General features: G+C 45.8%; 4 protein-coding genes and 1 long non-coding RNA gene across 15 annotated transcripts in view; 4 read left to right on the forward strand and 1 right to left on the reverse strand.

The window, feature by feature from the left end:
* GJB1 (gap junction protein beta 1) overlaps positions 1-4,364 on the forward strand; it is a 9,723-nt gene extending 5,359 nt beyond the window's left edge. For 2 of the 3 annotated variants that reach the window (XM_077285001.1, XM_077285002.1), the window contains exon 2: positions 3,137-4,364. In XM_077285001.1, the coding sequence (XP_077141116.1) occupies positions 3,149-3,940 (792 nt within the window). In that variant the 5' untranslated portion in view covers positions 3,137-3,148 and the 3' untranslated portion in view covers positions 3,941-4,364. The remainder of the gene's footprint in view (positions 1-3,136) is intronic. The other variant, XM_077285000.1, reaches the window with a different exon arrangement.
* A 66,466-nt stretch (positions 4,365-70,830) lies between these two features.
* LOC143809345 (gap junction alpha-3 protein-like) lies at positions 70,831-72,264 on the forward strand. The gene is made up of 2 exons (XM_077292433.1): positions 70,831-70,906; positions 71,010-72,264. Exon 2 carries the CDS (start codon positions 71,033-71,035, stop codon positions 72,104-72,106), a length of 1,074 nt encoding a protein of 357 aa, XP_077148548.1. The 5' UTR covers positions 70,831-70,906; positions 71,010-71,032; the 3' UTR covers positions 72,107-72,264.
* Positions 72,265-75,833: 3,569 nt separating this feature from the next.
* ZMYM3 (zinc finger MYM-type containing 3) lies at positions 75,834-167,970 on the reverse strand. Of its 4 annotated transcripts, none has more exons than XM_077285008.1 (25): positions 167,930-167,970; positions 157,424-158,121; positions 142,606-142,649; positions 125,778-125,835; positions 125,019-125,358; positions 124,707-124,878; positions 123,669-123,881; positions 113,784-113,934; positions 113,580-113,695; positions 111,880-111,966; positions 110,115-110,265; positions 109,354-109,526; positions 109,039-109,213; positions 107,345-107,403; positions 103,829-103,988; positions 101,908-102,023; positions 101,629-101,800; positions 89,256-89,402; positions 89,060-89,160; positions 88,793-88,967; positions 88,146-88,297; positions 87,020-87,134; positions 86,641-86,895; positions 84,340-84,457; positions 75,834-77,088 (listed from the first exon to the last, which is right to left on the reverse strand). In XM_077285008.1, the coding sequence occupies exons 2-25, from the start codon at positions 157,998-158,000 to the stop codon at positions 76,890-76,892; spliced, it is 4,026 nt and encodes a 1,341-aa protein (XP_077141123.1). In that variant the 5' UTR covers positions 158,001-158,121; positions 167,930-167,970; the 3' UTR covers positions 75,834-76,889. The 4 variants fall into 4 exon arrangements, with proteins under 4 accessions (XP_077141123.1, XP_077141122.1, XP_077141124.1 ...); XM_077285007.1 differs by having other exon boundaries at positions 167,759-167,967; XM_077285009.1 differs by lacking the exon at positions 167,930-167,970 and adding an exon at positions 167,851-167,875.
* Positions 167,971-168,040: 70 nt separating this feature from the next.
* On the forward strand, positions 168,041-205,738 carry LOC143805535 (uncharacterized). Its single transcript, XR_013221265.1, has 3 exons — positions 168,041-168,120; positions 173,584-173,611; positions 205,357-205,738. It is a non-coding gene; the product is annotated as an uncharacterized LOC143805535 (long non-coding RNA).
* A 47,485-nt stretch (positions 205,739-253,223) lies between these two features.
* NONO (non-POU domain containing octamer binding) overlaps positions 253,224-261,948 on the forward strand; it is an 18,435-nt gene continuing 9,710 nt past the window's right edge. The window contains exons 1-5 of one of the 6 annotated variants that reach the window (XM_077285011.1): positions 253,224-253,338; positions 257,175-257,337; positions 258,511-258,704; positions 259,762-260,063; positions 260,922-261,017. In XM_077285011.1, the coding sequence (XP_077141126.1) occupies positions 253,336-253,338; positions 257,175-257,337; positions 258,511-258,704; positions 259,762-260,063; positions 260,922-261,017 (758 nt within the window). In that variant the 5' untranslated portion in view covers positions 253,224-253,335. Of the gene's footprint in view, positions 253,559-257,174; positions 257,344-258,510; positions 258,705-259,761; positions 260,064-260,921; positions 261,018-261,948 lie in introns of all 6 variants that reach the window. The other 5 variants (XM_077285016.1, XM_077285012.1, XM_077285017.1 and 2 more) reach the window with 5 other exon arrangements.

A 261,948-nucleotide genomic window follows, 5' to 3' on the forward strand; every position in this document is an offset into this window, starting at 1 on the left:
CAGCAAAAGCAACGATGGCAGCAATATTTTACATGGAGCTAACGACCTGTGAGAACGATAAGTGAGTCACCGTTACGTCACTGGATCGCTCCTGCATCGTTCTGGAGCTGCTGTGTTTGACGTCTCTACAGCGACCTAAACAGCGACGCTGCAGCGATCGGCTCGTTGTCTATATCGCTGCAGCGTCGCTAAGTGTGACGGTACCTTTACTGCCCAGTCAATGGAAAAGTTGCACTGCTGATCTTAGATATAGAAACAATGTCACTTTTGACTTTTATGGTGGGTGCCTGTCTGACAACACAAGTGTTAATTTTCAGATTTTTTCTATAGGACAAAAAAGAAAGTCACAAGACTTGAATCATATGAAAGCGACATCATGCCACACAAGCTGCTATCTATTCCTAGTTTAGCATTCTCTGCTAGTGAGCGCACGGCTACATGAAGGGTTGAATAGAATTAGTTATTACTCTTCCTTATGGCGCACAATTGCTGCCATTTTCCTTAAAGGATAAATAAACTTTCAAATCATGTTTTATATCCCCTGTTCCATATTGTTGATCAGGGGTGGGCCGGATCCTAAGACCCCAACTGATTGCTGAAACCTAGGAGCAGAAGTCCTAAGTGGTCTGCCCGCGGACCACTTGATGCACTGCTATGTATATGTATGGCTCAAGCGATCGGACATTCGCCACTTCAACTCTCCTTAAAGGACTATTAAAGTCAAAAGTGAAAAAAAAGGTTTTAAAAATATAAAAAATACACAAAAGTTCAAATCACCTCCATTAAAAATAAAACGATTTAAAAAATACTCATATTTGATATCGCTGTGTTCATAAACATGAGATCTATTAAAATATAAAATAAATTATTCCAATCAGTAAGCGTAATGAGAAAAAAAAATAAAAACTCCAGAATTACTATATATATATATCTACCCCAAAATGGTATCAATAAAAATGTCAGCTAAGGGAGCAAAAAATAAGCCCTCCCCCAGCCCCCAGATTCTGAAAAATGAAAACGCTACGGATCTCGGAAAATGACGACATAAGCAAAAAAAAATTCTCTTACAAATTTCCGAATTTTTTTTCTACTTTTTCTTTTTTTACTTGTACTGACCTGGAGAATCTCATCAGTTTTCCCATATAGTGAACATGGCAAATAAAAAAAAAAAAAAAAAAAAACAATTGTGGAATTGCGCTTTTTTTTTGCAGTTTCAATTTATGCTTTTCAGTACATCACATGATAAAACCAATAGTGTCGTTCAAAAGTACAACTCATCCTGCAAAAAACAATCCCTCATATGCCTATGGAGATGGAAAAAATAAAAAAGTTATGCCTCATGGAATAAGGGGAGGAAAAAAATAAAGCGCAAAAAAATGGAAAATTGCAAAGTCATGAAGGGGTTAATTTAGTTGTTTCCTGCTTTTTGCCTAGCTTACCGGCCACCTCCATACCCTACATCAGCAGTGTCCAGTTTCCTAGACAAGGTGTGCGCACATGCGAGCTTTTTGTTATAAAGCTTGTCCGATCCAGCGTCCCTGCGCTCCTCTTTGCTGCAGTGGAAAACTCGAACCGCCAGTCATTCAGGAGTGCGCTGCTTCCTCCCTTCACCCCAACCATGTCATCGACCTGCGGACAAGCAGGAAGACGGGAGGCAGGGAAACCGTGCGCTCGTAAAGATCAATAATGGAAACAATACTTTAACCACCATTAACAAATGTTTTTCAATATTTTCCAACATGAATACAAGTGACTGCAACCCTCATGTAATGTACAACCTGGACAATAAAGATCCCTACAGATCTCTAGATATCTCCCACCCATGCTGCCACACAAATGCCCTGGATCCGGCTCTCTCTCAGTGGTGGCTGTGAGTGACAGCTTCTAGCCCCCTAATGGCAGGAAGGAGAACGGAGATTTATCAAGTTGGAGATCGATGACAAAAGTCACATGACAAAAACATTTGTGCAACTTGCTGTGATTTTACTGTAAAAATTGTGGCTTGCAACCAGCAACAGAAAATCCAACACATTTGGAAACATTATGTGACTTTGTATCACAGTCTCTGGAGGTTGCAGGTCACAATGCAACACCATCAGAAATGATTCCATCCAATGATGTAATGTGCCAATGCACTTTCAGTGTCGTGCGACACATGTCGCCATGTAGCCCTTGCCTTAAATGGGTTCTCCACTACTAGGACAGACCCTTCTTAAACCAAATGTTCGGCCCTGATAAAATAATAAAGCCTATACTCCCCTCCCGTGCCGGCTCTGTTCCAGCGGTGTTGGCACTCGCTCTCCCCGGGGCTGTGATGAGGAGTTGTGACACGTGATGTCCAGCACCCAATCAGCGCTGGTGTCATTGTCTCCACCTTTGGACAAACTGAACATGAAGAGGAAGTCAGGGATCAGCTATAGCCCGCTCTGGGACTGCGAGTGCCAACATTGTGGGAATGAGGGAATGATGCCGGTATGGGAGAGGAGTACAGGCTTTATTATTTTATCGGAGCTGAACATTTAGTTGAAGGGGCTGTCCTAGTAATGGACAACCCCTTTAATAACCACTTTATAATAAGAGCTGGAAGGTGATTTCTATGTCCCAATTTTCATTTGCACAGATTTGATAAATCTCGTTTAATGTGTGCATTTGCTGGATCCAAAACTGTCATGCAAATTCTCATTGAGGTTTCACACTGCATTTAGTAGAACTTCATATTCAAGACTTTGTCAGGGGGTCTGTCATAATCCCCCCAAAATGGGATTCAGACAGGATCCCTAAAAGAAATTAATTGAATACAACAAGGCAAACTGAGTGCAAAGTATACAGGACACAATAGCGAGGTGCGCTGGCAAGTAGACCTAATGGAGTCCAAAGGGGCAAACTTTGTATTCCGTTTGTATCATTGCAGTCAATGGCTTTGTCAGGAGTTACTTCTTGAAATGTGGTTTTTAGGGATTGAGATGGAACCCCTCATGGAGTCTTGTAGGCGGCAGCAAAACACTATGTAAAACCGACGTATTCTCTAACAGTACTACATGTATTGGCATAGTCCATATTGATTATGTTCTCTGACACAAAAATTTTGGATGGCGGTTTCCAAATATATTCATGCTCTTATCTGTTTTATCCTCAGAGCTAATACGCAATGAACTGGGCAGGATTCTATGCCATTTTGAGTGGTGTGAACCGCCATTCCACCGGGATTGGGCGCATATGGCTCTCTGTGGTTTTCATCTTCCGTATAATGGTGCTTGTCGTAGCCGCCGAGAGTGTCTGGGGAGACGAAAAGTCCTCATTTACCTGCAATACACAACAGCCTGGATGTAACAGTGTTTGCTACGATCACTTCTTCCCTATCTCTCACATTCGGCTGTGGGCCCTTCAGCTCATTATCGTTTCCACGCCTGCCCTTCTTGTAGCTATGCATGTGGCTCACGTGCAGCACCAGGAGAAGAAGATTTTACGTCTGTCTGGCCACGACGATCCTAAAGAACTGGAAGAAGTGAAAAAGCAGAAGGTCAAAATCTCCGGCACCCTGTGGTGGACATATACACTGAGTGTGGTCTTCAGAATCGTCTTTGAAGCGGCCTTCATGTACATATTCTACCTCATCTACCCTGGTTATGCCATGATACGACTTGTCAAATGTACCGCATACCCCTGCCCTAACACCGTGGACTGTTTTGTATCTCGTCCCACAGAGAAAACTATCTTTACTATCTTCATGCTCTCGGCTTCAGGTATCTGCATTATTCTAAATGTAGCTGAAGTTTTCTTCCTCATCGGGAAGGGTTGTAGCCGCAGAAGCCAGAGGCATGGGGACTCGTACCGTGATAAGGAGCACCGGCAGAACGAGATGAACACGCTCCTAACGGAAGAGGGTTTTATGAAGAGAGCACCAGGGAGCCAAGAGAAAGAACATTGTGCAACCTCCTAGAACCAACACCTCATCACCAATGATAGGAGACTCTTGTCGGACTCGTTACTTGGCCAAAGAAGAAATGATCATTTGCAGGACAATTAATGGTTTGACTGTGAAGGGTAATGAAATGACCAACGTAAAACTGCAATATTTGCACAAGTTGCAGCAAATGCGTCCTAATTATTACAGTAAGGTGGGCACATATATTGTACCCTCGTCACCGAACCTGTCTAGATATTGTTACATCCTCATTAACGCTCGCCAACAGCCCACAATGAACTGGTGCTTATTGCAGTATTTTTTTTTTTTATAACAAGGGAAAGGGAGGGTAGGGGATTTTTTATGGGGTTGGAAGTATTAGAAGGAGGAAAACATATGTATTTGTACTGGTATAGATGTTGTTTTAATATTTTATGTGATTTAATCTAGGACCACAGATTAAAATATAAAAAAAAAAAAAATCATAAAAGTTGATGTTATTTGTCTTTTACACTAAAATATAACATAGGAGGTGGAAAAAAATCAAATAAAAAAAAAAAATATATATATATACAGTATATATATGTAAAATAATTTATACATAAAATTAGGTGAGGGAAATTGCTTAAAGGGAATCTAGCCCTAGGTTTTTGCTACTCTAAATCATACACTTGTATGATTTTTGGATGTGAAGTCCATGTATTTTTTTTACAGTTTTGCTACTCTATCTGAGAACAGCACAATGATTCCAGCAATGTTTTACTCTGTGTTCTCAGAATCTGATCTGTATAACTATAATGCCACCCACATCACTGATTGGCAGCTTTCTGCCTATTCACAGCGTACACAGAAAGCAGCCAATCAGTGGTGTGGGCGGGGTTATACAGTGCTCATGAATATGGAGGACTATATGGCAACAGGATTACTAGTCCTCTAGTGATAATCACCTGCTGATAAAACAGTGAGCCTATTAAAACTAGGCTAAGCAGTAAGTGACAGATCACTCTGTCCTTGTATTATGCTGCTCTCTGATTAGGTGTCAAAAACCTGGTGACAGATTTCCTTTAGGCACTGAGTAGATGAGTTAATCTAAGAAAGCTCCTCCTGGTATATGTGTTTCTTGAACCTTACAGGTTCCGCAATTCATTTTACTCAAAGCAGTCAAGTAAGGAATACACGCAATAGAACAAAATATGCCAACAGCAGCAGAATAAACTAAAGGTACAATTATTATATCACTGCTGTTTGTTGTTTCACAGGACCTTTCACAGTATTTGAAAACATATTAAAGACTTTATGTTCATATAGGGTATATTTCATTTAATAGGTGTGAAATCATATTGTTGTTGTGTAGATTGAGGCATTTAGCTTGCACCAATGCCAGACACAAATCAGCACTCCTCTTGAGGCCAGGTTAGTGGAGGGAGATCATGTTCTGTCCAAACAAAATAAATTAGTGCACTTCTATCCAGGGCCGGCTCCAGGTTTTCGTGGGCCCCTGGTGAAAGAGTCTCGGTGTTCCCTATAAGCACATATCACAATTCATGATGCACAGATACTGCAAAGAAATATAGGTATAGTACAATGCCAAAGATTTCTCTTACTTCTTACAGTATTATTGGCACCACATAGTGCTCCATACAGTATAATGAGCCCCATATATTGCGCCATACAGTATAATGTACCCCATATATTACTTCATACAGAATAATGAGCACCATATATTGCTCCATACAGTATAATGAGCCCCATATATTGCTACATAGAGTATAATAAGCCCCATACAGAATAATGGTCCCCATATAATGCTCCATACAGAATAGCCCTATACAATGCTCCATACAGAATGGGCTCCATATAATGCTCCATACAGAATAGACCCAATATAATGCTTCATACAGAATGGGTCTCATATAATGTTCCATACAGAATGGACCCCATATAATGCTCCATACAGATTGGGTCCCATATAATGCTCCATACAGAATGGGCTCCATATAATGCTCCATACAGAATGGACCCAATATAATGCTCCATACAGAATGGGTCTCATATAATGCTCCATACATAATGGGCCCAATATAATGCTCCATACAGAATCGACCCCATATAATGATCCATATAGAATGGACCCCATATAAAGCTCCTAACAGAATGGACCCGATACAATGCTCCATACAGAATGGACCCCATATAATGCTCCATACAGAATGGGTCCCATATAATGCTCCATACAGAATGGGTCCCATATAATGCTCCATACAGAATGGGCTCCATATAATGCTCCATACAGAATGGACCCAATATAATGCTCCAAAAAGAATGGGTCTCATATAATGCTCCATACATAATGGGCCCAATATAATGCTCCATACAGAATCGACCCCATATAATGCTCCATATAGAATGGACCCTGTCATGTTCCCAATGGCAGGGAATTAAACACATAACACGGGCAAAAACAGGACGAGCTCTAGGGTGATGGAACCTGAGCTGACCGCGATCCTGAACCTCAACACTCAACTAACAGCAGCCGGGGAACGTTCCTGGGGGGACTCTAGATGTCTCGCGCCAGCCGGAGATCTAGCTACCCCTATCAGAAGAATCACAGACCTATCTTGCCTCCAGAGAAATATTCCCACAGAAATAGCAGCCCCCCACATATAATGATGGTGAAATGAGAGGAAGGCACAAACGTAGTTATGAAAACAGATTCAGCAAAATGAGGCCCGCTTAAGCTAGATAGCAGAGGATACAAAAGGTGAACTGCGCGGTCAGCTTAAAACCCTTCAAAATACCATCCTGAAATTACTTGAACTCATGTGCCAACTCATGGTACATGAGTGGTAATTTCAGCCCACTAGAGCAACCAGCCGCAGAGAATTACATATCTGCAAGCTGGACTAAAAACATGAAAGCAAACATGAAACAGGGAAATCCAGACTTAGCTTGTCTTGAAGGCCTAGGAGCAGGTAGCAAAGGTAACAGAGACACACTGATACATTGATAGCTGGCAAGGGAATGACAGGAAAGCCAGGTTAAATAGGAAACACCCAGCCTCTGATGGACAGGTGGAAACCAGAGACCGCAACCCACCAAAGTCACCCAGTACCAGCTGTAACCACCAGAGGGAGCCCAAAAACAGAATCCACAACAGTACCCCCCCCTTGAGGAGGGGTCACCGAACCCTCACGAGAACCCCCAGGGCGATCAGGATGAGCTCTATGGAAGGCGCGGACCAAATCAGTCGCATGAACATCAGAGGCGACCACCCAGGAATTATCCTCCTGACCATAACCCTTCCACTTAACCAAATACTGGAGTTTACGTCTGGAAACACGAGAATCCAAGATCTTCTCAACAACATACTCCAATTCTCCCTCCACCAGCACCGGAGCAGGAGGCTCAACCGAAGGAACAACGGGCACCTCATACCTCCGCAATAACGACCGATGGAACACATTATGAATAGCAAACGATGCTGGGAGATCCAAACGAAAAGATACAGGGTTAAGAATCTCCAAGATCTTATAAGGACCGATGAACCGAGGCTTGAACTTAGGAGAAGAGACCTTCATAGGGACAAAACGAGAAGACAACCACACCAAGTCCCCAACAAGAAGTCGGGGACCCACGCGGCGACGGCGATTAGCAAACTGCTGAGTCTTCTCCTGAGACAACTTCAAATTGTCCACCACCTGATTCCAAATCTGATGTAGCCTGTCCACCACCACGTCCACTCCAGGACAATCCGAAGGCTCCACCTGACCAGAGGAAAAACGAGGATGAAACCCCGAATTACAAAAGAAAGGAGAAACCAAAGTAGCAGAACTAGCCCGATTATTAAGGGCAAATTCGGCCAGTGGCAAAAAGGCAACCCAGTCATCTTGATCAGCAGAAACAAAACACCTTAAATAAGTTTCCAAGGTCTGATTAGTTCGCTCCGTCTGGCCATTCGTCTGAGGATGGAATGCAGACGAGAAAGACAAACCAATGCCCATCTTAGCACAAAACGTCCGCCAAAATCTAGACACAAACTGGGATCCCCTGTCAGAAACGATATTCTCCGGAATCCCATGCAAACGAACCACGTTCTGAAAAAATAAAGGGACCAACTCAGAGGAGGAAGGCAACTTAGGCAAGGGTACCAAATGAACCATCTTAGAAAAGCGGTCACACACAACCCAGATAACGGACATTTTCTGTGAGACAGGGAGATCTGAAATAAAATCCATGGAAATGTGCGTCCAAGGCCTCTTCGGGATAGGCAAGGATAACAACAACCCACTGGCCCGAGAACAGCAAGGCTTAGCCCGAGCACACACTTCACAAGACTGCACAAAGGTGCGCACATCCCTAGACAAGGAAGGCCACCAAAAAGACCTGGCCACCAAGTCTCTAGTACCAAATATTCCAGGATGACCAGCCAACACAGAAGAATGGACCTCGGAGATGACTCTACTGGTCCAATCATCAGGAACAAACAGTCTTTCTGGTGGACAACGATCAGGTTTATCCGCCTGAAACTCCTGCAATGCACGTCGCAAGTCTGGGGAGACGGCGGACAATATTACCCCATCCCTAAGGATACCAGTAGGCCCAGAGTCTCTAGGAGAGTCAGGCACAAAACTCCTGGAAAGAGCATCTGCCTTCACATTCTTTGAACCTGGCAAGTATGAAACCACAAAATTGAAACGAGAAAAAAACAACGACCAACGAGCCTGTCTAGGATTCAGACGCCTGGCAGACTCAAGGTAAATCAGATTTTTGTGATCAGTCAAGACCACCACACGATATCTAGCACCCTCAAGCCAATGACGCCACTCCTCAAATGCCCACTTCATGGCCAAAAGCTCCCGATTACCCACATCATAATTGCGCTCGGCGGGCGAGAATTTTCTAGAAAAGAACGCACATGGCTTCATCACCGAGCCATCGGAACTTCTCTGTGACAAAACCGCCCCCGCTCCAATCTCGGAAGCATCAACCTCAACCTGAAAAGGAAGTGAAACATCTGGTTGACATAACACAGGAGCAGAAGAAAACCGGCGCTTAAGTTCCTGAAAGGCCTCCACAGCCGTAGGAGACCAATTAGCAACATCAGCACCCTTTTTAGTCAAATCAGTCAAAGGTTTAACAACACTGGAAAAATTAGTAATGAACCGACGATAAAAATTAGCAAAACCCAAGAACTTCTGAAGACTCTTAACAGATGTAGGTTGTGTCCAGTCACAAATCGCCTGAACCTTGACGGGATCCATCTCAATAGTAGAAGGAGAAAAAATGTACCACAAAAAAGAAATCTTCTGGACTCCGAAGAGACATTTTGAGCCCTTCACAAACAGAGAATTGGCCCGCAGGACTTGAAACACCTTCCTGACCTGTAGAACATGAGACTCCCAGTCATCAGAAAACACCAAAATATCATCCAAATACACAATCATAAACTTATCCAGATATTCACGGAAAATATTGTGCATAAAGGACTGAAAGACTGAAGGAGCATTAGAAAGTCCAAAAGGCATTACCAAATACTCAAAATGGCCCTCAGGCGTATTAAATGCGGTTTTCCACTCATCACCCTGCTTTATCCGCACAAGATTATACGCACCGCGAAGATCTATCTTAGTGAACCACCTAGCCCCCTTAATGCGAGCAAACAAATCAGTCAATAATGGCAATGGATACTGATATTTGACTGTAATCTTATTCAGAAGGCGATAATCTATACAAGGCCTCAGGGAACCATCTTTTTTTGCCACGAAAAAAAAACCTGCTCCCAGAGGGGACGAAGATGGACGAATATGTCCCTTTTCCAAGGACTCCTTAATATAATTCCGCATAGCAGTATGCTCTGGCACTGACAGATTAAATAAACGACCCTTAGGGAACTTACTGCCAGGAATTAATTCTATAGCACAGTCACATTCCCTATGAGGAGGGAGCGAATTGAGCTTAGGCTCCTCAAAAACATCCCGATAGTCAGACAAAAACGCAGGGACCTCAGAAGGAGTAGATGAAGCGATTGAAATCAGAGGTGCATCATCATGAACCCCCTGACATCCCCAGCTTAACACAGACATTGTTTTCCAATCCAGGACTGGATTATGAGTTTGTAACCATGGCAGACCAAGCACTAGTACATCATGTAAATTATACAGTACAAGGAAGCGAATCACCTCCTGATGAACGGGAGTCATGCGCATGGTCACTTGTGTCCAGTACTGCGGTTTATTCATAGCCAATGGTGTAGAGTCAATTCCCTTCAAAGGAATAGGAACTTCCAGAGGCTCCAGACTAAAACCGCAGTGTTTGGCAAATGACCAATCCATAAGACTCAGGGCAGCGCCCGAATCCACATAGGCATCGGCGGAAATGGATGACAGTGAACAAATCAGAGTTACAGACAAAATGAACTTAGACTGCAGAGTACTAATGGCAAAAGATTTATCAACCTTTTTTGTGCGTTTAGAGCATGCTGATATAACATGAGCTGAATCACCACAATAAAAACACAATCCATTTTTCCGCCTATAATTTTGCCGTTCACTTCTGGACTGAATTCTATAACATTGCATAGTCTCAGGTGCCTGTTCAGAAGACACCGCCAAATGGTGCACAGGTTTGCGCTCCCGTAAACGCCGATCAATCTGAATGGCCATAGCCATAGACTCATTCAGACCTGTAGGCGCAGGGAACCCCACCATAATATCCTTAATGGCCTCAGAAAGACCATCTCTGAAGTTTGCAGCCCGGGCGCACTCATTCCACTGAGTAAGCACCGACCATTTCCAAAAATTTTTGACAATATACTTCCGCTTCATCATGCCCCTGAGAGAGGGCTAATAAAGCCTTTTCAGCCTGAATCTCCAGGTTAGGTTCCTCATAGAGCAATCCCAGTGCCAGAAAAAACGCATCCACACTGAGCAATGCAGGATCCCCTGGTGCCAATGCAAATGCCCAATTCTGAGGGTCGCCCCGCAGGAAAGATATTACAATCTTGACCTGCTGAGCAGGGTCTCCAGAGGAGCGAGATTTCAAAGAAAGAAACAATTTGCAATTGTTCCTGAAATTCAGGAAGGTAGATCTATCTCCAGAAAAAAACTCTGGAATAGGAATTCTAGGTTCAGACATAGGAGTGTGAACAACAAAATCCTGTATGTTTTGAACTTTTGCAGCAAGATTATTCAGGCTGGAAGCCAAACTCTGGACATCCATGTTAAACAGCTAAGGTCAGAGCCATTCAAGTCTTAAGAGGAGGTAAGAAGCAGCTAGACAGCAATTAAGGGCTAGGCAGCAAAACTCTGAGGAAAAAAAAATAAATAAATTTCCCTTCAACACTTCTTTTTCTCCTGCTTCAGCCCAAACAATTAACACTTTGTGGGCCGGCTATACTGTCATGTTCCCAATGGCAGGGAATTAAACACATAACACGGGCAAAAACAGGACGAGCTCTAGGGTGATGGAACCTGAGCTGACCGCGATCCTGAACCTCAACACTCAACTAACAGCAGCCGGGGAACGTTCCTGGGGGGACTCTAGACGTCTCGCGCCAGCCGGAGATCTAGCTACCCCTATCAGAAGAATCACAGACCTATCTTGCCTCCAGAGAAATATTCCCACAGAAATAGCAGCCCCCCACATATAATGATGGTGAAATGAGAGGAAGGCACAAACGTAGTTATGAAAACAGATTCAGCAAAATGAGGCCCGCTTAAGCTAGATAGCAGAGGATACAAAAGGTGAACTGCGCGGTCAGCTTAAAACCCTTCAAAATACCATCCTGAAATTACTTGAACTCATGTGCCAACTCATGGTACATGAGTGGTAATTTCAGCCCACTAGAGCAACCAGCCGCAGAGAATTACATATCTGCAAGCTGGACTAAAAACATGAAAGCAAACATGAAACAGGGAAATCCAGACTTAGCTTGTCTTGAAGGCCTAGGAGCAGGTAGCAAAGGTAACAGAGACACACTGATACATTGATAGCCGGCAAGGGAATGACAGGAAAGCCAGTTTAAATAGGAAACACCCAGCCTCTGATCGACAGGTGGAAACCAGAGACCGCAACCCACCAAAGTCACCCAGTACCAGCTATAACCACCAGAGGGAGCCCAAAAACAGAATCCACAACAGGACCCCATATAAAGCTCCTAACAGAATGGACCCGATATAATGCTCCATACAGAATGGACCCCATATAATGCTCCATACAGAATGGACCTGATATAATGCTCCATTCAGAATGGGTCTCATATAATGCCCCATACAGAATGAGCCCCATATAATGCTCCATACAGAATGGACCCAATATAATGCTCCATACAGAATTGTTATGATCTGGTGACCTTGGAGCCGCATGAGAGACTTTCTCAGGAGTAGGTGGTACCTGTACTGACCGCAAACCCTAATCTAACACCGCAACTAGATGTAGCCGTGGGATGTACCTAACACGGCCTAGACATCTCGACACAGCCGGAGGACTAAATACCCCTATAGATGGAAATGGGAATTCTATCTTGCCTCAGAGCAGAACCCCAAAGGATAGGCAGCCCCCCACAAATATTGACTGTGAGTATAAGAGGAAAGACACACGCAGGCAGAAAAACAGGATTTAGCAAAAGAGGCACTTCTAGCTAAATAGAAAAGGATAGGACAGAATTCTAAGCGGTCAGTATTAAAATCCTAAAAACATCCACAGCAGATAGTACAAATATTCCACATCTAACTAAAGACATAGAAAGTATATCTGCATCTCCTGAGAATCCAGCATGACTGAAAAATCCAAACAAAGTCTAAGCTGGACAAAAACACAATAAATTGCAATGAATTGCAAAGCACACTGCATGTGTGCACAGAGACAAAAAACCAGACACTTATCTTAGCTGAATCTGCAGCAGGGCATGAGGAGCCAGAGAGAGATGCAATCCCTCCAAGTACAATGGACAACTGGCACAGACTCATGGATCCTGCAACCCTAAATACCTAATAGAGCTGCAATCAGCAGAAACACCTGCCCGGATTACAACCCCAAGACAACTGCACTACCACCAACAGCCACCGGAGGGAGCCCAAGAGCAGAATTCACAACAGTACCCCCCCTTGAAGAGGGGTCACCGAACCCTCACCAGAGCCCCCAGGCCGATCAGGACGAGCCAGATGAAAGGCACAGACCAAATCAGCAGCATGGACATCAGAAGCAAAAACCCAAGAATTATCCTCCTGGCCATAACCCTTCCATTTGACAAGGTACTGAAGCCTCCGCCTCAAAAAGCGAGAATCCAAAATCTTCTCAACCACATACTCCAACTCCCCATCAACCAACACAGGAGCAGGAGGATCAACAGAGGGAACAACGGGCACCACATATTTCCGCAATAAAGATCTATGGAAAACATTATGGATGGCAAAAGAGGCCGGAAGGGCCAAACGAAAAGACACTGGATTGATAATCTCAGAAATCCTATAAGGACCAATAAACCGAGGCTTAAACTTAGGGGAAGAAACCTTCATAGGAACATGACGGGAAGACAACCAGACCAAATCCCCAACCCGAAGCCGGGAACCAACACACCGACAACGGTTAGCAAAACGCTGAGCCTCCTCCTGAGACAACACCAAATTGTCCACCACATGAGCCCAAATCTGCTGCAACCTGTCAACCACAGAATCCACACCAGGACAATCAGAAGGCTCAACTTGCCCCGAAGAAAAACGAGGATGAAAACCAAAATTACAAAAGAAGGGCGAAACCAAGGTAGCCGAACTAGCCCGATTATTAAGGGCAAACTCGGCCAAAGGCAAGAAAGCCACCCAATCATCCTGATCAGCAGACACAAAGCATCTCAAATAAGTTTCCAAAGTCTGACTAGTTCGCTCGGTCTGGCCATTTGTCTGAGGATGAAATGTGGAAGAAAAAGACAAATCAATGCCCAGCCTAGCACAAAAGGCCCGCCAAAACCTAGAAACAAACTGGGAACTTCTGTCAGACACAATATTCTCTGGAATACCATGCAAACGAACCATATGCTGAAAAAACAACGGAACCAAATCAGAAGAGGAAGGCAATTTAGGTAAAGGCACCAAATGAACCATCTTAGAAAACCGGTCACAAACCACCCAGATAACCGACATCCTCTGGGAAACCGGAAGATCTGAAATAAAATCCATAGAAATATGCGTCCAGGGCCTCTCAGGGACCGGCAAAGGCAAAAGCAACCCACTAGTACGGGAACAACAAGGCTTGGCCCGCGCACAAGTCCCACAGGACTGCACAAAAGAATGCACATCACGCGACAAAGAAGGCCACCAAAAGGACCTACCAACCAAGTCTCTGGTACCAAAAATACCAGGATGGCCAGCCAACAAAGAACAATGAACCTCAGAAATCACTCTACTAGTCCATCTATCAGGAACAAACAGTTTCCCCACTGGACAGCGGTCAGGTTTGTCAGCCTGAAATTCCTGCAGAACCCGTCGCAAATCAGGGGAAATGGCAGAAAGGACCACCCCTTCCTTCACAATGCCGACCGGCTCAAGTACCTCAGGAGAATCAGGCAAAAAACTCCTAGAGAGGGCATCAGCCTTAATATTCTTAGAACCCGGACGATACGAAACCACGAAATCAAAACGGGAGAAAAACAGGGACGATCGAGCCTGTCTAGGATTCAACCGTTTGGCAGATTCGAGGTAAATCAGATTTTTATGATCGGTCAAGACCACAATACGGTGCTTGGCTCCCTCAAGCCAATGTCGCCATTCCTCAAAGGCCCACTTCATAGCCAACAACTCCCGATTGCCGACATCATAATTGCGTTCAGCAGGCGAAAACTTACGGGAAAAGAAGGCACACGGTTTCATCAAGGAACCATCAGAATTCCTCTGAGACAAAACGGCCCCTGCCCAAATCTCAGAAGCGTCAACCTCAACCTGAAACGGAAGAGAAACATCTGGCTGACGCAACACCGGGGCAGAAGTAAATCGGCGTTTAAGCTCCTGAAAGGCAGAGACAGCCTCAGAGGACCAATTCGTTACATCAGCGCCTTTCTTCGTCAAATCGGTCAGGGGTTTAACCACACTGGAGAAGTTAGCAATGAAACGGCGATAACAATTAGCAAAGCCCAAAAATTTCTGAAGGCTCTTCACGGATGTGGGCTGAATCCAATCATGAATGGCCTGAACCTTAACCGGATCCATGTCTATAGATGAGGGAGAAAAAATGAAGCCCAAAAAAGAAACCTTCTGCACTCCAAAGAGACATTTAGACCCCTTCACAAACAAAGCATTGTCACGAAGGATCTGAAATACCATCCTGACCTGTTTTACATGAGACTCCCAATCATCGGAAAAAATTAAGATGTCATCCAAATATACAATCATGAATTTATCAAGATAGTTCCGGAAGATATCATGCATGAAGGACTGAAAAACAGATGGAGCATTAGAGAGCCCGAATGGCATCACAAGGTATTCAAAATGGCCTTCGGGCGTATTAAACGCAGTTTTCCATTCGTCACCCTGCTTAATACGAACAAGATTATATGCCCCCCGAAGGTCAATTTTAGTAAACCAACTAGCCCCCTTAATCCTGGCAAACAAATCGGAAAGCAAAGGTAAAGGGTATTGAAACTTGACCGTGATCTTATTCAAGAGGCGATAATCAATACAGGGTCTCAAGGGGCCATCGCCACAATAAAAACACAACCTATTCAGACATCTGAATCCTTGTTGTTCCGTTCTAGACAGAATCCTATCACACTGCATAGGCTCAGGCATCTGCTCTGAGGACAACGCCACAGCGCGCACAGTTCTGCGCTCCCGCAACTGCCGATCGATCTGAATGGCCAGAGACATAGAATCACTCAGACCAACAGGCGTGGGAAACCCCACCATAACATCTTTAACAGATTCAGAAAGACCCTTTCTGAAAATTGCCGCCAAAGCATCCTCATTCCATTTAGTCAGCACAGACCATTTTCTAAATTTCTGACAATACAATTCTGCCGCTTTTTGACCCTGAGACAGGGCCAACAAGGTCTTCTCCGCTTGATCCACAGAATTTGGTTCATCATATAATAATCCTAGAGCCTGAAAAAAGGCATCTACATTAAGCAAGGCCGGATTCCCAGATTCCAGGGAAAATGCCCAATCCTGAGGGTCGCCACGCAGCAGGGAGATGACAATTTTAATCTGCTGAATGGGATCACCAGAGGAACGAGGCTTCAGAGCAAAAAACAGTTAACAGTTGTTTTTAAAAGTCAAAAATTTGGACCTGTCCCCAAAAAACAAATCAGGAGTAGGAATCCTAGGCTCTAAAAGCGGAGTCTGAGCAATATAATCAGAAATACCCTGTACCCTAGCAGCAAGCTGGTCTACACGAGAAACTAATCCCTGAACATCCATGCTAGCACAAGACTCCTCAGTCACCCAGAGGAAAAAAGAGAAGAAAAGACAAAGCAGACCACAGAAAAAAAATGGCTCTTTCTTCCCTTCTTCTGAGATGCATTTAACTCATTGTTGGCCAGTTGTACTGTTATGATCTGGTGACCTTGGAGCCGCATGAGAGACTTTCTCAGGAGTAGGTGGTACCTGTACTAACCGCAAGCCCTAATCTAACACCGCAACTAGAAGTAGCCGTGGGATGTACCTAACACGGCCTAGACATCTCGACACAGCCGGAGGACTAAATACCCCTATAGATGGAAATGGGAATTCTATCTTGCCTCAGAGCAGAACCCCAAAGGATAGGCAGCCCCCCACAAATATTGACTGTGAGTATAAGAGGAAAGACACACGCAGGCAGAAAAACAGGATTTAGCAAAAGAGGCACTTCTAGCTAAATAGAAAAGGATAGGACAGAATTCTAAGCGGTCAGTATTAAAATCCTAAAAACATCCACAGCAGATAGTACAAATATTCCACATCTAACTAAAGACATAGAAAGTATATCTGCATCTCCTGAGAATCCAGCATGACTGAAAAATCCAAACAAAGTCTAAGCTGGACAAAAACACAATAAATTGCAATGAATTGCAAAGCACACTGCATGTGTGCACAGAGACAAAAAAACAGACACTTATCTTAGCTGAATCTGCAGCAGGGCATGAGGAGCCAGAGAGAGATGCAATCCCTCCAAGTACAATGGACAACTGGCACAGACTCATGGATCCTGCAACCCTAAATACCTAATAGAGCTGCAATCAGCAGAAACACCTGCCCGGATTACAACCCCAAGACAACTGCACTATCACCAACAACCACCGGAGGGAGCCCAAGAGCAGAATTCACAACACAGAATGGGTCTCATAAAATGCTCCATACAGAATGGGCCCCATTTAATGTTCCATATAGAATGGGCCCCATATAATGCTGCATACAGAATGGGCCCCATATAATGCTCCATACAGAATGGGCCCCATATAATGCTCCATACAGAATGAGCCCCATTTAATGCTCCATACAGAATGGGCTCCATATAGAATGGGCCCCATATAATGCTCCATACAGAATGGGCCCCATAAAATTCTCCATACAGAATGAGCCCCATTTAATGCTCCATACATAATAGGCCCCATATAATGCCACATGCATAAAAAAAAACAATCAAATGCTCACCTCTCCTCGTTCCTTGCTGGCTGCAGCTCCGGTCTCCTCAGCAACTTCTGACCCTCTGCATAGCTCAGTGCAGAGGACGCGCTGTAATGATGTCATTGCGCCCTCTTCCAGAGACATCAAAGAGTCAGAAGACGCAGAAGAGACCTGAGCTGCGGAGGAATAGAGAGGAGGAATAGAGAGGTGAGTATTTCAAACAGCTTAAAGCACAATTGTGGGGCCCAGTGGCAGCACCTGCGCTGTCACTGGGCCCCTTGACTCACGGGCCCCATAGCATAACGGTGTCCCCAACGGTGGGTAGGCCCCCCCGCTTGCTCAAGGCCCGTCACTTGCCTAGCTGGCCTTGCCCCCCCTTTAGTCTGGAAACCAAAACACAGGTCCTGGGTGCAGGAATTAAAACAGTACTGTGGTTAGAAGTCCAGGTAAATGTAAAGAGGAAGCACATAATCGCCTGCCACCCACTACCCATCCCTCCAGAATACCTCTGTCACAAGTCTGTTAATGATGTCAGATTGAAAATGAAATTCAGCTCTGGCATGATGAAGCACACAGGCCCAATTGCAAATCATTGTGAGTTTCAGCTGACCGGGGTGTATATCACATTTACAGAATATGATCAGTAAGTCACCGAATTATTACAGTGACCAAATAATGCCACTATACAAGTGTAATCACCATACTGTTATTGAACAAAATCCAGGATAACAAGACAAATATTAACAAGAATACCGCAATGCAAAGGACAAATACCACCACACCATGACCACATAATGACCAAATAATACCCCCATACTGATCAATAGCAAAACCAGTGTCTGAAGACCAATATTGCCCCCATACAATGATCATGTATTGGTAGATATCCATATATGTGTCTACAGTACGGATAAATGCCGTGATTCACCCATGACGTCTCTCTCGTTGTAGATAAATTCTTTTCTATTTCCTCTCTCCTCAGACTATCAATACTTTTTTCATTCATGATTCATCTTTGACTCATCGCTTTTCCATCATCCTCCCCAGTTTACCTCTATGCGAACTCTTCACTGCTACAACCATTCATAGTGCCTTAGACAGAAATAATGCCTCCTTCAGTGCTCCACAAAGTAATTGTCAAAATTGTAATTGCATTGTCAAAAGCCAGCAGCCCAAAAAGGCTACCATGGGCAGACTTGACTCCTGCTACTCCATCTAGCAGATCCCAGACGACCCCAGGCCTACACACTATAACCACTCTGCAGGTATCTGGATTTACTCTTGGGCCCCATGGATTGCGTCCATGGAGTGGCTGCTGGCCAGAGGAGTAAGCCTGCAGCAATGATGGTCCAACAATGCCAGGTCATTATCAAGAGAAACAGGGCAGGATACAAAAACAGCAGAAAAAGCTGATGTCAGAGGGGACGTCGGGGTTCTATACAAGGAGATCAGTCAAAAGCAGAGTCAAACAAGCAGGAGTCAGAATCCGGAAGGACAATACATAAGACAAGGTCAAAACCGGGTCCGTAACAGAATATCCCCATGAACAGTACAAGACATATCTGAGGTAAACTGAGCTCAGTATCTGGCAGTAGGGTGTGGTGCTGCCCCATAGGCCACAGCAGGAAGCTGATTACACCAGCTGAGCCGCTGGACAGAACACACACCACTAGTCTGGCTGGGAAGAACCACAATGCCCATAGACAATGACCATTATGTCACCTTTATCATCACACCGCCAGCAGAGTGAAAGCGGCAGTGCCTGGAGACAAAAGCAGATGTCACTGGAGCTAGTCGGGGTGGTGATGTGATTGTCTTTCTGTGAATCCATAGAGTAATAGTCCCCCGATTATACCTTCACAAAGTAATAGTGCCCCTCTCTGCGCCTCCATATAGTAATATCACCCCTGCTATATGCCTCTATATAGTAATAGTGGTCCTAATGTGCCCCCACAATGCAACAGTGAACCCTCTGTGCCCTGGCAATAAAATAAAATGAAACTCACCCTTCTACCACCACAAACATGATGTCCTCTGACTTCTCCTGGACATTTGCAGCCCAGTGCAGGTGGCGTGTTGAAGTGATGTCATTGCATCCCTGCTCTGCCACAATTTTGAACAATATTTGTGTCCTGAGGCCCTTGATCCCATTATAAGTAATGCTAACCCAAGAAGCCCCCTGCCAGACCAACCCAACCAGCGTTTGCCAGAATTGCCAGATGGTCAGTCAAGCCCTGATGTTGTTTCATACTTTTTTACAGCAGCAACAATACATTTTTGGATTAAATATATTTTTGCGATTACTACTGGTTGGTGTGTGCCGTCAATACGTTGTTTTTACTGTGTATCTTTTTGATGGAGTGTGTGAGACAATCCAAGTTTACTAAACATCATTGTTAAAAATCTATGGGTGCAGGTTTAAAGCCGTTTTTGAATCCATCTTCCAAAGCAATATCATAAGGTGCAGACAATGACATTTGTATTAAATGCATACGCACCATGTAATAAGAAAATGTGATGACCAATAAGATGTAAACCATTTAAAACATTAAGAAGAAGGAGAAGAGATCCCATAAATCCTTGATATGAATGGATCCTGCCATAATTACTTGTTATGCATGTGTGGCAGTCTTGTGAGAACAATGAACCCATGCCACCCTTTGGCTGATACATGTTGGTTGCTTTTCCTATAGAAGACAATGAAAAGATGGCCATTAAGGTCTGTGGGTGTTACGGAAACAGACTAAAAGGCCTAATAATATCCTCTTGAAAGCACATGCATATATATTGGACTGCACAATATGGTGTCTTTTACTGAACAATGATTGCATTCTCCTTCCGAGCAAACAGCTGGCGACCAGAAAATGACTGCCTTTCTCCTAACCAGAAAATAACTGTCATTATCATTTAGAGGACGTCTTGTCCTGCGCACATATTTATTACAGGATAACATTCTTTTTATTGGATTTAGCATTGGATTAATGGCTTGTTCTGTACATACCAATACATTCTCCAACTAAAAGCTCTGCAGTCTACAGAAACATACTCTTGTTTTTGGTCAAACATTCCTTATAGGTGAGTTACATAGGAGAAGAAAATAAGAATATTGACCGAGACACACGAAAGAGATGCACAGTTGATACATAGTCATTGCCATTACTTGATCACCCATTGTCATCCTGCATTGTTCCTTAGACAATGAATTTTAGGGGTTGTCCAATCCACTACTAAAAAACTTTTTGAAATGACAACATTTTAGCTCAGTGTTGCCACTATAGTATTGTGGCATGGGGTTCAAGCAGTTTGCATGATCTGCCCGTGTTTGTGTGGGTGTCTTCTGTGCACTCCATTTTCTTCACACACTCCAAATATTTTGATAGAGAATTTAGATTGTGAGCCCCAATGGAGACAGTGATAATAATGTCAGTAAAGTGATTTCTACGATGGCCTAAAAATCGCTGTGTCTTCAGAGTCCAAAATACCTGCGCTATTAGGGTATAGCTCACACGTAGCATTTTTTATGCAAAAAAACACAGCATTTTGCAGTAGCAGCAAAAGAATGAGATGTCTTAATTCTCATTCAGATGCTGTGTTTTTTCCTTACGTGTTCTCAGCAGTGATGTGTTTTCTTACAAACGCAGCAAGTTAATTCTTTCAGTGTTCTCAGACTACGTTCCCATGATGAGCTTTTGTTGCGTTTTTGACGCTGCAGAATTTCTGCACCTATTCCATGAATGCCATCATCTACTACAATTGTCCAACAGTAGTCTGCGAGCAATGATGGATTCCATTTTCCTTTATATCTTTTCTCTATAGCCGCAATATCTTGGTGAAATCTCTCACTGTGCTCGTTGCTCGCTGCTCCGCAGTTTGGTGGAAAAAGAAAGTCTGAATGCGCATGTAAAAAAAAAAAATCTTTAACCCTGGAGGTATGTTCGTTTTTGCGTTTTCGTTTTTTACTCCCCTTGTTCCCAGATCCATAACTTTTTTTATTTTTCTGGTCAATATGGCCATGTGAGGGCTTGGTTTTTGCATGACCAGTTGTCATGTACTGGAAAATGGGGAAATAAATGACAAGTGAGGTGAAATTGCAAAAAACTGCAATCCCACAGTTTTTTGGTTTTTTTTTAACCATGTTCAATAAATGCTAAAACTGACCTGCCATTTTGATTCTTTAGATCATTACTAGTTCGCTGATGCAAAACATGTATAGGTTCTTTTTTTATCTAAGCGGTGAAAAAACAATTCCACAGTTTGTTAAAAAAAAATAAATGTCGCCTTATTGAGATACCCATAGCAACGTCTTATTGACACCATTTTTGTTCTTATACGATCTTTTGATCACCCGTTATTGCATTTTAATGCAATGTTGCAGCGACCAAAAAAAACCGTAGTACATGCCTGCACAAGGCAATCTTGCCTTGCGCAGGCGTGTACTATGGAGGACAGAGAATGAACTTCAATCCAATATTGCAGTCAGCATGCAGCCGGCGGGTAAGGAAAGGGTGCATCAAACACCCGAAAACCCCACCCCTATGGCTAAAGATTGTTCCCTCCAAATTCAGGTGACAGTGTCCCTTTGACTGAAAGTATGGGTCGTGAGAGGAGGATGCTTCATGACACCAAGCGCCCTATTCTTTTTCACTTGAGTCAACTGAACATGTTTCTGGTGCTTTTGCAGTTCTTCTGTATGGGTAAGATGTCATGCATACAGTTGTGGCCAAAAGTATTGACACCTCTGCAATTCTGTCAGATAATACTCAGTTTCTTCCTGAAAATGGTTGCAAAAATTCTTTGGTATCATTATCTTCATTTAATTTGTCTTAAATGAAAAAACACAAAAGAGAATGAAGCAAAAAGCAAAACATTGATCATTTCACACAAAACTCCAAAAATGGGCCAGACAAAAGTATTGGCACCCTCAGCCTAATACTTGGTTGCACAACCTGTAGACAAAATAACTGTGACCAACCGCTTCCGGTAACCATCAATGAATTTCTTACAATGCTCTGCTGGAATTTTAGACCATTCTTGTTTGGCAAACTGCTCCAGGTCCCTGATATTTGAAGAGTGCCTTCTCCAAACTGCCATTTTTAGATCTCTCCACAGGTGTTCTATGGGATTCAGGTCTGGACTCATTGTTGGCCACCTTAGAAGTCTCCAGTGCTTTCTCTCAAACCATTTTCTAGTGCTTGTTGAAGTGTGTTTTGGGTCATTGTCCTGCTGGAAGACCCATGGCCTCTGAGGGAGACCCAGCTTTCTCACACTGGGCCCTACATTATGCTGCAAAATTTGTTGGTAGTCTGCAGACTTCATAATGCCATGCACGCAGTCAAGCAGTCCAGTGCCAGAGGCAGCAAAGCAACCCCAAAACATCAGGGAACCTCCGACATGTTTGACTGTAGGGACTGTGTTCTTTTTTTTTAATGCCTCTTTTTTTCTCCTGTAAACTCTATGTTGATGCCTTTGCCAAAAAAGCTCTACTTTTGTCTCATCTGACCAGAGAACATTCTTCCAAAACGTTTTAGGCTTTTTCAGGTAAGTTTTGGCAAACTCCAGCCTGGCTGTTTTATGTCTCGGGGTAAGAAGTGGGGTCTTCCTGGGTCTCCTACCATACAGTCCCTTTTCATTCAGACGCCAACAGGTAGTACGGGTTGACACTGTTGTACCCTCAGACTGCAGGGCAGCTTGAACTTGTTTGGATGTTAGTCAAGGTTCTTTATCCAACATCCGCACAATCTTGCATTGAAATCTCTTGTCAATTTTTCTTTTCCATCCACATCTAGGGAGGTTAGCCACAGTGCCATGGGCTTTATACTTCTTGATGACACTTCGCACGGTAGACACAGGAACATTCAGGTCTTTGGAGAGAGTAGCCTTGAGATTGCTCATGCTTCCTCACAATTTGGTTTCTCAAGTCCTCAGACAATTTTTTGGTCTTCTTTCTTTTCTCCATGCTCAATGTGGTACACACAAGGACACAGGACAGGGGTTGAGTCAACTTTAATCCATGTCAACTGGCTGCAAGTGTGATTTAGTTATTGCCAACACCTGTTAGGTGCCACAGGTAAGTTACAGGTGCTGTTAATTACACAAATTAGAGAAGCATCACATGATTTTTCGAACAGTGCCAATACTTTTGTCCACCCCCTTTTTTATGTTTGGTGTGGAATTATATCCAATTTGGCTTTAGGACAATTCTCTTTGTGTTTTTTCATTTAAGACAAATTAAATGAAGATAATAATAACAAAGAATTTGTGTTTGCAATCATTTTCAGGAAGAAACAGTATTATCTGACAGAATTGCAGCGGTGTGAATAGTTTTGGCCACAACTGTATGTATTGCAGCATACATGTGAAGCCCAACTCTTGTCCTGATCTCCTATTCTGCAGTGAAAATACAGATTGTAGGCTTTCCTTATCATGGTAGTAAAGTTTCGCCTTTGTGACGCAAAAGTGACTTCTTTGCATATGTAGCAAAACCTATCCACTTTGTTAATGCAACAACAAGGCATATCTGAAGAAAACAACAAATAGAAACATGTCAATATGCTAAGAGACTAAGCTAAGAAATCCTAAAACTGTATAAACTGCATACCTTACGCAGTAAGCATTTATAAAAGTAGCTGATGCCGCTGTAATTAGGATTACGTCATCAGAGCTGAGTTGGCGTTTTTTGATCACCCTAAGATGATAGAATATTGAAGGCTCAATAGACTAAATAGATTATTATTATTATTATTATTTATTTATATAGCACCATTAATTCCATGGTGCTGTACATGAGAAAGGGGTTACATACAGGGTTATAGATATCATTTACAGTAAACAGGTTTACAGTGACAGACTGGTACAGAGGGGAGAGGACCCTGTCCTTGCGGACTTACATTCTATGGAATAGATGAGGTAATAGACGAGCTACTATCAGTGCAATAATGATGATGAAATAATAAAGGCGCAATTTTTCTACAAACCTGCTTAAAAAGTGTCATAAGTAATTACACCCTCCTCTGGATCTCGAAAATTAGAGCCAATCAGCAAATTTAAGCATCATATTAGTTTTCAGCACCACAAAATTAGTTAAGTACAACAGTTTTCTGAACCTATATGGCTGTGGAATTGTGTCATCCACGTAGGAAACCTCTCCTAAAGCCTATGCACAAAAAATTCTAAAGAAACAAATTGTGCCTCACTCTCCATCCAGCATCCAGGCTCCTAGATGAAGAAGTGTTTTTATGTGGGGTGTATTCTTTTTTGCATCAACTGATTTGAGTAAGGGCTCACTTACACTAGCGTATAAATCGGACGAGTGCAAGCCAATAAAAAAAAAAATCGGATTGCACTTGGACCAATATTATTCAATAAAGCAGTGCAGACCTGCATATTTTTTTCACAGCTGTTATGGACATGAGAAAATAATCGCAGCATGCTGAGATTTCACTCCGATATCAGTACAGTGCAAGAAAAAAAGTGCATGTCATCAGCTTGTCATCAAATTTTTACGGATACATTACAATTCTGTATGTCATAGAGGTAAAAAAACACATAAAGACATTTCCAAAGAGTAGACATATCTCCCTCACACTGATCAGATGGGATTAATTATAACTGGGGAAGAGAGAAACTAATTATAACTGGGGAAGTGATAGAGAGCTGATACTTCAACTGCCAGTGAAGCAGGACCTTCTGCAGTCACCAGGTAATTACAACAGGAGATCTGCCCTGAGAACAAGACACCGAGGTTAGGATTCACATATTCATAGGCAGAGAAGTACACTTCCTAGGCAAGAGTTTCCACTGTTCAAAGCATTGATCTCAGACTTTTGGGAGCCATAGGTCAGTGATGAATATTGGGATTTGCATCGATATGATATTTAGGGAAGATACATTTTCAGCGTTGTCGTGAAGAGACAAACATGACACATTCAATCACAACATCACGGTAAAGCCATTCTAACACCTTCAACTAATTAACAGTCAGATATATGATACTATTCTTGCCATATTTCCTATCTATAGAAAGGTAAACTCATGATAGGAAACATGACAACGATATCTCCAGCCTGGGTCCTTAAGGGGCGAAGATATCCTGAAAGTCGGAGATCTCATAATCTGCTAAAAGACCTCGCACATCCCACAACCCGCCCCCATATGAGCTCACCAAGGGGAGGTATGTGAGTGTAATCTTGATCTAATAAAAATCAGAGTTTAGGTTTCTGTGATTACTCATTTCTGGAAGACACATTTCTCTGTGAGAGTTACATTTTACTAATCGGAGTGCTTCCATCCATAAAGATAAGAGCCTGCAACATCAGGTTTAGCACTTAATAATAATAATTTTATTTCTATAGCGCCAACATATTCCACAGCACTTTACATTATAGAGGGGACTTGTACATACAATAGACATTACAGCATAACACTAAACACAGATCAAAACAGATATGGAGTGAGGGCCCTGCTCACAAGCTTACAAACTATGAGGAAAAGGGGAGACACGAGAGGTGGATGGTAACAATTGCTTTAGTTGTTCGGACCAGCCATAGTGTAAGGCTTGGGTGTTCATGTAAAGCTGCATGAACCGGTTAACAGCCTAAGTATGTAGCAGTACAGACACAGAGGGCTATTAACTGCATAAAGCATTTCCATGAAGTGTAAGCCGCACACTTATTTACAATATTGGGATTTTTTTAAGTTGCTTGTAATATGAAGTTTCTTATTGGATGATGTATATAAAGTTCTATTCTAAGCGAGAAAGCCTTAACAATAACATAGCCTATTCTGGCAACGCTCCAGAACAGCTGTTAAGTCCATGACCCCCATTGGCAGTGAAAGCATTACCTATGACATAATGGATGCTAGTTTGATATAGCTTTAAAAGGAACGTCCACTTAAAAAGATGATCTCTGGTTTCCAGTTGGGCTCTACTGTTGCATCCATATGTGACACCAGACACATTGCTCATTCTGATACAGTGTGTTATGTATAGGGCAGTATATTAGGTTCCACCATTGCTTTAGTATTAGAATGTTACAAATAGGTTTGTGAAAAGTTAAACTACGAGTGCCTTGTGTGCTGTCCTAGGAATACATGGCCACTATTCATATACCTGGCCACCACGTAGCGCATTTCCCGGCCCGCCCAGCCATAGTTGCATATCCCTGCCTGCGGTGCGTACGTTCAGAAGGGAGTTGTCGCTGATAACCCTACATTTTATATGATTTCATAAACCACCATGAAGGGAACAGATTGGAGAAGAAAGTGGATGTCGCCTTATTTTTTTCCATCTAGATCGGCTCCTGCAGTAAAATCTCTCCAGTAGACGACCCCCATGAGCAGACCACCCGGATATCCCGTGACAGTCTCAGGTCCTCATATATTATGCACACTGGCCATATTATTTGTGAAGTTCACCCCACAGAAGATTGCAGTAAAAAACGCAATTCCATAATTGCTTTTTTTTTTTCATTTACAGTGTTCACTATACAGTAACATTTACAGAAATATGATTTTCCAATTCAGTATGATTACAGAGATACCAACCATGCAAAGTTTTTTTTTGTAAAAAAAAAAAAATATATATGTGGAAACGTATCTAAAAAATTCACTTGTGTTGCTATTTTCCGAGACCCATTATGTTTTACATTTTTGGTCGATGGGGATGTGTGAGGGATTATTTTTAACACCCCGGGTCAATGTTAATATTGATACCATTTTGGGGTAGATACAATTTTTTCATCACCTCTTATTGTCTTTTTTTTGTGTTTTGGGGCAGCAGAAAAGCTAATTCTGGCATTTAGTTTCTTTCTTTCATTACCGATCAGATTACTTATTTTTTTATTTTGTTTATTTTTAGTGTGGGGGAGGGTGATTGGAATGTTTATATAGTTTTTATCTGTTTTTTATATTGTTAAAAACATTTTTTCCACTTCTCACTGTATTTCTTTGTCCCCTTGGGGACTTGCGATCATCTGATCGCTTGTGCTATGTACAGCAATATCACTGGGGCATTACTGTATATAGCAACAATAATGATCTCCTATGAACTCCAGCCAGAAGATGGACTTCAAAGGAGTACCTTCATGACAGTCATGAGGGGCCTCAGCAGATCACCGGCCATCATGGCACCCCTTGAGCACCCTATCATTGCGTTTTGTCCATGGGCACGTAGAGTGAATTGGCCTCCTGCCGGCATGTGGTAGATACTGAGGACAGGGGAGCGGTCGGCAGATGGCACAACACACAATGGGATGGTAAAGGAGTGAGGAAAGCCCTACCAATAGGAAAATGAGGAATGGTCACCTCCTGCTCAAACCTGAGCCTGACCCTGCACTACCCTGATGCCCTAAGTGGGTCCTTTCCCCCACCGCCATAAGGAACCTTGTCCCTCGCTGTCACCTCACACTGCCTTGACTAGTGCACTGGCTGGGAAGGGCGCTAGCCTCACCACTGCAGATCAGATAGTACAACACAGGGGACAGTGACAAACATGAGACAGAAGGGGTAATAACACAACTTCCTCTGCTGCAAAGCACTGCCCAGCAGAATAAAGGCACCAGGATCACAAACTCACAAAACTAGCTGATAAACCAGAGCAGCCAGCAAGCTCCTTACTCCAGGCTTGGTCACTGTAAATTGCTCTATCACCGACAGTCAGCTGATGCATCAAGTGACTATTTAAAGGATGGTGGGAGTGGTCTCCACCCACATCAGCTGACCTAGCAACTCTGCAGTTACAACAGATTGCCAGCAAGGGAAACTAATATTAACCCCTGCTGGTCCTGAAAGGAAAAACGCTTATTTTAAATCATAGTGGAACCAGAGCTGCCACAAATTCAAAAATGGATCATAATAGGTATAGCTATAATCCATATGTGGCTGTTAGAGGCAAATGATGGCTGAATATCACAGTCATCATCTTCTGTGAATGCAGTGGGCTCAGTAACTGAGCCTGCATCAAAGGCAGGGAGCTGGCATATGACGTAACAGTATGTAATATGTTATATGTTGGTAAGGGGTCAAAGGGCTCATCTTTTTGGCATCAGAAGCATACTTCTCCTTACTCTCCCGATGATTGACAGTCCGGGCCAGCAGCATAACTGCACCACTGATCCAAACTGTCATCTTTCCAGTGCTACAAACAGAAGCATCATTGTCTCTGCTGCAGAACAATAGCACAGTGGCACCCAGCGAATGGTCAGATTCAAAGTAGCATTTGCAAATGCTGCGTTCCCAGCCTAGGGGACCGACCACCACTGATAGGTTAAGGCCACCTCTGCAGTCTAATGAGCAGTACGCAAAAAAATGTAAAAACCATCAGTGCATGAGAATGGAGAGCATCTATATATATAAGAGGCATCGTGATTACTCGCTAATCCTGCCCCCTGGACAGTAGCTCCGCCCCCACTCCATTACCATACACAATCCCGCCCCCACCCCATTACCACACACAATCCCGCCCCCACCACATTACCACACACAATCCCGCCCCCCACCCCATTACCACACACAATCCCGCCCCCCCACCCCATTACCACACACAATACCGCCCCCCCACCCCATTACCACACACAATCCCGCCCCCCCACCCCATTACCACACACAATCCTGCCCCCCACCACAATACCAAACACAATCCCGCCCCCAACCCCATTACAACACACAATCCCGCCCCCCACCACATCACCACACACAATCCCACCCCCCACCCCATTACCACACACAATCTCGCCCCCACCACATTACCAAAAACAATCCCGCCCCCCATTCCATTACCACACACAATCCCGCCCCCCACCCCATTACCACACACAATCCCGCCCCCCACCCCATTACCACACACAATCCAGCCCCCCACCACATTACCACACACAATCCCGCCCCCCCACCACATTACCACACAATCCTGCCCCCCACCCCATTACCACACACAATCCCACCCCCCACCACATTACCACACAATCCCACCCCCACCACATTACCACACAATCCCGCCCCTTACCCCATTACCACACACAATCCCGCCCCCACCACATTACCACACACAATCCGCACCACATCACCACACAATACCGCCACCCCACATCACCACACATAATCCTGCCCCCCCACGACATCACAACACATAATCCCGCCCTCCCACCACATCACTACACAATACCGCCCCCCAACACATCACCACACATAATCCCGCCCCCCAACCACATCACCACACAATACCGCCCCCCACCACATCAACACATCACCACACAATACCGCCCCCCACCACATCACCACACATAATCCCGCCCACCACCACACATAATCCCGCCCACCACCACATCACCACACATAATCCCGCCCCCCAACACATCACCACACATAATCCCGCCCACCACCACATCACCACACATAATCCCGCCCACCACCACATCACCACACATAATCCCGCCCCCCACCACATCACCACAAATAATCCCGCCCCCACCACATTACCACACATAATCCCGCCCCCCCACCATGTCACCACACATAATCCCGCCCCCCACCACATTACTACACACAATCCTGCACCCTCACCACATTACCACACATAATCCCGCCCCCCACCACATTACCACACATAATCCCGCCCCCCACCACATCACCACACACAATCCGCACCACATCACCACACAATACCACCACCCCACATCACCACACATAATCCTGCCCCCCACGACATCACAACACATAATCCCGCCCTCCCACCACATCACCACACAATACCGCCCCCCCACCACATCACCACACATAATCCCGCCCTCCAACCACATCACCATACAATACCGCCCCCCACCACATCAACACATCACCACACATAATCCCGCCCCCCACCACATCACCACACATAATACCGCCCCCCACCACATCACCACACATAATCCCGCCCACCACCACATCACCACACATAATCCCGCCACCGCACCACATCATTACACATAATCCCGCCCCCACCCCATTACCACACATAATCCCGCCCCCCACCACATCACCACATATAATCCCGCCCCCACCATATTACCACACATAATCCCGCCCCCCCACCATGTCACCACACATAATCCCGCCCCCACCACATTACTACACACAATCCTGCACCCTCACCACATTACCACACATAATCCCGCCCCCACCACATTACCACACATAATCCCGCCCTCCACCACATCACCACACACAATCCCACCCCCACCACATCACCACACATAATCCCGCCACCGCACCACATCATTACACATAATCCCGCCCCCCACCACATCACCACACATAATCCCGCCCCCCGACACATCACCACACATAATCCCGCCCCCAACACATCACCACACATAATCCCGCCCCCCCACCACATTACCACACATAATCCCGCCCCCACCACATCACCACACATAATCCCGCCCCCACCACATCACACATAATCCCGCCCCTCACCACATCACCACACATAATCCCGCCCCCCACCACATCACTACACATAATCCCGCCCCCCCACCACATCACCACACATAATCCTGCCCTCACCACATTACCACACATAATCCCACCCCCCACCACATTACCACACATAATCCCACCCCCCACCACATTACCACACATAATCCCAACCCCCACCACATCACCACACATAATCCCTCCCCCCACCAAATTACCACAGATAATCCCACCCCCCACCACATTACCACACATAATCCTGCCCCCCACCACATTACCACACATAATCCCACCCCCCACCACATTACCACAGATAATCCCGCCCCCCACATCACCACAGATAATCCCGCCCCCACCACATTAGCACACATAATCCCGCCCCCCACCACATCACCACACATAATCCCGCCCCCCACCACATCACCACACATAATGCTGCCCCCCACCACATTACCACAGATAATCTCGCCCCCCACCACATTAGCACACATAATCCCGCCCCCACCACATTACCACAGATAATCCCGCCCCCCCACCACATTACCACAGATAATCCCGCCCCCCACCACATTACCACATATAATCCCACCCCCCACCACATTACAACACATAATCCCGCCCCCCACCACACATTATCCCACCCCCCACCACATTACAACAGATAATCCCGCCCCCCACCACACATAATCCCGACCCCCACCATATTACCACACATAATCCCTCCCCCCCACATTACCATATGAGGCTCCGTCCCCACACATTACCACACGAGGCTCCGTCCCCACACATTACCACACAAGGCTCCGTCCCCACACATTACCACACGAGGCTCCGTCCCCACACATTACCACACGAGGCTCCGTCCCCACACATTACCACACGAGGCTCCGTCCTCACACATTACCACACGAGGCTCCGTCCCCACACATTACCACACGAGGCTCCATCCCCACACATTACCACACGAGGCTCCGTCCCCACACATTACCACACGAGGCTCCGTCCTCACACATTACCACACGAGGCTCCGTCCCCACACATTACCACACGAGGCTCCATCCCTCCACATTACGTATTATTAGTATTATTCAGATTTTTAATGATTATTTTTGTAATTAGCTTCATTTTAAGTTAATTTACCACCTGCATAAGCGCTATTGAATGTTGTCATTATTTACTTTAGTTTAATCACCAGCAGCGTTAATTAGATAGCAATGAGCGTGCCGAGCGATAGCTGGCTGGAAACAGCTAGTTTTTAATACGGGGTAAAATTGCAAAGTGTCTTGTTTTTCCAAGAAATTTGCAATTTTATTGATTTTAAGAGGATGACAAACTCCTTAAATGAAAATATACTAATGATACAAATAATATTTGATTGTGGGAAATTTTCTATGTAGATATTTATTACAAGGTCTATATCTCTAACTACAAAAAAAATAAAATAAAACTCAATTCATCAATTCAGCCAAGGTAAAGCTAAAAGAAGAGGAAGTAACAGAGTTTTGCTTCTCTTCTTGTCATATGGGCATCAGTTACAATGAAATTATATAAGTTTCACATAGCGGTAGTACGAGACGCTTGCAGCACCTTGCGTGGTGTGCTCTTATGGAAATCTGTATCTTGGGCACCATGAGAACCTGCTGAGATTCTGTTTCTCAGGCTTGAGGGGGAAAGAATTGCCGGCATAGTTTGAGAATTCATGGAATTGTGGACACTCTCATGAAGAATGACTTTTGCAGCCCTTGAGGTCTAATAAAAAACCTGCACATGAAGGTTCAGCATATGACCTAAGCTTAGAGGATGTGTCAGCTTCCCCAAACATGTCGCAGATGGGGAGCTTAGCAGGGGACCCGATGACAGAGCTCTCCCAAGCTATTTGTTGTGGAGTCAGGGGACATGGTGAGATGTGGCTCCAAAAAGGAAGAGCAGAATGAGGTGGGAGGTTGGACACTTGCACTGCTGCCACGGAAGGGCATTACTTACAGTAGAACAACAAAAATGTACATGAACTGCCATGGTCTAGTTTATGCTCACTATTTTCATTGAAAACCTTGAGACTTTATGGGCGGGTTTACACGTGTGTATGAAAAATCATTCAGTTTCATCCAGAAAAGTGGACAATTTTTTTTTCTCACTTGTCAACCATATAATTTTTTTTTTTTACAGCAGAAGGTATTAATCATTTACACGATCATTTACTGTTTCCTATTCTACAGAATTGCAATGTATCTGTACATATCAGATGTTTAACTGTGGTTTCATATGGCATCCAATTTCTTTTTAGCACGCATAGACTTGAATGGGCGAGTCTCACTTGATTTACAGAAGAAGCTAGAGCATGTTGCCATTTAAAAAAATTGCTCATCTACACTGCCCCATTGAGTAACATTGGTCTGAATACTGTCCTTTTTTTTTTCAAGGAAAGCACTTGGACAACAAATGCAATTATGTGAACAAACTCTATTGATGAGACAAGAATAGTACTAGGAAAGGGAAAGAGATTAGATAGATAGATAGATAGATAGATAGATAGATAGATAGATAGAAGGGTAGATAGATAGATAGTTGTTTTTTATTTCTCTAGTCACCTTCCACGACGGCATATGGAGGTTGTCTCTTTGCCCTAATGGGGAACAGGAAACACAGAGGTTAAAAGGACCTCCCACCTCCCACTTGCCAGTGTCTTTCCTGTTCCCCATGGGACAGGGAGAGGTTTTTCCATGTGCTGTAGTGGCCGGCGGCTACGGTACCTTTGCAGGCGCTGCCTGTCTAGCCGGGCAGCAGATGGTCGCTCCATGCCTCCTCCTTGTGCTGCTCCCGTCGTCCTGCTTGCAGGTCCTCGGGACCCCCTCCCGGCCTTCCCGCGCCCCCACGAGGGCAAAGCAGGCCTGGGTTCCCTGACCGGACTCCTCCTGGAGCTGCCCGGCGTCCTCCTCCTCCATGCGGTCGGCTCGGCGTTCCGGAAGTGACGTCGGCGGCTTTCGCGCGTCACTTACGGTTTCTCCATACACCAAGAAGCCGGTACTTCCGGGGTTTCGCCGGCCGGCGTGTCGGACCCCTGGCTCCCTCACCTGGATCCTGGAGGGGGAGGGGGATTAATCGCTGGAAGCAGGTGCTAGGACGGCGTCCATAAAAGCCTGCTGAACCACCACTGAGGTAAGGTTATTTTCCCCCAGTATGGATGGTTCTTCATGCCCCGTATCTGCGGAGCCCAGCGCCACCCCTGCCTCTGTGAGTGTTGCAGGGATGGGATCCGGGAGGAGTGTAGCAGGGGTTAGAAGTCCTCACCCCTCTCTCCCTTTATATATTTCAGGGAGAAAAACCTGCCCCTAAAGGCGTCTATAGGAAGAAGTGCCCTGTTTGTTCCATTAAATGCCCTCCTAACTGGGATAAGAAACTCTGTCAGCCATGTACTGACAGAATAATAAGAGCTGAGCAGCCATCTTTATTGGATGAAATTCGCTCACTGGTAAAACAGGAGGTACAATCTTCCCTGGCAGCTTTTACACCTCCACCCCCACCTCCACCTCCACAGCCGCAACCTCATTCCCCGGCTAAGAAGAGGAAGATTCAGGTTGTGGAATCCGACTCTGATTCGGACCTCTCTCATGCCTCATCTGTTGGCTGGGAGGATCCAGTATCACCTAAAGCTGAGGTCAGGAAGTACCTCTTCTCCTCAGACTATATTGAGGATCTGGTCTCTGCCGTCCGTAATACCATGGGACTAGAAGAGGAACCTGTACCGCAGTCCATACAGGATCAGATGTTTGGTGGTCTATCATCGTAGAGGAGAGTGGGCTTCCCAGTTCATGCTAATATTATCAGTATGATTAATCAGGAATGGGAACTACCTGAGAAGCGTCTCAGTACCCCGTCAGAAATGAAGCACAGATTTCTGCTTGAGGATGACCTTAAATTAGATATTCCCAAGGTCGATGTGCAGGTGGCTAGAGTCGCCAAGAGAACTGCACTCCCCTTTGAGGATTCTTCTCAATTGAAGGATCCCATGGATAGGAAAATCGAAAGTCTCCTCAGAAAATCATGGGAAACTTCGGCATCTGTCCTTCAGGCCAACGTCGCCTCCACCTGTGTGGCTAGAGCCCTCTCCTGCTGGCTTGAGAAATTAGAGAATCACATATCTCAAGGTACCTCAAGAGGCGAGATATTGGATTCCCTACCCATTCTGCATAGAGCTACAGGTTTTTTGGCGGACGCTTCTCTGGAATCTGTAAGAGTCGCCGCCAGATCCTTGGTACTTTCCAACTCTGCCAGAAGAGCTCTCTGGCTTAAGCTATGGAGTGGGGATATCACCTCTAAGTCTAAGCTCTGCACCATACCCTTTAAAGGAGATTACGTCTTTGGTCCAGCACTAGACGATATTCTCGATAAAGCCACCGACAAAAAGAAAGCGCTCCCTGAGCAAAAACAGCCTAGGAAACGTTTTTTTCGTGGCCCACAACCTCAGCCCTCTCAAGCAAGAGGCAAAGGAAAAACCGGCAGGTGGAGCTACGCAAAGGGTAGGGGAAAAAATATTTTTGTCCCGCAACAGCAGCAGCAGCAACAGTCCTAACAGGACAAACAATGACTCCGACCCGGTGGGGGGAAGACTCTCGAAATATGTGGATCAGTGGGAAGATATCACCAGCTCCCACTGGGTTCTCAATGTCATCAAGGAGGGCCTGTTAATAGAGTTAATTTCTCCCCCCCCTCCGGGGCTAAAAGTCACTTCCCTTCCATCAACAAGGGACCGCAGCCTATTGTCCTTATGTCTCAAGGATATTATCAGATCAAACGTAATTTCCCCAGTCCCACAATCAGAGTGGGGAAAGGGACAATTCTCCCGACTCTTCCTGGTCCCCAAACCTTCGGGAGACGTCCGGATTATTATAAACTTAAAGGGTCTGAACCAGCACGTGAAATATCGCAAGTTCAAGATGGAGTCTGTAAGATCTGCGATTCCTCTGATAGAACATCACTCCTTTATGGCTACCATCGACCTCAAGGATGCGTATTTCCACATCCCTATTCACCCGAGACACAAAAAATATCTCAGGTTTGCGATACAGGGGAGTCATCGGGTGGAGCACTATCAGTTTGGAGTCCTTCCCTTCGGCATTTCATCAGCACCGAGGGTGTTCTCCAAGGTGATGGCAGAAGTAGTGTCATTCATCCGGAAACAGGGTGTTTGTATAGTGCCCTATCTGGACGATCTTCTGATAGTAGCTTCCACCGAGGTAACCCTGATATCCCATGTCTCTACCACCCTAGAGATTCTGAGATCCCTAGGTTGGATTCCGAACCTACAAAAATCTCAGCTTCATCCTGCAAAAACCAGGAGATTTCTGGGAGTAATGCTGGACTCAGCAAGACAAATGTCCTTCCTCCCAGACGATCACAGACTTCCCTTGGTAACAAAAATCAGGAAGTTCAAAGAGATGAGGTCTCCCACTCTGCGAGAGGGAATGTCGCTGTTGGGCTCCATGACAGCCTGCATACAGTCGGTGGCTTGGGCTCAAGCTCACTCAAGGACTCTCCAAGCCCATATTCTAGACAATTGGGATGGTCGACCTGGCACTCTTACCAAGAGGATCCACACTCCGGGCAGGGTGAAAGCCTCTTTAACATGGTGGATGAATCCCAGGAACCTTCTGAAAGGAGTATGCTGGATTCAGTCCCCTCTAACCACCATCAAAACAGATGCCAGCAAGAGGGGCTGGGGAGCCATAGTAAACCATGTCCCCTATCAAGGCCAGTGGAGCCGGTCGATCACCGAGAGATCATCAAACTTCAGGGAGCTCAAAGCCGTGGAAGAGACCCTACTAGCGGCAAGTCATCAGATTTCGGGTCAACATGTACAAACATACTCGGACAACATGACCACGGTGGCTCATATCAGGCACCAGGGCAGTACAAGAACCCTCAGTCTAAAAAAGATCTCCGCTCGAATCTTTTCCTGGGCCGAAAAACACCTACTATCCCTGACGGCAATCCACCTGAAGGGTACTACAAACATTCAGGCGGACTACCTAAGCCGCCAGGAGATCCATCCTGGCGAGTGGAGCCTGGATCCTCAAACATTCGACATGTTGGTACACAGATGGGGTCATCCAGACGTTGACCTTTTTGCCTCTCTGTTATGGTTCTCAATGGCAAGAGAACATAGCCCAGCAAACATAGGTACTAGCTCTTGGAAGGATGGAAACTAAACTGACCATGAACTAAACCTGCCGCACAACTAACAGTAGCCGGGTAGCGTTGCCTACGTTTTTATCCCTAGACGCCCAGCGCCGGCCGGAGGACTAACTAATCCTGGCAGAGGAAAATATAGTCCTGGCTCACCTCTAGAGAAATTTCCCCGATAGGCAGACAGAGGCCCCCACATATATTGGCGGTGATTTTAGATGAAATGACAAACGTAGTATGAAAATAGGTTTAGCAAAATTGAGGTCCGCTTACTAGATAGCAGGAAGACAGAAAGGGCACTTTCATGGTCAGCTGAAAACCCTATCAAAATACCATCCTGAAATTACTTTAAGACTCTAGTATTAACTCATAACATCAGAGTGGCAATTTCAGATCACAAGAGCTTTCCAGACACAGAAACGAAACTACAGCTGTGAACTGGAACAAAATGCAAAAACAAACGAGGACTAAAGTCCAACTTAGCTGGGAGTTGTCTAGCAGCAGGAACATGCACAGAAAGGCTTCTGATTACAATGTTGACCGGCATGGAAGTGACAGAGGAGCAAGGTTAAATAGCGACTCCCACATCCTGATGGAAACAGGTGAACAGAGGGGATGATGCACACCAGTTCAATTCCACCAGTGGCCACCGGGGGAGCCCAAAATCCAATTTCACAACAGTACCCCCCCCTCAAGGAGGGGGCACCGAACCCTCACCAGAACTACCAGGGCGATCAGGATGAGCCCTATGAAAGGCACGGACCAGATCGGAGGCATGAACATCAGAGGCAGTCACCCAAGAATTATCCTCCTGACCGTATCCCTTCCATTTGACCAGATACTGGAGTTTCCGTCTGGAAACACGGGAGTCCAAGATTTTTTCCACAACGTACTCCAACTCGCCCTCAACCAACACCGGAGCAGGAGGCTCAACGGAAGGCACAACCGGTACCTCATACCTGCGCAACAATGACCGATGAAAAACATTATGAATAGAAAAAGATGCAGGGAGGTCCAAACGGAAGGACACAGGGTTAAGAATCTCCAATATCTTGTACGGGCCGATGAACCGAGGCTTAAACTTATGAGAAGAAACCCTCATAGGGACAAAACGAGAAGACAACCACACCAAGTCCCCAACACAAAGCCGAGGACCAACCCGACGCCGGCGGTTGGCAAAAAGCTGAGTCTTCTCCTGGGACAACTTCAAATTGTCCACTACCTGCCCCCAAATCTGATGCAACCTCTCCACCACAGCATCCACTCCAGGACAATCCGAAGATTCCACCTGACCAGAAGAAAATCGAGGATAAAACCCCGAATTACAGAAAAAAGGAGACACCAAGGTGGCAGAGCTGGCCCGATTATTGAGGGCAAACTCCGCCAAAGGCAAAAAAGCAACCCAATCATCCTGATCTGCAGACACAAAACACCTCAAATATGTCTCCAAGGTCTGATTCGTCCGCTCGGTCTGGCCATTTGTCTGAGGATGGAAAGCAGACGAGAAAGACAAATCTATGCCCATCCTAGCACAGAATGCTCGCCAAAATCTAGACACGAATTGGGTTCCTCTGTCAGAAACGATATTCTCCGGAATACCATGCAAACGGACCACATTTTGAAAAAACAGAGGAACCAACTCGGAAGAAGAAGGCAACTTAGGCAGGGGAACCAAATGGACCATCTTAGAGAAACGGTCACACACCACCCAGATGACAGACATCTTCTGAGAAACAGGAAGATCCGAAATAAAATCCATCGAGATGTGCGTCCAGGGCCTCTTCGGGATAGGCAAGGGCAACAACAATCCACTAGCCCGAGAACAACAAGGCTTGGCCCGAGCACAAACGTCACAAGACTGCACAAAGCCTCGCACATCTCGAGACAGGGAAGGCCACCAGAAGGACCTTGCCACCAAATCCCTGGTACCAAAGATTCCAGGATGACCTGTCAACGCAGAAGAATGAACCTCAGAAATGACTTTACTGGTCCAATCATCAGGAACAAACAGTCTACCAGGTGGGCAACGATCAGGTCTATCCGCCTGAAACTCCTGCAAGGCCCGCCGCAGGTCTGGAGAAACGGCAGACAATATCACTCCATCCTTAAGGATACCTGTAGGTTCAGAGTTACCAGGGGAGTCAGGCTCAAAACTCCTAGAAAGGGCATCCGCCTTAACATTCTTAGAACCCGGCAGGTAGGACACCACAAAATTAAACCGAGAGAAAAACAACGACCAGCGCGCCTGTCTAGGATTCAGGCGTCTGGCGGACTCAAGATAAATTAGATTTTTGTGGTCAGTCAATACCACCACCTGATGTCTAGCCCCCTCAAGCCAATGACGCCACTCCTCAAAAGCCCACTTCATGGCCAAAAGCTCCCGATTCCCAACATCATAATTCCGCTCGGCGGGCGAAAATTTACGCGAGAAAAAGGCACAAGGTCTCATCACGGAACAATCGGAACTTCTCTGCGACAAAACTGCCCCAGCTCCGATTTCAGAAGCGTCGACCTCAACCTGAAAAGGAAGAGCAACATCAGGCTGACGCAACACAGGGGCGGAAGAAAAGCGGCGCTTAAGCTCCCGAAAGGCCTCCACAGCAGCAGGGGACCAATCAGCAACATCAGCACCCTTCTTAGTCAAATCAGTCAATGGTTTAACAACATCAGAAAAACCAGCAATAAATCGACGATAAAAGTTAGCAAAGCCCAAAAATTTCTGAAGACTCTTAAGAGAAGAGGGTTGCGTCCAATCACAAATAGCCTGAACCTTGACAGGATCCATCTCGATGGAAGAGGGGGAAAAAATATATCCCAAAAAGGAAATCTTTTGAACCCCAAAAACGCACTTAGAACCCTTCACACACAAGGAATTAGACCGCAAAACCTGAAAAACCCTCCTGACCTGCTGGACATGAGAGTCCCAGTCATCCGAAAAAATCAAAATATCATCCAGATACACAATCATAAATTTATCCAAATAATCACGGAAAATGTCATGCATAAAGGACTGAAAGACTGAAGGGGCATTTGAAAGACCAAAAGGCATCACCAAATACTCAAAGTGGCCCTCGGGCGTATTAAATGCGGTCTTCCACTCATCCCCCTGCTTAATTCGCACCAAATTATACGCCCCACGGAGATCTATCTTAGAGAATCACTTGGCCCCCTTTATGCGAGCAAACAAATCAGTCAGCAGTGGCAACGGATATTGATATTTAACCGTGATTTTATTCAAAAGCCGATAATCAATACACGGTCTCAAAGAGCCATCTTTCTTAGCCACAAAGAAAAAACCGGCTCCTAAGGGAGATGACGAAGGACGAATATGTCCCTTTTCCAAGGACTCCTTTATATATTCTCGCATAGCAGCATGTTCAGGCACAGACAGATTAAATAAACGACCCTTAGGGTATTTACTACCCGGAATCAAATCTATGGCACAATCGCACTCCCGATGCGGAGGTAATGAACCAAGCTTAGGCTCTTCAAAAACGTCACGATATTCAGTCAAGAATTCAGGAATCTCAGAGGGAATAGATGATGAAATGGAAACCACAGGTACGTCCCCATGCGTCCCCTTACATCCCCAGCTTAACACAGACATAGCTTTCCAGTCAAGGACTGGGTTATGAGATTGCAGCCATGGCAATCCAAGCACCAACACATCATGTAGGTTATACAGCACAAGAAAGCGAATAATCTCCTGATGATCCGGATTAATCCGCATAGTTACTTGTGTCCAGTATTGTGGTTTATTACTAGCCAATGGGGTGGAGTCAATCCCCTTCAGGGGTATAGGAGTTTCAAGAGGCTCCAAATCATACCCACAGCATTTGGCAAAGGACCAATCCATAGGACTCAAAGCGGCGCCAGAGTCGACATAGGCATCCGCGGTAATAGATGATAAAGAACAAATCAGGGTCACAGATAGAATAAACTTAGACTGTAAAGTGCCAATTGAAACAGACTTATCAAGCTTCTTAGTACGCTTAGAGCATGCTGATATAACATGAGTTGAATCACCGCAATAGAAGCACAACCCATTTTTTCGTCTTAAATTCTGCCGTTCACTTCTGGACAGAATTCTATCACATTGCATATTCTCTGGCGTCTTCTCAGTAGACACCGCCAAATGGTGCACAGGTTTGCGCTCCCGCAGACGCCTATCGATCTGGATAGCCATTGTCATGGACTCATTCAGACCCGCAGGCACAGGGAACCCCACCATAACATCCTTAATGGCATCAGAGAGACCCTCTCTGAAATTCGCCGCCAGGGCGCACTCATTCCACTGAGTAAGCACAGCCCATTTACGGAATTTCTGGCAGTATATTTCAGCTTCGTCTTGCCCCTGAGATAGGGACATCAAGGCCTTTTCCGCCTGAAGCTCTAACTGAGGTTCCTCATAAAGCAACCCCAAGGCCAGAAAAAACGCATCCACATTGAGCAACGCAGGATCCCCTGGAGCCAATGCAAAAGCCCAATCCTGAGGGTCGCCCCGGAGCAAGGAAATCACAATCCTGACCTGCTGAGCAGGATCTCCAGCAGAGCGAGATTTCAGGGACAAAAACAACTTGCAATTATTTTTGAAATTTTGAAAGCAAGATCTATTCCCCGAGAAAAATTCAGGCAAAGGAATTCTAGGTTCAGATATAGGAACATGAACAACAAAATCTTGTAAATTTTGAACTTTCGTGGTGAGATTATTCAAACCTGCAGCTAAACTCTGAATATCCATTTTAAACAGGTGAACACAGAGCCATTCCAGGATTAGAAGGAGAGAGAGAGAGAGAAAGGCTGCAATATAGGCAGACTTGCAAGAGATTCAATTACAAGCACACTCAGAACTGAAGGGAAGGAAAAAAAAAAAAAAAAAAAAAATCTTCAGCAGACTTCTCTTTTCTCTCCTTTCTCTGTCAATTAATTTAACCCTTTTTTGGCCGGTCAAACTGTTATGGTTCTCAATGGCAAGAGAACATAGCCCAGCAAACATAGGTACTAGCTCTTGGAAGGATGGAAACTAAACTGACCATGAACTAAACCTGCCGCACAACTAACAGTAGCCGGGTAGCGTTGCCTACGTTTTTATCCCTAGACGCCCAGCGCCGGCCGGAGGACTAACTAATCCTGGCAGAGGAAAATATAGTCCTGGCTCACCTCTAGAGAAATTTCCCCGATAGGCAGACAGAGGCCCCCACATATATTGGCGGTGATTTTAGATGAAATGACAAACGTAGTATGAAAATAGGTTTAGCAAAATTGAGGTCCGCTTACTAGATAGCAGGAAGACAGAAAGGGCACTTTCATGGTCAGCTGAAAACCCTATCAAAATACCATCCTGAAATTACTTTAAGACTCTAGTATTAACTCATAACATCAGAGTGGCAATTTCAGATCACAAGAGCTTTCCAGACACAGAAACGAAACTACAGCTGTGAACTGGAACAAAATGCAAAAACAAACGAGGACTAAAGCCCAACTTAGCTGGAAGTTGTCTAGCAGCAGGAACATGCACAGAAAGGCTTCTGATTACAATGTTGACCGGCATGGAAGTGACAGAGGAGCAAGGTTAAATAGCGACTCCCACATCCTGATGGAAACAGGTGAACAGAGGGGATGATGCACACCAGTTCAATTCCACCAGTGGCCACCGGGGGAGCCCAAAATCCAATTTCACAACACCTCTCACCAGAACGCAAAAGTCGAAACCTTTTTTTCCTTGAACCCAAGAGGCAATCCCAGGGGGTTGGATGCTCTAACCCAAGATTGGCAGTTTCACCTGGCATACGCATTTCCGCCAATCCCAATCCTTGCCAAGGTTCTACGGAAGATACGCCTAGAAAGGACTCCGACCATCCTGATAGCTCCGTTGTGGCCCAAAAGAAGTTGGTTCAACTTAATTATCCAACTACAAGTGGATGGACCAGTAATGTTACCGATAAAGCACGATCTTCTTTCTCAGGGTCCTGTTATGACCCCAATGGCGAGGGTCTCAGAGATATCAGCAAGTCTGCGAAGCACAAAACTCGAGCTCATAGGGCAGTGGTAACTGGGTTGACCATATAACTACTCCTAACGCCAACACTAGAAGTAGCCGGGGAACATGCCTACGTTGGTCGCTAGATGTCTCGCGCCAGCCGGAGAGCTAACTACCCCTAGAAGAGGAAAACAAAGACCTCTCTTGCCTCCAGAGAAAGGACCCCAAAAGTAGGATACAAGCCCCCCACAAATAATAACGGTGAGGTAAGAGGAAATGACAAACACAGAGATGAACTAGATTTTAGCAAAGAGAGGCCCACTTACTAATAGCAGAATGTAGTAAGATAACTTATATGGTCAACAAAAACCCTATCAAAATCCACGCTGGAGATTCAAGAACCCCCGAACCGTCTAACGGCCCGGGGGGAGAACACCAGCCACCCTAGAGCTTCCAGCAAGGTCAGAAAACAGATTATATACAAGCTGGACAAAAAATGCAAACAAAAACAAATAGCAAAAAGCAAGAAAGCAGACTTAGCTTAATCAAGCAGGAACCAGGATCAGTAGACAAGAGCACTACAGATTAGCTCTGATATCAACGTTGCCAGGCATTGAACTGAAGGTCCAGGGAGCTTATATAGCAACACCCCTGACCTAACGACCCAGGTGAGCATACAAGGGATGAATGACATACCCAGAGTCAAATCACTAGTAGCCACTAGAGGGAGCCAAAAGGTAAATTCACAACAGTACCCCCCCTTAGTGAGGGGTCACCGAACCCTCACCAAGACCACCAGGGCGATCAGGATGAGCGGCGTGAAAGGCACGAACTAAATCGGCCGCATGCACATCAGAGGCGACCACCCAGGAATTATCCTCCTGACCATAGCGCTTCCACTTGACCAGGTACTGAAGCCTCCGCCTGGAGAGACGAGAATCTAACATCTTCTCCAACACGTACTCCAACTCGCCCTCAACCAACACCGGAGCAGGAGGCTCAGCAGAAGGAACCACAGGCACAACGTACCGCCGCAACAAGGACCTATGAAATACGTTGTGAATGGCAAACGACACCGGAAGATCCAGGCGAAAGGATACAGGATTAATGATTTCCAATATCTTGTAAGGACCAATGAAGCGAGGCTTAAATTTGGGAGAGGAGACCTTCATAGGAACAAATCGAGAAGACAGCCATACCAAATCCCCAACGCGAAGTCGGGGACCCACACCGCGGCGGCGGTTGGCAAAACGCTGAGCCTTCTCCTGTGACAACTTCAAGTTGTCCACCACATGACTCCAGATCTGCTGCAACCTATCCACCACGGAATCCACCCCAGGACAGTCAGAAGGCTCCACATGTCCCGAGGAAAAACGAGGATGGAAACCAGAGTTGCAGAAAAATGGCGAAACCAAGGTGGCGGAACTAGCCCGATTATTAAGGGCAAATTCAGCCAACGGCAAGAAGGTCACCCAATCATCCTGATCAGAAGAGACAAAACACCTCAAATAAGCCTCCAGAGTCTGATTAGTTCGCTCCGTTTGTCCGTTAGTCTGGGGATGGAAAGCGGACGAAAACGACAAATCAATGCCCATCCTACCACAAAAGGATCGCCAGAACCTGGAAACAAACTGGGATCCTCTGTCCGACACAATATTCTCAGGAATGCCGTGCAAACGAACCACGTTCTGGAAGAACACAGGAACCAGATCAGAAGAGGAAGGCAGCTTAGGCAAAGGAACCAAATGGACCATTTTGGAGAAACGATCACATATCACCCAGATGACAGACATGCCCTGGGAGACACCGGAAGATCCGAAATGAAATCCATAGAGATGTGTGTCCAAGGTCTCTTCGGGACAGGCAAGGGCAAGAGCAACCCGCTGGCACGAGAACAGCAAGGCTTAGCTCGAGCACAAGTACCACAGGACTGCACAAATGACCGCACGTCCCTTGACAAGGAAGGCCACCAAAAGGACCTGGCCACCAGATCTCTGGTGCCAAAAATTCCCGGGTGCCCTGCCAACACTGAGGAATGAACCTCGGAAATGACTCTGCTGGTCCATCTAGCAGGCACAAACAATCTGTCAGGTGGACAAGAGTCAGGCCTACCAGCCTGAAATCTCTGTAACACACGTCGCAGATCTGGAGAAATAGCTGACACGATAGCTCCTTCCTTAAGAATACCCACAGGTTCAGCGATTCCAGGAGCATCAGGCACAAAGCTCCTAGACAGAGCATCGGCCTTCACATTCTTAGAACCTGGTAAATACGAGACCACAAAGTCAAAACGGGAGAAAAACAATGACCAGCGGGCCTGTCTAGGATTCAGGCGCTTAGCAGACTCGAGATACATCAGATTTTTGTGATCAGTCAAGACCACCACACGATGCTTAGCACCCTCGAGCCAATGACGCCACTCCTCAAATGCCCACTTCATGGCCAACAACTCCCGATTGCCCACATCATAATTTCGCTCTGCCGGCGAAAACTTCCTAGAGAAAAAGGCACAAGGTCTCATAGTAGAGCAACCAGGGCCTCTCTGTGACAAAACGGCCCCTGCCCCAATCTCCGAAGCATCCACCTCAACCTGAAAGGGAAGTGAGACGTCAGGCTGGCACAAAACAGGCGCCGAAGTAAACCGGCGTTTCAACTCCTGGAAAGCCTCCACGGCAGCAGGAGCCCAGTTAGCTACATCAGAGCCTTTCTTGGTCATATCCGTCAGCGGTTTAACAACGCTAGAGAAATTTGCGATAAAACGACGGTAGAAGTTAGCAAAACCCAAGAACTTCTGAAGACTCTTAACTGACGAGGGTTGAGTCCAATCATGAATAGCTCGGACCTTGACTGGATCCATCTCCACAGCAGAAGGGGAAAAAATGAACCCCAAAAAGGGAACCTTCTGTACACCAAAGATACACTTTGAGCCTTTTACAAACAAAGAATTTTCACGCAAAATCTCAAAAACCATCCTGACCTGCTCCACATGCGAGTCCCAATCATCAGAAAAAAACAGAATATCATCCAGATAAACAATCAAAAATTTATCCAGATACTTCCGGAAAATGTCATGCATGAAGGACTGAAAAACTGAAGGTGCATTAGAGAGCCCAAATGGCATCACCAGGTACTCAAAATGACCTTCAGGCGTATTGAATGCGGTTTTCCATTCATCGCCCTGCCTAATGCGCACAAGGTTGTACGCACCACGAAGGTCTATCTTGGTGAACCACTTGGCACCTTTAATCCGGGCAAACAAATCTGACAGCAGCGGCAAAGGATACTGAAATTTGACAGTGATCTTATTTAAAAGCCGATAGTCAATACAAGGCCTCAAAGATCCGTCCTTTTTGGCCACAAAAAAGAATCCCGCACCAAGAGGGGAAGAAGAAGGACGGATATGCCCCTTCTCAAGAGACTCCTTGATATATGAACGCATCGCGGTATGTTCAGGTACCGACAGATTAAACAGTCTCCCCTTAGGAAACTTACTGCCAGGAATCAAATCTATTGCACAGTCACATTCCCTATGAGGAGGCAGTGCACTGGACTTAGACTCACTGAAGACATCCTGATAATCAGACAAATACGCCGGAACTTCCGAAGGCGTAGAAGAAGCAATAGACAAGGGCAGGGAATCTCCATGAATTCCATGGCAGCCCCAACTTGACACTGACATAGCCTTCCAGTCCAAGACTGGATTATGGGTCTGTAACCATGGCAAACCCAAAACAACCAAATCATGCATTTTATGCAGAACAAGAAAACGTATTACCTCCCGATGTTCGGGAGTCATGCACATGGTAACCTGTGTCCAAAACTGCGGTTTATTTTTTGCCAATGGCGTAGAATCAATACCCCTAAGAGGGATAGGATTTTCCAATGGCTCAAGAACAAATCCGCAGCGCTTGGCAAATGACAGATCCATAAGGCTCAGGGCAGCACCTGAGTCCACAAACGCCATGACAGGATACGATGACAGTGAGCAAATCAAAGTTACAGACAGAATAAATTTAGGTTGCAAATTACCAATGGCGACCGGACTAACAATCTTAGTAAGACGTTTAGAGCATGCTGAGATAACATGTGTAGAATCACCACAGTAGTAACACAAGCCATTCTGGCGTCTATGAATTTTCCGCTCATTTCTAGTCAGGATTCTATCACATTGCATTAAATCAGGTGCCTGTTCAGACAACACCATGAGGGAATTTGCGGTTTTGCGCTCCCGCAACCGCCGGTCGATTTGAATAGCCAGGGCCATAGAATCATTCAGACCTGTGGGAATGGGAAAACCCACCATCACATTCTTAATGGCTTCAGAAAGGCCATTTCTAAAATTTGCAGCCAATGCACACTCGTTCCACTGGGTCAGCACGGACCATTTCCGAAATTTTTGGCAATACACTTCAGCCTCGTCCTGGCCCTGAGACATAGCCAGCAAGGCTTTTTCTGCCTGAATCTCAAGATTGGGTTCCTCATAAAGCAAACCAAGCGCCAGAAAAAACGCATCAATGTCAGCCAATGCCGGATCTCCTGGCGCCAGCGAGAAGGCCCAATCCTGAGGGTCGCCCCATAAAAAAGAAATAACAATTTTCACTTGCTGAGCGGAGTCTCCAGATGAACAGGGTCTCAGAGACAAAAACAATTTACAATTATTCCTGAAATTTCTAAATTTAAATCGGTCTCCGGAAAACAGTTCAGGAATCGGAATCTTAGGTTCTGACTTAGGATTTCTGGTAACATAATCTTGTATGCCCTGCACACGAGCAGCAAGCTGGTCCACACTTGTAATCAAGGTCTGGACATTCATGTCTGCAGCAAACACAAGCCACTCAGAGGTAAAGGGGAAAAGAAAAAAAAAAATGAGAGAGAGAAAAAAAAAAACCTCAGAATTTTCTTTCTTATAATCCCGCTTCTGCAATGCATTTAACATTTAATACTGGCCTGGCAAACTGTTATGACCCCAATGGCGAGGGTCTCAGAGATATCAGCAAGTCTGCGAAGCACAAAACTCGAGCTCATAGGGCAGTGGTAACTGGGTTGACCATATAACTACTCCTAACGCCAACACTAGAAGTAGCCGGGGAACATGCCTACGTTGGTCGCTAGATGTCTCGCGCCAGCCGGAGAGCTAACTACCCCTAGAAGAGGAAAACAAAGACCTCTCTTGCCTCCAGAGAAAGGACCCCAAAAGTAGGATACAAGCCCCCCACAAATAATAACGGTGAGGTAAGAGGAAATGACAAACACAGAGATGAACTAGATTTTAGCAAAGAGAGGCCCACTTACTAATAGCAGAATGTAGTAAGATAACTTATATGGTCAACAAAAACCCTATCAAAATCCACGCTGGAGATTCAAGAACCCCCGAACCGTCTAACGGCCCGGGGGGAGAACACCAGCCACCCTAGAGCTTCCAGCAAGGTCAGAAAACAGATTATATACAAGCTGGACAAAAAATGCAAACAAAAACAAATAGCAAAAAGCAAGAAAGCAGACTTAGCTTAATCAAGCAGGAACCAGGATCAGTAGACAAGAGCACTACAGATTAGCTCTGATATCAACGTTGCCAGGCATTGAACTGAAGGTCCAGGGAGCTTATATAGCAACACCCCTGACCTAACGACCCAGGTGAGCATACAAGGGATGAATGACATACCCAGAGTCAAATCACTAGTAGCCACTAGAGGGAGCCAAAAGGTAAATTCACAACAGGGTCCCATTCTCCACCCAGACCCTCAGAAGTGGAGCTTGGCGGCGTGGTTGCTGAAACCCAGGTTTTAAGAGCTAAAGGACTATCGATCCCCGTCATAGCTACTCTCCAAAAATCGAGAAAACCGGTAACCAACGCCATCTATAATAAGATCTGGAAAAAGTTTTCTTCATTCTGTCTGCCTAACCTTCCAGACCCTCTCAAGCCTAATATACCCATCATATTGGACTTTTTACAAAAAGGCTTGGAAATAGGTTTCAGGCCCAGTACCCTCAAGGTCCAGGTCTCTGCACTTAGCTCGGTCTTTGACCAAGATTTAGCGAGTCATCGCTGGATTAAAAGGTTTATGACATCAGCTACTAGAATGAATCCTAGAAAACAGATCATAGTTCCCCCATGGGATCTCAATGTAGTTCTCCAAGGTCTGACAGGTCCACCCTTTGAACCACTATCTTCTTGTTCTCCACAAAACCTAGCCTATAAAACTGTGTTTTTGGTAGCCATTACTTCAGCCAGAAGGATTGGTGAATTACAGGCCTTGTCTACACGAGAACCTTATCTTCTAGTAAGAGATGATTCAATTGTGCTTCGTCTTGATCCGTCCTTTCTTCCGAAGGTTATCTCTGACTTTCATCGTTCTCAAGAGATTTTCCTACCAAACTTTTGCCACAATCCAGCAAACTCGGAAGAAAGAAGATTCAACACCTTGGATGTCCGGCTCATTCTCTTACAGTACTTGGACCAGACCCGTACGTTTAGAATCGATCATAACTTGTTTGTCCATCTCTCAGGACAAAACAAAGGGAAAAAAGTAGCCAAAAGTACCATCGCTACATGGATCAAGAAAGCTATATCAGAAGCCTACCTCGCTCAAAACAAATTGCCTCCAGTAGGAATCAAAGCCCATTCTACCAGATCTACATCGGTTTCCTGGGCAGAAAGAGCAGGCGCATCTCCGGAGCAGATTTGCAGGGCAGCAACGTGGTCTTCACTCCATACCTTCTCTAAACATTACAGACTAGATGTATTGTCCAATAAGGACTTAGCCTTCGGCCGTAAAGTACTCCAGGCCGTTGTCCCTCCCTAGTGCCAAATTAGTTGGTATTCCTCCATATGCCGTCGTGGAAGGTGACTAGAGAAAATAGAATTATTCTTACCGTTAATTCGGTTTCTAGGAACCTTCCACGACGGCACTAATTTCCCACCCGATATATATTCCTGGATTAGTTCTGGGATTTTGAAGGTAAACCAGTGCTATGGTCTCAGTTGTAAGTCACTGGCAAGTGGGAGGTGGGAGGTCCTTTTAACCTCTGTGTTTCCTGTTCCCCATTAGGGCAAAGAGACAACCTCCATATGCCGTCGTGGAAGGTTCCTAGAAACCGAATTAACGGTAAGAATAATTCTATTTTTTGTTTTATTACAGGAGACGAGGGATTCAGTGGAATTAGGCATTGGGTGAGCATAACTGTGTTTGTTATTTTTAAATTAAAATTGAAAACTCGGTGTTTTATTTTATTTCTAATAAAGGACTTTATTCTGGCTGCGTCTTTATTTACCAAGGAATTATAGGATTAGTAATGGATAGGTGTCTTATAGACACCGCTCCATTACTAAGCCGTGGGTTTGATGTCACTAGACAGTACAAAGGTGACATCAACCCCACAAATATGAACCCCATTTGTCACTGCCACAGGGCAAGTGGGAACATCTGGGCAAAGCGCCAGAATTGGTGCATCTAATAGATGTGCCTTTTCTGGGAGGCTGTGGGCTGCTATTTTTAGGCTGGGGGGGGGCAATATCCATGGCCCCTTAACAGCTTGAGAATACTAGCCCCCAGCTGTCTGATTTAGCAAGGCTGGTTGTCTAAAATGGGATGACCCCTCTGTTCTTCATAAACAGCTTTGGTAGTGCTGACAGCTGAGGGTTGCAGCCCCCAGCTGTCAGTTTTGCCTGGCTGGTTATCAAAAATACAGGAGAATCCATGCTGGATTATTTATGAATTTAGAGCCGCAGACGGCGGGTGATGAATACTCCCATCAGCCGCTGCCTGCACTCACTGTTACTAGTGGCAGCAGGTGTAGGCTGATGGGAATAATAGTACCATCAGCCGCCACCTGCTGTCGCTGTTATCAGTTGAATATAACTCACATAAATCTCCCCTGCTCTCGCTGATCGCCAGCAGAGCAGGGGAGAATGATGAGAGCCATCTTCAGCACCCAGCGCCTGTGAACAGCGCATATTGTACTGCTGCTTCTCAGGCGCCAGGACGTGTCACACGGATGACAGCCCTATGTGTCATCCATGTACACATGTGCGGGATATTTTGCGGCCCATGCTACTGGTAAAAAAAACCAGACATGTCTACATGTGGGTCATACGGACACACGGTCTGGGAAACACACTGACATGTGCCCAGATCCATTCACTTGAATGGGTCAACGTGTGTATGTGTCTCTGGTACGTATGAAAACTGTCACCACATGTACGGAGACATGGATGTGTGATTCCGGCCTAAGAGATTATTTCACCCAGTGCTTTGTTCATTCATTAAGTGATTGGCGACCTATTTACAAGCCAAGATAAGCGTGAAACAACCATTCTTAAAAACACTCCTTCCTGCCTGTTACTGCATAGGCAATTTTTTTTATTTTCTTCTTCAGAAAGTCCTCGATATACCCTTTAACTGCTACTGTCATTTGCTACCATTTGGAAATGTGCCCACGATCAGGAATAGCTTACCGTATTTTCGCTGCCTCCAAAAACACTGCGTTCTTCATTACGAGCACAGTGGATGGGATTTATACGAATCTCCTGCCCACTGTGCTTTTTTTAATACTGCATAAACTCACCTGTGGTGCGGGTTTCCGAGCCGCAGCATGTCAGTTTTTGTAGTGGAGATGCTAGTCTCCTCTGTGTACTTTCGCTGAATAGACGCGGTCATTAGATGAGGTAAACCACATAGTTCTAAAAGACAAATGCTTATGTAGAACACAGCGTTTCAGACGCAGCAAAAATAAGCTGTGTCCAAAACGCTACTATTCCTGATCATGGGCACATAGCCTTTGGCTTGAGGTGGGAATAGCAAATTGTTGATTACTATGTGGCACATCTGGGGCACACTGTGTGTGGTCTGGTTCTCTTTCATTTATGCTCTTCAGACAGACAGTACTAGCAAAAGGCCATCTGTGCTCTCACTGCTCTCTATACACTGTTCCAAATTATTATGCAAATGACATTTTTCTCGGATTTCCCTAAATGGTCGGTGCAAATGACAGTCAGTCTAATAAAAGTAATCACCCGTTAGAGTATACATCAAATTTTATTGAAGAAACCTCCCAATGATAAGAGTATAAATTCCAAAATGAATAAAAACGCAAAATGCACTGTTCCAAATTATTAGGTACAGTAGAATTTCTAAACATTTGATATGTTTTAAAGAACTGAAAATGCTCATTTGTGGAATTTGCAGCATTAGGAGGTCACATTCACTAAACAAAAAAGCTATTTAACTCCAACACGTCCTAACAGGCCAAGTTACATGTTAACTTAGGAGCCCTTCATTGATATCACCTTCACAATTCTTGTATCCATTGAACTTGTGAGTTTTTGGAAAGTTTCTGCTTGTATTTCTTTGCATGAAGTCAGAATAGCCTCCCAGAGCTGCTGTTTTGATGTGAACTGCCTTCCACCCATAGATCTTTTGCTTGATGATACTCCAAAGGTTCTCTATAGGGTTGGGGTCAGGGGAAGATGGTGGCCACACTATCAGTTTATCTCCTTTTATGCCCATAGCAGCCAATGACTCAGAGGTATTCTTTGCAGCATGAGATGGTGCATTGTCATGCATGAAGATGATTTTGCTCCTGAAGGCACGTTTCTGCTTTTTATACCATGGAACAAAGTTGTCAGTCAGAAACTCTATATACTTTGCAGAGGTCATTTTCACACCTTCAGGAACCTTAAAGGGCCCTACCAGCTGTTTCCCCATGATTCCGGCCCAAAACATGACTCCTCCAGCTCCTTGCTGACGTCGCAGCCTTGTTGGGACATGGCGGCCATCCACCAACCATCCACTACTCCATCTGCAGCGCCTCAGAGTCCTGGTCGTTGCAGTAATGTCGTTCTTCCACCAGGGGGAGTGATATTATATCTGAAGGCAATAAAGGAGATCTCTTTACCAGGTATCACAAACCACACAACACACTTCACACTCCAGGCTGCCAGGGGGAGCTATGCTCCTATCTATTAGGGCACTCCTCACAATTAGGTAAAACTGGTGGTCTGGACAGGAAGTTAGGGAGTTAGATCCAGACTGCAGTCTGAGGAGGACGAGGGTCCACGGAGCTGCGCCTGCCCCACGTGCGGCAGCATCCTAAGAAAGACATCAGAATGGAATTGTCTTGTAGTGAGTGAGAAACGAAGTCATAGCACAAGGAGAGGAATCCAGAAGGAGTTCTGCCCTGTAAAAGGCTGCCTCCTTCTGAGGCGCAGGAATCCGGTAGCCAGAACACCGAGGGAGTAAGGATCTCTACGCTTTACTTCAGAGACTGGCAGGACAGTTAACTCCACGTTAGCTGCCCAACCTTATACCCAAGAGGCACGGTGGCAGCTTGTGGGGGCCAGGGCGTGATAGAGTCCCTGTAAAAAGCCTCAGGCCATCAGTCATACGGGTTTGTCCTATCCTATCCATCAGGGGGACAGAGAGAGAGAGACATAACATCTGCAATAGTTGTGAGGACCTTACCGAGAAGCTCAGCAGGGAGGTACTACAACACCCAGGTGCTAGAGGAAGGCTACTGATTTCCACCTGGATAAGGGGACTCTGGATTTGCCTTCAGACCGGCCGGACTCTGCCTACCCTGTGGTCTGTACCCTGGACTGTGGATGCTGAAGCCTTCAATAAAGGTAAAGAGACTGCAACCTTGTGTCCTCATTATTCACTGTGCCTTACATCATCCACCATCTACACTCTGGGAAGCCCTGGGGATACACTTCACCTGTGGGCAGGTATACCATCTAGCTGCCATCACATCACCCCAGTGGACCCTTAAGCAGCGTTGGTCACCCTGACCGAATACCACAGGTGGCGTCACGAACATTATCCCTCTAAAGACCTTTCCCCCATTTTACCAACGGACGTCCCTAGGGCCACGGGCCGGGTCAGCCACCGTGACATCCCCGCCGAGAACTGAAGGGCCCGGCTCCAAGTACCCCATAGCCCTACTGGGGGCACTCCACATCCATCTGGACCATCTGGACCATCCAGGTTTGCTCGACACTCATCAGTAAACAAGACTGTTTGAAAATTAGTCTTCATGTATGTCTGGGCCCACTGCAACCGATTCTGCTTGTGAACACTGTTTAGAGGTGGCCGAATAGTAGGTTTATGCACCACAGCAAGCCTGTGAAGGATCCTACACCTTGCGGTTCGAGGGACTCCAGAGGCACCAGCAGCTTCAAATAACTGTTTGCTGCTTTGTAATGGCATTTTGGCAGCTGCTCTCTTAATTCAATGCATTTGTCTGGCAGAAACCTTCCTCATTATGCCTTTATCTGCATGAACTCTGTCTGTGGTCTGTTTCAGTCACAAAACTCTTCACAGTATGATGATCACTCTTAAGTTTTCATGAAATATCTAATGTTTTCATACCTTGTCCAAGGCATTGCACTATTTGATGCTTATCGTCAGCAGAGAGTTCCTTTTTATTTCTCATATTGCTTGAAACCTGTGGCCTGCTTAATAATGTGGAACATCATATTTAAGTAGTTTTCCTTTAATTAGTGTCACCTGGAAAACTAATTATCACGTGTTTAAGATTGATTTCAGTGATCCATTGAGCCCTGAGACACAATACCATCCACAAGTTTATTTGAAAAACAAAACAAATAAATCTTTATGACACTTGAATCCAATTTGCATAATAATTTGGAACACAGTGTAATGCCCTTAAATACCATCGCTTGTTCCGGCTCCAACAGTGTTTAATGTGGTGTGTTCTGGTAAACAGCATAGAATAAAACATTTATGAACATTCAAAGACACAAATTAGGCTAACAAGTTATACCATTCATTTTGTCCAACATGAAATGGCATCAACAAGTAAATGAAATACATATTTGGAAAATATAAATAATTTTCTGCACTGCTCATCAGCTAATCAGATTAGTTTTAAAAAGTTATATACATAGGGAACATGGCTACTAAACCCTCCCGTCACCACTCATCTCATGGATAAACAGTGGTTAGATTCATATCATGGTTTGGATCATCTTTTTCTTTCTTTATAGCAGATGATGGGGGTACAAAATACAGGAAAGTCGACTTTCTGTTTCAACCTCAGATGCCCCCTGACCATAAGGGCGCAGTCAGACGGCCATATAAAATGGAACGAGACCAGAGCACAGTGCCACACAGTCTGTACTGCTATGGATTAATGCTTTACGTTTTTGTAGGAAGATGGACCAGAATAGTAGTCTATCTTGCGTTTCCGGGTCGGAACTGTCGGGATTGTCATCATTGTTGCCGGGGGAAGCACTTGCTCACCGGAGAAGACCTTTGCTCCTGACTGCTGGGGGCGGGTGTGATATAAAAGAGACTGCATGCGTGAAAATGGGGCTTTTGGCGGGTACCCAGCGTGTGCTACAGGAGAAGGTTGACTCCCTCTCCGCTGACCGATGCCAATGGACAGGCCCGCTTTGTAGCTTACCATCCCCCGTGCATACAAACTGTGCCTTTCTTGAGATGGACTCCCCAATATTCTTTGACCCTAACATCACTAACCGGTCGGTGCATCTAACACCTGCGGTCTCTCTTGGTAGCGCTGATCCGGCGTTGCACATGGCTCGCAATGGTGAGACTGCGGCCTCCAGTCCGGGACTTTGTACATCCTCAGCCATGCAGCAGACCTTTCAAAGTTCAAGTGCAGCGCCCCAGAGTCCTGGTTGCTGCAGTAATGTCATTCTTCCACCAGGAGGAGTGATATTACGTCTGATAGCACTAAAGGAGTTCATCTTTCCAGGTATCACGGCATCACAACACACTTCACACTTCAGACCACCAGGGGGAGCCATGCTCCTATCTAGTAGGGCACTCCTCACAGAAGGGTAAAACTGGTGGGTTGGATAGGAAGTTAGGGAGAAGCTGGCTGGGCTTTGCCCAGGCAACACCTGTCAGACAGACAGGGGGAAAGGAGGAACATCTGAGCTGCATCCAGAGGGTCCCTGTCAGGGGTGGGATCCTGGCAGAGGCCTAGCACGAGATAGAAAGCTACGGAGCTGTGCCTGCCCCACGTGCGGCAGTATCCTAAGAAAGGACACGAAAAGAAGTGTATTGTAGAGAGTGAGAAACGAAGTCACAGCACAAGGAGAAAACACTGGGAGGAGTTCTGCCCCGAGACAGGCAGCCTCCTTCTGAGGAGTGCAGCCGGTGGCCGGAACACCGAGGGAGTAATTGACTCTACGCATTACTTCAGAGACCGGCAGGACAGTCAATTCCAAGTTGGCTACTCGACCTTAATACCTAAGAAGACATGGTGGTAAATTGTGGGGGTCGGGGCGTCTCTAGGGTCCCTATAAACAAGCCTCAGGCCATCCCAGTCATACAGGTTTGTCCTATCCATACCATCTGGGGGACAGAGAGAGAAAGACATCTAGAACATCCACGAAAGTTGTGAGGACTATCCCGTGGTGCTCAGCAGGGAAGTACTACAACACACAGGCGCTAGTAGGAAGGCTACTGATTTCCACCTGGATAAGGGAACTCTGGATTTGCCTTCGGACCGGCCAGACTCAGCCTGCCCTGTGATCTGTACTCTGGACTGTGGATGCTGAAGTCTTCAGTAAAAGGTAAAGAGACTGCAACCTTGTGTCCTCGTTCTTTACTGCGCCCTGCATCATCTACCATCACTACTTACACTAAAGGGAAGCCCTGGGGAAACACTTCACCTGTGGGAAGGTATACCATATTGCTGCCATAACACCAACCCAGTGGACCCCTAAGCAGCGTCGGTCACCCTGACCGAGTACCACAGCTGGCGTCACGAACACCGTACAAACTACACCTTTAATTGGACTTCCCTCACAAGGGCCACGGACCGGGTCAGGCCACTGTGACATCCCCAGAACCGAGAGGGACCCGGTACCGAATACCCCATTGCCCTTAAAACCTTCCTCTAGTGTTAGGGTCGTGACCGACCCGTTTTAGGTTTTAAATGCATACAAATTCTACATACATTTGTTTATTGCATCAAGACTTTTTCAGGAACTTATTTTAAAACAAAATACAATAAAATAAAACTATTTTACTAAATTGTAAAATGCTCTTATTAAAATTATAACATTTGTGTAGTTGGGGTCAATTTCGACCCAGGTCTAATATAAGAGTAAAAAAACAATAATAAGTCCCAAAACTGAACTCAAACACAATATAAACCAACAGCCCACAGCCAGCTCTACCTCCAACAACTTGAGTTAGGGACATGTCCAGGCATGTATGGCCAAATCAGCTTAGAGTTGGTACTTTGCAGAGTATACATCTCCAGTTTAGACATGCAACAATGAGGAGAAGATTTGATGTAAGCCAAATTCTGAATTATATCTTAGATGATAATGAATCAGAGGACACACAGCAGCAAACTGATACAGATGAACAGGTTTCTGAGGAGGAAGATGATGTGGAGTATCAACCGGAAGACACAGACAGTTCTGATCAGTCTGATGAGGAGGTCACTGGTGCTGAAGCTGCTCCCGCTGAAAGATTCAAATCCAAAAGTGGCAAGATCAGTTGGAGCTCAGTACCTCCAGATGTACATGGCAGGGCAGATGCTGCAAATGTCATAAAAATGACCCCTGGGATCACAAGGTTTGCTGTGACAAGAGTAAAGGTACCTTCACATTAAGCGACGCTGCAGCGATAGCGACAACGATGCCGATCGCTGCTGCGTCGCTGTTTGATCGCTGGAGAGCTGTCACACAGACCGCTCTCCAGCGACCAACGATGCCGAGGTCCCTGGGTAACCAGGGTAAACATCGGGTTACTAAGCGCAGGGCCGCGCTTAGTAACCCGATGTTTACCCTGGTTACCAGCGTAAAATGTAAAAAAAACAAACAGCACATACTTACATTCGCGTCCCCCGGCGTCCGCTTCCGGCACTGACTGAGCGCCGGCCCTAACAGCAGAGCAGTGACATCACCGCTGTGCTGTACTTTCACTTTCACTTTACGGTGCTCAGTCAGTGTGGGAAGCGGGCGCCGGGGGACACGAAGGTGAGTATGTACTGTTTTTTTTTTTTACATTTTACACTGGTAACCAGGGTAAACATCGGGTTACTAAGCGCGGCCCTGCGCTTAGTAACCCGATGTTTACCCTGGTTACCAGTGTAAAACATCGCTGGTATCGTTGCTTTTGGTGTCAAACACGACGATAAACGCCGGTCTGACGACCAAATAAAGTTCTGAACTTTGTTCAACGACCAGCGATATCACAGCAGGATCCTGATCGCTGCTGTGTGTCAAACTAAACGATATCGCTAGCCAGGACGCTGCAACGTCACGGATCGATAGCGATATCGCTTAGTGTGAAGGTACCTTAAGTGACATCAAGACATGTTTTGATCTGTTTATGCCATTGTCAATAAAAAAAGTCATTATTGCTATGACAAACCTTGAAGGAAAAAAAGTCCACGGCAACATGTGGAATGACCTTCATGATGATGTCCTGGATGCCTACATTGGTGTTCTTCTCCTTGCTGGAGTGTACAAATCCTGCAGTGAGGCCACTGATAGTCTCTGGGACGCATCGACAGGCCAGAATAATTTCCGGGCAACAATGTCACTTCAAAAGTTTCAAATGCTATCAAGAGTCCTCAGATTTGACAACAGAGACACCAGAACAAAATCTGACAAACTTGCTCCCATTAGGGATGTTTGGGAGAAATGGGTGCAGCTCCTTCCACTGATGTTCAACCCAGGGCCAGAGGTGACAGTAGGCGAACGTTTTCTCCCTTTCCGCGGAAAATGCCCCTTCCGGCAATACATGCCAAGTAAGCCAGGCAAATACGGCATAAAAATCTGGGCAGCCTGTGATGCAAAAACTAGCTATGCATGGAATCTACAGATTTACACAGGCAGGGGTGGATTAAGGGTAGCGAGGGTCCCGGGCTGTTCAGACACTGTGGGCCCCCCCCCCGGTCATGTGACACGGGGGTCATGTGACGGGGGTCATGTTATACCCGAACCAGATTATTCCAGAAAAATGGCCGGGCCCTACTCTACTGTAACCTATTAAATATTTGTTAAAATCTGCAATACAATTTAGGTATATTTTGACCAATAATACAGGTCCTTCTCAAAAAATTAGCATATAGTGTTAAATTTCATTATTTACCATAATGTAATGATTACAATTAAACTTTCATATATTATAGATTCATTATCCACCAACTGAAATTTGTCAGGTCTTTTATTGTTTTAATACTGATGATTTTGGCATACAACTCCTGAAAACCCAAAAAACCTGTCTCAATAAATTAGCATATCAAGAAAAGGTTCTCTAAACGACCTATTACCCTAATCTTCTGAATCAACTAATTAACTCTAAACACATGCAAAAGATACCTGAGGCTTTTAAAAACTCCCTGCCTGGTTCATTACTCAAAACCCCCATCATGGGTAAGACTAGCGACCTGACAGATGTCATTATGGTAAATAATGAAATTTAACACTATATGCTAATTTTTTGAGAAGGACCTGTATAACATACAAGGAACAAATACCACCGCGCCATGACCAGACCACAAATTACAACCACAGTAATCGAATAATATCACATACAAGGAACAAATACCACTGCACCATGTCAAGACCACATATTACCACCACTTGGTGACCAAATAGCACATTCAAGGGACAAATACCACAACACCATTTCCAGACCACATATTACCACCACATAGTGACTGAATACTACAATACTTATCAGTAATTAAAAAAAAACAAAAAAACACAATACTATCACCATAAGTGCCAGTATTCACAGGAGATCTGTACTTAGTATGCAGTGTCTGTGTAGAGGTAATACAGAGATCACTGGTGGTATTATACACAGGAGCTCTGTATATAATGTATAGGTAATACAGTGATCACTGGTGACATTGTACACAGGACCTCTGTATATAGTATACAGTGTATAGTGTCAGTGTATAGGTAACACTGACTCACCAGTGACATCTCTAGGTGAAGTCCTTCATCTTTCATCCAGCACAGACCGCCATCATTTCTTCCAGCCAGGACTCGTTTCTGCAGGAAATAACACAGTTATCTCGAGCTCTGCTTGCAGAACACATTACTTAATTTTTCACAACTTCTACATTACACCACATGGAGAAAAAAAGGCGATATAGTGTCACTCTGCACAGTAACAGGACCGCCCCCCCCCCATTTAAAACAGTATACTCAAAAAATAAAATAAATACATCACTGCAGTAATAATATCCCTTAATTAGCCCCTATGGTAATAATATTCCCACACCCTGGCCCCGTGTGTCTCATTCCTGGCTCCAGCCATACGTTCTCCCATCCTGCACTCATGAGTATCCATTTTACCCCATATGATCTCCCCATCCTGCCCCATCTGTCTCCATCGTATCCATCCTGCCCCATGATCCAATCCTGCCCCATGTCTTTCATTCTGCCCCGTGTCTACATTCTGCCCATGCCTCCAGTCCTGCCCCCAGTGTGTCCAGCAATCTGCCCCAGTGTGTCCAGCATATTACCCCCAGTGTGTCCAGCAATCTGCCCCAGTATGTCCAGCAATCTGCCCCAGTGTCTCCAGCATATTAACCCCAGTGTGTCCAGCAATCTGCCCCAGTATGTCCAGCATTGCCGTCAGTCTGTCCGGCAATCTGCCCCAGTGTCTCTAGCATTGCTCCAGTGTCTCCAGCATTGCCACAGTGTCTCCAGAATTGCCCCGTGTCTCCAGCATTGCCCCCAGTGTGTCCTCCAGCATTGCCCCCAGTGAGTCCTCCAGCATTGCCCCCAGTGTCTCCAGCAATCTGCCCCAGTGTGTCCTCCAGCATTGCCCCAGTGTGTCCTCCAGCATTGCCCCAGTGTGTCCAGCAATCTGCCCCAGTGTCTCCAGCAATCTGCCCCAGTGTGTCCTCCAGCATTGCCCCAGTTTGTCCAGCAATCTTCCCCAGTGTGTCCAGCAATCTGCCCCAGTGTCTCCAGCATTGCCCCAGTGTCTCCAGCAATCATCTGCCCCAGTGTGTCCTCCATCATTGCCCCAGTGTCTCCAGCAATCTGCCCCAGTGTCTCCAGCAATCTGCCCCAGTGTCTCCAGCAATCTGCCCCAGTGTCTCCAGCAATCTGCCCCAGTGTCTCCAGCATTGCCCCCAGTGTGTCCAGCAATCCGCCCCAGTGTCTCCAGCATTGCCCCCAGTGTCTCCAGCATTGCCCCAGTGTCTCCAGCATTGCCCCAGTGTCTCCAGCAATCTGCAATCTGCAATCTGCAATCTGCCCCAGTGTGTCCAGCATTGCCCCCAGTGTGTCCAGCATTGCCCCCAGTGTCTCCAGCATTGCCCCCAGTGTCTCCAGCAATCTGCCCCAGTGTGTCCAGCAATCTGCCCCAGTGTCTCCAGCTTATCAAAAAACAAAACAAAACAAAAAAAAACAAACATCTCCTCACCTGACCAGCGATCCAGGTGGCGAGCTCCCTCCAGCAGCGCACACTCGCCGGCGACTGACAATGACGTCAGACACCGGTGACGTGTGCGCTGCGGGCGGCCGACTTCAGCTGCCAGCCTCCAATTGGCAATTGACGCCCGCACGTCAATAGGAAACCGCCGCAGCGCCGGAAGGGGCCCGGTGAGCAGATGAGAAGGGGCCCAATGCGGGCCCCCTCTCTCTGCCCACCGGGTCCGGGGGCACATAAATGCCGGCGCCGGCGGGCATTCACAGTACTCGGGCGGATTATCAGAGGGTCAATCTGTGCGGTAGCCCAGGGCCCCCCCACCACTGGGCCCTGGGCTACCGCCCATATTGACCCTCTGATAATCCGCCCCTGTACACAGGCAAGTCTGCAAGCGGCATCCCTGAAAAAAACCAAGGAAAACGTGTAGTCCTCGATATGACTACTGGACTGCAGGGTCACAACATTACTTGTGACAATTTTTTTTACCAGCTATGACCTTGGACAAGAACTTCTCAGGAGGAAAATCACCATGGTGGACACAGTGAAAGAAAACAAACCTGAGCTGCCCGTTGAATTGTTGCAGATGAAGGACAGGGCTCCACTTTCCTCAAAGTTTGTTTTTACAGACACACCACTGCTATTTCATACTGCCCCAAAAAACAACGGAATGTGGTACTGATGTCCACACTTCACAAAGATGCAGCTGTGTCATCAGGAAGTCACAAAAAGCCCAGAATCATCCTGGACTATAACAAAAACAAAGGAGAAGTGGACAACCTGGACAAGCTGACTGCCACCTACACTTGCCAGCGAATGACTAGGAGATGGCCAATGGTTGTATTTTACAACATCCTTGATGTGTCAGCATGCAATTCATTTGTGTTGTGGACCCACATTCACCAAGGATGGAATTCAAAGAAAAAACAAGTGGAGGATGTTTCTTGAGGAACTAGGAAGATCCCTTGTCAAGGTACACATTGACCAAAGGGAACGAGTGCCCCGAGACCCAGCCGCTGCAGCCTTGGTCCGACAACTCCAGAGCTCAACAAGTGCTTCGTCCACACCCACAGCAACACAAAGAGCATCATCACCATCATCCTCCTCAACCAGGCCTGCCTCAACATCAACCACAACAGCCACAACCCCAGTGAGACCACCTGATTCTAAAAGAAAGAGGTGTCAGGTCTGCCCTAGCAATAAGGACAGAAAGACAAACACATCGTGCTTCGCCTGCAAAAAATACCTCTGCAAAGAACACACAAAAAGTGTCACTTTTTGCCACACATGCATCTAAATACTAATGCATCTAAAAACTAGTACTTGATTTCTGTTGATTTGATTTGCTTGATTGATTGTTGTTTGTTTGTTTGACCTAGAAAAGCTACTTTTTATTATTATTATTATTGCTATTAATGTTAATATAATTTTCATCTTTTATTTGTATTAAAGTTCTATAAAAAAAAAAAATCTTTTTTTTGCCTTTTTCATAAAGTAGTTCGATATGGGTCAAAATTGACCCGTAACACCATAGATGTTACTAGAGTTAATAATACAAAATACATATGTATATTTTTTTTACATTTAAGAAATGTGGTCTAAAACCCTTCAGTAATAGTCAGGTAATATAACAAACTTTTTTAAGTTTATATTATTCTCTTGAGGTTCATTTGACAATATTTTTATATTGAAAATGAAGGGTATGCTCTCAAATGAAAGGCCCAGGGGGCCACAACAAAAATATTAAAATCAATCCTTCCATGGATGAGAAACTCTAACAAGGTAACTAAGAGGTAAGAAACAAATTGGATCATAAATAACTGTTTTTAGGGTATCCTAGGGGTGATTTAAGACACAGGTCAAAACCGACCCGTTAACATAAGAAAGAGTAACAGAAAGCTAACACTAGAGGAAGGTTAGCGTGGGGGCGCTCCACAGCAACCCGTTCCAGGATTACAAGGCCACGTGGAAGACGACCAGGATACTTCGCCGTCATACACAGACAGTGTTACACTTTTCTCCAGGACCTGCTCAGAGATTTCTCGTGCCACCTACGGCGCCATCGTGGGATTTTCCAGACACCATCATCCAGGAACCAGAGACTGAGAAGATAATCCATTATTTCACCTGTTATAGTTACTTTATTGCTATATACTATATTACTGGTGAGATAATTATATACTGTATATAAAACCCGTTAACTCTTGCTCTGCCTCCTGCTCGTCACTGCATCAAGCGCGTTCCTGCTAGCATCTTACATCTTATTCACAAGAAATCTGGCAGAAACACTTGTGAATATCTGCATATAATGTCAGAGGTAAATATGTCCTGTAGTAGACTTCCAATTTAAAGGGGTAATCCACAGAAGAGACACCTTTGTATTTACTCACAACAATCAGCCAGCTTCAATGAACGAAAAAAAAAGGTTTTCTTCACTAAGCCACCCCTTTACGTGTCACAGCTCAGTTGTGTCGTTTAATCTAACACCTGAACAGTGCAGTTCCATCAAATCAATTCAACAGTCTACATAAAAACAGTGAGGAGTTAACAAAATATATATTGGCACTAATTATATGGCCCACATATAGGCATGTACAGGGAGCCTATACCCCCCTCCCCCCCAGGGGCATACATAGAAATTATTGGGCCCCATAGCTGAAGTTCTAACTGACCCTCCTCCCCAAACAAAAACAATAATTAATATGTGTCAGGGTCACAGAAGAGCACATCTCACAACTTTGCCTTTACAAAGTAATTTTTCTCCTACTGAAGTCTTAAGTTCCCCTTTCATTGCACCCATAAAGTATGATGCCAACAAAAGTGGCCCACAAACGCAGTATGATACCACCACAGTGAATTCCTCCACACGCACAGTATGATGACCCTACTGCACCCCAATTCAACTCTGCTGGCAAAGTATGGTGACTCTAACAAAGTATGATCACCCAATTGTGACCCCTACATAGCCCTCCATGCAGTATATGGATCTACATACAGTATTATGGCCCCACACCTCACCACACAGTATAATGGCCTACACTAGCCCTCCAAACAGTATAATAGACCCCCCACAAAACTGGCTCCCTAAAAGGCCGTTCAGTGGTTTCTTGTACCTCCTGAGGAACCAGAGGGTAGCCCACCGTGCACAGCTAACGAGGAGAGGGAAAATGTGCGGAGGGATACGAGGACCCAGAGTGAGGAAACTTAAAGCATGTGCAAGAAGGGGTAGTAAGAAGAATAAATGAAATAAGAATAATCTCCCACCAACCAAACGGAGGACAAACAAGCACATAGCAGAAATACAAACGGTGTTTGCCTAGCAGGGAAAATCCCTTTGCTGAACAGCTGGAACTCCTTAGCGCTAATCCACTTAGAACTATAACCAGCAAGGAAGTGTAGTGAAGGGGAATATATATAGTCCTAACCAGAATATGATAGGACAACTAAAAATGGACAATGGAAAACAACTGAAGAGGAGAAACCCCATAAAGGAAAAATAAAGGCAATAGAAACCATTTGCCTAAGGACATGGAAGAAAAGGCCAATAGTTCATCAGACTAGAGGACTGACCATGGCTGTCAGTCACCGGATCGAATCCCCAAAGCAAGTCATGACAGTTCTTTATGAAATAGCTACTGCCAGACTTCTACACTAGTGGTAACATATCTTTTACAGAAATCAGACATCGAAAATGTCAGATCCTTATCTTCCCTCAACGTCATCTGGAATGTTGGGGACTCTATACACATTGAACTTGTCAATGTCGAGTGTTCGACAGTTGTTGGTCTAATGTGTATGGAGGCCCAAAGTAATAGCTGATCTTTGTATTTTTTTTTATCCAGGAATTAGTGGTTGTTTTCAATGCAAATAGACCCATAGCTTATCAGTTTTGGTGAAGACATGTGAGGACAGTTATAAATAAATTCACATTTTCACCGGAGCCTTTAAAGTGTGACCTAATATATTTTTGCCTTGCAACATAACGCAAGTGACCAAATCTTAGTGACAAACAATGGCAACTGGCTGGTTTAGTCTTGCTGAAGGAGACTGAAGTGAATTCCGTGCAGGATTAAATTTCTTCTATGAGTAATATTACTGGTATTAGAATCAGCATAAAGAAGTACTCAACAAGATGGGATCCAAAAAAAAAAAAAGAGATCCCATAAATTATCTAAACCATCAGACTATGTTTACACAGGTTTTTTTAAGTGAATGAGAGCTGAAATGCTTCTCAAAAAGACTTCAAAAATTCTTTGAAAACTCTTTGTCAATTTCTATGGTACATTTCCACTTAGCAGTTCATATAAGTTTTTTTAACTTTATTTTTTCCTGAAGATTTTTTTTTTTAAATAATAGCATTATACACCTGCGCCCAATCATGCACTAAGAGTTGGTCAAACAGTAAGCAGCTGATGGAAAGCATATCCCTGTCAATAGTGTACTGGAAATAGTATAAAACACAAACACTATACCACCGCACTATAGAAGACCAAATACATACTGCTCACGTGGAACCCAAAAATTGTGGGCAAAAGTAAATCCAAGTGTCAAAATACTTGTTACCGCACTCCAGGGTCACTGCAATAAAACATTAGCCAATAGTTATACATGTATCACAATCTATCACAATGGCCGTAAAAAACAGTGATACATAAAATAAAACAAGGCAAAGAGCAAGAACCAACCAGGCTGAAAAATAATATAATATTGACCATAGAGTGAAAGGTAAAAAAATATATCATGAGTATATATTTATATACCAGCCTGTTAAGTGAACATGGTTGCTGCCTGCCAATCCAGGGAGTCCCAGCCGGAGAGATCCCTGGAGACTGAAGCAAAGCACGGGCATGAGCAGCGTGTGACGTCACAGTCTCTGAAGCACGGAAGCCAAGAGGGACTGCACTTCTCCTTACGTGTGTCAAGGGGTAACTGCGACAGTGTGGAGCCAGAAGATGGCAGTGTCCAATTGCTCCTACTCCGGCACTGAGAAGAAGCACTTCTCCTTCATTTTAAATGGGTTTATTTCTTCTAGCAGAACAGGACTTAATCGGCCATATTGGAAATCCCTGTGCTCGGTTAGCCACTCCTTTTCCCTTTATAATCTGGGCTCTGTTACTAATCCTTGTCAGAGCTAGCATTTGCTGCATGGCTAACGGTGGGAGAGATGCACATATGAGGAGGAGTTGAAGGAGTTATTAGTGAATGTTTTTTTGGTTTGTATGCATGGTGATATCTTATCCTTTTCTGTTTTTGTTTATTCCCCTACCTTACCCCCCCCCCAAATGCATTCCTGTTACATATGAGTGAATATTTTGTATGCCTGTAGCATTTGGTTAACCCTTGTTTGCATTGCCTTGTTTGTCAGGTTGGAGTAGTACGGTGCAAAGTAGCGCCCCTCTTCCCTGGGTGGGGGAGGAGAACAGATGTTGGGCCAACTTAGGAGATAAGGCAAGGGCGGAGGCCCAGCCATCTTCGCCATCGGAAGTATCCCCAGAGCAGGGCGAGCTCTAGTGTTAGGGACAGGGAAGGAGCCCCTGGTCTAGGGTCACCCGACAGCTGTGTCGATACGTGTTTTGGAAAGACTCTATCCTTCTTCAGACGGGACCGGTTTCCTTCATCATCAATGAACTCCTGCACCTTGGACCACTTATGTCAAGGATCAGTATTTCTAAGCAGTCTATATTGGCATGCAGGTCATAGAAAGCTGAATAAAGCAATAGCTTCTCAGGGAGATCTGTGTCCGGCCCATAGATCTTACCAGCTCATTTACATATTAAAAAAATGTCTATTTCTCTGGAATGTGATATCAGATCGCAAATATCAAGATATCATATTATTCAGGTTCCTATGACCTACATGCAAATATAGACGGCTTAGGAGGGATGATCATACTGATATATTTCCTTTAACCTGTGTATTGCAGACACGTGTCCACCATGTTATGGATGCAAATCTTGTCCCCATCACAAACCTAAAGGCTTGAACAAACAGTATGAAAGATCCCTATGATGCTGTTTAGGTCATAAGACCAGTTGCTGATCTGGGATCTGCTGCCGTAATATAAGACCATATTGCACTCGTGAGAACCAGGGCTTAGCATATCTTTTTTAAGTCGAACTTTTATGTTTTGTGGTGGTTTACTTGCTGTAAGAAGAAAAGCAATTACTAAAACCAGCATGAGGCTGGGGTCCCATTAGCGAATCACATTGGATGCGATGTGCTAATGACCCTCATCTGCTGCGATCGAGAGCCGAGTGTCAGTGCTCCGATCCACTCTATGAACAATACCATAAGTTTCCTTTCGAGAAAAAATAAGGGAGTGTAAGCTTACTCTGGATGCATGAAGGAGTTTCCCTGCACGGTGGTGTTAGAGCTACACAATCCAATGGGTGTGCAACGCCTTCCAAAACCCAGCTGGACAGACCATGGATTAAAATGTACATTATTCCATCATATAAAATTCATGGTGCAATAGATCTCCAATGTTCCCATTAATATGGTCCATGATTCCATGAACCATATTACTAATGCTTGCACGTCTTAATATTGGACAACCTTGTTCAAATGCCCCTTTATAACCGGGTGACTACGGCGTGCAACAAAAAGGTAATCCCTGCATGTGTGCTACACTGTTGAACAGCCGTGAGACATGCAGCCGTGGAGACTCGAACATATTTTTTGAGCACACCGAATATACTTGGTTAGCAACTGAGCATGCTCAGATAACACCGTATCCCAGCACGTTCACTCATCACTAGTAGACACCCATCCATTTAAATGTGCACTACAAATAGGAAGAATCCACAGATGGATTCTCATGATGTGAGCTTCAAAATTCTAATAAATACTTGGAGGAGCCAATTACAAATAATGATTCATTCATTTCCTACCAGATGCAATACGGGGTTTATGTACCTTTGGTGTTACTGATGTTCTTTCTTGCCAAGTTTCAGAAAATAATCCAACAGCCCTTCTGCATAAGAGTGCATGTCAATAAACCTACAGGTAAATAGGGGTGTGAAGTAGTGGATATTTAGGGTAAAAACAATGAGAACATACCGTACATTAGTAATGCAGCATTTGATGCACCGATTATTATTGCACATATCTAATTAGTCAATGTTTAAGATAGAGTATTTAAAAATATAGTAGAACCATTTTACATGTTTTTCCCTGCTCCATTACTTGTAAAACACATACAGCACAAAAAAAAAAACACACCAAAAAACTATCATATTTCATCTTGTACGGGAAACAGCAGTAAAAAGTATGAAAAACTATTAAATAATTGCAGTTTTGTTATTCTTGACTCAAAATTTATTTAAAAAAATTATTATTTCAAAATAGCAGTTACACAAAAAACAAGCTCTCGTAAAGTTCTATAAATAAAAAAAAGAAAGAAAAATTATTGTATTTGTTTATGCTTGGACTGACAAAGGCCGTACCCCAAAAATGGTAACACTAAAAAGTACAGTTGTTCCAGCAAAAAAACAAGCCTTCATACAGCTCTACTGAAAAATAAAAAGATAATATCAGAATATAGTGCAAAAAAAGAGGATTTTTTTAAAGTAATTTATTGTGCAAAAGTAGCATAGCATAAAAAAATACATTTGGTATCAACCCACAGAATAAAGATGGCATGACAAAAATATCAAACGTTGAATAATGTTAAAAGAATAATGTACAATTATAAGGTTTTTTATTTGTATATTTTTGGCCACCTAAATCATTAATAAAAAGTGATGAAAAAGTTACATGTAACCACAAAATGGCACCAATGAAAACTACAACTTGCCCTGTAAAGAATAAGTCCTCGTATGGCTCTGCTGATAGAAAATTGTCAAACCTATGGCTCTCAGAATAAGGCAACCCCCAAAAACAAATGTGTTTTTTTTTTCTTCAGAAACTGTACAAAAATATAACAAGATAAATTGTTTTGTTTATACTCCTTCCCATAAAGAGGTAATCAATGTTTATTAATAAGACTTATGTACTCCAGATAAGATGCCACTGACAAACACAACTCATCCCCTTATAAACAAGCCATAACTATGTAGCCAAAAACATAAATCCAGTTATGGCCCCTGAAAGTGTCAATGGACAATTAAAAAAATGGTCCAAACTTTATGACAAAAAGGGAATAAAATATCCACAACTAAGAGTTGCAGAAATGTTTTTGGATGCAAAATGTTTAAGAGAATTGAAGTCATACTGTCAGATTGTGCCTGGCCTAAAGGCCGTTTACATGGGATGATGATATATGAGTATTTGTTCCTCATCGTTGCCCAGTGTAAACACGTTATTGGGAAAGAAGCCCTCTACAATATGACCCTTTGCAGGGTGGCTACTAGTGATGAACAAACGTGCTGGGATAAGGTGTTATCTGAGCATGCTCATGTGCTGACCAAGTGAATTCAGAGTGCTCGAATACTATGTCTGAGTCCCCGCGGCTCCATGTCTCCCGACTGTTTGACAGCTGCAACACATGCAGGGATTACCTAAAAGCCATGAGACAGCTCCATTTCATAATATAACTAATGCACTTGTGGACCCAGTGACAGAAATGGAACTACCGGTACATATTAGATTTGCAAAGGTAAATCCAACACATGTGAATAAAGGCCTCGATATCATCTCAGACATTTAGATTCATATATTCAGGTAAATTAATGAATACTGTAACAATGTTTGATTTAAGAATATTTAGGGTATGTTCACATGTTGCGTTTTTGCTGCATTTTTACCAATTTTTTTTCTCCAAGCAATGTTTTACGGTCTCGGCAAAGTAAATAAGAATTCTGAAATCCCATGCACACGTCTTTTTTCCTTTAGATTTGAAATCTTCAGCATGTCAATTCTTTTTTCACCCAAATGGAAAAAAAAAAACCCATAAGAAACAAATGGAAAAATGCAGCGTATTTTAGAGCATTTTTTCTGCCAACACTCCAGTATTTGCAGCAGATTTTCGTTCTGCAAATAATGAAGGTGTGCACTTCGCTTTACGTAGTTTTTCTAAGCATCTTTGAAGATTCGTACTTTCGGAATATAACAAACATTTGCTGCAAGCAATGGACACAATAGAGGAAATCCAGCTGGTAGAGCTAATGAGTGACTGACCACCAACACATGGATCTCAGGCTTCCTGACTTGACAGACACTGTAAGCAAAATAAAGCTGACACTTGTGAGGTGCTCTGGAAGGAGAGGCTTAGAAATTCCACAGCTCGGAGCAAGTATATATAGAAAAAAAAAACCTACTCTAAAAATAACAAGTAATACACGAGGGGTGGGGGTTGTTCAGAGGGTAGCGATGAGACCTGAGGCCAATCTTCAGAAGGTAGACAGACAGGAAGACCCCTAAAACAGGACAGACCGGCTGCAGTGCTTAGGTTCTGCTCTAGGTAAGTAACACTGAAGATTACATTCCTTTTTTGTTTTATTTTGGCAGAGGGAACAGAAAAGTTATACGTCACTGATCACTTTTTCCTTTTTTTTTTTTACTAGGGTGAGATGTGACCAATGCTCAAATGGGAGACTGGAACTTATTAGGGAAACTTCTTGAGAAAGCACAAGAACATTCCACCGTCGTGGGCAAAGTCTGGTTGACGGTCCTCTTCATTTTCCGAATCCTCGTCTTAGGATCGGCGGCAGAAAAAGTTTGGGGAGACGAGCAGTCTGGATTCACCTGCGACACCAAACAACCTGGTTGTCAGAACGTGTGCTACGACAAAACATTCCCCATTTCACACATTCGCTTTTGGGTGCTCCAGATTATTTTTGTATCCACTCCGACTCTCATCTACCTAGGACATATCCTACACCTCGTCCGCTTGGAGGAAAAGCAGAAGCAAAAGGAGAAGTTACGTCAAAGCAAGGAAACCGCCGAGAGCGACAAACAGCTCCTCCTCGAACCAACTAAACCTCCAAAACAACCGCTGAAAGATGAAATGGGCAAAGTGCGTCTGCGAGGGGCGCTGCTGCGCACGTACGTCTTTAATGTGCTCTTCAAAACTTTGTTTGAGGTAGGATTCATTGTGGCACAATATTTTCTGTACGGGTTTCAGCTGCAGCCGCTCTACACGTGTAGCCGGTGGCCATGTCCTAACACCGTGAACTGCTACATTTCACGTCCTACAGAGAAGACCATATTCATTCTCTTCATGTTGGCCGTAGCGTGCTTGTCTCTGCTGCTCAACCTGATTGAGATTTACTATCTGGGGTTCACCAAGTGCAGACAGGGCCTGTCGGGCTCGCAGTACGAGGCAGTGCCCAAAGTTCCAACCAAGACTGGAAGCATTACCCATACCCACATTATTCCACATTACCCCCACTACTCTCCGTCAGAGAAAGGCTCCACTTTTAGTCCATCTCTGCCATTTCCCCTCTCCTCCGCTAAGAATACTCCATCCGCCATTGATAGCAGCCATGCTGCAAAGAAACAGAACCGAGAGAACCAGGCTGTTGAACGGAACGGTATCCCGGAGATGAATGTAGCATTAGAGAGCGGGAGCGACCTGGATCAGAACGAGCAGCAGAGACTACAGAGCAGAAACAGCAGGCAGAGCAGCACCAGGTCAAGGCCCGGAGTGCTGGCCGTGTGAAGGGGTCCATATAAGGGGGATGTCAACGAAAATGGCATTGCTCATGTGTTCAGCCTGCGACAGTACTGATGACATGGAGCAGTGAGTAAGTGTGTCTGTGTACAAGTATCTTGAGATTTAAATATTTATAACATTCAATAAATATTTTAGCTGAAGCGACTTCCACTCCGAGGTATCAATCTGGTGTAAAGAATAACAGGCTGTGGCATTATATACACACCAAGTCTTCTCTGTGTGAACGAAGCAACTGATCAATGTGTGCAGAAGCCCGAAAATCAGAATACTAATAAATGGGGGAAAAATTCAACAGAACAAGACTAGAGGATCTGCAGAATGTGAATGCATCCTGCGGCAACCCGACATTCTGTGCAGCCCACAACTATCCGGTGACACACATGCTTGTCTGTCCGCTCACATGGATATTCCATGTCAGAGAGGAGCGGTGAGAAGGCAGCAGGCACAGGATAGTATTAATGGTGCGATCCCTACAGATCGGCAAAATGGGGTCACTTCTATGGCCCTCCTGTAATGCTGGTATGAGAGCGGAGAGATGGCAGAGGATGTGTGTGTGGCAGCCTTAATTGTAATTTTGTGCTCAATTCAGCAATTCACAAACTACAATGTGGAGAGCTGCAGGCAAGCATTATAGTGATGAGCGAATGTGCTGGGATCAGGTGTTATCGGAACTTGCTCAGGTACTTTACCAAGTGTGCTCGAATAATATGTACGAGTCCCCGCGGCTGCATGTCTCACAGCTGTCTGACAGTGTAACACATGGAGGGATTGTCTAACAAACAGGGGATCCCTTCATGTGTTGCAGCTGTCAAACCTACACGAGACATGCAAGTGCAGGGATTCGAATATATTATTCCAGCACCCCCAAGACACTCGGTTAGTACCTGAGCAAGTTCCGATAACACCTTATCCCAGCACATTCGCTCATCACTAATAATAATCTATTCTAGACAGTAAACAGGTGGGCATAGGGACTTCCATCATTCCTATGGGTGCTGGTTCCATTTCTAAGACTCCAACATATTAAATCTTTTGGAATGTACATTTGATATCATAAAATCTCAGATGGTAAGACCTCTTTAAAGTGGTTCTCTGGTTTTCTGCTTAAAGTCTGCAATAAGTCTACGTATGCAGTTTGCATACATACAGTCACGTGCCGACTAGACAAGCTCATGCTCACTTAATAGGAGTGAACTGCACGAGGTTGAGCAAGTCTAGTCAGAATGTGACGAAGTATGCAAATCGCCTAATTGCAGTCACGTGACCGCCTGCTCGCAGAAGCATCACCAGGCAATCTTGACACCGTTTGGTGCTTGCAATGTGAGGATTCAGGGTATGTGCACACGTTGCGGATTTTGCTGCGGATTGGCCGCAGTTTTCCATGCATTGTACAGTACCATGTAAACCTATGGAAAACAAAATCCACAGTGCACATGCTGCGGAAAAAAAACGAGCGGAAACGCTGCGTTGTTTATTCCGCAGCATGTCAATTCTTTGTGTGGACTCCGCAGCGGTTTACACCTGCTCCATAATAGGAATCCGCTGGTGTAAAACTGCAGTTGGAATCCGCACAAAATCAGCCCAAAAATTGCAGTAATTCCGCAGGTAATCCGCAGTGCGGTTTACCTGCGGATTTACCAAAATCAGTCTGGAAAAATCCACACCACTTTCCGCAACGTGTGTACGTGGCCTCAGAAGTCTGCAAACATTTAGCAGAAGACTGCACAACCTCTCTAAGTTTTATTGCAGCTTCTGGGCTTGGCGCAATCTGAATATGTCCCTTGGACCAGAAAAATGTGTGCATTTTAGGATAAAAGTCACAGATTCTGCTTTTAGCATGAAGAAAATAACAAAAAATCAAAAACACTTCAAAAACCATTAAAAAAACACAGATGCACACATGATATTAATGACATTTGTCTTAATGCAATTTATGCCAAAAAGTTCATGACCTTAATTAAAGAAAAAATGTACATGACCACAGGAAAACCAAAGTCACAGGTTTTGTCTTAATTATGCATATTTAACATTTCCACAGAATAAAATGCTCTGCTGCAGCCCAGCATTATTATTCATAGTGGCTGCGCAGAGCTACAATGTGCCAGGCCGTCCGATGCAATAAACGGTGTAGGTAATGGAAGCGCTCCGGGCGTGGATGGGAGAGGCCGTGTGTGTAAAAGGCTGTGTATACGATTATGTTCACAGAAACAAATATTCAGAATAAAGGAGAAGGACGTGGTGAGGACAGATAACAGGACATTCTATTTGGAGAAAGTCAAATTTACATTTTCTATCATAAGTGATTGCATCTCCGCCAAACACCTTCTGTTTTTCCTGTCTTTGCCTCGATCGCACTAATATCACAATAAATGTCTTGCACTAATATATGGCGATAGTTTAGAGAAAATGGATGGAGCTCACCACGCTTGTGAGGTAATGGATGTCCAGGATGGAGATACACGTGGAGGGCGCCGCTTCTGCTCATGAGGCACAGCCATGAACAGGAGGAAGTAATCCGGCACAACCATCCAACGGTAATATCCAGTTTATTCACAAGCCATTAAAAACAAGGATCCAAGGAAACCGTATAAAAGCTGGTGTGTTTATGGCTTGGTGGGAGGAGGGTTTTATTTTTTCTGATTGTATATATTGATGAGTGAACGTGCTAGGATGTATTATCTGAGCATGCTTGTGTGCTAACTGAGCGAGTTCGGCTTGCTTGAAAAATATGTTGAGTCCCCGTGCCTGAATGTCTCGCGGACATCGAACAGCCATGAGACACGAAGCCGCAGGGACTCGAACATAGCATTCGAGCACGCCGAAGGCACTTGGTTAGCACGCTGAGCATGCTCAGGTAACACCTTATCCCAGCACGTTCACTCACCGTAACCCATTTTATTTCTAACATTGCGTGGTTTGGTCGTTTTGTAGACTGTTTCCTTTTTGCGTGGGTTGGGAAGCAATCATTGGTTCCAGATTTCATCCAGTAAACCCAGCAACCAAGTTTCCTTTCTTGATCTTATACTCACTGGTATATGTTACACTTGGCATTGCTGTCCACGGCACACCATCAATGCCATTCCACATGGGCCCGACGCATCTGTTCCAGTGAGGACACCTTCCTACGGGAGGGTTTTGTCATTGGTAACAGATTTGCAGACAGGGGTTAAGGCAGGCACAACACTAAATGGGCATTTGGTCAAGTCAAAAGCAAATCGAGACTTGATCTTCTGTACAATCGCCACACCGGTTCACATTATGGATGCCATCCTGTCACTTTCTTCATACCATACAGCCCCCAGTTCAATCACGGTTTCCTTGGATCCTTGTTTTTAATAAATAAACTGGATTTTGACATTGGATGGTTGTTACGGATTCCTTCCTTCCTCCATGTTGGAGGTAGCCAAACTAGTGCTGCTGTCGTCCATCAAGTGATAGATCAGATTCTCCAGCAATTTAGTTGTACAGCGAAGTGTCCAGGCACGGCTTCTTGGACTTTATTTTGGGAGATGCATTTGTGTGATGACAGCAGCTGAATGTACAATGTACCCAGTGGGTGGGCAGCAGCAGACATCGGGCAGTTTTAGAACATCTCACCACAAAACTTACGACAGTTGAAAATATTCCAGACATCTCTCTGCCATGGACAGGCTTGGTAGAGTAGCTGTGGCTAACACTAGTTCCGAAACTTTTACAGGAAAGGCATATCCACTCACAGAGGAAATTAAAATCTTTATTTTCAATGAAACTTTCCCACAAACAGGGCTGTCCAGGACCTAGCACATGACAATTGAGAACATGGGGCGAATGCTAAGGGAAAATGCATAAAAACTGTATGTACATATTTGAGAAGTAGCCAAGCCATTGAACAAGATAAAAAAAAAGGTCAGAAGAAAAAAATATTTATCTTTCACACACAAAGAAAAAAAAAAGCCCAATTGTCATTTCCAAAAAAACCAGTGTCCTTTTAACATAAAATTGCCTTGAAAGGATATTGGTCAACTATGACGACACAAAAGCTTGAAAGAAGGCAATTCAGGCTCTCCCGCTATGAAGACTGCAGACGTTCACACCCTGTCTTTTCTGAAAGTTAATGTGGAGTTACAAGGACACTTGCTGGCCAATGGCAGAATTACAAAGCGAGTGGGAAACCAAGAGACGGTGGAAAGTTTTAAGTGAGGACTATCATTGGGAAGAATGAGCGTCAGCTCCAAAATAGATGAGATGATTTGGAAGAAGTTCGTTAAATATCTTAACCTGAAACGATAATGATCTTATTGTTTCAGTTCTAGGCCTGTCAGTGAGGATGTATGAAGGAACCCCAAATTAGAAAACTCATAGGAAGAAGGAGGATGTATGGTGTAAGTAAATGCACCGACAGGTGGGATAATGTGAATCAGAAGCGGGAAACCCTACTATGTATCGGATGGTAAGGAAGTTCTCCATGATGCTGGTCCTATTGGCCCTAATTCAACTGCATCTAAAAAATCCACAAAAATCAGCAGCCCACTCCTTCCATCACTGCCTTCCTATGATGTAACAGATGGGAGGACAGAACACTGACAGATCACTCCAACACAAAGCTTTCGGTAAGGTGAGGTGGGAAAGAGTGTCCAGCACTATTTTGTGCTCGAATATGTGGTAGTAGATGAATTCCAAAACTGAAGTCCATTATCTTCTCCATAGGTCTTGAAGTTCAGAATGTCATGATTGGTGAGCTTACAATCCATTACAGCTTTGTCATTGTTCTCCCCACCCGTGTGTCCATTTAATCAGTGTCCTCGCCTATACTGCCCCCTCGTAACTGTTCTTCATACACCTCTCTCACTGCTAGAATACGGCTCAGCATACTCTGCAACATGTTTTTGTCCATTGGAATAACGGAGTACCAAAGAGGAGATTCTGCCACACATGATCGCACGGGCTGCAGGTAGAATACGTCCGCATGGTTTCGAAGATTTTCAGGGCTGTACAAATGGGACAAAAAAAAAATTGAGTGAAAACAAATTCAATTGTCAATGCATCTCATTGAAATGGCCACTTAAAGAAGCCTTCCTCCTCCTTCCATCAAAATGTGTATCCTCTTAATATACTGCAGTCATCATACTATACAGCACTGTATATTTACAATTGCTCATTTTGCTTTTGTACCCAGATAATTCCTCTGTATTCCATTAGGTCTATGACATCACGTGATTAAACACTGAACTGAATCCTTCTAAGCTCTATGTAGAAACAGGAGGTCAATTTTCCCTGTATGAGTCATAAGTAACTGCAAAAGTCCCTGGCAGGGGGGAAGAGCGGAGCAGCTGGGTTAGGAGGTGAAGATGGGGATGATAACTGCATGGACAAGAGACTTCCTGTTTCTACATAGAGCAGAAAAAAGGAGATTTTTGTGTACTCACCGTAAAATCTCTTTCTCTTAGCCTCTAATTGGGGGACACAGGACCATGGGTGTTATGCTGCTGTCCACTAGGAGGCGACACTATGCATAATCTGAAAAAGATTAACTGTGGCTCCTCCTGTGCAGTATACACCCCTGGACGGCATCAGCCTTCTCCAGTTTTGTGCAAAAGCAGTAGGAGGAACGTAACATGAATAACATAATTATGCCTGTAAGAAGGCAACTATGTACGAGCTCAAGAAACAATATGAGAACTCAACAGTTACAACAGCCCGGAAAGGGCAACAGGGTGGGAGCTGTGTCCCCCAATTAGAGGCTAAGAGAAAGAGATTTTACGGTGAGTACACAAAAATCTCCTTTACTCTGTCGCCTCATTGGGGGACACAGGACCATGGGACGTCCTAAAGCAGTCCCTGGGTGGGAAGCAATGGACGAATATTGTGCAGACAGGCCCGTACACTTAGGGCACCGCCGCCTGCAGGACACGTCTACCCAGGCTCGCGTCCGCTGAGGACTGGGTATGAACCCTGTAGTGTTTAGTAAACGTGTGTAAGCTAGTCCAAGTGGCCGCCTTACACACTTGTTGTGCCGAAGCCTGGTGCCGAATGGCCCAGGAGGCCCCTACCGCCCGTGTAGAGTGTGCCGTAATGCCGGCTGGAAGAGGAGAATTCTTAAGGCGATACGCCTCTTGTATGGTGGATTTGATCCACCTGGCAAGAGTAGCTTTGGAAGCTGGCATACCCTTGTGGCCGCCTTCCGGAAGGAGGAAAAGGGAATCAGACCTCCGGAAGGACGCAGTCCTAGACACGTATATACGCAAAGCCCTGACAAGGTCAAGCGTATGCAGAGCCTTCTCCACTCTATGAACCGGAACCGGACAAAGGGATGGTAGTGAAATTTCCTCATTGAGGTGGAAGTCGGACACAACCTTCGGGAGGAAGGATGGGACCGTACGATGAACTACCTTGTCCTGGTGAAATGCCAGGAAAGGCCGTCTGCAGGAAAGTGCTGTCAGTTCAGACACCCTGCGTAGCGAGGTGATTGCCACCAGGAAAACCACCTTCTGGGAAAGAAGGCGGAGCGGGACCTCCTTAAGAGGTTCGAAGGGTGGTTCCTGCAATGCTGTCAGGACCAGGTTGAGGTCCCACGTTTCTAGTGGTCGTCTGTAGGGGGGGAACCAATCGGGAAACCCCCTGAAGGAAAGTCCTTACTTGCGGCTTGGTAGCAATGCGCCTTTGGAAAAGCACTGAGAGGGCTGACACCTGGCTCTTAAGCGAGCCCAAGGACAGCCTGGCCTCCAGACCCGATTGGAGAAAACCAAGTACTTTGGGTATGGAATAAGGGAGTGGGATCTGGCCACGAGATTCGCACCAGGTAAAGAAAGCTTTCCAGGTACGGTAATAAATCTTGGCAGAGGCTGGTTTCCGTGCTCTGATCATGGTTCCAATGACATCTGCCGAGAGCCCTGCCTGGGTTAGAACCCAGGTCTCAAGGGCCACGCCGTCAAATTGAGAGCCCCTGAGTTCTGGTGGTAGAACGGCCCTTGTGATAGAAGATCGTGGCGGTCGGGGAGACGCCAAGGGGCGTCTGCTGTGAGTTGTACGATGTCGGCGTACCATGTGCGTCTGGGCCAGTCTGGTGCAATGAGGATGGTTGGAACTCCCTCTTGTTTGATCTTCCTCACCACTCTGGATATCAGGGGGAGAGGTGGAAAAATGTACAGAAGCTGGAACTGGGTCCAGTCCTGAACCAGAGCGTCTGCTCCGAGCGACCGCGGATCGTGTGTTCTGGCAATGAAGTTGGAGACCTTGGCATTGAAATGGGATGCCATTAGGTCCACATCCGGGGTCCCCCAGCGGAGACAGATCTGTTGAAAAATTTCGGGATGGAGAGACCACTCTCCCGAGTCTATTCCTTGTCGGCTGAGGAAGTCTGCTTCCCAGTTGTCCACACCCGGAATGTGGACCGCCGAAAGAACCGACCCTGTGTCCTCCGCCCAGCGGAGGATATGTGACACTTCCCGCATCGCCTGGGTACTGCGGGTCCCCCCTTGATGATTCACATATGCCACAGCCGTGGCATTGTCCGACTGTATCCTGATGTGAGAGGCTGCCAGTAAGTGATGGAAGGCCCTCAATGCCAGTAGGATGGCACGAATTTCCAGGATGTTGATGGGCATGGTCGCTTCCGCTGGGGACCATTTGCCCTGTGCCCTGTGGTGTAGGTGCACCGCACCCCAACCCGTCAGGCTCGCGTCGGTGGTCAGGACCTTCCATTGACCTGAGAGAAAGGATTTCCCCTTTGCTAGCGAGGTTGGCTTGAGCCACCAGTGCAGGGACCTCCTGGTTGACGACGTTAGCTGGAACTCCCTGTCGAGAGAAAAGGGCTTCCGGTCCCAGGACTTGAGAATGGCTAGTTGGAGAGGTCTGAGGTGAAACTGGGCAAATGGGACAGCTTCTATTGCCGCTGCCATCTTGCCGAGAACTCTCATGGCAAACCGGAGAGATCGAGGGGGTTTGCGGAGGAGGGTGCGAACTGCTAGTCGGAGAGCCAGTGCCTTGTCCTTGGGAAGGAGCACTAGACCCCTGGAGGTGTTGAATAACATTCCCAGGAAGGTCAGGGACTGACTCGGGGTTGGTGATGACTTTTGTAGGTTGATTAACCAGCCCATGCGACTGAGAGTATCGGTTGTGATTGAGTCGCTGAGCTCGCAGTCCTTGAAGGTGGGAGCCTTGATGAGTAGATCGTCCAGGTATGGAACGACTACTATGCCTCTGGAGTGCAGGACGTCCATGGTGGCTGCCATGACCTTGGTGAACACTCTGGGAGCTGTGGCGAGTCCAAAGGGGAGAGCCACGAATTGGTAGTGGTCCTGGCCTATTGCGAACCTGAGAAACCTCTGATGGGCAGGTGCAATGGGTATATGCAGGTATGCGTCTTGTATGTCTATGGAGGCGAGATATTCTCCCTTCTCCATGGACGCAATGATGGACCGAAGGGACTCCATGCGGAAATGACGGACCCGTACATATTTGTTGAGCTGTTTTAGGTCTAGTATGAGCCGTACACTGCCTCCTTTCTTGGGAACTACGAACAGATTGGAGTAGAACCCTCGGAAACGGTCGGTCGTGGGTACCGGTACTATGACTCCTGATTGACAAAGCGAGGAGACCGCTTGGTGGTAGGCTCGAGCCTTGGCTGGCGGTTTTGGGGGGACAGAGAGGAAGAACCGGTCCGGTGGGTTGGAGGTGAAGTCTATTTTGTATCCGGAAGACACTAGTTCCGTGACCCACCTGTCTTCTGTAATAGGCAGCCAGACTTGATGAAAGAGCAAAAGTCGGCCGCCTACTGGTGTGGTGTCTTCCGGAGTCCGTGAGTCATGAGGAGGAGAAGGTCTGAGATTTTCCTCCTCTGGGCTTAGACTGGCCTGCTTTTGACTGCCAGGTCTTGTCCGACCTTTGCGTCGATCGTGAGTTGTCCCTGCGTGGGGAACGGTTACGATTTTGTACTGGACGCGAGACGGACCAGCCGGAGGAATTCCGAAAGGATCGGAATCGAGTTTGGTTACGCTTCTTGTAAGTGCGTTTAGGTTTCAGTTGGGGAAGAGAAGTACTCTTACCCCCTGTGGCGTTGGATATCATAGTGTCCAACTGTTCACCGAAAAGTCTCCCACTGAGGTAGGGGAGGTGCGTGAGGGACTTCTTTGAGGCTGCGTCCGCTTTCCATTCCCGCAGCCAGAGGATACGCCGAATTGTGATGGCGTTTGATGCTATCCCCGCGACTCCCCTTGCTGAATCCAGAGCTGCATGGAGCATGTAATCTGCTACAACAGCAATTTGAACCGCTTGGTCCGACAGTTCAGGAGCGGATGCTTGGAAGGCTTGTAAATTGTTTGCCCAGGCCAGGCTGGCCTTGGCAGCCCAAACTGAGGCGAACGCGGGAGCCAGGGATGCCCCTGCAGCCTCGAAAATTGAACGAGCCATGCGTTCTACCTGCCGGTCTGCTGCGTCCCTTAGGGTTGAGCTATCTGGCAGTGAAAGGAGGGTCTGTGCTGCTAGCCTGGAGACTGGGGGATCCACTTCAGGTGGATCTGTCCATTCCTTGGTGTCCTTCTGTGGGAAGGGGTACCTCGCCTCCAGATATTTGCGATTAGCGAATTTTTTCTCAGGCTGTGAGAGCTGTTTTTTAAGGATCGCCTTAAACTCTGGGTGGTTAGAAAAAACCTTAGGCGGCTTCAGAGGTCCTTCAAAGGAAATCTGATGTTCTGGGGCCTCTGGTGGCGGATCAGAAATGTCCAGCACCCGATGGATGGACGATATTATGTCCTCAACTAGCGCTGTATTGCTAGGAGGGATTGGGATCAGGGACCCCTCAGTTTCTCTGTCTGAGTCAGAGTCGCAGATGCCTTCCGAATTCTGTGTATCACTGAGGCGTCCCCTGCTGGGTGAGCTGGGGAGGAGGCCTTCTCTGGTTGGGGATTGCGGAGATCTGCATTGTCTGTCCCTGGAATGGGACGGTCTAGATGACCTGGAGCAACGGTGTCTCTCCCTAGAGGGGGATGACCGTGTGCTATGGGATGACGCAGATGGACTTGATCTATGGATCCGCTTGCGTCCTGACCTAGACGTGGATGTGCCAGGGGCATCTTGTTCCTGAGTCAAGCTCTCCCGTTGTTGGGTAACGGTCATAGCCGGGGCATGACCCTGCAGAGCCTGAAGCAATGTGGAAGTTAGGTTATCTATAGACTGCGTCATAGATTGCGATAACTGAGTAGCCCATTCCGGTGTGGCATTAGACACCGAGGCATTGGCAGGGGCTTCTTGAGGCTGTGACACAGTAGTTTGTATACAGTTCTGACAATGCGGGTACGTGCTGCTACTGGGGAGAGCGGTCCCGCAGGCTGTGCAGAATGCATAATAGCAGTTCTGCCTGGTTCTCTTAGACCTTGAGCCCGGCATAGTGCACAGAGTGCAGAAGTGCTGCCAGCAGATGGACCTTACAGGGGTAGAGAACCTACAGGGGAGCCTTATAGGTAATATGGATTCACAGCTGAGTAAAGATAACCCAGCTGTGATCTTACCCCACCAGTGTACCCCTAGGTCCAGCGCCGAAAATCCACAGTCCTGTGCCCCCCGGAGACTGGCTGCCTGGTCCTGCAGACCGGGAGATGCAGGGTTAATCTGCAGCCGAAAATGGCTGCAGAGACAGAGGAGAGAGGAGGAGAAGGGGGCGGAGAGCTGGAAAAAGGCGGCAAGGCTATAAAAAACCCGCCCTTTCTGTCTCGATCCGCCCCTTGTATGACACTGTAGAGTGTCATATTTGTCATCCGGGGGGCGGGCCGGGGGGCGGAGAGGAGGCTGCTGCTTCAGCTAGGCCGAAGCCGGGGCCTAAATTAGATGCCTGAGGCCCAGAAGGGCTCCAGGCCGGCGCAAAAGTCCGGGAGGGGGTCGGATCTGAACCGGACCCCTCCGGATTTGAAGGCAGGATGGCGGTGGGGCTATAAGCGGAAGGGGGAGCCCGGCTGGGGTCCCCCTGTGGCAGTATAGAGCTGGTGCTGCCGCAGAGACAGGGACGCAGGGAACCCTGTGTCTGTATGTGCCATGCCTGCCTGCACTCCCCCCGGCCCCAACAGGAGCCCGCAGCTGGGCTGGGGTCCCTGGATGCAGGCGCAGTGTGCTGGCCCATTGCTGGGAGCTGTAGGATGCTGCCTGTACAGGCCTTACCTGAGGTGTCTCAACCTAATACCCCCAGAGGGGGATAGGGAGGGTGCTTTTGTCACACACCTTCAGGGGCCTTTATCCTCGCCTCGACCTCAACCCAGAAACCAAAAGGAATTGGGGAAGGAGGGGGGTCTCGACTTCGAACCAACACCCGAGAGGTTGGGGAAGGAGCAGCATGGGGAATAGCCATCTCAACTTCAACTGGGCACCCCATAATAGGGGGCCGAGGAAGGAGCCATGCCGGGGGTCTCACAGGAGACCCTCTTTTCTTCATCTGTAATCCCGTCGGAAAACGGGAAACGGAGTAAAACGGAGTAAAAATCTTTAGGTGTGCCTCCTTTGCGACACTAAGCAAAAACTGGAGAAGGCTGATGCCGTCCAGGGGTGTATACTGCACAGGAGGAGCCACAGTTAATCTTTTTCAGATTATGCATAGTGTCGCCTCCTAGTGGACAGCAGCATAACACCCATGGTCCTGTGTCCCCCAATGAGGCGACAGAGTAAAGAGAAGCATTTCCTGGGTAGAAAGGCAAAATGAGCAATTGTAAGTACACAGTGCTATATAATATGATGTTGGCAATATATTACTAAGATAAAAACCTTGATGGGAGGAGGAGTGCTTCTTTAAATAAAATGAAGTGCAACAACAACAAAAAAACAACATGGACATACATATACAGTAGTTTGACCAAAATACATAGCTTTCCAATATCTCTGAGGCTGGAAATGAGATTTCCCCATCATATCCTAATGATATGCCATAACAATACATGTTGTAACATGAGTGACAGTGGTTTATTCTCTGGAGTCCATTACGACTGAGAAAATTAAGGACCAAGGAAGGGTATAGGACATTTTTTCTTGACAACCTGTTCCAGCTGTCTAGGGGGAAAGGCAACAAAATGCAAAACATGCAAATGTAAGAGCCACAGAACTAGCAATGGTGGGGAATGGCTTTAAAAGGAGGCTTCAAAGTAGACTCCGTAGACCAGAGTAGTTTTTGTAGCATAGCCATAAAAGTCCATATAAAAGCTACATTTATCAGGTGCGGATTTGCCAGTGTGTTATAGACCATTTGTGTTCAGAAGTCATACCATTTAGAAAGGTAAAACTCATAAAACTTGACAGGGCACCGGAGAGGGTTCATCTTATTCTCATGCTGCTCCAATAATGGTTGCTGATCATCGTCACGTTTTCGCTTACCTAAACTTTCTTGGGGGCAGAGGAACAAAGATAAGTCATTCACGTGGTGCCACCAGCTTGGAAGAAGCAGGGATGATGGCAAATATAAATAACATAATTCAATTTGTTCATACAATGCAAATATACAGTCCTGTGCAAAAGTTCTAGGCGAGTGTGAAAAAATGCTGCAGAGTAAGAACGCTTTCAGAAATAGAAGTGCTATTACTTTATTGTTGTCAAGCAAAATTCAAATAGAATGAACAAAACAGAAATGTAGGTGGGATCAATAGTTGGTGTGATCAGCTTTGGTCTTCATAACACCATCAGTTCTTCTAGGTACATTTACACACAGTTTTTGAAGGAACTTAGCAGAAAGGTTGTCCCAAACATCTTGGAGAACTAAACACAGATCTTGCATCTCTATCTCTCATGTAATCCCACACAGACTGGACGATAAGATCAGACCTATGTGGAGACGTATCATCACTATGAGGGCTCCTCGTTCTCCTTTATGCTGAATATAGTTCTTAATGACACTGGCTGTATGTTTGGGGGCCATTGTCCTGTTGTAGGATAAATTTGGAGCCAATCAGAAGCCTCCCTTTTGGTTTTGTATGACGGATTAAGTATTTACTTGTATATCTTGGCAATGAGGACATCAATAATCATTACCAAATTCCCACTTCCATTTGCCGAAATGCAGCCTAAAGCTTGCAAGGAACCTCCCCCATGCTTCATGGTTACCAGCAGACCCTCACTACTGTACTACCTTCCAGCTCTTCACCAAACAACCTGCCTTCTGGTGCAGACAAATATTTTACATTTTGACTCCTTAGTTCAGAGCACATGCTGCCAATTTTCTGCTCCCCAGTTCTTATGTTTTAAGTGTATAGCAGGTTTTTTTTGGCCATGTTACCATGTTGAAAGTATGGTCTTGTTTCCGTGAAGACCACTTCTGCCCCAAACTTCTCCAAATAGTAGATGGGTGCAGCTGGGTCCCAGTAGTTACTGCCAGTTCTGAGCTGATGGCACTGATGGACATCTTCTAATTTCAAAAGAGAAGTAACCATGGCTAAGCCTTGCTGTAGAATCTGTGGCATGAAATGGTCTTCCACAACCTCACTTAAATTGTAGCAGACTTTCTCGGTTCCTCACCCAGTTTAAAGCCTCCTACACAGCCATTTCGGCCAATCAGTTAATGAATTCAACCTACATATGAAAATGATCATTATCACTTGCTTGGTATATTCGGTTACGCCTATAACTAATAATGATAATTTTATTTCTATAGCAACAACATATTCTGCAGCACTTTACACTTAAGCAGGGACATGTACAGACAATAAAGACATTACAGAGTAACAGTTCACCAGTTACAAGAGGAGTGAGGGTCCTGCTCTCAAGTAACGGTAATCAATCTACAAGAAAATGGGGAGGGGGGCACAATAGGTATAAAGTGCTCGTCCTGTACGGTCCAGCCATCATTATAATAAATAGGGGTTATGGTATAACGCTGCGTGATCCAGTCACCAGCCAGGATCTGTCTAGGTACAGTTACCAAGTGCTACTGGCTGCATGGAGGACGAGGAGACAGATGAAGAGGAGGGACCAGATCCGAAGGAACATTTACAAAGAGGGAACAGGGAAGAGTTAGGTTAGTAAGTAGTGATGAGCGAATATACTTGTTACTAGAGATTTCCCGAGCACGCTCGGGTGTCCTCCGAGTGTTTTTTAGTGCTCGGAGATTTAGTTTTCATTGCCGGGAAATCTCGAGTAAAGAGTATATTCGCTCATCACTATTAGTAAGGTGATAGGGATAGGTCTGTCTAAAGAGATGTGTTTTTCAAGCATGACTGACTATAACCCTACAAACTCTCTGACTTTGTCCAAACAGTACCAAGAAGTGAGGCAGTGTTGAAGACAAAGGGCAGTCTCATCAAATATTCATTTAATCTAGATTTTTCTTTCATTCGCTCAATTTGCATTTTGTTAATTGCTAAAATAAACTATTAGCTCTCCTATTTTTGAAAATATTTTGACTTTGCAGCATTTTTTTTCACACCTGCCTAACACAATTGCACTGTATATGGTATATATAAAACAAACACACAGACACCCAGACACGCACGCCCCCAGACACACAAACTATTAAAATAAAAAATATATCCACCAGCCTATGTAATAATTGTGAAGCCCAGATGAACCCAACATACCTCTGCCCTTCTTCTGTTTTGTAGGAGGATAGTATCGGATGCTCACTACTTTGGCAGGTCCTCTGCTGGTTGTGCACTTGCGGGAATGTCTAACAAGATTGGTAAAGGACAGCTGCATATGCTCCTCTGCGGTACGCAGGCCAAAGAATTTGGTATTAAAAAACATGAGTGTGTTCAGGAGGACGTAGGGGGAGTACACACCCAGCTGTTTACAGTCCCACAGATGTTCTTCTTCCACTCGAGAGAATATCAACCCTGAAATTGGCCACATGTCAGGTATAAGCCTCCGATCTGTATAACCCAGCACAGATTTTATCTGACTCCCCCTCCCTGAAACTACACACAAGCTGTGTGCCAGGTCTTAAGCCCCATTACTTACTATTGGGTGTCAGCTTGTGATGCCACGAAGTCAAAATCTTATTTAGTTCTTGAACGAAGGTCAGGTAATAAAGGTCAGTGAAAATGTTCACCATCCGGTTATTTTCAAGGAGGTACTGCAGAAAAAAAAATTTATTTTTTAATATCAAATTATTCAATCACAGTTAGGTTATGCATGTGCCAAAAGCTTCATAATTCTTATGGTCTCTTGATGTTCAGTGAGAACAAAAATATACAAAACAGTATACTTCGTTATTGGCCGGATGTCGGTGTGTCAGGATTTGTCTGAGTGTGTACACATCCACCGCATTCTCGGTGTTTAAACTGATGATAATCTCCATCATCGTAAAGAAATCTGTGCAATCAGACAGATTATTCTTCAATTTGTCACAATGAAAAATCTCCGGTCGACAAGTTATCAATTGGAAGAGATTGATTCCTATTGTAACACTGCTGCGACTAAACACCCTGGGCCTGATAGCTTTCACACCAGAGTTTGGGCATAAAGACATTTAAAAGTCATAAAATTAAGGCGCAGCTCAAAGTTGTGCCAATATTTTGCAACTTTTGACAATTTCACATCAGCTTTTCCCAGCTTCGCCAAAATGGGCAGAACATTTTTATTAGTGATGAGCGAATATACTCGTTACTCGAGATTTCTCGAGCATGCTCGGGGGTCCTCCGAGTATTTTTTAGTGCTCGGAGATTTCGTTTTTCTTGCTGCAGCTGAATGATTTACATCTGTTAGCCAGCATAAGTACATGTGGAGGTTGCCTGGTTGCTAGGGAATCCCCACATGTACTTATGCTGGCTAGTAGCTGCAAATCATTCAGCTGCGGCAAGAAAACTAAATCTCCGAGCACTAAAAAATACTCGGAGGTCACCAGAGCGTGCTCGAGAAATCTCGAGTAACGAGTATATTTGCTCATCACTAATTTTTATATGTCCTCTATTAAGTAGGGGTTGTCCAAAATAAGAACTTTTTGACACTTTTGACACAAGTGTGGGGCCTACTGTACTGTAGACATTTTCAAATATATTTCCATCACTTACTCCAAATGTTGATTGTTGGCCCAGCATGAAAATTAAATAATAAATTAGCTAAAAAATAATAAGCAAAACCTCACCTGTTGGATTCCCAGGCACAAGTAGTAGATGCTGTCTGGCTCATACCGTTCACCATTTGGTCGTGTTATCTCTTTCACAAACTGCGCTAAACCATAGTTAAGTTCTGCTGCTGTACAGGCTAAAATGTCCTCCTTTATGCGCATAGGTTTAGCTACACAAAAGAAATATAAAATACAATACATAAAAACGCCAGGGCTAAGCAAAATCAATCAATACTTGGCTATCACATTTTACTTGCATTCAGCGGTCGCTAATAAATGCATGAAGCTAGTCTGTCGCTCACTGCATTTAGCTAGCCCTTGTGGAACTTGCAGTCACATACCACTCCTGCCATGTAAGAAAAAGCATACAGCAAACGATGGGACAACAACTGCTGTGTGCATCAATCTCTGATACCATGAAGCTAGGAGCATGTGAATACATCTAGGAAGGTGGGTGAGTGGAGTGGCTTGGACTTACTGTGATTATAGAAGGAAAAGAAACAGGGAACTTGCTGGTTAAAAGAGGATATGACACTATTGTAACCTTGAGGGATTGGGGATAATGCCTTCCACGGCAATGCAAAAAACAAGGGGTGAATAAACATTTTCTGGGTTTAATCTAAACAGAATAAATTATTATAATATGAAGATTATTTTCTACTTACGGCCAAAACGTATCTCCTCTCCTTTGCTGGGCTCACCCCCTTCATACTTTCGTTGCACCCAACTTTTCCAAGCATTTACGCCATAACTAAAACTGAGGTTTGTGCTGCTTCGCTGGCTGAGTATGGAGTCCCGAGAGCTGCTCTCTTTCTCTGATAAGAGCATGCGCTTTGGACCCTAGATAGAGCGATGTGTAAATGAGTAATTATTTTACATATGTAAGTTACCAAATCACAGGACAATCCGTTTTTCTTTTAAATAAAAGGCACCTTTCTTATAACTCGAGAAGCATCTTGTTCTGAAGAGTCGTCAGAGCCCACTAAACCGCAATCCAGCAGGAAATCCACACTCTGATTTATATCTGCAGGATCTGCACAGGAGCCGAACAGAAAGAAAGCAAAGAATTTATATAAAAACCTAACAGTGTGCAATAACCTACTAATACCAATAGTAAGGAAAAATTACTTTTTGGGAAGTCAGCCTCCAAGTCCTGCCCAGGTTCTTGTAGGACATTCGCCATTTTGACAGCCATTGCCAGTACATCATCTCGTGTGGGCCCAAAGATATCGCAGTCTTCCAAAAGACCCTCAGCGCTCTGGTCACTAGAGAGCTCTGTAGAAGACCATAGCTATGTTAAGTAGGTGACAGTTTTCTCTACACAGTACCAATTAAAAATGTGGACACACCTGTTCATGTAACGGTTTACCTTGTTCACATTGGAATGTGCACATTGTAAATTCAGACTGAAAGCAGCAAAACCACAAAAGAGCACATATAGGCAGGAACAAGGTATAGAGAGACACATGTGAAACAAACCAGAATGTATGTTAAGTATTAGATTCCTCAGAGTTTCCCTATTTTACACTTTATTCACCCTTGGCATTCTGTCCAGCAGCTTCAATCCAGTAGTCACCTGGAATTGCTCTCAAAGAACAGGTATGGACCGGCCTTTGGTAGAGTGTTTGCAACCATCAGGTGTGTTCTGCAGAGTCAGTGTCGGTACACAGTCAAATACAGTGCTGAGCCTCATTACACGACTGTTTGAAACAAAAATATCGCAAAAAACATTCAACTGAGAAAAGAGAAAGGACAGTCCATCATTACTTTAACATATGAAGTTCCGTCAATCCGGAAAATTGCTAAAACCACGAAGGCATTCTTAAATGCAACAATAAAAAACAATCTCCGATGAAACTGGCTCTCATGAGGACCACCCCAGGAAAGGAAGACCAAGAATGACCTGTGCTGCAGAGGATAAGTTTATCAGAATTACCAACCTCAAAAAAGCAAATGACAGCACCTCAGATAATAGCTGTCATAAAAGATGCACAGGCATTAAGTAGGAGACATCTCAACGTCAAAAGTCCAGAGGAGACTACAGCAATTCGACCTTAAGCCCTTCACGACCTTGGGATTTTCCATGTTTGCTTTTTCGTTTTTTGCTCCCCTTCTTCCCAGAACCATAACTTTTTTTTTTTAATTTTTCCATCAATATGGCCATGTGAAGGCTTGTAATTTTTACGGGATGAGTTGTACTTTTGAACACCACCATTGGTTTTACCATATCGTGTACTGGAAAACGGGAAAAAAATTCCTTCTCTACTCCCCTCTTATCTCCTCTTCCCACAATCGCATACAAGATTTCTCTCGCGCATCACCCCTACTCTGGAACTCTCTACCACAACATATCAGACTCTCACCTACCATCGAAACCTTCAAAAAGAACCTGAAGACCCACCTCTTCCGGCAAGCCTACAACCTGCAGTAACCACCGATCGACCAAACCACTGCACGACCAGCTCTACCCCTCGCCTACTGTATCCTCACCCATCCCTGTAGACTGTGAGCCCTCGCGGGCAGGGTCCTCTCTCCTGCTGTACCAGTTGTGACTTGTATTGTTCAAGATTATTGTACTTGTTTTTATTATGTATACCCCTCCTACATGTAAAGCGCCATGGAATAAATGGCGCTATAATAATAAATAATACTAAAGTACAGTAAAATTGCAAAAAAAAGTGCAATTCCTCATTTTTTTCCCCTTGTTCATGAAATGCTAAAATTGACCTGCTATTATGATTCTCCAGGTCATTATGAGTTTGTAGATACAAAACATGTAAAGGTTCTTTTTTATTTATGTGCAAAAAAAAAAAATCCAAACTTTGTATATAAAAAGTCCCATTTTCCGAGACCTGAAGCGTGTCTATATTTCAGGATCTCGGTGAGGGTTAATTTTACCATTTTGGGGTGGAGACGATCTTTTGATCGCCTGTTATTAGATTTTATTGCAATGCTGCGGTGACCAAAAAGAAAATGTAATGGTGGGGGTTTAATTTTTTTTCTCGTTACACCATTTACCGATCTAATTATTATTATTATTTTTTTTTTTTAACTCAAATAAATTTTTTATTAAGAATAACATTAGAGTTGACATGTTACCTTCTTGTTTTCAGTACAAAGTACCGATCTAATTATTTTTATAGTTTGATAGGTCGGGCGTTTCTGAACTCAGCGATACCAAATGTGTATTTTTAGTTTTTTTTATTGTATTATTTTGAACGAGGCGAAAGGGAGGTGATTTTAACAGTTATATGTTTTAAAAAAACAAAACTTTTTTTTCCTCTACTTTTTACTGGCTTCAGAAGGAGACTACAAGTCGTGATACTCCAATCGCCTATGCTACATATAGCAGGGCTCCAGAACTGATATCTGCTAGGAATGCTGGCCACTGAACGGCACTCATAGCAGAACGGCAATGACAACCATAGGGCTCTCATGCAGACCCCGGGCTGTCACGCCAACCCATCGGCACCCCTCGATCATGTAACATTGGTACCGATGGGCAGGATTAGAGATACACTTCTGACGCAGCCATGTTGAATGCCGCTGTCGGAGATTGACAGCGGTATTTAACATGTCAACAGATGCCGGTGGATCGTGATTCCACATGCGGCTGTTAGGAGCACACGTCAGCTGATGAAATCTGCAGAAAATAAATATTTTCCGCAAATATAAGGCCGGAGTCACACTACAGCGAGATACGGCCGAGTCTCGCAGGTTAAAAACAAGCTCTGGCACTGGAACTCCAGAGCGGAGCGTGCGGCTCCATGTATTGCTATGCGGCCGCCCGCTCTGCTCTGGAGTGCCGGTGCCAGAGCTTGGTTTTAACCTGCGAGACTCGGCCATATCTTGCGGTGTGTGAACCCGGCCTAACACTGGTAGAGAGTGATTTTGGTGATAACGATGTAAGTACGGTTTTATATTAACTTTATGGTGCGGATTAAGAATATGACTTTGGTTTTGTCAGATTGGCTCTAGTTTCTGACATTTAATATTTAATTACAGTGGAATTTTGACTTCTAAAAGTCGCTTTTATAGGATTGTAGGTGCAAACATTGAAATACAAAATATATATATGGGATATTTCACTAGTTAAGACACTGTCAAAGACTCAAAAGACAGACCAAAGGCTATTGCATTTGTTATCACAAACAAGTCGCACTGGGGGAATGCATTATGGTCACGGATGAATTATATAAAAAATTAGAACCAATTCAGCAAAAGTAATGGGATTTTTTAATTCAACACACACATACAGTGTCATGTAAGAGTTTGGGCACCCCTGCTCAAAATTACTGTAACTGAACAGTTAAGCAAGTTGAAGATTAAATGATCTTTAAAAGGTCTATAGTTTAAGATTACACATTTCCTTTGTATTTTAGTATATGTGTATATAGTGTATGTGTATATATATATATATATATATATATATATATATATATATATATATATATATATATATATATATATATATATATATATATATATATGTACATATACATACAGTCATTTTTTTACATTAAAAATGACAAAAAAAAAATGGTCTGATGGAAAATTTTGGGCACCCTTTGAGATTTGCGTGCTCAGACCGAGTTTTCAGACCTTAATTGGCCTGATAGGGTTATGGCTTGTTCACTATCATCATTAGTGAAGGCAGGTGATGCAAATTTCCAAGCTTTATAAAAACCCAGCCGCCACTAACCTGGTGACAAAACACAGCAGCCATGGGTTTTTCTAAGCAGCTGCCTAGCACTCTGAATATGTAAAAGGTGGAGGAGAAGGCTGTAAGAAGATGGCAAAGCGTTTTTAAGTTGCCCTTTCCTCAGTTCGAAATGTAATTAAGAAATGTCAGTTAACAGGAACAGTGGAGATCAAGATAAGGTCTAGAAGATTGAGCAAAATATCAGTGAGAGCTGTCCGTAGGATTACTAGAGAGGCAAATCAGAATCCCCACTTGACTGCAAGTGACCTTCAGAAAAATTTAGCAGACTCTGGAGTTGTGGAACTTTATTCTACTGTTCAGAGACACCTGCCTTCATGGAAGAGTCATCAGAAGAAAACCTCTCCTACATCCTCATCATAAAATTCAGTGTCAGAAGTATGCAAAAGAACATGTCCTGTGGACCAATGAGGTTAAAATGGAACTCTCTTGCCACAAGATCAAAATTCAGGAAAAGACCATCTAGCCAAACATTAAATATGGGGGAGGATCAATCATGATTTGGGGTGGTGTTGCAGTCAATTGTATGGGGAACATTTCACGGGTAGAGGGAAGAATCGATTCAATGAAATTTCAACAAATTCTTGATGCAACCATAACACCATCAGTAAAAAAAGGAGATTTTTGTGTACTCACCGTAAAATCTCTTTCTCTTAGCCTCTCATTGGAGGACACAGGACCATGGGTGTTATGCTGCTGTCCACTAGGAGGCGACACTATGCATAATCTGAAAAAGATTAACCGTGGCTCCTCATCTGCAGTATACACCCCTGGACGGCGTCAGCCTTCTCCAGTTTTGTGCAAAAGCAGTAGGAGGAATGTAACATGAATAACATAGACATGCCTATAAGAAGGCCACTATGTACGAGCTCAAAGAACAATATGAGAACTCAACAGTAACAACGGCCCGAAAAGGGCAACAGGGTGGGAGCTGTATCCCCCAATTAGAGGCTAAGAGAAAGAGATTTTACGGTGAGTGCACAAAAATCTCTACTCTGTCGCCTCATTGGGGGACACAGGACCATGGGACGTCCCAAAGCAGTCCCTGGGTGGGAAGCAATGGACGAATATTGTGCAGAGAGGCCCCTATACTTGGGGCACTGCCGCCTGCAGAATACATCTACTCAGGCTCGCTTCCGCTGAGGACTGGGTATGAACCCTGTAGTGTTTCGTAAACGAGTGTGGGCTAGACCAAGTGGCCGCCTTACACACTTCTTGTGCTGAAGCCTGGAGCCGAATCGCCCAGGAGGCCCCTACCGCCCATGTAGAGTGTGCCGTAACACCGACTGGAAGAGGAGAATTCTTAAGGTGGTAGGCCTCTTGTATGGTGGATGTGATCTTCCTGGCAAGGGTAGCTTTGGAAGCTGGCAGACCCTTGCGGCCGCCTTCCGGAAGAAGGAAAAGGGATCAGACCTCCGGAAGGACGCAGTCCTAGACACATATATACGCAAGGCCCTGACAAGGTCAAGCGCATGCAGAGCCTTCTCCACTCTATGAACCGGGACCGGACAAAGGGAAGGCAGAGAAATTTCCTCATTGAGGTGGAAGTTGGACACAACCTTCGGAAGGAAGGATGGGACCGTACGGAGAACTACCTTGTCCTGGAAGGGCCGTCTGCAGGAGTGCTGTCAGTTCAGACACCCTGCGTAGCGAGGTGATTGCCAACAGGAAAAAAAAACACCTTCTGGGAGAGAAGGTGGAGCGGGACCTCCTTAAGGGGTTCGAAGGGTGGTTCCTGCAATGCTGTCAAGACCAGGTTAAGGTCCCACGTTTCTAGTGGTTGTCTGTAGGGGGGAACCAATCGGGAAACCCCCTGAAGAAAAGGCCTTACTCACGGATTGGTAGCAATGCACCTTTGAAAAAAAGCACTGAGAGGGCTGACACCTGGCTCTTAGGCGAGCCCAGGGACAGCCTGGCCTCCAGACCCAATTGGAGAGAAACCAGGTAGTTTGGGGAGGGAAGAAGGGAATGGGGTCTGGCCGCGATATTCGCACCAGGTAAAGAGAACTTTCCAGGTACGGTCATAAATCTTGGCAGAGGCTGGCTTCCGTGCCCTGATTATGGTCCTAATGACGTCCGTCGAGAGCCCTGCCTGGGTTAGAACCCAGGTTTCAAGGGCCACGCCGTCAAATTGAGAGCCCCTGAGTTCTGGTGGTAGAACGGGCCTTGTGATAGAAGATCCGGGTGGTCGGGGAGGCGCCAGGGGACGTCTGCTGAAAGTTGTACGACGTCGGCGTACCATGTACATCTGGGCCAGACCGGTGCGATTAAGATGGTTGGAACTCCATCTTGCTTGATCTTCCTCACCACTCTGGATAACGGGGAGAGGTGGAAAAATGTACAGAAGCTGGAACTGGGTCCAGTCCTGAACCAGAGCGTCTGCTCCGAGCGACCGCGGATCATGTGCTCTGGCCATGAAGTTGGAGACCTCGGCATTGAAGTGGGATGCCATTAGGTCCACATCTGGGGTCCCCCAGCGATGGCAGATCTGGCGAAAATTTTCGCGATGGAGAGACCACTCTCCCGAATCTATTCCTTGTCGTCTGAGGAAGTCTGCTTCCCAGTTGTCCACACCCGGAATGTGGACCGCCGAGAGAACCGAGCCTGTGTCCTCCACCCAGTGGAGGATGTGTGACACTTCTCGCATCGCCTGGGTACTGCGGGTCCCCCCTTGGTGATTCACATATGCCAGAGTCGTGGCATTGCCCGATTGTATTCTGATGTGAGAGGCTGCCAGTAAGTGATGGAAGGCCCTCAAGGCCAGGAGGATGGCACGAATTTGAGGATGTTGATGGGCATGGTAGCTTCCACTGGGGACCACTTGCCCTGTGGTGTAGGTGCACTGCACCCCAACCCGTCAGGCTCGCATCTGTGGTCAGAACCTTCCATTGACCTGTGAGAAAGGATTTGCCCTTTGCTAGCGAGGTTGGCTTGAGCAACCAGTGCAGGGACCTCCTGGTTGAAGACATTAGCTGGAATTCCCTGTCGAGAGGAAAAAGGATTCCTGTCCCAGGACTTGAGAATGGTTAGTTGGAGAGGCCTGAGGTGAAACTGGGCCAAATGGGACCGCTTCTATTGCTGCCCCAATCCTGCCGAGTACTCTCATGGCAAACCGGAGAGATGGAGGGGGTTTGCGGAGGAGGATGCGAGCTCCTAGGCGGAGAGCCAGTGCCTTGTCCCTGGGAAAGAGTACTAGACCCCTGGAGGTGTTGTATAGCATTCCCAGGAAGGTCAGAGACTGACTCAGGGTTGGTGATGACCTTTGAAGGTTGACTAACCAGCCCATGCGACTCCAGAGTGTCAATTGTGATTGAGACGCTGAGCTCGGAGTCCTTGAAGGTAGGAGCCTTGATGAGTAGATCGTCCAGGTATGGAACGACTACTATGCCTCTGGAGTGCAGGACGTCCATGGTGGCTGCCATGACCTTGGTAAACACTCTGGGAGCTGTGGCGAGTCCGAACGGGAGAGCCACGAACTGGTAGTGGTCCTGGTCGATTGCAAACCTGAGAAAAAACTCTGATGAGCAGGTGCAATCGGTATATGCAGGTATGCGTCTTGTATATCTATGAAGGCGAGATATTCTCCCTTCTCCATGGACGCAATGATGGACTGAAGGGACTCCAGCGGAAGTGACGAACCCGTACGTATTTGTTGAGTTGTTTTATGTCCAGTATGGGCCGTCCTCTGCCTCCTTTCTTGGGGACTACGAAAAAATTGGAGTGGAACCCTCGGAAGCACCCGGCCGCGGGAACTGACTCCTGCTTGAAGGAAGAAGCGAGGAAACCGCTTGATGGAAGGCACGAGCCTTGGCTGGCGGTTTTGGGGGAACAGAGAGGAAGAATCGGTTCGGTGGGTTGGAAGTTGAACTCTATCTTGTATCCGGAAGACACTAGTTCCCTGACCCACCTGTCTTCTGTAGTAGGCATCCAGACTTGCTGAAAAGAGCAAAGTCGCCTACGGGTGGGATGTCTTCTGGGGTCCGTGAGTCATGAGGAGGAAAAAAGTCTGAGGTTTTCCTCCTTTGGGCTTTGACTGGCCTGCTTTTAACTGCCAGGTCTTGTCCGACCTTTGCGTCGACCGTGAGTTGTCCCTGTGTGGGGAATGGTTACGTGCTGGACGCGAGACGGACCAGCCCAAGGAATTCCAAAAGGATCGGAATCGGGTTTGTTACACTTCTTGTAAGTGCGTATAGGTTTCAGTAGAGGGAGAGAGGCACTCTTACCCCCGGTGGCGTTGGGATATCATTGTGTCCAACTCTTCACCAAAAAAGTCACCCACTGAGATACGGGAGGTGCGTGAGGGACTTCTTTGAGGCTGTGTCCGCTTTCCATTCCGCAGCCAGAGGATACGCCGAATCGTGATGGCGTTTGATGCTATCCCCGCTACGCCCCTTGCTGAATCCAGAGCTGCATGAAGCATGTAATCTGCTACAACTGCTATAGGCTATGCTTGGTCTGACAGCTCAGGAGCAGATGCTTGGAGGCCAGCTTGTAAATTTTTGGCCCAAGCCAGGATGGCCTTGGCAGCCCAAAGTGAAGCGAACGCGGGAGTCAGGGAGGCCCCTGCCGCCTCGAAAAATTTAACGAGCCATGCGTTCTTTCTGCCCGTCTGCTGCCTATCTGGCAGTGAAAAGAGGGTCTGTGCTGCTAGTCTAGAGACTGGGGGTTCCACTTCTGGTGGATCTGTCCATTCCTTGGTGTCCTTCTGTGGGAAAAGGTACTTTGCCTCCAGATATTTGCGATTAGCAATTTTTTTTCTCAGGCTGTGAGTTGCTTTTTTAAGGATCGCTTTAAACTCTGGGTGGTTAGAGAAAACCTTAGGCGGCTTCAGAGGTCCTTCAAAGGAAATCTTGTTCTGGGGCTTCTGGTGGCAGATTAGAAATGTCCAGCACCCGATGGATGGAAGAGATTATGTCCTCGACTAGCGCAGAATTGCTAGGGGGGATTGGGATCAGAGACCCCTCCGTTTCCCTGTCTGAGTCGGAGTCACAGATGCCTTCCGAATCCTGTGTATCACTGAGGCGTCGCCTGCTGGGTGAGCTGGGGCGGAGGCCTTCTCTGGTCGGGGATTGTGGAGATCTGCATTGTCTGCCCCTGGAAGGGGACGGTCTAGATGACCTGGAACTACGGTGTATCTCCCTAGAAGGGGATGACCGTGTGCTATGGGATGACGCAGATGGACTTGACCTATGGGTCCGCTTGCGTCCTGACCTAGACGTGGATGTGCCACGTTGTTCCGTTCCTGAGTCAAGCTCTCCCTTTGCTGGGTAACGGTCATAGCCGAGGCATGACTCTGCAGAGCCTGAAGCAATGTGGAGGTTTGTTATCTATAGACTGCATCATAGATTGCGACCTCTGAGTGACCCATTCCGGCGTGGCATTAGACACCGAGGCATTGGCAGGGGCTTCTTGGGGCTCTGACGCAGTAGTCTGGATGCAGTCCTGGCAGTGCGTACATGCTGCCACTGGAGAGAGCGGTCCTGCAGGCTGTGCAAAATGCATAATAGCAGTCCTGCCTGGTTCTCCTGGACCTTGAGCCCGGCATAGTGCACAGAGTGCAGAAGGGCCTGCAGAGGACCTTACAGGGGTAGCTATGCAGAGGACCCTATAGGGGAGCCTTATAGGGAATATGGATTCACAGCCGAGAAAAACAACCCAGCTGTGATCTTACCCCACCAGTTTGCCCCTAGGTCCAGCGCCGAAGATCCACAGTCCTGTACCCCCCGGAGACTGGCTGGCCTGGTCCTGCTGACCGGGAGATGCAGGGTTAATCCTTGCTGCAGTAGAAATGGCCGCCGAGGAGAAGAGGCAGGGGGAGAAGGGGCGGAGAGCTGAGAAAAAAGGCGGCAAAGCTGTGTAAAAACGCACCCTTTCTGTCTCGATACACCCCCTCTATGACACTGTAGAGTGTCATATTTGTCATCCGGGGGGTGGAGAGGAGGCGGCGGCTTCAGCTAGGCCAAAGCCGGGGCCTAAATTAGATGCCTGATGCCCAGAAAGGCTCCAGGCCGGCGCGTAAGTCCGGGAAGGGGGGGGTCGTCTCGGATCTGAAACCCCCCCCCCCCCCGGATTTAAAGGCAGGATAGCGGTGGGGCTATAAGCGGAAGGGGGAGCCCTGTGAGGGGTCCCCCGGAGGCAGTATAGAGCTGGTGCTGCCGCAAAGACAGGGGCGCAGGGAGCCCTGTGTCTGTATGTGCCATGCCTGCCTGCACTCCCCCGGCCCCGACAGGAACCCGCAGCTGGGCTGGGGTCCCTGGATGCAGGCGCAGTGTGCTGGCCCATTGCTGGGAGCTGCAGAGTGCTGCCTGTACAGGCCCTACCTGAGGCGTCTCAACCTAATGCCCCCAGAGGGGGAATAGGGAGGGTGCTGTGTTGTCACCTTCAGTGGCCTTTATCCTCGCCTCGACCTCAACCCAGAAACCAAGAGGAATTGGGGAAGGAGGGGGGTCTCGACTTTGAACCAGCACCCGAGGGACTGGGGAAGGAGCAACATGGGGAATAGCCATCTCTACTTCAACCGGGCAGGCACCCCATAATAGGGGGCCGAGGAAGGAGCCATGCCGGGAGTCTCACAGGAAACCCACTTTTCTTCATCTGTAATCCGTCGGAAAAAAACGGAGTAAAAAATCTTAGGTGTGCCTCCTATGCGACACTAAGCAAAAACTGGAGAAGGCTGACGCTGTCCAGGGGTGTATACTGCAGAGAAGGAGCCACGGTTAATCTTTTTCAGATTATGCATAGTGTCGCCTCCTAGTGGACAGCAGCATAACACCCATGGTCCTGTATCCCAAAATGAGGCGACAGAGTAAAAACCTGAAGTGTAAAATAGGATGGCTTCTACAAATGGATAATGATCCTGAATACACATCAAAATCCACAACAGACAACCTCAAAAGGCGCAAATTGAAGGTTTTACAATGGCCCTCACAGTCCCGTTATCTGAGCATCTTTGAAAATCTATGGCTAGACCTCAAAATAGCAGTGCATGCAAGACGAGCCAGGAATCTCACAGAACTGGAAGAATTTTCTGAGGAAAAATGGATTAAAATACTTGTCTGGCTACAAAAAAATTTACAAGCTGTGATACTTGCAAAAGGGGGAGTAACAAGGTACTAATCATGCAGGTGCCCAAACTTTTGCATCCACCCATTTTCCTTTTTGTAATTTTTAAAATATAAAAAAACTATATTTTTTTTGCCTAAAATATAAAGGAAATATGTCATCTTTAACTTTAGGCCTTATAGAGATCATTTCATCTTCATCTTTGCTGTTCACAATGACAGTAATTTTGACGAGGGGTGCCCAAACTTTTCTTGCCACAGTATACATGTATAATTATATATATGACAGGGAAGTGCTGCATTGTATGACATGAGTGAAGGCAAAGCAACCATCAAGTGCTCAGTATCTCTGGGGACTCCTGCAGTTGGAAAGCCTCCAGGTGACACCTGAGGAAGCTGCTTCACAGAATGCCAAAGAGGTGTAAAGCTGTTAAGAGTAAACCGGGAGAATTGTGAGGAATCTACGGTTTAAAGCACCACTCTAGTTTTTTTTTTTCATCAGCGCTGGAGCGGTGCTACTTAGGTAACATCCCTGCATCCAATATTATGTTCACTACCTGCCGTCTTCAGCACTTCTTGGCACCGCTCCAATCCTGCGGCGCCATCTAGTGACCGCCGCTTCTAACTGGCCAGAAGCTACATCTCAAGCTCTCAATGCAAGTCTAGAGCAATCTGGCAGTTCACAACCTGCTGGAGTCCGACCAAAGCGGGCGGATAACAGCAGGAGACAGCAGCTGGTAAGTAGAAGACTAGGAGCAGGGACCTTACCTTAGCAACACCACTCCAGCACTGAAATAAAACCCTCCACTGCAGTGGTGCTTTAACAGACGCAGGCTTGTATCCCATGGGTCTCTCTATTCGTTTTCATGAGCTGTTCTCTTGCACTTTTGCTGCCTTTAGTCTGAATTTCCACATAACTTGTTCCCAGATAGAATTTAAGGGAATATGTCATCAAGTCTTTAGTTTAGGTTTTATCAGCAGGAGATTATCACTAGAGGACTAGTAAACCTGCTACCAGGTAGTCCTCCATATTCATGAGCTCTGTATAACCCCGCCCACACCAGACTGGCAGTTTTTATTTGTATACTGTACATGGACAAACAGCTACCAATCAGTGGTGTGGGCGGGGTTATACAGAGCTCAGCATTCAGAGAACTGCTAGATCTGCAGCAGATAAAGTGATTTTATCAAAACTACAGCAAGTAGCCCAGTATGTGATACATCACTGGAATCGGGGTCTCTACCCCTACATTATTCTGCTCTTAGATGACATAGCAAAAATCTGGTGACAGATTTCCTATAAAAAGGTTTAACACCAAGTCTGTTAGTCATTCTCTTTTCTTAGGATGGGGATAACTTACTGATTGCTAGGGACACAACGATTGGGCTGCCGCTGATCTAAGAAGTGGGGCTCTGAATGGAGTAGAGGTTGAGCATGTGGAACTTCTCACTAATCAATGAATATGGGACTGGCAGAGATAGTATCCTCGGCTCTCTCTGACAGTCACATGCAGAGCTCAAGTCTTTGGATCAGCGAGGGTCCCAGTGGTCAGACTTCCAGCATTCCATACAATAGCCCACAGGGATTGGGAACCCCATACAAACTTGGTGTACACCCTTTAAAAGCGCATTTTAATTACTAATTTGAAAGGGTAAGCATTTCTTAATCACATTTCAGAAAAACTGTTAAAATCCACTTTTCCACTACATGTGATCTTACCACCCAAGTCAGAAGATTTGTCCAGCCCTTCAGCCTCCGCAATCATTTCCGCCATGGCCAGAATATCAGCTTCTAGTGGATTGGAAGGAATTTTCACTTTCAGTTCCTCAATGGTTTCCACAATTTTATCAGTATTTTCCAAAGTGGTAGGTAGCAGCAGGGGCACAGGCACCTAATGTAATAACAGTGGCAGGAAAATTGACAACACTATACAAATGTAAAGGGAGTAATGAGGGAAAGAAAGGAGGGAATAAGGGCAAGCAGAATAAAACAACTCACCGGAACAGGCATCGAGAACGGAACAGGCACTTTTTGAGAGTATAAATTCATAGGTACTGGCACAAATATGGGCACAGGGATAGGTAGAATAATAACCTGTGGTTTCCAATCCTCATCTACAGCAGAAAAAGAATAAACTGATGAATACACATCTAGATTCATGAAGGCGTTACCTTTAACTGAAATAGTGTAGTCTCATGGTAATAGTGAGACTACTGAAAAGTACTCCAGAGGCTCTTGGGTATTGTGGCCGGTAAGGAAATTGCAAGATTTCTCACGATTTAAATTTATTTTCAATATACATAACAATATAGAACATTTTTAATATAGATAACAATATATAAATAAAAATGATCAACTTATGAAAAAAACAAAAAAACCCACAAACAATTACAAGGGATGTGTGATGGCTAAGAAAACATAAAAATTCAAGAGGTTTCTTAGGTAAAGTATGAAGAATAGGAATAAAATACTTGGGAACACAATAGGTTCTGTAGCTCACTTCATCCAAAGGCGCACTTGGGGCAATACTGATATGAAGCACTTTTGGTATAAAGTGATGTAAACATTTTACCTTAAAAACCCTTTAAAGAGAATCAGTCAGCAGGATTCAGCCCTAAAATTAAAGGCATGGCCATAATGGCGCTGTGATGCTGATTAATCTAATACCTGGTGTGCAGGGATATGCTCAGTGGCTGCTGGATACTCACCTTCTGAAGTTTTCATAAAGTGACATCTTCTGTGCTTCAGGGCAGGAGGTGGGTGCAGGGCCTTCCCCTGGTTCTCTGCCGCCCCCCCCCCCCCCCACCAGACCCCTACCCTTCTTGTACAAATCACCAATTATTCAGTGACCTGCCTTCTTTATAAAATTCCACGCCGCAGCCATTGTGTCGGTGGTAAATGAGCAATGAAAGATTACGTCTCGACACCAGTGCCAGCAGCTAACCCCTGTGCCCGCTGCTAAAGAGAAATGAATATTCACAACTCTCCATGCCCATGGGAGTGGAGAGCAGTGATTATTAATTTCTATTTAATAGGGAGCACAGTAAGCGCAGCCGCCGGCTTCCTGCAGCGGCCGGGCGATCACTTGTGCCCGCTACTAAAGAGAATGTTCACTGCTTTCCACTTGGCCCACCAAATTCCAATTTTTTCTATATGCGGCCCATAATACCCAGCCGAGTTTGAGACTCCTGCTCTAAACCATATAAAAGTGTATGACTGAATTTTTGTAAGAATATATTAGAGATCCACTATAAACATGTATGTGTGCTTTTCCCTCGCTCCATGCACGGGACAGTAACAACCGTCCAGGATAATATGACCAAATGTATCAGCATTGGAAGGATTTTTCACCCCTAATGTGGAATAGATTATAGAACCCCATTTATAAAACTTATTCCATCCATCTGTAGATATGAAGAGTCTGAACATAGCGGACTTTAGCCCAGAATCTGTACAAAATAATGGACACATTTGTGATGTTGTATGGAGCTCAGCCTATGGTAGTGGTCAGTAACTGCTCATCGGTTTATATCTGTATTCTCAGCTATAAACATCAATACTTCTCTTTATTAGTCATATTTCTGGCATTCCAATGTGTACAGGACATTTATGCAAATTGCCCAGAATTTATTTAAGATTTGTGGTCAGTTTTCCAAGATGTTTGGAACAACCTCCCTGCTGACTTCATAGACCATGTGCAAGTGTATCTAGAAGAACGGATCCTGTCTTGAAGATTAATGTCGATCACACCAAATATTTATCTGATTTTGCTTTTCCTCATGGACTTTGCATTTTATTTGATACAAATAAACTTATTAACACTTCTATTTTTTAAATTTCTTACTTTGTAGTTTATTTTCCTAAAACCTTTACACAGTGCTGTACATATTGTATACCGTTTATAAAGCGTGACACTTACCTGTCTGACAGTCACTGCTTTTTGTTTCCACTCGACAGGAGACCCCACGATTCTGCATTAACGGTTTACACATAGCAGCCTTGTTTTTACGTGGTACACTGGGACTTGGGGGCGGTGGTGGAGCAGGGGCCATCTCAGGCGACCTTGGTTTTGGTGATGCCTAAGATGATCAGACAGATTAGCGAGAAGGTTATTTAGCGTGCACTCAGCCCAATGAGACGAGGTGCTGGTGTAATGGACCAAAGGTCCTAAATAGCAATCTATAGAATTCACCGCACTCTCTTTAGATAAGTGTCAAAATTGTGATAGTTTATTCAACCTGAATTGAATTGGGAGCACAACAGAATATTACAGCATATGCGATTACAACGTTTCGGCTCGACCTGAGCCTTTATCATGTTATCGCTTTTTCCAATAGAGGATAGTATGTAGAGAGGGATAAGTCCCAGTGATGCAGCACAGATTCTTTTAGTAATGTACTGGTATGTGAACAGGTAGGTACACTAACTGAGGTTCCCCTATGGAGGGTATGGACCTTGTTAGTCCTTCTATAGAGCGGCGCTCCCGCGCTGTGCACCTGATACACGCTGACACAGAGCACAGCGCGGGAGCGTCGCTCTATAGAAGGACTAACAAGGTCCATACCCTCCATAGGGGAACCTCAGTTAGTGTACCTACCTGTTCACGTGATAACGTGATAAAGGCTCAGGTCGAGCCGAAACGTTGTAATCGCATATGCTGTAATATTCTGTTGTGCTCCCAATTCAATTCAGGTTGAATAAACTATCACAATTTTGACACTTATCTAAAGAGAGTGCGGTGAATTCTATAGATTGATCAGACAGATTAGACGCTAGATATATTTTCTAGGTTGAGGCTCCTGTTGTACAGGTATAATACTAGAGAAGGGAGAACACATCTACATGAAGTTTTTACAGTCCGGGCAGAAAGACTCGTGCAGTTTAACCCCCTTAAAGGGAATCTGTCAGGAGGTTTTTGCTATGTAATCTGAAGACAGCAGGAGATAGAGGCTGAAACACAAAATTCAACGTATCACTTCTCGGGTTGTGTGCAGTTTACTTACAATGAAGCTTTTATCATGAAGATATTATCACTGCTGGACCAAACATGCCCCTTTCTCTGAAAAGCAGCTCACTGTCAATAGACTATGCACACAGAGAGCATGGTGAAGTCAGGGCTAGCTTTCTGAGCTCTGCTAAATGCTACCTCTAAGAACTCTGACTGTGTCACAGCTGCTGCACTCAGTAATCTAAGTGATACCTTGTTGGATTCAGGGTCTATTTTACTATGTTATGCTGCTCTCAGAGGAGACAGCAAAACATGCTGACGGATTCCCTTTAAAGACCAGGTCTAACTTGGCCTAAATGTGAACAGATCTTTTATATATTTTATTCGAAGTCACATTCCAGGAGGTTTTATTTTTACAGCAAAGAAGCTTGTTTTTGGGGCGATGAGTTCTATCTATCGGTCAGTGGCACCATTTTGGGGTACACAGACCGTAATAATTAATTAACTCTGTGGCAAAAAAAAAAAAGAAAAAAAAGAGCAATTCAGTTGATTTTTGACATTTTATACATTATGCTTTACGAAGCATTAAAAGGATATTCCCACCCCCCAAGACCCTATCCCAATATGTAGTAGGTGTAATAGTAATAATATCAGCAAATACCTCCAACTAGAAATGTAGTCTAGTTTTTCTGATTGAATGTCTCTTTCCTCATTGCAGGACCTTAGGTATCCATATACCATATCCTTTATTTCTTGCGCCATATTTGGAGAGCCCCAACCATTTTTTCATTTTCTAAGTACAGGGCTTTTTTTTTGTAGCTGTAGCTTTATTGGCTTCAGCATATATTGTGCCTCTGGCATGATCTATTAATATCTGTGTGACGCCCCAGGGTCCTGGTTGTTACAGTGGCATTGTTTTCCTCAGGGGGAGAGTGAGGTCACGCTTGGAAGCGATGGAGGATTCCTTTTTGACAGGTAATTAGCACATACAACACCGTTCTGACTCCAGGCCAGAAGGGGGAGCTCTACACCCAACTTCAGGGAAGCTGCTCTCTCTGGTCAGGAGGAGGAGTTAGTTGCTAGACAGTTGCTAGGCAGTTCGAAAGATTTAGACAGTTGGTGCCTAACAGGAGACTGGGGCAGTCTGAGGCAGAAGGACGGGTGAGGGGCCGTACAGCCTGAGGTGCTGTAGCTCCTAGATAGCGAGATACAGAAAGAAGAACAGCCTTTAGCTAATGTGTCGGAGAGCGAAGCACAGGAGGGTGACAACAGGGGAGAATAGCGGCGACTGGGCTACCTCCCTGATTGAGGGCAGACACTGGTAGCCGGAAGACCGAGGTTGTGTCATACTCTAGGAGGCACAGCAGAAACCGGTAGGACAACTAGACTACACGTAACCTGTCCGCCCTAATACCCAGGAGACACAGTGACATATAGAGCCCGGGTCATGATAGAGACCCTGTAAAAAGGCTCGAGTCACCTGTCATATGGGTTTGTGTCCCACTTCAATAGGGGACAGAGATAACTGAGAGGACCTTGCTAAGAAGCCATAGGCAGTAAGGGACTATAATACCACCATGCTAAAAGGAAGGCTTTTAACTCCACCTGGTAAAGGGGACTCTGAACTCGCTTCCAAGCTGGCCGGACCCTGCCTGCACCTGTGATATGGTGCCCTGGACTGTGGCTGCCTGCTACCATCCGTAAACCAGGTAAAAAGACAGCACAACTGTGTGCTTCGTTCTTTACTGCACCACTCACCATCTTCCATCTATTCACCGGGAGCCCTGGGGACCTACTTCACCTGTGGGAAGTTATACTATCTAGGTGCCATAACATCACCCCAGAGGACCCCTGTAAGCAGTGTTGGTCACCCCAGACCGAATACCACAGGTGGCGTCACAAACTTTCTTTATTTCAAAAACCCCTTTAAAGACCGTCCCTTTAACATGGGCACCCAGGGCCACGGACCGGGTCGCCGCCGCCATGACACATCCCTTTAAGTACCGGACCCGGTACCGAGTACCCCACGGCCCTGGCGGGTGTTACATTTTATTTATAGCAAACCAGATGGAGCCGCATTTATGGAGCTAACAGACTGCAGCGAGCACTGACACTTCTTAGTTCCCCTCGGGTAACAGACACAGCAATGAGGAGTAAGAGGGAAGACAATGGGAGCCCCAAAATCACAATCCCGGGGTGAAAAAATGGACTGCCCTTTTCAAGCCCAAAACGGAAAGTAACACAGCCTTAATTACCTGGAAAGGCAGCACTGTGGCACTATAGGGTTAACAAAATTGTGCATTTTTTTACTATGGTCAGTTTCCCCCTCATGTGTAGCCTTGTAGAGTCTGCTTCCAGCAGGGCCCAAAAGACTTCTTTAGATGGATGAATACATTTGGGTTGACACTAGTGACTGCCAGCTGTCACCAGCATGTTCTTCACTATATCTCCATTTCATACAGTTTGGCTTTCTTCCTTTGTACTCACTGTGTTGGTGTCTGTTTTTGGCTGCGTACTTGCTGGGGGTTTGGATCCTGCATTCTGACCTGGTGAGATAAAAGATCAAGTTCATACAAAATAGACAAAATTTTGCTTTTATGCAGTCAGTGGCATTTTAAACAGCGGTTGCATTTAAAGAAAAATGATACATCAGTCAATATAAAAGTATCGATAGGGAGGGAGATAGAGATACTAATTGCAAAGCAATCAGTCCTCTGGGGGAAGAAAGTGTTTTTTTTTCCCTTTAAATTCCTTAAACTTCAGCTATACAGAGCACATAAATGCACCAGCTACACGAAGGAGAAACTACGGGCACAGTAACAACAATGCCACCTGCCAAGTACACAGACATGAATGCAAAGTATCGTCCATTATTTTTTTCTTAGGCTACTTTCACACTAGCATTAACTGCAATCCGCCACAATGCCGCCACAATCCGCCACAATGTAGTTTTGCCGAAAAAACGCATCCTGCAAAAGTGCTTGCAGGATGCGTTTTTCCCCATAGACTTACCTTAAGCGACGTATTGCGACGGATTGACACGTCGCAACCGTCCTGCGACGGTTGCGCCGTGTTGTGGCGGACCGTCGGGACCAAAAAACGCTACATGTAACGTTTTTTGCTCATGACGGTCCGCTTTTTCCGACCGCGCATGCGCGGCCGGAACTCCGCCCCCACCTCCCCGCACTTCCCCGCACCTCACAATGGGGCAGCGGATGCGCTGGAAAAATGCATCCGCTGCCCCCGTTGTGCGGCGGAGACAACGCTAGCGTCGGGAACCTCGGCCCGACGCACCGTGACGGGCTGAGCCCGACGCTAGTGTGAAAGTAGCCTTAGCTGAAATTCTTAGTGTCAGCCTCTTGGGGGCAGCAGCAGCGCACACCCACGGTCTCCTGTGTCCCCCAATGAAGAGACTGAAAAAGTATCATGACCCCCTGCTCTGTTCACCACATATAGGATTTAATGCATTGTTTTTAATTTTAAAAATGTGTCATAATATACTATTCAATGGGTGGTCTGATGGACAAACTGGACACACGCATCTATTCTCAATTAAAAGGAATGCATGCTACGAAAAGGGATCTCTCTAATAAGCGTGATGTATATCAGCATGATGTAGGGGCAGAGAACCTGATTCTAGTGATGTGTCCCTTACTGGGCTACTTGCTGTAGTTTTGATAACATCACTATTATCTGCTGCAGATCTGCTTTCTCTAAGCTCTGTATAAGCCCACCCAAACAATTGATTGGTTGTTTTCTGTGTACACTGCGCATAGGCAGAAATCTGCCAATCAGTGGTGGGGGCGTGGTTATACAGAGCTCATGAATACATGGACTACATGGCAGTAGGTTTACTAGCCCTCTCGTGATAATCACCTGCTGATAAAAGTTATTTTATCAAAATTACAGCAAGCAGCCCACTAAGTGACACATCTCTGGAATCAGAGTCTGTCTCTACATAATGCTGCTCTCAGGTTGGGCGGCAAAAACCTGGTGAATAATTTAAAGGGACTCTATTATTTTTAACACTTTGATTGGCAAGCTGCCATATTGAAGGCACTTGTTCTTCCCACTTTGTGTGTTGATAAGAGAACACCGTGTCAGAATAAGCCCGGAGTGTGGTTCGTCCCTGACAATGGCCTGGCAGTCACATGCCACGGGGCTCGTCGCCCGTCACGCACCTCTCTTGCTGTGTAGCAGGCTTTCTGGCCCTTTCTGGGTGTCCAGGTTAGGCTGGTTTTGTTGGTTATAGAAACGTAACAGACATTGTTGATTGCAGAAATGCTTTATTTCTCCGCGCCAGTGAATAGTTTCCACCAGTTTTCCCTGCCGTTTGCAGGCGTGACAACGAGCTGCCTGTAGGAAGACAACAAAGTGTCACACATTGTCATCACTTCTATGCTAAAGCTCAATAATCTGTTACTTCCCAGGATAGAGAGCTCATTGGCCATAAGAAGCCCGGCGGCCACGCCGCATGGAGGACGCACGCCACGTACCTTGAAGTACCACAGGAGATACTTGCTCTTGCATTCTTCACTGCAAAAATCCCATGTGCTGCCATCCAGCTCCTCAGTGACGGCCCGCTGACAGGTCTGAGAGCAGTAAGTGCACGTTATACAGCACAGGCCTAAGTTCTTGGTGAAGTCCTGCTTGTATAGGAGCACACAGCCTGCAGGGAACAGAAGTGGGTGAGTAACACCAGGAAGCAAGCCATCATTCACCCCCACGTCTGCGGCCCACCTTCCACACTGCAGGTACTGAGCCCGGTGGGGCCCTTTGTGCTCAACACCAGGAATCAAGGTTACTTGGAGCTGCTACTATAAATGTTCAGGGCCCCCAAAAAACTGCAACGAGCAAGAAGTCCAACCTTGTTGAAGATTCCAACTTGCTTGTTGCGGTCACAGTGCCCTCGGGGTCACTTGTACTGTACGGCAATGTAGCAATGGTACCAAGTGAACCTGTGTTGCACTAGTCTTATAATATTGTTTGAGGGAAGCAACAATGTTCCATTTAATTTACACTAAGCAGTGTTTGGGCTAACAGGAGTCAAACTTCCATAAAAGAGGCCATTTACAGCAGAAAAGTGGTTGCCTTGCTTGTGAATAGCCCCAGGATGAGATTCCTCTGCAAACCATGGACATGATGACAGTTAAACTGGAGCATTCAGTCAAGTAGGAAACTACCTAGGCCCTTCCAGCCAATATACATGAAATGTAGAAATATAGACAAGCTTCTGGGCATCTATATAGACACTTACCCTCACTACAAAAATTCTTCTCCACACCGGAAAATCTGATCTTTTCATGTAGAATTTTTTCCTGCTTGCAGTATTCGCACTGGGACACCACCCCATGAAGGCGCTTGTAGTCCTCGCAGCAATCTTTACAGCAGAACTGATACACGTGGTCCTGTAAAAAGGACAGGTGTACTTATCAGAACTAAACTGTTGTGCCCGGGCACATGCGGTCACAACCAAAAGCTGCGGGCACATGCAGTCACAACCAAGAGCTGCGCGCAATGCAGTCACAACCAATAGCTGCGGGCACATGCGGTCACAACCAAGAGCTGCGGGCACATGCAGTCACAACCAAGAGCTGCGCGCAATGCAGTCACAATCAATTGTTGCGGGCACATGCAGTCACAACCAAGAGCTGCGGGCACATGCGGTCACAACCAAGAGTTGCAGGCACATGCAGTCACAACCAAGAGCTGCAGGCACATGCGGTCACAACCAAGAGCTGCAGGCACATGCGGTCACAACCAAGAGCTGCAGGCACATGCATTCACAACCAAGAGCTGCAGGCATATGCGGTAACAACCAAGAGCTGCGGGCACATGCAGTTACAACCAAGAGCTGCGCGCAATGCAGTCACAACCAATAGCTGCGGGCACATGCGGTCACAACCAAGAGCTGCGGGCACATGCAGTCACAACCAAGAGCTGCGCGCAATGCAGTCACAATCAATTGCTGCAGGCACATGCGGTCACAACCAAGAGCTGCAGGCACATGTGGTCACAACCAAGAGCTGCGGGCACATGCAGTCACAACCAAGAGCTGCGGGCACATGCAGTCACAACCAAGAGCTGCAGGCATATGCGGACACAACCAAGAGCTGCGGACACAACCAAGAGCTGCGGGCACATGCAGTTACAACCAAGAGCTGCGCGCACATGCGGTCACAACCAAGAGCCGCGCGTACATGCAGTCACAACCAAGAGCTGCGCGTACATGCGGTCACAACCAAGAGCCGCACGCATATGCAGTCACAACCAAGAGCTGCACGCACATGCAGTCACAACCAATAGCTGCGGGCACAACCAAGAGCTGCGCACACATGCAGTCACAACCAAGAGCCGCGCACACATGCAGTCACAACCAAGAGCTGCGTGTACATGCGGTCACAACCAAGAGCCGCGCGCATATGCAGTCACAACCAAGAGCTGAACGCACATGCAGTCACAACCAAGAGCTGAGGTCACAACCAAGAGCTGCGCACACATGCAGTCACAACCAAGAGCCGCGCACACATGCAGTCACAACCAAGAGCTGCGTGTACATGCGGTCACAACCAAGAGCCGCGCGCATATGCAGTCACAACCAAGAGCTGCACGCACATGCAGTCACAACCAAGAGCCGAGGTCACAACCAAGAGCTGCGCACACATGCGGTCACAACCAAGAGCCGCGCGCACATGCAGTCACAACCAAGAGCCGCGCGCACATGCAGTCACAACCAAGAGCCGAGGTCACATCCAAGAGCTGCGCACACATGCGGTCACAACCAAGAGCTGCAGGCACATGCTGTCACAACCAAGAGCCGCAGGCACATGCAGTCACAACCAAGAGCAGCGGTCACAACCACGAGCTGCGGGCACATGCGGTCACAACCAAGAGCCATGGGCACATGTGGTCACAACCAAGAGCCACGGGCACATGAGGTCACAACGAAGAGCAGCAGGCACATGTCGTCACAACCAAGAGCCGCGCGCACATGCAGTCACAACCAAGAGCAGCGTTCTTACCTGCCAGTCCAAGATTTCCGGTTTGCCGGTAAACAGGTTGTGACAATAATGACAATTGAGATGGATCCCACCTTCTGGACTGGTGCGCTAAAAGACACGCAATATGATAGTGAGCAACACATCACCATGCTTTTATCCTTTCACAAATGGATTCTATAAAATATATGTAACAAGCTACTGACAAAAAGAAGAAATGCTTCCCAAGTCTAGCCATAAAATCTGTCACGCACTCAGTCCTACATGGCAAACAGATAATAATCATAAAAATAATACAATTTTTTCCATTATTAACTCCAGTAGACAGAATGATGCAAATGATATTCAGCTTTTCACTTGCACACTCATTTAAGCTTCTGAATGTTCTGGTTTGGAAAATAATTTCCAAATATTAATATGTGCCTGGAGAAGTATAGATGACAGATAAAATATTAAGCAATAGTGATGAGCGAATGTGCTCGCATAAGGTGTTATCAGAGCATGCTCGTGTGTTAACCCAGTGACTTCGGCATGCTCTGATAATATGAGCTAAGGTGTTATCCAAGCATGCTTGGGTACATGCAGCCGGGGGGGCTATATTTTACGAGCGCGCCGAAGACACTCGGTTAGCCCCAGAGCATGCTGAGCCTTAGCTCATCACTATTAAACAAAAAAGGTTGCATTACCGCCATCTTGTGGCAAAGTGTTGTCACAGCTGCTGATGTGTTCTGTCTCAATACTTTCTGGTACTGGAGGCCTCCAAATATCCTTATAAATGGGAGGTATTAAAGCTTGTTTTTCTATAATCCATATGCAAGACCAAGACCTCCCACGGTCCTACTGAACATAAAGGGGTTTCTCGAAGCAAAACATTTGGATGACCAATTCCATGGATATCACATCAATATTAGATCTGGGGTTGGTGGGGAGGGAAGACCCCAGTCAACAACACAGATCCGTTGTTATTAGCTCCGATGTTGGTGAGATTATAATCAAAAATCATCTTTAAACTTAAAAAAAAAATTAAGTCAAGTTTTGAATTTTAGGCAAAATCATAGAGTTCAGGGTCTACATATGCCCACCGCAGGTGGTGCCAGGTGTTGTACCCCCCACTAACCCGACATTTATCACCTATTCTAAAGAGGCCCCATAGACATTAAAGAGCTGGTGTCCAATCAACCATCATTCGGTGGACAGCTTTCTCCCGGCCCCTCCATATACAGGACACTCGCTCTGTTGAGCGCTCCTGTGTTCTCTCTGAGAGGCGCGCTTGCCATATTGTTCTGGGGACAGATCATCTCGCCACGTATAAAAGGTGTCAGTCCAAAATTGTACATGCTGGATCCTTAGTTTCCCCCCCCGACCAATGAGCTGGAAGGCCCGCATACACATTTGACTGTCGGCTGAGCCCGAGGATATCGACAGGTACAGCCGGCATTAGTCCTCTGTGTACGAGCCATCAATACCATACGCCCTTCAGCTTACAGAACCATAGATTACTTTGGTACAGCATGGTCAGATTAGAATAACACTTGGAAAGAGGGAGAACTTGGGTTACGAGCAGAATGCGGATCGCTAAATTACTGCAATACCTTCCCCTGAATCAGGCCAAAGAAAATTTTCTATGTTACCATTATTAAATATTTTACATTTCCTAAAGAAAATATATCTATTGCATTAAATATCCCCCATCGCATCACATGCCTATGACAAGAACTGGGTACCTGAAAGGTGGTCCAGCAACTGGGGCTGCAGAACTGGTAAAGGACACGTTCTGTCTTATTGTAGTAGGCTGGTTCTGACAGACTGCGCCGACACAGGCTGCAAGGTCGAGCAGGGCCTAAACCAACCACAAGAAAAAAAAATACAGAAAAGTAAGACACAGCCCTGATAAGTGTACCTGTGTATGTATTGTACGCCCACCTCACCTGTTATTCCAGCCTGCTTGACTTTATGAGAGGTGATGCAGCAGATGGAACAGAACAGACCCACGCGGCCAGTCTTGTCAACGTTGGAAAGCATCTCAAAGTTTTTACAGAGTGTTTTACAATACATACATGGATAAACCTTTGTGTTTTTCTGTGAAAAGATAAGAGAAATTAGGGCTTTGTTACACATTCAGAATACAGCAACTAATGGCAAGTCAGCAGAAGGAAATAAGTCTGTGTGTAAGTCGATGAGGCGCTCTGTCATTGGTGTCCTAGGTCACAGGAACATATTAGTTGGATCAGTCTGCCCCGTGTATCACATAAGTGTATCATAGAACTGTGATGCTCAGAATTAATTCCAGAATGATGTATACAGATTGTACCCTGCCATCATCGCACTCTAATCAGCATGTCCATTTATCTATTCTCCCTACAGTTATGTCATCCAGCTTTTCCACACTGAACTTTCCTACCTCAGCCTGTAGCAAAACTTGGTATGCTTTTCAACTGACCCCTGCAATACCCCCAACGTTATTTATGACCTTGTTTGCTCTGCCTTGATCATATACATCTGGCTCACTCTTAATTCTCTGACCAAGATGAGCACAGACCAGTCCCCTCTGCTTCACACCCGAATGCACTTTGTTGCACATATATTGTATAGCACAAGTCTGCCAATTTGTCAGTCTGCCCGTGTATGACATAAGTGTATCATAGAAGTGTGATGCTCAGAATTAATTCCAGGGTATCATAGAAGTGTGATGCTCAGAATTAATTCCAGGGTATCATAGAAGTGTGATGCTCAGAATTAATTCCAGGGTATCATAGAAGTGAGATGCTCAGAATTAATTCCAGGGTATCATAGAAGTGTGATGCTCAGAATTAATTCCAGGGTATCATAGAAGTGTGATGCTCAGAATTCCAGAATTGAACCAGAAGGGAACTGATACAGTCACTGTAAACAATGTTTGTTTTCACTCTCACCCTTATAATCCTTCACTTTCTATTAACCCCCTAATCTCTACACCTAGTAAAGGCCCCGTCACACATAGCGATTTACCAACGATCACGACCAGCGATACGACCTGGCCGTGATTGTTGGTAAGTCGTTGTGTGGTCGCTGGGGAGCTGTCACACAGTCAGCTCTCTCCAGCGACCAACGATCAGGGGAACGACTTCGGCATCGTTGAAACTGTCTTCAACGATGCCGAAGTCCCCCTGCAGCACCCGGGTAACCAGGGTAAACATCGGGTTACTAAGCGCAGGGCCGCGCTTAGTAACCCGATGTTTACCCTGGTTACCAAAAAAAACAAACAGTACATACTCACCATCTGATGTCCGTCAGGTCCCTTGCCGTCTGCTTCCTGCTCTGACTGAGTGCCGCCGTACAGTGAGAGCAGAGCGCAGCGGTGACGTCACTGCTGTGCTGTGCTCTCACTGTACGGCGGCACTCAGTCAGAGCAGGAAGCAGACGGCAAGGGACCTGACGGACATCAGATGGTGAGTATGTAGTGTTTGTTTTTTTTGGTAACCAGGGTAAACATCGGGTTACTAAGCGCGGCCCTGCGCTTAGTAACCCAATGTTTACCCTGGTTACCAGTGAAGACATCGCTGGATCGGTGTCACACACACCGATTCAGTGATGTCAGCGGGACCTCAACGACCAAAAATAGGTCCAGGACATTCCGACACGACCAGCGATCTCGCAGCAGGGGCCTGGTCGCTGGTACGTGTCACACATAGCGAGATCGCTACTGAGGTCGCTGTTGCGTCACAAAACTTGTGACTCAGCAGCGATCTCGCTAGCGATCTCGCTATGTGTGACGGGGCCTTAAGGAACTGGTCATCTCCTCTTCAATCCTCCCCATTCATCTCACCACCTCCTCCTCTGTCACTAAACGTAGACAGTCTCCTTATGCCCTCTCCTGCTCCCACCTGCTAACACTTTCTCTGCTCCTCCTCACTGCCAGTGATATTGCTCCAAATCCTGGCCCTCCTCACCACATCCCCACAGTTATTTCTACCTCCCATCCACGCTCTATCACAACTTTCCGTAACCTCTCTAACCTTATACCCATTCGCCCAGCCCTGCTTCCCCAGTCCCATTAACAGGAGCTCTATGGAACGCTCACTCTGCAACAAACTTTCCTACATCCATGATTTTTTTTTTTTTATTACTCACAAACTTTCCTTCTTCGCCATCACCGAAACCTGGCTCACCCCCTCTGACACAGCCTCTCCTGCTGCACTCTTGTATGGTGGATTCCACCTTTCCCACAGCCCCCGCCCCAACAGCAAGCATGGTGGAGGAGTTGGAGTTTCTCCTGTCAGATAACTGCTCCTTCACCCACATCCCACTGCCACCCTCTCTTCCTTTGAGGTGCACTCTGTGCACATCCATTCCCCCTCCAACTGGCTGTCATTTACTTAAGTTTTGGTGGACAACCTCCAGAGCCCTTCCTCCTAACTGCTCAGCCCTCCTCCAAAACCAACTTCTCCACCATTACAGAAGATCAACTCTACACTCTACTCTCAAGATCACATCTTACCACCTGTGCACTTGACCCGCTCCCATCCCACTTCATCCCAAACCTCACCCATCTCTTCAACCTATCACTAAACAACTGGTATTTTCCCCTCAAGCTTTAAACATGCCTCAATCACACCTATCCTCAAAAATCTTTCTCTAGACCCATCCTCTGCATCTAGCTATCGCCCCCAAATCACTTCTCCCCATGCCTCAAAACTACTGGAATAACACGTCCATCTTGAACAGTCCTCTCACCTCTCTTCCTGCTCCCTATTCGACCACTTTCAAGTCACCAATGACCTATTAACTGTCAAAGCCAAGCAACAATACTCTGTCCTCCTCCTCCTAGACCTATCCTCCGAGTTTGACACAGTGGACCATTCCCTACTATTACAGACCCTCTCATCTCTTGGCTTCACTGATTTGGCCCTATCTTGGATTTTGTACTACCTAAGCCCGGACATTCAACGTCTCCCAGAACACTGGAGAAGAACAAATGTTGTGCCTATCTTCAAAAAAGGGAAGAAGGTGGACCCAGGGAACTATAGGCCGGTGAGTCTGACTTCTATACCAGGAAAGATCTTTGAACAAATTATTACGCAACATGTATGTAAGTACCTGGATAAGAATAAAGTGATTAACCAGAATCAGCATGGCTTTGTAACTAATAAGTCATGTCAGACTAGACTAACTTAATTTCCTTCTATGACAGAATCACTGACTGGGTGGATCAGGGAAAAGCTGTAGATATAGTATATCTTGACTTCAGCAAAGCATTTGACAAAGTATCTCTTACCATCCTTATTGAAAAAATGACTAAGTATGGAATGGAAAAGACAACTGTTAAGTGGATTCATAATTGGCTTAGTGATCGGACCCAAAGAGTGGTCACAAATGGCTGAACATCCAGTTGGAAGAATGTCTCAAGTGGGGTACCACAGGGTTCTGTCCTGGGCCCTGTATTGTTCAACATCTTTATCAATGATTTAGATGAAAGAATTGAGGGTAGACTGATTAAATTTGCTGATGATACAAAGCTAGGAGGGATAGCTAATACTAGAGAAGAGAGAGGATTCAAAAAGATATAAATAAACTGGAGCAGTGGGCAGCAACTAACAATGCTTTTTAACAAGGAAAAATGCAAAAAACTACATCTGGGCAATAAAAATGAAAAAAGCATATACAGAATGGGAGGAATAGAACTAAAGGTACCTTCACACTGAGCGACTTAACAACGATAACGATAGCGATCCGTGACGTTGCAGCGTCCTGGATAGCGATATCGTTGTGTTTGACACGCAGCAGCGATCAGGATCCTGCTGTGATATCGCTGGTCGTTGCTGAAAGTCCGGAACTTTATTTCGTCGCTGGATCTCCCGCAGACATCGCTGAATCGGTGTGTGTGTGACACCGATTCAGCGATGTCTTCACTGGTAACCAGGGTAAACATCGGGTTACTAAGCGCAGGGCCGCGCTTAGTAACCCGATGTTTACCCTGGTTACCATTGTAAATGTAAAAAAAAAAAAAACAGTACATACTTACATTCCGGTGTCTGTCCCCTCGCCGTCAGCTTCCCGCACTGACTGTGAGCGCCGGCCGGCCGTAAAGCACAGCGGTGACGTCACCGCTCTGCTTAGGGCCGGCGCTGAGACAGTGCAGGGAAGCTGAGGCCGGGGGACGCGGCAGACACCGGAATGTAAGTATGTAGTGTTTGTTTTTTTTTACATTTACAATGGTAACCAGGGTAAACCTCGGGTTGCTAAGCGCGGCCCTGCGCTTAGTAACCCGATGTTTACCCTGGTTACCAGGGGACTTCGGCATCGTTGGTCGCTGGAGAGCTGTCTGTGTGACAGCTCTCCAGCGACCACACAGCGACGAAACAGCGACGCTGCAGCGATCGGCATCGTTGTCTATATCGCTGCAGCGTCGCTTAATGTGACGGTACCTTAAGCAACAGCACATGTGAAAAAGACTTGGGTATACTAATAGATCACAGATTGAACGCGAGTCAACACTGTGATGCAGCTGCAAAAAAGGCAAATACAATTCTGGGATGTATTAACAGAAGCATACAGTCATTATTGCCCTCTACTCCTCTTCGGTCAGACCTCATCTAGAATACGGTGTCCAGTTTTGGGCACCACATTTTAAAGAAGACATCAACAAACTCAAGTTCAGAGAAGAGCGACCAGAATAGTGACCGGTCTACAAACCATGTCCTATGAGGAACGGTTACAGGATTTGGGAATGTTTAGCTTGCAAAAAAGAAGACTGAGAGGAGATTTAATAGCTGTCTACAAATATCTCAAGGGCTGTCACATTGTGGAAAGATCATCTTTATTCTCATTTGCACAAGGGAATTAGTTATTAGAAAAAAACTTTTTGACAGTTAGGGTGATCAATGAATGGAACAGGCTGCCACAAGAGGTGGTGAGTTCTCCTTCCATGTAAGTTTTCAAACAGAGGCTGGACCAACATCTGTCTGGGAAGATTTAGTGAATCCTGCTTTGAGCAGGGGGTTGGACCAAATGACCCAGGAGGTTCCTTCCGACTCTACCATTCTATGATTCGATGAACATTTTTGTGGGAATTGTTTTTTTCATTTTTAAATATCTACGTTGTAAAATTCTGTGAAGCACCTGGGGGTTCAAAGTGCTCACCACTAGTGATGAGCGAGTATACCCGTTGCTTGGGTGGTCTCCGAGTATTTGTTAGTGTTCGGAGATTTAGGCTTAATAGCCGCAGCTGAATGATTTACAACTACTAGCCAGCCTGAGTACATGTGGGGGTTGCCTGGTTGCTAGGGAATCCCCACATGTATTCAAGCTGGTAGTAGCTGTAAATCATTCGGCTGTGGCGATGAAAACTAAATCTCAGAGCAGTCACAAATACTTGGAAACCACCCGAGCAACGAGTATACTCGCTCATCACTACTCACCACACATCTAGATATATTCCTTTAGGGGTCTAGTTTCCAAAATTGGATCACTTGTGTTTTCTTTAACAGTTTAGGCACATCAGAGGCTGCTTTCGCATGTCAGAGGTTCTCCAAACGCGACATGGCGCCCACAGACCATTCCATCAAAGTCTGCATTCCAAAACTTCACTCGTTCCTTTATGAGCCCTGCCATGCACCCAAACACTAGTTTTCCCTTTCATATGGGGCATCTACATACTCAGGAGAAATTGCACAACAAATTTTTTGTTCCATTTGGGAAAAATGTTTTTTATTTTCACAGCTCAACGTTATAAACGTCTTTGAAGCATCTGGAGGTTCAAGGGGCTTTCCACCTTCAGTTTAAAAATGGGGTCACTTATGGGGGGGTTTCCACTGATTAGTCACATCAGGGGCTCTCAAAATGCAACATAGCATTTGCTGTTGATTCCAGCCCATTTTGTGTTCAAAAAGTCAAACTGTGCTCCTTCCATTTCAAGCGTTGCCATGCACCCAAACAGTAGTTTCCCCCCATTTACAGGGTATAGGCTCACTCAGGAGATATTGCACAATACATTTTGGTGTCCATTTTCTAATGTTACCCTTGAGAAAAATGTAAATGTTAATGTTTTTTTTTTTCCACAAGTCAAAGTCACTTAGGGTATGTGTCCACGTTCAGGAAACGCTGCGTTTTTGCCGCAGCGTCAAAAACGCAGCGTCCAGATGTTACAGCATAGTGGAGGGGATTTAATGAAATTCCGTCTCCACTGTGCATTAAAAAACGCATGCGTTTTTCCCACAAAAACGCACATGCGGTGCGTTTTTTCAGAACGCAGCATGTTGCTACAATGAGCAAAACACGCAGGAACACCGCAGGTGACCTGCCAGTGACCTCAGGTGCATTTTTGGTCAGGATTTTACCTGCATAAAATCCTGACCAAAGTCTGAAGCAAACCTGAACGTGGACACATACCCTTAGACAATATGGAAAGGAGTCTGCTGCTCACTGAGGAGAAGCTCAATGAGATACATGTGGGGGAGGATGGTAGTAAAAAACTGCAGGAAAGTGAGGCACCTAGCTGGATGACAGTTAGAAGGCGGGGTAGAGGGAAGAGTGCCAGGGAGGCTAGTCCTGATCTGGCACACCCCAATAAGTAAAAAAAAAAACTCGCACACCACCTCCTCACCTCCTATCTGAGTCCCGCAAGGTTCAGTCCTAGGGCCTCTACTCTTCTCCATTTATACCTTTGGCCTCGGACAGCTCATAGAGTCCCATGACTGTCAGTATCATCTCTATGCTGACGACACACAGATCTACATCTCTGGACCAGATATCACCTCCCTACTAACCAGAATCCCACAATGTCAGTCGGCTATTTCATCCTTCTCCGCTAGATTTCTAAAACTTAATATGGACAAAACAGAATTAATCATCTTTCCCCCATCTCACTCGACCTCCCCCCGTCCCCCAACAGACCTATCCGCTTAAGTAAATGGCTGCTCAAGCTCCCCAGTCCCACAAGCTCACTGCCTCGAGGGTAATCCTGGACACTGATCTCTCCTTCAAACCACATATCCCAAGCCCTTTCCACTCCTTGCCGACTTCAACTCAAAAATATTTCCCAGATCCATACATTCCTAAACCAATAATCTGCAAAAACCCTAGTCCATGCCCTCATCATCTCCCGCCTTGACTACTGCAACCTCCTGCTCTGTGGCCTCCCCTCTAACACTCTCGCACCCCTTCAATCTATTCTAAACTCTGCTGCCCGACTAATCCACATGTCCTCCCGCTATTTCCAGGCTTCTTGTCTCTGTCAATCCCTACACTGGCTCCCCATTACCCAATGACTTCAGTTCAAAACCCTAACCATGACATACAAAGCCATCCGCAATGTGTCTCCTCCATACATCTGTGACCTCGTCTCCCGGTACTTACCTGCAGGCAACCTCCGATCCTCACAAGATCTCCTTCTCTACTCCCTTCTTATCTCCTCTTTCCACAATCGCATACAAGATTTCTCCCGCGCATCCCCCTACTCTGGAACGCTCTACCACAACACATCAGACTCTCGCCGACCTTGGAAACATTCAAAAAGAACCTGGAGACCCACCTCTTCCGACAAGCCTACAACCTGCAGTAACCACCGATCGACCAAACCGCTGCACGACCAGCTCTACGCTCGCCTACTATATTCTCACCCATCCCTTGTAGATTGTGAGCCCTCGCGGGCAGGATCCTCTCTCCTCATGTACCAGTCGTGACATGTATTAAGATTATTGTACTTTTTTATTATGTATACTCCCTCCTCACATGTAAAGTGCCATGGAATAAATGGCGCTATAATAATAAATAATAATAGTAAGTATTAGAATGGGTTTTCCAAAACTGTACGCAACGGGCATAGGATATATGGGGCCTCTATGATTGGGGGAAGTCAACTTAATGGGTATTTTTATGGCTCTTATGCACTTTATTCTCAACACTTATGGCACTTATTGACCAGGCCAGATTTTTCAAATCCGACATGTGTCACTTTATGTGGCATCAGCTCTTATGTTTCACAGTATCTCAGTGATTACGAGACTTTTTCCGTGGCACGTTATACTTTACGATATTGGTAAAGTTAGGTAGATCTGTTTTAAGTTTATTTATGAAAATATCACAAATGTAAGAATTTCCAAAATGTAGCAATTTTCAAACTTTGTATGTTTAAACCATTAATGCAAATAGACATGCCACACAAAAAGTTAGCAGCAAGAGACTTTACAAAACTTTTTTTTTTTTTAGGGACCTATTCCGTTATAAACTGACTTTGGGGGGGGTGGGTGGGGGGGGGGTGGGTGGGGGTGGGGGGTCCTATATAACTAACTCCCCAGAAGTGATGATATGTTAAAAACAGCGCCCCTCATTATATTCAAAAACCACTGTCAGATACTTTGTCAGTTAAGTGCTTTTCAGTAATTAACGCAAAGTGGAATGACAGAAATGAATAATTATATTTTTACCACTAAAGTGTCACTAACTTCTGAACAGATCGCTGTAAAAGTATTCCCATTACTTGGCCTTGAATTGCTATGGCAAGCATCAGGACCGCACAATCATGATTTCAGGGTGCGATGGGGTTAAGGAGGAAACCCCCACTCTCTGTTGACTATCAGTCATTGACAACAGCATTTAAGGGGTTAAATGACCATGGTCAAGGGTCAACATTGATGGTGGCTGATGCAGAAGGGTGTCAGCTATAGTGTATGGTTGCTGCATTTTCACCCACCGGGGGATGATATTTTTCTACATCTTAGGTCAGTCAAAAGGCATGTTTGGTGGTCAGTAAGTGGTTAAAAGGTTGATCCGGCAGGCGGGCACTAATGAATTCTACGTGATAAATTATTAAAGTGCATTTGCTTTTGACAATCCCTACTTGGTAGAGAGTCCTTTCACAATATGCGGGTCACAAAGTGATGGAGTGCCAGTGCTGGGCCGTAATCTGTGTAGAAACCTTTGTAACAAGTGTCATTTCTCTGCAGCGCCTCCACAGGTGAAAGCACATTTCACAGGGTCCGTTCAAATGTAAAGATTGTGTATGTAATGCAGGTACCACGCTCCAATCTGAACACGATATCAGGGTCCATAGCAGAGAACTCTCCAACATTATCACAGAATGCCCTAACAAGGGATAAGCTGGAATGTGAACACAATTTTTCTAAATTTCTGCCGTGGTTGTTAAGTTATTACAACAGTATTCGTGCAGTAAAAATAAACCTGACAGAATAATTCTCTCTGTCAGCACGATTACAGCGATACCAACACACAAAATAGATATTTTTTTGCAATTTCACTTATGTTAAAAATGTAAAACTGATTTGTGTCACCATTTTTTTTCAGCAGGTCCCCGGCAGCCATTGCAACCCATCGCCAACTCGCGATAACATCGCCCTGCCCAAAACGGTCGGCGGGCACAATCGCAAAGTTTAATTGCTCGCTGCTGTCAGTTATTGACGACGACACTTATGGGTTAACAGCAGTGATAAGAGCTAACACAGCCAACATCTGACTTATGTGGAGCGACCACCCTACCATGTAATAGTAAGTCCTAGGGAGGGAAGGGGTTAAAAAACACACATTACACCTAACATGTCTGTTTTAGTAAATCATTGTATTCCTCATGATCTAACAATTCTAGGATTGTGCCATTCCGGTTATTCTTAAGAAATGAATAAATAAACTGCCTGTTCTGTCCTGGCATTCTACCATCATTTTTATTTTTAGGTTGCATGATCACATAAAGCAACCTCAGCCCTTAAGTGGATGAGGCAACAATTTACTTTTGCAGCCAACTAGGGATGTACCTAGAAGGGGATTTCACGTGCAGGAGAATGGGCGGCAAGTAAAAATAAAAGTTAGGTGTCGTCACTCACCTTCTTGTAGTTGTTTAAACAGGCGGCATTACAGAAGCGCTTCTGCTGACCTTCATGGAACAGATACTCCAGTGGTAAACCTTTGTTGTATATGTAGATGCCACAGTTGTCGCAGCAGTTTGTTTTCAGACCTTTGGTGGCTCGAAATTTGGTAAAACAGGAATCACTGCATAGTCTGTGGACGACACTTCCATTACTGACTTCATGCTGAATCTGAAATAAAAATAAAAGTGATAAGATATTATAATATATATGTGCACTCTATAAGACTGCGTGCAGAATCTGGTGTATTTCATAAGATGCTTCTTCCTGCTGTCTCTGCCTCCTGCTTGTTAAAGCTGACAGGGAATAACCCCTCAATCATACCAGAAGGCAGGGGAGACCGGCTGAAGAGCCATCGCATACGACACACCGAGACTCTGCAGAGGGGACCGCAGCTCTCTGCCAAGGAGCTAGCACTCAATATGATCAAGTCTCCACCTATACTAAGGAATCATGAGAAACAAATCGGGCATGATACATCAAAGCTTTTGCTCCAGTACTTAGGCGAAACTGGCGGCTATGCTATTATTATACAACTTTGGCATTCTACAGCTATTTTTGCCTAGCTCTGACAAAGTGAGTGTAGCTGAGACAAAACAGGGACCTAGCGATCGCCGTCTGTCAAATTCATGACCAGTGGTGGCATTCGCCGAGTCACAAATCTTGCTCCAGAAAGGGCTGGAGTCGGGTTTATGGCAATGTGCACACTACTCGTTCACCAATCCAGATTCATGAAGAGCTGTACGTGCTTGACCTGAGCCTATTTCCTAAACAAGACCAGTATGGACAACGCCATCAAATATGTAATCAACATATGCAAATATATGACCTATTAGAAAATATAAATTTAATTAAACTGACCGGGACCGTACATATTACAGAAAAAAAAGTTTATGAATAAAGATATCAAAGTTGCATCCTAAAATATTTTTTACATATCTTGTGCAAGACAATATGTGTTGTGCACTTCTGCAGGTAGCGCTGTGTGATCCTCACCTCGCCACTCTTGTGACAGATGCTGCACTTTATGATATCAGGAACGTCCGACGAGCTCTGGGAACTGGACCGTGGCTGTGCTTCATACAGGGAAAGACATGCATTGGAGCAAAACTCTTGGAATCCAGAGCCCGTCTGAGCAACCACAGAATCTTTGGAGTTACGAATGTCCCTAAAATGTACACAGCACATGAGCAGGGCTGCATCCAGCACAGTAAGAAAAAACAGTGAAGGGACAAATGAACACAACCACAAGCTAGTTCTATGCCTCGCCAACACACTAACATCAACCGTAGTATTATCACAGCTTACTTCTTGCAGAAAGTGCAGATCTTCTTGCACAGTGGTTTCTTAGAGAAGGTGGTAAGACAAGTTGAAGAACAGAAGAGCTGGGGTAGTCCTTTGCGTTGATACGCAGTCTGACCCTTCTGTAAGGGAGTTCGGCATTGAGCACAGGACATTTTTGTTAGTGTTGGTTTGGGAGGACGTGGTGGTGGTGGTGGAGGTGGTGGTGGTGGTGGTGTTGGTTGTGGTGGAGGAGCTTGGTTGCGGATTGACAGGCGAGTAGGAGGGCGTTTAGTTCTAAATGGTACAAAGTCCTCATCATTTGGGTCATCCACCATAGCATCCGAGTCTTCATCAGAAATCTGCACTGAAAAATACACATTCATGTCAACAGCCTAAAACAAAGTAAGCAAACCAGTAGTAAACATCTGCAATTTGTTCTTTTGGGATGACACAATCTAGAACCTAGCTGTTAAAACACTGTCGCAATGGAAAAGTGACCGCTCAAAGCCAGTTTAACATTGCTTAATCTCCTACCAAGTGTTCCCTGCACAGTGAAAGGGACCATGCGGCCATCCCCTGCACAGCCGGGTGGCCAGGTACCACAATGCATGGAAACTCTTCATTCTGTAGATTGGTGGGGCCTGACTTCTCAGACACCTCAGATGGCATATCCTATCATTTTATAAATTGAAATGCCCTATAATCTGTAAAACAAAGTTTTCTGTGCTACTTTGCACATTAATATTTACAACTACTTTTGTATACCTTTCGGTGAACACTTACTGCTTTCAGAGGAAGGCATGGTGTCAGTGCGTCGTGCTCGATCACTGCGTTTCTGCTCCTTGGAGAAAAGGAAGGTAAACAGGACTTTAATAATTGTTCACGAAACGAAGCACAGCTAACTTTCATGCAAACAAATTAATGACTCATGTCCAAAGTTAGTAAAAGTAGGAAAACCAATATAGACCAGATACTTCTCATAGCTGAGAGTTTGCTACAATAGCCATGTGTCCAGGGCTGCAGTCCTTACCTCAGTAACACTCCATGACCAATATATTCAACATGCTGATTGGACAGGTACTGGTACAATCAGCAGCAAGCGCCCGGCTAATATACGTAGCCAAACTTACGGTGGAACTGGTGGGCTCACTGATAGTACCAATCCTAGCAACCCCTAAGATGGCAGTCAATAGCAACCATGACATCAAGTGTAAGGGGGTCTCCCCATGTCAGCCCATCTACAGTGACCCAATAGTGGGGCTGTCAAAGCGTTTGTCACAGCACTCATCAGCCTAATAATGGCCCCAATAGCCACCATCTTGGTTCTCCTACTACATCCAGCCAGAGACTTGGTATAATACAACGCTTGTCAACAGGTCTTGTCTATTACTTAAGTTCTCCAGTTAATATAAAGTACCCACTCTCACCTCCCGGACCGGCGCTGTTCCTCTAATGTCGGACCTGTGTCTTCCGTTTGTCACGTGACACTGGTTAGGTCACCTTAGCGCTGTAGCCCTGATTGCCTGCAGCCATCAGACAGCACTGTTCTAATAAGTGGCTGCCAGGAGATCGTGTCGCTATCGCTGGAATGCCGCCGTTCCAGGAGGGGAGTATGTGTGCTTGTTATTTTATATGGTGCCCATTAGGATTTAAGAAGGGATTGTCCACATGGCACCACATTTTATTATATACCGTACCCTATGGATTTACTGGAAGAAGTCCCTGTGCACGTGCCAAATGTACTATTCAAACATGGCAGTGAACACAACCCTTCAGGCTATCTTTGATGACCCTTTACGAAGAAGCTGTTACCAGGCAGACCCCAGTAAGTAAAAGCATCTCTGAAAACAGCCATCACCTTATTTCATAGTCTTTTTTTCAGTCATTGCACTGGCTGTTAGAGGAGACCTGATTTATGAATCCAACTGTGCCCACCCAAACATATTCTTAGCACATCCAAGTCAGAAGGATCCAAGTCAGAAGGTCCTCACTTCATCAGTCACAGTTGATAAATGAGAGGGAGCGAGTGGACCCACAGAATTGCTGATTGTGGAATGAAATCACACTTGTGCGTGAGCGCTGCCTGTATGTGGGCAGTATAGCCCTAAATGAAGCGATATACTTTAAAATATCAGGACATAAGTGCCGTGCCTGTGTGGGATGCGGAATCCACCGCTAGCCCATGCAAACACATGTGATCAGACCCCGCCCACATTTACTGCAGTGGTTAAGCGAGCTAGCAGTACACAAGGTTTTCATGGCATTATTTCAGCAGCTGCCTTCCCCTAGTGTTTAAAAGTGGGAAATATCAAAATGTAATTATCCTTTATATTTTATACCATTAAAAATTGTAAAAATTAACACACTTTTTTTTTCCAATTGCTGAAAAAAAAAATGTGATGACATAGTCCCTTTAACAGAGCATATATGGTATTTAAACAAGCTCGTTCTTTGTCCTTTTACAATGGGCATAATCACAGAAGGTAATGCATGGCTGGTCACAGGAACAGGACAGCAAACCAAATTTACATAATTGTCTAAATTATTACATATTACGTTATTTAGTAGCACACATTTTATCCAAAACATGATGGTAACACTGATACAGGGATTGTCTGAAACCAAATGTGAATTTTATACCAAATTACTAATCTGATCTAGCCACTTTTCTAATGAACTTCAATTAACCCCTTCATGACCCCAGCTTTTTTTGGTTTTCCGTGTTCGTTTTTCCCTCCCCTCCTTCCCAGAGCCATAACTTTTTTATTTTTCCATCGATATGGCCATGTGAGGGCTTATTTTTTGCAGGATGAGTTGTACTTTGAACGACATCATTGGTTTTACCATGTCGTGTACTAGAAAACGGGAAATAAATTTAAGTGCGGTGAAATTGCAAAAAAACTGCAATCCAACACTTGTTTTTTTGTTTGGCTTTTTTGCTAGATTCACTAAATGCTAAAACTGACCTGCCATTTTGATTCTCCAGGTCATTACAACATGTCTTTTTTATCTAAGTGGTGAAATAAAATTCCAAACTTTGCTAAAAAATAAAATAAATAAATTGCACAATTTTCCGATACCCATAGCGTCTCTAGTTTTCGTGATCTGGGGTCGGTTGAGGGCCTATTTTTGCGTGCCGAGCTAACGTTTTTAATGATACCATTTTGGTGCAGATACGTTCTTTTGATCGCCCGTTATTGCATTTTAATGCAATGTTGCAGTGACCAAAAAAACCTTAATTTTGGCGTTTTGACTTTTTTTCTCACTACGCCGTTTAGCAATCAGATTAATGCTTTCTTTTATTGGTAGATCGGGCGATTCTCAACTTGGCGATACCAAATATGTGTAGGTTTGATCTTAATTTTTATTGTTTTATTTTGAATGGGGCGAAAGGGGGGTGATTTAAACTTTTATATTTTTTTTATTTTTTTAATATTTTTAAAAACTTTTTTTTGGCATGCTTCAATAGCCTCCATGGAAGGCTGGAAGCTGCCATAACTCGATCTCGTCTGCTACATAGAAGCGATGCTCAGATCGCCTCTATGTAGTGGAATTACAGCCTTTCTATGAACGCCGACCACAGGGTGGCGCTCACAGCAATCTGGCACTGACAACCATAGCGGTCTCAAGGAGACCTCTGGTTGTCATGCAGACGAACCAATGACCCCTGATCACGTGATGGGGTCAGTGGTGCGCGTATTTCCAGCCCGATGGCCGGAAGCACAATTTAGATACCACTTTCAGAATTTGACAGCGGCATTTAACTAGTTAATAGGCGTGGGTGGATCGTGATTCCACCCGCGCCTATTGCGGGCACATGTCAGCTGTTCAAAACAGCTGACATGTCCCAGCTTTGATACATTCAAAGCGGGGGATACTGCCATTGGCGTAATAGTACGTCCGATGGCAGTAAGGGGTTAAAAGTGCCCCTACCGTTCCCTCTTTACTGCAACTTCTTTTCTTTTTTATACTTCTGAAAACAGACATCACTGATTAGATCCATTTCAGGCTGGTCTCCCTTTTCAATGGGCACTGACCCTGCACTCTTTTGCCAACTATGTCAATGTGTATTCAAAGAAATGTAGCGCAGTGAGCTTGTAGTGAGTATGTGTTGGGATCGACAACCGGCACATGCTCAGTACAGCCAGGGTCTAGCCCCTCCCTCAAAACTGATGTCACTGATTATCGCTGCCAGACCACTGATGATGTTCCTACTTGACAATTCCCAGTGCATAATCAAACTAAACATCACAAGAAAAAACAAAACAAAAAAAAAAACACAGGAAGCGAGGGGAATTTAGGGAATTTTTAATTGAAGTTCATTAGAAAGTGGTTGGAGTATTGTACTAACTAGACATTTAGTATGAAATTCATCTTTGGTTTCAGACAAAACACTACAGTGGTGACTGAAAGTTTGTGAACCCTTCAGAATTTGCCACATTTCTGCATACAATTGACCTAAAACTACATCAGATTTTCACACAAGTCTAAAAAGTAGATAAAGAGAACCAAGTAAGTAAAAAAAAAAATATTAGACTGTAATTTTTTTTCTTTTATTGTGGAAAACAATCCAACTGTGAGTGGCAAAAGTATGTGAACCCAGTAAAACCTACGCTAGCAGATAATTTGAAGGTGAAAATAGAATCTGGTGCTTTCAATCAATCAAGTGACAAGCATACGGTTATTGGAACAATATTTGGTGGACAGATGAAACCAAAATAATTTCTTTTTTTTAGAATAAAAACCACTGCATTACAGCATAAGGACCTCATAACAGCTGTGAAATACTGTGGAGGTATCAAAGTGTGGGTCAGTTTTCCTGCATGGAACAATTAATTCTCGGTTAACATGTCACTCTCCGCAAGGAGACTCGTGAATGAACACATTGGCGACATATTGTAACAACTATCTTTATCCATTCTTCAAGAACAACCCGTTAGAGCCTGGATGTTGGATGGATAGCGACGACAACTTATCTCTTAAGAATTAATCACTTGTGTTCGGCTGCATTCAGATCAGGAGACACTTGGCCAGTGAATCACTTTCACCCTGTTCTTCTTGTGAGGCAGTGTCCCCTTGTTACAGCTAGGGGGCGCGGTTTGTGCTTTCCAGAATGCGCACAGAGGCATAGTGAAGCCATGAGGGCGTACTGCAGACACAGGTGTAGCCGTAATTAGAATGGTGAAGCAGTGACTGATTAAAAGCCCTGGTAGTAGAGGGGGAGGGGTGTCAGTGTTGTTCTTGGAAGCAGACAGAGCAGTTGTCTGCAGAGCACTCCCTGTGTGAAGCAACACAGGGGCAAGAGGAACCAAACAGACTGACACCCTGCGTCTTGGGCTGTCTTATGTTTACCCGGCTGCAATCCGGAGGATAAAGAGTGCCATGCACTGTGAGTAGAGACTTGGTACCGGCGTGTGGTCGCCCAGGGAAACTGGACAAGGGGAAGTCCGGCCTGTTTATGGACTGCAAACTAAAGCTGTGTATTTCTAAATGGACTGTGTGAAGTAACATATTAATCCCTTCATGACCCAGCCTATTTTGACCTTAATGACTTGGCCATTTTTTGCAATTCTGACCAGTGTCTCTTTATGAGGTAATAACTCAGGAACACTTCAACGGATCCTAGCGATTCTGAGATTGTTTTTTCGTGAAATATTGGGCTTCATGTTAGTGGTAAATTTAGGTCGATAATTTCTGCGTTTATTTGTGAAAAAAATGGAAATTTGGCAAAAATTTTGAAAATTTTGCAATTTTCACATTTTGAATTTTTATTCTGTTAAACCAGAGAGTTATGTGACACAAAATAGTTAATAAATAACATTTCCCACATGTCTACTTTACATCAGCACAATTTTGGAAACTACTTTTTTTTTTTTGCTAGAAAGCTATAAGGGTTAAAATTTGACCAGTGATTTCTCATTTTTACAACAAAATTTACAAAACCATTTTTTTTAGGGACCACCTCACATTTGAAGTCAGTTTGAGGGTTCTATATGGCTGAAAATACCCAAAAGTGACACCATTCTAAAAACTGCACCCCTCAAGGTGCTCAAAACCACATTCAAGAAGTTTATTAACCCTTCAGGTGTTTCACAGCAGCAGAAGCAATATGGAAGGAAAAAATGAACATTTAACTTTTTAGTCACAAAAATGATCTATTAGCAACAACTTTTTTATTTTCCCAAGGGTAAAAGGAGAAACTGGACCACGAAAGTTGTTGTCCAATTTGTCGTGAGTACGCTGATACCTCATATGTGGGGGTAAACCACTGTTTGGGCACACGGCAGGGCTCGGAAGGGAAGGAGCACCATTTGACTTTTTGAATGGAAAATTAGCTCCAATCTTTAGCGGACACCATGTCGCGTTTGGAGAGCCCCTGTGTGCCTAAACATTGGAGCTCCCCCACAAGTGACCCCATTTTGGAAACTAGACCCCCAAAGGAACTTATCTAGATGTGTGGTGAGCACTTTGAACCCCCAAGTGCTTCACAGAAATTTATAACGCAGAGCCGTGAAAATAAAAAAATCATTTTTCTTTGCTCAAAAATAATTTTTTAGCCCACAATTTTTTATTTTCCCATGGGTTACAGGAGAAATTGGACCGCAAAAGTTGTTGTCCAGTTTCTCCTGAGTACGCTGGTACCCCATATGTGGGGGTAAACCACTGTTTGGGCACACGTCGGGACTCGGAAGGGAGAGAGCACCATTTGACTTTTTGAACGCAAGATTGACTGGAATCAATCGTGGCGCCATGTCGCGTTTGGAGATCCCCTGATGTGCCTAAACAGTGGAAACCCCTCAATTTAACTCCAACACTAACCCCAACACACCGCTAATCCCAACCCTAACCACAACCCTAACCCCAACACACCCCTAACCCTAATTCCAACCCTAACCCTAAGGCTATATGCCCACGTTGCGGATTTGTGTGCAGATTTTTCCGCACCGTTTTTGAAAAATCTGCAGGTAAAATGCACTGCGCTTTACCTGCGGATTTACCGTGGATTTGCAGTGTTTTTTGTGTGGATTTCACCTGCGGATTCCTATTATGGAGCAGGTGTAAAACGCTGCGGAATCCGCACAAAGAATTGACATGCTGCGGAAAATACAACGCAGCGTTTACGCGCTGTATTTTCCGCACCATGGGCACAGCGGATTTGGTTTTCCATAGGTTTATGTGGTACTGTAAACATGATGGAAAAATGCTACGAATCCGCAGCGACCAATCCGCACCGTGTGCACATAGCCTAATTCTAACCCTAATTCCAACCCTAGCCCTAAGTGCAACCCTAGCCCTAAGTGCAACCCTAGCCCTAAGTGCAACCCTAGCCCTAAGTGCAACCCTAGCCCTAAGTGCAACCCTAGCCCTAAGTGCAACCCTAGCCCTAAGTGCAACCCTAGCCCTAAGTGCAACCCTAGCCCTAAGTGCAACCCTAGCCCTAAGTGCAACCCTAGCCCTAAGTGCAACCCTAGCCCTAAGTGCAACCCTAGCCCTAAGTGCAACCCTAGCCCTAAGTGCAACCCTAGCCCTAAGTGCAACCCTAGCCCTAAGTGCAACCCTAACCCTAAGTGCAACCCTAACCCTAAGTGCAACCCTAACCCTACCCCTAATGGAAAAACAAAAATAAATATATTTTCTGTATTTTATTATTGTCCCTACCTATGGGGGTGATAAGGGGGGGGGGGGTGTTATTTACTATTTTTTTTATTTTGATCGCTGTGATAGGTTCTATCACAGCGATCGAAATGTACAGGGAACGAATCTGCCGGCCGGCAGATTCGGTGGGCGCACCGCGCCCGCCATTTTCCAAGATGGCGGCGCCCATGCGAGAAGACCGAGGACACCGGAACTAGGTAAGTATGGGGGGTGCGATCAGACAGTGAGGGGGCGGAGGGGAGGACGGGGGAGAGGAAGGCGCTTAGGACAGGATGGAGGGGTACGGAACACTGACGGCGGCTGCAGATCGCCGCTATCAGTCGGTGGGGGGGCCAGATCGGGGTCTCCAGCCATGGCCGATGCTATTGCAGCATCGGCCATGGCTGGATTGTAATATTTCACCAATTTTCATAGGTGAAATATTACAGATTGTTCTGATTGGCTGTTGAAAGTGAAACAGCCAATCAGAGCGATCGTAGCCACGGGGGGTGAAGCCGCCACCCCCCCTGGGCTGTAGTACCACTCCCCCTGTCCCTGCATGTCAGGTGAAATTGGAGTTAACCCTTTCACCCGGCCTGCAGGGACGCGATCCGACGATGACGCATACGCTGTGTCAAAGGTCGGGAAGGGGTTAAAGGAACGTTTTGTTTGAACTTGCTTGGGTCACTGCCGTTTCACTGCGTACGGTACTACCGCTGCATCACATTCTCCAGAAATGCAACAGTGGCCTCAGATGTGTTTTTGATCTTCGTCATTTTGAAAGATTGCAGGTTTATCAAGGGCACAGAGTGAAGGCAGCATCTCTGTGAAATGTAGCTCCTGACACAAGCAGCACTCATGCAGACCCAAATAAGGACACCGCCACCACCATGTTTCATGGTAGGTTCCATGCACTTTTCTTGGAACTCCCCACCCTTATGACACCAGTTTTAATCCATCAGGTCCAAGGACATTTATCTTGGGCTCATGTCTAGAGTATTGAGTCCTAGCAGACTTCTTATATTTCAGCATGGGCCCTGGCAAAAGTTGGGTGGAATTGTTTGTGCATGGGCTTTAGTAAAGGCTTTCTTCATGGATGACACCCACGAATGCCATTCCTCTGCAGTGTACACAATATTCTGTCATGGGAAACAATCACTCCCAGTTTAGCTTTCTACTTTAGCCAATCACAGTAAACTTGCATGTTTATTGTCTTAAACCATTATCAGAAGACGGTACTGTTTAGGTGTTACTTCCATGGCCGGCCTGGATGTCTTTATGAGATGGGTGCAGTTCTATCTTTACTAAATGTTTGCATCACTTTTGGTACAGTATTCTGACTGATAAATAAAGCTTTGCTGATCTTCTTGTAGTCATCACCTTTCTTCTGTGAAGAAATTATTTTCTTTCTCAGGTTTTGTGACATTTCTCTTCCATGTGGTGCCATTGCCGAGTGCTTGAAATGGGAAGGGTTTTTTTTTTTAAGTAACACCATTTATAGTCAACTGTCTGCTGGTCACCTGATTAATGAATAATTAGTCTTACCTGTGGTTTAATTCTTGTTAACCCCTTCCCGACCTGTGACGCCACGTAGGTGTCATGAAAGTCGGTGCCAATCCGACCTGTGACGCCTAAGTGGCGTCATGGAAGGATCGTGTCCCTGCAGATCGGGTGAAAGGGTTGACTCCAATTTCACCCGATCTGCAGGGACAGGGGGAGTGGTACTTCAGCCCGGGGGGGTGGCTTCACCCCCTCGTGGCTACGATCGCTCTGATTGGCTGTTGAAAGTGAAACAGCCAATCAGAGCGATTTGTAATATTTCACCTATGAAAATGGTGAAATATTACAATCCAGCCATGGCCGATGCTGCAATATCATCGGCCATGGCTGGAATCCCTGATTTGCCCCCCCTCAACCGCCACCGATCGCCTCCCCAGTCCTCTGTCCTGTGCTCCGCTCCCCTCTGTCCGCCTATCCGCTCCCCCGTCCTCCTGTCCGCTCCCCCCGTCCCTCTGCTCCATGGGCGCCGCCATCTTCCAAAATGGCGGGCGCATGCGCAGTGCGCCCGCCTTATCTGCCAGCCGGCAGATTCGTTCTAGGTACATTTTGATCACTGGGATAAAACCTCACAGTGATCAAAATAAAAAAAAATAGTAAATGAACCCACCCCCCCCCCCTTTATCACCCCCATAGGTAGGGACAATAATAAAAATAAAGAAAATATATTTACTTTTATTTTTACACTAGGGTTAGGGCTAGGGTTAGAATTAGGGTATGTGCACACGCTGCGGGTCCGCAGCGTTTCCGCAGCTGCGGGTCCGCAGCGGTTTTCCATAAGTTTGCAGTACAATGTAAACCTATGGGAAACGAAATCCGCAGTACACATGCTGCGGAAAAAAACGCGCGGAAACGCAGCGGTTTATATTCCGCAGCATGTCAATTCTTTGTGCGGATTCCGCTGCGGGTTTACACCTGCTCCAATAGAAAACTGCAGGTGTAAACTAGCAGCGGAAACCGCACTAGAAACCGCGATAAATCCGCAGTAAAAACCGCAGCGGTTTTGCACTGCGGATTTATCAATTCCGCTGCGGAAAATTCCGCAATGGAATCCGCAGTGTGGGCACATACCCTAAGGCTATGTGCACACGGTGCGGATTTGGCTGCGATCTGCGGCGGATTGGCCTCTGCGGATTCGTAGCAGTTTTTTTTATCAGGTTTACAGTACCATGTAAACCTATGGAAAACCAAATCCGCTGTGCCTATGGTGCGGAAAATACAGCGCGGAAACGCTGCATTGTATTTTCCGCAGCATGTCAATTCTTTGTGCGGATTCCGCAGCGTTTTACACCTGTTCCTCAACAGGAATCCGCAGGTGGAATCCGCACAAAAAAAAAAAAAAAAGAGCTGGAAATCCGCGGTAAATCCGCATGTAAAACGCAGTGCATTTTACCTGCGGATTTTTCAAAAATGGTGCGGAAAAATCTCACACGAATCCGCAACGTGGGCACAAAGCCTTAGAGCTAGGGTTGGAATTAGGGCTAGGGTTGGAAATAGGGTTAAGATTAGGCTTGTGGTTAGGGTCAGGGGTGTGTTGGGGTTAGGGTTGGGATTAGGGTTAGGGGTGTGTTGGGGTTAGGGGTGTGTTGGGGTTAGGGTTGATTAGGGTTATGGCTAGAGTTGGGATTAGGGTTAGGGGTGTGTTGGGGTTAGAGTTGGAGTTAGAATTGAGGGGTTTCCACTGTTTAGGCACATCAGGGGTCTCCAAACGCAACATTGCGCCACCATTGATTCCAGCCAATCTTGCGTACTAAAAGTCAAATGGTGCTCCCTCCCTTCCGAGCCCTGACGTGCGCCCAAACAGTGGTTTACCCCCACATATGGGGTACCAGCATACTCAGGACAAACTGGGCAACAACTATTGGGGTCTAATTTCTCCTGTTACCCTTGCGAAAATAAAAAATTGCTTGCTAAAACATAATTTTTGAGGAAAGAAAAATGATTTTTTATTTTCACGGCTCTGCGTTATAAACTTCTGTGAAGCACTTGGGGGTTCAAAGTGCTCACCACACATCTGGATAAGTTCCTTGGGGGGGTCTAGTTTCCAAAATGGGGTCACATGTGGGGGAGCTCCAATGTTCAGGCACAAAGGGGCTCTCCAAACACGACATGGTGTCCGCTAACGATTGGAGCTAATTTTTCGTTCAAAAAGTTAAATGGCGCTCCTTCCCTTCCGAGCCTTGCCGTGTGCACAAACAGTGGTTTGTGACCACATATGAGGTACCAGTGTACTCAGAAGAAATTGCCCAACACATTTAAACTTCTGTGAAGCACCTGGGGGTTTAAAGTGCTCACTATGCATCTAGATAAGTTCCTTGGGGGGTCTAGTTTCCAAAATGGCGTCACTTGTGGGGGAGCTCCAATGTTTAGGCACACAGGGGATCTCCAAACGCGACATGGTGTCCGCTAACGATTGGAGCTAATTTTCCATTCAAAAAGTCAAATGGCGCGCCTTCCCTTCCGAGCCTTGCGCCCAAACAGTGGTTTACCCCTACATATGAGGTATCGGCGTACTCAGGAGAAATTGCCCAACAAATTTTAGGATCCATTTTATCCTGTTGCCCATGTGAAAATTAAAAAATTGAGCCTAAAAATTTTTTTTGTGAAAAAAAAAGTACTTTGCATTTTTACGGATCAATTTGTGAATCACCTGGGGGTTCAAAGTGCTCACTATGCATCTAGATAAGCTTCTTGGGGGGGGGGGGGGGGGGGGGCGCTATTTTCCAAAATGGGGCCACTTGTGGGGGAGCTGCAATGTTTAGTCACACAGGGGGCTCTCCAAACGCGACATGGTGTCGGCTAAAGATTGGAGCCAATTTTTCATTGAAAAAGTCAAATGGCGCTCCTTCCCTTCCGAGCCCTGTTGTGCGCTTAAACAGTGGTACCCCCCCTATGGGGTATCGGCGAACTCCGGACATATTGTACAATAGCTTTTGGGTTCCTGTTTCTCTTTTTACCCTTGGGAAAATAAAAAAAATTGTTGCTAAAAGATCATTTTTGTGACTAAAAAGTTAAATGTTAATTTTTGACTTCCATGTTGCTTCTGCTGCTGTGAAGCACCTGAAGGGTTAATAAACTTTTTGAATGTGGTTTTGAGCACCTTGAGGGGTGCAGTTTTTGGAATGGTGTCACTTTTGGGTATTTTCAGCCATATAGAACCCTCAAACTGACTTCAAATGTGAGGTGGTCCCTAAAAAAAAAAATGGTTTTGTAAATTTCGTTGTAAAAATGAGAAATCACTGGTCAAATTTTAACCCTTATAACTTCCTAGCAAAAAAAAATGTGTTTCCAAAATTGTGCTGATGTAAAGTAGACATGTGGGTAATATTATTTATTAACTATTTTGTGTCACATAACTCTGTCGTTTAACAGAATAAAAATTCAAAATTTGAAAATTGTGAAATTTTCAAATTTTTCGCTAAATTTCCATTTTTTTCACAAATAAATTCAAAAATTATCGACCTAAATTCTCAGAACCGCTAGGATCCGTTGAAGCGTTCCTGAGTTATTACCTCATAAAGGGACACTGGTCAGAATTGCAAGGTCATGAAGGGGTTAATTAGAATTTTGTAGTCTAAGGGCTCATTCATCAAAATATGACAATGAATATCAAAGCCATGATTTAAATAAAATAGCAGAATTAACCCATTTCTGACCTCGGACAGGATAGTACGTCCAAAGTCAGAACCCCTGCTTTGATGTGGGCTCCGGCGGTGAGCCCACATCAAAGCCACGACATGTCAGCTGTTTTGAACAGCTGACATGTGCGCGTAATAGCGGCGAGTGGAATCGCGATCCACCCGCCGCTATTAACTAGTTAAATGCCGCTGTCAAACACTGACAGCGGAATTTAACTACCGCTTCTGGCCATCCAGCCGGAAATGCGCGCATCGCTGACCCAGTCACATGATCGGGGGTCAGCGATGCGTCGGCATAGTAACCAGAGGTCTCCTTGAGACCTCAATGGTTGCTGATGCCGGCTTGCTGTGAGCACCACCCTGTGGTCGGCGTTCATAGCAAGCCTGTAATTCAGCTACATAGAAGCGATCTGATGATCGCTGATATGTAGCAGAGCCGATCAGGCTATGCCCGCTTCTAACCTCCCAAGAGGGCTAATGAAGCATGGCAAAAGTTTAAAAAAAAAGTTTAAAAAAATATGAAATAAAAAAAAAATAGTTTAAATCACCCCCCTTTCGCCCCATTCAAAATAAAACAACAAAAATAAAATCAAATATACACATATTTGGTATCGCCGCGTTCAAAATCGTCCGATCAATAAAAAAAAAAGGATTAACCTGATCGCTAAACGGCGTAGCGAGAAAAAAATTTGAAACGCCAAAATAAGTTTTTTTGGTAACCGCGACATTGCAATAAAATGCAATAACGGCGATCAAAAGGATGTATCTGAACCAAAATGGTATCACTAAAAACGTCAGCTCGGTGCGCAAATAAGCAGCCCTCACCCGACCCCTGATCACGAAAAATGGAGACGCTACGGGTATCAGAAAATGGCACAATTTTTTTTTTTCCCACAAAGTTTGGAATTTTTTTTCACCACTTAGATAAAAAATAACCTAGACATGTTTGTTGTCTATGAACTCGTAATCACCTGGAGAATCGTAATGGCAGGTAAGTTTTAGCATTTAGTGAAACGACATGGTAAAACTAATTATGTCGTTCAAAAGTACAACCAGTCCCGCAAAAAATAAGCCCTCACATGGCCATATTGATGGAAAAATAAAAAAAAGTTATGGCTCTGGGAAGGAGGGGAGGGAAAAATAAACACGGAAAAACAGAAAATCCCAAGGTCACGAAGGGCTTAAATCAAAATGAGTGTGGTCAGTTCAATGGGCTGAAATGCATATGAAGTGCATGGAAACTATCACACATTGCTTATAGCAACATATCAAGGTAAAGCCGCATGCAGTATTGCCCATTCAAATGACACCACCATAAGATCAAGTGTGGATTTCATGAAGCGTGATTAACAAAGGTTTTGAACCAAAAGAAGGTCCGTCAGTGACTCATAGTATAGTATTAATTACCAGAAGGCATAATCAGAGTCCCGTAAACCAGACAAGACGCAAAGTTTTTACCTGAATAAAGATAGCGTATGAAAAATGTGGAGCAGTCCCATCCCTCTACCCCAGAACTGACCACCCTCACTTTCATTCAAACCTGCTATTTTATTGAAATCATGGCTTTGATATTCATTTTCATATTTTGATGAATTGCATTAATGAATTATCTCTGTTTATTTGTGTTTAACCTAAGTTATAACTTTGTAGCAATGTATGCTTTTGATTATACTTTGCTCTTAGCACTAAGCACTTTAATATCCCATGAAGCACTGACATTCTATATACAGATTGTCTTTATGTAATTCAAATATATAGCAGTATTCAGATTTTTTATGTACATTATATCATTTTTTTTTAACCTTTTACCACTTAAGACACAAAGTTTTCATTTTAAATAGCAATTAATATTGATTTAGTCCTCATCCCACAATTTTTTCACTCTTGCAACCTTTCTTAATTTTAAATTTTTTCTTCAATTTTATGTTATTAATAAAATGTATTTTTAAAACTACTTTTGTTATGATTTGCCACTCCATTCCCCTATGACTAAATACGCACCTAGGATATTGAATTATTTTATACATTTTGGAGAGTGTGAACCTATGCGTATAGAAGTATCTCATTGATAAGGACTTTATTTAGATGAATACATTTTCAAGGTGGAGTTGTATTTGTCAGTGGCACTATTTTAGGGTACATATAATGCATTAATAAACTTAATTATTAATTCTTCATGACAAAGAATCCTATGCTGAATCAATGCTATCCTAGCATTTTTTTGTATATTTTAATTGAACTGCACAAATAAAGAATTACAGAGTTACCAAATTTATAAAGTTCTACAATAAACACGGTCTGAAAAATAAACTTTTGCTTTTAAGCTGCTGTATTCTGTGCATTCTGCTCTGATTGAACCGGTTTTTCAAATGTTGTAAAGTTTTTGTGCAGTTTTTTTTTTTTTTTTTAAAAGAGGGCAGCACTTAGTAGGGAGAGGGTATGGGAATCCAGATAGAAGAAACTGCTGGTCTGGCACATGAGATCAACGAATACCAATATCTTCTTGCGAAGTTCTTAGGCCTCTTCCACACTTCCGTTTTTTACAATCAGTCACAATCCGTCAAAATGTTGAAAAGACGGATCCTGTCTTGATTGTAAAAAAACGGGAGCACTGGAGCAGTTTTTTTGACGGTTCCAGTGCATCCTAGAAGGCTACGTGCACACGTTGTGTATGTGTCTTCCCCGTGGTTTTTCGCTGCGAAAATGCATACACAACACAACTTATGATAAAAATAATATAAAAAATAAATAAAAAATCGTGATATTTTTACCTTCCGGCGTCCCGCGTAGCCTTCCCAGTGATACATAGCGAGACAATGACCTGTGATGACGTAGCGGTCTCGCAAGACCGTTACGTCATCGGGTCATTTCGCTATGCATTCACTGGGAACCGGGGCTGCCGGCAGCATCACGAGCATCGGGGGGGCCGCGAGGACCGGCGGAAGGCAAGAATATCACGATTTTTTATTTTTTTTATTATTTTTAACATTATATCTTTTTACTAATGATGCTGCATAGGCAGCATAATAGTAAAAAGAGAGCGAGAGAGAATTTCTCTGACGGGAAATTCTTCCACGCATGCTCAGTTTGAAAAGATGGCATCCGTCGCTGGATTACTGCTTTTCACAGTCAGCGACGGATCCTGCGCACATAGGCTTCCATTATAGCCAACGACAGACAGCGCAGGACCTGTCACTGAGCGATTTTCCGACGTACAGAAAAAAACGTTCCTCTGTGCATTGTCTCCGCCCGACGGACAGCAATTTTACGACGGATAATATAAGTCTATGAGAAAAAAAACAGGTCCAGCAGCACCATTTGCGTGATCCGTTTTTTTCACAAAACGACGCATTGTGACGGAAAAAGAAAGACGGAAGTGTGAAAGAGGCCTTAGAGTCGGTACTAGCCAGAGAACTCCAACTACACTGGACTCAGGATCAGGAGATCCGAACTTACCAAAGACCGCCAACCAGGTAAGACGCATTGACTGTAGCACACGGCAGAATCTACTACATCACTGTCACAGAAATGGGCAGGCAGCACGGTGGCTCAGTGGTTAGCACTGCAGCCTTGCAGCGCTGGAGTCCTGGGTTCAAATCCCATCAAGGACACCATCTGCAAGGAGTTTGTATGCTCTCCCAGTGTTTGCGTGGGTTTCCTCCGGTTTCCTCCCACATTCCAAAGACTTACTGATAGGGAATTTAGAATGTGAGCCCCATCGGGGACAGTGATGATAATGTGTGCAAAACTGTAAAGCGCTGCGGAATATGTTAAAAATAAAGAAAAGAAATGGGGGACAGTAGCAATAGAGGGGTAATAGTGGCAGTTACTGTATTTTCAGTGGATTGGTATACAATCTACAGCTTTACAGTGACTGTACAGACTATGATCAGTATACAATCTACAGCTTTACAATGACCGTACAAACTGATTAGTATACAATCTACAGCTTTACAGTGACTGTACAGACTATGATCAGTCTACAGCTTTACAGTGACTGTACAGACTATCAGTGTACAATCTACAGCTTTACAGTGACTGTACAGACTATGATCAGTGTACAATCTACAGCTTTAGTGACTGTACAGACTGATCAGTGTACAATCTACAGCTTTACAGTGACTGTACAGACTGATTAGTATACATTCTACAGCTTTACAGTGACTGTACAGACTATGATTAGTATACATTCTACAGCTTTACAGTGACTGTACAGACTGATTAGTATACATTCTACAGCTTTACAGTGACTGTACAGACTATGATTAGTATACAATCTACAGCTTTACAGTGACTGTACAGACTATGATCAGTGTACAATCTACAGCTTTACAGTGACTGTACAGACTGATCGGTGTACAATCTACAGCTTTACAGTGACTGTACAGACTGATCAATATACAATCTACAGCTTTACAGTGACTGTACAGACGATGATCAGTATACAATCTACAGCTTTACAGTGACTGTACAGACGATGATCAGTGTACAATCTACAGCTTTAGTGACTGTACAGACTGATTAGTATACAATCTACAGCTTTACAGTGACTGTACAGACTATGGTTAGTATACAATCTACAGCTTTACAGTGACTGTACAGACTATGATCAGTATACAATCTACAGCTTTACAATGACTGTACAGACTATGATCAGTATACAATCTAAAGCTTTACAATGACTGTACAGACTATGATTATTACACAATCTTCAGCTTTACAATGACCGTACAGATTATTAATCTGGACTTGTAACAATACAAGGAATGGAGTGTCCTTACCACTACTGGGGTGGCCTCCTTCCCCTTCTCTTCTTTACCATCACCTGAAAAGCAGGTCAAATATGAAAATATAATTCATTATAATACAAAAGTAAGATTTTATTAAGTAGTGCTGCCATATTGAAAAACAAACTATACGGAGGTGAACAGACTTTCCACTTGGAAGTAAAAATTTATTTCAGCACAATACGCTAAACAGAGAAGAAAGGCAGAAGCATGTCAGTGAGGAGGGTGAAGAACTACAAGGATCACATTGTAGACAAGTGATAAATATCTGATTGATGGGGTCCTAGTGGTGAAGCCCCAAACATCACTACAACAGGGGCCTAAAGCTGCATTTACACTGAAAGATTATTAATAAAAACACTTGTTTCACAATTATTTTGTTGTGTTTATAGGCCGCCAATCACCCGATGAATGAGCAAAATGATGTTTTGCGCAGCACAAAAGACCATCGTTCTTGTGATGCATCATCCTGTGTACACAGGAATCGCACCGCCAAGAACAATGGCAGCCTATGCACCGCGCAATATACAGTAGTATAGATCTACTACAGAGCACTCCATGCACATCATTTGGTCTACCTGTGTAAGCAGGCAATAAAACGAATGTTGATCAGTGGTGGTATGGCGCTGCTAGTCGGTCCATGTAAACCGACTAAGACCTCAGAGCCCGACTGTGTTATAGAGGGGACTGAATGCAGTGACGGTGACGCTGGCACCTAGTCTATCCATGCTATGGGGTGATGGACGCCGCAGAGAACAGCAACCTTTTCAGTGATCAGTGGGGCTTCAGCAATCAGATATTTTTCATCTATCGTGTGAATAGGTGATATATGTCAATTATGAGGAAACCTGTTTAACACTTGATTCACACACGCAATTCTTCATGCAGTTCTCATGGCCAAAGGCAGGAGCGGGTCCTTTACCCTCGAAGCTTTTTTCGCTTTTCGCTCCCCTCTTTCCAGAGCCATAACTTTTTTTATTTTTCTGTCAATATGGCCATGTGAGGGCTTATTTTTTGCGGGACGAGTTGTACTTTTGAACGACACCATTGGTTTTACCATGTCATGTACTACAAAACGGGAAAAAAATTCCAAGTGCGATGAAATTGCATAAAAAAGTACATCCCCACATTTGTTTTTTATTTGGCTTTTTTGCTAGGTTCACTAAATGCTAAAACTAACCTGCCATTATGATTCTCAAGGTCATACGAGTTCATAGACACCAAACATGTCTAGGTTCTGTTTTATCTAAGTGGTGAAAAAAATTCCAAAATTTGCTAATAAAAATAAATAAAATTGCGCAATTTTCCGATATCCGTAGCGTCTTCATTTTTCGTGATCTGGGGTTGGGTGAGGGTTCATTTTTTGCGTGCCGAGCTGACGTTTTTAGTGATACCACTTTTGTGCAGATACGTTTTTTTGATTGTCCGTTTTTGCATTTTAATGCAATGTCGCAGCGTCCAAAAAAACACGTAATTTTGGTGTTTTGATTTTTTTCTCGCTACACAGTTTAGCGATCAGCTTAATTCTTTTTTATTGATAGATCGGGCGGTTCTGAATGCGGCGATACCAAATATGTGTAGGTTTGATTTTTTTTTTTATTTTTTTTTTTTATTTTGATTGGGGTGAACTTTTATATAGTTTTAAACACTTTTTTTGGCATGTTTCAATAGCCTCCATAGGAAGCACAGATCACCTCTATGTATCAGAAATGCAGCATTGCTAGGAGCGCCAGCTCATAACAAATCGGCCATCAACAACCATAGAGGTCTCAAGGAGAACTCAGGTTGTTATGGCAAAGCACCGATGACTTCCGATCATGTGACGGGGGTCAGCGGTGCCAGCGCTTCCGGCCACGCGGCCGGTGGCGCTTGTTAAATGCAGCTGTCAGAGTTTGACAGTGCCATTTAACTAGTTAATTGACGCGGACGGATCGCGATTCCGCTCGCGCCCATTGCGGCTACATGTCAGCTGTTTATAATAGCTGACATGCCACGGCTTTGAGGTGGGCTCAACGCCGGAGCCCACCCCAAAGCAGGGGATACTGCCAGCTGACGTACTATCCTGTCAGCTGGCAGAAAGGGGTTAAGTATAAACGAAGACTTCTTTTTCTCAATTGTATGCACTCTGATAAATTCACATAAAAAGCCACATCAAAAACCACACTGAAAATGGCATGTGATAATGCAGACCAAAATACTCTAAACCTAAGGTTTCTCTCCTTCCTGTGCATAATAAATGAATAAAATCCATTGTGAGTGGACATTACAGGCCACGGCCGGGCTGACTGCAAGGTGCTTCCAAGAATGACCGGAAGCCCATGAAGATGATTATCCACAATAATCACTACCCCCACATTTCTACACTTTTTTTTATACTCATACCATCTGACATGATACATGTAGTTGCTCGGATGAAAATCCAAATGAAGATATCTGTGCCAAAAGAAATAAATACAATTCCAATATTATGGCATTGCCCAATCTAAACTCAATTGTAAGGGGAGAGAAATAGCAAGAAGAAAGGTCAAAGTAAAGTATATATAATGTATATTCTTATACAGAAGAAAGTCTTAAAGGGAACCTGTCACCCCCAAAATCAAAGATGAGGTAAGTCCAACAGCATCAGGGGCTTATCTACAGCATTCTGTAATGCTGTAGATAAGCCCCCGATGTATCCTGAAAGATGAGAAAATAGGTTAGATTATACTCACCCAGGGGCGGTCCGGTCCGGGGCCTCCTATCTTCATAGGAGGATGTCCTCTTCTTGTATTCACGCCGCTGCGGCTCCAGCGCAGGCGTACTTTGCCCTCAACAGAGTAAACAAAGTACGCCTGCACCGGAGCCGCAGCGTGAATACAAGAAGAGGATGTCATCGTAAGAAGATGGGAGGCCCCGGAACCGGACGCCCATCGGACAGGCCCGGAACCGCCCCTGGGTGAGTATAATCTAACCTCTTTTTCTCATCTTTGAGGATACATCGGGGGATTATCTACAGCATTATAGAATTATATTTTATAGAATGCTGTAGATAAGCCCCTGATGCTGGTGGACGCAGCTCATCTTCGATTTTGGGGGTGACAGGTTCCCTTTAAATGGTTTGCTCAGTTAATGGTTTTGCGGAAACCACTGATGGATGAGGAGACTTTCAGGAGTATTGGATGAAGGACTATGGTTAGTACTGAGTGAGCGGTGTTGGATAAGGTGTTATATGAGCATGCTTGTGTGTTAACACTGTCTTCAGCGTGCTCTGATAATATTGTTCAAGTCTGTGAAGGAAATATATAATCAATAAGTAGAGTAGTTACATTTAGTTGACAAAAAGGTAAAACTGGATATACCGGTATTGTAAGCACAAAGGGGCTTTTGCTGTAGGTAGGGGTCAATCCTGGCTCCTTACCTCCTAGGACTCTGAGCTTAGAGGGGGGTTAGCAAATGGCCTGTATTAGAAGGAATATTTCCCATTGTCTGTATAGGAAGACACAGGTATTGGAAAGGGCACAACGTGGCTCATCGTCCATTCACAGACAGCATCATTTCAATAGACTGGTCCAGGTCATCCTGGAAATACGAATCTATGGTCCGGACTATAAAAAGCTGGGTTACACAAAGAGAACGGTTCACATGTGCAGGCAGCCTAAGGGCTGATGCTATCCATAATTCATTTCTCCTCCCCTCAGGAAAACAGATGATAACAAAATGTTAGGGATATATCACAGAAATACCTTTTTTTCATGTTATAACGGTTTTGCATATTTGCTTAAAATATTACTTCTATTACAGCATTAGTAATTGGCAAGCAATTATTGCTTGTACTAAAGAAATGGAACCTTGTGAGGAGTGCACCAGTTCTACAAGGTTCAACTCATGGCTTACATAGACATACTTGCAAACAGTTTCCTCTTCCAGCTTTTCTTTTCATTTATTTGGCAAAAGACTGTTTACCGATATGGCAGCCTTATGCAATAAACAGAGTAAGGAGGCTATGTGCACATGATGTGGATTTAGTGCGGATCCACAGCGGATTTTTCCACGCAGAAACGCTGCAGATCCGCACTGTGATTTACAGTACAATGTAAATCAATGTGAAAAAAAAAGCTGTGCGGAAAAATCATGTTGTCACATGTTGCATGTCGCTGCATGGTGCAGGTCGCATGGTGCATGTTGTCATATGTTGCATGTCGCATGGTGCATGTTGTCACATGTTGCATGTCGCCGCATGGTGCAGGTCGCATGGTGCATGTTGTCACATGTCGCATGCTGCATGTTGTGACATGTTGCATGTTGTATGTCATATGGTGCATGTCACATGGTGCATGTCACATGTCGCATTTTGTCACATGTCGCATGCTGCATGTCGCATGTTGTCACGTTGCATCTTGTCACATGTCGTCACATGCTGCATTTCGCATGTTGCCGCATGTCGCAGCATGTTGTATGTCACATGTGCATGTCGCATGTTGTCACGTCGCATGCTGCATGTTGTGTGTTGCATGTTGTCACATGCTGCATGTCGTCGCATGTTACATGTCGCATGGTGTATGTTCTGTATGTGTGTTGTATGCACTGTATATGTGTGTATGGGTTTGTTTTTTTTACATTCAACACATTAGCCGGATGATGGGACTAATACTGTCCCATCATTGGCTAATGTGTCACTCACTGTCACTGTAGCAGGCAGAGCCCGATGGGACTTGTAGTCCCATCAGACGATGCCTGCACACAGAGACACACACCAATTACCCCACCGCACAGCCCCGCAGACCCCCCGCCCGCACACTCCAGCACCTTTGGCAGATTCACTGCGTGGAAATTAGCGGCGGCTGCAGCCTGGGGGTCACGTGACCCGGACTCAGCCGCCGCCATAGCGCCGCTCACAGGCGAAAACGGCAACAGAAGGTATTTATAAAATTCATTAGGGGCCCCGGGGGTATACATTGGGGGGTTAACTGAAAGTAGTGGACAACCCCTTTAACCTCTGTGAGCAGAGAGGAATAGAGACCGCAAACAAATCCAAAGATCTGCTCATTGGTGCCCTGATGGACAAGGCTCGGGAGCAGAGTGAAAGCCCAATTCAAGAAGAGCCAAGCAATGGACCTTGTCCCAGAAACAGCTTCTGGGGGTACTAACAATGCCAGTTCTGAGGCAAGCATGGACGTTTCTGTGCAAAAGGCCTTACAACAGTTGAGAGAATGATGCCAGTATGCGCCTGCAGCTTATTCTACAATACCAACAGGCTGCTGCTGCAGAACGACAGGCCCGAGCCGAGAGAGAGTCTGCTGCAGCATGTCAGGCCCAGAGAGATCTCCAGCTTATGATGTCCCAAATACCAAGGGGTAACAGTTCTCAGCTACCTCATTTCCAGGATATAAATCCAAGACGACTGTACTTGGAAAACTTCCCCTTGATGGAGAAAGATGGAGACTTAGATACTTTTCTGCCCTGTGATCAGTGGGCATAGTATGTAACTCCAGGGCTGAAAGGAAAAGCCTTGGAAGTTTTTGCTGACCTTTCGCCAGCTCTAGATGGGGACTACGACTCTATAAAAGAGGCCTTGGTCAGGACATACAACCTCACCCCCGAAGTGTTTCAGAGAACATTCCGGAATCTACAGCGGGGATCAATAATAATAATAATTATTTTATTTTTATAGCGCCGACATATTCCGCAGCACTTTACAGTAGAATGTAAGCCCACAAGGGCAGGGTCCTCACCCCTCTGTATCAGTCTGTAATTGTTAGTTTGCTTACTGTAAGTGATATCTGTAATTTGTATGTAACCCCTTCTCATGTACAGCACCATGGAATCAATGGTGCTATATCTATAATATAACGCTGGGAGCGTCACTCTGTCCGAAGCCTTTATAGACTGCGCAAGCGCCGGCGCAGTCTTGACCCCACAGAGTGACGCTCCCAGGAGATCGCAGTATGCGTAAGCACTGAACGCACACCGCAATCTCCAACCGAGAAGCAGGGACGAGCCAGGAGGGTGAGTATATTTACCTGTCCCGTTCCACCAATGCGCGCTGCTCCATCCTCCACCTCTTCTGCCTGCGACGTTCAGTTCAGAGGGCACGATGACGCGCTTAATGCGCGCCGCCCTCTGACTGAACAGTCACAGGCAGAGGACCCCGGAAGACAGAGAGGCGCGCAGCAGTGGAACGGGGGACAGGTAAATAGAGCAAGTGCCGGGGGCCTGAGCTAGCGGCGACTCCGGCACCTGACCCCCACAGCGCGCCGGTGTCCCCGCCTGCTCAGGCCCCCAGCACTCGGCGCCAAGCACAGCCGCCCGCACTCACCACCGCCATGCACAGCCGCGCCCGCACTCACCACCGCCATGCACAGCCGCGCCCGCACTCACCACCGCCATGCACAGCCGCGCCCGCACTCAGCACAGCCGCCCGCACTCAGCACAGCCGCCCGCACTCAGCACAGCCGCCCGCACTCAGCACAGCCGCCCTCGGGCAGTAGAGCCGGAGAGAGAAAGATGAGAGCAACATATGGCAGAATGGAAACAGGAACAGGCAGAATGGGTGCAGCACATTACAACAGAATGGGGGCACAGGATGGGAGCAGCACATGACAGAATGGGGGCGCACACATGACAGGATGGGGGTGCAGGATGGGAGCACATGACTGGATGGGGCGCAGGATGGGAGCACATTACTGGATGGGGCGCAGGATGGGAGCACATGACTGGATGGGGCGCAGGATGGGAGCACAGGATGGGAGCAGCACATGACAGAATGGGGGCACAGGATGGGAGCAGCACATGACAGAATGGGGGAGCACACACATGACAGGATGGGGGTGTAGGATGGAGCAGCATATCACAGGATGGGGGCGCAGGATGGGAGCACATGACAGGATGGAGACGCAGGATGGAGCAGCACATGACAGGATGGGGGTGCAGGATGGAGCAGCACATGACAGGATGGGGGCGCAGGATGGGAGCCCATGACAGGATGGGGGCGCAGGATGGGAGCACATGACAGGATGGGGATGCAGGATGGAGCACCACATGACAGGATGGGGGCGCAGGATGGAGCAGCACATGACAGGATGGGAGAGCAAGATGGGAGCAGCACATACCAGGATGGAGACCATATACCAATATAAATACTCGCCACCCGGGCGTAGAACGGGCTCAATAGCTAGTAAATAATAATAATTTTAGAGGGGACTTGTACATACAATAGACATTACAGCATAACAATAATCACATCGATCAAAAACAGATACGGAGTGAGGGCCCTGCTCGCAAGCTTACAATCTATGAGGAAAAGGGGAGACACGAGAGGTGGATGGCAACAAATGTTTTCGTTGTTCAGACCAGCCAAAGTGTAAGAATCGGGTGTTCATATAAAGCTGCATGAACCGGTTATCAGCCTAAGTATGTAACAGTACAGGCACAGAGGGCTATTAAATGCATAAAGCATGTGAGAACATGATGCAAGGAACCTGATTATGGTTTAAGTTTTTTGAATGGGCAACACAGGGATAGTTAGGTTTTAATGCGTTGAGGCGGTAGGCCAGTGTGAACAAATGCGTTTTTAGGGCACGCTTAAAACTGTGGGAATTGGGGATTAATCATATTAGCCAGGGTAGTGCATTCCAAAGAATTGGCGCAGCACGTGAAAAGTCTTGGAGACGGGAGTGGGAGGTTCTGATTATTGAGGATGTTAATCTCAGGTCATTAGCAGAGCGGAGGGCACGGGTAGGGTGGTAGGCTGAGATGAGGGAGGAGATGTAGGGTGGTGCTGAGCCATGGAGTGCTTTGTGGATGAGGGTAATACGTTTGTACTGGATTCTGGAGTGGATGGGTAACCAGTGTAATGACTGGCACAGGGTAGAGGCATCGGTGTAAAGGTTGGCGAGGAATATGATCCTGGCTGCAGCATTCAAGACAGATTAGAGAGGGGAGAGTTTGGTAAGAGAGAGACCGATTAGTAGAGAATTACAATAGTCCAGACGAGAATGAATAAGAGAAACAGTATGTTTTTGCAGAGTCGAAGGTAAGAAGATGTCGAATTCTAGAAATGTTTTTGAGGTGCAGATAACAAGAGCGATGTGGGGGGTGAATGAAAGCTCGGAATCAAGTATGAGCCCAAGACAGTGGGCATGTTGCTGGGGAGTAATGGTGGAACCACACATGGAAATGGCAATGTCGGGCATAGGTACATTAGTGAGGGAGGAAACACAAGGAGTTCAGTTTTTGACAGTTTCAGATAGAGGGAGGACATGATGTTGCAGACAGCGGTAAGACAATCACTGGTGCTATCTAAAAAGGCAGGCGTGATATCAGGAGTAGAGGTGTATAATTGGGTGTCATCAGCATAGAGATGGAGAACCAGAAGAGAACTGTGTCCTTGAGGCCAATGGAGCGGAGCATAGTGAGAAGGAGCTGATGATCCAGTGTTGAATGCTGTAGAGAGATCTAGGAGAATTAGCATGGAGTAGTGACCATTAGATTTAGCCATTAGTAGATCAATAGAGACTTTAGTGAGGGCAGTTTCAGTAGAATGTAAAAAGCGGAAACCGGACTGTAGAGGGTTGAGAAGAGAGTTATCTGAGAGATAGCGGATAAGACGGGAGTGACCAGGAGTTCCAGTTTAGAGATGAAGGGAAGATTAGAGACAGGTCTATAGTTAGCGGGACAGTTTTGGTCAAGGGATGGTTTTTTAAGTAATGGATGTATGATGGCATGCTTAAATGAGGAGGGAAAGATACCGGAAGAGATAGAGAGCGGTTGAATATTTGACAATGAGGTTGAATATTTGAGCGGTGACGGCAGGGGAAAGGGGCTAGACGAGATGTGACGGAATGGGGTCACTGGTGCAAGTGGTTGGGCGAGAAGATGCAAGGAGCCTTATTACTTCTTCTGTGACTGGTTCAAAGTCCGAGATTGAGCAAGATGTAGTAGGGGAGGGAGGACAGTGCATGGTATGAGGAGTTTGGGAGAAAATTTCCTGTCGGATATGGTCAATTTTTTCTTTGAAGTAATTGGCCAGATAGTCAGCGCAGAGATCCGTGGTTGGGGCCTGCACTCTTGGGTTGAGTAGGGAATGAAAAGTTTCAAAGAGACGTTTAGGGTTATTAGATAGAGGTGATAAGGGCGTTGAAATAGGATTGTTTGGAGAAGTGAAGGGCAGTGTTGTATGTTTTAAGCATAAACTTATAATGGATGAAACTAACAGCTATGCGGACGTAGTGGCCACCTTGAGGACCACGTTCCGTCAATGGATCCGAGGACTTTCTGTTACCAGATTTGAGGAACAAGAGGATCTTATGATCAAGGATTAGTGATGAGCGAATATACTCGTTACTTGAGATTTCTCGAGCATGCTCGGGGGTCCTCCGAGTATTTTTTAGTGCTCGGAGATTTAGTTTTTCTTGCCGCAGCTGAATGATTTACATCTGTTAGCCAGCATAAGTACATGTGGGGGTTGCCTGGTTGCTAGGGAATCCCCACGTGTACTTATGCTGGTTAACGGATGTAAATCATTCAGCTGCAGCAAGAAAAACTAAATCTCTGAGCACTAAAAAATACTCGGAGGACCCCCAAGCATGCTTGACAAATCTCGAGTAACGAGTATATTCGCTCATCACTATCAAGGATCAATTCCACATATGTCCCATGGATGTACAACAATTTGTGTGTCATCGAGAGCCAAAGACTGCTGATCAGGCTGCAAATATTGCTAACTATTATGCTCCCAACAGGATGCCACAAGCCTGGAAGCCATCGGGATTCAGCTGGAAGGGCGGTAAGCCAGTTGGGGGGACCCCTCTCAACCTGCCAACCGGTCCCCAGGGAATTCTAAATCCACTAAATCCGGGGCCCCTGGAATCAGACATTCTTTTATTGATACACGTCGCTGCTTTACGTGTAATAAAGTGGGACAGGTTAGTGTTACTTTGCTCTGATCGGAAGATAAGCTCCAGTATGACCAAGCCACCGAGGCCCCCACCTTCCATCTTATTTGTGACTGGCTCTGATATGAGAAATAATGAGATCTGTCACTGTGAGCAATAAAGTTACCGTTGGCCTCAGACACACTGGAACAGAAGTAACCCTAGTGCGTCCAGAACTGGTGACCCCGCTGACATAATTCCAGGAAAGACTGTCTGTAACCGGAGTTGGTGGTGGGGGATTGGGGAGTCAGCCCTACCAAGCTCAAGGCCTATGTGCATCTGGACTAGGGAGCAGAGAAAGGACTGAGGAAAGTGGGCGTATCAGACACCATCCCAACCAATGTGCTGCTAGGCATGGACCTGGGCAGGATGGTATGCCACTAGGCCCCTGCCTTGAAAATGAATGTTATGGAGAAGGTGGAAGCAATTGACCCACCTGAGAGCCTGTGAGATCCAGGAAAATGTACCAATGTACATGACTGTACTTATGTGACGGCTGTGATCCGCAGTCAGGCTGCTGCTACAACTCAACCCCAAGGATTAAAGGATGAGTCTCAGAAAAAAACTGGCAGAACAGGAAGACCCTCATATAGCCCAGGAACCTTCCCACATGGCAGACCTAATGAGGTCCCCAATAGCAGACTCCGCATCTCACAGGGTCTAGCATCCCCACTAGGCCGGGACCTACAGACTGATAGAGCTTTCAAAAGGCCCTGATAACAGATGCTAGTCTGGAGAAACTGAGATGTCCTCCAGAGCAACCTCCTGATGGGTCTGACAAGGAGGTTTTACTGGAACCAGGGGAAGCCCGTAAAGAGACCCTCCTCCATGGCACACCAGAGCAGGAGGACTGTGAGGAGCATCTGGTTGTCAGCTATCCGTTCAGGGGACAGTTATAGAGGATTGCGGATGAGATTCCACTTGCTAGACCCTTTAGAGTACAAAAAAACTAAAAGCCCATCTACACCACTACCGATGATTGATGAGTCTTTCCAACGAATAGCTGTGGACATCCTAGGGCCACTTGCAATACCTCGCAGCCCTGGCATATGCTCTATTGTTCCAGTTGTTAACTATGATACGCCCTATGCAGAAGCTGTGGCGTGGTCCTCCATACAAGCAGATAAAAAGGTCAACCCACTAGGGACTGTTTTGTCATGTGGCGTTCCCCAGGGAAATGTTAACTCATCAGGGGACCCATGTCATGTCTAATTTGATGTAAAATCTTCGCAAGAAAATGAAATGCGCCCTATTGTAGCCAGTCCCTACCATCTGACCAATGGACTAGGTGAGCACTTAGTAGGAACTATAAAACAAATGCTCAAGGTGCTGGAGGAGACTGAAGGGACAGACTGGGAATGTTACCTCCATCTCTTGTCTGCATACAGAAAGGTACCCCAGGCCTCAACAGGATTCTTCTCCTTTGAAATACTTTATGGGAGAAAGGTCAGGAGGCCTCGTCACTTAAATATAGGAGTTTGTGCTAAACTACAATGCTCTGGCTAAGCCGTTAACTGACCTGAAGCTTCCCCAAATTATTTTGGTGCCCTACAATCAGCATTGGCTAGTTCACCCGTTCTTCCGGCCCCAGATTTCACTTGCTGGTTTGTGGTCGTGCCGACTGATGCCAGCACTTATTGGCTAGGTGCGGTGCTCGGCCAGGTGAACCAGCGAGGTGAATAACACCCAATTCTCTACCTTAGCAGGAATTTCCTGCCCAGAGAGGTTGCTTATGCCACAATTGAAAAGAGTGTTTAGCAATAGTGTGGGTTCTGCAGAAACTTCAACCCCTATGTCTATGGGTGCAACTTCACAGATCGTAACACACCAAGATGGCTCAACATAGTGGGGGATAATGGGAAATTGCTCAGATGGAGCCTGATTTTGCAGTAGTATGATTTTACAAGTCAACATAAGAAAGGAATGGATCATGGCAATGCTGATGGTTTATCCGCCACGGGGGTCAGAGACTGGATACGTGCTAGGGAGCGGACAAGTAAATCAAACTCTTATGCACGTTCAAAAGGGGGAAGGTGTGAAGGAAATATATAATCAATAAGGGAAATTATTATTTATTTATATAGCACCATTGATTCCATGGTGCTGTACATGAGAAGGGGTTACATACAAATTACCGATATCACTTACAGTAAGCAAACTAACAATGACAGACTGATACAGAGGGGAGAGGACCCTGCCCTTGCGGGCTTACATTCTACAGGTCATGATAGCCGTAGAGTTACACCTAGTTGACAAAAGGGTAAAACTGGATATACCGGTATTGTAAGCACAAAGGGGCTTTCGCTGGAGGTAGGGGTCAATCCTGGCCCCTTACCTCCTGGATTCTGAGCTTAGAGGGGGGTTAGCAAATGGCCTGTATTAGAAGGAATATTTCCCATGGTCTGTATAGGAAGACACAGGTATTGGAAAGGGCACAACGTGGCTCATCGTCCATTCACAGACAGCATCATTTCAATAGACCGGTCCAGGTCATCCTGGAAATACGAGTCTATGGTCCAGACTATAAAAAGCTGGGTTACACAGAGAAGAGTTCACATATGAGGAAAGCCTAAGGGCTGATGTGATCCATAATGCATTTCTCCTCCCCTCAGGAAAACAAACGATAACTGTAGACGGAAACGTTAAGGTATTTCTGTTACTTATCCGTTTTTATTTTATAACCGTTTCGCATAATTTGTGTGTGGTTTTATTTGTACTTTTTTTTATATATATTTATTGTAAGCAATGTATTTTTTTATATTAAAGCTTAAAATCTTTAACAAGTTTGACCTTGTATGCTCCAAAAGTATCCAATATGCCTGTGTGACCTTCTCATTGTCTGACAGTAACATATTTTGGGGGCTCATCACCCCGTATGTTTGATGAGTGGTGGCAGTGTAAGAAACCGGGGTGTGCCGAGTGTGTCGGGGTATGATTTATGCTTACTTTATAGACTAGAACAGAGATTGAGTGAGAGGAGAAAAATTAACCCGTGGCGCACTTTACTTGCATGTGTTGTGGATGTCAAACAGCCGCGAGACATGCAGCCGCGTGGACTCGGAACATATTTTTTGAGCACGTCGAAGACACTCGGTTAACACACGAGCGTGCTCGGATAATACCTTATCGCGCATCACTAATTATGGTGACACTGCTCTCTATACGCCATATCATGACACAGGTAGATCACAGCATGTAGATCACAGGGTCCCAGCTCTATGAGATGGAGCAGGCGGTCAGGCTGGATGCACTGCTCCTGGAGTGGTGGCTCAAGCATTAGACAGCCATTCTGATACAGGGGGAGAAGAGTGACCACTGAAAAGGAGAACCATCACCAGGTGTGAACTACGATCAACTGCCAAGAGTGAGTGTTAAAGGGATTTTTCATTCCTATGATATTAATGACTCACTTCTTTATGGTCTGATCAGCAGTACGTGCGAAAGGTCACTAAACATTGTAACAGAGAAGTTGGGGTCCGCTCTGTACAGTTTTCAGCCTGCAGTGGATGAAGCTGGCAACAGCAGATCAGTGGGGGTGCCCATCAATCTGATAATTATGGGCTACCCTTAACGATATGTCACCAATATCAGAATTGTATTGATCATTGCCAGCTGCCACGTTCCTTTACACTGGAACTGGACCCTGGGGATTTATACTTTTCCTGGCTCTCATTCACTTATATGTTCACTTGTGCTATCACTGATTTATTTTTTGTTACTTTTAGCTATGATGTGCATTTTTTGTCTCTAGACTCTTCTATGAGTTATTTAATTTATGCCACTCTATATTTTTATACATATATTGTAAATCTCATGAGGAGTTACTAGAAACAAACCCCAGCATTGTCCAGTCTATTCATTTTTATCCATCTACCGTATTTTCTGGTGTATAAGACGACTGGGCGTATAAGACGACCCCCAACTTTTCCATATAAAATATGGAATTTGGGATATGCCCGCCGTATAAGACGGGGGTCATCTTATACGCCCAGTCATCTTATACGGCGTGTGGTTCCCAGGGTCTGGAGGAGAGGAGACTCCTTCAGGCCCTGGGATCCATATTCATGTAAAAAATAAAGAATAAAAATAAAAAATATGGATATACTCACCCCTCCGACGAACCCTGGCTGTCACCGCTGCAAGCGTCTGCCTCCGTTCCTAAGAATGCAGTGAGTGAAGGACCTTCGATGACATCGCAGTCATGTGAGCGGTCAGGTGAGTCTCCTCTCCTTCAGACCCTGGGAACATCCAGGATCGCTCCCTGCACATGCTGTACCCAGCGTGTAAGACGACACCCGACTTTTGGGACAATTTTTAGGGGTTAAAAAGTCGTCTTATACGCCGGAAAATACGGTATGTACCCTAATTGTTAGTACCTTGTACTTTATTTATTTGAATATTATTGCTCACTGTTTCATGCCTTTGCCTATTCGAACACAAATCTATTTTATAGAGGTGTTATAATCATTGCGTTATTTTTTTAAAATTTGGGATATAATCTAACTACCTACCCAGTGTTTGCTTGATTCCATTTCCTGTATGGTCTGCTTACATCTCCAACTTTCTTTTTTTAAAACTTTTTTTAATCATGTGCTCCAATAAAAATTATCTACTCAATATTTAATCTACACTTGGAGGACTCTTTTCTTTTCTACATAGGATTTGTAATAACAAACAAGGGCTAATCATTCATATGAATGTATCAGACATGTATCTTCCTAGTACAGATGATTTCTGGTAAGTGGTAATATAAATGTCCTCATAAGTTTTGTAGAAGGGGCTCTTGGCTATGCCATATGGCAGATGTACCAAGTCTCAGTGCCCCCTAGCCTGATCTCTTAGAACCAGAACACAAATGTAAAGACAATCTAACCGGCACATGATAAGCGTGGTCTACCCACCAGATGAGGGTCTGGAATTGGCCTCTCCATCAGCGCTCTTCTCAGACGACTGGTTGGGTTGAGCCGCCTCTTTCTCCTGGGGACTGGATTCTTTATCAGTGCTTACATTATTGTCTACATTCTGGGGTACAGAGGTGCGAGGTTTTAATGTAGGTCGCAGTCTCATCCTTCTTGGAAGTGTTTGGCTGGGCTGTGGTGGGTCTGCCTGTGTTTCAGGAGCTTCTCCTGCTGCTTTCGCTTCGGGTGCACAATTTGTGTTCTCCCCAGTTTCGGTGATCGTTTGGCTTGGATCTCCATTTTCTTCAATGCGCTTTGTCTTGTGAGCTTTTAAATGTTCCACATCAGGTTTTTTGGTCATCCTTGCTGCAACAAAGACTACATCATCCTTACTTTCGTTATCTGGATCTGAAGGCGAAGTTTTAGGTTCAGGGTCTACCTCAGCGTTGTCCCCTTTTACAATCTCCTTAGCGCCTGCCTTGGCCTTTTTGCTGGTCTTGCTGGCCGGTTCTTCATTGGCATTCTCTGCAGCATTTTCCTCTTTTTGGCTGTCGGGTCCTTTATTGTCATCACTCTCCATATTTGTAGACTAAAGATTCCTGGCAATGAGATCTAATATCAGCTGGTCCAAGTGCAGCTTCGGCCTAAAGGTCTCCACTCGCAGTTGTCAGTGTCAGGGAACCTGCTAGAGAGGCCCCGGTCTGGAGAGAGAGAAAACAAGTATACGGTCAGAGAGCTACCCCACCAAACATACACTGAGCTGTACCATGATGACAAACGTGTAAGATCCTTAAATAAACTATTAGCCAATCCCAAAAGTCACGTAGACTACGGTGATAAAGATATGATATGGAGCAACTCTAAAATGATTAGGCATTGTACCTAAGCAATGTCCCTTTCATTATCATTAACATGTCCTTTAGAAGCACGAGTGTTCCACATACAATGGGGCTGCCTGGCACTGCCACATTACGTATTATGTGCCAGTCCTATTCATTAGAATAGCACACGAGCAGGCAGTGTAAACGCTACATCATTAGCACACGAGCCTCCCAATGTGGAGGAGCACACCACCGGACTATCCCTCTCCTATTTAGACACACTTTGCAAGGTGTTAGGGTGCGGCGTGCAGAGCATGGATTCACACGTTGCAGACTTTACACAGGACAGTTCTGCTATTGAGCATCAGTTCCGTTCATCTTCTATGGCAATCACAGGCTGTATGCAAGTGTCATTCAGAGACTTTATACAGTCACAGCAACAACATCTGCAATCCTCTCTCCATCTAATACTGGGCTAGTTCTTGTTCTAAAAAAGGAACTTCTCAGGCCTTTGTTTGTGCACCAAACCCTACCATTGCGGAGACTTCTGACATCTCCAAACATGTTCTTAGCAGCACAATCAGAAGTTATTTTGCATAAAATGGATCTTTAAAGAGTTGTCTGGTAAAAACATGTTATTACCTAACCATTGGCTGGGCGATAACCTGTAGTTGCGTGTGAATCCTCACACTGAGACCAGCACCGATCGGCAGAATTGGGAACTTTTATCCCTGTTAAAATGGAGTGGCAGTGCGCATCTTAAACTGCTGCGCCAATCATTCCTTATGGGGTGCCGAACGCTGCACTCCACTCATCGGTGCAGGAAAGGAGCGTAGCCGGGCAGCTGACCTGCAGCACCATCTTGTAACAGGGATATAAATTCTTTGATCTGCAGATCGGTCCATGTGCCACTAGTGGGACCTGCACCGCTCAGCAAGTTGTCACCTATCCCGTCATTATGTAATTAATATTCAGACAATTGTAGTTAGTATACATTAACCCCTGTTGTGGTATTGGCTGGCACGGTGCATAGCGGGTATGCCATTTAGCTCTGTAAAGGCTAGGAAACTTGAAGGACTGTTTAGCTAGTTGCCAAATATTAAAGCAGATCCGGAATAGCAGCGTTTTTGACACAGCTCACCTGCACTGCGTCCAAAAGGCTACCATACAAATACAGTGGATGGGATGTATAGAAATCTGGACGTGGTCAGCTTTGTACATACGGTTTAAGCCACATTTATGAATTGAGACTTTTTAAAAAGCTTCACTCTCACTTCCCCTGAAAAAAAGTCACAAACTCACTCCATTAGGGGGCATCTTAAAAGCTGAACCTTTACAGAACTACTGATAGAGACTTCATACTGTGAGCATGCTTGTAAAGTGCCATAGAATAAGCTGGCCCTAAATAAGCATGATAAACTAATACACACAAGTGATATAGCTAATGCAGCTACCAATGGAAGAAATACAGGGAGACATTTTTAGAAATGTGACGCTTCATGGGTGCACTACACATGCCCAGGGAGGCAGCGGTGGCATAGGACACATCCTGAAATTTGCCGAATAACAGCTGGCTGAGTCCTACATCACCCCTGGGGAAAGCAACACCCCCCCCCCCCCGTAACTGGTCACCCACTAATTAGTATATAGTCACCAGAGTTATAAAATTGTTTTTTGCCAAATGCAGTAATCTAATCAAGACAATGAAACAAGCTTGTTAGGAAGGTATAAAAATAGTAATACATACAGTTGTGGCCAAAAGTATTGACACCCCTGCAATTCTGTCAGATAATACTCAGTTTCTTCCTGAAAATGATTGCAATCACAAATTCTTTGGTATTATTATCTTCATTTAATTTGTCTTAAATGAAAAAACACAAAAGAGAATGAAGCAAAAAGCAAAACATTGATCATTTCACACAAAACTCCAAAAATGGGCCAGACAAAAGTATTGGCACCCTCAGCGTAATACTTGTTTACACAACCTTTAGCCAAAATAACTGCGACCAACCGCTTCTGGCAACCATCAATGAGTTTCTTACAATGCTCTGCTGGAATTTTAGACCATTCTGCTTTGGCAAACTGCTCCAGGTCCCTGATATTTGAAGGGTGCCTTCTCCAAACTACCATTTTTACATCTCTCCACAGGTGTTCTGTGGGATTCAGGTCTGGACTCATTGCTGGCCACCTTAGAAGTCTCCACTGCTTTCTCTCAAACCATTTTCTAGTGCTTTTTGAAGTGTGTTTTGGGTCATTGTCCTGCTGGAAGACCCATGACCTCTGAGGGAGACCCAGCTTTCTCACACTGGGCCCTACATTATGCTGCAAAATTTGTTGGTAGTCTTCAGACTTCATAATGCCATGCACATGGTCAAGCAGTCCAGTGCCAGAGGCAGCAAAACAACCCCAAAACATCAGGGAATCTCCGCCATGTTTGACTGTAGGGACCGTGTTCTTTTCTTTGAATGCCTCTTTTTTTCTCCTGTAAACACTATGTTGATGCCTTTGCCCAAAAAGCTCTACTTTTGTCTCATCTGACCAGAGAACATTCCTCCAAAACGTTTTAGACTTTTTCAGGTAAGTTTTGGCAAACTCCAGCCTGGCTTTTTTATGTCTCGGGGTAAGAAGTGGGGTCTTCCTGGGTCTCCTACCATACAGTCCCTTTTCATTCAGACACCGACGGATAGTACGGGTTGACACTGCTGTACCCTCGGAATGCAGGGCAGCTTGAACTTGTTTGGATGTTAGTCGAGGTTCTTTATCCAACATCCGCACAATCTTGCATTGAAATCTCTTGTCAATTTTTCTTTTCCGTCCACATCTAGGGAGGTTAGCCACAGTGCCATGGGCTTTAAACTTCTTGATGACACTGTGCACGGTAGACACAGGAACATTCAGGTCTTTGGAGATGGACTTGTAGCCTTGAGATTGCTCATGCTTCCTCACAATTTGGTTTCTCAAGTCCTCAGACAGTTCTTTGGTCTTCTTTCTTTTCTCCATGCTCAATGTGGTACACACAAGGACACAGGACAGAGGTTGAGTCAACTTTAATCCATGTTAACCGGCTGCAAGTGTGATTTAGTTATAGCCAACACCTGTTAGGTGCCACAGGTAAGTTACAGGTGCTGTTAATTACACAAATTAGAGAAGCATCACATGATTTTTCGAACAGTGCCAATACTTTTGTCCACCCCCTTTTTTATGTTTGGTGAGGAATTATATCCAATTTGGCTTTAGGACAATTCTTTTTGTGTTTTTTTCATTTAAGACAAATTAAATGAAGATAATAATAACAAAGAATTTGTGTTTGCAATCATTTTCAGGAAGAAACTGAGTATTATCTGACAGAATTGCAGGGGTATCAATACTTTTGGCCACAACTGTATGTGGTGGAGGTTTGGGGGCTGAGGTAGCTGTCAGATTCCCTAGAAGTGCTCTGGGAGTGTCAAAGGACTTCCCAAGCCTTTCCTCCCTGGCTCTATGATCCATCCAGCCACAGCTTCTTCTGTGGAGTCAAGCAGAGGAAGGTAGGGCCATGTGGGGAATTAAAGTTTGGGAAGTGCTCTGATCACATCTAAAGCATTTAAGCCTCATTTCAAGATGAATGTATACATCAATTTTTCAGGGAACAACAAGTAGCATATATAAAGGCATGGCGGACATTTATCTTACAGAGAGCAACATGAAAGTATAAACCCCTCATAAGATCACATCTCCCAATATAAAGCCTTTGATAATTTTTCCTCTCCATATGCTAATTGGCATCAAGCACCCCTACACTGTGCCCGCCATCTCCCCAGCCTTGACTCGCGTGGCTGACATCTTGCAGGTGGCCTGTTGTGACTGCGTTCCCTGCTGTACAGAGAAGATAGCCGGACAGACAGCGGATGACTTAGATGTCAGCGACATCAATCACGATTGGAAAGACGGAGAATGCAGGGACAGAGGAGCACAGTCTTTCGGTGCCCAACGGACCACTCGGAGCCAATTATCAAATGGAGAGGAAACATTATAAAGGGCATTTTATTGGGTATGTGGGGAGCAGTGATGTTATGGAGGAATTGCAGGAGAAGTATTAAAGACAGCACAAGGGTGGTGGAAAAACTTTATATAAGGAAAACTTGGAGACAGGTTCCCTCTAAGATTAATTGGTCTTAAATACCCCACCCAAGAGAATAATACATGGCTTCGTGGGTCTTGAAAATATAATGTAATTGATACCTTAAAGGATTTAAAGTGCTGCTCCATTGCTGAGAAATTCCATTCTGGAATTATATGCTAATGAGACTGGAAGTGCATTGGGGGCATGTCAACGTAATGCACGTGCATCAGTTTTCATTATTACTCCAGGCCTAGCCCACCCTCCTCTCCATGACAGCTCCACGCTCTGCTAGCCAAAAGGCTAAACTAGAAGAGGGCAGAGCAGTCAATCAAAGGCAATAACTAAGGATACTGAGAAGGCCAGACGTGGCATTTACATGGCAGCCAAGTAACGCTGTAATTTCTTATATTTCCTAAAAAAAATAATGATTTCACCACCACACGGGCATAAAATCTGTGATGGAGCCATGATGAGCATGCCCCAGCGGGCCTTATCCTGATGGCGCTGCCATTCATTGACACTGCTCCATCAGCATTTACTTTCAGTGGGATTTCTCAGCGCTGGTATCTTGCACCTTTAATTTTCAAAACCTACAAGATCACGCAGAATGCTGAAAAAGACGGTTGATAAATTCCCCTTAACAACTATTTTTATAAAAGGAGGGTATTCCGGATAATATATACACTGCACATAGGTTAATACTTTCCAATTATAAAATTGTCCTATCACAAGAAGGAACTGTGGCCATATCGCCATAGGATGCTACAGGCTCAGCAAATAAGACTCCATAAACGCATTATGTCATCTGTTTCCCCAAATTAAACAATATTCATACATTGTATTGGCTGATTGCATGTACACTCATCTGACAAATTACACAGGTACATTAGTAGATCCCAATCCCTCTGATCAAAGATCCACCCCAAACAGAGAACCTCCCGCTGATCATAGAGCTGCTCCCATCCTGATCAGTCCCTTTATAGAGCTGCCCATCGTGCTCTTATACTGACTGTAGAGCCCACCCTACCACCATCATGCTGAAAATAGAGGCCCGCTGCCATCACATCTGATCAGAGTCTCCCCAAAGCAGTCATGCTGATCGTAGAGCCCCCCACCATCATACTGATTCTAGAGCACTGCCACCATCATTCTGATAGCAGAGCACCCCCTCAGGAAATCATGGTGATAATAGCCCCCCCCCCCCGCATCTGACCCTAGAGCCCCCCCTCTACCATCACGGTGATCCAAGATCCTCTCCTCTACCATCATTGTTATTGTGGAGCTCCTAGATCCCCCCCCTCTACCATCATGGGGATCCTAGAACGTCCCCACTACCATCATGGTGATCCAAGAGCCTCCCCCGCCATCATGCAGATCATAGAGTCCCCCCACTGCAATCAGGCTGATCACAAAGCCTTCCCACAATCATGCTGATCATGCATTCCCCACTCGACACCATGGCAATCATAGAGCCCCCCCCCCTCAAAATCATGCTGATCATAGAGCACCCCCCTCAAAACGATCGAAGAACCTCCCCCAACATTGTTCTGATTGCAGAGACCCCCCACTTCGACATCACGTTGATCAGAGATCCCAACCTGCTAATCGCAGGGCCCTCCTCAAAATCCTGCTGATTGTAGAGACCCCCCTCGCCATCAGGCTGATTGTAGAGACCCACCACACTGATCAAAGAGTCCCCCAGTGCAGATAGTAAAGCCTTCGTACCATGATCATAGACCTTTCATAGAGCAGCCCCCTACTGATCATAGAGCCATTTAAACCATGCTGATCATAAGCTCTTCAGTCCCCCATACTAAAACAAAGTCCCCATCCTTAACATAGACCCTTCATAGGGCCCCAACATAAAGATCATTGACCCTTGATAAAGACCATCATGATCATTTACCCTTCACAGAGCCCCCACACAGATCATTGACCTTTCATAGAGCCCCCCAAACAGATAATTGATTCATCATAAAGCCCCCCCACATCCTTATCATTGACTCTACAATGACCCCCTTCCTGATAGTTTACACTTCATAGGGCCTCTTCATCCTGATCATCGACCCTTCATAGAGCCCCATCCTGATCATTGACCCTTCAGAGCTCCTCCCCATCCTGATCATTGACCCTTCATACAGCCCCCCATTCTGATCAGACTCTTCTTATCCCCGCACATCATGATCATCCCCATCCTGATAGAGCTGCATGACCAGCTCTATCCTCGCCTACTGTATCCTCACCCATCCCTTGTAGATTGTGAGCTCTCGCGGGCAGGATCCTCTCTCCTCCTGTACCAGTTATGACTTGTATTGTTTAAGATTATTGTACTTGTTTTTATTATGTATACCCCTCCCCACATGTAAAGCGCCATGGAATAAATGGCGCTATAACAATAAATAATAATAATAATAATAATAATAGACCTTTCATAGACCCCCACCCTGATCATAGACCATTCTTATCCCCCCCACATCCTGATAACCCCTCATCCTGATCATAGACCTTTCATAGAGCCCCCCATCCTGATCAGACCTTTTTTATACCCATTCCGATCATAGACCTTTCATTGAGACCCCATCCTGATCATTGACCCTTCACTGAGCCCTCCATCCTGATCACTGACCCTTCATAGAGGCCCCCATCCTGATCATTGACCCTTCATTGAGTCCCTCATCATGATCTTTGACCCTTCATTGAGACCCCCATCCTGATCATTGACCCTTCACTAAGCCCTCCATCCTGATCACTGACCCTTCATTGAGGCCCCCATCCTGATCATTGACCCTTCATTGAGCCCCTCATCCTGATCATTGACCCTTCATTGAGCCCACCATCCTGATCACTGACGCTTCATTGAGCCCCTCATCCTGATCATTGGCCCTTCATTGAGCCCCCATCCTGATCACTGACCCTTCATTGAGCCCCCATCCTGATCATTGACCCTTCATTGAGACCCCCCATCCTGATTGACTCTTTATCCCCATCCCGATTACAGACATTTCATAGAGCCCCACTCCTGATCATTGGCCCTTCATTGAGCTCCCATCCTGATCACTGACCCTTCATTGAGCCCCCAACCTGATCATTGACCCTTCATTGAGCCCCCCATCCTGACTGACTCATTATCCCCATCCCGTTTATAGACATTTCCGAGCCCCATCCTGATCATTGACCCTTCATAAAGCCCCCATCCTGATCATCGACCCTTCATTGAGCTCATCATTGATCCTTTATAGACCCACATCCTGATCATAGACCCTTTTTAACCCCATCCCGATCATTGACCTTTCATAGAGCCCTCATCCTGATGATTGACTCTTCATTGAGCACCCCATCCTGATTATCCACCTTTCATAGAGCCCCCACATCTTAATAGACCCTTTTTATCCCCATCTCAATTATAGACATTTGACAGAACCCCCCCATCCTGATCATAAACCTCTCATAGAGCCCCCATCCTGATCAGACTTTTTATTCCCCATCCCAACTATAGACCTTTCATAGAGCCCCCCATCCTGATCAGACCCTTTTATTCCCCATCCCTATCATTGACCCTTCACATAGCCCCCCATCCTGATCATTGACCCTTCACAGAACCCCTCCATCCTGATCATAAACCTTTCATAGAGCCCCCATCCTGATCAGACCCTTTTATTCCCCATCCCTATCATTGACCCTTCATAGAGCCCCCCATCCTGATCATTCACCCTTCATAGAGCCCCCCATCCTGATTATTGACCCTTCATAGAACCCCCCATCCTGATCATAGACCATTCTTATCCCCCCTCCCCCATGCTGATCCTGGAACCTTCATCCTGCTCCTAGACCTTTCATAGAGCCCCCCATCCTGATCAGACCCTTTTTATCCCCATACAGATCACAGACTTTTCATTGAGCCCCCCATCCTGATCACTGACCCTTCATAGAGCCCCCCCATCCTGATTATTGACCCTTCATAGAGCCCCCCATCCTGAACAGACCTTTTAAATACCCATCCCGATCATAGACCTTTCATTGAGCCCCCCATCCTGATCATTGACCATTCATTGAGCCCCCATCCTGATCATTGACCCTCCCATCCTGATCACTGACCCTTCATTGAGCCCCATCCTGATCATTGACCCTTCATTGAGCCCCCCAATCCTGACTTATTATCCCCATCCCGTTAATAGACATTTCAGAGCCCCCATCCTGATCATTGACCCTTCATAAAGCCCCCAACCTGATCACTGACCCTTCATAAAGCCCCCAACCTGATCACTGACCCTTCATTGAGCCCCCATCCTGATCATTGACCCTTCATAAAGCCCCCAACCTGATCACTGACCCTTCATAAAGCCCCCATCCTGATTATTGACCCTTCATAGAACCCCCCATCCTGATCATAGACCATTCTTATCCCCCCTCCCCCATGCTGATCCTGGAACCTTCATCCTGGTCTGAGACCTTTCATAGAGCCCCCCATCCTGATCAGACCCTTTTTATCCCCATCCAGACCACAGACTTTTCATTGAGCCCCCATCCTGATCATTGACCCTTCATAGAGCCCCCCATCCTGATCATTGACCCTTCATAGAGCCCCCCATCCTGATCATTGACCCTTCATAGAGCCCCCCATCCTGATCATTGACCCTTCATAGAGCCCCCCATCCTGATCATTGACCCTTCATAGAGCCCCCCATCCTGATCATTGACCCTTCATAGAGCCCCCCATCCTGATCATTGACCCTTCTTATCCCCTCCCCCATCCTGATCATTGACCCTTCTTATCCCCTCCCCCATCCTGATCATTGACCATTCATAGAGCCCCCCCCCAGCCTGATCATAGACCATTCTTATCCCCTCCCCTATCCTAATCATTAACCCTTCATAAAGTCCCCCTCCCCCATCCTGGTGATATCCCCTTTAATCCCCCTCCCCCATACTGACCCTGGAGCCCCCATGCTGCCGTCTCTGCGGCCTGAACTACTTCTGACCCCCCCCAGAACAATGTTCTCCCTGCACACCGCCACCTCCCCCTCCAGTGCCCCCACTATTTTGCTATCCACCCACCACCGTGCCCCGCGGGCCCCCATCCTGAGCCCATGGGCCCTGCCCTCCCCAGAGAGGAGCCCGCTCACAGGCAGCCACGGTCTGTGCACCCCAACACATGTCACCTGGTGTCTCCCAGGCCCCCGGACCCCACCCCGCACTGCACACACGACCACCCTCGCCCTGGCCGCTCTCCCGCCTCACATGTTGGGAGCCCACAGCCCGGCCGAGTGTCGGCAGATCACACGCCCCACCTCCCGCCGGGTGTTGGGCACACTACCGGGGCCCCGCCAGCTGGTGCCCTCTCCTCCAGACCAGGCCACGGTGTGCAGCCTGCTCTCCTCACCCCACTGCTCTATTTGCCGCCGTCTCGCACCATACCTTCCAGGGCTCCGGTCCCCTCCCCTTCGCGGGTGTTTTCCCAACCCCCTTCTCGGACAAAGTACAGTACTGAGAACCGGCTGCAGCCGTACTCTCTTTGCAGCTGCAGTCTCTGGCGCAGCCACACTCTCGGGAGGTCTCTATCTCGCTGTTTCTCGCTGTCTCACGCACTCTGTCGCTCTCTCTCAGGCGCGCCCCCGCTGCGGTCCCTTTAAGCGCGTTCTCAAACCTGTAGCAGGACAAGCGCGCTTCCGCGAAAGAGGGCGTGGCCAGAGTATAGAGGCGGGGCTATGCCTACAGTTACCAGCCGCTAGCTCGACACTGAGAGTGGAGGAAGGACGAGTAACTTGTGCGCAGGCGCAGTGAGTGGCCTACTGGTCTTTCCCTTTTGATTCGGAGTGCTGGGGCCTTTTCGCGGGAAGTGACCCCAGGGCTGTAAGTGCCCGAGGGTGAACGCTGCGGCGCCTCACAACAAACAAATATACAAAACTCTCAGGCCGGGGTCACACGTTCAGTATTTGGTCAGTAGTTTACATCAGTATTTGTAAGGCCAGGTTCACACTGTGTTGTGGCAGCCCGCTAGACGGACTACGTTACACCGCAGCATAACGCATTCTGTTAATGCCGCCATTAAGCCCTATGGCGGACGCATCACTAGCGCATGCCCACAATGGGTGCGCGCTAGCGATGTGCCGTACCATGGGACGCGGGCTGCAGCGTTTCCAGGTCCGTCACTGCTAGCGCATCTGCTAGCTCTATCTGCACTACCGCGCTGACATATCGGCACTTGCGTTAACAGCAGCCCGTTATCGCATGTGTTGAACGGGCTGCTAACGCAATGTGAACCCAGCCTTAGCCAAAACCAGGAGTGGAACAGTCAGAGGCTGTCATACCGGCCTCCACTGTCGCTGCGGTCGGGTCCTCCGTCAGGTCCTCCCGCTGCGTCTCCGCCCACCGCTCTGGGCATCGCGCTGATTCCCCGGTTCATCTTCCTGCTGCTCGGGGGTTCCGGCGTGGTGCTCGTGCTTCTTCCTCCCCCCATCCTGTGTCCACTCCGCACATGCACCTTAGGTCGTGGGCGCGCGCTCCTCCCTGTTCTTAACCCTTCCTGCGTCCTCCCTGGTCCTGGGTCCTCCATTCAGGTAACTGCTCGGGCTATATCAGGCGTCTCCTCCATATTGGAGGCGCCTGATTATTGTGTGCTATTCGTGCTCAGTTTAGGCCTTGTCCGGTTCTGACTCCTCGTCCGCTCCTATTTTGCTCTCGCAGGCTACCTTCCTGTGTTATCCTCCTGTCTCCCTTCGTTTTCTACCCCTTCCTCCTGTTGACCGTTCAGTGTTCCCGTTTCCCCTTTCCATACGGACCTGCTTGTTTTTCCCTCTTCACTCCCATCTTCCGTCTCCAGTCTCTTCCTGAGCCGTCCCTCTTGGTGCCAGCCGTTGCGGTATTTGACCCCCTCGGGCCTGCTCCTAACTATCCCTGTATAGGGGTTGGCTCATCCGGGTTCGCTCGTTCGTGGGTGCGTCAGTACCGTGACCCAGAGGGTCCACTCTTTTCGTTCATTCCTGACATCACAGAGGAAAAGTATAACAGAAACGTCACCACTTCTGCATTTATCACCCATCCTGGTTTTGGCTTACAAATACTGATGTAAAATACTGATAGTGTGACCCCAGCCTCGGTGTATGTGCACCTAGGCATCCGCAATCCATGTCCTGGCATGTCCAGAGCCATTTCCTAGACTCATTGCATGCAGAGCCTAGTGCTAGGCTGTATGCGAAGCCTAGCGCCTGGCTATATGCGGAGCCTAGTTCTCGGCTGTATGCGGAGCTTAGCACCGGTCTGTATGCGGAGCCTAGGGCCGGGCTGTATGCGGAGCCTAGCGCCGGGCTGTATGCGGAGCCTAGTCCCGGGCTGTATGCGGAGCCTAGTCCCGGGCTGTATGCGGAGCCTAGTCCCGGGCTGTATGCGGAGCCTAGTCCCGGGCTGTATGCGGAGCCTAGTCCCGGGCTGTATGCGGAGCCTAGTCCCGGGCTGTATGCGGAGCCTAGTCCCGGGCTGTATGCGGAGCCTAGTCCCGGGCTGTATGCGGAGCCTAGTCCCGGGCTGTATGCGGAGCCTAGTCCCGGGCTGTATGCGGAGCCTAGTCCCGGGCTGATGGCACAGTGATTAGTATGGCCGGAGCCTCTGCACGGCCACAAGACTAAGGTCTTGTTCGCACAGTGCGTGCTGGCTGTGCATTACTGCGTTGGCGTGGATTAGTGTTCCAAAATCTCTTCCACACTGCATCACTTCTGTGGATTTCCATCATGGATTTTCCATTCTGCTTATTGTGAGAGAATCCACAGGGGATATTCTTTATTAAACCCGTAAAGCTAACAGAACAGCACCCGATCTACATGTCCTTCCCTTCCAGACACCCGCCACATGTACGGCGCAGCGGGCAGAGCCTTCCCACAACCCGCTGTACGGGGCAATGATTTTACAGCATGTCATCCGCCGGCGTCACCCGTAGATCATAGCTGACCCCTGCTGGAACAGATGTGTTCAGTGCCAGCACTGATCACGGCTGCTTAGTTGAGAGAAGGGGCTTCGTCTTCATCCTTATTGTCACCCCCATGATTGCACTGGTATGACAGATGGGTGCCATGATGACCGTAAGCCGAGTAATGGCCAGGGGGGTTACCCAGCTATAGTGGTCTGTAAGGTTCAAGTGCTAAACCAGGGGCGGACATATCAGTGGTGTAACTTGTGCAGCCACAAAGGCTATGTATATACATCTGTACTGAAAATATCTGATTTTCATCCAGAAAAAATGAACGGTATACATTTCAGTTGTCACCCATATAACACAGCACACAGACCGAAAATACGCTCGTGTGCACTGGTCACGCTGACAGGTCTGATGCCCCGCTCTGTATAATGCCGGGTATTACACCAGACATCAAACAAGTCAAAGTGGAAGTCTCAGTATGGGTCTAAGTAAGGAAGTAAAAAACAGTCCAATAACCTTTGTAAAAATATGAAAAAAGAAAATCGTTAGAAAAAATGTTTTGCAAACAAAAACAGTACAGTACACACTACTGGTATCGCCACCTCCAGAATCCGGAGGCTGGCTATAAGTCTATCCAATTAACACGTGCTGTGAAAATTAACCATTCTGAGCTAAATCTGCCTATTATTGTCACAAATGTTTTTTTTTTTAACTTTCACACAGTTAAGGTAAGTTCACACAGGGCGTTTTTGCTGCTATTTTTTTTCTGCAGCAAAACCTGATCTTCTTGGCAGGAAAGAAACTGCGTCAAAAATGCTGGTTTTGCTGCTTTTTTCAACACCCAGGTGTTGACTCAAGTCAATGGGTGAAAAATGCTGAAAGAAGTGACATGCTCTATGTCAAAAAAACGCAGCAAAGCACAAAATACTGATGTGTGGGCATGAGATTACTGGAATCTCATAGGCTTTGCTGGTACTGTAAAAAGCAGCTGAAAATCATCATAAAAAAGCAGCAAAAACGGCCTGTGTGAACATACCCTTAGGGTACCGTCACACTGAGCAACTTTTGAACGAGAACGACAGCGATCCGTGACGTTGCAGCATCCTGGATAGCGATCTCGTTGTGTTTGACACGCAGCAGCGATCAGGATCCCGCTGTGACATCGCTGGTCGGAGCTAGAAGTCCAGAACTTTATTTCGTCGTTGGATCACCCGCTGTCATCGCTGGATCGGTGTGTGTGACACCGATCCAGCGATGTGTTCGCTTGTAACCAGGGTAAACATCGGGTTACTAAGCGCAGGGCCGCGCTTAGTAACCCGATGTTTACCCTGGTTACCATTGTAAATGTAAAAAAAACCAAACCACTACATACTCACCTTCTGATGTCTGTCACGTCCCCCGCCGGCGGCTTCCCGCACTGACTGTGAGCGCCGGCCGTAAAGTAAAAGCAGAGCACAGCGGTGACGTCACCGCTGTGCTGTGCTTTACGGCCGGCACTGACGGCGAGGGACGTGACAGACACCGGAATGTAAGTATGTACTGTTTTGGGTTTTTTTACATTTACAATGGTAACCAGGGTAAACATCGGGTTACTAAGCGCGGCCCTGCGCTTAGTAACCCGATGTTTACCCTGGTTACCCGGGTGCTGCAGGGGGACTTCGGCATCGTTGAAGACAGTTTCAACGATGCCGAAGTCGTTCCCCTGATCGTTGGTCGCTGGAGAGAGCTGTCTGTGTGACAGCTCCCCAGCGACCACACAGCGACACAACAGCGACGCTGCAGCGATCAGCATCGTTGTCTGTATCGCTGCAGCGTCGCTGTGTGTGACGGGGCCTTAACTGTATCGGCGCACTGTGCATGCCAATACAGATACAGTAGCGTAGCTCCGGGTGGGCCCCCTTAGGGCCCGGGGCCACACCGCCCCCTCTGTTCCCCCCGGTAGCTACGCTACTGCCCCTACATGAATTTCTTTAGGAATGTAGTTCCCAAAATGTGGTCGCTCTAAGGGATATTTTGGCACATTGAGGGCTCTATTTAGGCACCCGCAAAGTATTCCAGACAAATTGGCTTTCCAAAAGTCAAATAGGGCTTCTTCCCTTATGAGCCCTGCTCTGTGTCCAAACTGTAGTTTTTAATCACATATGGGTTATTGCCGTGCCAAAAAAAATGCTTTACAAATGTCAGCATCCATTATTCCTATTACTCTTCTGAAAATGAAAACTTTGGGGCTAAATCATAATTTTAGTGGGAAAAAATATATAATTTTTCATTTTCACATCCTTAGGTTATAAACTTTGGTAAAGCACCTATGGGCCCAAAGAGGTAACTACAACTTTAGATAAATTCCTTGAGGGGTGTACGTTTTCAAACTAGGGTCGATTACCAGAATATCCCTGGTAAGTATTAGGCTATAGCATTAGCAGGTATTAAGGAGCTGGTGGTGAATTTGCAGTAGTCTCCTAGAGAAGGCATCCACAAGGGCTGTGAGACCCTGCACAGCCTGGACAAAATCTCAAGACTTAGAGCAAGCTGTATTACCAGTGAAAGGCAGATCATCCATGTTCCATGGCAATGGTGTTGTGGCTATTGCATCTTTGGAATCCATAGTCTTGGGATTTTGTCAGACTCTCCAGGTGAGGTGGATCCTCTAAGCCTTAGGTCCTGGTGGGCACACGAGCTCTGGGTGTTGAGGCAGCAAACGGGCATGTGGGCAGCGAGGACTTGGACTATCTGGAATCTCAGGAGTAGTCAGACAGATCAAGTAGAAGCCAGCAGGGATGAATGCAAGAACATACACAAAAGTCTCAGTCCCAAGACACAGGTGTTTGTTTAAGTGGACCTTAAATAGATCTAGGGAGGTGATCTCATTGATCCATTCTGGGCAATCTGCAAAATCCGATGCTGAGCTCAACGTGTGCTAGTGGACCCAGAGGAAGGAAACAGAACCCGGGTTCCCGGGACAGAAGGGTAACAACAACATTTTCGGGGGAAAACAAATAATATAAAATTTTCATATCACAATATTATAAACTTTAGTTAAGAACTAGTGCTCGGATATAGCGTTATCGAAGCATGCTTGCTCATCACTATTAAGCACCCGTTAGTCCAAAAAAGTCACTAACCCCAAAATAAATTCCTTGAGGGTTGTAGTTTTCAAAATGGGGTCACTTGTGTGGGGATTCTGCACCTCAGGGGTTTTGCGAATGCAACATGGCATCCATAATCAATTACCTTCTGTGCCTAAACAGTAGATTCCAACCACATATTGGGTATCGGTGTGTTCAGTAGAAATTGCTTAACAAATGTTTCTGTGCTTTTTTTCTCATTGCAGCTTGTGAAAATGAAGAAGTGAGGCTAAAGTAAGATTTTAGTTAAATTAATGTAACTTTTATTTTTTTATTCCACGTTTGTGAAGCAGCTGAAGGGTTAGCAGCTTTCTCAATGAAGTTTTAAATACTTTGAGGTGTTCAGTTTTCAAAATGCTATCGGTTTGGGCAGTTTTCTGACATATAGGCCCCTTAAAGTCACTTCAAAACTTAATAGGCCTTGTGACAGGATTAGGGAATTAGTTCACTGTGTTGCTGTTTCCTGGGCTATAAACAGGCATTCCAAGACACCGTTCACACCAGAAAGGTTTGATTCAACCATCCACAACTAGTTTTACTGATTACGTATATAACAGCAAAAAAAATGGAAAGGATACAAAATAAATCCTAGGCCTGTTGGCCGGTAACTAAACTGGCAAAACCCTGACTCACCAGAGCTGGGCCTAAACAAACAATTGCTTTACCTGGGAGAAGAAAGAACTCTCAGCTTGTGGGCTTTCTTGCCTCTTATACCACACCTGAGCTTTGCAGGTCATTAAATGGGCTCATCTCAAACACCTGGGGTGGCTTAATGGAGCAGGGAAATACACAGTTCCCCTCTACCAAACTGCCAGGCTGGTTTATTTACACCAATGTTTCACAAACTCCATTCCTCACGGCCCCCAACAGATCATGTTTTCAGGATTTCCTTAGCATTGCAGTTTCTGGTGTATTGATGTTTGAAATCTTGATGAGAGCCGTGAGGACTGGAGTTTGGGAAACACTGATTTACATGGTATACGACAGGAACCTATGGGAAATGTACACACCATCAACCAATTTTCTACTGGTACTGTTACATACGCACATACGCTACCTCCGTGTTTCGATCTCAAGGTCGGAACACTCTTAGCTCCTAAACAGTAGACCTTCGATGGGCATATGTGTTGACCAGCTGATGTCCGGGTCTATGCTCAACTGAAAAGCTAAAGTGTTGTAATGACATGAACCATCTGGTCATTTATCTGTCTGTCACCCAGTGCTAACACATCCATTTCAGTGGGGCGTGGTCCATAACCAATTTGAGTGTTCTCCCTATGAAGTAACACCTGAGTGCTTCTAATGTTCTAATTTAATCGCCAAACGCTCCTTCTTCATAATGGTGTAATTTTTCTCCTGGTCATTCAATTTTTTACACAGGTAGACCAAAGGGCACTTTTCTCCACCTGTCACTTGTGACAATACAGACCCTTCACCCACATCTGAGTGGTTGGTTTGCACAACAAACTCTTTTCCAAAATCTGGAATTGTCGCTATAAGTTCTGGAAAGCTGGCTCATCTTCAGGGGTCTATTTGACCTTAACTGGATCCTTACCTTTTGTAAGGTCAGTTAAAAAAGCAGCAATACTGTCCAAATTCCGTATAAAGCATCTGTAATAGTGAGTCAATCCTACTTGCTTCTTGTTTAACCCCTTTCTGTCATTGGACGTACTATTCCGTCCATGTGGGGTGGGCCCTACTTCCCAAGGACGGAATAGTACGTCCAGCACGATCGGCCGCGCTCACGGGGGGAGCGCGGCCGATCGCGGCCGGGTGTCAGCTGACTATCGCAGCTGACATCCGGAACTATGTGTCAGGAGCGGTCACGGACAGCCCCTGGCACATTAACCCCTGGCACACCGCGATCAAACATGATCGCGGTGTACCAGCGGTATAGGGAAGCATCGCGCAGGGAGGGGGCTCCCTGCGTGCTTCCCTGAGACCCCCGGAGCAACGCGATGTGATCGCTTTGCTCAGAGGGTCTCCTACCTCCTTCCTCGCTGCAGATCCCGGATCCAAGATGGCCGCGGCATCCGGGTCCTGCAGGGAAGGAGGTGGCTTACCGAGTGTCTGCTCAGTCTGCAGCCCTGTCAGTGAGATCGGTGATATGACAGAGTGCTGTGCACACTGTCAAATCACCGATCTGTGATGTCCCCCCCGGGACAAAGTAAAAAAGTTTAAAAAAAATGTCCACATGTGTAAAACAAAAAATAAAAAAAAATTCCTAAATAAAATTAAAAAAATATTCCCATAAATACATTTCTTTGTCTAAATAAAAAAAAATCAAACAATAAAAGTACACATATTTAGTAACGCCGCGTCCGTAACGACCCCACCTATAAAACTACATAACTAGTTAACCCCTTCAGTGAACACCGTAAAAAAAAAAAAAAAAAAACCGAGGCAAAAAACAACGCTTTATTCTCATACCGCCAATCAAAAAGTGGAATAACACGCGATCAAAAAAACGGATATCAATAACCATGGTACCGCTGAAAACGTCATCTTATCCCGCAAAAAACGAGCCGCCATACACCATCATCAGCGAAAAAATAAAAAAGTTATAGTCCTCAGAATAAAGCGATGCCAAAATAATTATTTTTTCTATAAAATAGCTTTTATCGTATAAAAGCGCCAAAACATAAAAAAATGATGTAAATGAGATATCGCTGTAATCGTACTGACCCGAAGAATAAAACTGCTTTATCAATTTTACCAAACGCGGAACGGTATAAACGCCTCCCCCAAAAGAAATTAATGAATAGCTGGTTTTTGGTCATTCTGCCTCACAAAAATCGGAATAAAAAGCGATCAAAAAATCTCCCGTGCCCGAACATGTTACCAATAAAAACGTCAACTCGTCCCGCAAAAAACAAGACCTCACATGACTCTGTGGACTCAAATTTGGAAAAATTATAGCTCTCAAAATGTGGTAACGCAAAAAATATTTTTTGCAATGAAAAGCGTCTTTCAGTGTGTGACGGCTGCCAATCATAAAAATCCGCTAAATAACCCGCTATAAAAGTAAATCAAACCCCCCTTCATCACCCGCTTAGGCTACGTTCACATTTGCGTTGTGCGCCGCAGCGTCGGCGACGCAACGCACAACGCAGGAACACCGCATGCACAACGCATGCACAACGCTGCGTTTTGCGACGCATGCGTCCTTTTTTTGCTTGATTTTGTACGCACAAAAAATGCAACTTGCTGTGTCCTCTGCGCCATGACGCGTGCGCCGCAGTGACGCATGCGTCGCAAAACGCAAGTGCAACGCATGTCCATGCGCCCCCATGTTAAATATAAGGGCGCATGACGCATGCGGCGACGCTGCGGCGCCCGACGCTGTGGCGCAGAACGCTAATGTGAACGTAGCCTTAGTTAGGGAAAAATTAAAAAAATTTAAAAAATGTATTTATTTCCATTTTCCCATTAGGATTAGGGCTAGGGTTAGGGCTAGCGTTAGGGTTAGGGCTAGGGTTAGGGCTAGGGCTTGGGTTAGGGCTACATTTAGGGTTGGGGCTAAAGTTAGGGTTAGGGTTGGGGCTAAAGTTAGGGTTAGGGTTTGGATTACATTTACGGTTGGGAATAGGGTTGGGATTAGGGTTAGGGGTGTGTCTGGGTTAGAGGTGTGGTTAGGGTTACCGTTGGGATTAGGGTTAGGGGTGTGTGTGGATTAGGGTTTCAGTTATAATTGGGGGGTTTCCACTGTTTAGGCACATCAGGGGCTCTCCAAATGTGACATGGCGTCCCATTTCAATTCCAGCCAATTCTGCGTTGAAAAAGTAAAACAGTGCTCCTTCCCTTCCAAGCTCTCCCGTGCGCCCAAACAGGGGTTTACACCAACATATGGGGTATCAGCGTACTCGGAACACATTGGAGAACAACTTTTGGGGTCCAATTTCTCCTGTTACCCTTGGGAAAATACAAAACTGGGGCTAAAAAATAATTTTTGTGGAAAAAAAAAATATTTTTTATTTGCATGGCTCTGCGTTATAAACTGTAGTGAAACACTAGGGGGTTCAAAGCTCTCACAACACATCTAGATGAGTTCCTTAGGGGGTCTACTTTCCAAAATGGTGTCACTTGTGGGGGGTTTCTACTGTTTAGGTACATTAGGGGCTCTGCAAACGCAATGTCACGCCTGCAGACCATTCCATCTAAGTCTGCATTCCAAATGGCGCTCCTTCCCTTCCGAGCCCTCCCATGCGCCCAAACGGTGGTTCCCCCCCACATATGGGGTATCAGCGTACTCAAGACAAATTGGACAACAACTTTTGGGGTCCAATTTCTCCTGTTACCATTGGGAAAATACAAAACTGGGGGCTAAAAAATAATTTTGGGGGGAAATTTTTTATTTTTTTATTTTCACGGCTCTGCGTTATAAACTGTAGTGAAACACTTCGGGGTTCAAAGTTCTCACAACACAACTAGATAAGTTCCTTAGGGGGTCTAGTTTCCAATATTGGGTCACTTGTGGGGGGTTTCTACTGTTTAGGTACATTAGGGGCTCTGCAAACGCAATGTGACGCCTGCAGACCAATCCATCTAAGTCTGCATTGCAAATGATGCTCCTTCCCTTCTGAGCTCTGCCATGCGCTCAAACGGTGGTTCCCCCCCAGATATCAGGTATCAACGTACTCAGGACAAATTGGACAACAATATATAGGGTCTAATTTCTCCTGTTACCCTTGGAAAAATACAAAACTGGGGGCTAAAAAATAATTTTTGTGGAAAAAAAAAAATTTTTATTTGCACGGCTCTGCGTTATAAACTGTAGTGAAACACTTAGGGGTTCAAATCTCTCACAACACATCTAGATGAGTTCCTTAGGGGGTCTACTTTTCAAAATGGTGTCACTTGTGTTTTTTTTTTACTGTTTAGGTACATTAGGGGCTCTGCAAATGCAATGTGACGCCTGCAGACCATTCCATCTAAGTCTGCATTCCAAATGGCACTCCATCCCTTCCGAGCCCTCCCATGCGCCCAAACGGTGGTTCCCCCCCACATATGGGGTATCAGCGTACTCAGGACAAATTGGACAACAACTTTTGGGGTCCAATTTCTCCTGTTACCCTCGGGAAAATACAAAACTGGGGGCTAAAAGTCGTAGTTACTCACCGATAACAGTGTTTCTCAGAGCCCATGACAGCACTACCAGAGAGAGGGAATCCGCCCTTCAGGGACAGAAAACCTACAGGATAAAAAGGGCGGTACCTCTCTCCTGCCTCAGTTTAGTTTACAGAGCATCAGAGGTCCTCCAGGTTAGTGACAACAAGAAATACACATATTTTTAGCAAAATACTTATGAAGATTACACCGTGTCTAAATCAAACACACACTTCGTATAATAAAGTGCTCACCGCACACGTGATAAGGGGGGGAATAAGCAGGTGCTGTCATGGGCTCTGAGAAACACCGTTATCGGTGAGTAACTACGACTTTCTCAGTCGCCCATGACAGCACTACCAGAGAGAATTGCAGAGATTATTGCTTTTAGGGAGGGACCACAGCCTGCAAGACCCTTCTTCCGAAGGTTAAGTCCAACGAAGAGGCTAAGTCTAAGCGATAGTGCCTAAAGAAGGTTGAAGGTGTTGACCAGGTGGCCGCTTTACAGATTTTATCTATTGGTACCTCCGACATTTCGGCCCAGGAGGTCGCCATAGCCCTTGTAGAGTGTGCCTTGAGTCCTTCAGGTACTGCGTTTCCCGTGGACGAGTATGCCAAGGCTATCGCATCAGTAACCCAACGAGCTATAGTGCCTTTTGAGGCTTTGAGTCCTTTCCTAGGTCCCTGAAAACAAAGAAAAAGACAGCCTTCCTTCCTACACTGACGGGAGGATTCTAGGTAGTGTATTAGACACCTTCTCACATCTAAGGTGTGGAATTTTTCCTCTTTTTGATTTTTCGGGTTTGGACAGAAGGAAGGAAGAATTATTTCCTGGGATCTATGGAAATTGGAAGCTACTTTGGGTAGATAAGCAGGGTCTGTTCTCAATACTACCCTGTCCTCCATGATTTGTGTGAAGGGAGGGTTCGCAGATAGAGCCTGAAGGTCACTAATCCTACGAGCAGATGTTAGGGCTGTAAGAAGGGCCGTTTTGAGGGATAAGATTTTAAGTGGTATCGAATCTATGGGTTCAAACGGGGGTTCTGTCAGAGCTGATAGTACTAAATTTAAGTCCCAAGATGGAGGGCTTCTGATTTTTATTGGCCTAGAACGTACCGCGGCTTTAATGAATCTTGCTACCCAAGGGTTAGTGGCAATACTATCATTGTATAATGCCCCTAAGGCTGCTACTTGCACCTTTAAGGTGCTCACCGATAGGCCCGTATCCAAGCCTTTCTGTAGGAACTCTAATATTTTGACTACTGGAACCCCGTCTTGCAGTTTTACCCCGGAGGTGGACAGAAACTTTTTCCAAGTTTTACCATAGATTTTAGTTGTTATTTTCTTCCTACTTTTTAATAGTGTGGAGACTAAATTATCCGAGAATCCCCTTGCCCTTAGCAGTGACCTTTCAAGTTCCACGCTGTCAAGTTTAGATTTGCCGACTGAGGGTGGAACACCGGCCCCTGTGATAAGAGGTCCGGAAGATCCGGAAGGACCCAGGGATCTGTGACCGATAGGATTCTCAGCCAGGAAAACCAGGCCCTTTTGGGCCAGAAGGGGGCTATTAGAATGACTCTCGCCCTGTCCTGTCTTATCTTCCGCAGAACCGCCGGTATAAGTATATGAGGGGGAAAGGCATATGTCAGACCGTGAGTCCATGGAATCGAGAATGCATCCAGTGCCCGGGGGTTCCCTCTGTGGTTTAGAGAGCAAAACTGTTTTACTTTTCTGTTCTCTATACTGGCAAAGAGGTCTATTACTGGTACCCCCCAGATTTTTGTGATCTGATGGAAGACCCTTTGGTTCAGAGCCCATTCCCCCTGTTTCAGCTGGGTACGGCTTAGGAAGTCTGCCTTTTTGTTCACTACGCCTCTTATGTGTAACGCCGAGAGGGATAGGAAGTGATGTTCGGCTAAGGTGAAGATTTGAGAAGTAGTTTTCATCAGGGCTTGGGATCTGGTCCCCCCCTGGTGGTTCAGGTAGGCCACTACTACTTGATTTTCCGTAAAAACCCGGACATGTTGTCCCCGTAGTTTGGGAAGAAAAATTGACAGAGCATGGCTCACTGCGCAAAGTTCTTTTTGATTTGAGGATACCTGGTATTCTTGATCTGTCCAGACCCCCTGAGTAACACTGTTTCCCAGGTGAGCTCCCCACCCCGTGGGACTGGCATCCGTGGTAACTACTCGATGTGCATCTATTAACCACGGAACCCCCTTCGACAGATTGTTGGAATCTAGCCACCAGTCTAGGGAACGAATAGTGTCTGAACTTAGAGTCATGTGACCTTCTAGGCGTCCCCCCAGTGTAACCTGATTTTTCAGGACATCCCACTGGAGGTCTCTCGTGTGGATCTGAGCCCACTGTACTGCCGGAAGACAAGCAGAAAGGGACCCCAGCAGTGACATCGCTCCTCTTAAGGTCATATGAGGGTTTGAGCGAGCTCCGGACACAATGCTTAATATTTTTTGTTTCTTCTGGTCTGGAAGGCGACATTCCTGTAAAACCGAGTCCAGAGTTAGGCCCAGAAACTCTTGTACCATGGTCGGTTCCAGTTTTGACTTCTGGAGATTTAGGAGCCAACCTAATTCCGTTAGAGTTTTTATTACTCTGATGCACTGTTGGCGACAATGTTGGGCTGAGTCGCTGACAATTAGGAAGTCGTCTAGGTATGGTATTATAATAACATTTTCCTCCCTTATGTGGGCCATCATTTCTTCTACCACCTTGGTAAAAACACGGGGCACTACTGAAATGCCAAACGGGAGGGCCTTGTACTGGTATTCTTTCACTACTCCCTCCATGACTACTGCTAGTCTGAGGTATTTCTGTGAGTTTTTGTGGATGGGGATGTGATAGTACGCATCGCTGAGATCCAACACTACCATTGTCAAGGTGAAAATATACTTTCTTATATACCTTTGTACTTTTATATATCTTATACTGTGAAACAATAAGTTTTCCCCTGCAAATGTAATTGTATTTAAAGATGGTTGTCAGTGTCCAGTTTCGTTTCAGTTTAGTGTCCGAAGGGTTAAGATTCATTTCTTTAGAAATCGAAACTTAAGGAATAGAAAGAAGAGGAGGAATCCACCAGGAGACGTCCGACGAATCAGAAGGACTGAGCACTAGACGTATACTGCTTAAACCCCACCTATTGCATTCCTTTTTAGTACTGTGTATTTGGAAAATAAAGTTCAGTTGGTATGACTGTGGCTGACACATGGTCACATGAGCATGCACTGAGATTGAACCAGCTACCTGTCTGACTCATTCTTACCCGGTACCACATGCTTATAGTTTAATTTGGAATGACTGGTGAATGAGGGTATATTGTCGTTTACGACCCCGACAATTTGGCAGCCCAACGGGGGGCGTGGCCAGCGATCCGAGACCCTCTGGACCCATGCCTGGATGTCTATGGATGATACCCGTAGTGGCTGACCTCGAGGACTGATCACCCTCCGAACACGGTAAGTGGCGATCATGTACACTGTATATGTCACACTTGCTAGTGTCTCAGCCGTTATTGGTTTGTCTGTGGTCTCCTTGGGTCCGGGAGGTGACCGGTCGAGTGGTGAGATCGAACGCGATCCTGTGCCACGCTCTGAACCAGCAACTGAGAGACGTCGCATCCGGTGCGTCCTCTGTACACCACACCTCCTCCACCGGTCATTGTACTCCGTTCAACCACCCTACCCGTGACTGTTATCTAGTAGTGAAGTGAAGTGAAAGATTGAGCGAGTTGTAGATTGTGGGGCAGCTTAGAGGAAGGGATAGGAGACGCAGCCTCTGTGATATTGTACCAGCTAGGTAATTAAGACGTCCCGAGCAGGGACCACCTGTATTTCTGTGGAGGGCTCTCACTAGAAGACCGCCTCCCGACTGTTTAGAATATCGTGGCAGGATAGTCTGTTAATCACTGGTGTTCAGGTTAGGGACAGAAAATATTGAGCGCGAGGCTCTTCTTTTTCTAATACGTTGAGCGAGATTCCGTATTGTAGAATACCAGTGTTGATATCGCTGCCAGCGATCCTGAGCTGCAGCAGGGCGCAGTATTCTGTGAGCCAAGCTGCGTATCTTAAAGCAGAAGAAGTCTGTGCCCCACAAGTTAGATGAGGATGCTGTGGAAGTCAAGGCAATAGTTGAGTCACGGGAGGGCAAGAAGGCAGTCAAGAATGTTGAGAGATTGTATAAGCATGTAGGATTGCCCTCGTCAGGCAGATTGCAGCCGGCTATGTGGTATAACCTCATAGAGAACAAGCGAGGCATGTTGAAAGATAAAGGATTGTTAGAGCAAGCACAAGCTCATCTGCGAGTTGCGCGAGGCTTGAAGAATGAAGGATGGAAAGAGGTCGATGTGGGGGGAGGATCAGACAATGCGGAGCCCATGTTTGGTTATAAAATGCCTTTGAACTGTGATCTTACAGATTGTAAAATGGCCGCCGTGCCACTGGTGATGAAAATGCAGTCCCAACCACCACCCTATAATGGCGATGGGCCAAACTCTCCAGAAGCGTGGGTGTGTCCTGTTTGTGGCGTGCAGAATCCAACCTGGGTGGAAACCTGCCGTGTGTGTGGGGCGGGCTGTCCTCGGGGTTCCGCCCAGACCATGGACGGAAGTGGGGCATGCCACACTTCCTCCAGCGGCCATCTTGGTGCACCCGGAACTTCCCCCGGAAGTGGGGCATGCGACGCCTCCACCGGCGGCCATCTTGGTGCACCCGGAATTCCTCCCCAGCCACTATGTCCGCTGGTAACACTTTCCGGCGAGTACTATCAGGGACCACCACTTCCTGAGAAACCTCCGGCACCGACTGATGCCGCCTCCACTTCTAATGTTCCCGTTTCCACTTCAGTCTCGGGGTCTAGTCTCCCAGTGCAACTCACTGTGATATTTGTAAACACGCCAGGTCAGGGTCCCTTTACCCTCGATGCTCTGACCGGTAGTGCAGCTTTTCAGTCCGCAATGCGTATGAGACGCCAAGTTATCGGAGATGATGAAGAATCGGAGGACCAGGACAACCAGGCCGTTACAGTTCTTCCTGCCCTGCCAATGCTATTAGGTCCGTTCGAATCCCCCCGGCCCGGAAGGAGCCCACTATCTACCCCTCTCAACAAATCCTCTAAGTTGCCCCATGACTCCGAAATCTGGTTCCCCTGTCATTCACGCTATTACATCACACCTCAGGGCTCCCAGGTTCTCTTCTCAGTGGGGTATGGGGACATACTTACCCACCAGGTGGGAGCCATAGTGAACCCAGCTAATTCTACCCTGTCACATAGAGGTGGTTTGGCCCAACAGATAGCTAAAAAGGGGGGCCCAGCCATAGCCCAAGAGTGTCAGGCCTACCTTGCCGTTTATGGCCCCTTGCATCCAGGAGACGCTATGTCCACCCAGGAAGGGAATTTACCCTGTGATATAGTGTTACACACTGAAGGCCCCATATATGATTACAAGACACCCGAGCACTGCCGTACAGTATTGCAGACTGCCTTGCAGACAGAGCTCACCTATGCAGGACATGCTACAGGTGTGCTGATTCAGCTTCATGGAGACAAATAGAGATCTGTTGCTTATTACAGCGGCCACCTGGATACGGTGGCAAGAGGGAAGTTTCTCATGTGTTTGGATTGTGTTGTCTGTCCAGCTGTTGCTACACAAATCTTCAGATAGTGTTTTGGATTATCCACTGATGGTCCATACCCCACACGATGTACATAGTATCCTTAATCAAGTACAACCTAGCCACATGTCCATGGCTGGACAGCTGCGACTTTGGTGTGCTATTCTCATGCCTACTAATGTGACTTTGAAAAGGTGCACTGTCCTGAACCCCGCTACTTTTCTCCTAGTTCCCCTGGATCCAAAGGGGGGAGGAGTAGGTGACATGAAAAAGGACACTCTTTTTCTTTCTAGAATGGATCCAGAGGAACAAGATTAGGTTTCCAAATCACATGATTGTCTAGAATTGATATCTCAGGAAACGGCTGGTCTCTAGTGTGCCTATTCTAATGCTGATTTTGAGCTTTTTGTAGATGGATCCCGTCACCAAGATGACCAAGGACGCTACTGTACCAGATATGCTGTGGTCTCAGAACATGAGGTAATCAAGGCAGAGTCAATGCCAGCTCATATGTCTGCACAAGAAGCAGAAACGTACAAACTAGCAGAAGGTAAGACTGTAAATATCTACACTGATTCCAGGTATGCTTTTGGCATTACACACGATTATGGGCCTATCTGGAGAGCCAGGGCCTTCCTGACAGCAAATGGCCACCCCATTAAACATGCTGAGGCAGTCCAGCAACTTATGAATGCACTACAGCTTCCCACCCAAGCAGGCATCATAAAGGTAAAGGCACATACCAAAGGCACTGATGGACGGACAAAGGGTAACGCACTGGCAGACCAGGCTGCCAAGAAAGCAGCAAGCACTCCTGTAGCCTCTAGAGTACATCACCTAGACACCCCACCATCTCCACTTGTGTTGAAAGACATCTTAGCCCGGTTACAAGAACAGGCAAGTACGGAGGAGAAAAATAGGTGGCAAAAGACAGGGGCTTGCTCTGATACCGTCACTGGACTATGGGGGAGGGGTGAAAAGGTCTGCCTACCACAGGTACTGTACCCAATGATGGCACAGGTTCTGCACGGGAATGTGCACCACTCGAAGACGGCCATGTGTGACACCCTACAGAAACAATGGATTGCCCCCGGGTTTTCCACCTGCGCAGAAAGGCAGTTACAAAGCTGTATGATATGTGCCACACATAATCAGAGTAGGACAGTGAAAACCCCATCCAAGCACACTTCCCGGCCCTTTAACCAATTCCAGAGACTGCAGATTGATTATATTCAGTTACCCAGGGTAGGGACGTATGAGTATGTGTTGGTCTGCATTGATTTATTTTCAGGTTGGCCAGAAGCCTACCCAGTTGCCAAAGCTATGGCTAAGACAACGGCGAAGAAACTGATGGCTGAGATCATATGCAGGTATGGAGTTCCTGAAGTCATTGAAAGTGATCGGAGTTCCCATTTTACTGGAGAGATCATGTCAGAGGTAATGGCAGCACTGGGGGTAAGTCAAGCATTGCATACTCCATCCGTAGAGCAGTGGAAAAGTGGAGAGACTAAATGGAATTCTTAAGCTTAAAATCCAGAAGGCAATGGCAGAGACTGGTAAACCATGGACAGAATGCCTTCCTCTAGCTTTGTTTTCAGTAAAATGTACCCCAAACAGGAAGATAGGACTGTCACCGTATGAGATTCTGTTTGGCAGGAGCCCAAATCTTGAATGTTTCTTTCCACAACAGTTGCAGCCCAAGTACCAGGACTTGACTAGCTATGTGCAGGCCTTACATGGACACCTTGCCAAAGTGCATTTAACTGTCTTCAGTTCTCTTCCAGACCCAGACAAGGTTCCTGGACACCATCCCTTTGTGCCAGGAGACCTGGTGTATGTGAAAGTTTGTGCGCAGAGATTGTCTCCAGACGAGATTTGAAGGACCCCACACGGTGATCCTGGTCACCCCCACTGCAGTAAAACTTGAAGGAAAGAGCACCTGGATCCACGCCTCACACTGTAAAAGAGACCGAACCAGTGTTTAGTCACAGTAGTGACTGAAGGGAAATGTTGCTGTTGTTTTTGATCCTGGAACTGAGAGCTATCCTCGCCCCTACCTTTTCGTTCCCTATTGCAAAAATAAGAATTCTGGTCCCACTATATTCTGGGTAAACCTGACAGCCCTGGTGAACATCTGGCGATTTGATTTCTGTGATGTAGTTAAGTGCCCCGAGACTGAACGGGTGGTAGAGGGAATCATCCAGTTTTATATGTGTGTTACCAGAAATGACAACAATAACTGTTATTATTGGTCAGATGCTGCCTGGAATACGGGAGATGATTGGGGATATAAACCTAGCGAAGCCACGTTCCCTAAGGATGGGACGGGTAGGAGTCTTCGTGAAAGAATGTATCTAACAGCCCTCCTGCAACCGCTTAGAGGCTGTAAATGGGGTAGAAGTTGTCACCCCCTCCTCCTGAATCTTGAAAACCCCCAATCTGCTGATCTGCAGACATTCGTATTGGGAAGGCATTATAATTATGTATTTAGTAGTGGATACCATGGGAATTTAGGCCATATACAGCTCCAGGATATTAGTTTCAGACCAACCAAGGCCCCTGTTACCAGTACACCTAAAACAAGCCCAGGTGAGCGTTTGCAAAATGTAGTTAATGAAGTAATCCCCATTCCAGGTCTCAGTTGGCAAGAGGTTTTCTCCATAGAAACACAAACAGCCCCAAGGAAAAACCTATGGTTAGAATGGGTGAGATATAATGTAAGAGTCCAGAATATCTCTTGTCATGATTCTCAATGGCGAGAGAACATAGCCCAGCATATATGAGAACTAGCTCTTGGAAGATGGAAACTATACTGACCATGAACTAAACCTGCCGCACAACTAGAAGTGGCCGGGTAGCATGCCTACGTTTTTTTATCCCTAGATGCCCAGCGCCAGCCGGAGAACTACCTAATCCTAGCAGAGGAAAAGACAGTCCTGGCTCACCTCTAGAGAAATTTTCCCAAAAGGCAGACAGAGGCCCCCACATATATTGGCGGTGATTTTAGATGAAATGACAAACGTAGTATGAAAATAGGTTTAGCAAAATCGAGGTCCGCTTACTAGATAGCATGAAGACAGAAAGGGCACTTTCATGGTCAGCAGAAAACCCTATCAAAACACCATCCAGAAATTACTTTAAGACTCTAGCATTAACTCATAACACCAGAGTGGCAATTTCCGCTCACAAGAGCTTTCCAGACACAGTAACGAAACAGCAGCTGTGAACAGGAACAAAATGCAGAAACACACAAGGACAAAAGTCCAACTTAGCTAGGAGTTGTCTAGTAGCAGGAACATGCACAGAAGGCTTCTGATTACATTGTTGACCGGCATGAAACTGACAGAGGAGCAAGGTTATATAGCGACTCCCACATCCTGATAGGAGCAGGTGAACAGAGGGGATGATGCACACAAGTACAATTCCACAAGTGGCCACCGGGGGAGCCCAGAATCCAATTTCACAACAGTACCCCCCCCTCAAGGAGGGGGCACCGAACCCTCACCAGAACCACCAGGGCGATCAGGATGAGCCCTATGAAAGGCACGGACAAGATCGGAGGCATGAACATCAGAGGCAGTGACCCAAGAATTATCCTCCTGACCGTATCCCTTCCATTTGACCAGATACTGGAGTTTCCGTCTGGAAACACGAGAGTCTAAGATCTTTTCCACAACGTACTCCAACTCACCCTCAACCAACACCGGAGCAGGAGGCTCAACGGAAGGCACAGCCGGTACCTCATACCTGCGCAACAATGACCGATGAAAAACATTATGAATCGAAAAGGATGCAGGGAGGTCCAAACGGAAGGACACAGGGTTAAGAATCTCCAATATCTTGTACGGGCCGATGAACCGAGGCTTAAACTTAGGAGAAGAAACCCTCATAGGGACAAAACGAGAAGACAACCACACCAAGTCCCCAACACAAAGCCGAGGACCAACACGACGACGGCGGTTGGCAAAAAGCTGAGTCTTCTCCTGGGACAACTTCAAATTGTCCACCACCTGCCCCCAAATATGATGCAACCTCTCCACCACAGCATCCACTCCAGGACAATCCGAAGATTCCACTTGAGCGGAGGAAAATCGAGGATGAAACCCCGAATTACAGAAAAACGGGGACACCAAGGTGGCAGAGCTGGCCCGATTATTGAGGGCGAACTCCGCCAAAGGCAAAAAAGCAACCCAATCATCCTGATCCGCAGACACAAAACACCTCAAATATGTCTCCAAGGTCTGATTAGTCCGCTCGGTCTGGCCATTAGTCTGAGGATGGAAAGCAGACGAAAAAGACAAATCTATGCCCATCCTAGCACAGAATGCCCGCCAAAATCTAGACACGAATTGGGTCCCTCTGTCAGAAACGATATTCTCCGGAATACCATGCAAACGAACAACATTTTGAAAAAACAGAGGAACCAACTCGGAAGAAGAAGGCAACTTAGGCAAGGGAACCAGATGGACCATCTTAGAGAAACGGTCACACACCACCCAGATGACAGACATCTTCTGAGAAACAGGCAGATCCGAAATAAAATCCATCGAGATGTGCGTCCAAGGCCTCTTCGGGATAGGCAAGGGTAACAACAATCCACTAGCCCGAGAACAACAAGGCTTGGCCCGAGCACAAATGTCACAAGACTGCACAAAGCCTCGCACATCTCGTGACAGGGAAGGCCACCAGAAGGACCTTGCCACCAAATCCCTGGTACCAAAGATTCCAGGATGACCTGCCAACGCAGAAGAATGAACCTCAGAGATGACTCTACTGGTCCAATCATCAGGAACAAACAGTCTACCAGGTGGGCAACGATCAGGTCTATCCGCCTGAAACTCCTGCAAGGCCCGCCGCAGGTCTGGAGAAACGGCAGACAATATCACTCCATCTTTAAGGATACCTGTGGGCTCAGAATTACCAGGGGAGTCAGGCTCAAAACTCCTAGAAAGGGCATCCGCCTTAACATTCTTAGAACCCGGTAGGTAAGACACCACAAAATTAAACCGAGAGAAAAACAACGACCAGCGCGCCTGTCTAGGATTCAGGCGCCTGGCAGACTCAAGGTAAATTAAATTTTTGTGGTCAGTCAATACCACCACCTGATGTCTGGCCCCCTCAAGCCAGTGACGCCACTCCTCAAAAGCCCACTTCATGGCCAAAAGCTCCCGATTCCCAATATCATAATTCCGCTCGGCGGGCGAAAATTTACGGGAAAAAAAAGGCACAAGGTCTCATCACGGAGCAGTCGGAACTTCTCTGCGACAACACCGCCCCAGCTCCGATTTCAGAAGCGTCGACCTCAACCTGAAAAGGAAGAGCAACATCAGGCTGACGCAACACTGGGGCGGAAGAAAAGCGGCGCTTGAGCTCCCGAAAGGCCTCCACAGCATCAGGGGACCAATCAGCAACATCAGCACCCTTCTTAGTCAAATCAGTCAATGGTTTTACAACATCAGAAAAACCAGCAATAAATCGACGATAAAAGTTAGCAAAGCCCAAAAATTTCTGAAGACTCTTAAGAGAAGAGGGTTGCATCCAATCACCAATAGCCTGAACCTTGACAGGATCCATCTCGATGGAAGAGGGGGAAAAAATGTATCCCAAGAAGGAAATCTTTTGAACCCCAAAAACACACTTAGAACCCTTCACACACAAGGAATTAGACCGCAAAACCTGAAAAACCCTCCTGACCTGCTGGACATGAGAGTCCCAGTCATCCGTAAAAATCAGAATATCATCCAGATACACAATCATAAATTTATCCAAATAATCGCGGAAAATGTCATGCATAAAGGACTGGAAGACTGAAGGGGCATTAGAAAGACCAAAAGGCATCACCAAATACTCAAAATGGCCCTCGGGCGTATTAAATGCGGTTTTCCACTCATCCCCCTGCTTGATTCGCACCAAATTATACGCCCCACGGAGATCAATCTTAGAGAACCACTTGGCCCCCTTTATACGAGCAAACAAATCAGTAAGCAGTGGTAACGGATATTGATATTTAACCGTGATTTTATTCAAAAGACGATAATCAATACACGGCCTCAAAGAGCCGTCTTTCTTAGACACAAAGAAAAAACCGGCTCCTAAGGGAGATGACGAAGGACGAATATGTCCCTTTTCCAAGGACTCCTTTATATATTCTCGCATAGCCGCGTGTTCAGGCACAGACAGATTAAATAAACGACCCTTAGGGTATTTACTACCCGGGATCAAGTCTATGGCACAATCGCACTCCCGGTGCGGAGGTAGTGAACCAACCTTGGGTTCTTCAAAAACGTCACGAAAGTCAGACAAGAATTCAGGAATCTCAGAGGGAATAGATGATGAAATGGAAACCAAAGGTACGTCCCCATAAGTTCCTTTACATCCCCAGCTTAACACAGACATAGCTCTCCAGTCGAGGACTGGGTTATGAGATTGCAGCCATGGCAATCCCAGCACCAAAACATCATGTAGATTATACAGCACCAGAAAGCGAATAACCTCCTAGTGATCCGGATTAACACGCATAGTCACTTGTGTCCAGTATTGTGGTTTATTACTAGCCAATGGGGTGGAGTCAATCCCTTTCAGAGGTATCGGAGCCTCCAATGGCTCCAAATCATACCCACAGCGTTTGGCAAAGGACCAATCCATAAGACTCAAAGCAGCGCCAGAGTCGACATAGGCGTCCGCGGTAATAGATGACAAAGAACAAATCAGGGTCACAGATAGAATAAACTTAGACTGTAAAGTGCTAATTGAAACAGACTTGTCAGGCTTCTTAGTACGCTTAAAGCATGCTGATATAACATGAGTTGAATCACCACAATAGAAGCACAACCCATTTTTTCGTCTAAAATTCTGCCGCTCGCTTCTGGACAGAATTCTATCACATTGCATATTTTCTGGCGTTTTCTCAGTAGACACCGCCAAATGGTGCACAGGTTTGCGCTCCCGCAGACGCCTATCGATCTGAATAGCCATCGTCATGGACTCATTCAGACTCGCAGGCACAGGGAACCCCACCATAACATCCTTAATGGCATCAGAGAGACCTTCTCTGAAAATCGCCGCCAGGGCGCACTCATTCCACTGAGTAAGCACAGACCATTTGCGGAATTTTTGGCAGTATATTTCAGCTTCATCTTGCCCCTGAGACAAGGACATCAAGGCCTTTTCCGCCTGAAGCTCTAAATGAGGTTCCTCATAAAGCAACCCCAAGGCCAGAAAAAACGCATCCACATTGAGCAACGCAGGATCCCCTGGTGCCAATGCAAAAGCCCAGTCCTGAGGGTCGCCCCGGAGCAAGGAAATTACAATCCTGACCTGCTGTGCAGGGTCTCCGGCAGAGCGAGACTTCAGGGACAAAAACAATTTGCAATTATTTTTAAAATTTTGAAAGTGAGATCTATTCCCCGAGAAGAATTCAGGCAAAGGAATTCTAGGCTCAGACATAGGTGCATGAACAACAAAATCTTGCAAATTTTGTACCTTTGTGGCGAGATTATTCAAACCTGTAGCTACACTCTGAAGATCCATTTGAAACAGGTGAACACAGAGCCATTCAAGGATTAGAAGGAGAGAAAGAGAGGAAGGCTGCAGCATAGGCAAACTAGCAAGTGATTCAATTAAGAGCACACTCAGAACTAGAGGAAAAAAAAAAAAAAAAAAAATTGTAGCAGACTTCTTTTTTCTCTCCTTTCTCAGCCAGTAATTTAACCCTTTTTTAGGCCGGTCAAACTGTCATGATTCTCAATGGCGAGAGAACATAGCCCAGCATATATGAGAACTAGCTCTTGGAAGATGGAAACTATACTGACCATGAACTAAACCTGCCGCACAACTAGAAGTGGCCGGGTAGCATGCCTACGTTTTTTTTATCCCTAGATGCCCAGCGCCAGCCGGAGAACTACCTAATCCTAGCAGAGGAAAAGACAGTCCTGGCTCACCTCTAGAGAAATTTTCCCAAAAGGCAGACAGAGGCCCCCACATATATTGGCGGTGATTTTAGATGAAATGACAAACGTAGTATGAAAATAGGTTTAGCAAAATCGAGGTCCGCTTACTAGATAGCATGAAGACAGAAAGGGCACTTTCATGGTCAGCAGAAAACCCTATCAAAACACCATCCAGAAATTACTTTAAGACTCTAGCATTAACTCATAACACCAGAGTGGCAATTTCCGCTCACAAGAGCTTTCCAGACACAGTAACGAAACAGCAGCTGTGAACAGGAACAAAATGCAGAAACACACAAGGACAAAAGTCCAACTTAGCTAGGAGTTGTCTAGTAGCAGGAACATGCACAGAAGGCTTCTGATTACATTGTTGACCGGCATGAAACTGACAGAGGAGCAAGGTTATATAGCGACTCCCACATCCTGATAGGAGCAGGTGAACAGAGGGGATGATGCACACAAGTACAATTCCACAAGTGGCCACCGGGGGAGCCCAGAATCCAATTTCACAACAATCTCTGTAGGATGTATTGCTTGTGCTGCTGCGAATACACATCTTTACACGCATGTATTGCTTTTTCCTGATGACACCACTGCCTGTGTCATGAATCTGTTGAAAGGTTTGAAGTCCACTGATTGCCCAGATTACGTCCCACTAATTCATAAGGAACCCAGACTAAAGGTCCCAGGAGAAGTAACCGTATTAGCTGACAATTACACCTGCTATAAATCCCACGACACCACAGGTACACCAGTAGAAATCTCCGAGACAGGTTTCTGCAAGGAGAACAGTTCCTTAGATACTGACTTGCTAATTAAACATACACAATGTATGTACGACATTTATTGGTTATGTGGGGATGGTAAGCTCCGTCCTAGGTTGCCTAATGCCTGGATAGGCCAATGCACCCTTGTTAAACTAGCCATGCAGTTCAAGATTTTACCTTGGGATCCAAAGATACCTGATGAACCTACCAGAAAGAGGAGAAGTTTTGATCAGCTCCACATGAGTTATGAAGAAGATCCACTAGTATATATTGATGCTATTGGAGTGCCAAGGGGGGTGCCTGACCAGTTTAAAGCCCAGAACCAGACTTATGCCGGCTTTGCTTCTATAATCCCACAGGTGCAGATTAATAAAAATGTTGAATGGATCAATTACATATATTACAGAGAACAAAGATTTGTTAATTATAGCTGTGATGCCTTCCAGGGTATAGTTGAGGATTTGGGCCCTAACACTTGTATGACCAGTGCTGCAACCCGACCTAAGAGAATTACACTGAATCCTGTCCAGACAAGATCACATGTAGTGATATAAGAAGCTGACACAGGATTGTGGTTGGTGGATAGTGGGGACATTAACTTTTAGGAGTAGGCTGACAGTAATCCTTTTGGGAAGGAGCTGTAGACCAGCATGTCATGTCACTCCCCACTACCAGAGAACCAACCACATCAGGTAGGGTAAGACAGATACAGGAGTATTATCCCTGGAGGCCCTCTGACTAGCTAGCTACGCAAAAGCAATTGGCTGACCCTGAGAACCAACCTTTCTCATTTTACAGACGAATAATGACCATATGATGGACGTATAAGTGCACCTAGGCAGGCCTAGGTAGTTAGTGAGCACAAAAACAGGTGACGTGCTAAGACGCAAATTAAGATTTTCTACAAATGTGACAAAAGGAGAGAGTGTAGAGCTATACTTTGGACGGTTACAGCTGAAATGGGAAGACATGGAGTACAGTCCCATAAACCCACTTGATGTTAGAGTATTGGTAAATACATTCATTGACGGTATGACCAAAGACTCACGAGACGAAATATAGACAGCCAGATCTGAATGGCGAAATGTAGATCCAAAAGACCTGAAGGTTTCTAAAGAAGATGAACAAATTAGGACAATAAGACGACGTGTCATGTATGCTGGGGCAGACACATCTTTCTTCCCCAATTGGTTAGGTGGGATCAAGGGATTCCATCAATAAGTTTGTTTGGTACTAATTGCCCTCCTTGTAATTGGATCGATAATCCTCTGTTGTGTTATTCCCTTGTACAAAAAGGTCATTGCCAAAGCAACTCCGACTGGCACCTTCCTCAATCAAGAAATAGATCCACCAGAGTACAATGGTACTGATCCAGGGGAGATCCCGAAGTATATTCCTCTCAAGAGAATAGACAAAACCCCCCATTCTCAGATGATGCCAAGAGATTTAGTTTAGGGACAGTGGGAGAACTCCATGTGAGGTTAGTGAAGGGTTCAGCTGCCTGGAGGCCTCTCGCTAGGGGAGAGTTTCTGAGGTGTCTGGATGAAGAAATCCACCTCCCCTTTCCCCATCACATGGACAGTCTCGAAGGATCTTTCTTTAAGGGAAAAACTTAGTGTTTAGGGGGGATTGTCAAGGTGAAAATATACTTTCTTATATACCTTTGTACTTTTATATATCTTATACTGTGAAACAATAAGTTTTCCCCTGCAAATGTAATTGTATTTAAAGATGGTTGTCAGTGTCCAGTTTCGTTTCAGTTTAGTGTCCGAAGGGTTAAGATTCATTTCTTTAGAAATCGAAACTTAAGGAATAGAAAGAAGAGGAGGAATCCACCAGGAGACGTCCGACGAATCAGAAGGACTGAGCACTAGACGTATACTGCTTAAACCCCACCTATTGCATTCCTTTTTAGTACTGTGTATTTGGAAAATAAAGTTCAGTTGGTATGACTGTGGCTGACACATGGTCACATGAGCATGCACTGAGATTGAACCAGCTACCTGTCTGACTCATTCTTACCCGGTACCACATGCTTATAGTTTAATTTGGAATGACTGGTGAATGAGGGTATATTGTCGTTTACGACCCCGACACCATGAAACAATTTGGAAACAGGTTTTTTATTGTAGATTTTATCGATTCCATTTTGAATGTTTGATTCTTTACATGACTGTTTAATCTCCGCAGATTTATTATTGTGCGGAAGGAACCGTCCGGCTTTGGAATCAGAAACAGTGGGGAAAAGAATCCTTTCCCCCTTTCCAGTAAGGGAACTTCTCGGATCACATCTTTGGTTATAAGTTTTGAGATCTCTAGTTCCAAGGCCTGTTGTTGCCGCCATGAAGGTTTCAATGGAGTGACCACATAGTGTTGGGGAGGGAGAGTGGTAAAGTTTATTTGAAGTCCCATTTTTATTAGGTTTAAAATCCAAGTACTGGAAGAGATTTTTTCCCAGGCCGGAAGGTATTGAGACAGTCTCCCTCCCACCCTGGGGGGGGTGTCACTTAGGGTTTTTTTATTTCTGGGGGAATTGCCAAAGAGGAAGCCCCTGTCTCTATTTCTCCCCTCCTCCCACCTGTTCTGTTCTCTAGGGGGGCGTCTACGGAAAAATTTCCTGTTCCGAAAGGGCCGCCTAACGTATGGTGCGGCCAGGTTAGGGAATCCCTTCTTCTTATCCCCTGCTTTTTGTAAAATGTCATCTAGGGTTTCCCCAAACAGAAATTTTCCCTCACATGGGATTGAACAAAGTTTTTGTTTTGTCTGTAGATCGCCTGGCCAGTTTTTCAGCCATAGCGTTCTACGAGCTGCATTAGACAGGGCTGCCGACTTTGAAGTCAGTTTGATAGAGTCCGCCGAAGAGTCGGCCAGGAAGGCTGCCGCGCCCCTAATCATGGGAATTGATTCGATTACTTTTTGCCTGGATACTCCATCCCTTAATTGTTTCTCCAGATTGTCTATCCAAATCATTAGAGATCTGGAAGTACATGCGGCCGCTATGGCAGGTCTTAAACATCCCCCTGCTGACTCCCAGGCCCCTTTTAGGAAGGTGTCGGCTCTTTTATCAAGGGGGTCTTTTAGCGTTCCCATGTCCTCAAAGGGCAGCGCAAATTTCTTTGACGCTTTAGCTACTGCCACGTCAAGTTTAGGGGCTTTGTCCCATGGTGTAGAATCATCTTCCGCAAAAGGATATTTCCTTTTAAGGGAGGGTACAGATGAATTTTTTCTTTCTGGCTTCTCCCACTCCTTTTTAATCAGGGCCTGCACGTTTTCGTTAAGTGGGAAAACTCTGCGTTTTTTCTGGCCCAGACCGCCAAACATAATGTCCTGTACCGTTTTGTCAGGACGTGGGTCTAGGACACCCATTGTAGATCTTACAGTCTTTACAAGGGCATCTACTTCGTCTAAGGGGAAGCAGTGGCGGCCTCCACTCTCAGAGTCTGAGGAGGAAGAGGAACCTTTCCTGTCTGACACATCCTCATCAGAGCTAGAAGGATCGGAGTGAGAAAGGGGGACAGGTGTTCTCTCCTTAACCCCCTCTGTCATGATCTCAATGGCAGGAGATCATAGCATCAGCATATATAGGAACTAGCTCTTGGAAGATGGGAACTGAGCTGACCATGAACTAAACCTAACGCACAACTAGCAGTGGCCGGGTAGCATGCCTACGTTGATTCTAGATGCCCAGCACCAGCCGGAGGACTAAATAATGCTAGCAGAGGAAAATATTAGTCCTAGCTCACCTCTAGAGAAATACCCAGAAAGGAGACAGAGGCCCCCCCACATGTATTGGCGGTGAATTAAGATGAAATAACAAACGTAGTATGAAAATAGGTTTAGCAAATTTGAGGTCCACTTACTACATAGCAGAAGACAGAAAGGACACTTTCATGGTCAGCTGAAAACCCTATCAAAACACCATCCAGAAATTACTTTAAAACTCTGGCATTAACTCATAACACCAGAGTGGCAATTCCTGTTCACAAGAGCTTTCCAGACACAGTAACGAAACTACAGCTGTGAACTGGAACAAAAATGCAAAAACAAACATGGACAAGAGTCCAACTTATCTAGTAGTTGTCTAGGAGCAGGAACAAGCACAGAGAGGCTTCTGATAACATTGTTGACCGGCAAGCAACCAACAGAGCAGCAAGGTTATATAGCGACTCCCACATCTTGATGGGAACAGGTGAACAGAGAAGATGAAGACACCAGTTCAATTCCACCAGTAGCTACCGGGGGAGCCCAGAATCCAAATTCACAACAGTACCCCCCCCCTCAAGGAGGGGGCACCGAACCCTCACCAGAACCACCAGGGCGATCAGGATGGGCCCTATGAAAGGCACGAACCAGATCAGAGGCATGAACATCAGATGCATTCACCCAAGAATTATCCTCCTGGCCGTATCCCTTCCACTTGACCAGATACTGGAGTCTCCGTCTGGAAACACGAGAGTCCAAGATTTTCTCCACAACGTACTCCAACTCACCCTCAACCAACACCGGAGCAGGAGGCTCAACGGAAGGCACAACCGGTACCTCATACCTGCGCAATAATGACCGATGAAAAACGTTATGAATAGAAAAGGATGCAGGGAGGTCCAAACGGAAGGAAACAGGGTTAAGAATCTCCAATATCTTATACGGGCCGATGAACCGAGGCTTAAACTTAGGAGAAGAGACCCTCATAGGGACAAAACGAGAAGACAACCACACCAAATCCCCAACACAAAGCCGAGGACCAACAACAATCCACTAGCCCGAGAACAACAAGGCTTGGCCCGAGCACAAACGTCACAAGACTGCACAAAGCCTCGCACATCTCGTGACAGGGAAGGCCACCAGAAGGACCTTGCCACCAAATCCCTGGTACCAAAAATGCCAGGATGACCTGCCAACGCAGAAGAATGAACCTCAGAGATGACTCTACTGGTCCAATCATCAGGAACAAACAGTTTATCAGGTGGGCAACGATCAGGTCTATCCGCCTGAAACTCCTGCAAGGCCCGCCGCAGGTCTGGAGAAACGGCTGACAATACCACTCCATCCTTAAGGATACCTGTGGGCTCAGAGTTACCAGGCGAGTCAGGCTCAAAACTCCTAGAAAGGGCATCCGCCTTAACATTCTTAGAACCCGGTAGGTATGACACCACAAAATTAAACCGAGAGAAAAATAATGACCAGCGCGCCTGTCTAGGATTCAGGCGCCTGGCGGTCTCAAGATAAATCAAATTTTTGTGGTCAGTCAATACCACCACCTGATGTCTGGCCCCCTCAAGCCAATGGCGCCACTCCTCAAAAGCCCACTTCATGGCCAAAAGCTCCCGATTCCCAACATCATAATTCCGCTCAGCGGGCGAAAATTTACGGGAAAAGAAGGCACAAGGCCTCATCACGGAGCAGTCAGAACTTTTCTGCGACAACACTGCCCCAGCTCCGATCTCAGAAGCGTCGACCTCAACCTGAAAAGGTAGAGCAACATCAGGCTGACGCAACACAGGGGCAGAGGAAAAACGGCGCTTAAGCTCCCGAAAGGCCTCCACAGCATCAGGGGACCAATCAGCAACATCAGCACCCTTCTTAGTCAAATCGGTCAATGGCTTAGCAATATCCGAAAAACCAGCAATAAATCGACGATAAAAGTTAGCAAAGCCCAAAAATTTCTGAAGACTCTTAAGAGAAGAGGGCTGCGTCCAATCACAAATAGCTTGAACCTTGACAGGATCCATTTCAATGGAAGAGGGGGAAAAAATATATCCCAAAAAGGAAATCCTCTGTACCCCAAAAACACACTTAGAACCCTTCACACACAAAGAATTAGACCGCAAAACCTGAAAAACCCTCTTGACTTGCTGGACATGAGAGTCCCAGTCATCCGAAAAAATCAGAATATCATCCAGATACACAATCATAAATTTATCCAAATAATCGCGAAAAATATCATGCATAAAGGACTGGAAAACTGACGGAGCATTTGAAAGACCAAAAGGCATCACTAAATACTCAAAATGGCCCTCGGGCGTATTAAATGCGGTTTTCCACTCATCCCCCTGCCTGATTCGCACCAAATTATACGCCCCACGAAGGTCAATCTTAGAGAACCACTTGGCCCCCTTTATGCGAGCAAACAAATCAGTCAGCAACGGCAATGGGTATTGATATTTAACAGTGATTTTATTCAAAAGCCGATAATCAATACATGGTCTCAAAGAGCCGTCTTTTTTTGACACAAAGAAAAAACCGGCTCCTAAGGGAGATGACGATGGACGAATATGTCCCTTTTCCAAGGACTCCTTTATATATTCTCGCATAGCAGCATGTTCAGGCACAGACAGATTAAATAAACGACCCTTTGGGTATTTACTACCCGGGATTAAATCTATGGCACAATCGCACTCTCGGTGCGGAGGTAACGAACCAAGCTTGGATTCTTCAAAGACGTCACGATAGTCAGACAGGAACTCAGGAATTTCAGAGGGAATAGATGATGAAATGGAAACCACAGGTACATCCCCATGAGCCCCCTTACATCCCCAGCTCAACACAGACATAGCTCTCCAGTCGAGGACTGGGTTGTGAGATTGCAGCCAAGGCAATCCTAGCACCAAATCATCATGTAGATTACACAGCACCAGAAAGCGAATAATCTCCTGGTGATCCGGATTAATACGCATAGTTACTTGTGTCCAGTATTGTGGTTTATTATTAGCCAATGGGGTGGAGTCAATCCCCTTCAGAGGAATAGGAGTCTCCAAAGGCTCTAAATCATACCCACAGCGTTTGGCAAAGGACCAATCCATAAGACTCAAAGCGGCGCCAGAGTCGACATAGGCGTCCGTGGTAATAGATGACAAAGAGCAAATCAGGGTCACAGATAGAATAAACTTAGACGGTAAGGTGCAAATGGAAACAGATTTACCAAGCTTTTTAGTGCGCTTAGAGCATGCTGATATAACATGAGTAGAATCACCACAATAGAAACACAACCCATTTTTCCGTCTAAAATTCTGCCGCTCGCTTCGGGACAGGATTCTATCACACTGCATACTCTCTGGCGATTTCTCAGTGGACACCGCCAGATGGTGCACTGGTTTGCGCTCCCGCAAACGCCTATCGATCTGAATAGCCATTGTCATGGACTCATTCAGACCCGCAGGCACAGGGAACCCCACCATAACATTCTTAATGGCATCAGAGAGACCCTCTCTGAAAGTCGCCGCCAGGGCGCACTCATTCCACTGAGTAAGCACAGACCATTTACGGAATCTTTGGCAGTAAATTTCCGCTTCATCTTGCCCCTGAGATAGGGACATCAAAGTTTTTTCTGCCTGAAGCTCCAAATGAGGTTCGTCATAAAGCAACCCCAAGGCCAGAAAAAACGCATCCACATTGAGCAACGCAGGATCCCCTGGTGTCAATGAAAAAGCCCAGTCTTGAGGGTCGCCCCGGAGCAAGGAAATCACAATCCTGACCTGCTGTGCAGGGTCTCCGGCAGAGCGAGATTTCAGGGAAAAAAATAATTTGCAATTATTTCGAAAATTCTGAAACCCAGATCATTCCCCGAGAAAAATTCCGGCAAAGGAATTCTCGGCTCAGATACAGGTGCATGACAAACAAAATCTTGCAAATTTTGTACCTTCGTGGCGAGATTATTCAAACCTGCAGTTACACTCTGAAGATCCATTACAAACAGGTGGACACAGAGCCATTCAAAGATTAGAAGGAGAGAAAAAAAAAAAAATTTCAGCAGACTACTTATTTCTCTCCTTTCTCAGCCAAGGATTTTAACCCTTTAGTGGGCCGGTCAAACTGTCATGATCTCAATGGCAGGAGATCATAGCATCAGCATATATAGGAACTAGCTCTTGGAAGATGGGAACTGAGCTGACCATGAACTAAACCTAACGCACAACTAGCAGTGGCCGGGTAGCATGCCTACGTTGATTCTAGATGCCCAGCACCAGCCGGAGGACTAAATAATGCTAGCAGAGGAAAATATTAGTCCTAGCTCACCTCTAGAGAAATACCCAGAAAGGAGACAGAGGCCCCCCACATGTATTGGCGGTGAATTAAGATGAAATAACAAACGTAGTATGAAAATAGGTTTAGCAAATTTGAGGTCCACTTACTACATAGCAGAAGACAGAAAGGACACTTTCATGGTCAGCTGAAAACCCTATCAAAACACCATCCAGAAATTACTTTAAAACTCTGGCATTAACTCATAACACCAGAGTGGCAATTCCTGTTCACAAGAGCTTTCCAGACACAGTAACGAAACTACAGCTGTGAACTGGAACAAAAATGCAAAAACAAACATGGACAAGAGTCCAACTTATCTAGTAGTTGTCTAGGAGCAGGAACAAGCACAGAGAGGCTTCTGATAACATTGTTGACCGGCAAGCAACCAACAGAGCAGCAAGGTTATATAGCGACTCCCACATCTTGATGGGAACAGGTGAACAGAGAAGATGAAGACACCAGTTCAATTCCACCAGTAGCCACCGGGGGAGCCCAGAATCCAAATTCACAACACCCCTCCCCTTTAAGGGATTTAAACGCTGTTTCTACCTCTGACCTTATTACTGAGCGTAATTCAGAGGCAAAACTAGGGGTTTCTTCACACAGGACTTGTCCTATACAGGAACCGCATAATTTCTTATCCCAGCTCTGTAACAGGGGTTCTCCACATAAAGGACAGTCTCTATGTTTAGTTTTCTCCGTTTTTTTTCTTGCCTAAAAAATAAACGGAAAAGGGGACCCTAATTAACTGGTGAACTTTCACGAAGATCACTCACCCATCTTGCGCAGCTACAGGTACCAGTTCTGGAGGAGGTACGGGATCTTGTATGAGACCCGAAGTAGAAGGTGTCGGCTGGCTGGACATAATGGAGGCTTTACTCTGCGGCGTGGAATGACTCCTGGAGCGGGTACTTCGGGTGCCTGCAGAGGTCCTTCTCTTTGTCTCGCCCGACTTGCGCTGGTGGTGACGCTGCTGTTGCTGCGGCGGTGGCTGTAAGGGCTGCGCCCGCTGGAACTGCTGATTGCTGTCCGCCATACTGGGACTGCATGCAGCAAAGGGCGCTCTTGCAGCAGCGTTTTAAATAGAGTGCCGATCACCCCTCCTCCAGGCTGCGTTGTTAGGGAAGCGCTGGTCCCCAGTGCGCATGTGCGCTCCCCGGGACCCAGAAGTAGACAGCGTCTATATCCGGTGCGGCGGCCATCTTGGTGCTCTCACACACCAGGCCGTCGCTCCGGACCAGGCCTCTCTGCAGAGGCACGCCGGGTCCCTGAAGCCCCTACCCCAATCCGGGGAGGCAGCCACGCTCCCCTCCGCACGCTCTGCAGCCCCATCGGACCCAGAAGCGGCGGCATCGGACACTGAGCCAGCGGTGACAGGGGCCTCCCCGCCGTCATACCTCCACTGGTCGGCTCCGGATACAGGTACCGATCCTGAGGGTCCCCTGTCAGGGACAGGAAACAAAACTGAGGCAGGAGAGAGGTACCGCCCTTTTTATCCTGTAGGTTTCCTGTCCCTGAAGGGCGGATTCCCTCTCTCTAGTAGTGCTGTCATGGGCGACTGAGAAATATAATTTTTGTGGGAAAAAAATTTTGTTTTATTTTTACGGCTCTGCATTATAAACTTCTGTGAAGCACTTGGTGGGTCAAAGTGCTCACCACACATCTAGATAAGTTCCTTAGGGGGTCTACTTTCCAAAATGGTGTCACTTGTGGGGGGGGTTTCAATGTTTAGGCACATCAGTGGCTCTCCAAACGCAACATGGCGTCCCATCTCAATTCCTGTCAATTTTGCAGTGAAAAGTCAAACGGCGCTCCTTCCCTTCCGAGCTCTCCCATGCGCCCAAACAGTGGTTTACCCCCACATATGGGGTATCAGCGTACTCAGGACAAATTGCACAACAACTTTTGTGGTCCAATTTCTTCCCTTACCCTTGGGAAAATAAAAAATTGGGGGCGAAAAGATCATTTTTGTGAAAAAATATGATTTTTTATTTTTACGGTCCTGCATTATAAACTTCTGTGAAGCACTTGGTGGGTAAAAGTGCTCACCACACATCTAGATAAGTTCCTTAGGGGGTCTACTTTCCAAAATGGTGTCACTTGTGGGGGGTTTCAATGTTTAGGCACATCAGTGGCTCTCCAAACGCAACATGGCGTCCCATCTCAATTCCTGTCAATTTTGCAGTGAAAAGTCAAACGGCGCTCCTTCCCTTCCGAGCTCTCCCATGCGCCCAAACAGTGGTTTACCCCCACATATGGGGTATCAGCGTACTCAGGACAAATTGCACAACAACTTTTGTGGTCCAATTTCTTCTCTTACCCTTGGGAAAATAAAAAATTGGAGGCGAAAAGATCATTTTTGTGAAAAAATATGATTTTTTATTTTTACGGTTCTGCATTATAAACTTCTGTGAAGCACTTGGTGGGTCAAAGTGCTCACCACACCTCTAGATAAGTTCCTTAGGGGGTCTACTTTCCAAAATGGTGTCACTTGTGGGGGGTTTCAATGTTTAGGCACATCAGGGGCTCTCCAAACGCAACATGGCGTCCCATCTCAATTCCAGTCAATTTTGCATTGAAAAGTCAAATGGCCCTCCTTCACTTCCGAGCTCTGTCATGCGCCCAAACAGTGGTTTACCCCCACATATGGGGTATCGGCGTACTCAGGACAAATTGTATAACATCTTTTGGGGTCCATTTTCTCCTGTTACCCTTGGTAAAATAAAACAAATTGGAGCTGAATTAAATTTTGTGTGAAAAAAAGTTAAATGTTCATTTTTATTTAAACATTCCAAAAATTCCTGTGAAACACCTGAAGGGTTAATAAACTTTTTGAATGTGGTTTTGAGCACCTTGAGGGGTGCAATTTTAAGAATGGTGTCACACTTGGGTATTTTCTATCATATAGACCCCTCAAAATGACTTCAAATGAGATGTGGTCCCTACAAAAAAATGGTGTTGTAAAAATGAGAAATTGCTGGTCAACTTTTAACCCTTATAACTCCCTAACAAAAAAAAATTTTGGTTCCAAAATGATGCTGATGTAAAGTAGACATGTGGGAAATGTTACTTATTAAGTATTTTGTGTGACATATCACTGTGATTTAATTGCATAAAAATTCAAATTTGGAAAATTTGCGAAATTTTCAAAATTTTCACCAAATTTCCATTTTTTTCACAAACGCAGTTAATATCAAAGAAATTTTACCACTATCATGAAGTACAATATGTCACGAGAAAACAATGTCAGAATCACCAGGATCCGTTGAAGCGTTCCAGAGTTATAACCTCATAAAGGGACAGTGGTCAGAATTGTAAAAATTGGCCCGGTCCATAACGTGCAAACCACCCTTGGGGGTGAAGGGGTTAATGGCCAGGTTCAGTTGGCCTTAATATTATTTATTTGGGGCTTGATAACACCCCGCCCAATTGTGTACCCCAGATATTTTGCTTCCTCTTGTCCAATGGCTCATGTTTGAGAGTTTGCAGGCAAGCCTGCTTCTCTAATAGAGTTGAAGACAGCTTGAACTCGGTGAAGGTGGCTCTCCCAATCTTGACTTTATATGAACACATCATCTGGATAGGCTGCTGCGTATTTCCAAGGTGGCCTCAGAATTTTTTAAATTAGCCTTAGTTAATGTATTTGGGGCTCCATGAGGACCAAATGGAAGAATCACATATTGAAAATATCTTTTGAGGGTGCTTAAAGTTGTTTTTTTTTCTTTAGCCTGATTTGTTAATGTCACCTGCCGGTAGCTTTTCATAAGATTTACTGTTGTGAAGTACCTGGCATCACCCATTCTATTAATCGTCTTATCCATTCGAAGCATTGGATAAATATGAAACCCTTCTCTGCAATATACACTGCCAACCACTTAGCAGCACAATTCGGCTCGCCCGTTAAGGACATGACAGTGATGTCATGCGCTGCCCATTCCGACACACCGAAAGATAAGAATAATCGTTTGTTTCTTTAAAAAAATGTTCTAAAGAACAGCACACAGGGCCCAGGATGGGGTCAGTCTACTACTTCTGAGTGTCCGTCTCCAATAGGCGTATGTGCATGAAAATGATGCACGGCAGAGCACACGTTCACTCCGTCAGCACCATTATAGTCTATGACCCTGTCGGCGCATACACCCAAATCATGTTTTGCAGGAGGCATCTGACAACGTAAGCCCCGACGGGACAAGGGAACATGTGACAAACGCAATGTGAAAGCACCCTAACTGTCCTGTAGCTCAGACTGCATCATCTATAGCAGTTTCTTTCTTCCTGCTATTCAGTCTGTATCATCTGTAGCAGTGTATTCCTAATTATTCTGCAACACAGTTTGTATCACCTACAGCAGAAAATTGCTTGTTGTGAGTCTTATACTTGAAAGTTACTTTTCCTATATATCATAGTATGGAAGTGGATAGACCATAATGCAGAGTATGTATTATATATATAAAAGTTCTCTTTGAGGATTATGATTTTGACATCATGTTTGTATCTATCCTTAGGTTTCAGACATGAAATAAGAAGCCAAAAATGTTTGGATGGTCTGCCTTGAAACTGAGACGATGCCCTCAACATCTAACGCATCCTGCTAGATCCTTCAGCAAAATGTTGTTGTTTCCTGTTTCTTTTGATCCTGACTCTGGCTTGTGTTTTCTAAAGGCCTCACAAAGAGAAGATTTAAGTCCTTTCATAATGAAAGTTGAAATTAAAGACATTTCTATCTAAGTAGGCCAAAGATAGTTCAAGAATTTAGGATAAATTCAAAAAGAATGAGTGATGGAGATCCTATCAACTCTAAATCATATGCTAGAAGTTACATTTTGGTAGAGGTTAGATAACTAAACTTGTTTCGCGTCTGATCACGGAATACTACAGATAAATAAATGTTAACTATCATACAAAGAGGCTGCTCCTTACATTTCTCCAAGTTCTACCAGACATGTTATTTTGTTGTGCCAAATCCTTCTGTATCCTTCAAGAATACCTGATCAAACAGATCTGTGCCATAGAAAATATGGTAAGTCTTTTTAGGGCTAAAACCAGGAATCCCTTGGAAGAAACCGATATTCAGAATGGAAACAATACATTTCACTATCTTGCAGCCTAGAGATTTTATGGTCAATCAATCTAGACCCATTAAATGAATATTTTACCAATACCATTATAGTAGAAGACAGTACATTTTGCAGGCTTGCTGCGATTCAAGATAATTATTATTTTTTTAATTCTGAGGTCTCCGGATTATCACCAACTTCAAGGGTGTTCACAAAAGTAGCCATTGTTGTCATAACAGATTTCAGAGAACATGTGTCATTCCATACCTAGATTATTGGCTGTTTATGGTATCCCTCTCAATAGGCCTTCAGTCTCTTCTGTGCACAACTCTCCATCTTCTCCAGAACCTCTGGGTTCTTTTCAACCTCATTTATATCTAGCTACCAAAAAGGTGTTCTTGGTTTTGGATGGTTAGCACTGCAGCCTTGCAGCGCCTGGAGTCCTGGGTTCTAATCCCACCCAGGACAACATCTGCAAAGAGTTTGTATGTTCTCTCCGTGTTTGCGTGGGGTTCCTCCGGGTTCTCCGGTTTCCTCCCACATTCCAAAGACATACTAATAGGGAATTTAGATTGTGAGGGGACAGCGATGATAATGTGTGCAAACTGTAAAGCACTGCGGAATATGTTAGCGCTATATAAAAATAAAGATTATTAAAGATTATTACCTCTTTCTCAGGACCACCTAACTAGCAATCAGAAAAAAAAAAAAACAATTATGACAGAGTACATAGTTCATAACGCACCACATACAATCCTGCCATATGTAAATCTAGTGGACTCAAAATTAAATGAAAAATACTTTATTAGGTAGTTATAGGTGCTGCCATCAGACTCGAGAAAAAAAACAACAGGTGACTATAATATGTGTGTCGATCCATGTCTGGCAATGCGTGACAGCGACAGTCCTGTTTTTTTCCTGGGACTTTTGTTGTCATTTAATCAGAGAGCTATGGGGTTAATTTTGATCTTGTTTTGATTACTCCTTCCTGTGAACCCTCAACGGGTCTCTCAGCTATTTGAACCCCTGAAGCTCTGCCCGTCAATGGTTCTTATTACCTGGTCTATAGATGTGTTCTGTGTTCCTGTTGTGTCTTCTTGAATTATCTAGTTCTTTAACCTCAGCTTGTGTTTAGACCACCTGTTTTCTCATTTTGTCTTTGTACACATGATGACCCTTCTTGCTGCCGAATTACTAAACTAGGCAGCAGCTGACTCTGTAGCCCCAACCCAGTTGTCCCTGTATAAGTTCAGATCTCTGTACAGGAGGTTAAGGTGATGGTCAGGGCAACCCCTGTGATATGGTAAACACAATGGCTTGCACTAAACCTGCTCTATTAACAGTTGTCAGGCTTCCATGAATAGTGCTATCATGAAAAAATGTTCATCATCCTTTTTGACCTTGGGGAGCATAAAAAAGAATATGTATAGCTCAAAGGAGGGTAGAAATTTACTAAAGCACTGAAATGAGTTCCCTTTTTGCTGAAGGCTGAACCTTTGAAAGCTTTTATGTTGACTATGTTTTACAAAGCTAGAAGAGTAAAACCAGAATATGGCATTATTGATGACATGATGCAGATTTCTAAGGCTGGGTTCATTCTGCATTAAAGCAGCCCGTTCAATGTATGCGTTAAACAGACTGCGTTAACGCAAGTGCCAAAATGCGATTGCGCTAGCGCAGATAGAGCTAGCAGATGCTCTATCTGCACTAGTGGTGACGGACCTGGAAACGCTGCAGCCCGCGCCCGTCACTCAATGGCGCCACATCGCTAGCGAACGCCCATTATGGCATGCGTTGGTGATGTGCCTGAAATAGGGGTTAATGGCAGCGTTAACGGACTGCCAGAACGCAGTATGAACCCAGCCTAACTTCTCATGCCCATGATGTGAAAGTAGATCTGGTAAGAAGAGTTTGGAATTTTAAGTTTTAAATACTGAGATGCATAATGTTCTTATCGTATCTGCATAAAGTCTTTAGGAGACTTCAAGTCCTTTCTAGGGGCTGAGAATAGCAGAAACAAAATTGATTGAAGACAATGTTTTGTAAAGGTAGATCTCTATTCCATGTGTGAGGGAACTTTGGGACAAAGGATGGAAGATGTTGTGAATTCTGCTCTTGGGCTCCCTCCGGTGGTTGTAAGTGGCATTTTTGTGAATTCTGTTCTTGGGCTCCCTCCTGTGGTTTTGAGTGGTATGGCTGCTTCTGGGATTTAGCATCAGCAGCTGTTTTCACTGATCGTCTTTCTGGCTCGGCTATATTAGTCTGCCTGTTCCCACATTCAATGCCAGTTGTCAATTGTTCCAGCCTGGAGTCACGGCTCTTTGGATTTCCCTGACACTCTGACCAGTTCAGCAAAGCTAAGTCCTTGTTTGTCCTTTTGCAGTTCACTTGTTGTCGTCTTTTTTGTTCAGCACTTTCTATGTTTGCTCATTTGTCCAGCTTATCAGTATGAACCTATTCCGCTAAGCTGGAAGCTCTGGGCAGCAGAGTTTGCCCTCCACACCTTTAGTCAGGTGTGGAGATTTTTGCATTTCTCTGCAGTGGACTTTTTCTAGTTTTTATTACTGACCGCACAGTGTTCTGTTCTGTACTAATTCTATCTAGCTAGAAGTGGCCTCCTTTGCTAAATCTTGTTTCATACTACGTATGTCGTTTCCTTCTCCTCTCACAGTCATTATTTGTGGGGGGCTGTCCTATCCTTTGGGGATTTTCTCTGAGGCAAGATAGCTTTCCTGTTTCTACCTTTAGGGGTAGCTAATTCTCCGGCTGTGACGAGGTGTCCAGGGAGTGACAGGAACATCCCACGGCTACTGCTAGTGTCTGTGTTAAGATCAGGAACTGCGGTCTGTATAGTTACCACCTGCCCAGAGCTAGTCGCATGTCGCTCCTACATCACCAGACCATAACAGGAAGAGTCCTTAATAGAAAGATCATCTGGAACTAAGGACTAGAAAAGACTAAGAAAAAGAAAGTACTTGTAATTTTCCCCCATCTCTGTGAGGATGTGATGACCACAAAGAAACGGACATAAAGGACAACTACCTGATGTAAACCTTAGAACATAGGTTCAAACATGGAGACAGTCTTTTCAAGAGAGCTCTCAAGAGGATACTGAAGGTTGAAAGTTTGACCCAAGTGTTTCTCAGTCTTGAGGAATTTGAGATTGTAACTACTTCCCATCCATAACAGTTAATAGCAGTTATAAGAGGTAGAAGGCAATTGGTTCTGAAATCCTTACGTAAATCATTTTGCAGAAGTTCAAGAACAATAGGCAAATCTTCTAAAAATAATCCTGTGCTTTGAGCCAAAATGATAATTTTTTCCAGACCTTAGATTACAATCTACTGATACAAGGTTGCAAACTTGAAAATAATTGATATTGAGTTTACCTCATCATGCTGCCAACGTTACTGCAGACCGCCACAGAGGAGACTCCGCCAGAGCAGGGAGCAGCCAGATAAGCGCTCATTGAGTCGAAGCTACAAAGCTACAAGGGGCATCTTGGGGTGGGGAGCTCAATGTACAGAAGCGGAAGTCCAGTATGGAATAAAGGGCTCAGGATGCAAAAAGGGGGTCACATGGGGTGGGACTTAGCTGGAAAAAGGGTCCGCATGGGGTAGAATGTCTCTGGAAAAGGTGTCCCCATGGAATGTGATGTTCCTGGAAAAGGGGGCTACCTGGAGTGTGATGTCTCTGGAAAAGTGGTCTGCATGGGGTGGGATGTCTCTGGAAAAGTTGTCCCCATGGAGTGGGATGTTCCTGGAAAAGGGGGTTGCATGTGGTGGAATGTCTCTGGAAAAGGGGGCCGCATGGTGTGGGATGTCTCTGGAAAAGAGGGCCGCATGGAGTGGGATGTCTCTGGAAAAGGGGGCCGCATGGTGTGGAATGTCTCTGGAAAAGGGGGCCACATGGGGTGGGATGTCTCTGGAAAAGGGAGCCACATGGGGTGGGATGTCTCTGGAAAAGGGAGCCACATGGGGTGGGATGTCTCTGGAAAAGGGGGCCGCTACATTTGCCTCTTGTTCATGCTGATAAAGTTTAGTGACAAAAAACATCATAAGGTTTTATCACAAAGAAATGCAGCAAAACCTGATACCTGCTTTTTTCAGCATTTTTTCATTACCCATTACTTTCAGTCGGTAAAAAACGCTGAAAAAATGCTGAAAGTGGCATGCTCTATTGTGCAAAAGCCAAGCAAACCATAAAATACTGAGGACAAAAAAAAACAAGGTGTGTCAAGGAGATTTCTGAAATCTCATAGACTTTGCTGGTACTGTAATACACAGCTGAAAATTCCCATAAAAAAGCTGCAAAAATGCCACGTGAACATAGCCTTAGTGAGTAAACATTTGAGAGATTATTTTATGCTTTCGGATCATTAATAGTGATGAGCGAATATACTCGTTACTTGAGAGTCCTCCGAATATTTTTTAGTGCTCGGAGATTTAGTTTTCTTCGCCGCAGCTGGATGATTTACAGCTACTAGCCTGCTTGATTACATGTGGGGATTCCCTAGTAACTAGGCAACCCCCACATGTACTTAGCCTGGCTAATAGCTGTAAATCATTCAGCTGAGGCGATGAAAACTAAATCTCCGAGCACTAAAAAATGTCACGCTCACGCCCTGACTGGTGGGCGTGAGATCGGGGGGTTTGTGGCCCCACTGTGCCATGAACCAGACTACCCTGGAAGGGGCGTGACTATGACAGTTGCCTTGGTCTTCACTGGAGCCTCTGATGGTGAGGTCAGGCAAGTGCGGCAGGCAGCTGCCAGGTGCTACTCCAGGGTGGTGTCTTGCTGTGGCTGCTGATCCCACTTGGGAAACAGGAACACCAGGATTGGTGCAGGCATCAGGCAGGACTAGCAGATGAGCACGGATGAAACTCAGACGAGTAGGCTGGCACGGCTGAGACACAGCTGGCAGAGACACAGGGCTGGCAGGCATGGCAGAGACACAGGGCTCGCAGGCACGGCAGAGACACAGGGCTCGCAGGCACGGCAGAGACACGGGAGGTTGGTGTGGTCTATGAAGGAACAGGTAGGGACCTGTTCACACAGGAGGTGCAGGTACATATATGATGTATGAAGGAACAGGTTGGGACCTGTTCACACAGGAGGTGAAGGTAAGGAAACAAGCAGGAAGGAATGAAGTATGAAGGAACAGGTTGGGACCTGTTCACACAGGAGATGCAGGTACGGAAACAAGCCGGAAGGAAAAGAGTATGAAGGAACAGGTTGGGACCTGTTCACACAGGAAGAGAACCGCAAGGCTGCGGATAGGAGCGGTAGAGTAGCAAGAGATAGCGCAGCAACAAAAGCTAAGCAGAGCGGAACTGCAAGGAATGCAAAGAGGAGCTGCAGCAAGAGATTACTGCAGCAACAGGAGCGGAGCAGAGTAGAATGGAGCAGAACCGCAGGAGTGCGTAGCAGAGGTAAAGCTGCAAGAGAGACAAGGGTAGAACCACAAAGTGCAGAGCCAAGAGCAGAGTGAAGGCACAGAGTGCAGAGCCAAGAGCAGAGTGAAGGCACAGAGTGCAGAGCCAAGTGCAAAACAAAGGCACAGAGTGCAGAGACAAGAGCAAAGCAAGGTCGAAGAGTGCAGAGCAGAGCAGAGAGGCACTGCAGGGAAAGAAACCACAGACAAGGAGACAGCGATAGGACAAAGTTCAGACAAGGTAATGGAACAAGACAAGGTACAAGAACAAAGGCACAGGGACCAGGATATTCAGCCTCCTGGAGGCAGACAAACAAGATACAAGGCAAAGCAAGGAGAACAGCCTTCAGAGAAGGAGAAACACAGAGCAAGGCCTGGTGGCTCAGAAGTAAAACACTAATTGAGTAAACACATTGCACAGGCCCAGTCCACTGGGTGGAGCTGAACTAAATACTGGAGGCCTCTTGGTAATTGGTCAGGAACAGATTAGACAGGTGCACCTGATTCCTATAAGAACCAGAGAGTTCATATGCACACAGCCAGGAAGCATGCAGAGAGCAGAGGCACAGAATATGGAGCTGTCAAGAAACAGAAACCACATCATGACCTGGAGCAGTGGGTAAGATAGTGTGAGAGGCCATGCCGTAATGCCAGCAGAGTTTTTACAAAAAATACTCGGAGGACACCCGAGCATGCTCGGGAAATCTCGAGTGACAAGTATATTCGCTCATCACTGATCATTAATTTTGAGCAGATCTATGGTGAACATCGCCCCAAGTCCTCCACCAATCACTCAAAAGACCTTAGAAAAGCGCAGCTCATGAGACAGGAGAGCACACAGCAAAACGGATGCAGTAGAAAGTCATAGTCCTGTTGTGAATTCTGCTCTTGGGCTCCCTCCGGTGGTTGTTGGTGGGAGTGCAGTTGCCTTGGGGTTGTAATCCAGGACAGGTGTTTCTGCTGATTGCAGCTCTACTCCGTATTTAGGTGTGCAGGATCCATGATTCCTGGCCAGTTGTCCATTGTTCTTGGAGGGATTGCATCTCTCTCTGGTTCCTCATGCTCTGCTGCCAATCCAGCTAAGATAAGTGTCTGGTTTTTGTCTCTGTGCACACATGCAGTGTGCTTTGCAATTCAGTGCAATTCATTGTGTTTTTGTCCAGCTTAGACTTTATTTGGATTTTTCAGTCATGCTGGATTCTCAGGAGATGCAGATTTACTTTCTATGTCTTTAGTTAGATGTAGAATATTGTATTATCTGCTGTGGATATTTTTAGGATTTTATACTGACCGCTTAGAATTCTGTCCTATCCTTTTCTATTTAGCTAGAAGTGCCTCTTTTGCTAAATCTTGTTTTTCTGCCTGCGTGTGTCTTTCCTCTTATACTCACAGTCAATATTTGTGGGGGGCTGCCTATCCTTTGGGGTTCTGCTCTGAGGCAAGATAGAATTCCCATTTCCATCTATACGGGTAATTAGTCCTCCGGCTGTGTCGAGGTGTCTAGGACGTGTTAGGTACATCCCACGGATACTTCTAGTTGCGGTGTTAGTTTAGGGTTTGCGGTCAGTATGCAGCGCCCCAGAGTCCTGGTCGTTGCAGTACTGTTGCTCCGCCGCTAAGGGGGGCTATGGTACGTCTGATGGCACTGAAGGAGTTCATTTGACCAGGTATCACAGACACCAATACACTTCACAGTCTGGCCTCCAGGGGGAGCTAAGGGTTCTATGTATTAGGCCACTCCTCACAATCTGGTAAAACTGGGGGTTAGGCAGGAAGTTAGAAGAGAAAGCTGACTGGGAATTGAACAGGCAACACCCTGTGGCAGGGGGTGTTGTGGGGAGAGACTCAGAGGGGTCCCTGTCAGGGGTGGGATCCTGACAGAGGCCTAGCAACCAGAGAGAACGTTACGGGACCGCGCCTGCACGATATAGCGGCGGTACCCCAAGAAAGGACAAGAAGCGAGGTTTATTGTGCTGAGTGAGAAACGAGATCAACGCAACAAGGAGAATACCAGTAGGAGTCGTGCTGTAAGACGAGGCAACATCCTACTGAGGCGCATAACCGGTGGCCGGAACGCCGAGGAAGTATAGAGCTCCAGGCCAAACTTCAAACCTACGGCAGGACAGTCAGTTATAGGCGGGCTGTCTCACCCCATTGACCTAGGAAGGCACAAGGGGGGTAACAACAGGAGTGGGGCGACGCTAGAGTCTCGGAAGAGCTCCGAGCCTCCCCGTCATACGGGTGCGTCCTAACCATAAGATCTGGGGGACGTGGAAGAACATCAGAATCGAGTTGTGAGGGAACACGAGAAACAGACACAACAGTTGTGAGGACTATCCCGTGGTGCTTAGCAGGGAAGGACTACAACACACAAGCGCTAGAAGGTAGGCACAGATTTCCACCTGCAAAGGGAGCTCTGGATGTGCCATCGGACCGGCCAGGCTTGCGCAGCCCGGTTAACCATATTCCGGATTGAGGATCCTGAAGCCTTCAGTAAAGAGGTAAAGAGACTGCAACCTGGTGTCCTCGTTATTTACTGCAACCTGCACCGCACCACTACAACATCACCACCATCTCGCACACCTATCATTGTACGCCCCTCAGCAGGGTCACGGACCGGGTCTAGCCACCGTGACAACCCCAGAACAGAGATTCAGAGGCCCGGTACCGGGTACCCCTCGGCCCTGTGGCAGTGGGGGCGCTACAACTTGGCGTCATGAACAGGATCTACTTAAGCCTGAAGAATCGGGTCATGTGTGCCTTGAAACTGTGCTTTATTATACTTGGACTGTGACTTATTGCAAAGACTGTGCAGTGCCACTTGCCGCCAAAAAACGCCGCCATTACAGCGCTAAGGAGAGCGCAGGAGAAGAAGAGGGGCGTGGAAGTGGGCGTAAACAAGCTGAAGAGCACGAAAGACAATGGCCGCCCAATCTAAATATTTCTGCACCGTTAGGACGTGTCCGTCAGCAGCCGAGATCCGCCTCCTGATTCTCAATGGTGGGCGGAGACAGAGAAAACGAAACCGCCCACGAAGGAGAGAGCGGGAAAAGGATCAGGAAGCGACCCACGTGGAGGACTCCATGGCCAGCAGCTCGGGACCCGAATGTGGGGTTGAAGCAGAAGTCTCCCCCAACTACCCGGACGAGCACCGCAGCCCATTCTCCACGGACAGCGCTGATCTCTTGCAGGCTGAGATGGGGGACTTGATCCACCAGCTCCTTCAGCTGAACGTGAAGGCCCCGGCTCCGTACCAGGTAGCGCCGGAAGGAAGTCCTCTGGCACCGGATCCTGTACCACTAACGGAGTTGTTGCTGAGGCCCTCGCCGACACAGCCAGCGGAACCCGTCGCGGAGGAGGAGCCTGCAATGGCTGGTGAGTCCGCCGACCCCGTCCCGCTGGCAGAGGGCTTCTTAGTAGGCCCCGTTGCGGCACCCCCTCTCCCTGGGACCCATAGACTCCAGCGCCTGTTACCATGGGAGGAGGCAACGGGTATGGAACACCTGAAAGCCCCGATTCCGACAACTACCCTGCTGTGTGAGGCCCATGCGGAGCGCACGGTATGCCGCTGGGTGAACCCAGGATCCAACCTCATGGGGTTCCCCGGGGTGAAAACACGGGAAGGGGAGATGGTGCAGGCTCTGAGCTGGGAGGAATACCAGACCCAGCTGGAACAGCAGTGGAAGGAGCAGGACAAGGCGTACCAGGCCGGGCTGGAGGCCCACCATCAAAAAGACCTGGCGGTCAAGGACCGGGCCCGCAAGGACCCCACCGCTCACCAGGCCCCGCGAAGGCAGGGCACTATTGTCGCCTTCAAACTCCGCGGAGGTTGGGGCTTTATCAAAGAGCCGGGCCTATACGCCAAAGTCTTCGTCAATCGGCGGGATGTGGAGTCGCATCTCAGGGAGGGCCACCCAGACCGGGATCTCTACCCGGGGGACGAAGTCACCTATACCCGGCATTTTGGGGAAAAGGGGTGGTTCGCCCTGAATGTCCACAAAAAGTGTAGCCCCGTGACACCTTCAACTAAGGTGTCGGAGAAGCTGTCCCCCATAGCCAAGGTGCTCCCTTATGATCAGCCCACGGTCATCACCAAGACCACCGTGGTCACCCCAACGTGCACTATGGTCAAGACCACGACCTGCAGCATCGTCACCTCAACCACCCTCGTGGCCAGGGAGGCGCCTCTTCAGGTGGGCGGTGCCCCTGTTGCTCCAGAACTGAAGACAGTGGGTACGCACACCAGACCCCCAGATGGGACAACACTCCTCCTTACGCAGTACCCGGCGGCGGGCAGTATCCACAGGGGTTGCCTCCGCCGTTGCTGCCTCCTGAGTGGTTCAAGTAAATGTCCTGATTTCCTGAACATGTATATAGTTAACTGTTTGTCTTTCGGATGTTTTTGCTGCTACAACCCGATCAGGGTTAACTCTTAAAGGGATCCCTTTGTTTACCCGGGATCCCTTCTTCTGCTTTTTGTTTTTGTTTCCTGTTTGTTCATCATTGAAAGAACTGCTGAATCATGAACAATGCATGATTACAAACTTTTTGTAAATAGTTTGCACCTTCTTAAAGGTGCTCTCTACTGGTTTTACACAAAGAAAGGACTCTTTGCGAAGACACTGGTTTTGGAACCAGCACCGGAGTCCTTACTGCGAACAGACTTGCAGCTTGAGAAGTTGCACTACCTCATAGAGACTTGGTCCCCTCTTAAAGGGGATGTTCACATATTGCACTTATGAACAGTGTTGCCTTAAGATGGTTAAATGGCAATAATGTCTTGAAAGAAGAAGTTAAATGTAGCTAACTAGTTAATTGTGAGAAATGTTTAATGATGTTGATAAAGGAATGAGGACAGAAAGTGAACCCGTACGGGGTTAGTCAGTGAGTCCTCCTAAGAGCCATACAGAGATGGCTCAGTAATCCGAACTGAAAGCTGGATGATAAGTTCTATACCGTGTATAGTAGTAGAAAGGCAGTAGGCCCGGGCGGAAAGGGGCGGTCCTGTAACAGAAAGGAGAGGCAGTAGGCCTGGTTCAGTTAGGACAGGCGGTCCTGCAGATGTAAAGAAGGAGAATGCAGAACAGTTGATTAGCCTTATAATGTTTTATAAGAAGGTCTTTAGTGGATTCAGCGAGTACGTCCTTAAAGGCAATGTTAAATTATTGTTCAAAAATTTTGCACTTAGTAGAATACCCGGTTGGGTAAGAAAAGTATTTATAGTATGTTATTTAAAGTATTTAACCATGTTTGTAACATTCAAGTGTCCTCACCTCCCATAAAGGGAAGCTCTGTTAAAAAGTTTACTTGTACTTGCATTTTCAAAATTGTATGTCTTTTTGCTGACATGTATTGTTGTTTTCTTCCCAGTCCAGGAGTACTGGATTTAACCGGGGGGGGGGGGGGTGCAGCGCCCCAGAGTCCTGGTCATTGCAGTACTGTTGCTCCACCGCTAAGGGGGGCTATGGTACGTCTGATGGCACTGAAGGAGTTCATCTGACCAGGTATCACAGACACCGATACACTTCACAGTCTGGCCTCCAGGGGGAGCTAAGGGTTCTATGTATTAGGCCACTCCTCACAATCTGGTAAAACTGGGGGTTAGGCAGGAAGTTAGAAGAGAAAGCTGACTGGGAATTGAACAGGTAACACCCTGTGGCAGGGGGTGTTGCGGGGAGAGACTCAGAGGGGTCCCTATCAGGGGTGGGATCCTGACAGAAGCCTAGCAACCAGAGAGAAAGTTACAGGACCGCGCCTGCACGATATAGCGGCGGTACCCCAAGAAAGGACAAGAAGCGAGGTTTATTGTGCTGAGTGAGAAACAAGATCAACGCAACAAGGAGAATACCAGTAGGAGTCGTGCTGTAAGACGAGGCAACATCCTACTGAGGCGCATAACCGGTGGCCGGAACGCCGAGGAAGTATAGAGCTCCAGGCCAAACTTCAAACCTACGGCAGGACAGTCAGTTATAGGCGGGCTGTCTCACCCCATTGACCTAGGAAGACACAATGGGGTAACAACAGGAGTGGGGCGACGCTAGAGTCCCGGAAGAGCTCCGAGCCTCCCCGTCATACGGGTGCGTCCTAACCATAAGATCTGGGGGACATGGAAGAACATCAGAATCGAGTTGTGAGAGAACACGAGAAACAGACACAACAGTTGTGAGGACTATCCCGTGGTGCTTAGCAGGGAAGGACTACAACACACAAGCGCTAGAAGGTAGGCACAGATTTCCACCTGCAAAGGGAGCTCTGGATGTGCCATCGGACCGGCCAGGCTTGCGCAGCCCGGTTAACCGTATTCCGGATTGAGGATCCTGAAGCCTTCAGTAAAGAGGTAAAGAGACTGCAACCTGGTGTCCTCGTTATTTACTGCAACCTGCACCGCACCACTACAACATCACCACCATCTCGCACACCTATCATTGTACGCCCCTCAGCAGGGTCACGGACCGGGTCTAGCCACCGTGACAACCCCAGAACAGAGACTCAGAGGCCCGGTACCGGGTACTGTTATGATCCTTAGTGGTTGAGGATCACGAATTACTCCAGCTAAGTAACAAACATAGGACAAGCTCTAGGGAGGTGGCAAACTGGACTAACCGCAAATCTGAACCTATCCAAACACACTAGAAGTAGCCAGTGAAGGTGCCTAAAAAATCCTAGACGTCTCGAGCCAGCCTGAGGAACTAACTACCCCTAGAGAGAAAGAAAGACCTCTCTTGCCTCCAGAGAAATAATTCCCAAAGATATAGAAGCCCCCAACAAATAATAACGGTGAGGTAAGAGGAAGGCACATACACAGGGGTGAAAACAGATTCAGCAAATGAGGCCCACTAATACTAGATAGCAGAAAATAGTAAGGGGTCTGTGCGGTCAGTAAAAAACCCTAACAAAATATCCACACTGAGATTTCAAGAACCCCCGCACCAACTAACGGAGTGGGGGGAGAAACTCAGTCCCCTAGAGCAACCAGCAAGCGAGGAGATCACATCTTAGCAAGCTGGACAAGAAACATGATGAATGCTGATAATCAAAAAATGAACGGACAAAAACTTAGCTTGTCTTGGAGAGGCTGGGAGCAAGGTAATCACAAGGAATCTGAAGAGCACTGAATACATTGATAGCAGGCAAGGAACTGAGTATCCAGGTGAGTTAAATAGGAAACAAACCAAGAATAACGAACCAGCTGATGCAGCCAACCTGCAGAAGACAACACTACACAGTACCGCTTGTGACCACTAGAGGGAGCCTAAAAATAGAGTTCACAACAGTACCCCCCCCCCTTGAGGAGGGGTCACCGAACCCTCATCAAGACCCCCAGGGCGATCAGGATGAGCCGCGTGGAAGGCACGAACCAAATCGGCCGCATGAACATCAGAGGCGACAACCCAGGAATTATCCTCCTGACCATAGCCCTTCCACTTCACCAAATACTGAAGCCTCCGTCTAGAGATACGAGAATCCAAAATCTTCTCCACCACGTACTCCAATTCACCCTCGACCAGCACCGGAGCAGGAGGGTCAACAGAAGGAACCACAGGTACCACATACCTCCGCAACAAAGACCTATGGAACACATTATGAATGGCAAACGATGCTGGGAGATCCAAACGAAAAGACACCGGGTTAAGGATTTCCAAGATCTTATAAGGACCGATGAAGCGAGGCTTGAATTTAGGAGAGGAGACCTTCATAGGAACATACCGAGAAGACAGCCACACCAAATCCCCAACACAAAGTCGGGGACCCACACCGCGGCGGCGGTTGGCAAAGCGCTGAGCCTTCTCCTGTGACAACCTCAAATAGTCCACCACATGGTTCCAAATCTGCTGCAACCTATCCACCACAGAATCCACCCCAGGACAGTCAGAAGACTCAACCTGACCCGAGGAAAAACGAGGATGGAAACCAGAATTGCAGAAAAAAGGCGAAACCAAAGTAGCAGAACTAGCCCGATTATTAAGGGCAAACTCGGCCAATGGCAAAAAAGTCACCCAATCATCCTGATCAGCAGAAACAAAACATCTCAAATAAGTTTCCAACGACTGATTAGTTCGCTCGGTTTGGCCATTAGTCTGAGGATGGAAGGCCGACGAAAAAGATAAATCAATGCCCATCTTAGCACAAAAAGTCCGCCAAAACCTGGACACAAACTGGGATCCTCTATCAGACACAATATTTTCAGGAATGCCGTGCAAGCGAAGCACATTCTGAAAAAATAGAGGAACCAAATCGGAGGAGGAAGGCAACTTAGGCAAGGGCACCAAATGGACCATCTTGGAAAAACGATCACACACCACCCAGATGACAGACATTTTCTGAGATACTGGAAGATCCGAAATAAAATCCATGGAAATGTGCGTCCAAGGCCTCTTCGGGACAGGCAAAGGCAAAAGTAAACCGCTGGCACGAGAACAGCAAGGCTTAGCCCGAGCACAAATCCCACAAGACTGCACAAAGGAACGCACATCCCGCGACAAGGAAGGCCACCAGAAGGACCTAGCCACCAAATCTCTGGTACCAAAAATCCCAGGATGACCCGCCAACACCGAAGAATGAACCTCGGAAATAACTCTGCTGGTCCATCTATCCGGAACAAACAGTCTCTCTGGTGGACAACGGTAAGGTCTATCCGCCTGAATTTTCTGCAGCACTCGTCGCAAATCTGGGGAAATGGCAGACAAAATCACTCCCTCTCTGAGAATACCAGCCGGCTCAGAAACTCCCGGAGAGTCAGGCACAAAACTCCTAGAAAGTGCATCAGCCTTCACGTTCTTCGAACCAGGCAGGTATGAGACCACAAAGTTGAAACGGGAGAAAAACAGCGACCAACGAGCCTGTCTAGGATTCAGGCGCTTAGCAGATTCGAGGTAAATCAGGTTTTTGTGATCAGTCAAGACCACCACACGATGTTTAGCTCCTTCGAGCCAATGTCGCCACTCCTCAAATGCCCAATTCATAGCCAACAACTCCCGATTACCAACATCATAATTCCGCTCGGCAGGCGAAAACTTTCTTGAAAAGAAAGCACATGGCTTCATCACAGAGCCATCAGAGCTTCTCTGCGACAAAACAGCCCCTGCTCCAATCTCAGAAGCATCAACCTCGACCTGGAAGGGGAGAGAGACATCTGGTTGACATAAGACTGGAGCTGAAGAAAACCGGTGCTTCAGTTCCCGAAAGGCCTCCACGGCCGCAGGAGACCAATTAGTCACATCAGAACCCTTCTTGGTCAAATCCGTCAAAGGTTTAACCACGCTAGAAAAATTAGCGATGAAACGACGGTAAAAATTAGCAAAACCCAAGAACTTCTGAAGACTCTTAACAGACGTAGGCTGAGTCCAGTCATGAATAGCCTGGACCTTGACTGGGTCCATCTCCACAGTAGAAGGAGAAAAAATAAAACCCAAAAAGGAAACCTTCTGTAGTCCGAAGAGGCATTTTGAGCCCTTCACAAATAAAGCATTAGCACGCAGGACCTGAAACACCATCCTGACCTGCTTCACATGGGACTCCCAATCATCAGAAAAGACCAAAATGTCATCCAGATAAACAATCATAAATTTATCCAGATATTCTCGGAAGATGTCATGCATGAAGGACTGAAACACAGAAGGAGCATTAGAGAGTCCAAAAGGCATCACTAAGTACTCAAAATGGCCTTCGGGCGTATTAAATGCTGTTTTCCATTCATCTCCCTGCTTAATGCGCACAAGGTTATACGCACCACGGAGATCTATCTTAGTGAACCAACTGGCCCCCTTAATCCGAGCAAACAAATCAGACAATAGTGGCAAAGGATACTGAAATTTGACTGTGATTTTATTCAGAAGACGATAATCTATACAAGGTCTCAAAGAACCGTCCTTCTTGGCCACAAAAAAAAATCCTGCACCAAGAGGGGAAGAGGATGGGCGAATATGTCCCTTCTCCAAAGACTCCTTTATATAACTCCGCATCGCGGCATGCTCTGGTATAGACAAATTAAAAAGTCGTCCCTTAGGGAATTTACTACCAGGAATTAAATTTATAGCACAGTCACAATCCCTATGAGGGGGCAGGGCACTGGACCTGGGCTCATTAAATACATCCTGGTAGTCAGACAAAAACTCAGGGACCTCAGAAGGAGTGGAAGAAGCAATAGACACCAACGGAGTATCGCCATGAATTCCCTGACAACCCCAACTTGACACAGACATAGCTTTCCAATCTAAAACTGGATTATGAGCCTGCAGCCATGGCAGACCCAAAACGACAACATCATGCAAATTATGCAGAACGAGAAAACGAATCACCTCCTGATGTACGGGAGTCATGCACATGGTCATTTGCGTCCAATACTGAGGCTTATTCTCAGCCAATGGCGTAGCATCAATTCCCCTCAGAGGAATAGGAAATTCCAAAGGCTCCAGGACAAAACCACAGCGCCTGGCAAACGACAAATCCATCAGATTCAGGGCAGCACCCGAATCCACAAAAGCCATAACCGGGTAGGACGACAAAGAACAAATCAAAGTAACAGACAAAATAAATTTAGGCTGTATCGTACCAATGGTGACAGGTTTAGCGATTTTTTTTAAACGTTTAGAGCATGCTGAGATAACATGAGTAGGATCACCACAGTAAAAGCACAACCCATTTTGACGTCTATGACTTTGTCGCTCAATTCTGGTCAGAGTTCGGTCACATTGCATAGACTCAGGTCTCTGTTCAGAAAATACCGCCAAAGGATGAACAGATTTGCGCTCCCACAAACGCCGATCAACCTGAATGGCTAAAGCCATAGAATCACTCAGACTTGTAGGGGTGGGAAACCCCACCATAACATTCTTAACGGCCTCAGAAAGACCTTCTCTGAAATTTGCAGCCAGGGCACACTCATTCCATTGAGTAAGCACCGACCATTTCCGAAATTTTTGACAATACTGTTATGATCCTTAGTGGTTGAGGATCACGAATTACTCCAGCTAAGTAACAAACATAGGACAAGCTCTAGGGAGGTGGCAAACTGGACTAACCGCAAATCTGAACCTATCCAAACACACTAGAAGTAGCCGGTGAACGTGCCTAAAAAATCCTAGACGTCTCGAGCCAGCCTGAGGAACTAACTACCCCTAGAGAGAAAGAAAGACCTCTCTTGCCTCCAGAGAAATAATTCCCAAAGATATAGAATCCCCCAACAAATAATAACGGTGAGGTAAGAGGAAGGCACATACACAGGGGTGAAAACAGATTCAGCAAATGAGGCCCACTAATACTAGATAGCAGAAAATAGTAAGGGGTCTGTGCGGTCAGTAAAAAACCCTAACAAAATATCCACACTGAGATTTCAAGAACCCCCGCACCAACTAACGGTGTGGGGGGAGAAACTCAGTCCCCTAGAGCAACCAGCAAGCGAGGAGATCACATCTTAGCAAGCTGGACAAGAAACATGATGAATGCTGATAATCAAAAAATGAACGGACAAAAACTTAGCTTGTCTTGGAGAGGCTGGGAGCAAGGTAATCACAAGGAATCTGAAGAGCACTGAATACATTGATAGCAGGCAAGGAACTGAGTATCCAGGTGAGTTAAATAGGAAACAAACCAAGAATAACGAACCAGCTGATGCAGCCAACCTGCAGAAGACAACACTACACAGTACCGCTTGTGACCACTAGAGGGAGCCTAAAAATAGAGTTCACAACAGTACCCCCCCCTTGAGGAGGGGTCACCGAACCCTCATCAAGACCCCCAGGGCGATCAGGATGAGCCGCGTGGAAGGCACGAACAAAATCGGCCGCATGAACATCAGAGGCGACAACCCAGGAATTATCCTCCTGACCATAGCCCTTCCACTTCACCAAATACTGAAGCCTCCGTCTAGAGATACGAGAATCCAAAATCTTCTCCACCACGTACTCCAATTCACCCTCGACCAGCACCGGAGCAGGAGGGTCAACAGAAGGAACCACAGGTACCTCATACCTCCGCAACAAAGACCTACGGAACACATTATGAATGGCAAACGATGCTGGGAGATCCAAACGAAAAGACACCGGGTTAAGGATTTCCAAGATCTTATAAGTACCGATGAAGCGAGGCTTGAATTTAGGAGAGGAGACCTTCATAGGAACATACCGAGAAGACAGCCACACCAAATCCCCAACACAAAGTCGGGGACCCTGTTATGACCCCAATGGCGAGGGTCTCAGAGGAACAAGTAAGTCTGCGACGTACAAAAATCCAGCTCATAGGGCAGTGGTAACTGGGTTGACCATATAACTACTCCTAACGCCAACACTAGAAGTAGCCGGGGAACATGCCTACGTTGGTCGCTAGATGTCTCGAGCCAGCCGGAGGACTAACTACCCCTAGAAGAGGAAAACAAAGACCTCTCTTGCCTCCAGAGAATAGACCCCAAAAGTCGGATACAAGCCCCCCACAAATAATAACGGTGAGGTAAGAGGAAATGACAAACACAGAGATGAACTAGGTTTAGCAAAGAGAGGCCCACTTACTAATAGCAGAATGTAGTAAGATAACTTATATGGTCAACAAAAACCCTAACAAAATTCCACACTGGAGATACAAGAACCCCCGAACCGTCTAACGGCCCGGGGTGAGAACTCCAGCCTCCCTAGAGCTTTCAGCAAGGATAGGATACAGATTATGTACAAGCTGGACAAAAATGCAAACAAAAACAAATAGCAAAAAGCAAGAAAGCAGACTTAGCTTAATTTAGCAGGAACCAGGATCAGTAGACAAGAGCACAACAGATTAGCTCTGATTACAACGTTGCCAGGCATTGAACTGAAGGTCCAGGGAGCTTATATAGCAACACCCCTGACCTAACGACCCAGGTGAGCATACAAGGGATAAATGACATACCCAGAGTCAAATCACTAGTAACCACTAGAGGGAGCCAAAAGGTAAATTCACAACAGTACCCCCCCCTTAGTGAGGGGTCACCGAACCCTCACCAAGACCACCAGGGCGATCAGGATGAGCGGCGTGAAAGGCACGAACTAAATTGGCCGCATGCACATCAGAGGCGACCACCCAGGAATTATCCTCCTGACCATAGCCCTTCCACTTGACCAGGTACTGAAGCCTCCGCCTGGAGAGACGAGAATCTAAGAACTTCTCCACCACGTACTCCAACTCGCCCTCAACCAACACCGGAGCAGGAGGCTCAGCAGAAGGAACCACAGGCACAACGTACCGCCGCAACAAGGACCTATGAAATACGTTGTGAATGGCAAACGACACCGGAAGATCCAGGCGAAAGGATACAGGATTAATGATTTCCAATATCTTGTAAGGACCAATGAAGCGAGGCTTAAATTTGGGAGAGGAGACCTTCATAGGAACAAATCGAGAAGACAGCCATACCAAATCCCCAACGCGAAGTCGGGGACCCACACCGCGGCGGCGGTTGGCAAAACGCTGAGCCTTCTCCTGTGACAACTTCAAGTTGTCCACCACATGACTCCAGATCCGCTGCAACCTATCCACCACGGAATCCACCCCAGGACAGTCAGAAGGCTCCACATGTCCCGAGGAAAAACGAGGATGGAAACCAGAGTTGCAGAAAAATGGCGAAACCAAGGTGGCGGAACTAGCCCGATTATTAAGGGCAAATTCAGCCAACGGCAAGAAGGTCACCCAATCATCCTGATCAGAAGAGACAAAACACCTCAAATAAGCCTCCAGAGTCTGATTAGTTCGCTCCGTTTGTCCGTTAGTCTGGGGATGGAAAGCGGACGAAAACGACAAATCAATGCCCATCCTACCACAAAAGGATCGCCAGAACCTGGAAACAAACTGGGATCCTCTGTCCGACACAATATTCTCAGGAATGCCGTGCAAACGAACCACGTTCTGGAAGAACACAGGAACCAGATCAGAAGAGGAAGGCAGCTTAGGCAAAGGAACCAGATGGACCATCTTGGAGAAACGATCACATATCACCCAGATGACAGACATGCCCTGAGACACCGGAAGATCCGAAATGAAATCCATAGAGATGTGTGTCCAAGGTCTCTTTGGGACAGGCAAGGGCAAGAGCAACCCGCTGGCACGAGAGCAACAAGGCTTAGCTCGGGCACAAGTACCACAGGACTGCACAAATGACCGCACATCCCTTGACAAGGAAGGCCACCAAAAGGACCTGGCCACCAGATCTCTGGTGCCAAAAATTCCCGGGTGCCCTGCCAACACCGAGGAGTGAACCTCGGAAATGACTCTGCTGGTCCATCTAGCAGGCACAAACAATCTGTCAGGTGGACAAGAGTCAGGCCTACCAGCCTGAAATCTCTGCAACACACGTCGCAGATCTGGAGAAATAGCAGACACGATAACTCCTTCCTTAAGAATACCCACAGGTTCAGCGACTCCAGGAGCATCAGGCACAAAGCTCCTAGACAGAGCATCGGCCTTCACATTCTTAGAACCTGGTAAATACGAGACCACAAAGTCAAAACGGGAGAAAAACAATGACCAGCGGGCCTGTCTAGGATTCAGGCGTTTAGCAGACTCGAGATACATCAGATTTTTGTGATCAGTCAAGACCACCACACGATGCTTAGCACCCTCGAGCCAATGACGCCACTCCTCAAATGCCCACTTCATGGCCAACAACTCCCGATTGCCCACATCATAATTTCGCTCAGCCGGCGAAAACTTCCTAGAGAAAAAGGCACAAGGCCTCATAGTAGAGCAACCAGGGCCTCTCTGCGACAAAATGGCCCCTGCCCCAATCTCCGAAGCATCCACCTCAACCTGAAAGGGAAGTGAGACGTCAGGCTGGCACAAAACAGGCGCCGAAGTAAATCGGCGTTTCAACTCCTGGAAAGCCTCCACGGCAGCAGGAGCCCAGTTAGCTACATCAGAGCCTTTCTTGGTCATATCCGTCAGCGGTTTAACAACGCAAGAGAAATTTGCGATAAAACGACGGTAGAAGTTAGCAAAACCCAAGAACTTCTGAAGACTCTTAACTGACGAGGGTTGAGTCCAATCATGAATAGCTCGGACCTTGACTGGATCCATCTCCACAGCAGAAGGGGAAAAAATGAACCCCAAAAAGGGAACCTTCTGTACACCAAAGAGACACTTTGAGCCTTTTACAAACAAAGAATTTTCACGCAGAATCTCAAAAACCATCCTGACCTGCTCCACATGCGAGTCCCAATCATCAGAAAAAACCAGAATATCATCCAGATAAACAATCAAAAATTTATCCAGATACTTCCGGAAAATGTCATGCATGAAGGACTGAAAAACTGAAGGGGCATTAGAGAGCCCAAATGGCATCACCAAGTACTCAAAATGACCTTCGGGCGTATTGAATGCGGTTTTCCATTCATCGCCCTGCCTAATGCGCACAAGGTTGTACGCACCACGAAGGTCTATCTTGGTGAACCACTTGGCACCTTTAATCCGGGCAAACAAATCTGACAACAGCGGCAAAGGATACTGAAATTTGACAGTGATCTTATTTAAAAGCCGATAGTCAATACAAGGCCTCAAAGATCCGTCCTTTTTGGCCACAAAAAAGAATCCCGCACCAAGAGGGGAAGAAGAAGGACGGATATGCCCCTTCTCAAGAGACTCCTTGATATATGAACGCATCGCGGTATGTTCAGGTACCGACAGATTAAACAGTCTCCCCTTAGGAAACTTACTGCCAGGAATCAAATCTATTGCACAGTCACATTCCCTATGAGGAGGCAGTGCACTGAACTTAGACTCGCTGAAGACATCCTGATAATCAGACAAATACGCCGGAACTTCCGAAGGCGTAGAAGAAGCAATAGACAAGGGCAGGGAATCTCCATGAATTCCATGGCAGCCCCAACTTGACACTGACATAGCCTTCCAGTCCAAGACTGGATTATGGGTCTGTAACCATGGCAAACCCAAAACAACCAAATCATGCATTTTATGCAGAACAAGAAAACGTATTACCTCCCGATGTTCGGGAGTCATGCACATGGTAACCTGTGTCCAAAACTGCGGTTTATTTTTTGCCAATGGCGTAGAATCAATACCCCTAAGAGGGATAGGATTTTCCAATGGCTCAAGAACAAATCCGCAGCGCTTGGCAAATGACAGATCCATAAGGCTCAGGGCAGCACCTGAGTCCACAAACGCCATGACAGGATACGATGACAGTGAGCAAATCAAAGTTACAGATAGAATAAACTTAGGTTGCAAATTACCAATGGCGACCGGACTAACAACCTTAGTAAGACGTTTAGAGCATGCTGAGATAACATGTGTAGAATCACCACAGTAGTAACACAAGCCATTCTGGCGTCTATGAATTTTCCGCTCATTTCTAGTCAGGATTCTATCACATTGCATTAAATCAGGTGCCTGTTCAGACAACACCATGAGGGAATTTGCGGTCTTGCGCTCCCGCAACCGCCGGTCGATTTGAATAGCCAGGGCCATAGAATCATTCAGACCTGTGGGAATGGGAAAACCCACCATCACATTCTTAATGGCTTCAGAAAGGCCATTTCTAAAATTTGCAGCCAATGCACACTCGTTCCACTGGGTCAGCACGGACCATTTCCGAAATTTTTGGCAATACACTTCAGCCTCGTCCTGGCCCTGAGACATCGCCAGCAAGGCTTTTTCTGCCTGAATCTCAAGATTGGGTTCCTCATAAAGCAAACCAAGCGCCAGAAAAAACGCATCAATGTCAGCCAATGCCGGATCTCCTGGCGCCAGCGAGAAAGCCCAATCCTGAGGGTCGCCCCGTAAAAAAGAAATAACAATTTTTACTTGCTGAGCGGAGTCTCCAGATGAACAGGGTTTCAGGGACAAAAACAATTTACAATTATTCCTGAAATTTCTAAATTTAAATCGGTCTCCGGAAAACGGTTCAGGAATCGGTATCTTAGGTTCTGACACAGGATTTCTGATAACATACTCTTGTATGCCCTGCACACGAGCAGCAAGCTGATCCACACTTGTAATCAAGGTCTGGACATTCATGTCTGCAGCAAACACAAGCCACTCAGAGGTAAAGGGGAAAAGAAAAAAAAATGAGAGAGACAAAAAAAAAAAAAAAAACTCAGAACTTTCTTTCTTATAATCCCGCTTCTGCAATGCATTTAACATTTAATACAGGCCTGGCAAACTGTTATGACCCCAATGGCGAGGGTCTCAGAGGAACAAGTAAGTCTGTGACGTACAAAAATCCAGCTCATAGGGCAGTGGTAACTGGGTTGACCATATAACTACTCCTAACGCCAACACTAGAAGTAGCCGGGGAACATGCCTACGTTGGTCGCTAGATGTCTCGCGCCAGCCGGAGGACTAACTACCCCTAGAAGAGGAAAACAAAGACCTCTCTTGCCTCCAGAGAATAGACCCCAAAAGTCGGATACAAGCCCCCCACAAATAATAACGGTGAGGTAAGAGGAAATGACAAACACAGAGATGAACTAGGTTTAGCAAAGAGAGGCCCACTTACTAATAGCAGAATGTAGTAATATAACTTATATGGTCAACAAAAACCCTAACAAAATTCAACACTGGAGATACAAGAACCCCCGAACCGTCTAACGGCCCGGGGGGAGAACTCCAGCCTCCCTAGAGCTTTCAGCAAGGATAGGATACAGATTATGTACAAGCTGGACAAAAATGCAAACAAAAACAAATAGCAAAAAGCAAGAAAGCAGACTTAGCTTAATTTAGCAGGAACCAGGATCAGTAGACAAGAGCACAACAGATTAGCTCTGATTACAACGTTGCCAGGCATTGAACTGAAGGTCCAGGGAGCTTATATAGCAACACCCCTGACCTAACGACCCAGGTGAGCATACAAGGGATAAATGACATACCCAGAGTCAAATCACTAGTAACCACTAGAGGGAGCCAAAAGGTAAATTCACAACAGGACCCACACCGCGGCGGCGGTTGGCAAAGCGCTGAGCCTTCTCCTGTGACAACCTCAAATAGTCCACCACATGGTTCCAAATCTGCTGCAACCTATCCACCACAGAATCCACCCCAGGACAGTCAGAAGACTCAACCTGACCCGAGGAAAAACGAGGATGGAAACCAGAATTGCAGAAAAAAGGCGAAACCAAAGTAGCAGAACTAGCCCGATTATTAAGGGCAAACTCGGCCAATGGCAAAAAAGTCACCCAATCATCCTGATCAGCAGAAACAAAACATCTCAAATAAGTTTCCAACGACTGATTAGTTCGCTCGGTTTGGCCATTAGTCTGAGGATGGAAGGCCGACGAAAAAGATAAATCAATGCCCATCTTAGCACAAAAAGTCCGCCAAAACCTGGACACAAACTGGGATCCTCTATCAGACACAATATTTTCAGGAATGCCGTGCAAGCGAAGCACATTCTGAAAAAATAGAGGAACCAAATCGGAGGAGGAAGGCAACTTAGGCAAGGGCACCAAATGGACCATCTTGGAAAAACGATCACACACCACCCAGATGACAGACATTTTCTGAGATACTGGAAGATCCGAAATAAAATCCATGGAAATGTGCATCCAAGGCCTCTTCGGGACAGGCAAAGGCAAAAGTAAACCGCTGGCACGAGAACAGCAAGGCTTAGCCCGAGCACAAATCCCACAAGACTGCACAAAGGAACGCACATCCCGCGACAAGGAAGGCCACCAGAAGGACCTAGCCACCAAATCTCTGGTACCAAAAATCCCAGGATGACCCGCCAACACCGAAGAATGAACCTCGGAAATAACTCTGCTGGTCCATCTATCCGGAACAAACAGTCTCTCTGGTGGACAACGGTAAGGTCTATCCGCCTGAATTTTCTGCAGCACTCGTCGCAAATCTGGGGAAATGGCAGACAAAATCACTCCCTCTCTGAGAATACCAGCCGGCTCAGAAACTCCCGGAGAGTCAGGCACAAAACTCCTAGAAAGTGCATCAGCCTTCACGTTCTTCGAACCAGGCAGGTATGAGACCACAAAGTTGAAACGGGAGAAAAACAGCGACCAATGAGCCTGTCTAGGATTCAGGCGCTTAGCAGATTCGAGGTAAATCAGGTTTTTGTGATCAGTCAAGACCACCACACGATGTTTAGCTCCTTCGAGCCAATGTCGCCACTCCTCAAATGCCCACTTCATAGCCAACAACTCCCGATTACCAACATCATAATTCCGCTCGGCAGGCGAAAACTTTCTTGAAAAGAAAGCACATGGCTTCATCACAGAGCCATCAGAGCTTCTCTGCGACAAAACAGCCCCTGCTCCAATCTCAGAAGCATCAACCTCGACCTGGAAGGGGAGAGAGACATCTGGTTGACATAAGACTGGAGCTGAAGAAAACCGGTGCTTCAGTTCCCGAAAGGCCTCCACGGCCGCAGGAGACCAATTAGTCACATCAGAACCCTTCTTGGTCAAATCCGTCAAAGGTTTAACCACGCTAGAAAAATTAGCGATGAAACGACGGTAAAAATTAGCAAAACCCAAGAACTTCTGAAGACTCTTAACAGACGTAGGCTGAGTCCAGTCATGAATAGCCTGGACCTTGACTGGGTCCATCTCCACAGTAGAAGGAGAAAAAATAAAACCCAAAAAGGAAACCTTCTGTACTCCGAAGAGGCATTTTGAGCCCTTCACAAATAAAGCATTAGCACGCAGGACCTGAAACACCATCTTGACCTGCTTCACATGGGACTCCCAATCATCAGAAAAGACCAAAATGTCATCCAGATAAACAATCATAAATTTATCCAGATATTCTCGGAAGATGTCATGCATGAAGGACTGAAACACAGAAGGAGCATTAGAGAGTCCAAAAGGCATCACTAAGTACTCAAAATGGCCTTCGGGCGTATTAAATGCTGTTTTCCATTCATCTCCCTGCTTAATGCGCACAAGGTTATACGCACCACGGAGATCTATCTTAGTGAACCAACTGGCCCCCTTAATCCGAGCAAACAAATCAGACAATAGTGGCAAAGGATACTGAAATTTGACTGTGATTTTATTCAGAAGACGATAATCTATACAAGGTCTCAAAGAACCGTCCTTCTTGGCCACAAAAAAAAATCCTGCACCAAGAGGGGAAGAGGATGGGCGAATATGTCCCTTCTCCAAAGACTCCTTTATATAACTCCGCATCGCGGCATGCTCTGGTATAGACAAATTAAAAAGTCGTCCCTTAGGGAATTTACTACCAGGAATTAAATTTATAGCACAGTCACAATCCCTATGAGAGGGCAGGGCACTGGACCTGGGCTCATTAAATACATCCTGGTAGTCAGACAAAAACTCAGGGACCTCAGAAGGAGTGGAAGAAGCAATAGACACCAACGGAGTATCGCCATGAATTCCCTGACAACCCCAACTTGACACAGACATAGCTTTCCAATCTAAAACTGGATAATGAGCCTGCAGCCATGGCAGACCCAAAACGACAACATCATGCAAATTATGCAGAACGAGAAAACGAATCACCTCCTGATGTACGGGAGTCATGCACATGGTCATTTGCGTCCAATACTGAGGCTTATTCTCAGCCAATGGCGTAGCATCAATTCCCCTCAGAGGAATAGGAAATTCCAAAGGCTCCAGGACAAAACCACAGCGCCTGGCAAACGACAAATCCATCAGATTCAGGGCAGCATCCGAATCCACAAAAGCCATAACCGGGTAGGACGACAAAGAACAAATCAAAGTAACAGACAAAATAAATTTAGGCTGTATCGTACCAATGGTGACAGGTTTAGCGATTTTTTTTAAACGTTTAGAGCATGCTGAGATAACATGAGTAGAATCACCACAGTAAAAGCACAACCCATTTTGACGTCTATGACTTTGTCGCTCAATTCTGGTCAGAGTTCGGTCACATTGCATAGACTCAGGTCTCTGTTCAGAAAATACCGCCAAAGGATGAACAGATTTGCGCTCCCACAAACGCCGATCAACCTGAATGGCTAAAGCCATAGAATCACTCAGACTTGTAGGGGTGGGAAACCCCACCATAACATTCTTAACGGCCTCAGAAAGACCTTCTCTGAAATTTGCAGGCAGGGCACACTCATTCCATTGAGTAAGCACCGACCATTTCCGAAATTTTTGACAATACTGTTATGATCCTTAGTGGTTGAGGATCACGAATTACTCCAGCTAAGTAACAAACATAGGACAAGCTCTAGGGAGGTGGCAAACTGGACTAACCGCAAATCTGAACCTATCCAAACACACTAGAAGTAGCCGGTGAACGTGCCTAAAAAATCCTAGACGTCTCGAGCCAGCCTGAGGAACTAACTACCCCTAGAGAGAAAGAAAGACCTCTCTTGCCTCCAGAGAAATAATTCCCAAAGATATAGAATCCCCCAACAAATAATAACGGTGAGGTAAGAGGAAGGCACATACACAGGGGTGAAAACAGATTCAGCAAATGAGGCCCACTAATACTAGATAGCAGAAAATAGTAAGGGGTCTGTGCGGTCAGTAAAAAACCCTAACAAAATATCCACACTGAGATTTCAAGAACCCCCGCACCAACTAACGGTGTGGGGGGAGAAACTCAGTCCCCTAGAGCAACCAGCAAGCGAGGAGATCACATCTTAGCAAGCTGGACAAGAAACATGATGAATGCTGATAATCAAAAAATGAACGGACAAAAACTTAGCTTGTCTTGGAGATGCTGGGAGCAAGGTAATCACAAGGAATCTGAAGAGCACTGAATACATTGATAGCAGGCAAGGAACTGAGTATCCAGGTGAGTTAAATAGGAAACGAACCAAGGATAACGAACCAGCTGATGCAGCCAACCTGCAGAAGACAACACTACACAGTACCGCTTGTGACCACTAGAGGGAGCCTAAAAATAGAGTTCACAACAGGGTACCCCTTGGCCCTGTGGCAGTGGGGGCGCTACAAGTACAGGTACCACCTACTCCTGAGAAAGTCTCTCATGCGGCTCCAAGGTTACCGGATCATAACATAGTCCTGTCTCCTGAGCTGTGCACTTCTAAGAGGTCTTTTGAGCATGAGGGTCTCAGCACACATTGCTGCACGAACCTGCTCAGAATTCATGGACCTAAAACATATATCTCCCAAAAGCTAAAAGGGTGGTCCAAAGGCAAAGTAATTTTCTTTCTAAATTCCTATCTATTCAGTGCCAATATCTAAACTTTTCAAATGTACTTGGATTAAAATTGGGAAATTTTAATACAAGTATACTAGTTGGCTCGTGTGACATTTTTGCACATTGTTTGTCGGGGGCGCAGGCAATTTCAGGAAAATCAAGCTGGTCAAATGTAAATGTATTTAATGAGATGATGAACACAGAGATGTATGTGTCTCACTGACATATATATACAGTACAGACCAAAAGTTTGGACACACCTTCTCATTTAAAGATTTTTCTGTATTTTCATGACTAAGAAAATTGTAAATTCACACTGAAGGCATCATAACTATGAATTAACACATGTGGAATTATATATTTAATAAAAAAGTTTGAAACAACTGAAATTATGTCTTATATTCTAGGTTCTTCAAAGTAGCCACCTTTTGCTTTCATGACTGCTTTGCACACTCTTGGCATTCTCTTGATGAGCTTCAAGAGGTAGTCACCGGGAATGGTTTTCACTTCACAGGTGTGCCCTGTCAGGTTTAACAAGTGGGATTTCTTGCCTTATAAATGGGGTTGGGACCATCAGTTGCGTTGAGCAGAAGTCTGGTGGATACACAGCTGATAGTCCTACTGAACAGACTGTTAGAATTTGCATTATGGCAAGAAAAAAGCAGCTAAGTAATGAAAAACGAGTGGCCATCATTACTTTAAGAAATGAAGGTCAGTGAGTCCAAAAAATAGGAAAAACTTTGAAAGTGTCCCCAAGTGCAGTGGCAAAAACCATCAAGCGCTACAAAGAAACTAGCTCACATGAGGACCGCCCCAGGAAAGGAAGACCAAGAGTCACCTCTGCTTCTGAGGATAAGTTTATCCGAGTCACCAGCCTCAGAAATCGCAGGTTAGCAGCAGCTCTGATTAGAGACCAGGTCAATGCCACACAGAGTTCTAGCAGCAGACACATCTCTACAGCAACTGTTAAGGGGAGACTTTGTGCAGCAGGCCTTCATGGTAAAATTGCTGCTAGGAAACCACTGCTAAGGACAGGCAACGAGCAGAAGAGACTTGTTTGGGCTAAAGAACACAAGGAATGGACATTAGACCAGTGGAAATCTGTGCTTTGGTCTGATGAGTCCAAATTTGAAATCTTTGGTTCCAACCACCGTGTCTTTGTGCCACACAGAAGAGGTGAACGGATGGACTCTACATGCCTGGTTCCCAACGTGAAGCCTGGAGGAGGAGGTGTGATGGTGTGGGGGTGCTTTGCTGGTGACACGGTTGGGGATTTATTAAAAATTGAAGGCATACTGAACCAGCATGGTTACCACAGCATCTTGCAGCGGCATGCTATTCCATCCGGTTTGCATTTAGTTGGACCATCATTTATTTTTCAACAGGACAATGACTCCAAACACACCTCCAGGCTGTGTAAGGGCTATTTGACCAAGAAGGAGAGTGATGGGGTGCTACGCCAGATGACCTGGCCTCCACAGTCATCAGACCTGAACCCAATCGAGATGGTTTGGGGTAAGCTGGACCGCAGAGTGAAGGCAAAAGGGCCAGCAAATGCTAAACATCTCTGGGAACTCCGTCAAGCCGTCAAGATTGTTGGAAGACCATTTCCAGTGACTGCCTATTGAAGCTCATCAAGAGAAAGCCAAGAATGTGGAAAGAAGTCATCAGAGCAAAAGGTGGCTACTTTGAAGAACCTTGAATATAAGATATAATTTCAGTTGTTTCACACTTTTTTGTTAAGTATATAATTCCACATGTGTTAATTCATAGTTTTGATGGCTTCAGTGTGAATGTACAATTTTCATAGTCATGAAAATACAGAAAAATCTTTAAATGAGAAGGGGTGTCAAAACTTTTGGTCTGTACTGTATGTCGCACAAAATACTTAGCAAGTAACATTTATTACATGTCTACATTACATCAGCACAATTTTGGAACCAACATTTTTTTTTGCTAGGGAGTTATAAGGGTTTAAAGTTGACCAGCAATTTCTCATTTTTACAACACCATTTTTTTTAGGGACCACATCACATTTGAAGTGACTTTGAGTGATCTATATGATAGAAAATACCCAAGTGTGACACCATTCTAAAAACTGCACCCCTCAAGGTGCTCAAAACCACATTCAAGAAGTTTATTAACCCTTCAGGTATTTCACAGGAAATTTTGGAATGTTTAAAAAAATAAACATTTAAGTTTTTTTCAGAAAAAAATTACTTCAGCTCCAATTTGTTTTATTTTACCAAGGGTAACAGGAGAAAATGGACCCCAAAAGATGTTGTACAATTTGTCCTGAGTAAGCTGATACCCCATATGTTGGGGTAAACCACTGTTGGGGCGCATGGCAGAGCGCGGAAGGGAAGGAGCGCCATTTGACTTTTCAATGCAAAATTGACTGGAATTGAGATAGGACCCCATGTCGCGTTTGGAGAGCCCCTGATGTGCCTAAACATTGAAACCCCCCACAAGTGACACCATTTTGTAAAGTAGACCCAATAAGGAACTTATCTAAATTTATGTGGTGAGCACTTTGACTCACCAAGTGCTTCACAGAAGTTTATAAAATGTAGAGTTGTAAAAATAAATAATCATATTTTTTCACAAAAATGATTTTTTTGCCCCCAATTTTATATTTTCCCAAGGGTAAGAGAAGAAATTGGACCCCAAAAGTTGTGCAATTTGTCCTGAGTACGCTGATACCCCATATGTGGGGGTAAACCACTGTTTGGGCGCATGGGAGAGCTCGGAAGGGAAGGAGAGCCGTTTGACTTTTCAATGCAAAATTGACTTGAATTGAGATGGGATGCCATGTCACGTATGGAGAGCCCCTGATGTGCCTAAACATTGAAACCCTCACAAGTGACATCATTTTGGAAAGTAGACCCCCTAAGGAACTTATCTAGATGTGTGGTGAGCACTTTGACCCACCAAGTGCTTCACAGAAGTTTATAATGTAGAGCCGTAAAAATAAAAAATCATATTTTGTCACAAAAATGATTTTTCGCCCCCAATTTCTTATTTTCCCAAGGGTAACAGAAGAAATTGGACTCCAAAAGTTGTTGTGCAATTTGTCCTGAGTACGCTGATACCCTATATGTGGGAGTAAACCACTGTTTGGGCGCATGGCAGAGCTTGGAAGGGATGGAGCGCCGTTTGACTTTTCAATGCAAAATTGACTGGAATTGAGATGGGACGCCATGTTGCGTTTGGAGAGCCCCTGATGTGCCTAAACATTGAAACCTCCCACAAGTGACACCATTTTGGAAAGTAGACCCCCTAAGGAACTTATCTAGATGTGTTGTGAGAACTTTGAACCCCCAAGTGCTTCACTACAGTTTATAACGCAGAGCTGTGAAAATAAAAATTTGTTTTTTTTTCCACAAAAATTATTTTTTAGCCCCCAGTTTTGTATTTTCCCAAGGGTAACAGGAGAAACTGGACCCCAAAAGTTTTTTTACTTTTTTACTTTGTCCCAGTGTGGGATATCACAGTATAGTGTCAAGATTGCTGATCTGACACTTTGCAAAGCACTGTGTCAGATCGGCGATCTGACAGGCAGTGCACCAGGCTTGCCGGCACCTGCTCTGAGCAGGCGCTTGCAAGCCACCTCCCTGCAGGACTCAGAAGGAGCCCCGTGGCCATTTTGGATCCAGGGCCTGCAAGGAGGAGGATGTAGGAGACCCTCTGAACAACGCGATCACATCGTGTTGTTCTGTGGGTCTCAGGGAAGCAAGCAGGGAGCCCCCTCCCTGCACGATGCTTCACTATGCCGCCGGAACGCTGCGAACATGTTTGATCACAGTTTTCCGGGGGTTAATGTGCCGAGAGCGGTCCGTGACCTCTCCTGGCACATAGTGCCGGATGTCAGCTGTAATAATCAGCTGACACCGGGTGGTGATCGGCCGCGCTCCCAGCGCTGATCGCCCATGACGTACTATCCCGTCCCTAGGAATTAAGTCCCAGGTCACCTCGATGGGATAGTACGTCTCATGGGATAAAGGGGTTAATAAAAATGCAAAAATTTCTACATTACTGTTTTTTCAGTCAAGATGGCGTGCAGAGTATATATTAAGAAGAAAAAAATGAACTTTTTTGAATTTACCAAATGGCTGCAATGAAACAAAGAGTGAAAAAATGGGTGTCAAAATACTTTCCATACCCACTGTACACTAACTTTTTAAATTCAGATAAAACACAGCTAGCAGCTGGTAAGGCCTCTTTCACACTTCAGTCTTTTGGCGTCAGTCTGAAACGGCCATTTTCCTCAAATAGCGGATCCGCCATTTTTTTGGGCGGAATTGCTATTTTCCTATAGACTTGCATTAGCGACGGATTGTGGCGGATGGTCGTCCGTTCCATCCGCCATGTGACGGATCCGTCGCGATTTGGCGGACGTCATCTAGACACTGACGGCCATTGTAACGTTTTTTGTCTGCGCCGAAATGGCAGTTCGCGACGGATCCGTCACGTCCGCCATTCCATAGAATGGCCGCCTATGGGCGACGGATCCGTCACGATCCGTCGCCCCAATCCACTTTTTCAATTGTGCATGCTCCAAAAAGTAGATACTTTTCCCAGACAACCCCCAAGTAACGGATCCGTCAAAAAAACGGATCTGTTAGAACCGTTTTCTCAACAATTGTGACGGATCCGTCGATCCGTCACTATGTCGGAGCAGACTGACGCCGAACAACTGAAGTGTGAAAGAAGCCTAAGGAGGCAACATTAACCCTTTTGTGACCCTTCCATTGCCTTTCCAATTATTGCTCCTTTACTGGAACATTTTATTTCTCTTTTTATCATTCCAAAATGGATTAAGAAAAAAAGTGAAAAAATAGCTGGACATGTGAACAGAGCTTAACCCCTTAACGACCGCCGATACGCCTTTTAATGGCGGCCGCTAAGGGTACTGTGGAAAAAGTGAATAGCGCCCCCCAGAGTCAGATTTTCTCTGGGGTCTCAGTTACTGGGGGTAGCTGAGACCCCAGAGAACATGATTCGGGGTTTTTTTACCGACCCCCGAGTTGCGATCGCCGGTAATTAACCTTTTACCGGCGGTCGCAAAAAAAAACAAAAACGCGATTTCCCATTTAATTTCTCTCTCCTCCGATGTGATCGCACATCAGAGGACAGAGAAATGGGGTCCCCGATCGCCCCCGATACTCACCTGTCTCCCCCGGTGCTCCTCGTGGCTCCCGATGGGCGCCGCCATCTTCTTCCGGCAAAAAAATGGCTGGCGCATGCGCAGTGCGCCCGCTGGCCGGCATCCGGGAGATCTTTGGGGTCTCGGCTGCCAGGGGTAGCCGAGACTCCAAAGAACATGATAGGGGTCGGTTTTTACCGACCCCTGTTTTGCGATCGCCGGTAATTAACTGTTTACCGGCGACCGCAAAAAAAAAAAAAGCGATGTGGAATTCTCTGTCCTCTGATGTGATTGCACATCAGAGGACAGAGAAATAGGGGGATTCGGGGACCCTATCATACTTACCGGTGTCCCTGGGTCCTCCTGTGTCCTCTTCTGGCTTCTTCCTTCTGTAAGAAAACGGCAGGCTCATGCGCAGTGCGCCCGCCATGATCTGCCGTCCGGCAGCTAGAGGAGTTGGGGCTAAATTTAGGGTTAGGGTTAGGGCTAGGGTTAGGGCAAGGGATAGGGCTAGGGTTAGGGTTGGGGCTAGGGTTAGGGCTAGGGTTAGGGCTAGGGTTAGGGTTGGGGCTAAATTTAGGGTTAGGGTTGGGGCTAAATTTAGGGTTAGGGCTGGGGCTAAATTTAGGGCTAGGGTTAGGGTTGGGGCTAAAGTTAGGGCTAGAGCTAGAGTTGGGGCTAAATTTAGGGTTAGGGTTGGGGCTAAATTTAGGGTTAGGGCTAGGGTTAGGGTTGGGGCTAAAGTTAGGTCTAGGGTTAGATTTGGGGCTAAATTTAGGGTTAGGGTTGGGGCTAAAGTTAGGGTTGGGGCTAAAGTTAGGGCTAAGGTTGGGGCTAAAGTTAGGACTAGGGTTGCGGCTAAAGTTAGGGTTAGAGTTGGGATTAGGGTTTGGATTAGGGTTGGCATTAGGGTTACGTTTGGGATTAGGGTTAGGTTTGGGATTAGGGTTAAGGTTAGGGTTGGGATTAGGGGTGTATTGGGATTAGGGTTAGGTTTGAGGTTAGGGTTGAGATTAGGATTAGGGGTGTGTTGGATTTAGGGTTCTGATTAGGGTTATGGTTGTTTTGGGGTTAGGGTTGCGATTATCTTTAGGGTTGTGATTAGGATTATGGATCGGGTTGGCATTAGGGTTAGGGGTGTGTTGGGGTTAGGGTTGGAGTTAGATTTGGGGGGTTTCCACTGTTTAGGTACATCAGGGGGTCTCTAAACGCCACAGCCAATTTTGCGCTCAAAAAGTCAAATGGTGCTCCCTCCCTTCCGAGCTCTGCCGTGCACCCAAACAGTGGTTTACCCCCACATATGGGGCATCAGCGTACTCGGGATAAATTGGACAACAACATTTGGGGTCCAATTTCTCCTGTTACCCTTGTGAAAATAAAAACTTGGGGGCTAAAATATATTTTTTGTGGGAAAAAAAAATTTTTTATTTCACAACTCTGCATCATAAACTTCTGTGAAGCACTTGGGCATTCAAAGTTCTCACCACACATCTAGATAAGTTCCTTGGGGGCTCTAGTTTCCAAAATGGGGTCACTTGTTGGGGGTTTCTACTGTTTAGGTACATCAGGGTCTCTGCAAACGCAACATAATGCCCGCAGACCATTCTATCAAAGTCTGCATTCCAAAATGGCGTTCCTTCCCTTCCGAGCTCTGCCATGCGCTCAAGCAGTGGTTCCCCCCACACATGGGGTATCAGTGTACTCAGGACAAATTGGACAACAACTTTTGGGGTCCAATTTCTCCTGTTACCCTTGTCAAAATAAAAATTTGGGGGCTTAAATATCTTTTTTGTGGAAAAAAAATTTTATTTTTATTTTCACGACTCTGCATTATTAACTTCTGTGAAGCACTTGGGCATTCAAAGTTCTCACCACACATCTAGATAAGTTCCTTGGGGGGTCTAGTTTCCAAAATGGGGTCACTTGTGGGGGTTTCTACTGTTTAGGTACATCGGGGGTCTTCAAACGCAACATAATGCCCGCAGACCATTCTATCAAAGTCTGCATTCCAAAACGGCGCTCCTTCCCTTCCGAGCTCTACCATGCACCCAAACAGTGGTTTACCCCCACATATGGGGTATCAGCCTACTCAGCATAAATTGCACAATAAATTTTGGGGTCCAATTTCTCCTGTTACCCTTGTGAAAGTAAAAATTTGGGGGTGAAAAATCATTTTTGTGGAAAAAATATGATTTTTTTTTATTTTCATGGCTCTACATTATAAACTTCTGTGAAGCAGTTGGGGGTTCATAGTGCTCATCACACATCTAGATAAGCTCTTTTGGGGGTCTAGTTTCCAAAATGGGGTCACTTGTGGGGGGTTTCTACTAGGTACATCAGGAGCTCTGCAAATGCAACATGACACACGAAGACCATCCCATCAAAGTCTGCATTCCAAGCGGCGCTCCTTCCCTTCCGAGCCCCGATGGGTGCCTAAACAGTGCCCCCCCCACATATGGGGTATAAGCGTACTCAGGACAAACTGGTCAACAGATTTTGGGGTCCAATGTCTCCTGTTACCCTTGAGAAAATAAAAAATTGCAGGCTAAAAAATCATTTTTGAGGAAAAAAAAAGGATTTTTTATTTTCGCGGCTCTACTTTAGAAATTTCTGTGAAGCACTTGGGGGTTTAAAGTGCTCAACACACATCTAGATAAGTTCCTTAAGGGGTCTAGTTTCCAAAATAAGGTCACTTGTGGGGGGTTTCTACTGTTTAGGCACATCAGGGGCTCTCCAAACGCGACATGGTGTCCGATCTCAATTCCAGCCAATTCTACATTGAAAAAGTAAAACGGCAGTCCTTCTCTTCCAAGCTCTGCGGTGCGCTCCAAACAGTGGTTTACCCCCACATATGGGGTATCGACGTACTCAGGAGAAATTGCACAACAACTTTTGTGGTCTAATTTCTCCTGTTACCCTTGTCAAAATAAAAATTTGGGGGCAAAAAGATCATTTTTGTAGAAAAAATGCAACTTTTTATATTCACGGCTCTACGTTATAAACTTCTGTGAAGCACTTGGGGGCTCAAAGTGCTCACCACATATGGGGTATCGGCGTATTCAGGAGAAATTGAACAACAACATTTATGGTTACATTTCTGTTTTTACATTTGTGAAAATAAAAAAAAATGGTTCTGAAGTAAAACGTTTGCAAAAAAAAGTTAAATGTTCATTTTTGCCTTCCACATTGTTTCAGTTCCTGTGAAGCACGTAAAGGGTTAATAAACTTCTTGAATGTGGTTTTGAGCACCTTGAGGGGTGCAGTTTTTAGAATGGTGTCACACTTGGTTATTTTCTATCATATAGACCCCTCAAAATGACTTCAAATGTGATGTGGTCCCTAAAAAAATGGTGTTGTAAAAATGAGAAATTGCTGGTCAACTTTTAACCCTTATAACTCCCTAACAAAACAAAAAAATTAGTTTCCAAAATTGTGCTGATGTAAAGTAGACATGTGAGAAATGTTATTTATTAACTATTTTTTTGTGACATATCTCTCTGATTTAAGGGCATGAAAATACAAAGTTTGAAAATTGCTAAATTTTAAAAATTTTCGCCATATTTCAGTTTTTTTCATAAATAATCGCCAGTAATATCGAAGAAATGTTGCCACTAACATGAAGTACAATATGTCACGAAAAAACAATCTCAGAATCAGCAGGATCAGTTCAAGCGTTCCAGAGTTATAGGCCGGCGTCACACTGGCGTTTTAAACGGCCGAGTGCAATGCGATAAAAAAATCGCATTGCACTCGGACCAATGTTAACACATGGGGCAGCTAACAGCAGCCGACTTTTTGTCGGCCGTTTTCTTCGGTCCGAGACAATCGCAGCATGCTGCGATTGTCTCAGACCGAGGAAAACTCTCGGCTCACTCGCACCCATATAAGCCTATGGGTGCGAGTGAGACAGCGCACACCACTCGGATATCATCCGAGTGCTGTGCGTTATAAGCGGACCCCAGCAATGGAGGAGATGGAGAAATTCATTTCTCCGCCTCCTCCGCAGCTGTGCTCCGATCCTCCCTGTGCGAGAGAATCGCAGCACAGACGCATGACACTCGGCTCCTGCTCTGCTGCGAGCAGGAGCCGAGTGTCATTAGCATATCGCATCTGATGCTCTCGCATCGGATGCAATACACCAGTGTGACGCCGGCCATAACCTCATAAAGTGACAGTGGTCAGAATTGTAAAAATTGGCTCGGTCATTTAGTACCAAATTGGCTCTGTCACTAAGGGGTTAATAAAGAAGTGTGTAAACTTTGTCCTGTGAAGTTGTGAATAAACAGCACTGCAACCTCAAAAGTCCATTTTCAAGTGCAAAAAAAGAACACGACCAATTGTACTGTATGTCGGAATCCTGCAATAAAGACTGTGCAGCTCTAGCCATTATTTATTTAATTTATACAGCGCCATTAATTCCACAGCACTTTACAGACATCAGGATCACTGTCCCCATTGGGGCAGATACATTCCCTATCAGTATGGCATTGGAGTGTGGGGTGAACCCGGAGGAAACCCACGCAAACACAGGGAAAACATACACACCCAGGGCCCCTGTGCTTCAAGGCTACAGTGCTAATCACTGAGCCACTGTAATATTTAGCCACCTTCCTGCTGTGACCATTTTTCTTTTTTACTATCTCATTCTTCTGTTTCTCTCTTCCAAGAGCCAGAATTTGTTTTAGGGCTCTTTCACACATTCTGTTATTTCCAGTACCCGAAAAAATAGTGCCAGAGAAATCAGTGTCCGCGTGTGTAATACTTGTGGCAACAGTGTGCCACATAAGTATCACACGTACCGGCACCTGGGAAGCAGCACTATTCCCCAACACCAGGTGCTGAAGACTGCTCTCATCATTCTCCCCTGCTCATGCTGCGATCAGCGCGAGCAGGGGAGAATGATGAGAGTTATATTCAACTGATAACAGCGAGAGCAGGCGGCAGCTGATGTGACTATTAGGCCGGCGTCACACTAGCGTTTTAAACTGCCGACTGCAATGTGATAAAAAATCGCATTGCACTCGGACCAATGTTAAGCTATGGGGCAACTCCCACCAGCCTATGGGTGCGAGTGAGACAACGCACATCACTTGGATATCATCCTAGTGATGTGCGTTATAAGCGGACCCCAGCAATGGAGGAGATGGAGAAATTAATTTCTCCGCCTCCTCCGCAGCTGTGCTCCGATCCTCCCTGTGCGAGAGAATCGGAGCACAGACGCATGACACTCGGCTCCTGCTCTGCTGCGAGCAGGAGCCGAGTGTCATTAGCATATCGCATATGCCAGTGTGACGCCGGCCAAACTCCCATCAGCCTACACCTGCTGCCGCTGATAAACGTGAGTGCAGGCGACGGCTGATGGGAGTATTCATCAGCCGCCTGTGCTATAAATAAATACAACGGCATGGGTTTGCTTGTATTTTTAATAACCACACAGGAAAATAAATGGCAGCAAGGCTAGTTATCAAGAATAAAGGGGTCCACACTCCGTATTTTTTATTATTTTAATAAATAATTTAAAAAAACGGCATGGGGTCCCCCACCATTTTTGACAACCAGCCTTGCTAAAGCAGACTGCTGGGGGCTGGTATTCTCAGGCTGGTAAGGGGCCATGGATATTGACCCCCCCCCCCAGCCTAAATATAGCAGCCTGCAGAAAAGGCACATCTATCAGATGTGATCTATGGTGAACTGATCACTGACTTTTTCCCATGGTGCTGAGGTCACCGCAGTTCAACCTGGCTGGGAACGCAGCCTCAGTGACCAGCAGTAACCTCGATGACATAACTGCCAGTCACTGATGCTGCAGTTGCAGCAGCTCATTCATCAGTGGTTCTCAGCCTGGACGTTCGCATCTTGGCACCGTACAGGTTGAAAACTATATATCCCCTGACATGGATTACGGTGTGGGACAGAATGACAGACAGGTGAGGGATATTGTTGTTTTTTATTTTTGCTTTATTACAGGAGATGAGGGATTCAATGGAATAGGCGTCAGGTGAATATAACTGTGTTTTGTTATTTTTAAATAAAAATGGAAAAGTGTGTTTTGTTTTTATTTCAAATAAAAGGCTTGAGGCCATGTGCACACGTAGGTCGGGTCCTCTGCGGGTTCTCCCGCAGCGGATTTGATAAATCTGCAGGGCAAAACCACTGCGGTTATCCCTGCAGATTTATCGCGGTTTGTTTTGCGGTTTCCGCTGCGGGTTCACTCCTATACCATTGATGCTGCATATGCAGCAATATGCAGCATCAATAGTAATGTTAAAAATAATAAAAAATGGTTATATACTCACCCTCTGACGTCCCGATCTCCTCGGCGCTGCACGCGGCGGTCTGGTTCCAAAGATGCTGTGCGAGCAGGACCTTCATGACGTCACGGTCATGTGACCGCGACGTCATCGCAGGTCCTGCTCGCACAGCAACCCAGACCGGACGGCCGCGTGCAGCGCTGAGAGGTGAGTATATCATTATTTTTTATTTTAATTCTTTTTTTTTTTACACAAATATGGTTCCCAGGGCCTGGAGGAGAGTCTCCTCTCCTCCACCCCGGGTACCATCTGCACATTATCCGCTTACTTCCCGCATCGTGGGCACAGCCCCGTGCGGGAAGTAAGCGAATCAATGCTTTCCTATGTGTGCAGAATCGCAGCGATTCTGCACAAAGAAGTGACATGCTGCGGAATGTAAACCGCTGCGTTTCTGCGTGTTTTTTCCCGCAGCATGTGCACAGCGGATTGCGGTTTCCATAGGGTTTACATGTAACTGTAAACGCAATGGAAACTGCTGCGGACCCGCAGCTGCAGAAACGCGTTTCCGCGGTAAAAACCGCTACGTGTGCACATAGCCTTATTCTGGCTGTGTCTTTATTTACAATATTTACTCTCCATTACTAATCTGTGGGCTCGATGTCCCCTGACAATACAAAGGTGAGATCAACCCCACAAATATGAACCACACTTGTCACCGCTACAGGGCAAGTGGGAAGAGCCGGGCAAAACGCCAGCATCGGCACATCTAATAAATATGCCTTTTCGGGGCGGCTGCGGGCTGCTATTTTTAGGCTTGGGGGGCAATATTAACAGCCCCTTACCAGCCTGAGAATACCAGCCCCCAGTTGTCAGTTTTAGCGAGGCTGGTTGTCAAAAATGGAGGAAACCTACTCCATTTTTTTTTAAATTAAATAAGGGAGCAGTGATATGGGGCGATAGCTGGGCATAGCAGTTGGGTCAAAGTTAGGTTTTTTGAGGATGGGTGTGATGGTCACATGTTTGAAGGCAGAGGGGAAGGTACCAGAAGATAGCGATAGGTTGAAGAGATGGGTTAGGGCTGGAATGAGCGTGTTAGTGAGATTGGGGAGCAGGTGGGAATGGATGGGGTCAAGTGCACAGGTGGTGAAGTGTGATTTGGAAAGGAGGTGAGTAAGCTCTCCTTCAGTGATGTTGGAGAGGGAAGTTATTAGGGAAGGGCAGAGGTCTGGTATATGTCGTTTTTGGGGTGGTGAAACAGTAAAGGTTTGCCTTGCTTGGGCAATCTTATTTTTGAAGTAGGTGGCAAAGTCCTCGGCAGAGATTAGGGGAGTTAAAGGTGGCAGTGGTGGGCGGAGTAGAGATTTGAATGTGCTGAAAAGTTGTTTTGGGTTGTAGGATAATGAAGATACAAGGTTTGTGAAATAGGTCTGTTTAGCAGAGGAGAGGGCTAAGTTGAAGGCAAGGGTAGCTTGTTTGAAAGCGGTGAAGTCATCTGGCAGGTTTCCAACGCCGCTCCGTGACCCTGGATGCTGGATGTTGAAGTTTTTTGGTGATATTGTTGTGCCAGGGTTGCCTATTGATTTGTCGCACTTTGCCATGCATGAGAGGGGCGACTGGGTCATTCCATGATAATAATATAATAATAATCTTTATTTTTATATAGCGCTAACATATTCCGCAGCGCTTTACAGTTTTGCACACATTATCATCACTAGGGTTGAGCGAAACGGATCGGACAAATTCAAAAGTCGCCCAGTGTGGGATGCAGAACGCGATCTTCGCGCCAAAGTCGCGTTTCGTATGACGCGTTGAGCGCCATTTTTTCAGCCAATGAAGGAGCATGGGCAGAGTGATGACATAGGTCTTAGGAGCGTGCACGCTTATCGCCATCTTATCGCTTGTGCGCTGTAGGGATTTGCAATGTGTAATACGAGATTTTCAGTGGAGAGAGAGAGAGAGAGAGAGAGAAAAAAAAAATATATATATATATATTTTTCCCATTGACGTGCATTGGGTTTCGTGTTCCGGCCGATCCCCGACTTTACGCAGTAATCGGCCGATTTCACCCGACTCGACTTTTCAGATAGTCGGGTTTCGCGAAACCCGACTCGACCCTAAAAAAGTCAAAGTCGCTCAACCCTAATCATCACTGTCCCCAATGGGGCTCACAATCTAAATTCCCTATCAGTATGTCTTTAGAATGTGGGAGGAGACCGGAGTGCCTGGAGGAAACCCACGCAAAGGCCGGAGACACACTGGTGCGAGAGACGGCCGAGTCTCGCTGGTTAAAAGCAAGCTGTGGCACCTGCATTCCGGAGCTGAGCGTGCAGCTCCATGTATTGCTATGGAGCCGCACGCTCCGCTCCGGAGTGCAGGTGCCACAGCTTGCTTTTAACCAGCGAGACTCGGCCGTCTCTCGCACCAGTGTGTCTCCGGCCAAACACAGAGAGAACATACAAACTCTTTGCAGATGTTGTTCTTGGTGGGATTTGAACCCAGGACTCCAGCGCTGCAGTGCTAACCACTAAGCCACCGTGCTGTCAAGTGAACCAATGATTTTTACCTCTATATTTTTAATTCTTTTGAGATTTTGTTATTTGGTAATAGTGTGTCAGAGAATGCAAAATGTGAAGAAAAAAAATTCTAGATATTTTTATTTTTTTTTAATTGATTTTCAAAGTTTGAAAAAAGTGTGAATTTCGGTGTTGCCTGCCTTTACATTTCTCCTCATAACTCAGGCTAGAAAAAAGATAGAGAAACCAAATAAACACCATTCTCCTCAAAACTGTACAGGCTTTCACCAGATATGTCACAAGAGTATCTTTAATAATATTTTACCAATGCAAAAACAAACGTAAAACTATAAAATGCATTTCCGAAAAAAAACGTTTAATTTAAAAAATTCAAAAACTGCACTTGTGCCTGCTATGCTCCTAGCAACATCTGTACCAAAATACAAGTTGGGATCGTGAAGGGATCATATTTTAAAAAATAAAACTATTACAGTGTCAGTTCGAAAATCTCAAATTCAGCCTGTGGTGTAAAAGTGTGGGGTCTATATTTACCAAATAATCCAAGATTCTTAGATATTGCTGTATTATTTTATTATGTTACAGAGTATTAGGCCATGTTCACACGTTGCGGTTTTTACCGCGGAACCGCAGCGATTTTGCCGCTGCGGGTCCGCTGCAGTTTCCATTGCGTTTACAATTACATATAAACCTATGGAAACCGCAAACCACTGTGCACATGCTGCAGAAAAAAACGTGCAGAAACGCAGCGGTTTACATTCCGCAGCATGTCACTTCTTTCTGCGGAACTGCAGCGGTTCTGCACCCATAGACCTCCATTGTGAGGGTCAAACCCGCAGTAAAACCCGCAGATGAAAAAATATCTGCGGGTTTTCTGCAGTTTCGGGTGTAGAAATCGCCATATGGGATTACTACTCCCATCCGGTATTAGGATGGGAGAGTTGTCCCTGTGTCCGGCGACTTAGCACAATTGTAAGTAACACAAAACACATAACACATACAATACACATACAATAAACGTAACATACATGACACACAGTACATACAACATATAACATAGAGTATATACTCACCATACAGGTACGTGAAGCCCTCGCCCCTAGAAAAAAATCCCCCCCCCAAAAAAGCAAATCCATACTCCCTGTCCGCAGAATCCAATAAAGAGCGTCCCATGCCGATCGCTTGCTCTCTGGCGATACACTACCAGGAGCGAAGCTCCTAGCAGTGTATCGCGTACTGTTCCGGAGTTCAATGGCGCCGGCTTCTCTGTTTACAGCAGTACAGCTGCGTGTGAACTTTCCCACACAGCACTGCCGTAAAGCGAGAGTACCGGGGTCAATGAACGCCGGTAAACTCTCGCGCATGCGCAGTAACACACCGACAGGAGCCATAGCTCCTGTCAGTGTGTTGCTGCAGCCGTGGAGAGCAGACACATCTCTTGATGTGTCTGCTCTCTATGGCAGATCTTCGTGGGACCCTCGATGGATTTCTGCGGACAGGGCCAGGGAGTATGAATTTGGTTTATTTTTTTACTTCTTTTTCAGGTCGAGGGTCTTCTGGTGGATTGAGAGTTAAATAAAAAAATGGTCAAAAAGTGTGTGTCATTATTTCATTAAAATATTTTTTTCTAGTGTGTGGTTTTTTTTAACCCTTTCATAGGATTAATAATGGATAGGCGTCTTATTGACGCCTCTCCATTATTAACCGGGCTTAATGCCACCTTACAATAGCAAGGTGGCATTAACCCCTCATTACCCCATATCCCACTGCTACACGGGAGTGGGAAGAGAGGGGCTAAGTGCCGGAATCGGCGCATCTTTTAGATGTGCCTTTTCTGGGGCGGCTGCGGGCTTCTATTTGTAGCCGGGAAGGGGGGGGCAAATATCCATGGCCCCTTTCCTAGGCTATGAATTTAAGCCCACGGCTGTCTGCGTAGCCTTTCTGGTCTCAAAATATAGGGGGACCCCAACACTTTTTTTTGGGGGGGCTCTTCGTATATTTGAGAGCCAGAAAGGCTAGGCAGACAGCTGTGGGCTTAATGTTCATGGCCTGGGAACAGCCAGGGGTATTTTAACCCCTTCCCAGGCCACAAATATTGGCCCACAGCTGTCTGCCTAGCCTTTCTGGCCTAAAAATATAGGGGGACCCTACGCAATTTTTTTTCGGGGCCCCCTACATTTTAGAGCCAGAAAGGCTATGCAGACAGCTGTGGGTTAATATTCCTAGCCTGATGTGCCAAAACAGTAGAAACCCCCCACAAGTGACCCCATTTTGAAAACTAGACCCCCCAAAGAACTTATCTAGATGTGTGGTGAGCACTTTGAACCTCCAACCCTAACCCTAAAACCCTAACCCTAGAAGAAAAAAAAACATTTTTTTTTTCTTTATTTTTATTATTGTCCCTACCTATGGGGGTGATAAAGGGGAGGGTCCATTTACTATTTTTTTTATTTTGATCACTGTGACAGGTTTTATCACAGTGATCAAAATGTACCAGGAACGAATCTGCCCGCTGGCAGATTCGGCGGGCGCACTGCGCATGCGCCCGCCATTTTGGAAGATGGCGGCGCCCATGAAGAAGACGGACGTACACCGCGAGGCTTGGTAAGTATGAGGGGGGGAGATCGGAGCACGGGGGGGATCGGAGCACGGGGGGGGGGTGGATTGAATCACGGGGGGAGCGGACAGGAGGACGTGGGAGCGGACCACAGTACGGGGCAGAAAGGAGGACTGGGGAGGCAATCGGTGGCGGTGGGCAGATTAGGTTTTCTAGCCATGACCGATGATATTGCAGCATCGGCCATGGCTGGATTGTAATATTTCACCATTTTCATAGGTGAAATATTACAAATCGCTCTGATTGGCTGTTTCACTTTCAACAGCCAATCAGAGCGATTGTAGCCACGGGGGGGGTGAAGCCACCCCCCTGGGCTGAAGTACCACTCCCCCTGTCCCTGCAGATCGGGTGAAATTGGAGACACACAGACAATCTGCACAGAAAACCGCATTAAAAACCGCACTAAAAACCGCATCAAAAACGCACCAAAAACCGCACCTGCGTTTTCTGCCAAGATCTGCGGTTTTTAGTGCAGAAAAATCTGCAGGAAAATCTGCAACGTGTGCACATAGCCTTAGAAGCAGGAGAGGACATAGGAGAAAGCTTTATTAGAGCTGAGAATGACCAGGTGTAGACAGTGACTGCAGAGCAGATGACAGGCCGGCAGCTCCAGCCTCCAGAGGCCATATTCACACCAGATCTTAACACCCAGGCAACTCCTCAAATGGAGGGAGAAAAATATTTCTAACATCCAGTTCATGTATTGTACAAACCAGGACTACGGGGAGGAGAGTTTGTGAGAACATCGGTTACAGGAAGCAGAACCCATCACAGGGACTCAGCAATACCGGACTGTCATCCCATATAGTGAAAATAAAGACAGTGACGTCCATGACGTGGTAGAAGGCGGCATAAGATCGGCAATAGATGACATAACTGGCTATGTGACCTGTGAATATGATTGGCGCTGGTGACGGCTACTGGACTCTCCAAAGATTGTGAAAAAGAAGGAGAAGTGACTTCTCTGCACCTTCTGGTCCAGTGCCGTCCTTTGTGTATCCAAGAAAACCAGACATTGTAAAAGTGAACAAAAATCAGATATTAACTCAGGTGAAGCCGAGCACCATGACAGCCGCACATACTCTGACACAGAAGGAAACGGCCATTGCTAGTTAGCGCTTATGGACAAGATGACATTTCACCCACTAGAAGGGACACATTGATGATAACAGGCCAGTGTAAAAACCTACTATTGTTTGATTAGTTCATATTTTATAGTACGAGGATTTAACTACTGGACTATTCTTCTTAAACACTTCAGAAATGACATGTTCAGTGATATAAGAGAAAAAAATTGTTCCATGTATAAATAGGTGGTAAAAATATTGGTTCTTTTCATCTTGTTTTTAACATATAATTAGGACGAGACTGTATTTAGAAAACCACACTTGAGGATGTGATCACCTTTTATCTTTTGGCTTGTTCAATGCATTCAGGTTGAAAATGCTGAGCAAGTTGTGTTATGATGATTAAGATGCATTTATTCTGGCACTTCAGTAGTTGTTTTTTGTGTTTCTTTATTGTTACATATAAATGCTGAATGCAATAAGTTGTAATTTGAAAAGAAAAAAGGAAGAAACTCACACAAACATAAAATCAGATGATTCAAGGCTTAAAAAAAAAAAAATACAAATGTGATAGACCCCAAGTTGAATCCCTGTACAAATATAAACAAGGACACAAGTAACACACATGCATGTTTTCGCAATTTTAAAACATAATTTTTTTTCACAATTGCGCATCAAAATTTTGAATTTGATTTCTCCAAAACAAAATATAAAGAAACATAGTCTTGTGACATATCAAATGAAAGCCGGTACCGTTCTGAGAAAAATGATGCCTCTCCCAACTCTTTATCTTAATTCTAGCCCGAGATATGATACAAAATGTAAAGCCATGCAAGGCCAAAATCCGCACTTTTTTGAAACTTTAGAAATCTGAAAAAAATTAACTGAAGAAAAAAATTCAAAACTTTTAATTTGTAATTAACGAAAGTTGTATTTCATAAAAACAAAAAATAAAAAAAATCTAAAGACGTGAGGTAAAAAAAATATTCATATTTGGATCACTTGATATGGAATGACCCGACTGAGTCTATAGCTGATGTGAGGGTGGCGTTATAGAAAGTGGTGGCGCTATCCGGGTCGTGGAGTGAAGATATGGCGGACAGAGGTAGAAGAGAGTCTGTGAATGTCTAGGTGTGAGAGGTTCCTGCGAGGATGTGCTAGTGACTGGACATGGAGGGCGGGTGAGGAGGACAAGGATGAGAAGGTGAGTAGATGTGGTCAGATATGGGGAAGGGAGAGGTTGTGAGATTAGATAGGGAACAGAGGTGGGTGAAGATGAGGTCTAGCGTATGTCTGTCTGTGTGGGAGGCTGTGGAGGACCACTGAGGAAGTCCAAAGGATGAGGTAAGGGCCAGGAGCTTGGAGGCTGTGGGTTGGCAGGTGTCAGTAGTCGCCCAGGATGATGGTGGGGATGTCAGCAGTGAAGAAGCCAGGTGGAGAATTGGTCAATGAAGGCAGTGGCTGAGCCTGGTGGTCGGTATATGACAGCCATTTGGAAATTAGAGGGAGAGAAGATACGGACAGAGTGAACCTCGAAAGAAGGGAGGGTGGGGGTTGGATAGGGTTGAAGGAGCAGTTTTTAGAAAGAAGGAAACCCACTCCTCCGCCATGTCTGTTGCCAGAGCGAGGAGTGTGGGTAAAGTGGAGGCCACCGTAACTCAGTGCAGCAGGGGAGGCCGTGTCAGGGGGCATCAGCCAGGTCTCAGTGAGGGCCAGGAAGGAAAGGCTGCGGGAAGTAAAGAGATCGTGGACCACGTGGAGCTTGTTACAGATCCATAAAAATAGAAACGGCTAGCGCTTGGAAAAGCAGAAAAATCAAACAACCGGTGGCCTTCCTGGCATTGCCTTTGAGAGCGTCCTGTCTGCTCACTTCTTTTAAGTTTGGCATCTTTGGAGACTGTTTTGAGAGCAAAAACAGGCAGAAAAAGACGCAGAGTGGGCACCCCCTTATATTAAACCAGGTTTTTCCCATTTTACACCAAAGCTTTATTCAAACCCCCAGCGAACCGTTATGAGCCGCCGCCGCCGGCCTGCCGTGCACTACAGAGCGGCGCCAGTGCAGAACCCCGCGGCGGTGCTAATCACGTGGACGAGACGGAAGATGGCCGCCCTGCCCCCACTGAGAACACCAGCCAATCCTTTGTTTTCTTTCCTTCCTAGCCTCGCCAATTGCGCCTGCGCAGAAACCGCTCTAGTCTTCCTTCCGCTCTCACAAACTTGTCGAACAATACAGCGCTCCTGCTGTTCACACCCACTGTCGTCACTAGGTTAAAGCGGCGGAAACTGGCCAATTGCATGGTGGGTTAGGTTTGTTTTTGAGAGTGGCAGTCGTAAGCACGAATCGTGAAGCGGAAACCAAAAGCTCGTAGACCAATAGGCGAAAGCAAAGCGCTGGCGTCTGCCCAGTTAGGTTGTGGCCTGTTTCCGTCTGGTAAGCAGGAGGTTCCTATCGTGCGCGGGAGGTCGTGGGGCTGAATCGGAACATCGGGCGCTGCGCAGTGATCCTCAGACTGACGAGGTAACGCGTCCCCAGGAGCCCGTCTCCGCGCGGGGGGGGACATGGCGGCGGCGGCCCGTAGCGCTAAGTTTCCTGCCCGCCGGCCCTGTTAGAGCGGTGCTGGATTGTAGGCCCGGGCCTTGTGTGCAGCGGGTGAGGACTGCACTATGAAAGGGCGGGAGGAGTGCGTGCTGCCGTCACCCAGCTGTGCCCTGCGGACACTGTCCGCTCCGGGACACCGTCCGCTCCGTGACACCGGACTGAGCCAAGAACATGGAGCACACGTGGCCTGAAGGCGCCATCACTCCAGCATCACCTCTCCTGCACAGGCCGGCCTCCCTCTATTGTGCCCCAGGAGGGGAGGCTCAGGCAGTGATCTGCTCCCATCCTGCCCTGTCTCTGACCATGTAGTATTAGTTCGCCATTTGTGTGAATGGTGGCCATGTAGGTCTCTGCCCTTCCCCCTCCCCTGTGGGCGTCCCTGCCCCCATTGGTGTGAATGGGGGCCATGTAGGTCTCTGCCCCCTGATCTGCCCTTCCCCCTCCCCTGTGTGCATCCCTGCCCCCATTGGTGTGAATGATGGCCATGTAGGTCTCTTCCCTTCCCCCTCCCGTGTGCATCCCTGCCCCCATTGGTGTGAACCGTGTGCATCCCTGCCCCCATTGGTGTGAATGATGGCCATGTAGATCTCTTCCCTTCCCCCTCCCCTGTGGGCGTCCCTGCCCCCCATTGGTGTGAATGGGGGCCATGTAGGTCTCTGACCCCTGATCTGCCCTTCCCCCTCCCCTGTGTGCGTCCCTGCCCCCATTGGTGTGAATGATGGCCATGTAGGTCTCTTCCCTTCCCCCTCCCCTGTGTGCGTCCCTGCCCCATTGGTGTGAATGATGGCCATGTAGGTCTCTGCCCCCTGATCTGCCCTCCTCTGTGGGCGTCCCTGCCCCCCATTAGTTGCCCATTGGTGTGAATGGTGGCCATGTATGTCCCTGCCCCCCATTAGTTGCCCATTGGTGTGAATGGTGGCCATGTACCTCTCACATGGGGAAGCTATTCTTTACAAGCGACCATTTTTTGACTTTTGCCCTTCAAAAAGAAGCCATTAGATCCCATAGGGCTGCGTCCGCTGGGCGTATACAGCGGAAACATTCCCAAGCGTATCCATAGACCTCAGTGGGTCTGATCTGCATCACATAAAACTTAACCCCTTAGTGACGGAGCCAAATTTGTGAAATCTGACCAGTATCAATTTATGTGGTAATAACTCTAAAACACTTCAACAAATCCCAGTGATTTTGAGTTTGTTTTTTCATGACACATTATACTTTATGATAATGGTAAATTTAGGTTGATATGTTTTGTGTTTATTTATAAAAAATATCAGAAATTTGAGAATAATGTTAAAAAATGTGCAATTTTCAAACTTTGAATGATTATCACTTTAATCAAGGCTAGTCATACCACAGCAAAACATTAATAAATAACATTTCCCACATGTCGGCTTTACATCAGCACCATTTATAAAATGTTCTTTTAATTTGTTAGCATTTTAGGAGGTTTAAAAATGTAGCAGTAATTTTTCCTTTTTTCAAGGAAATTTACTAAATTTATTTTTTTAGAGACCAATCCATGTTGGAAGTGCCTTTAGGGGTCCCATATATCGGGAAACCCCCAAAAGTGATACCATTTTAAAAACACAACCCCTCGACATATTGAAAGGTCAGGTAGTTTATTAACCCTTCAGGTGCTTTTCAGGAATTAATGCAAAGTGACATGACAGAAATGAAAATGTGTATTTTTACCATCTAAATGCCTCTAACTTCTGAACAGATTACTACAGCCGGCAGACTCTAAAGGTACCTTCACACTAACCGATTTTGCAGCGATAACGATAGCGATCCGTGACGTTGCAGCGTCCTGGATAGCGATATCGTTGTGTTTGACACGCAGCAGCGATCTGTATCCCGATGTGATATCGCTGGTTGTTGCTGAAAGTTCAGAACTTTATTTGGTCGTCAGATCGCCGTGTATCGTCGTGTTTGACAGCCAAAGCAACGATGCCAGCGATGTTTTACAATGGTAACCAGGGTAAATATCGGGTTACTAAGCGCAGGGCCGCGCTTAGTAAGCCGATGTTTACCCTGGTTACCAGCGTAAATGTAAAAAAACAAACAGTACATACTCATCGTTGTCTGTATCGCTGCAGCGTCGCTAGTGTGAAGGTACCTTAAGGCCACTATTTGGTCATGAATTGCCATCGCAAACATCAGGACCACACAATCATGATCTGAGGGCACCAATTGGGATAAAGAGGAAGCCCCCACACTCTGTTAACCATTTATAATGAAGTAGTCACTATTGATAGCATCATCTAAGGGGTTAAACAGATTTGGATGGTGCAAACGCTAATCGTGGCTTATACAGCAATTTGTCAGCTATAGTGGACAGCTGCTGGATTGTCACCTGTATGGGGATGCTATTTCCTAATATCTCAGGTCAGTTAAAAGACGTATTGGCTCTCATTAAGGGGTTAAAGGCCTAGTTTACTTCACCTTTTTACCATCACAAATGTCTGATATACATATTTTCTGACTGCTGAACTGTGCCAGGGAGAGCTGTGCACACTGTCATGATTCCCTGATCTTCCTGGTCCGGTGACCACATGTTTGTGATTTGTATGGTTGCGGAGGTGGAGCCGCATATTCATCACTGTAATGAGCGGTACCACGTGACTGCTGACACAGTACAAGCTGCCGGCGCTGAGAGGAGGCATCGCGGGAGCTGGGTGTGTATTCTGCAAGCGGGCGGGCGCACAGGGGGTGGGAGACGGGAGGTGACCCCGAACTTTATTTTTAACAAAAAAAAACTTGATCTTTCATCCCTTCTGTCCTGCAAGCGTTGCTTTCAGCCGAGCAGGACAGAAGGGATGAATGCTGGCTTCAGCACCACACGCAGGGGACCGCGCTTAACTGTAGCGCTGTTTCTCCTGCAGCGGTACGTGCACACTGTTCTCCGTGTGCGGGACGCTTTGCGGACCGTGCTGCCAGAGAAAAGCGGACATGTTTCCGTGTTTTGCACACGGACACATGGTCCGTGAAAGCACGCAGGCATGTGCATAGACACATTTATTTGAATGGGTCTACGTGTGTCAGTGTCTCCAGTACATGAGAAAACTGTCACTACACGTACCGGCGCCACTGACGTGTAAAACCGGCCTAAGGTGGTCTGTTTATCGAGGAGCTGAAAAAACACAGTAAAAGTTACAAGCTCTCCCATTGGACTGTCAGAATTAGCTCACTGACAGATTCCTGGTTACCCAACTTTGCAGCCGGCAGTAGACAATGCAAAATGGAGGCTGTAGGCAAATGGTATAACGTTTTTAATGAAGCACAATGACTCAAATAATTTTTAGCCAGAAATACTTGTATTTACAAAAAAATGCCTCCAAAGGTGGACAACCCCTTTTAATGATGGAAGAGGTCATCACCTTGTTCATTCCTAGCATGCATAGGGGTGACTATGTCCTGACTGCAGGGTGTTTGCCATATATGAGCCAGTCTAATATTTTCTATTTATTGTTAATTGTTAGTGCGCTAATATTGGCACTGCCAGAGATGGTAACATCTTGGAGGTCTTTTCCAGGTTGATTTTTTCTTCTCAGTTACAATGCAGGGAAACAGAGGCTTTAAAATGGACTATCAGAACCACGGTTATAGGAAGCCACAGCATAACCAGCCCCATTATATGCAGCAGGATGCAGAAGAGCCTTCCCCCACCAATGGACAACAGCAGCCCGCAAAGCCAAGTAAAGGTACCTTCACACTCAGCAACTTTACAATGAGAACGACAGCGATCCGTAACGTTGCAGCGTCCTGGATAGCGATCTCGTCGTGTTTGACACGCAGCAGCGATCTGGATCCCGCTGTGATATCGCTGGTCGGAGCTAGAAGGCCAGAACTTAATTTTGTCGCTGATGACTCGCTGTCATCGCTGGATCGGCGTGTGTGACGCCGATCCAGCGATGTGTTCACTTGTAACCAGGGTAAATATCGGGTTACTAATAATAATAATAATCTTTATTTATATAGCGCCAATATATTCCGCAGCGCTTTACAGTTTAACAGTTTTAAACACAACAGTCATAGGTAACAATGTTAACAATACAGTAATAAAGCAAAATAAGACAAAATAAGACGACCCTGCTCGTGAGAGCTTACAATCTACAATGGCCGTGCAGGGCCACGCTTAGTAACCCGATATTTACCCTGGGTACCATTGTAAAAGTAAAAAAAAAAAAAAAAAAAACAGTACATACTCACATTCTGATGTCTGTCACGTCCCCCGGCGTCCACAGGGTTAAAACTGCTTTCGGCAGGAGCGCTGCTAATGCCGCGCTGCCGAGAGCTTCCCTGCACCGACTGTCAGCGCCGACCGTAAAGCAGAGCACAGCGGTGACGTCACCGCTGACTGCCGGCGCTGACACATTCACTGCAGGGAAGCTCTCGGCAGCAGCGCGTGCATTAGCAACGCTCTTGCTGAAAGCAGTTTTAACCCTGTGGACGCCGGCGGGGGACGTGACAGACATCAGAATGTGAGTATATAGTGTTTTTTGTTTACTTTTACAATGGTAACCAGGGTAAATATCAGGTTACTAAGCGTGGCCCTGCACTTAGTAACCCGATGTTTACCCTGGTTACCCGGGTGCTGCAGGGGGACTTCGGCATCGTTGAAGACAGTTTCAACGATGCCGAAGTCGTTCCCCTGATCGTTGGTCGCTGGAGAGAGCTGTCTGTGTGACAGCTCCCCAGCGACCACACAACGACTTACCAACGATCACGGCCAGGTCGTATCGCTGGTCATGATCGTTGGTAAGTCGTTTAGTGTAACGGTACCTTTAGTGTCTGCCATCCGGAGTGGTCCAGGGTCTGGAGGCTCCTGCAGCCCCCCACTAAGCTTGTTTAATTTGCTGTCTGTCTAGATGAAGGTATCACCATAGATTTGCAGAGTTTCCGGAAACCAGGAGAAAAGACTTATACTCAGCGCAGCCGCCTCTTTGTGGGTAACTTGCCCAACGATGTTACAGAGGAGGAGATGCGGAAAATGTTTGAGCGATATGGAAAAGCTGGCGAAATCTTCATCCACAAAGACAAGGGCTTTGGATTCATCCGGCTGGTGAGTGATGCTCTGTGGTTGTGTATTGCGGTGTGTGCCCTATATGCAGAATTGTGCGATGTGATCACTATGGATTGCCTCAGTGCAGCAAGCTCCACAGGTTGGCGGCGCTATTGTAGCTCAGACTCAGCCCAAAGGCAGTTGCTAGTAATGCTGTTTTAGGGTAGAGAAAGCTGAAACAATGCGGCAGCCACATGTTCTAATCGTGGCAACTCTGTGCATTTATTTTGGATGGATAGTGGAAGCTACAATTCCTGGTCATGTAATCAACCCTTTTTTCCCCCCTCCATACGGCCATCAATTTTATGGTCCCCTGCTGTCACCCTTAAGGTGTGTTCACACATGTATTTGTGGGTTCGAATGCATATGCCAAATCTAAATCTTCCTCAGCTCCACAAACACTTTCATGTCCAATGCATGCGGAAATGTATTTTTGCCTGGAAAATCTGGTTCATGACAATGGGACTCCTAAAGGAGATCAGCTTCACCTTTGCACGCCTGCCATGGATGCTTTGGTAACATGTACATTGGCTTTGCCATTCATAAGTGGTGTCTTGTGTACATAACCTTAGGACATATGGAAGATGTTACTGTCACATCTTTCTTGTTTTGCTCAGCTGCCATACTAAGGGTATGTGCACACGTAGGTGGGATGTCTGCAAATTTTTCCACACCTGTTTTTGTAAATCCGCAGGTAAACCGCACTGCGGATTTACCGCGGTTTTTGTGCGGATTTACACCTGCGGATTCCTATTATGGAGCAGGTGTAAACCGCAGCGGAATCCGCACAAAGAATTGACAAGCTACAGAATAAACAACGCAGCGTTTTTTCCCCGCAGCATGTGCACTGCGGATTTTGTTTTCCATAGGTTTACATGGTACTGTAAACTCATAGAAAACAGCTGCAGATCCGCAGCGCCAAAACCGCTGTGGATCCGCAGGGTGTGCACATACCCTAATAGTAGATCGTACTGTATTTAATTTCTCTCCTTGTTCTGGCAGCACGTAAGGTACTAGGACAATCATTGTTGTGCTCATCTTATGTTTGCTTCTGTAGGAAACGCGGACTCTGGCAGAGATTGCTAAGGCCGAGCTTGATAATCTTCCTCTCCGTGGAAAACAATTGCGTGTTCGCTTTGCCTGCCACAGCGCTGCATTGTCTATACGAAACCTTCCTCCCTTTGTGTCAAATGAACTTTTGGAAGAAGCTTTCTTCATGTTTGGTCAAGTGGAGAGAGCTATAGTCATTGTGGATGATCGTGGAAGACCATCCGGTAAAGGAATCGTTGAGTTTGCATCTAAACCAGCTGCCAGAAAGGCTCTTGATCGCTGCGCTGATGGGTCTTATCTTCTTACTGCGTAAGTAGTCAAAGCAAGAGCTTCTATGGACTCCTAGCCAGACCGATAATTCAGCTGATAAGTTATGTAATAACACAAGACCAATTGATAGTGCTGTTCTTCATAAATGTTTATTTGATGTGACAGTTCCTCTCTGCACAATGATTATAAAGAGGTTGTCTGGTTACACACATCTTCAGCTAACCTCAGGATAGGTAATAACTTGAAGACCTGTAGGTATACCACCGGTGGCCGATTGCCACTCCATTTTTTGTGGGGCTTCTGAGAGAACCCAAGCACACAGCTCAGTAGCCCTATAGGGAATAAATTGAGCAACCAGTTGAGCATGTCCACTTGCTGCTTCATTCTGATGGGGATGAAAGTGCACATTCTTTAATCAGTGTGGGTCCCAGCGATAGGATCTCCACCAATCAACAAGTTATCAGTTAGCCTGTGGATAGGTGGTATTTTGCTTTTCCTTTGTTTTTTTAATCTATTGTAGCACATAGCTTCTTTTCTTTTTTGTTACAATCTGTCCATAAATTTGATCTCCAGCACTATACTTGCTCCATATAAACTAATGCATATATGAGAAGGAGACCATAGGATAAAATGTTTAATCTGATCCCACTGGCAGTAATAGAACTGGAATTCCAAGTATTGCAAAAAGTCTGCCTCTTGTATAACCCTGGTGTTAATGGCATCTGCCCTCCTGGGTGTATGTTAGAGGATGTAGATTGCCATCAAACACATAGGAAGCATTTTAGGAACTGAGGTGGCAGATAGTTTCATACATTTAATCGGCGATTAACCATCTCTTGCTCCTTCCATCACTTCATGTTAATGCTGAATCCATTGTTTTGTCATTTTGCTGTGCAGCTTTCCCCGTCCTATAACTGTGGAGCCTATGGACCAGTTTGATGATGAAGAAGGATTGCCTGAGAAACTTGTTTCAAAGAATCAAGGCTACCACAAGTATGTATCATTTGTATACTGACCTGTGTCTTTCATTTATTCTGCGAAGCAGACTAAAAAGAAAAAAAAATTCTACTTCTTTAGGCTACGGCAACAGTGATGTCGCACGGCAAAAATATATGTGCAGCTTGTCTGCGACTTGCTGGCTCGTGACTATTGTATATCTGATTTTACAATAAAGACCAAAGTCGCAGAGCAGTCACGTGCAACTTGCATCAAGTCTATGGCAAGTGTCTGTTGTGACCAGAAAATCCAGCACATTTGGAAACATTTGCGACTGTCACAGGTTGTAACACCATGCCATAGGAAATCGTTAAATCCAGTGTTGCAATGTGACACTGTGATTTCAGTGTCAGATTACACCTTTCACAGTATATCCCTATCCTTAAAGGGGTTCTCTGAGAAATGTAATAAAATAAACATTTAAATATTAAAAAAAAATTCTAATTACCTTTTTTTTTTTTTTTTTTTTTTTTTTTCTTATTTAGCAAAAAGTTTATTTAGTGCACTCTCAACATTTCAAAGATGGTAACTGCCATATATCACTCTGCTACCCGTCCTAGATTTCAGAAGACACTCAGTAGGACGACACTCAGTAGGACGGTCCGTGTGAAGGCCGAGACACTTAAGACTGTCAGGCTGAGTCCTATAAAGAAAGGGGTTTATCTTCTCCTTTACTCCGGCTCCGGTGTCCTGTCAGGTTGACTCGCCATGCCTGTCCAGGGTGGATAAAAATCAATGTTTTTTAAAAAAAAATAAAAAAAATCGGATTTTTTTGATTTAAATCGGATTTTTTTGATTTAAATCGGATTTTTTTCAATAAACTGCTTTTTGAGGAAAATATTTTACCATCCAAAGGTTCTTCCATCATGAGATAAAGCTGAGTTGTTTAACTCAGTAGAATAAAGGCTGTATATGTGTAACATTCACA

The sequence above is a fragment of the Ranitomeya variabilis genome, chromosome 2, assembly GCF_051348905.1.
Source record: "Ranitomeya variabilis isolate aRanVar5 chromosome 2, aRanVar5.hap1, whole genome shotgun sequence".
NCBI lineage: Eukaryota > Metazoa > Chordata > Amphibia > Anura > Dendrobatidae > Ranitomeya > Ranitomeya variabilis.

Coding starts and splice junctions, on each gene's coding strand:
- LOC143809345 (XM_077292433.1), top strand. CDS start 71,033: ATGGGAGACTGGAACTTATTAGGGAAACTTCTTGAGAAAGCACAAGAA.
- ZMYM3 (XM_077285008.1), bottom strand. CDS start 158,000: ATGGAGAGTGATGACAATAAAGGACCCGACAGCCAAAAAGAGGAAAAT. Junction 113,696..113,783: donor CAAGCAGGCTGGAATAACAG/GTGAGGTGGGCG, acceptor TGGTTGGTTTAG/GCCCTGCTCGACCTTGCAGC. Junction 77,089..84,339: donor GAGTTTTACCTTTCTAAATG/GTATGACTTCTG, acceptor CCATTTGTACAG/CCCTGAAAATCTTCGAAACC.